Source organism: Abramis brama (assembly GCF_963993115.1).
Source record: "Abramis brama genome assembly, chromosome: 14".
NCBI classification, from domain to species: domain Eukaryota; kingdom Metazoa; phylum Chordata; class Actinopteri; order Cypriniformes; family Leuciscidae; genus Abramis; species Abramis brama.
Genome location: NC_139976.1, coordinates 9,368,729 through 9,657,086, shown reverse-complemented (window position 1 = coordinate 9,657,086; position 288,358 = coordinate 9,368,729). Strand labels below are relative to the sequence as shown.

General features: G+C 38.3%; 13 protein-coding genes across 27 annotated transcripts in view; 7 read left to right on the top strand and 6 right to left on the bottom strand.

Moving 5' to 3' along the window:
- Nucleotides 1–12,799: 12,799 nt before the first annotated feature.
- bahcc1b (BAH domain and coiled-coil containing 1b) lies at nt 12,800–111,787 on the bottom strand. Of its 5 annotated transcripts, none has more exons than XM_084134485.1 (29): nt 111,422–111,787; nt 102,730–103,062; nt 58,684–58,860; nt 48,925–49,047; nt 46,847–48,841; nt 45,920–46,034; nt 45,613–45,803; nt 45,266–45,424; nt 41,652–41,848; nt 40,762–41,116; nt 38,149–38,937; nt 33,303–33,460; nt 32,142–32,278; nt 31,680–31,787; nt 25,118–25,241; nt 24,043–24,280; nt 23,743–23,934; nt 22,018–22,182; nt 21,655–21,890; nt 21,488–21,565; nt 20,525–20,675; nt 20,314–20,431; nt 20,055–20,130; nt 16,716–16,824; nt 16,194–16,310; nt 15,917–16,066; nt 13,864–15,074; nt 13,533–13,769; nt 12,800–13,446 (listed from the first exon to the last, which is right to left on the bottom strand). In XM_084134485.1, the coding sequence occupies exons 2-29, from the start codon at nt 102,899–102,901 to the stop codon at nt 13,237–13,239; spliced, it is 8,088 nt and encodes a 2,695-aa protein (XP_083990611.1). In that variant the 5' UTR covers nt 102,902–103,062; nt 111,422–111,787; the 3' UTR covers nt 12,800–13,236. The 5 variants fall into 5 exon arrangements, with proteins under 5 accessions (XP_083990611.1, XP_083990610.1, XP_083990612.1 ...); XM_084134484.1 differs by lacking the exon at nt 111,422–111,787 and adding an exon at nt 105,104–105,315; XM_084134486.1 differs by lacking the exon at nt 111,422–111,787 and adding an exon at nt 105,104–105,315 and having other exon boundaries at nt 20,525–20,672.
- A 28,293-nt stretch (nt 111,788–140,080) lies between these two features.
- slc38a10 (solute carrier family 38 member 10) lies at nt 140,081–170,767 on the top strand. Of its 5 annotated transcripts, none has more exons than XM_084135263.1 (18): nt 140,081–140,318; nt 141,405–141,616; nt 141,917–142,034; nt 142,814–142,859; nt 142,962–143,055; nt 143,627–143,770; nt 147,553–147,677; nt 152,550–152,652; nt 154,603–154,785; nt 157,178–157,289; nt 159,243–159,349; nt 161,252–161,408; nt 163,547–163,714; nt 163,792–164,256; nt 164,470–164,568; nt 165,677–165,697; nt 166,863–167,093; nt 167,897–170,767. In XM_084135263.1, the coding sequence occupies exons 2-18, from the start codon at nt 141,527–141,529 to the stop codon at nt 169,024–169,026; spliced, it is 3,393 nt and encodes a 1,130-aa protein (XP_083991389.1). In that variant the 5' UTR covers nt 140,081–140,318; nt 141,405–141,526; the 3' UTR covers nt 169,027–170,767. The 5 variants fall into 5 exon arrangements, with proteins under 5 accessions (XP_083991389.1, XP_083991390.1, XP_083991391.1 ...); XM_084135264.1 differs by lacking the exon at nt 147,553–147,677 and adding an exon at nt 145,882–146,006; XM_084135265.1 differs by lacking the exon at nt 165,677–165,697.
- A 1,533-nt stretch (nt 170,768–172,300) lies between these two features.
- On the bottom strand, nt 172,301–173,983 carry ndufaf8 (NADH:ubiquinone oxidoreductase complex assembly factor 8). The gene is made up of 3 exons (XM_084135853.1): nt 173,723–173,983; nt 172,952–173,062; nt 172,301–172,532 (listed from the first exon to the last, which is right to left on the bottom strand). Exons 1-3 carry the CDS (start codon nt 173,801–173,803, stop codon nt 172,512–172,514), a joined length of 213 nt encoding a protein of 70 aa, XP_083991979.1. The 5' UTR covers nt 173,804–173,983; the 3' UTR covers nt 172,301–172,511.
- Nucleotides 173,984–174,225: 242 nt separating this feature from the next.
- On the top strand, nt 174,226–182,886 carry tepsin (TEPSIN adaptor related protein complex 4 accessory protein). Its single transcript, XM_084134729.1, has 13 exons — nt 174,226–174,516; nt 175,228–175,300; nt 175,394–175,485; nt 175,657–175,750; nt 176,406–176,473; nt 176,735–176,816; nt 177,631–177,699; nt 177,811–177,999; nt 178,075–178,243; nt 179,128–179,241; nt 179,427–179,505; nt 179,633–179,767; nt 181,315–182,886. Exons 1-13 carry the CDS (start codon nt 174,478–174,480, stop codon nt 181,813–181,815), a joined length of 1,704 nt encoding a protein of 567 aa, XP_083990855.1. The 5' UTR covers nt 174,226–174,477; the 3' UTR covers nt 181,816–182,886.
- Nucleotides 182,860–187,000, bottom strand: LOC311095882 (protein VCF1). Its single transcript, XM_084134730.1, has 4 exons — nt 186,841–187,000; nt 186,226–186,348; nt 185,581–185,692; nt 182,860–184,605 (listed from the first exon to the last, which is right to left on the bottom strand). Exons 2-4 carry the CDS (start codon nt 186,255–186,257, stop codon nt 184,363–184,365), a joined length of 387 nt encoding a protein of 128 aa, XP_083990856.1. The 5' UTR covers nt 186,258–186,348; nt 186,841–187,000; the 3' UTR covers nt 182,860–184,362.
- Nucleotides 187,001–188,043: 1,043 nt separating this feature from the next.
- On the top strand, nt 188,044–192,411 carry LOC311095833 (uncharacterized protein). Of its 3 annotated transcripts, none has more exons than XM_084134660.1 (5): nt 188,044–188,333; nt 188,724–189,815; nt 191,345–191,455; nt 191,537–191,653; nt 191,739–192,411. In XM_084134660.1, exons 1-5 carry the CDS (start codon nt 188,324–188,326, stop codon nt 191,765–191,767), a joined length of 1,359 nt encoding a protein of 452 aa, XP_083990786.1. In that variant the 5' UTR covers nt 188,044–188,323; the 3' UTR covers nt 191,768–192,411. The 3 variants fall into 3 exon arrangements, with proteins under 3 accessions (XP_083990786.1, XP_083990788.1, XP_083990787.1); XM_084134662.1 differs by having other exon boundaries at nt 188,094–188,329; XM_084134661.1 differs by having other exon boundaries at nt 188,133–188,149.
- Nucleotides 192,273–202,445, bottom strand: bicral (BICRA like chromatin remodeling complex associated protein). Of its 2 annotated transcripts, none has more exons than XM_084134658.1 (11): nt 202,209–202,445; nt 199,125–199,170; nt 198,953–199,001; nt 198,810–198,875; nt 196,829–198,220; nt 196,681–196,741; nt 196,167–196,251; nt 195,907–196,052; nt 195,724–195,818; nt 195,520–195,622; nt 192,273–195,175 (listed from the first exon to the last, which is right to left on the bottom strand). In XM_084134658.1, the coding sequence occupies exons 1-11, from the start codon at nt 202,297–202,299 to the stop codon at nt 194,715–194,717; spliced, it is 2,595 nt and encodes an 864-aa protein (XP_083990784.1). In that variant the 5' UTR covers nt 202,300–202,445; the 3' UTR covers nt 192,273–194,714. The 2 variants fall into 2 exon arrangements, with proteins under 2 accessions (XP_083990784.1, XP_083990785.1); XM_084134659.1 differs by lacking the exon at nt 202,209–202,445 and adding an exon at nt 201,935–202,058.
- A 1,400-nt stretch (nt 202,446–203,845) lies between these two features.
- On the top strand, nt 203,846–205,103 carry tbcc (tubulin folding cofactor C). Its single transcript, XM_084134663.1, has one exon. The coding sequence runs from the start codon at nt 203,875–203,877 to the stop codon at nt 204,925–204,927; it is 1,053 nt and encodes a 350-aa protein (XP_083990789.1). The 5' UTR covers nt 203,846–203,874; the 3' UTR covers nt 204,928–205,103.
- Nucleotides 205,104–206,246: 1,143 nt separating this feature from the next.
- Nucleotides 206,247–211,473, top strand: prph2a (peripherin 2a (retinal degeneration, slow)). Its single transcript, XM_084134483.1, has 3 exons — nt 206,247–207,218; nt 208,015–208,261; nt 210,004–211,473. Exons 1-3 carry the CDS (start codon nt 206,638–206,640, stop codon nt 210,211–210,213), a joined length of 1,038 nt encoding a protein of 345 aa, XP_083990609.1. The 5' UTR covers nt 206,247–206,637; the 3' UTR covers nt 210,214–211,473.
- A 21,157-nt stretch (nt 211,474–232,630) lies between these two features.
- Nucleotides 232,631–271,318, top strand: qki2 (QKI, KH domain containing, RNA binding 2). 4 transcript variants are annotated; one of them, XM_084135402.1, is made up of 8 exons: nt 232,643–233,392; nt 244,502–244,641; nt 253,050–253,166; nt 257,382–257,525; nt 261,333–261,420; nt 262,634–262,918; nt 264,403–264,477; nt 268,926–271,318. In XM_084135402.1, the coding sequence occupies exons 1-8, from the start codon at nt 233,251–233,253 to the stop codon at nt 268,940–268,942; spliced, it is 1,008 nt and encodes a 335-aa protein (XP_083991528.1). In that variant the 5' UTR covers nt 232,643–233,250; the 3' UTR covers nt 268,943–271,318. The 4 variants fall into 4 exon arrangements, with proteins under 4 accessions (XP_083991530.1, XP_083991528.1, XP_083991527.1 ...); XM_084135401.1 differs by having other exon boundaries at nt 232,659–233,392; nt 262,631–262,918; XM_084135404.1 differs by lacking the exon at nt 268,926–271,318 and having other exon boundaries at nt 232,631–233,392; nt 262,631–262,918; nt 263,690–265,770.
- A 7,363-nt stretch (nt 271,319–278,681) lies between these two features.
- On the top strand, nt 278,682–282,995 carry timm23a (translocase of inner mitochondrial membrane 23 homolog a (yeast)). The gene is made up of 7 exons (XM_084134193.1): nt 278,682–279,069; nt 279,198–279,256; nt 279,699–279,792; nt 279,879–279,963; nt 280,561–280,619; nt 281,411–281,521; nt 282,479–282,995. Exons 1-7 carry the CDS (start codon nt 278,964–278,966, stop codon nt 282,589–282,591), a joined length of 627 nt encoding a protein of 208 aa, XP_083990319.1. The 5' UTR covers nt 278,682–278,963; the 3' UTR covers nt 282,592–282,995.
- Nucleotides 282,991–285,971, bottom strand: LOC311095628 (chymotrypsin-like elastase family member 2A). Its single transcript, XM_084134192.1, has 6 exons — nt 285,801–285,971; nt 285,433–285,542; nt 285,256–285,350; nt 284,842–285,122; nt 284,409–284,572; nt 282,991–284,321 (listed from the first exon to the last, which is right to left on the bottom strand). Exons 1-6 carry the CDS (start codon nt 285,919–285,921, stop codon nt 284,142–284,144), a joined length of 951 nt encoding a protein of 316 aa, XP_083990318.1. The 5' UTR covers nt 285,922–285,971; the 3' UTR covers nt 282,991–284,141.
- A 1,244-nt stretch (nt 285,972–287,215) lies between these two features.
- Nucleotides 287,216–288,358, bottom strand: part of LOC311095620 (uncharacterized protein) — a 6,778-nt gene continuing 5,635 nt past the window's right edge. Inside the window, exon 2 of the mRNA XM_084134183.1 lies at nt 287,216–288,358. This exon is cut by the window's right edge and continues 3,681 nt beyond it. The gene's annotated coding sequence lies outside the window, so the exon portion shown is untranslated.

Below are 288,358 nucleotides of genomic sequence, written 5' to 3'. Positions count from 1 at the left end.
TATTGGGTTTCGCTTGTCTGATAAATAGCCTGTTTACTTATAGAATACGTCAGACTAAGACTATGATGGATGAGAAAGACAGTAGCCTCCCCTAACACATACAGTACTCTCCCTGCCACACACACCTGCCAGACTCACAGAACACACACGTTATTTCATAGAGCTTATTCACAATCAGGGGCCGTTTACAACTAAAAACAGATAACTTTTTATGCTTTTAGGCCGTTCATTTTCAGGACAACAGCGTTTTGGGGGCTGGAAAACACAAACTTACAATTATCATTTCCATGTGAACTATAAAAACGCAAATTTGTGAAAACGGTGACGTCACGCGCATGCGTATTACGTGTTCAGTCTATACTGTAGGTGCATAGTGTTTCCTTCAAAAGTGACATCGCCAACTACTGGCCTGGCAGCAGAATACAGCGTTTTTAATCGTTTTCACAGACCCGTGTGAACGGGGATCACAAAAACGCAAAGGAAAAACATGTTTTTTCATTTTTAGTACATTGTTGTCATTTTGCTGTGTTCTTTTTTATTTAATTTCTAGTTTTAGTTATTTTAGTACATCAAATTGAACTATGAAAATGATAACTGTTGCTTTGGTAACTAGCTGAAATAAAATAATCAAACAGTGTACTGTAAAGCACTTAAAGGATTAGTTCACCCCAAAATGAAAATTTCCTAATAATTTACTCACCCCAATGCCATCCAAGATATCCATGTCTTTCTTTCCTCAGTGGGAGAGAAATTATGTTTTTTGAGAAAAACATTTCTGGATTTTTCTTCTAACAATGGACTTCATTGGTTACCATCGTTTTTAAGTCCAAATCAATGCAGTTTCAAAAGTCTTTGAAGTGTTTAAACGGGCTGTACGCGATCACGGCTGAAGAAGAGGTTGTTATCTAGCGAAACTTTTTACCTTCAATAGTTCGGATTGAGCTGATCAACAAACGGACAGGGAACTACTTCATCATGTTGAAAGGTCACGCCGGCGCCGGCAATACTATTTGAACTACTATTCATATTCATCAGAATGTTACTATTCATATTCATATTCACTGAATACTATTACTATATATATAATAGCAAACAATACTATTTGAACTATCCTCCTACATACGGTCGCATTGTAAACAGTGGGGCGGTACTTCTGCCGGCGCCGGCGTGACCTTTCAACGTGATGACGTAGTTCCCTGTCCGTTTGTTGATCAGCTCAATCCAAACTATTGAAGGTAAAAAGTCTATAAATTATAATCTTTTTTTTAAAATGACCTATCGTTTCGCTAGATAACAACCTCTTCTTCAGCTGTGATCGCGTACAGCCCGTTTAAACACTTCAAAGACTTTTGAAACTGCATTGATTTGGACTTAAAAACGATGGTAACCAATGAAGTCCATTGTTAGAAGAAAAATCCAGAAATGTTTTCCTCAAAAAACATAATTTCTCTCCCACTGAGGAAAGAAAGACATGGATATCTTGGATGGCATTGGGGTGAGTAAATTATTAGGAAATTTTCATTTTGGGGTGAACTAATCCTTTAATATTAAGTAATAATGTCCAATAGCAACAACAGCAGATATACTTTAAGCTTTAAGCTTGGTGTGTCCTCATTTAAAATAAATAAATAAATAAATAATAAAATAAAAAGTAAAATAAAAGGATCTGTGATTGCAAGGTAAATGGTGTCTCATACAGTAGTCAAAGTCTTTAAAGAGGAAACATCAAATGGAAATTGAATATTCAGCAGTCCACCACACGCCACTTCTGCGGATCATATCCACACGCTCACATGCACGAAAACACACCTGTACATATGCATAGGAAACCCCCCTGCCAAATAGGAAACTCAGACTTCTCTTTTCCCCTTTCTGTCCCTCTCACATTCAACCACAATCTGAGAACACACACAAAGACAAAAGAGAAATAGAGAGAGATTTATCGCTTTGTTTGTGCATATCACCCAAATGGAGGCTTTTAAAACGCAGAGCGGTAAGCAAGCGGAGTGAGGTTTCATGGTCACACTCATATTATTACAGAGACAAAATACAGCCAGTGCATGCTGGTCCGTCTGACGCCCCCAGTCACTGCTCGAGCGAGCGAACACATCAGCGGAGAGACTAAAGGATGAGATAAGACAAGATGAAGAGATTGAGCTGGGCTGTTGCTGGCTGCATATTCATAATTTCATTTCAAACGATTTTGTTTTATTAGTACTTGGTGTTTCCACACAAAAAGCAATCATATGGCTTCAGAAGACTTCAGAAGAAGAAAACTAGTACTACTTTTGTCCTGCTTTTTTTTTTTTTTTTTTTTATCTATTATTTTTCAAAATATTAAATCAAATAGTGTGTAAAGCACTTATTTTTCTAGTAATAATGCGCAACAGTTTCAACCAACATCTCAGTTGCCTTCCCTTAAGCTTGGTTGTCCTCATTTTAAAATAAAATAAATAAAAACAATTAAAAAAGTAATAAAATAAATAAAATAAACCTTTCTGGGGCATGATCACTGTCTGCTTACTTTGTTTGAAAAACAGCAGCCTGAAATTTCTTCAAAAAGGAACATTTTGTAATCATTTACTCATGTTGTTCCAAACTTGTATGACTTTATTTATTCTGTAGAACACAAAAGAAGATGTTTAAAAGGGCTTTTAAATTGTCAAAAGTCAATGGGGTCCAGTGTTTTGTTTTGGATTTTACTGACAGCCACTGTATGCAAACATTCTGCAAAATATATTTTGTTGTGTTCCGCAGAAAAACTAAATGACGTGAGTAAATCATCGCAGAATGTTAGGTGAACTAATAAGCCTATGCATTATGCTTCAGCAGTTGCTTCTCCAAAACCGCTAGCAGAGCTCCTAGTGTCTCTGCAGGCGTCTGCCCCAGTTCCCATAGAGAGAACCCCTTCCCCCTTGTCTCCCCTGCGCTGTCCCGGCGTGCCTTGGACCTCCTGCCTGAGGGACACGGGTAAATCAGCATAGCTGGCTTGTCTAACAGACGGAGATGTGTGTTATTTGGCCGAAAGAGGTATGTGCGAGAGTGGGCGCTCTGTGCCATGGCTGTGCTATTGCTGCCCAACTCTGCCAGTCCTTCCATTTCTGCATGAGGTCCGCCTGATTTACAGCACCCTGCGGGGGTCCCCAGCTGCCTGACGCCCACCCTGATACCAGCACGCCTGCCCAGGTACCATATGTAGAGGCGAAACACCTGCATGCATAACGTAGACGCAAAGAGGCAGTAGGCATGATGTTTACAGCAGGTGGATCTATATATTTAAATACTTTTTATTATCAGAGTTGTTGGCAGGAGTAAGGAGTTATGATGGAAAACATACTGAGGATGTATGCAGGGTGTTTAGAGCGGGACAGTCTCGGGTTCCTGATGGATATTGTGCAAGTGAAAAACCAGTGTGGTTTTAGCACAAGCATATGCACACATACTGATAACTAAAGTTTGTAGGGGGGGGTTACAGAAGTGGTCTTGCCAAGAGTCTTACTCTGCCTCGGAGACAGCAGGTGAATTTATAAACACAGATCGCCCAGACTGTCTGCCTTCACACTGACACATTCACCACCTACATTTTAAACAGGATTTACAGGGTGTGGATTCAAATATACCCCCATAAAACGTCCACGGTAAAACTGGTTCACCTGGAGTCCGGCGGCACTGAAGTGTCTATCAGATAATGTCAGGGAGTTGAACTCCGGAGTCTAGTTACTGTGTTTTATGACACCATTCACTATATATTTCAGCTTTACAGACAAGAAAAAAAAATAAAACTCTATCCCAGTGGTCCTCAACTGGTAGGTCACGGACAGCAGGACAAAAAACAATTCTGAATGCAATTAATAAGATGACAAGTTGCACAAATCAAGGGAATGGGAATGTAAAAATATATTCTAATAAACTGATATGCATATGCATATTGTGTAAAATACAGTACACAGCCTATATATGGTATTTTATGGTGGTGGTTTAGTAAATACACAATGTTAGTGTACAAAAGTAAAATCAAACTTCTTAAAATCAAACTACTAATTTATTAATTATATTATATATAGCTTTATTACAATTAATGAAAAAAACTTAACAACTAGGCTACAGCATGGTCACCAACGTAAAAACCTGGATCCTAAGCAAAACCTGTTGAGAAACCTGTCTATCCCAACTTCCAGGTAAATCACATGTGAAAAAAGAAAGGATCTCACAATGGCATAGCAAGCATTAACCAAAGGGGGAAAGAGAGAGAGAGAGAGAGAGAGAGAGAGAGAGAGAGAGAGAGAGAGAGAGAGAGAGAGAGAGAGAGAGAGAGAGAGAGAGAGAGAGATCAACAAATGCAGTTTTGTGCAAGGGCAGAGTGCAATATAATCGCTGGCACATGGTTCGGCGCACTGACCTGAAAGCTCACACTGAATGTGCTGTGGATGGATATGTTATGTGCGCAGGGGCCCCGGCTGTAAGAGGGATGGATGGGGTGAGCTGAACGGGTTCCATGCCCTTAATCCCCCTCCACAACCTTTGAGCCATTGGTCTGGATCACCATATCCAGCACTTTCATGCAGCTGATAGCTATTCATTTACACACGTGGCTCATAGAAAGAGGAGCACCAAATTTGGGATGGAAAGAGGGATAGAAAAAAAGAGATGCATTGCCGGGAAACGTTACTTTCAAAAGTACTCCAATTACTTTCTTGCAGAAAAAAAAAAAAAAAACTGATTAAAACATCTTGAACAGGTCTTAGCTGCTGATCTATCCTGGTCAGGATGCTCTGTTGGCAGATTTAGAGGTTTTTGGGGTATTTTTCAGCTGGTCAACCAGCTACATCAAACTTGGCAAGTGTAAACCAATTAGACTGGCTCGGCCAGGCCGTGGGACCTGGGGCTGGTTGCATAAACCACTTAGACTAGTCTTAAAAGTTAGTCTCAAGACTCATTACATCTTGACTAATTGCTTGGTCAAATTAGTTCTTAAAGGATTAGTTCACCCCAAAATGAAAATTTCCTAATAATTTACTCACTCCAATGCCATCCAAGATGTCTTTCTTTCCTCAGTGGGAGAGAAATTATGTTTTTTGAGGAAAACATATCTGGATTTTTCTTCTAACAATGGACTTCATTGGTTACCATCGTTTTTAAGTCCAAATCAATGCAGTTTCAAAAGTCTTTGAAGTGTTTAAACGGGCACATGATGTGTTCAACGTGATGACGTAGTTCCCTGTCCGTTTGTTGATCAGCTCAATCCGAACTATTGAAGGTAAAAAGTCTATAAATTATTTAATTTTTTTGAAAATGACCTATCGTTTCGCTAGATAACAGCCTCTTCTTCAGCTGTGATCGCGTACAGCCCGTTTAAACACTTCAAAGACTTTTGAAACTGCATTGATTTGGACTTAAAAACGATGGTAACCAATGAAGTCCATTGTTAGAAGAAAAATCCAGAAATGTTTTGGATAGACATGGATATCTTGGATGGCATTGGGGTGAGTAAATTATTAGGAAATTTTCATTTTGTGGTGAACTTGGTGGTCCCTTGGTGGTCTTAAAATATTGGCTAAGTTTATGCAACTGGCCATTGATCTTAAACCAGTTAAGACCAGCAAATAAGCTTAGGCTGGTCTAAGATGTTTTTTTCTCAGCAGGATATGACATGAATTCAAAACTTAACATGTACTTCTTACTTATAAACACTTGTGATGGTGATAATAAGTATGGCTGAAGACCAGCCATGTCCTTCACAAGCATTTTTGTTTTGTTAGAAAGAATCCATAGATAACAGCAACTATTCACATATTGATGTCTGTCACTGCCAACATAAACTAAAGACAATGATTAAGAGCAGTAGCCCCCTCTGTAACCTTATTAATATTTAATAATAGGAAATACAACTGAATCTCGACGCACACAAAAAGTGATGTCAAATATGAGCAAATAACTCCAGATCAAGGACATATTATACCAGAAATGATGTCTATTCCAGCATTAGAAGATCTAGCCAGCATATCTATTCAGGAAACAGCTTAATCCTGTGTAACTCCAGGTTAAAGGCATCCTCAAATCCAGAGCATCAGAAATTCAGTAAATGTCAAAAGTGATAAGTGGCAGGTGGATAGTGGATTTAGGGAGTTAGCAGTTTAGGGATATTATGCAGTGTCTGGATAAGTATTCTGGGAATGCACAAAGACATTGAAAGTCACGGTTGCAAATGTTGTGAAGCTAGTATAGAGGGTGTTGACAGACAATATAAGAACAGGGGATTTTTCCCTCCTAGTTTAGTTTTCTAGCATATGTCCATGTTTTTGGCCTGTGCAATTGCTATGTTCAATTCCTAAATCTCTAAATATTCTTGATGCTCTGATTACAGGAGCCTGGTGGCATAATTTGTACATAAATCTCATTTAATGTCTTTTAAGTCTTTTATGTTCACCAAGGCTGCATTTATTTGATCAAAAATAGGCTACAATAAACACTACTATTGTAAAATGTTGTTAGAATTTAAAAGAACTTTTTTGTATTTAATATACTTTAAAATCCAACTTATTCTTCGAACAAAGCTGACTCTGAGCCATTTCTCCAGCACATGATCCTTCAGAAATTAATCTAATATTTAGTTCTCATGAAACATTGTATCATAATTACCATTGAAAACATCTTTGATGAATAGAAAGAAAAAGAAAATTAATTTGAAATAGAAATCTTTTGTAACATTATACATGTCTTTACTGTAACTTAAATGTGTCCTTGCCTTTAAAAAAAAAATTCTGACTGACCCCATAGGCCTACTTTTGTACAATGTATTTGTCTTTAGGACACAATTCTGATATTCAATACAACAGCACCATTGCAACTGTGATACTTCTTTTATACAACAGTTCTGTACACAAGAAACTGATATTGAGTAACTTACGTTTCTGAAGTGGCTCAGTTGGTATTTCATCTCCAACAAAAATAGTTCCACATTAGGCCAAAGTCAAAAGCTTTGATAATCGCCAAGCAACGCACAGACTAAACTCCGGCCTGGCACTATCCATGGAGCGGAGCAACAGAAACGTATCCCAGGCCCCAAAGCGTTAATTAATCCTATAAAGATCCACTCCGGCTTTCCAACGCCGACGCTCTTTGGCTTTCAAGCTGCAGATAAAACCGCACAACTTCTTGTTGCGTCTGTTCGCAAGAGAAATAACAAACGCTCTGGATATCAAAAGACGCTTCTCGCTCAGCTCGTTTTCAGTCAACACCGAAAAATGGGTCGCAGCAATAATCTAGATTCTAGAACGCCATGTCGTTCAACACAAACACGCGGAGTAATATAGTGAAAGGCCACTGTGCTGTTGAACTCTCGGAAGGCCTCTCGGCCAATCAAATTTGAGGACAGGGGTCTTGACGTTAATATTATGTAGACCTATATAATTGTATTTTTTAATTTTGTCATTATTTGTATTACCTTTACATGTAAACATTTTATTTACATGTTTTATTTATATGTTAAAAATGTACTTTTGAGCTATGATGTATTTTAATGTGCTTTCGGTTGCAGTTGTAACATGCTTTATTGGCTTATCAAATGTATGTATATTTGTATGGTATTGCTAAAATACTTCTTAGAATAGGCCTATATTTGACTAAATGTTGTGCCATACATACAATAAGAAAGGAAATGGACAAACTGAAAAAAAAAAAAACCCAGATTAAAATAGCAGACTTAAATAATAAAGCTAGCTAAACTTGACAATAAAAAATTAAAATAACAATAATTAGATATTTGTCTCTATGATATCTCAATCTCTAGATGCAAGTTTATTGGTTGAATTTTTGAAACCCATTTTATTGTCCACCAAGTGTGCAGACACATGCTGTGAGCCAAACACAGCTTTCCATGAAAAAATTACACTATTTCATTGTTTAGCACTCTTTTTTTTTTCTATCAATACTTCACTAGCATGGCAAAGTATGGTGTATTTGTACTGCTGAAGCAGTAGCAAGTTAGACCGTCTCTCTCACACACATCCTCCCTCTATCTCTGTGTACTTGTCCGCTCTCTGCTCGGGCCTTTCACACACCGACAGGTTTGGGACCCCTGAGCAGCATGACACTGCATGATGGATGAGCTCTCAAACCTTCAAACCAACCCCACCATATAGGAGGGGTCTGTGTGCGCTCTCCGTCTCACCAGCAGCACCTCATTCAGAATGCTCACCCCACCCGCTCCACACACTCTCCTCTCGTCCTCCTGAGAGCCACTCAGCAGGCGGGCCAGGAGAGGTCACGCCGCGGGCAGGACATTTATGAGGTGTAGATATTTGCCTTCTCTCAGAAAAACACACTGTGGCATTGACATGGTCTGGCTTCTGCTCTTTCAGGTTTTCAAGTTTCAGGTTCAGTGAGTTGCTGGAATAGCTGTCCTTGTCTGATACAGCTAGCAAAAGCTTAGTATTTGTTTATTTTTGTGTCAGTATTCGTGTCAGGCAGCCGAACACGATCGAATCCTGCAGTGTTGCCCAAAAGATTCTGTAAAAGTAAACTACCTTTATAGCGCACAGACTAATAAAAAATTCCTCCCCCAGTGGTCACATGCGTGTGATGCATGACGGGCCTCCGGCTCCGGGTGTGACTGATGCGAGATCATTAACTTCATTAACTTCGGGTCAGCCTCACCCTCTAGTACCAATGCAGTCACAAGCATCCCAAACCTTCCTCTCTCAACTACAGTAGATGACATGGCAAACAGGAAAACCTTGACTGGGAAATAAAGGTTAAGAGATTCCAGACAGTAAAAAAAAAATACCCCTACTGATTACACAAAAAATAAATAATAATAATATACACTACCTGTCTTTAAAAAAAAAAAAAAAAAATTCAATGTTAAACTTTTGAATAGTAGTGTATCACAGTTTACACAAAAATATTAAGAAGCAAAAATTTATTTTCAACACTGATAAATGTTTCTTTATTACCAAATCAGCATATTAGAATGATTTCTGAAGGATGTGACACTAAAGACTGGAGTAATTATGCTGGAAATTCAGCTTTGCACAGGAAAAAATATATACATTTTAAAATATATTAACAAATCCATTATTTTAAATTGCAATAATATTTCACAATATTAGTTTTGATCAAATAAAAGCAGCTTTGCTGAGAATGAGATGTCTTTTAACAACATTTGAAATCTTTATTATTATATATATATATAAAATAAAAAAAATTAGGCATGTTTTTTATTTATTGCTGACTTCTTAACTCATAAGATAACACTTTGTGGAAATACAATTAGACATGAAACAGCAGGAAAAAAAAGGAATTGTTACAGAATGAGTTTTGAATATTAATGTGCTTGAAAAGGTATTCAAAATAAGGAGTTATCATGAATAACAAAGGATACAGAACAATCTTCTAATCCCGTCACTTCGCTGGTTTTACGTTTAACTGTGTGCAGAAACCATATTCTTCCTGCAGTGTGAATGTGCATAATACAATTACATTACACAAACTTTTTTACACGCCTGATGCCATGAAAACTTTTTAAGTGGTTCTTTTGAAAACCATCTATAGATGCTTCAAAGAATCCAAAGGCTTATTTTTTTCTAGAAATCAATATACTGATCTGAAGAATATTGATCATCAAGACCTTTTTAAATCTCCAGAATATCATATAGCCAACTCAAAAATGATATCAATAAGAAGAGAGTTATTTGCTCAACCTAAGGTGCTATGAGTCTGTTTAGTGTAGGTCAGTGAATCAACAAAAATATGTCCAGATTTTCACCACAAAACCAAAAGATCAAAATAAATTATATTTTGTATAAAGTACATTAAGCCTGTTGTAATCCACCCCCCTTTCACCAAGAAATACAATTATGTGTAAATAAAGTGATTCATTTGTATTTGTCATGAAAATAATGCCACAATGTTAAACAGGATTCATTTTCTTTATGCAAAATATAATATTGTATTTCTTTCTGGTGAATTAGGACTGAAATATGACATTCCTGATAATCACTCAAGTCTAATCTGTTTAGAATTCAAGCTTTGTTTTATTGCCTGCAGAATATCCTGCCAGACTTGTAATGTACCATTGTTTGCAGACTTTATTTCTCTATATTTCTCCATGTCATCTCTCTTTATCTTTCCCTTCTCAAAGCGGTATTAGAGTGAAATGACCAGCATGTGTTCATGACCTTACGCTGCCTTAACGTGCCATCGGAAATTTCCTACTTCCCACTTCTGAAGTTGTCATGAAAGACACCAGGTTTATGCTTGGGAAAATCTTATTAAAGCCAAAATGATATTTAGCCTCCCATTCATTGACAACCATATAAACATTCACTATAAAATAGCTAGTCAGCTTGCTGACAATTCTGGAATTTCGGTCAAATAGAGGCTATTTTCGCAGAGTATAAAACATATAATACGCTTTAAATGATCATTCATATATGTAAATATGCACTACTTTAATGACAAGACAAGGCGATGCAGCCGTTGTGGAAAAAACTAATAAAAAATACCAGTCACAGCAACAATCATAGACCGTTCGCCATGTTTAAAGTTTATGGCTCACCCAATTTGGAAATTATTATTATCCCAGAACTTCCCAGTGGTATACAACTTGAGAAGGCGTTCATGTCCAGTTTTAACAAGGAAACTCATAGTTACAATAATTCCGATGGCACATGAAGGCAACATAGTTAACCAGCTGAAACTGACCAACATTAGATTAGTCAATACTCTGGATGACTCAAAACTAAATTTTTAACATTATTTGCGGTTTGCGACAGTGTATCAAACTGGTGTAAATTTAATAAGACATCAATTTAAGACCATTTAATATATGCATATACATTCAGGTAAATCAATGTTTTCACAATATCAAACAACCTTGAATAAAACACACGGAGGCGAGGCCATTTAGATTTTTTTTTAATTAAATGCAACACGAATGCAATAAAATTAAGATAAATAACGTTTTAACAGTGGAAATATCTTAGAGTTATATTCGCCACAAGGTCAAAAAGAACATCCACCGTAAAAATCAGTTCCAAGTGGGTCTCAAATTCAGGTTACACAATGATTCTATTTCCTTTGAGGCTTGGCCAACTTCCTGGCACGCTGGTGGTGCCAGTGCCATCATATCAAGCGTTGAATCCAGTGTTTGTTTACAAAAATATCATTTTCTTTTTTTTCTTCTAATTTTTTATAGACCCAGAAAGTGACATTACATTAATTTTCACATCAGATTTCTTAAAGCTTTAGCTTCTGCAGTGTAACAGCAACAATGTCATTAAAAAAGTAAGTCATCCTTTAGGATTGAAAGGCATATCTGTCACCTTTTTCACAATTCCAACACGGAACAATCTGTACAGGCTTGCATATTAAACAAATAAGAGTACAACATTGACAATGGAAAAAACGAACAGAACGATTTTTGGCAAAGCAGGAAGAAAAAAGTGACAAGAGGAAATATTTTAGATTAGATCTGTTTTAAACTGCCATCACTTATAGGTTATGATTGTCCTTCATGATCACGTGACATAGGACAGCAGGAGGCTTCAAGTGCTGGAAGCGTCTGTTCACGCTTTGTTTGCATGTCTATACCCATTCTTTGCAGACAAAAAAAATAAAAAATCCTTGGCCAACACTTTGCTACAACTTTGCTGAAACATTGTAAGAACATTTCAGCTGTTTTCAAACACAAAAGCATTTGGAAAGCTATCTGCAAAATGAGTTGTCAGTCATCTAAAGTACATCAGGCAAAATCATTGCAAGTGCCCCTTGTTTATGATTCAGTCTACATATTTATTGCAGTTGGAAGTATAGTAGTTCCAAGGACATACTTTGGTTTGTCATTTTGGAGGCCAGATTCCTTCAGTCAGTATTTAAAATGAATTTCCGGACAGTAAAAAAAACCCCTCCAAATATGCTATATGGACCTGGCACTTTTGACTTTTTGCTTAAATTGTTACCAATTAGATCACACAAAGACAATGAAATGCAATAGAAACAAACAATTCTTTCAAAGCCAAAATCAAACTCCAAAAGAAAGATGAAAGATAGTAATGAAGTGTACACAGACAGCCTGTTTCCTCTGACTGGACTGCATCGTTTCGACTGTTTGCTCCATGAGCAGAATGTCTCCCAACCCTCCGTTCCCTCCTATACAACAGTGAAGATATTATTCAGTAACTAAGGTCACCTAAATCATGCCTGTCCCCAAAACAAACCTCCCAAACGAACATATTTCATTTAAAAAAATAACACAATCAAGAGCAATAAAGAGGAATAGAGCTCTCTCTTCATTTATATTATATTTACATTTGTTGTTTTTAATATATATTTATATATTTATATATTTACACACATCAAATAAATCAATTGTACAACTATACACCTGAATGAGAAGATAAGCAAGAGGTACAGAAGTGTATGGCTTGACTGGAAAAATCATTCCTTTTGTTTTTGTCTGTGTTTTTTGTTTGCTCATAAACGGACTTCTTAATATATTGACATAATCATTAGCGCCAAAAAGAATGAGAAAAGAACAATAAAAAATCCCTGGTATTGTCAAAAGAGGTTATTAGACTGTACACATGTGAGAGCATCATTCAATTTAGAACACCAGTTAGGCCTCTAATCTCCAGGTCAACACCCATTCCTGTTTTTTTGTATTTTTTTTTGTGTGGCTGATCTCTACATACACACATGGCTGTTCACATATTTGCATAAAGCAAAAAATTACCCTCTCATTCACATCTCCTCTCACGCAAACACAAACAAACAGATCATACCACAGCTCAAAGTAACAGTGTATTTGGTCCTGCTGGGATATTTAAAAGTCCTGGTGACATCAGTTTGACTTGATTAACCAGTGAAGAGCTTTCCAAAAGAACTTTCCGCAAATCCAAAATTTCAGTCAGTGTTTTTCACCTCCGATCCATGTCTGTCAGTCTAAATATCCTACTCTGAAAAAATCCAGTGTCTTTTTCATTAATAGATACAAAAATATTCCATGTCTGTGGAGCCTTCATAGAGTGATCACCACGATTTGTCCTCCCCACAATCCATTTGATAATATACTGTTACTCTAAGAGTGGAGATAAAAGTGGCTGCAGAAACCCATGGCTGTGGGTTAAACTCACTTTTCACATCATGCTAGTTTTGTATCTTGAATAAGACTGGCCTGATTGTCAGCCATTTCTTGTATCTCACGATTTCAGTAGTGCATTCAGCCATTTTTAAACGTTAGCAGATGATGGACTCTCCCTCTGCCGTCACCAGCTGGCCACTGGTGGGGTCGTAAGTTCCAGCCAGGTAGTATAGATCTTGACTGTTGCTGTTTGGTTTCCTGATATGACTCAGGCGCTCATATTCAGCTCTGCTTACCACCTGGCACTTATGGGAGATGGTTTGGACGTCATTTTCATCCTCATGGGAACTTTGGTAAAGGGCATGCTGTGAAGAGAGAGGAAAAGTTTTAGGTCTGCAAAGTCTACCTTAAGTCAATCAAAACCAAACAAGACTTCTGGTCACTACTGTACCTTTCCATCCCGGTGCCTTTTTCCAAGCTTGGTCTCCTCAGGGTGGTAGAACCACTTTACTTTGACTACCATGTTGCTGGACCAAGATTCCCATAGACTTTCAATGCGACCAATGAAGGGGAGGTGGGGTCGACCAGCAGAGAGGAAAACCGCACAGTCTCCAACTCGGACGGTGTCTTTTCCCCGAACGATGGCCTTGTAGAAGAGCTTTCGGGCTTTTCCTTTCAAACCCCGTCTCTGATGACAAGAAAGTAAAGTTTAAGGGACATTTTCCCCAACTAAAACCATTTTGGATTGGGATTAAAACAGAAACATCAGAATGGGAAATTACCTGAGTTGGGTTCCCAGACCACCTCCACAGCTGCCGTCCTGGCATGAACGAGGATGAGTTTGGTGGACCCTCTGAAGATGGTAACTTCTGTTTTTTAGGGAAGTCTTTGGAAGATTTGGACTGTACTACAGAGGAAGAGTTGTTGGCAATATCCTTTCTCCTTGGAGGTTTTCCTGTACTACTATTGACTGCAGCCTTTGAATTAGGGATAGTTATAGTTTTGGCTCCGAAAGTATGTCGTGGTGGGGCGGTGGGAGGTTCAGGATGCTGCTGTTGTTGAAGCAATGTGTGATGAGAAGAAAGGCAACCCTGAAGCAGAAGCCGTGATGCCTCTTCTTCATCTGAACTGTAGGACGAGTCATTGTCAGACGAGCAGATGCTAGAGCTGGACAACGAACCCGAACTAGATGCGCTGGAGGACCCTGAGGACGACGACGAGACAGAAAGACGAGACAGAAAGCGTCCAGTGGTGCGCATGTCTGCCCTTCTGACATCTTCATCCTCGTCTTCATCTTCATCCATATCGGAATAGGAGCTTAGGCAGTCGCTGTGGCAGTTTGGCCCATAATCTGCATATTCACTAAGCCCAAGACCCTGAGGGTGCTTACGCATGTCTGATGAACCTTTGAGAATATGGCAACTGTTCCTTTTGGCATCTTTGACTAGAAGAACGGACTGGGAGTAGCCCATTGTTGAGGTCAGTTCTCCTATTCCTTTGGCTCCAAAGCCCTTTTCCAGTCGTCCACCTCTTTGTACCTCTGGGTTACCAAGAAGCAACAATGCTTTTCCATTCTTAGTCTTGGGGGACGTTACCCCTTCGTGGTCCAGTTTGACGAGAAATTCCTTCCTGTCTCCTATCTTTCTACCCCGTAAACCAGAGACGCCCTTGTGACTAAGAGGCAGACCTGTTGCCAACTGCTGATTTCCAAAGGAAGTGCAACCATTAGCAATGCTGCTGAAGGAGTCCACCTCAAAGGAAGTGCTGAAGATGCCTTTGGCTGGAGTGGTCATGGTGGAGCTAAGTAAGGGGAACATGTCTGACTCCTTTCCTCTCAGAGCTTTCTTCGTTAACCCGTTAAACTGGAACAAATCCATGGAGGGTTTCCTCCTGGACATGGTGGCAACTGGCCAGCCAAGAAGAGGGGAAGTGGTTCCAGTGACATTCACAGACACACAGCTCTTTGATGATGCATTGACAGATTTTGGCCTTCCTGTTGAGGAAGATAAACAAAGGTATTGCTATGGGGATGTAGGAAAACAACCCTGCCATCATTGTTAACTTATTTGCATTTTCCAAGCTCCACTTGCTACGATACTACCATCAGCCCCTCAGAGAAAACAGATACAAACAAATATGCCTGACAGCGGAACATCTTATGACTCCATGTTGTTTGTTGTACTATTGATAACATCTGCTGAATTGGAGCTGTTGGACCAGTAGTTCAGGGCTTTAAGTCAGACTCTATAGTTAAGCAAAGTTCAACCTTGACGCCAGTTTCCCTCATCCATTTGTTCAGTTAAACACATTTCATTCCATTAGTCAACCGAACCCTGATTTAATCAGTGCTGGTGTGTTAATTGCACAGAGTCATTTAAAGTAATGAAGGCAAATGCTTTTTTCTTCCGTATTAATACAGATTATTCTACTTTTCATCTGATAATACTTTTAAGGCTCTTGACAAACATTAAATAAACCATTTGGTAGGTGGAAAGAACCAGGAAAGGTAGTGAAGCATGCCCTTAGGGACAAACAGATTGAGAAACATCTACCCAACAAGTTTCCCTGACAGACCTTGTGATGATGAATGTGTAAATTACTAAATCATGAAAACCTGTAGTGGAATCTTGTTTGATAGATATTTCTCAATGTGTCTCTTTGAAACAACACGTTTTACCACTTTGTTGCAGGTTAAACGTAACACCGGGGGTGTCTTAGATGATGCAAAAAGCATTGATTTTAAAACATGTAATGTAACCCAAAATTATTTTAATCCAATCAATGTGGAATTTGGAAAGCCATGAGAATGTGGATGATGCAGCTGTCATCACGCACCTGGCTTGGCTTTAACAACATTCTTCCTGGGCTCTGTGTTAGCGGAATGCTCTGAGGACACATCAGTCTGCCGAGTTATCTTCTCTTGAGTGGAGGTCTTCCTCCTGCGGCACCTAGGTGAGACCAGGTGGGCTGGTGATGGCTCTGCACCTGCAGTACATCAACAATGCCACAGGCTTAATGACAAGCACGGAAACTTGGCACACTGTCTAACATTGTTAACATGAGACTCTTTGTTTGTATTGGAGATGAAATGTATTTATCTGCAGAAACATACATTGGATTTGGTAGCCTGGCGGAAGCAGACGAATGCTTGAAAGAGAAATCCATCCCCGGTCTCCATCGTCAAACTCTACCATGACACTGCCCTCCTTCTGTTCCTCACCTGGACCTCCTGTGGAAGACACAAATGTATAGCTCTAAAGAGAATGCATATGATTGTATTTGTGTTTGAAAAATTGTTAAATTATTAAAAAAGCTAATGATAAAATGTTTTACATTTATTCTAACTTTGTGTGTGTGGTCCTGGTAAACCCTACATTAAGGGGACAAAATGTCCCCACAAAGATGGTAATATCCGAAATCCTTGTCCTTGTGGGGAAATTTTTGGTCTTCTTTCAGGAAATTAGCTTATAAATCATACTAAATTATGTTTTTTGAAAATGTAAAAATGCAGAAAGTTGTCTGTGATGGTTAGGTTTAGTGTAGGGGAATTAAATATACAGTTTGCATAGTATAAAATTGTGTGCGTGTGTGTGTGTGTGTGTGTGTGTGAGAGAGTGAGAGAGAATGATCTCACCTCTACGGACATATCCAGGATACAAACAGCGCGAGCGTTCACTCCAGTAAGCGCACACTCTTGTTCCAGCCGTCAGAGTTTCCACTGTCTCCGGCTGCACATCTAAAACCTGAAACACATGGATGACTTTCAAAATTAACCTACATATCTGGCAGACATGCAGCTTATCAAGCATAACAAGTTGATTTAGTTAAAAGACACACATGAAGAATACGAGACATCTACTTTGCAAAAAGCATGGATATCTTTGAGGCCTTCCCTTAAGGCAATTACAACCATGGGTATACCTTTCTCATGAAACACTGTTTGTTGATTTTGGTCTCTTTGGTCTCAACGAGAATAAAAAGAGAGAAAATCAGCATCGCTGAATGGAGAGTCTGCTTTGAAATAATGGAATAAAAGAGCAGAGAGGTGAAAAAGGCCTAAATCGATGACTTTATAGTGAGGCTGCCAGCTCCCCTCCCACTACACAGAGCACATGCACTGAGGGCTCTTTTAGGACCAGTTCAAACGAGTCTGCTGTAGATACAGCCCTTTTGACAGCGCAAACGGGGAGCCGAGGAGTTTTTGGCCAGGATATGCACTATGCAGGCAATGGTGTTGGAAGCAAAACAACTGATAAGAAGTCTTAAAAGCAGCCCAGGAAAGACGAGTTATCACTGAAGCGGGGGCTAATGCTAGTGGCTAGCAGTGTCTCTATGAAATCGGACTTTTTAAAAAAGGCATTTGTAGGTTTATTCCCCCAAAAAGTATACAAGTATAAATAGTAGTTTCTATCAATATACTGCTATTTTTTTAATGTACCATCTAGCCCAATATGGCAAAGTTGTTTCAACCAATAGCATGCGTTTGGGGCATGACTATCTGTTTATCCAACCAATGACAGAGAGGTGAATGCGTAGGTAACCTGTTTGAATATAGTCATTATTTTTGCAATTCGTTTGGTGTAGAAATCACCCACTCCATCTACAAGTCCAGAGAAAATGGTGCAGGAAACATGGGTGCAATCTGATGAGAGAAATTACACTTGAAATATAAATAGATTTCTAATATTCAGCTTTTTCATTGTAACTAAGTCTGATTTTAGCCATTTTATAATTGATTGGATTGTGAAGAGTGGGATTTATACACCAAAATGGAGCCAGAAAAGTTTTTTGAGTTTGCATTAAGGATCGCATTCTTTCATGTTGACTTATGTTTATGTAAACCTGAGCTGTGTTCGCTTTTTAATTCCACGCTAGTTCCAGTAAAGCTGATACACAAATATACACACAGGAACAATGCTGCAGGCTTATGGGTGAGTCCAATTTGTAGGAGTAGAGTGTAGCGTTCAATGTCAAAGCCTTTACTGTGCTAGCCTTCAGTGAGAATATAGTGCTCGCTCTCTCTGTCTTTCTATTCTCCCAGCTTTATCTCTCCCACAACTATGCACAATCACATCCAACACTGACACAAATGACAACCTCCTCTCTTTGTTTAGCATTTTGTGAACAATCAAGAGCTTTTTGTGTTGCAGCTTGTGGATTGTATCAAGAAGAGATATCGTCTGATGTTTTGTGTACTGTACAGAATTTGAGAGTTGCATAGAGCATGCTCATTAATATGTCTTTGAGGGAGACTGGGGACGGGTGGGTAGAGTTTGCGATAGGCGGTCCCTAGGCAGCGAGACACTTTTTTCCAGCCCATGATGCTGAGAGAGATGAATGAGAGAAGTAACGCATATAATGTATTCAAATGAATGCATGCTGACAAAGAGCTGTTGGTTTACGGTGTGTAATCAGCTCCCTTTTTCCCCGTCGGCTTAGATAAACTATGCGTGTAAGTGCAACCCGCAGTTCAGCCCCAAAGATGTTCCTAAATAAGATAAATAAATAAAAAAGGGATAAAACAGGCTATTCTGTACGTCCTCCTGAGGGGCCACGCAGAACTAACAAGGAACAGTTATATACAGTCACAATGTGAAACTGTATATGCAGGAATGTAGTGGACTGCTGGACCGCATTAAGAGCGGCTAAGCTAAGAGTACTGCTTAAAAAAACAACAACCAATAAGAAACAGACATTCAACAAAATACATAAAAGAAAAATGGGAATCAGAACTTAACATAAATATCTCAGATGAAGATTGGCAAAATATGGTGAAAATGCATTATACGTCCACTAGTTCACGGAACTGGAGGGAGTTCTCCTGGAAAAATCTGGTTCGTTTTTTTATTACCCCCAAAGTTAACAGCAAACAATTAAGCAAAAACATACCCTGTTGGAGAGATTGTGGTGAATTGAATGTGGGTCACGCACATGTGTTTTGGAAATGCGATAAAATAACACAGTTCTGGACTATGATAAATGATTCATTACAGAAAATACTGGGCTATAAGATTCCTATGACTTGTACAGTACTGTATTTGTGTAACCTGTATGAAGGGAATGTACAGCCATCGGACAGATATTTGGTTAAGATCCTGTTAATAGCTGGAAAAAAAGCTATCACAAAAAAATGGGGTAAACAGGACTCTCCTACTCAGGATCAATGGTTCCAGATTATTGAGGTAATCTATGAGATGGAAAAGTTGACGTACAGATTACGCCTACAGGAAGCTCAATTCGGAGAGAAATGGGAAAAATGGACGGTATTTAAAGAAGAGCGACAAAGACAAGAGGAAAGGCCTACAATTGGCTAAGAAGACTAACTGGTATACTGCAAGAAGACCTCCCACCCTTATATTTTGTTGGGTTTTTTTGTTCTTTTTGTTTTTTTCGGTTGTTTTTGTTTTCATCTGCCTTGCTCTTTTGCTGAATTTTATAATATGATGTAAACAATTATATTCTGTTGTTCCTGCAAAAATACAAAACTTTCAATAAAAAGTAAAGTGACAAAAAAAAAAAAAACAACAACCAGGCTATATTAGCGATATAAGAGTTCCTAGGGTTGTCTACCCTCCTCTATCACAACCAGATGCTGAAATGTTCCTTTACTGATGAATTTGTGCTCAATGAGATAAGAAATGAGCAATAAAAGACGCAAATGCAAAAGAATGCCTAAAGTTGGTTTGGAGTCCTTCACACACAGATCATAGCAGTTTACACGCTTCATGGCTAAGTAACTGCTTATCGGAACACACTCACACACACAACCCCAGATGCTATGTTCCTAACTGCTTTAGCAGAGAAAGTCAGAGCTGGGATGGATCCAGCCTTGAGCTGATGGGGCTCTGGGGGAGAACAAGGGGTCTGTGAGAGCCTGTGAGGGTGGCCTGAAGGGCTGGTTCAGTCCGAGGCCTGTATGGAGAGAGTCTTTGGGGGAATGAGTCCCCTGAAGAAGCTTTTTAAAGGGTCTCACCGCTTCCTGAAGCAGCTGCTCCAGAGAGTAGATCCTCGGCCTGTTTCCACGCTCTCCCTCAACGACAACACTATAGCTGAAGAGACAAAAATTCGAAACTGTAATTATCCATCTATCCATGTATCTATTCATCTATCTATACATCTATCATTCAATCCATCTATCTATTCACCTCATTCATCCTTCCATCCATCCCTAACTATCCATCCATCCATCCATCCATATTTTTTATGTTGAAAATACAGTGTTGTTGTCTTACATATCAGGCAGGTCCAGTGTATGAACATAGGCAGCGTACAGTAACTCGTCCTCTTTTGAGATTAACACTTTCAGTCCATCCTTCAGGATTTCTTTGGTGAGAATGCAGTTGGGCAGGGCTGGTTGTGATAAAGACAGATTAAAGTGAGAGGTCATTCTCCTTTTACCACATGCAGGAGTATAACAGCATTATCTGTTTGTATATTTCTTACCCGGTAATGCACTGCCCATCGGCTCTGGTTCCTCCTCCTCTTCCACATCATCTTCCTCTCCCTCTGAGAAGCTGCTGTCGTCATCCATCCGGAATCCCTCATCGGCAGCAAAGCTCTCCAGCAAACGACTGACTGCTCTCCCCTTAGCCTGCTAACAGTCACGGAACGGCATGTAAGTCTCACACACATACTCACACGCCCCTAATGGCCCCGGGGAGAGTGATTCAGGGCTCCAACATTCATTCAAACTCCCATACAAATATATCATAACCTCTCGAACCTTAACAGGTCCAATCTTGTGCACAGCCCTTGGTACTTAACATTGCTCAAAAAAGCTGTCATATATTAATGTGATGGAGGTTTCGTCACTTGGGGTGATGCTGTTCGGTTTTCATTTTACAAGTGTGTCTCTAGGGCGAGGCCCAGGTGAAGAATGATGCGTGTCTTTGTTCTCTATCGCACTCTTTGAGCAAAGCGGGAATTCTCCCCGCCTTCTGATTAGGCAGGCAAAGTCCCCTCGCATGCCTCACTGATGACCTCACAAAGTGCCGACAGTGACAGCCTTGACACCTACGGTGTAAATCCTTTCAAAACTATTGACTGTTTTATTTAGACAATGCATGATTCAGCCCGTGAATTAGCAGGCGGATCCCATCTTATCTTTATTGTGAGTAGATTTACGAGAGCCCCTGACAGGACAAACCACACGAGAATTGCACAATCCTTCTTGGAGGGATGACTTTTTATGGGCGCCAAGAGGGCAAGGCAGACAGATCTAGGCCACTAGGGGCTAATTCGCTATGTGGCGATGCAGCCTCGCTTGATTACACCAACGTTCAGCACAACTCTTATAAATGAGCTCAAAAGTTACTTGAATTCCTGGTCACCAGTATACATTTTATTTTGGAAGCGAACATGTTAGCCATCCAATTTTCATGGAAACTGAGAGGAACCATTCCATACCTGCTTGTTTCTGATTCGTCTGCTCCAAGTTATGTCATCATACCGAGACGACAGTGCTTCTAACCAACAGCTTTTCCCCTGAAACAGTCGTATGGGATATGTTAGCACTGTTAGAGCCTTGTTTGTAGCTAATTTACCAAAGTATTCCAACAAAACATAGCTGATACCTTGCCAAAAAGCACTGCACTCTTCCTGGTGGTGATTTCTCGTGGACTAGGCAAGGTCTTGAGAAGCCTAGTGTGGTCAAAGGTGTTCTCCCTTGACCCCTCTCTCCACTTAGAGCCAGTCAATCTCCTTTCCTCCTCCAGTTCTGAGTGGTTATGGTCAGCACTGACCAGGGCTTGCCTACAGGGGGCCTTCCTTCTCTTCACCTCTTCTTTAGTGACGGACACATTCATAGACCCTGGAGGGAAGACCAAAAAAATAAAAAAAGAAGATATTTAAGAGTGACAGTGAAAGATGAGTGTTTGTGAACTAAGGTGATATCTGTCAATCCCTGCGGTCTAATTAAATAAGGATGTAACATTTACCGTATCCCTGTCTTTCTGTTTTGTTCTTGGCTTTCTGATTGGCCTCAAGCTTCATGATGGAGCATTGTAAAGGACGGCCGACTCCAGACAGTTGCTCTTTAGATGATAGATTCTTGAAGCCCTCTGCCCCTTCCTCGCTGTCGTAGATGCCGTCATCTTCCTCCTCTGTGAAAATGATGGATCGATTGAATGCATTGGCATCTTGACTGGATAACAGTTCACAGTGGACATCTGAATCGGTCATGGTGAATGTGAATGCAGCCTGACGATTCCTCTCACTGTATGATTTGTTCGATATTTAGCATGATGAAGTTCATGAAATGGGTGCCAACTGTGACTGTAACTGTCAACGTTCACAGGAACTGTGGCAGTCAGAAAAGTCTAGTCACTGACAGGTTTGACCACCAGACCTTTGCTTCCCACACGTGTCTGCCCTAGTATCTGACTCCTGCTTACAGCCACACAAACATTACCATTCCAAGTTTGGAATCACTATGAAAAATAAATAAAAAAATCTGTTCTTCAAAACTTCTAATGAATTTTGGGATATTGCACACAATTTGCTGAATGGAAACACCTAGGTGAAAATAAAATGTATAACATTCTGAGAAACTTACACTCACAAAATGTTTTATTCAGTAAGAATACGTTTTAAGTGATTTATTTAATTTGATAAAAGAGACACTGTGATTTCCCCACAGAGCTGTTAACTAAAACTAATATTAAAAAAGAAGCGGAAATAAAATATAAGTAATAGATTAAAAAAAAACGTTAAAAACTTGAAATGTTGCCTTCACAACTAACTGAAATATGTTAAGTGCTAAAATTAACAACACTAAAACTTAAATAAAACTAAATAAAAGCTAATGAAATGACTAAAATAACATTGTTTTCCCAATACCTACAGCTTCCATTTCTATTTCAATTTCATAACATAAGTTCACAAGTTCATAACATGGATGGAAACAGCTATTGACACCATATGCATTCTAGCTGTCAGTTTATTAAGATATTCAGATAAAGTTACATCTCAAGCTTTCTGCGGCACTGTTTTTGTTTTTTGTATTTTGTACTGTATTTTTGATGACTTTTGAATTTGAATTTCTTACAAAAACCGACAAATGTCTTTGTGATTCCCAATTTTTTTGAGCGGTAGCGTACGCACACGAAGTCATACTCGCATGCTTGGGTGTCACAGATATGTATTGGCAGATGCCGTCTGTGGGCTATGTGTCTCGCATAGAGCGGAGATGGCACGGTGGCAAGCAGTGTCGGGTGTCAACACAGTGCTGACACACTTGTCACTTACAAGGCGCTCGTCAACACTCTCGCAAGCTCGTGAAATGTGAAAAGGATAACTTTCAGGGCAATTAACAGAGCGGCAACAACACCGCCTAGCTCGACCGCAGGCGTAGCTCACATTAGCGTTCATTACTGCCATGATTTCATCTCCACTTTGTTCACTTACAGAGGTGTGTTTGCAGGGAGCATGGACTAAAACATGTAGCAGAACTGGGGCGGTGGAGGAAGTGTACCATTTTTTTCCCTCTAGGTGTGGCATTCTGAACGCAGCATGATGCAGGCTAGCATTACAGCTCGGGTTTTGCCCAATGCATGCCTGAGGAGGCATCGTTAATTTTTTTAACGGCATGACAGTCGAGCAGGGAAATGAGAGGGTCCGCTGATCATCATGCTGGGATGCCTCTCCCTCGGCCCATAACTCACCTGTGTTGCTGTCGGAGGGAGAGATGCCCTTCTCGGTAGCTTCTAGCTTGCTATCGGTCACAGCCGTATCGCACATCAGCTGCTGAGTTCGGGTTGGCAGGGGTGAGGAGCTCAGGATGGCCTTTGACCTCACACCTCTTCTCATAGTCCGCTTCCCATCGGATCCCTGGTGGACTGCTGCCCTACTGCCTGCTGGGATAGAGCAAATGTTCTTCAAATTTCTAAATAATCAACAGTAATCTAAATATGAATGCAATTAAAAGTCATGTGTCGCATACGTCTAGTATATATAATGTTTACCTGTGTCATTGTTCTCTCCAGTTTTGTTACACTGTGTGTGTTCTTCTTTTCCATTGTGCTCTCGGGACAGATGTTCTGTAATAGTACTCTGTGTTTTGGTCTCTCTGTGACACAACAGGTTGACCAGTCTCGATCCACGCTTAACTTTGGCTTTCTGCTTCAGCTGTGAGCAAGCTTTCTGCTTAAACTTAGTGCTCAGCAGTCTCGGCCTGCCTCTAGGCCTACAGTGAGCCTTCATCTGAAAAAGAGAGAGGAAAATAATTAAACCAATGTCAATATTTGTGTTGCATTTTTATGTTTGCAAGGCAGCACTGTATTGATGTTCCTCAACAGATTCTCCTCTAAATATTTCTTTTTTTTTTTTGTATTTCTGCATAACAATGTACTATTGATGTTTCTCTCTTTCACTTCATTAAATGTTATTTCTTAAATATAAACGGATGCATTATGCATTAAAAAAAGTTATAATAATAATTTTTCTTATGTAAAAGTTTGAAAATCATTTGACCATGTTGAAAATCATTTGATGTATTTAACCATGTGTGAGAGAACAAAAAACACTATCCAACTGACAGATAACAGTGTTGAGTGTCATGATAACAGAAAAGTGTAAGGTGACATTAAAAAAAAAAAAAAAAAAAGGTAAGAATTCACTTTACTGTTTAAAGTGTAAAATTCAAGTTACAAATTAATTATTACTTACACTAAGAATATTCCAAATTTTACTCGCAACAGTGACATGATTATCATATTTACTGGTCTTGTTTTCTTGAATGCTGCATTTTTCTTTCTTACATGTATTTAACCGTCTGACAAAAAAACACCAACCAATCAAGAATGTTTGGCCTTTAAAATCAAACCAATAATGATGACAGCTGTGATAATAATTGTGAATTATTGTGAATTGGTCTTGTCTTGAGTTTAGTTGAATGATAAATAGCGATGGGTCTTTCCTTTCTTACAAGTATTTAACCATGTGACAGAAAACAAACGAAAACGAAAACTGTTCAGCATCGTGACAACAGCAAACTTTAAGGAGACATTTTCAGCAGTTTAGAAGCGATTAGCTACGAACCTGTGTGCTAGTGAGATGGTGGTAAGGGCTACTGGTCATCCTCCTCTTCTTCCTCTTCCTGTCTCCGCCTCCAGTCAAGTCCTCCACTGTAAGCAGACCCGGCCCCGCCCCCGCTCCAGCCGACCTGTCCATCACAACAGAGAGGTATTCATGAGGGGAGAGAAGAACGAAGGATGAAAAGGAGAGATCAGAGGCGAGCGGAGGGCTTGCCTTCCCTCTCTGTGGCTCTCTAATGACCTTCTTTTCAGGCTTTGATGAATGGAGAGGCAGGGGCTTGGTTCCCCGCTGCACGCTTGAAAAATTGGGATCTGACGCCAAACCGAGAAATATCTGAGAGAAGTGCTGGTAAAGCAACCTCCCACTCATAATTTTGTTTGTTCTTTTTTTCCTCGCTCTCCCTCGTCTCGGTCTCTCCGTCTCTGCTTACTCCTTTTCCATTCTGTGCCAATGGTTTCAGGGCTGTGAATTCCAGCATTACATTAATAAAAAAACCCTTCTCTGTCTTATTACCATATCAATGCATCTGTTCCTGCACAAAGCAGTACAATGCATAGGCCTTCAGGAGGGCAACGAGAGTGAGTGAGTGTGTGTGTGTGTGTGTGTGTAGCCAACCATCTAGCAGACCTATTACACTGAAATAAGGCTCATACACTCGCTCTGCGGCGATCGGCCTCTCGTTTTGCAGTGTGTAAGCATCAGTGTTTTTACTCCTGAGAAACAGACAGCTACTTCAAACTCGCCACAGGCTGCCTTAGTCTATGCTCGGGGCGGGGGGTGGCGGAACAGACATCAGCTGGCCCGTCAGTCACCAGGATGATTGGCAGGTGAGTGTCAGAAGCCGTGTCGGCATGTGGTTGGTGAATTCCAGCTTCCCTTCTGTGTCCTAGCGACAGCTATAGTCAGTTAATCCCAAAGCGACCCCGAATCATGACATGAAGACATTTTTAATTTTTCTTGTTAATCGAGGTGCCACATCACCAACTTGACCTCGTGATTTCTGCGGTGCTGGATGCTGGACTGTTTCCCAGCATGCACAGCGGCATGTATAAATCAATTACCGCCTCATTGTTTACTGTGCCTAATGTTTAATCCATTTTGTGCAACACCGTTGTTTTGTCAATTTTAAGAGCATATTTTCACCTTAATGATGTGTATAATGTTAAGGGCCATATTTGCAAGTTTGAAAACCTTAATTTTTCATTATACAAGAGTCACAAGGTGTCATTTCCCAATTCTGCAGAAATCCTCATTTTAAAATACTGCTCATGGCAACTTCTCCTAATTTAGACATGAGGAGCAAAAAGCAGCATAAAAGTGGACCAAATTTGCACTGAGCATCCCAACTAGGTTGAACATTTACTTGTGCGACCCACTAAAAGTGCAGCTCTGGCCAAATTGATCTGCGCATAACTGATCTGGCACTGCCCACTGGGTCTCACGTGGATAATTGGTCATTAATAATTGATATAATAATAATTGATTAATGAATAATGAAATACTGAATAATTTGTTCAGCTGAATAGCGCAATTTCGTCCTGCTTTTGGAGCATTTGGCTTCCCATACACCTCATAACTAAATAAAAAAGCTGCCTGAAGATGAAGAAGATTACTTTGGCATGCATATGCGAGGGTCTAAACAAAATAAATACATGTGATTTTTCAGGATTACCCATTTAGAAGAAGACCTGGCAGAAAGGAATGATACAAAATACATATGCACATGCACGAAGACATTCACTTACATAGACACACATTCATATACACTTTCACCACACAAGCCCAGCACTGGCTACGTTGTTTTCCACTCTTCCTTTCAGCTGTCTGAACACTGGCTGTCTGCCCTTTACTCAGGCCGGTGCTGTCAGAAAGAATCAGTGTCCCCACTACATAAACCCCGGCCCTCATCCTCAATACAAAGAGCCCCTGCTTTAGCTGGAGATGGAGGGAGGATACCCGCAGAGACAGAGAGGCACGGATACATGACCAGATGGGTGGAAAAAACATAGACCATGCTCTAAAAAACCTCAGTAGAAGAGTCATTCAGATTTGTAGATGCCAACTTTCTCAGGGTGTATTACAAGTTTAGAAATAAAGACCGGGTTCTCTGGAGTAATATAAAAATGTATAACAGCACCAAGCTTGAGTAGTGTTAACAGCCGCATAATCTTTCTTATTATTATCAATGTTGAATACAGTTGTGCTGCTTAATATTTTTGTTAAAATTTAATTCAGAATTCTTTGATGAATAGAAAGTTTAAAAGAACAACATTTACTTGAAATTGAAATTGTGTAACAATGCAAAAGTCTGTACTGAATAAAAAGTACTGAATGTTTATATAAATGTATTAAATATCTATATTTATATATAAATAAATATATTACTTATTTGTGTAAATAAAACTTATTATGGACATTAGTACTACTATAGACAAATGGAACTTTGTAAGATTAAACAAAATCAGAAAAGCCAGAGGAACACCAAAGCATCACTAAATAGAAAGAGAAGCAGCCAAAGATCAATGTGGATACAAATGAGAATGACTGATGTAGTGAAATGAAAGAAAGAACAGAGAGGGAGGGTGAGAGAGAGAGAGAGCAATCCAGAGGGAGTCAGTCGACCGACCGGAGCTGGATCAATGGACACTAACCTCTATCGACTGCCACCACATGCGACGTGAACATCCCCATTTACACCCCATTCTACACATCTGCAATTCTGCATCCGATAATTTCATCCAAAAACATCATATTACCATATTACCCACAATCCCCATTCCAAACCACCCCCTTCAAATCACACCTGGAGATTCATTATTGTTTTTCGAGAGAAGATGCAACAAGCACAACAGACCTGAGGGGAACTGGAGGAAAAAATCGTAAAGCACAAAAGCATTACCAAGAGTAAACTGTTCAGCTCTGAACAGAGTAGAGAGAGAGTGTTGAGTGCACTTCCCTTTCTCCTCCTCGTGGCACAAGTACATCTATCTACAGATCCTCAACTACAAAGTCATTAAGAGCCTTAATAAAGGCCCCGTTTTTTGTCAGAACAGAGAATAAAGCTTCGGTCTGCAGCAGAGTGGTACTTTCTCTGGCCGTGTGCATCTCTGATTCGCTTCTTCTGCATTTAAATGCCACAGAGTCTCCAAAACCCCCAAGGCCCGGGAGACCAGGTAACCGTGGAAACCTGATTAGTAACCCGACACCTGGTCCGAGGCAGGGTTTGGTGTGCGGTTGCTTCAGTTTGATGAGGACTGTGGCATGGGCGTCTATTAAAGAGCAGAGCTGACAGCCCCCCTCCCCTACTCTCCACTGCCTGTCGCCACCCAAAGGCGACCTTCTGACCTCCTGACCCCGAAAGGCCCCTCTAGTCCTTGTGTCAACTCCATGTCACATTCCTGCTGTTGAGAGAGTGTGTGTGCTTGAGCGAGTATGCTGGTAGGAGAATTCACAGTCCTCTAATTACAAACCCCTTCCCCTCAGAGAGGTCAGGATTACACAGTAATGCTATTCAGGGAAGGGCATTGATTAGCAAGACACAATCATCAAGCTGAGAGAGAGAGAGAGAGAGAGAGAGAGGAGAAGACAGCAGAAAAGAGCAGGAGAAAACGGTCGTGTGTGTGTGTGTGTGTGTGTGTGTGTGTGTTCCTGCCATGGTCCCCTTCACAGTCCAATAATCAAATTCTAGCATTCTCTCTCTGAAAAAAGATGCTGAATGTTGCTATTATTTACCATTGAAACCCTCAATCATTCTGGCAAGTGAATATATATCGGCATAAATCCCAGCATAAGAGCACTGTGCTGTTTTATCATATGCAGGAAACCGTCTGACAACCACAAAATGGCCAAATAGGTTCTGTTTTCATTTTGTACGTTTAAACCCAACAAACTTGCTTAAAAAGTGCACACATGCTAATTTTCTCCTCGTTAAAATAAATATCACCTTCTTTTGGCATTGTGTTATCTAAAGCAATAACATTTACACATTTTTAAGTGTCCGAATATGTGGCTAACGTACACTACTGTTCAAGCATTTGGGGTCTGTGAGATTTTTTAAACGTTTTTGCAATAAGTCTCTGATGTTCACCAAGGCTGCATTTATTTGATCAATCCAGTAAAAACAGTAATACTGTTAAATATTGTAATTTAAAATAACTTCGATAGCACTTTATTTTACAGTCCTGTTCCCCATGTACATACTATGTACTTATTATAGTAATTACAATAACTGGGTAATAACTAGGTACTAACCCTGAACCTACCCCTTAACCTAACCTTAACTCATGTAGTTACCTTATATTAACCAGTACTTTCTTAAGTAAGTACACTGTAAGTACACTTGAGTGCACATACTGTAAAATAAAGTGCAATCATAACATCTATTTAAAAATCAGATTTATTCCTTTGATGACAAAGCTGAATTATCAGCATCCATTTCTCCAGTCTTCAGTGTCACATGATCCTTCAGAATAAGCTGATTTTGAGTTCAATAAATGTATTATCAACATTGACAAAAACAGTTGTGCTGTCAAAAGAACAGCATTTATTTGAAACAGAAACGTTTTGTAACGTTACAAATGTCTTTACTGTCATTTTTGATCAATTTAATGAATCCTGGCTGAATAAAACTATTTATTTAAAAAAAGAAAATATTGTACTTACCTCAAACATTTAAACGGTAGTGTAAACTGAAATGACCAGAATTAAGCTCTGTGCAAATTAACGTATTGTCCAAGTACTGCATTTGATGAAGAACATCCAAACTGACAATTAAAGTATGTTCTGTAATTTATAATTTAGCTAAATATTATTATTGTTGTCTAATTTGAATTAAATATAAAACAAATCCTAGAAGATAAAAAGCAACACTGCATAAGACATTAAGAGTTAATACAAGTGTATTTTGTCTTACTGCATTAGAACTCTAAAACTCTAGTGTTGCATCTGTAGCATTTTGTTTATGTTTTTTTTTAAGGATATTTTTCCTGGAAAGCAAGTCAAAAAAGGCCTACTCCCATGGCCTCATGGGATGGTAAAGTGTCCATCAAAGGAAACTAAGTATATTTGGACTGTGGTCTGGTCTAAAATCTGTCTCCAATTCATGCTCCCATGATGCACCATCAACACCCTTAACCTTGTCAAATGACCCTTTGACCTCAAACAGATTCGGCCAGATACCGAAGGATGTTACACGTTTTAGTACACAAATGCATGAGGGGAGTGAAAAACTGAAAAAAGCCCACATATTTCAACACATAACCTCAAATCCAATAATGCTGACAAACACAACAATGAATGTTACCATTCAATTCCCCAACAATTCATGCCGTCTGCCATCAAACTGACATAAACCATGATGAGAAAGTCAAACCTTGACTTTTCTCTGCCATTCTCTAAAGGGACTCTAAAAAAAAAACAACTCTTTTTACGACTCGGATAGATTTTAGTGGCGGGAAGTTGTCATTTGTTTTATTTGGCAGGGGAGCTTTATTAACGACACGGATAAATGTGCGCTGGGTATAGCATGTGTAATTAAGCTGTAGCTCCTGCTTTTCATTAGCATGCTGCTAATCAACCAGGCTAGTAATAAAATGGGAGTTTTGTTAATCAGTTAGGGTAAACTTGATTTGACCGAGTTTATCAAAACGTCTAAGGCCGGCATAAACAGAGGTGTATCTCAGGAGAGAACGCTCATCCATCAGAGTGATAACTTAAAGCCCTGTCTTTGCGCAGGCAATTGGTCTCCGCGCTTTATCAAATTAATATCGCCGACGCGTCATGGGTTAGAAGGGTGTCGCAACACTTGTAGATAATCAATGGAAGTTGTAAATATGATTAATGACGGCTCTTTGCACTGATTAAGCACTTAGTCTGCCTTGTATGAACTGATAGGAGCCTTCTAGACTTATTTACATACACACACTCAAAAGAGTCGGATTGCACACGCACGTACAAAATGAGTTCGCTAACATAATCTTTCAAAACATCTCCTATCTAGACTGTTATTAATGCATGTGAAGCGTTCAGCTGCAGGTAAGGAATTGTTTCCTGAGCTAGGCTTAATACTGGTCGCTGTAAAGCTCTAATTTAATCTCAACTCTCTCGCTCTGGAAACTGTGAAAGAGCATTTTCATTATTAATATAAAAGAGCTGTAGAAGAATCGCACTATATTTGCTGCTCTGCAGAATTATACGATTCTAAACACACACATGCAACTTATACATCTCGTATAGCAATTAAATATAGCCAATTATAACTAGATTGTTAGCCTATGTCGGGATGAACACAATGAATTATTGAAAAAGAAAAAATGTAGGGTGGTCTAAGTCTAAGGTTTTTTTTTTAAAACCCATTTTATCATCTGCCGCTGGAAAATCGCAAGTCCGACTGATTAAAAATATAACAGCATAGTTTGAAGTACCAATAAATTGAATTAAAACACAAGCTGGCCCATTTATGATCCTTTCTTCTAGCAAGGAAAGTCTTTGCAAGTCAGAAATGTGTCCCTCACAAATACATGGAAACGCCAAGCATGAAGAAACAAGTTGTAAGAGAAACACTCACTTGACTTTTTTAGGGGCGTCTGTGGGGATAGGGGGTGCCGATGTGGACTTGCGCTTGCGTGGCCTTCCGGGTCCTCGACGAGCTGGACTGCGTGAGGTCTCTTCTTTCCTGTAAACACACAAACACGCACACACACACACACAGCCTGTCAATCACTCTAATTCACACTAATGATGTTGAATGAAACGAAACACTAAGCCATCCTAATTGTGAGAGTGGACTAGAGGAAAGACTTAAGCACAGCTCAGGCTTATGCAAAGAGGGCTCAGCACACACTGGGTGGTCTCAGCAGAGCGTTGCGAGGGGACAGAGAAAGAGCTGGAGAGAGACTGAGCGTGTGCTGGGGGATCGAAGAGAGTTCGATCTCTCCGTGCATGTGTTTAAATGGGTTTTGAAAGGTGTGCGGAGTGCATTTATATGTGGAGGGTGTGTATTTGTGAAAGTGGTCTGTGGTTCACTCACTGGTGGTCATGTTTTCTCTGTAACTTGGCAAGCTCCCTCTGTTTTTCCTTGTAGCGTCGCTGCAGTTCTGCCAGCCGCACACGCATCGCTAGCTCCTCCCGGTCGAGCGTTTCCATGGTACCCTTAACAGGACACACCTACACAATGGAATAATCTCCAGTGAGTTTACAGTAAAAATACCTTTCAACGTTCTGTATGACCGTTTTTCTTCCACAGAAAGCGAATGGAGATATTGTGAATAACGTTCACAATGCTCTTTTCCATAGAGTGAAACAATATAGTGATGACACTCCAAAAAGAACTAAAAAGCACCACAAAATATTATAAAATTGGTCCATTTGACTCATGCACTATATTTCAGGGTTTCTGGAACCATACAACAGATTTGTGTGAGAAACAAACTGAAATTTCAGTCATTAATAACTAAAATAATTTGAATGACCGTCAATTATTTGAATTGCAAGTAGAGCTGAACAATTTGGGGAAATAATCTAATTGTAATTGCGATTTAAAATGTGATTTTTTTAAAAGCTCCAGGTTTGCTGTGCTTATGTGCAGAGCTGCACAAGTTTTGCCAAAAATGTTGCTATTATAAAGCAATATGAGTATAAAATAATAATAATTATCATTCAAGCTTTAATTGTGGCAGAAAATCGCAGGGAGCCCCTAAAGCTTCTCTTTTGCTCTTTTGCTAATGCTTTAATTGCAAGTTTGGGAAGATGGTGAATGTTGCATTCATAGTACTTGGAATGTTAGAGTTCATGTGGAGCAGCATTTACTGTGAACAGAGCCATTCTGAGACACTGAAAACGCCGCAACACAGTGCCGCACATCGCTCTGAAACGTGCAGCGCATAATATTTAATTCAATCTTTGCGATTTGATAATTGCACACAGCCAGTTTTATTTCAATTAATCATGCAGCCCTGACTGCAAGCGTTACGAGATTAGGCATCACGTGTTTAATGCAACAAATTAGAATATGCAAAAGCACTAATAAGATTTGAGAGCTACAGTTGAAGGAAAGATTTTCATTCAGTAACAAATTTGTATTATTTAGTGAAGTTTTCGTTTAATTCATTACAGGAGTGCAACTGCTGACTATAGTCTAAACAATGTACAAACAAGCAAATGTTAATAAATGAACATGAGTCACATGTACCGGTTCAGGCCGTGGCGTCCACCTGCACTTCCTGCGCAGATTGAGAATTCTGCGGAGGGGTGGGGTTGAGTCTGCTGGAAGGGGCGGGGCCAGCTCCAAAGCCCGGGCAGCAGCTAGGGTTGCCAAACTTTGAAGGTCAAAGGTCAACATGTCGTCTTCTGCACAAAATGAGAAGAAATAAAGATATTAAAGGAGACATCACGTTATCTGATCTTCTATCACAATGACAGATATGAGGAAGATACAGAAAGACATCCGCCTAGGGCAGGGGAGTCCAATCCTGTTCTTGGAAGGCCAACTTCCTGGAGAGTCTTGCTCAAACAAGCCTGCCTGGAAGTTTCTAATAATCCTGAAGACCTTGATTAGCTGGTTCAGATGTATTAAACGAGATTAAGATCAAATTTGAAGTTAATTTGAAGACAAAGTTCAAAACCCAAAGCACAATGATTAAAGGTATAGTTCACACAAAAATTTATAATTCCAAACTTGTATGACTTTCTTTCTTTTGCGGAACACAAAAGATATTTTGAAGAATGTTGGTAACCAAACCACAGGACAAAAAAAAAAAAAAATATCTAAATACCTTCCTTTGTGTTCCACAGAAGAAGAAATGTCATGAGGGTGAGTAAATGATGACAGAATGTTCATTTTTTGGCTGATCTATCCCTTTAATCGATTAGTCTTCATCGTTGTCTTAGATGCATCAAGATGTGGTCACACGTTTTCTGACCCTTTTCAAATGTTATGAACCCTGTTTACATGTACATGTGTATTTAGTGGGAATCACTTGAGACAGATGTTAATGCCATGTGTAAACTGAGGCCTCTGTCTCTCCATGTATATTCAAAAGTGACCTAGCAAAACAGACATCCAGTCTGTCCCAGTAGATGCAAGCTGAAAAAAAACCTGTGAAGGAGCAAAAATAAAAAGAGAGTGGAAGAGAGAGAGAGCGAGAAAGAGGAAAGCCTCAAACGGTACAAAGCCGCCTCTAAGCACGCCGCTGTTTCCTGACAGCACTTTGTGCTTTCAGAGGCTGAATGAGCAATGATGATAGCTATTAACCAGAGAGCTTATCTCTGTACATGAGGCTTAGATGCCAGGAGCCATGTTACAGAGAGAAAGAGAGAGAGAGGGGGAGAGAGAGAGATGAAGAAGGGCGAATTCTCAACATTTATCACTGTCATTAGGGCAGGCCACATGCTCAGTCTCCACTCAGCCAATGAGGCTTGAATATTCATGACAGCCAAAGCTGGCCTGGGGATACTGCGAAGACTGCATGAGTGTGTATGTGTGAGCGTCTGTGTCTGTGTTAGCGGGCATCCACAGCTCGCTATTCTGTTGCGTCACTGCAAGGCAGGGGCACAGTATGAGATCGGCGAGGAGAGAGACTGAACAAGGGGGGAAAGAGGGAGGGGAGAGAGGCAATAAGAAGTAAAGTGTTTATTGAGCTATCTATTTATTCGCAAACATCCCCTCATTACTAACATGGAAAGAATCCAATTTTCTCCTCCGAGGGGAAAAGCACGGTGCACGAGCAGACCTGCGCGCAGAGGGCAGAGAGCAGGAGATCAAAACCAAACGAGAGGACAGGAGAAGAGGGTGGTGAAAACTGTAAATCTCATATCACATTTACCACAAAATAAAAAAGAGCTTTTTATATTAAAAAATAAAGCCTATTTTAAAGATCATTAGGTCAGGCGTCTTGAGATCTTGAGTGTTTTTTTTTTTTTGAAAGTTGAATTACAAAGTCAAAGGGATTCTTCTAGTACGTTTACAAAGAAAGATTTTTTTCATTACAATTAAGCAAATGTTCCCCAAAGATTCTCAGTGTCACATTTTATGTTTCCCCCCATTATTCTCAATGTTGATTCTCATTTTAAATGATGTTGAAAAAATACTGTAATCATCATGGTAGTATTTCTTTAATTTATACGGATTTAATACTTTACATACTAAATAAATGCTGTACAATTTATAGTAATAATAAAATAATGCAATTCATAGCATTACAATAGTTAGAACTCGGGCAGAAAATGTTCTTAACGGTCATGTCAAAATGTATTTTAAAAAATCGTATTGGTTCTAAAAATTTGCAAATAAAATGCAAATACTTTGAATTTCCCATAATTTTCTAAATCTTCACTGTATACTAAATTACTACTTTAAAATACTTAATTTATAATAATAATACATTTAAGCATTACAGTAATGAGAATTAGATTGGAAAATGTTCTTAATCATCAAGGAAAATATTAATGTACAAATATATAACATATATAAAATAATACATTTCTATTTTTGTTTGGGGTGAAATATGACATGGACATGTTCTTGACACATTCTGTGAGATTTGCCTCAAAAGGGAGGGAGAGGAGGGAGAAATGTGAACGACACGTTGTACAGGCTTTAAAAGAATTATAGCCGCATGAAGGAAATCTCTCAGCTGAAACGCAAAGTGAGAGAGACAAGTGAACAGAAAGGAAAAAAGAATGAAATACAAGATGAGGAAGACTGGATTATGGGGGTCTGGGAGGGTCTTTGGTTTCCCACCTGGCTGAAATCATTGTGCCACTTTTAGCCCTGTGGTGGTCTTTTTGAAATCGATGCCCATCGCCCTGCCGTAATGAAACCGGTGGGGACCAGAGCCATGGAACAGCACATGGATAGAGTGATGAAATGAAAGCAAGACGTATGAGAGGGATGGAAAAGCTGAGGCCCAAAAAAGAAATGAAAATGAGAGAGGGTAGGAGAAAAGACAGATAATGCTCTCTGAGAACATTTAGCCTAGACATCTGTGTGTGTGGGGGGGGGGGGGGGAAGCGGTAACGCTGTGATATCACTAACCAATCAATAACAACTACCTACAATACTTCAAAGAACCTCTCAAAATCGATATAATTTTATCACACGTTATTTGTCCGTACATCACAATGCCCATAACACCGCAAGGAATGTTAGCGGAGCACCTGAGACGTCTGCCATAGATAAGGATGCTTGAAATCAAATCGGTAAATCACTGAAGAGTAAACCCAATCGCATATGAAATCTTTAGCTGGCGAGAGACTGGGTCCTGACAGCCCGCGCGGCCGCCTCACCTCCAGTTCTTTAATAATTCAGAGGCGGGCGTGTTTATTGATGACTTCTTCCCCACTGCAAAGAGCTTTATCATATTCTCTTATTAGTCCCTTTAGTGCAGCTCGCTTAGACAAGAATTACACAGCAGATTACATTCCTGTTTTAATACAGGCAGAAAACGCACACACACACACACACAAACAGCTAAAACGATGCACAGCGCCAAATGCGGTTAGAATTTTTTTCCTGAGCGGTGTGAGAGTTGGGGATTTCTCAGCTGCTAGAGGATGCTGGCGTAAATAAAAACATCCTTTGGCAGGGAGACCCTAAACGGTCCCTGGAAAAGCAACAAGCCTTTAAAACAGCGCTCACAACAATGGGGCCTAATTAGCCGACAAAAACGGCGGCGTCCTGAGAGGAAAAAGATCAGCTGTTTTTACTATTTCATCAACTTCGCACTGTGGGACTCGAAGAGCTGTGGGAAAGCGCAGAGGCTTTTTTTCCATCTAAAATGAGGCTTATAAAAGTGATCAAACAGGTTTGAGGAGCAGGGGCAGGGGAGCCGTCCCTCAGGATGAGTGAGTGGACACAGTCCAATCCGGCGGACCCGGGGGGAACTAGCTATCATTAGAGCTGCCTTTTAAGACAGGCTAAAGCCCTTTAAAAACACGACCCCCTCCTCACCGCTCCGTCTTAGTCTCTCCCACAGGAAGTGCTGAACCCCAAAAGACGGGGGAGCATTTGATCTGTAGGCAGGAAAAGAAGGCAGGAGTGCGAGCTAGTGCACAGTTGAGTGAGCTAGTGTGTGTGGGTTCCTATGAAAGTGGAAAGCTGGACGGTCAGCTGAGAGTTAGTGTTTGTGTGTATTTCGGTGCGTCTCTGCACCGTATTGTCGGGATGGCGGGATGGCGGTATGGGGGGGGGCTTTGTTATCTTTCCTTCACACAAAGCCTGGAGATCTGGCTGAGCTGAAAACCCTATTTTTTGCACCTCTTTTTGTGGGGAGAAGGAAAAAAATGAAAGCCTCTGTCGTGGTCTTCCCCTGCCGCCTGTATCACAGCGCTACAAGACCACTCATGCAAATCACTGATGAGGAATTAAATTGTGTGTGATTGGGCGTGCTTTCTATTGTGATAAGTAAGAACAGAACGGCCATTTCTCTGGCTTTTTAACTACCTTTTGTAAACCTGTTGGTGCTGGAAATGTTTTTCATTAAACATGCAAAGCTGTTTTTCATGTGTTCTTTTTGTTGTGTTGTTGATCTAATGCGTATATTGTTGACTCCTTCGTTTCAGAGTGATGTTTATTGTAAAGTTGTCTTGGTTTTGGTATGGTAAATTTGAATGTTTATTTTATCTCTATTTTTGTCTTCCTTTGTGTGAATGTTAGGAAACGTGAGATAGTGTGCATTCGTTATTTTTGGTCCATAATAAACATTGTTGGTTAGACTGCACCTCGCTTCATGTGTCTTTTTAACGAGTGTTTGATTAGGGGTTCGTAACACTCACAAACAGAAATTGTTTGCTTTTTGTTCTTTTATAAAATAATTCCTATAGGGAATTTTTAGGGTTTCATCTCATTCATGAACCTCCATTTTGCTAGCAAAAATCCTATAAAAAATCTTTTGCAAAAGCTGACTCCCCTGAAAATTGAACATTTTGCACACACAATGAAAACGGAGTACGAATTTACGAATCTACCACTGAAAAACCCAAACTGATCAATTGGTAACCTGAATATTGGGGGGGCATATGTGTATGTTCGTCCTTACCTCCATTCTCTCCCATGTTGTTGCTCTGCTGTTGGGATCGTTCCAGCTCTGCCAGTTCACTCAGTAACTCTATGCCATAATTAGGGGCCACTGCATTCCCAGACACAGGTACAGGGGCCGTCATACGGGCATCTCGTGTGGCACACAGTGCTGCTGCGATGAGCAGCTCCAGGCTCCAAATGCAGCTCCCGGGATACTGATTCCCCAGGGCAGAGGGCACAGGACAGGGGGAGAAAGCTGGCGAGGGTGAGTCAGTGGGTGACGCGCACTCATGCTCAGCAACCCTCTCTGGGTCGTGCTCGGTAGGTTCCACAGACTGTGAATCCTGGGTGGTCGTCATGGAAATCTGGATAGGGTCTTGTAGCTCCTCATCTTGCTTCTTGTTGTCTTCAGCTGGCGCTGGACTCTCCATTTCACTAGTCTGGCTATTGGGGATCATGGTTGTCCGGTCCGAATGGGAGTCCGCTACTGTAGAGTCAGTAACGGGGCAAAGGGAAGTTTGTGAGAGAGTAGCATCCACCTGTCCTTCATCCACCTGTCTGTCCGTCACTTCACCCTCCTCCGCTACATCCTCTACTTCCTGGGACATTCTAGTAGGAGAGCCAACACCAGCGTGGCAAACAGGCTCCTCCTCTTTCGGAGAAAGGGGGTGGGGCTGAGGTGCAGGTTCTGCAGGTTCCGCTTGCTCCGCCTCCAAGTCGGCATGCTCAGCCAATTGGACTTCTTGAGGGGAGGGGCCACCCTTGTAACCCATGGCGATGGCGGGGTAAGTGTAGCCAGGAGGGAGATCTGCAGGAAAAAATGGGAATAAAACTGATTGAGTGTTTCCATAAACACTGATGTTAGTTTGGGCTCCTCAACCTTGTTTGAAGTCACTCTATTACAAGCATAAAGATTTAACTGCTCCTGAAACACACTTCAGCGCACAGCGAACCAGCAACCCATTACCATTCATTTGTAATACACATCACAATATGACCTTGTCAGTTAAGGGGCACGGCCCCCTGCCGCTGAAGTGCAGAGAGGGGTGATATATATGCTGTATACAGAAGCATTAGCGACAGTGTGTACCATTCGTTGCGTTTATCTAGTATAACTCACACACATAATGGAGCCGGCGCCATAAAGGCTATGGCGCAGGCATGAGCGAATTTTCCATGAATATTGAATTATGTTCAAGTTGTTATGGATGTAGTGTGTGCGAGAGAAAGAAAGAGTGCACAGAGGAATGTTTGTGTATAAATTAGTCTTTAAGTGAGAGTGTGTATTCGTCTCGTCCGCCATGTGAGTGAAAACGATTGTGCAGGGAATGCTGCGTGCATGAAAAAGTGAGAGTGTGTGTGTGTGTCTCTATATGAGATCTGCAGCATAGCCGAGTATATTGATGACAGCATGGTGTCTGGGTGTGATTGCACAGCCAGCCCTGTCACCTCAGCGCTGTGTTATTGATGGTATCCATCCGCCAGATGAATGCGTATCCCTCCGCCAGCCAGCACTCAAGGACCTCTGAAGGATAAGAGAGACCCTGTCTGCTGTCTCACTGACCTCCCTACTGTTTTCTGTCTATCTCACTCATACCTACCCTGTACGACTAGCTGCTCTCCATGGAGTCTATGCTTTTATGTGTCAGAAATGGATACAATGGTGCAAAGACACAAACACAAAGTGAAAAGTCAGCGCTTATACTTCCATTCATATTAACAGGGAGATTGTCTCCAGTAATCAAAGGGTAACAAGTCCTTCAAAGGCTCTGTGTATCTTATCTGCGGCGAAATATCTCTCTTCTCTTGATCGTCCCTGTGGTCACGGTCTATTTTTTCTACTTCCATCTCTTCTCTTCTTTTTATCCTTCTCTCCTTCACTCTCTCTCCCCCAGGGGTTTGTGGAGCCAGGCGCAATGGCAAGACCCTAACCTTGAGAATGAAATGAAATGTTCCAGTCTCTTTCCTCTAGTTGCTGTGTTTTTTTCTGACTCAAATATGAGGGCATTGGGATAGGAAGCGAATTTGAAAAAACACGATTTTGGCTTATTCCGTTTACCCCTTTTTTCAGACTGGATTATTATTTCTGTGTGATTTTTTTATTTTGGAAAATATAACTTGTACCATGGAAAAGCTATTTCTTATAGCTATGGCAATTAGAAATAAAGGGGGGGTCTCTTGATCATTTGTCTATTATAATTGGCTTGTATCAGCCAATAGTATATATGATACCAATGATATCAGCAAACATAAACAGAAGCTCAACCGTACTTGCTTGACACGCGAGAAAAAAACTCATTGGTTGCTGTGTAACACACGAGAATGAGCCTCATTGGTTCTTACTAGCTAACTTTCCAGCATCTGCCTTTAAGTAAACAAGTTGTGATTATGTAAAGTAAACAACATTATGAGACCTAATTAATATTAATGAGCCAAGATTACAAGGTATATAATGAGTCCTCCTCCCACTTTTCATATTATTACTACACCCCTGCCACTTATGTTCACAATAGCACCCATCTACAGGTAAACCCATACAATGCATGTTTGTTTCTGTAAGTACACTAAATACATTCACTGAATAAACGTCCTATTGAAATAACAGACATGAATGCTGCCATTTTCCACTTACCAGGCTCCAGCGACTGAGGGTAGTCCTGTGGCGGCTGGCCCTCACCCCTCTTGTCCTGGGACTCGGCGGGTTTTGGCAGGTGGTGGGGGGTGGTGTGGGGGCTGAGTGAAGGGGAACAAGGGGCGGCCACAGCCGGGCTGGGTTCAGGGCAGGGCGTGCAGGACGTACTCTTGAGATGGGACCGCGGGGCGGGTGAGCGACAACAGGGCGAAAGACGAGAGGCGCAGCCCCCTGGGGACGAGGAGGAGGGGGGAGGTTTAGCGGAGGCTCCAACGGAGAAAGGCTTCGTGTGCTTAGGCGTGCGGAGCTCAGACGATCCCTCAACCAGATCGATGGGGGGATCCTCAGGTTTCCTCTGCAGAAACAGAGGAATTACAAACAGGTTTCAGAGACTGTATAACACAGCACTACAGCAACATTATTTCCAGTTGTATCACAACTGAAATGCATTTATAGTGGAAAGGGGATGCTGACATGGAGCTAGATATGATTCAGTCACCTCAGGTTTCTTGCATAACGACACGCACCAGGGACGCAGTACAATGGGTGCTAATGATCCACTGTTCACTTGCATTCTGCTCTGCTTCTTTGTACAAAAGCAGCCAGATAAAAGCCTGAATCCTGCCCTGTGCCTGAGAAGAATCCCACTCTTTCAAAACTTCCAACATTTAAATGCACTTTGAAAATGAAAGCTGGCCGTTCTTTGGCTATAACTGCTATGAATATCTGAGAGCAGGAATGACAGACTTTTCATAACCTCGGGCGCCCTGGGTAGGCCTGCTGAAATACGCGGGGCTTCAGTAGAGAAATAGCTGTTGGGAAATCACCTTGAGTGGTACGAGGAAAGGTGGCTACCCATATGTATGTGTGCTGTCTCCTTCATGTGTTACCTGTGACTGACTGTGTCTGTGCACCAACTCCATTGCCTGTGCCGCTCGGTGCTGCTGGTGCTGATGTTGCTGCAGCGCATAGAGTTCCTGTTGCCGTAGAAACTGGGTGCGGGAATAGACAGCGGGATGCTGCATGTGTGAGGCGGGCCCTCGGGCTCCGTAAACAGGGGGCCACAGTCCCTGCTGCTCCATTACATCTACAGAGAGTGAGAGAGAGAAAGAGAAAAGAATGAGAAAAGAATGAACAAAGGTTTTTCTTTTTGCCTCAAGGCAAGTCTCAGTTATCGCTCTGAAGGCCTATTGATTTACGGCTATAAGATTCCACTCCTTTTCCGTCCCTCTTTTCTTCTACTCTATTTTTTTCTTTCCAAAAGTCATCCTCCGTCCCCAGGGAAAAAATGGAACACACTCAATCCGTGGGCAGAGAGAGAATGCAAACGGCTTCCTTTTTTACATTGTCTGTCCCTTGCACTCACCGTTAGCCTGGCCATACCACAGCGGATTAACGCAAAACGACGGTCACCAGTGAGCGCACCAGCCACACTTGCCTGATCTCTGGCTATCGCATGCCGCAGTGCCAGTCAAGACGATTCAGCGCTGCTGTCTCAAACTGTCACATGAATGTGGCTCCTCTGACAAGACCTTCCTGACAGCCTGCTGAGAGCGGGCAAGAAGGGTCTACTCCCAAATGGCTCACTCATTCACAAAAGCTTGGGTTGGGTTATTATGCCTGTAATGAGGGTTAGGTGAACGGTGTTGGCCTTAAAAAGGAGCACAGATGTTATATCCAGAGACAAACTCTTGAGGAAAGGAGACAGACATGGAAGCGTTAAGGTCACCCGTTGTCTCGGCCTCACAAGGCAGCACCCACTGGCCACCTGATGCATATTGCATGCAAAAACAGCAAGTGCTATCTAAAATAGCCAGTTCCAATATGACTGACTGACGCTAAATAGCTGGAAATAACTGGAAACAAAGTTGTGTTACTGATACAAGATACTGGGTTGATACAATCAGCGGGGATGAAATAAATCACTGGATTCGGTCAAGTTTGCCAGGTTAGTGAATCAAATCTAGGAGCTTAATATCAAGTTAAAGGGATAGTTCGGCCAAAAATGAAAATTCTGTCATTTACTCACCCACATGTTGTTCCAAACCGGTATTACTGTCTTTAGTGGAACAATACAATAATTTTTTTTTAAAAACAATGAAAAACCTCATTGACTTTCATTATATGGACAAAAATAGTTCTTCAATATATATATATATATATATATATATATATATATTTATTTATTTTTGATGAGCATGAGGAAAGGACGCCAGATTTTTAATTTTTGTATGAATTATACCTTTAACTAGACAAGCTGAAATGTGGACCAGACTTAATGCTACAAAGTCAAAGTCTGCCTACATGTGACTAGGCATTTCACAGATGCACTTTTGTGCTGTTTAATCGCTAAGCGAACAGGAAATTTGAAAGGAGTTGGTCATTTCTGAAACAAGCTGATCAGATAGGAAGGACGGAGGAAGGGGGAGAGTGAGAGAGAGAGTGTAGAGGGATGAAGCGCAGCTGTGCAAAGCACTTAGTCTCAGCCTTGAGCCTCAGCCCACAGAAATTTCAACACAATATGTTTTTCTTTCAGCCATTCGGTTTTGCATGCTGCATATTCTCCGCCCCTCCTTCCTTGATGTATGGCAAGGACCTTTGTTTGGGAAAGATTACTGGGACAGGGTTATGTTTCCCTAGGGAGGGATCCAATGGATGCACTTCCCTTCTTTGTTGCGGAAAGGGGAGTGTGACGCTAAGGAGCAGAGAGCTAATTAAATTTCACAGCCAGTGTGGGGAGGAGGAATGCCGAACAGAGGCGCACAACACAGGACAGCAGAGCACAGCACAATACAGCAAAAAGCCACGAAATGATGCGGCGCATAGCAAGGCACAGGATAAATAGGGCGAAAAGACATACAGAGATGCACAACAAATCAAAGCACAATGCCAGAACTGTGTAGACACGATAGCACAAATACAGCCAAATACAGCATGGCATGACAAAGCACAGTGCAATACAGTTAAAAACCAATAAACCAATAAAACCATTAAAGACATGCTAAGTATACCATATTCTAACCAGAGAATGACACAAACTGCTGGCATGAGCTGATCCTAAATATTGCATTGGTTTAAAGTAGCTCAGTGTTCAGGTAGAGCAGGGATGCGTTGTTATTAAAATTCTATCTGATACCGATAAGCCAATAATTATTTTCACGTTATCGCTGTTAACCAATAAATCAGTCATTTTAAATGCTTGCAAGTGAACTTAGGATATTAAGTATTATAGCATACAGTATGAATAATTAATATTCATTCTGAGATTTGCTGAAGATTACATTTAACAGTGTTATTATTTATTAGTGCTTTAAGGTAAACTTTGTAAAAGTGAGCATTAGATGATAGCAAAGGAAGTCTAAAGGTAAACAAATGGAAGCAAGCAAAATTAAATATTTGATATTGACCAATACCAATACATTTTTTAAAATAATGTTGGCCAAAAACTGATATATATACTTAGTATATAGTAGTAAAATGATCTTTCGCTGTGCAAAAATGAACAAAACATTTTGATCCATAAATTGTTATTTTTCCCTGCACCCCTCGCTTTCTTAGATTCCACACATTGACACAAAGGAGACAAACTCCTAAAAGCCCACCTGGGCCAATTCTGCTGCCATGCGAACAACGTATTCATACAAATTTAATCTAAACCAACAGACCCTGAAACGTACACCCACACAGTGACTTTAGATCTCCATTTCTCTCACTCGCACATGCTTATCTATGCATACGCCCCCCTTCCCCCCCACACACACTCAAAGTCAAATACGCAAGCTATCTACTTGAAATGATAATTTGTTTAAACAGTTTGAATAATTCCACTTTGCGCATTCAGAGTGTGCATTAGGGCCGCTTGTGAAACTGTTCCCATTAAGTCCATACTACAATGTGCTGTAAATGCCTGCTTGGCTTAGTGAAGCGTTTCACAATAATGATTACAGAATGATACAGGGGCAGAAGGGGATGAGATGGAACTGTGCAGAGGGGGAAGGGACATGAGACCCAAGGGGAAGGCATTCAGTGTAGAATTCTGGAACAAAACAAGTGGACAGACTGATCAAGGATTAAATTGCTACAACTGTCTTGCTGTTAAAGGAAAAGTTCACCCAGACAAGAAATTTCTGTTTATTTCTAGTTATTAATTGATCATTGGATGAAGGAAAAAAAAGCTGTGTGATGATTCTTCAAAAATCAGCTTTTGTGTTCCACGGAAAAAAGTCAGTCACACGGGCTTGGAACAAGGTGAGAGTCATTTTTGGGTCATTTATCCATTTAAGGACTATTCACAACAAGTCTAAAGTGGTTTATACATACATAAATAAATAAAACACTGCACAAACAATTACAAATATTTTAGCTTTTCTTCTTTTGCATGGTCTTTGAATATATGTGGAACTCAATAACCTCCATACACTTTATATCCTAACCTATTGGCATTGTTGCTAGAAAAGCGCAATTCCTGGGATAATTAAAATATCAATAATTTTGGGAAATTTACCAAGGTGATGAGTGGCAGGGTGGGCTGCTGGCTCGGTAGGCAATACCACTAGGGCGGCGGAGGGGTCCTGAGGCAGGGGCAAGACTGGCTGCAAGGGGCTGGGCATGGTTGCAGAGAAGCCTGGGGTCAAGTTCTGGTGCAATGCTGCATGACTGAGACCTGAACAGACATGGAAAACTGCTTAATGATGAAAGATTTTGGCTTAAGTTTCAATACTAATGGGCAATTCATTGATTATTTAGTAGGGTAAAACTAATTAAACAACACATGCAGAAATTCAACAAGACCATGAAGTATATTGTAATCTAATATCATCAAAACAGTAAAAACAGATGGCAATTGCTCACCATAAGAGTGACCCATCCAGAGGGAGGGACTTCCTGTCCGAGGCATCCAGTGATGATGGGCGGGGTGGGCGTGAGCAGATGGCTCAGTGCCTAATTGGCTACCGCCTGGCACAATAAGGTGTGAGGTCAAATCTCCATGGCAACTACTGGAGGGGTGGATCCTGGCAAACTCAACTCTGTCTTTGTTTTCCCTGAGGGGAGGCCATCAAAATGGCACAATGTTACTCTCTCAGGCAGGAAAACTACACTGTAGCATGCTGACTCTGCAGGTTGATCTTTGGAAACATCATATGACTAAAAGCCATACCTGAGGAGGAGTTCTCGCTCTCTGTCGAATGGAGGCAGTCCAAGCTGTTCCTCACAGATTCTCTTCCTGTCTTCATCCATCTCCCGCTCCAGCGGGTACATTGGGCGTCCAACACCTAACACAGAACAGGTTCAGCACCATAATCTGAACACCCACCTCTGATCGAAAACATAAGACCATCCTGTGGCAAAAGTCTCAGTGGCTGTGTCTGAAATCAAAGGCAACAACCTGCCTAGCTGCCCAGTTAGTAATTGACTCAAAGAAACCTTTAAAACTGATTTAAAATCACCTTCCGACGCACCATTATGTGCTTTTAAAACTAATTTGCCTTTAATAATTTATTTAGTAATTTCACTTGTTCAGACAACATTTATATTCTTTCAATCAAATGTCAAACCAGAGGTACAGGATAGTGGGATATCACAGGCACCGAAAAGTACATTTATTGCATTCATGTCTTGCTGTCTCTTTATACTGTGTATAAAAGTAGCATTGTCAGACACAGCCAACTATCAGACACAGCCAAGGTGTTGCAACTGGGTAATAGCTATTCAGCATGTTTAACTTAACAGGTGGCTGTTAATTGTCATCCTACATTTGTATGATCTTGGCATGTGTTTATATGAGAATATTGTACACTGTGTCCTAATGAAGATTTAAGAGCAATTTGGCAGTCACCGTAACACCTAAAAAACACAATCTGGCAAGGTTACACCTACAAAATATCATGGGATGACAAGTAGTTTGGATTAACAACCAAAACATCTTATTTGTGACAATTCCTTTAATCTCAAGATGTTTTTTTTTTTTTTTGCATGAGAAGTTTACAAAAGTTCATCAAGCACATCCAGTAAACTGAAAAATGTAGAGCTTGTTAGAACGCACACTTGTACACACACACCAGACCTCCTGTCGAGAGTCGCTTACCCTTCATGCTGGGCATCACTCTGCTATGGTGGCTGTGGGTGGGATGCCCGTCTGGCAGGCGGCACAGGGGCTCTCTCTGCCTGGCAACGGCCACTGCTATCCCTACAGGGGGCTGTCGCACCTCTCCCTCCCCCTGAGCTTCCCCTGAGTCCTTGCCCGCCCGCTCCAAACGCGCGTTCTCCCCAGATGATGAGGCTCTCCTGGGGGGCAGGGTCTGATTCGCCTCCTGTAGAGCACTGCTCGCTCCGCTCCCACTTTTGTCGCTTCTCTCGCTCCTCTCCCCAGTTACTGCCCCCTGCTTGATGCAGCCCAGGCCACCAAACGGGCTCTTCTGAGAGAACAGCAGTGGTTGCTGGCTGCTGTACTTCATTAGACTACTCATGGCATTGCTTTCAGGTCCCTGGTGGCCCAGTGTGGCCTCCTGCGGGGCGGTTAGAGGGGGAAGAGGCCCTTGGTCCCCACGTGAAGTCTGGGAAACAGCACCCAGAGAGTTGTAAGCCTTGTGCGGTTCTTCATCCAGCCGAGTCGGGTGTCCTTGCACCTCCCAGGACGGTTGATTGCCGGTCTGTTGCCCGCTGTGTCCCTGCGACTTGGACTCCAAGTCCATCTTCCTCTTGTCTTGTGCGCTGTTGCTATGCTCCAACTCTGGACCCTGTCCACCAGTGCTAGCCCTGTTACTGTGCTGCTGATGACGTATCCGTGCAACTCTCTGACTGTTCCTCTGAAGAGTACACTCAATCTCTGTTGCACCTTTACCTTCGGACGAAGCCCTGTTCGACGGACCTGAGTGGGTACAGTCCCGGAAAGGTGGAGTGCTGGCATAAATGCTACTCTTCACTTGATGGCCACCCTTTGTCCCCTGTGGCAGAGAGGGACGGAAGGCATCAGATTCCTCAGTGCTGTCCAAACTACATGAACGAGCCGAGTGGGGATGCCTATTCTGACTGTGCTGAACCTCGTTTGTGCGTGAATGGGGGCCCGGGGGCCAGTCTGGGCTCTTGTCTGCTTTGCCATATGTGTGTTGCTGCTGGGAAGATTTTCTTTGGCAGCTACTCGGAGGAGGCAGTAGGGTAGCTGCTCGACTTCCACTGCTACTCCTCTCAGGAGTTTTCATTTCTTTCCCTGCACCACCCCCGACCATCCCACCTCCCACACCTCGACAGTGAGGGTTTCCTAGCTGGAATGGTCCACTGGTTTTGTCTCTCAGTGGCCCCACAGAGGGCACAAACGTAGGCCCTGTCACCTCAGAGTCCCTGCCAAGGCTCTTTTCTTGAGCAGTGGGCATGGTTAGTGGAGCAGGGGGTGGTGGGCAGAAGAGATCTGGGTGGGGATGATGAGGATGATGATGGTGCGGATGACTTGGGTGTAGCCAGGATGCTCCCACGGCAGACCCTAGGCCCAGGTGAGGGGGCATGGAGTAGGGCACTGGGTGGGCATGGCCCAACATGGCACTGTGGCGAAGACAGTCTGAGGGCTGCTCACTAATTCGCATCTCTCCACTGACTCCCTCCTTGCAACAATGACCATCTCCACTGGTCTGCCGGCCAGTCCCCAGACCTGAGGCCCCCGGCCCCACACAACTGGGCAGGGAGCCCCTGGTTGTGGCCCCTGGATCAGAGCCATTCTGGGTCTTGGTGCTAAGCAGGCAGGAACTAAGTGTCTTGGGATCATCTTTGTGCCGAAAATTTTCTTCTAGGCCATGGGGGTGGTGTTGTGGATGGTGCTGGTGGTGGTGGTGAAGGGTGGGAGGACCGTGATGATGACGATCCTGCTTGGACTCTTGTTTACTCTTTTCTTTCTCTTTCCCTCCGGGTGCTACTCTTCGCTCTGCTACACCCGTCTCTTTGGAGCTCTTCTGGGATGCTGTGCTCCCAGGTTCCCGCTCACGACTGCAGGAGTCCAAAGGGTGGGCGAGAGCGGTCCTAGATAATGGTGGGAGGCTGTGATTGGTGGAGAGAAGGTGGGGCTGCGACGGGAGGCTTCGTAGATAGAAATCTTAGGAAAGAAAGAAATTTAGACAAATACTTTTACATAAACTGTTTACTGTTACTTGACAGGAGAAATTTAACCTCACTCACCTTTCTGAGTGTCATAGAAACGGTGCTGTCCATAGAGTACGCTGCTGTTGCCATGGTGATCGAGGGGGCTCATGGACAGGAAGGTGGGGGCTAGACTCCCTGAAAAGCGGGGATACCCTGGGGCTGAGAGAGAAAGGAGAGAGGGGAGAGAACATTGTCAGGATAAACAAACGTAACAAAAGAGAGTGACAGTTTTGGCCTTTTGCTGTGGTTGGACACAGGTTCATGAAGCCCTACAGCATGGTACAACCTTTCCCAGAATCCCCTGCACAAACAAGTTCAGTTCTTTACTCGACATTTATGAGTAGCTCATCTAAACAAGAGCTTTTAGAACTTCTGTTTACAATTATTTAAAATTACAGACTTTTAAAAATAATCTTAATCTTTATTTTCAAAAAGTTTTTAAATATATTTTTCAAGGTAAAAAGTACTTTTTACAAATTTCATGAATTATTAATACATAAATATCAAGTTTTTGGGGAGTCGCACCCCATGATATTTTACAATCTGAACTATGAAAAATAATTTTAATTCAGAAATAAAAAGAAACTCATCATAAAAGAGGTGTATTCAAGTAGTTGCATGTATGAATTGCATTTTTTTTAATTATTCTTGAATAAACTAATAGACAATACAAAAATAGCATCCTATTATTGACTCAATAACCAATAATAATATCATCAGAAAGCTTTGCCTTTGACTTTAGTGCATAAAACTAATATATACAGTATATATATATATATATATATACTGTATATATTAGTGAAGCTGAGCGGCCATTTACCTCTCTTTGAACCAGTAGGACGTGTGTGCATAGCTGTTAAAAGAGCGTGTTGTATTGGTTTGTGTCTGTGAATGTGTCTCTCTTTATAAATATGTGTGTGTGTGTATATATATATATATATATATATATATACACACACACACACATATATATATATATATATATATATATATATATATATATATATATATACACACACACACATATTTATAAAGAGAGACACATTCACAGACACAAACCAATACAACACGCTCTTTTAACAGCTATGCACACACGTCCTACTGGTTCAAAGAGAGGTAAATGGCCGCTCAGCTTGACTCTAGTCTCTGACTCCAATCTTCAAGGACACTGAACTGTTTCCTGAGATAGTGAAGGCTACAGTGGGGTATATTTATGTGTAAACTAAGCACATGGCTGAAACCCAACCACAGACCAGTAGAGGTCAATGGCCAGGCACACAAGGGTCACATGCTTAAGCCGCCCACAACACAGAGCTATTACAGGCCATCTGTGGGGTGTGTGTGTGTGTGTGTGTGTGTGTGTGTGTGTGTGTGTGTGTGATTTTGTCTGTCAGTGAAATGGTACTCGTTTGAGGGGAGAGTATCCCGGTGTCTTTTTGAGTGTGTGTTCCTCTGTGCATGTATTTGCTTGAGACACCCTGTCCTTGCACACTGTTTAATTGGATGCAGTTAAAAGTTTAACGGTCTGGGGCCAAAGTAAACAACAGTCCATAATGCTCATCCTCAGCATTCCACAGAGCCATTGTCCCATAGCCTACAAAACACACACACTGTCGTGACCCCATCAGTCCTGACACAATAGGAAACTCTGGAAAAAGACGATGGATGTGCATGATTAATTGGTGCCATATCAGTCATCAGCCGATATTAGAGAGTTTTTATCAGCAACATTGACCAACTGTTTTGTGATTGGTAGAACTGATAACCACACACCTCAAGAACCTTTGTTAAGACTTTCACTATAGTAACAGACATTTGGGGCATGAATTAAACCTTTGTGTAACACATATATCAATCACGAGCAAGAGGGTGAAAGTGAGAAAGAGATGTGAACGAGGGAGTGTGAGTGTGATAGAGACAGAGCATATCATTTCATTCAAGAGGAAGATTATGAGGGCGACAGACCGTAAGTGACTGTGTAGGTACATGTGTGAGTGTGTCTGGAAGAGAGAAAGAGCGATTGAGAGACAAAGGAGCAGGGAAGGAGATCTCCCCCTCTCCTGCCTCTCCTACTAATTGACACCAGTGGAGCGTCCTGCTGACAGTGACATCACAGGGGAGTCCAGATGTGTAATATCGGGCCTTCTGGCTGCACCTGTTTCCTACAGCCACTGAATTTCAATGTTATCGACACACACTCACGCGGAGCGCACACATACACACACTCCTGCAGCATGCGTAGATACAGAGAGACGCACACATTACCGTGAACATGCACAAAGACGAGGAACAGGGAAATAGAAATTGAAACACCACAGTCATTTGTAAACGTGTGTATGTCCTTGAGCACGTATACTGTGTACACATGTATACACTAACGTGTATGTGTACACTACAGTTTTTTTTATATTATTAAAAAGTCTCTTATGCTCACCAAGACTGCATTTAATTGAACATAAATACAGTAATAACAATGATACGGCGATATTTTATTACAATTTAAAATAACTATTTCTATTTTCATTTATTTTAAAATGTAATTCATTCCTGTGATGGCAAAGCTGAATTTTCAGCATTATTTCTCCAGTCTGCAGTGTCACATGATCTTTAAGAAATCTTTCCTTCTAATATGCTGCTTTGCTGCCCAAGAAACATCTCTTAATCTTAACAATGTTGAAAACAGTGGTGCTGCTTAATTTTTATGGAAACCATTATCGTTTTTTCAGGATTCTTTGATGAATAGAAAGTTCAAAAGAACAGCATCTATTTGACATAGATTTTTTTTTTTGAAACAATGAAGTCTTTAATGTCACTTTTGATCAATTTAATACATGTTTGCTGAATAAAAGTAATAATTTCTTTAAAAAAAAAAAAACACTTTTGAACGGTAGTGTGCAGTCTCAAAAAAGAGATAAAAAGGAAATGGGAACTGAACAGACCAGACCACCACAGTTGATGCCAGACCAGAGGAGAGAAGAGAAGAGAAGAGAAGAGAAGAGAAGAGAAGAGAGGAGAAGAGGAGGCAACAATCACCCCAATCCCTCCGTTCCACAATTAATTTAAATGCCAACAATTAGAGCAGAGCAGCACGGCAGTCTGAAAGCAATCACACTCTAATGATGAGCAATAAATGCAGTCCAGCAAAGACCATTATAGGCTAGAGTGACGAGACACACACACACACACACATAACTAATCAAACACACTTATTGTAAACTACAGCTCCCCAGTCTGAATGAAAACTGTATTCATCTAAATGAAGAATGATGGAGCCACAGGAGCTCAGTGTGCCAGATCAAACTGAGATTGAGCTCAGAAGCCAAGACACTGTTTTTGTTCTGTAAGACTGAGAAGCAGTGAAAAGTACAGGTGGGGAGTGTTGGACAGTGTCCCAAACAAAGTCAAAGAGGATCTGTGGTTGGTTGTGTGTGTGTGTGTGTGTGTGTGTGTGTGTGTGTGTGTGTGTTTGTGTGTGTGTGCTACACAGAACTACCTATTCAATCATATGCACACAGACATTAACCCTGGTGAGCTGAGCGCCAATGTTTATTTTATGGAGGTAATTTTCTCTTTAGTCTATGAGAAATTATAAACAAATTATTAACAGCCACTCCATACCTCCATCTTTCTCTGTAAAATACTTCTAATTTCAACTTCTAATTACTAATTTCATTTTCAACATATTTTATTGCAAGGACCGTTTAATTTAAATAACTAAATCAGTGACAAAAAAAAGTAACAGTAATAAACCGAAGAAATTAAATTAAATTAACTAGTCAATCTGTTCCAATCATTAAGAAGTGCTGTGAGTGTAACTCAATACCAGCTCCACCGGCACCCACGACACAATCATATACCTTTACATGCAGGGCACAATAAAGTGCTTCAGATTACAGCCTCTCAAGTGCACGACAAACTCAACATCCATGTACAGTACAAAACTGCATGTCATGCAACCTACAGGAAGAGAACAATAGTCACACAGAGACACGTACAGCCCTGTAATCGTATATATGTGAACAAAGATTCCTGACCAAAAAAAAAAAAGAAGAGTAAGAGACTGTGTGAGAGAGATGCGTTCCTCTGTTACTGTTCATTATTACAATTAAAATTATTAAAATTACTCACATATTTCCTTTAACTAGATATTTAACATACTTTATCCTTTAAGTTAGATTACTTAATTCATAATTGTTCATTAAAAGTAAATTGGGTAACACCTTACTTAAGCCTTTATGTATAATGCAGCATTATAAAAGTATTTTTAATGTATTAATTATGCATTGTAATGCACCTTATAATGAATTGTATGGTCTCATGAATAATTGTAACCACAGTCATATTACACCTTCATAAAGTTTAATGCATTAAAACACACCAAACAACCAAATTCCAGATGTACAGTAACAAGGAATCTGTGTGAATAGTATAATGCATTTTAACTTTGGTGACAATTATTTATGAAAAGATATAATGCATTATAACGAACATTATGAATACCTTTATTATGCATCATACATAAAGTCTTTAAGTGTTACCATAACTTTTTGTTCATTTTTCTCTAAAATGTATTTACCTTTACTTTTCTAAACACCACAAAACAAATAAATATTGCTATATTTTATTTTTGCTATACACATTTGGTTATGCCATTAAAAATAGTTTAAACTGATATAGAGAGAAAGCAGCACAATATAAAAAAACAAACAGGGCTGACGCACTTCTGATCTTCTATCGCACTAATTGAAGCAAAGCGGCAGAACGAAGCCGGCAGACGGAGGGAGGAGAGAGCAGAACAGAGAGGGGAAGAGGAGGACGAGGGGAGGGGATCTTGTCAGCTCTGTTAATTGCGAGATGTGCTGAATCAACGGCTGCAGAATGTGGCCACTGTGGCTGGCTGCAAGAAAGAAGACGCAATAAGCCACAAAAGGCCGATTCACATCAAAATCTGCGGTAAAACCACTTTAACGAACACCCTCAGGTGGCTTATTGCTTTAATAAACGGCAAAACAGCAATACAATAAAAGACTATTATCTTCAATAAATAGTATGATTTATTTTTATATAATCGTAATTGAAATAAACAATTCTTTCCAGCAAGTATAGTTCATTAGCCTAAGGGATCACATCCTGAAGTGCATTTGATGATTTTTAACTTGATTAGGCATGTTTTCTCTATCAAAGTATGTTTTTGTATTATATTTTAATATGCAATTTATTCCTATAATGGCAAAGCTGAAATTTCTACAGCCATTAACATTAATCCTTCAGAAATCATTCTAATATGCTGATTTGCTGCTCGAAAATAATGTAGTATTATTAATGCTGAAAACAGTTGTGCTGCTTAATATTTTTGTGGAAGCTGTGATATTTTTTTCAGATGCATCTATATTTTGAGTTAGGAAGGTTTTATGTAAAAAGAAAATAGACAAATAATAAAAAGAGAGAAGCAGGTGAAAAAGATAATGAAAGATGATGGTCTATCGATAATCAATGGTAAGAGAAGGTGTTAGAACCCGAAAGCAACAAATAATGGGGAAAAAAAAGTTTTAAAAGGGAAGAGCAATGGATGAAGGTGAAAAATAGAGAGGAACGAACAAAAAAAAAAACTAATGTAGAGGAAGAGTGGTTCAGTACATCAGGGAGAAAAAACTCAGGTATTGAATGAGTGAGAGATAAAAGAAAGATGGACAATGAGACGGCGAGAAAGAGAATACGCGTATGAAAAAGAGAGAGAGAGAGTCTCGGGTGGCAGATCTGTGCGTTGGCTGGGCGCCAGACACTGGAGTTCGGCCAGCTGGCAACATGCCGATTGGGGCTTCCTGGATTCAGTCCTTAAAAACAATCATTTGGACAGACTCTGTGTGTGTGTGTGTGTGTGTGGGATAACATATATTTGAGTGGGTGTACATGAGCTACTGTAACCAATTATTTTCCTCTTACTCTCTCATTTATTATGAAATATACAAACTGTCTCCATGTCTTTTCCCAGGCTAAACACACTCCACACACACACACATTCACAGTCACTGCATGCAATGTGCCAAGCCAAGCCTGGCTTCCTCCACCAGCTGGGACTTCAAAGGTGATCCCCTCTCTGTTGCTTTGAGCCAACTCCCTTGCTCTCCTTTTCTCTCTCTCTCTCTCTCTCTCACACAAACGTAGCGCGCAGACCTACCTAACACCCTCACGCACACTCAAAGTACAAACTCTCCGAATCTTTTGCTGTTCCGACTTCACTTCTACCTGCTCCGGGCGTTTTATTAACACCCAGCGAAGCACTCAGCTGTGCGGTTAATGCCTCACACAACACTTGTTTAGAGGATTTAGAGGGCACATATGTGTGTGAGAGTGTGTGTGCGAAAGAAAGAGGGACAGAATAAACGAAAGCATCCTCTGGTCAGGCACAATCGCAACCTGATGTTCCTCAGAGGGTTCACACAGATGGGAAAACAGGTGTCCAGGTTGCTTTTAACTTGATCGTAAGGGAACGCACAGAGAGTCACTTTATTTCTAAGGGAAAACATTAATGGATAAATGGATAACAAACAGCACAATTAAAAATCTTAATTCCCTCTGAAAAACATGCTTAGGATTAAAGGGAACGTGTCATTTTAAACTGTTTGATTTTCTTTCTTCCATGGAACTCAAAATTAGATTTAAAAATATATATTTTGCACACTATTTTCAATATAATGAAATTCTTTTGAAATCATACGATAGAGGTGTGTGTGTAAATGAAAGTCGTAGTTCACTGAAAATCTTGACTTCCGCCTTTGAGAGTTCATGACATTATTTTAAATCAGATCTTTTCATTGATTCATCTAGTTTCACAAAACTATGATTCATGAACATATTCATACTGGTTTTGAGAAACTGGATAAAACGATTCAATGAAAATATCCAAATCAAAAGAACAATTTAGTGAAACTGGATTCGGTTCTCAAATTCAACTCACCGACTCTGCCACTTCAAATTGGCGTGAAATAAAAATGAACCCTATTTTCTAAATGCATATTATTGATCTAATTGTGATTCATCTATGCATGTTTTTTTTTTTTCACCAATTCACTGATGGACCGAACCAAGTCCACGCCCTACGTTTTTTCTTTTTCTGATACGTCGAATCATTTTTCGATTTCACTCAGATGTACACAATACGGAAGAAACTTTTTGCTACTTCCATTACACCTTAACTTTAACAGCTCACCAAAGGGAAAGATTATCAGTGTATAGACCTTATGTAGCTCCGCCCCTTTTCAGTGTTGATCTAGTTGTGTTCCGTCTTACGGATTGTATTTCCACACATGAAGGTAAGATCTTACGGATTTATGAATGAACCACTCGTTTTAAAACCTTCCTGGTCTATTAACATTCATTATGACAGTTACTTTAAACATTATAATGCTCATGATAACTTTTGTTACTTCAACAGCTAAATACTCTTCAACAGCAATGCCATATAAATATACAGAAATATACGTTTCTCTGGTGCATGAGGTCTATAACAACTAAAATTTCAGTCTATTTGCCACAAGCTATGATATGATAGCACAGGCGTCATGTGGGACAATTTTATGGTGCTTTTACGTCCTTTTTGGAGCTTGACAGTCACTATATATACTTCACTTGCATAGAAAAGAGCATCGGAAACTTTGATCATCGTATCGGCAAAATAACTATTTGTGTTCCATGGGAATATTTGGAGTGTAACTCAATATCTTGTGTTTTCTGTTTGAAAAACACACACACCTCTGGCTGATCTGTCTGCCATGGGGCGGTTGGGCGTTTAGGTATCTGGTTATCAGTTAGGTTGAGCCAGCATGTCTCACTGTTGGCGTATTTCTATGATATGACTACAAACACACGTTCTCTCAGACACTAATTTACACAAACACACTGACACACACCTGACCGGGAGAGATAAAGGAGGCACTGAAAAGTGTTGCCTGACCACAAACTGTTCAAAGCCAAAAGAGGAGCCAAGGGGCCAAAAGGCAGAGAGGACACACACACACACACACACACACACACACACGCACACGCGCACTCAGCAGGGTCCGGAAGCCAGCACCTCCCTGTGGTGATGCTTCTAACCATCGACATCTCTCAGTTAAAACCGCATTCACGTATCCACACAAATCCACACACAGATGTGTGTGAGTGTCGGTTGTCTGAGCAGGAAGTAGACCGTTGCAGTTGGGTTTAACCGTAAGGGTCACGAGACCTCTGGGCCTGGATGAGGAAACCCCACATCAACCCCCAAAACAGCGAGCCTCTAATGTTGAGCCTCACATTGCAACGTCTCTTGGCAGTCGGGTGTCCACGCGGCCGTTGTGACCAGCTCAACTTCATCATGAAATCCCATTACAATGATGCTCAAAATGCATTTCCTCGCCTTTTTTTGTTTTTTTTGTTGCTTTTAAGGTAATTTACTAAATTGCCGACAGACATTACAGCACCATCCTCATAAAGTTAATGAATATTAATTAACAATTTCCTGGACCGCACAGGAGATCCCGCTGCATCCAATCAACTAACGCTTTTCTCTCCTGTCCTCCTCCTTTCACCCCCCTGGCCTAATGGGTCAGGTGGGGCGTCACATCATCGGTAGCTGGACCGTCTCCAGGGGAACGGGGCTGGGGTAATTGCATGGCTCGTTTTGATGACATGCTTTTTATGCAAATGAAGTAGGGAGTGCAGGGACACGGCTGGGGGGGAAACGAAACCATCCAATCAGTTGCTTCAAGGGGCTAAGCACAATTAAAGACTGATTCAGATAATGAGCTCTTATCATCACGATGGGGCCGTTTGTATCATTATAGACACATTCTGTTATTAATATTATTGCTATTAGTTTTATTATTATTATTTTAATGGTGATAATCAGAAGCATCATCATTATATTTATGATTATTGTTATTGTTGTAGGTTATTGATGGTTTATATAAAGCTCTCCGCGCAGAAGAATATGCTCTAGGTCGGCTACGGCGCCACGTTTTTTCCTCTCCCTCTAACTCTCTCATTCTGTCTCGCACGCGCAGATTTGTTCAGTCATTCAGTTACAGTAGCGCTGGGTGCCAGCAGTAACACCACTGTGTTCGCTGCCAACCACAATTACTGTTCCATTCTGCCAGCTGCCAAGAGCTCCGCAGATACAGAGCAGTTAACCCGCACTGATACACACACACATACACTTGTACGCGGTTGTACACAAATCTGTGAAAATACCAATAGCAAGTGCTCAGCTGTGCATACTATTTAAAAAGAACAGGCATGTGCAACACAAAAACACACTACACTCAGACACACACTAAAGGCATACACATTTATTTAAAGATCTATAAATGTTTAAAAGAACATATTGCATATTATGGACAGGACAGTCTAAATTAAGCATACGGAGTGCACATAAGGGGAAAACATAATTACGCTTGTATATAAAAATCTGAAATTACGAAAGGAGTACACTAATATAGCACAGCACACTGAATCTTATGTGAGCGTTTGTCATTGTTAGGTTATGATCGATATAGAAAGCATGCTGGGTATTTATACAAGACCAGTATAGAAGAATAGGACCATATAGATTGATAAACGGTCTAAGAACAATATATAGAATTTTAAATAGACAGACAGACAGAAAGACAGACAGACAGATAGACAGATAGATAGACACATAGATAGATAGATAGATAGATAGATAGATAGATAGATAGATAGATAGATAGATAGATAGATAGATAGATAGACAGACAGACAGACAGATAGACAGACAGACAGACAGATGATTACCTTCATGTGAGTGGGGGAACCAGATCTGTGACGGGGCCGTGGAGTGAGGTCCAGAGCGATAGGGTGGAGAAGAGGGGGATGATGGGGGTCCGGTGGGATGGGAGGGAGGAGATCCCAGACTGCTGGCCAGAAATGTTCCCATGAAGGAGGCAGGGGAGTTCCCTATCAGTCCACTGCCTGCAGGACAAAATAAAAAAATGGTTAAAAATCTGACAAAACCACGGAATGACCAAATATTGAATTGCTTCACAATTACAGTGCAGCCGTTACAAAGAGAAAATACATGAAGATTATTTTCTGCCTAAAATAATCATTCTAACCAAATTAGACAATTACAGTGCAATTGTGGGGAGAACTATGACTAAAAAAGAAAAAGAGAGAGAGAGTTTTGTAGCATAAGCGTGTAGTCTGTTCTAAGACACTGTGCCCATAATGAAGTCCCTGTGATCACTCTGCTGTAGCTTCTCTCTCACACACACACACACTTTGCGACAAGACCTACAAAGGAGAATGAGAAACAGGCCGTAATACACTCTCATCCAAATAATCATTACCACAGCACACCCAAAGTTGGGTGTCTGTCTGTCCAGCCAGCAGGGACAAAATAATGCTAAATGCAAAGAATAAACTGCAACAAACCACAGTTAGCACAGAAAACAACAGACTTTTAAAATTGACTTGATATGAAGAGTTCAGATGCAAAAGCAAAGTGCCATCTGAAATTTTCTTCTAGAATGATCATTTTTATCAAGCTTGTATATTTAAGTTCAATAATTTCACTTAAATGGCAATGCAAATGACCTATTAATTGTCATTTAAGTGAAATTGCTTCACTTAAATATACAAGCTTTATAAAAAATGATCATTCTAGAAGAAAATTTCAGATGGCACTTAGAGGCTTTTGCATCTGAACTCTTCATATCCAAATATAAATTCTGGGTCCTGAAGCAAAACCATGTTGAGAACCACTGACCTAAATCACCCAAAAAACACAGATGCACAAACAAATAGCGTAAAAAGATGGTGTGGAATGATAATAAGGAAACCTTGGATCGATTAGCATCAAAGTGATTTAACTGTATTCTTCCCTGAAGGAAAATGCGCAAGACTTAATACATTCAAGCCAACAAGGGTTAAATCAAATCCACTACACATGCACAGTACATACGAACCACACGGAGAAGTCATTACATTTCCAACACATCATCTATGTTTAGTTTTTTTTAACACAGAAAGAAACAAAGCGAATTTGCAACACTCCAATAAGTTTGATTAACCTATATGCTACAGAGGCACGGCTTTAATAAACTTCAGACATAATATAATTTAAAGATAAGGCAGCTCACCGGAGATGATTCGCTCGTGGTGTGATACAGCATATAGAATCATCAAACCAGCTTATTAAACATGGAACTCAATAGAACGAATTGCGCTTAAGACGATGTCTGCACAACATTTACAAGATTAACAACAGAGAATTCTGTGCAGATGAAAAAACACCACGCATGAACACACTGTTGTTAGTTTCAGTGTATACCGCTGTGGTTTCCTGTGCGTCTTCCCTTGACAAAGACCCTGCCCTTGTGTCCTCTAAAACAACCAACACCACCAATTAAACAGCGAGGTGAAGGCGAGTGCGGTTTCATTTCCTAAACTGATAAAAGTTAATTAACGTGGGTGAGGGGGATGAGGTTAAGGAAGACGTTTATGGGTGTGAAATTACTAAATGAGTGCTCTCACAAGATAAACAGAGCACCAGGCCACAGCTCAAGCCCTAGGCAAAAAATGACAGCAAGCAGGAAAAAAAAAGAAGTCAAGAAAGCAGGAAAAGACCAGCGGAATTACAGGTCTGGAAAGACGTTAGGCCGCTGGAGCCGGGGTGGATGCTGGGATCACAGCCGTCAAGACAGTTTGTCTCCGCTCACCCACTCACTCGCCTCGGGATGAAAGTAGCCTTTTTGAGCTGATCTAGGAACAGTTTCCCGCTACATGAAATGGTAATATCAAAGCTGCAGAATTCCCAGCACACATTATAGCCGTCTTCTCCCAAATGTCCCTACCCACTTCCCATGGGTTCCATTCCCGAAATGAAAGGACTGTGCAGTATTCACCAATGCATTATGGGTGTGGTCTCCACAATTCTGGCAAAATCCACCACTTTCAAATGTACAAGGTCTTTTCCAGTTGGTTAGTTAGGTCAACAGTTAGGACACAATATAAGACTTTGAGAAAGTAAATATATATCTATATATATAGTGTGTGTATATATGCATTAAATTTAATCAACATTTCCTAATGTCACATTTATTAATTATAGTCAATTAGGCATCTAATTTTACAGAAATGTTGATACAAATTATGTAGTTGACGAGAAATTTAAATACTTTATTTATATATTAATTAAAACTAGATTTTATTTTAAAAAGATAAAACAAAACAAATATCTTGCATTTTCACCTTATATTTTGATAAACTGTATATTTTACATTTGACCATTTTTTTATGAGATTATGCGTTTATAAAAACAAAAATGTATTTGACAAGAAAATTAAACTAAATATTTAAACATTTGATTTTTTTGTGTATATATAGCTTTTTCAACCAATATTTTTGTGAATTTCATATTTTAATTAAAATCGACATTTTATTTGATGAACTAACAAACGTTTCTTTAATGAACATTCTGTTGACAAGATTAACATTTTTATATTAAACTAGATTGTCAAAAAAAATCTTGCATTTTTTTAACCTCATATTTTCAGAAACTACTTCTGATTAAAACCGATTGCACATTGTTTATCTCAACAAAATAAAAATAAAAATCGTTGATGAGATTAACACTGAATTTTTCGGGAAAACACTGGAAAAACACAGCAGTTGCTCATTCAGCCCTGAAATCCTAGAGACATGGAGAAGCTAAATATTCGATCTATGATAAATTCAAACTGAACGAAAGCAGGGAGAAAGGGAAACCTGATGATCCACCCTTATGTGAACCTAAATACTCCTACATGATTCAACCATCTTGTCGCCATTGGTATCCTGGTAGCCTCAACCTCAGACAGCACAACCACAGACTGCCGACACTGGCCGTCTGATGAATAGTCTGAACAGAAAACTGGAAAGCACATCTGAAACTCACAGCAACAGCCATGCAAGTTCATTGCACACACAGGTCCAGCCTGGAGAGTAACAAAACAGTGTTTACAAGGCACCAGGTTAATATTATGAGAGCTTGAGAGGAAGAACTAATCACTGGATTTAATCTAAATAGCACATAGAGACAAAAGTAAACTGAATGTAGCTTTCGATGGGCGTTTTTGGCCAAAATATGCAGTAAAGTGGACCAGACTTTATGCCACAAGTCTGATTTGCACTACACCCGCCGTACCCAACCATCTGAACAGCACATAAAGCCCTCACTCCTCCTCTACGCCCTCCGCCAACTTCCCTTTAATAAAATGTTTCCTCTTGTTTGCTTTGCTTTATTGACTTTTTTCTCTTTTTTTCCCCTCCGTCTCGAGCACGTCGTGGGCTGAGCGTCAGCTGCAAACGCTGAAATTATTGCTTTCGCCCATCCTACTAACTTCCCCCCTACTTCCACCACTTCTAATAAACCAAACTGCAGAAATGAAATGCTGCTGATACATGAACAGAGGGATTGGAGGAAAGGAAAGGATGGCGGGAGGTCTAAAAAGAAATGTGGCTGCCAAAAAAAGCCCAAACAGCATGTGTGGGGAGGCACGCTGAACCTGGGGAAGCCCAGTCACTGTGAAAAAACAACAGCGACAGAGTCATTACGGCAGGAATACAGTGAGCTATAAAGGATGATGCTGTCTTGTCAGGCGGATCCCCAAAGGGAATGTGTGTTTATTTATGTCCGTGGTGCGAAACTCGGCTGAACGAGAGAGAGTGACTCTTGTGCGAGCGCTTAAGGAAATCGGGTCATGTGCATACTAATCGCCTGATTCCAGGCTCAGAGCAACATTAATCCAATTAAGGAATTAAAAGGAAGAATCCTGAAGAGTGGGAGTCCCGAGTGTGTCTGCCACACACAAATACACACTCACGTAACTGCCAATTGCACAAGTGCATGTTCAGCCTTGTCATCAAATGAGAGTCCCCCAGCGCTGCCCTTTAGTGGAACAAGACATGTGTGTGAGACACACAGACAGAGAGAGAGAGAGAGAGAGAGAGAGAGAGAGAGGGAAAAAAAGTCAAGTCAAAGGTTTGGATTATGTGTTACTTGTTTAAGTCAGAGATCCAAATGAAGTGCAATCCATCGGCACACACAACAGCTCCAGGTTCTAATGGGTCTGTGTGTGTACATTACAACAGCTGTCTCTCTCTCTCTATGTCTCTCTTCACAGGAGGATGTTTATGTCTACTGGTGCTGAGTACTCAGTTCAACAGACAGAGATAACACAAGTGCTGCTCTAACTATGGTGGAGAAGAGAATAGAGAACGAAGAGTAACAGAAACAAACTCAACGTATTTTACATGTACCTAAACCATATACATTTGCCAAATTATATATTGTTTAATACATACATACATATATACACACATACAAAAAATATACATAAAAATATATGTTTAAATAAATGTTTATATTTACCTGAAATAAATAAATAAATAAATAAATAAATAAATACTATAGTTTAGGCAAATGTATAAAAAAGTATTATTTTGCTATAATAAATAAATAAATTACATAGTTTAGGCAAAATATATAAAAATTGTATTTATTTGTAAAAATATAATAAACAAAAATATAAATGTGTGTGTGCGTGTGTGTGCACATAAATACATACATACAGTACATACATACATACATGCATTCATACATAACAATTTATGTTTTAGGTAGTTAAAATAAAATGTATATGTATGAATTTATTTTAGGTATTGCCAATAGATTATTTCCCCCAATAAACAGAAAGAAAAAAATTGGAATACCTGTTTCTGATTGGTCAATCTGCTATCAAATATTTTATATAAAGCCTGCTAAATTGATAACACTGGATTTCCAGCATAACTGTGCCAGTTTCATGTCTCTTGTATCATTCTGTGTCCTCTCTCTCCTCTCATAATAAAACAATTTCGCTCATTCTCATCAATATTGTATGTCCATTATTTACTTGGTAAGTAGTTGTGCAAAAAGAGGGATAATATTTGGTCAGACAGTTAATATTGCAAAATAAACCCTGATAAGGTGAACAGGACCCCGGCGCATATGGAACATGAATCCTGTGCTAAATTTAAGAACAACAGATGTCCCTGCAGAGATAACTAGGTAAACGTGTAAACATGAGTGACCGAGCTGTAAGCAAGCTCCACAAAATCACAAACACAAAAGTCCAACTGTAAATATCACACACACACACAAACATCTTGTAGCTCCATTAGTGTGAGAGCTGGAACATGTCTTATATGGCAGAGCTAGTGGAGGAGGGGCATAAGAGACTTCATATTAAGGGTTTTGTCAGGGGAGTGGTTACCGCATATGTGTGTGTGAAGTGAGGGAGTGTTTACACAGCTGGGTTCCACGCTCTCACACAACCCCACATCTCACTGTCCCCCAAAACATGTGCCACTCCAGAAAAACCCCAATATTTTCTCTCTTCACAGTCATAATAAATAGCCTTTGGGAGGGAGGAAGGGCAGGGTCTGCAGAAACAGCACACTTCACTCATTGCCTGTTTGCTTTGCGTCTCTAAACCGTGACTCAGTCAGTTTGGGATTGTGCCGTACGAGAGGATATTTTTGAAGTACAACAAACAACATTCTCAAAACTGGTCGGAAGCAGCATTTAGTAGCGGTGGTGACTAACAACTGCACGTTTAAATAAGGTGCCATCAAGAGATTCAGGTGTGCTCAAGTCACGCCCCAGTCACCAATCAAACCTACAAAAACAAAAGAAGAAAACAACCAGAACCAGAACAACATGGTCATAACAGTAAGTTTAACTCAAGATCCAGATCAGTCCAATTGATTCAACTGGATCAAATGATTAGCCTAATTCAAAACTTCTCTCATAAACTTGTCAAGGAAAGCTGAGGCAGGTGTCAAGGTTTCAGTGACTAAAAACGTACATTTCAGTCAGTTTCTCACACATGATTTTTGTCACTTCAAATGTTTATACTGAATATTGTAGATTCTTTAACTTTGGTCAAGAAAAGTGTTGTGGGGAAAAATAGAATAAAATACGACAAAATTAATACAATAAAACAATATCTGTGATGAACAAATTTACGTAATCTCCTCAGGGATAACTATTTCATCCAAACAGGGCTTTAGAGAGATCTGATCCACTAAATCATATCACAACTCCATATTGTACTCTACGACAGGAAGCAAGAATCAAGGTCAGCTTACACCTACGATGGTTGCTGCACATTTCTACTTTTTTTCTTCAAATCTTAGAGTGAACACTGAAACAGGCAGGAAATAAAAAAAGTGGAAAGATTAACAACTACAGCTGAAACTGTGAAGAACATGCTACATTTTTTCCAAGAACCACTAGAGATTGGCTGCTGTTGAGGAATTTCCTCCCTGGTGATGTCATTTGTGAATGTTGTGCCAAAAAAGGCAGATTTTCATTTTTAAATTTTAAATTTAATTCGTCATTGTTGTCTGCATAAAGGTTTTTTTTGTTGTTTTACCTTTCACTGTTATGATATGCCATCCGTGGTATTCCCTGGTCATGAATTGAATTGTAAATCAGAGGAAGCATCTTCTCCTGGGAATCGGGAAGAGGCCGTATGAGTGGGTGTGTGGTCTTGTAAGTGTGTGAGTGTGTAACTCTGCATCTGTGTATTTTAAAAAAGGAGGTCAGACTGGAAGTGAGTTAATTCCCAAATGATTGGGACACGCCACACCCCAGAACTGCCACAAATTTTTGGCAGCAAGGAGTTGAAGTAATCACAATGGTGTGTGTGTCTATGTGTCACGTGTGAGTCGTCCTATGGCAGGATCATTAAACACAGCTTCTCAGGATGAGGTACGTCAAACCACACTAAAAAACTCGGACAGAGGCATGAAATAATGTTGCAGAGGAGGAAAGGCGATTTGAGAAAAAGACAAATAGGAGAAGGGGGAATTTTAAACCGGCAACAATGAAAGAAAAGAGTAGACAGAAAGCGCACTGCACACGGCAGAAAACCAAAGACCCAAAGATCTATCGCCGAAGTCCGACAGCCAGGTCTGCGGGTCGGAGTGTTTGTATAGGCACAGACAGCACAGCTGGCGGGAACAACGGAGCATCGTTTGCTGGACAGTAAAAGTGCATCGTGCATGTAAAGACACAGAGAACTGCACACCACCCAAAGAGAAAAAGAAAACAATGACGGATAGTCTAGAAGCAACACCATGAAGTGAATGAGTAATGCAAAAAATACATTTGTTTTTTTGTAAGATAAAGGTTTAGGCCTGAAACAAATGTGTCAAAATATGATTCATAATGGGTTGTTTAAAGACTTATTTTTGGTGTTATTCCCTTTATTATGATAGGATAGTATAGAGTAAACAGGAAGCAAAGTGGGAAAGAGAGGGGAACGGGACCGGGAAAGGTCCGCAAGCCTGGACTCGAACTCGTGTTGCCCAAAGTGCAATCACGTTACATGTCGGAGCGCTGCCCACAAGGCTATCGGCTCCGATTACAAATCATAATGTAAAAACAACTAGGCTACATGTTGCATTCTCAGTATTGCCACATTAAGGGGCACTATAACAAGCTCAGTACTTAAATATATAAATTACACTGTAACAATGACACTTTAAAATAAAGTGTAAGCCACAATTACTTGTTGCCACAAGGGGGCAAGTTAGCGAGCATTAGCATAAACTTTTTTCTTCTGTGATTAGTTTTCTGTCAGGCAGAGCATAAACTGTCATGGCAGAACAACAATCTGAAGAGAATCTTGCTAAGCAACTTATTTAAAAGTAAAAAAAATAACAACATTTATAGTTGATTTTATTGATTTTGTTGATTTTATTTATAGTTAATTCATACCTGAATAATAACATCCATTTTCATGCCACATTTGAATTGAACCACCATTTGTCACCATTAATCACCATCTTTAGCAATGTCATAAAATGCAATGCATTCTCAGAGTTGCCACAAGAGGCACTATTGCAGTAAGCATAAACAGTCTTCTATGGTAAGTTTTTCTTTCAGATCAACTACTAGAATGGCGAAGCAACAGTTTGAAGACAATTGTGCTGAGCAAGTTACTTAAATACATAGTTCATGCATGAAACTCTAACTGAAACCCGATTGGTTCTTTCAATGCCGTGGCACCAGCCAATCAGTCAGAAGTACTTACAAATCAATGTAAGCATATATATCTTACCCTAGCCTGCGATCGGCACGTTGCGCGATTATAAAAGCTTCTGTTATCCCTCATCCTCCCCAGCCCCACCTCTAGAGATCTGCTACGGGGGCTTTACCATTTCTTGAAGAAGCCTTTCCTTTGTTTGTTATTTTTGACTAAGCTGAACAAATTATTGTATTTGCTCAGCAGCAGCAGCAGCAGCAACAGCGTAGCAGATCTCGTCAAGCCTATGTATATTCCATGCCCCACGCCAATAAATGCCGGTTGAAATAATCCACTCCGAGAGTTGTCATGACTGAAAGTTAGTTCAACTGTAAACATGTTTATAGCACGCTACCTGCAAAATAACCCATCCAGTTTTATGGCACAGACATTTGAAGGTAACTCTATCGCCCTTGAGTACTGGCCTACGATTATTTTCAAAGAGATGGTTATGGTGTTTGGCAAGAACAGTTTAGTCCTGGCAAGAAACTCATGATCTGATTTTCTGAAAACCACAAGGACAAAACATTAATAAGCCAGCATGGCCACAAAACACTGGTGAAATTGAATGGCTGTCTTTCTGTTTTTTAAAAATTAGTAGGTGCTATTCATCAGCTCCAGATGTTGGATTGGGACTACGTATAATTTTGGTTTGGAAAACTGGGAGGACGTGTCCAACCACATTTTCAAATATGACAAATAGCTGTTACGTCTCCATTGCGGATCAATTAAAAGCATTCCCACAAGCCAGCACTCACACGGGTATCATTTTAAATCAGCGACAGGTTTTCAGCCCCCTTATTAAGAACCCAGTTAATTCAAACACTAGCTGTCAATCAAAAATCACACCCAGACTATTGAAAGAGCATATCCTCAGAGAGTGTGTGTGTGTGTACGTGTGAAACACAGAGATGAGAGTCAAACAGAGCAGACGAAACAATAGCGGTGATGAGCAGACGTACACACACTCCAGGACACAACACACACACAGCTCCCTGCTGGCACTGCCGCCCTTCCATTTCCATGTATGAATGTTTGAATCAACCCCCCTGAGTGCGAAAACACCCCTCTATGATCAGCAAGTCTCTAAAATCACTCTACCTTCAGAACAAAACCGAGAGCCAGCGAGAGGAGATAAACACAGCAGTACAAGGTCAAACATTAAAGCCATACACACAAATAAAATAAAAAAATCACACACATACACAGTGTTTTACAAAGCAAACACGGCAGTCTGGGTCAACTCAGGGTTTGCAGATAGGACACCAGCTTCACACATATAGACAGACCATTGTCCAAAAATTAGTTTGCACAGACAGCAATAAACTCCTTCACTCCTAACTATGGTATGGCAAGTCATCTTTTCTTCTCTCATGCTATTCATGCTAATCTACCCCTGCTGAAAAGACCAGCATATGTGGCATTTTGGATGCTACCGTGCTGATGTCTACACCAGGCTTCTAAACTGGTATGATGAGTCAGATTCCTCAGCCATCAGAGAAGTGGTCTGGTTTGAATATGACCTGAGCTGTTTCCCCGCTTCTCTCTATTGCACCTTCTCTGTCCCATCTATGGAACCATGTTTCTGCCTCAGAGTAAAAAACAGAAAGGTATTTCTGAGATTTTTAAGGTATTTTCTAAGTTTAAAACATGAAATAAAGTCACTTTATGAGACAGGCTTTCACAATTCCTAGATATAAAGTGACATTAAGGTCAAAATCAGGAGATATAAAGTCACAAATTATTGTACAAAATAATGCAGCAAATGTGAAATATAAGGTCACATAGAGAGATTTAAAGCTGCAGTTATGCAATATAAAGTCACATTGGGCGATGTAAAGTTGCAATATGAATAACTTGATCGCAACATTAAGCGATATAAAGTCACACTTGCTTGGGACAAAAAAGTAATGTCCAATAGTGAATATTTGGGTGACATCTTTTCTAACTAGCATAAACCAGAAAATGAATGCCAGTAACGTTTTCTGCTTCTTTCTCTCCTACTACTTTAGTACTCTTTACTATTTTTTTGCTCATTTTTTTTCTGACACATCAATCTCATCCTCAGTAGCCGTGTTATCTACATGGATTTCCACCTGGCCAGATCACAGGTCTGCATGCTCGTCACCCTCCCTCCACACCACCCTGGCCTTTAATGAGGAAAACCTGCCCTCATTCCCCCGGGAATCAGCATCTTGCTGTCGCCATCACTTCATTGTTATCTTAGCAAACAGCAGCTATGTTGAATTGTCATTTTTCGTGCTCTCTACCTCATTAAATCTCTCTTCCTCCCTTTGCCGCTTCCTGCAGCTCCTCTCCTGCTAAAAATGCTGCGCTAGTGGCTAGCGCTCTACGCTCCAACGCTTACGGTAAACTCACACACACTCTCGCACCCTCTCAGACATATGGATGCTGTCAGCCTGCCTCGGCTAGGCTAATTACATGCAACAAGCAAAGCCACCATTTGTTCCAAACAGGGAACGATTCAATTGTCTGCTACGAGCATTTGTTTTCATGCTAATCGGCCTGTTGTCACAAGAGCACTTTGGCTCAGGGGCCAAATATCATTCCACGTCCCCCCGATCCACCCTCTGTTCTATCCTGAGTGTCGGCATGGGAAGAGAGGCAAGGACTTATCAGATGGAGCTCTCAGTATAAACTAATGACAGGACGCTGTCCAAAACCTGGGGCTCAGCAAGAGCCGCTTCCCAACCCGAGGGGCGAGAGCGGAGCAACCAAGAGAGTGGGCAGAATTAACATGGAGTCAAGCCCTTCTGCTCTCTGGATTGATCTGGCGTGCCGAGCTGGAGACAGAGGCCGACGCTTAATAGATCTCGGCGGGCTACTGGACAGGCCAAACAGGTTCTGGACAGATGACTGAATGATGGTTTGTGTGTTTTCCAACCAGAAAAGATCTACTAACAACAGTCCTACAGCGCTCCCAGTACAGGATTCCTGATGTAAAGACCAGCAAGTGCCTCTCTCGTTTTCTTCCCAGCATTCTTCTATCTTGTTTTGATACGAATTCTTCTTTTCCACTGGCACTGTATGGAGAAAATCATATTCCCTTTCCCACTGGGCTCATGCAGTTGCACTGATATGGAAAATTATTTCAGAGGCAGCCTTAACCATAAACGCTATTTTGTTTTCTTTTTTTTCTCTGCTTCTCTTTCTCTCACACACACCTCATTTTTTCATCCCTCTCTTTCGAACTCTTTCTCTGTTTCTTTCATTCTTGGTAGGGAGGATATATTCCGAGGCCTTGAGAGCGCTCTCAGTGAGGGCGATTTGGCTGGTCTGTCCATTCCACAAAGAGCGAGAGGTGAGAAATCCATTTAGCATGTACAATACCCTTCACACACACCTGAATCACACCAGGTGCATGCTTTCAAATCGACCAGCTCGGCTAACACTCCTCCATTCAGTCCATTCATGGGGTGAAGTCAGACTCGCTGCGCCTCTCTTTTCTGGATTATGTTTTGTATCATCCACACTGCTGGTGGAGAATTTGACCCACTGTAAGCAGAGATTTGCCAGGTCAGAGCCGTCTCCCGTGGGCAGCGAGTTTCTGTGAGCTGAGTCTGGGGGAAGAAAGCCGCTCTATTTCATGGGTGGAAATTCACAAGGCATCCAGCAAGACTGGAAAACAGGCCCAGTGTGAGACTGATTCCTGTAATAGATGACTAATACATTGCTTATCCTCACGCCACTGTGTGTTTGTGCATGTTGGCGGTGTCTCTTTGGTTTTAGCTCGAGCATGTGCGTGCATTACAGTTTTCCCTCTGGTTTTCTGAGCATCCTACCATTCCGCTTTCTCCGGCACACTCCTGACAACAAGATGCCACGTGGCATGAGAAAGAAATATTACAAATGAAATCTTAAATGTGCAAGTGTAAGACTGCAGTGCAATGAAATTGCTTAAGACTCCTGCTTCTCGGGTTTTCCTTACAAAAAGGACCCCAGAAATCTCAGAAGTCTCTCCTAGAGTTTCCAAATAGATCCCAACTTTGTCAAAATACCAAAGTCTTCAAAGCAGAAGTAGAAGACTTCAAAATATTCGACTCAAAAAAGACTACTTAAATATTTAATATACAAGTTTTCAAGACCATGTTATCTGAGCTATCAATGTCAATGTAACAGAGGCCAGCTAGTAAGAGCTGTGCGAGTAAACCTCACTCCCCTGGCCTCAAGAGGCGCACTGGCGACAGACACTAGGGACTGCAGTCTTTAGCGTCCTTGTTAGTGCACTTTCCTCCCATGCTGGATTGAGTCCCGCTCGGAGTGAGTCAAGTAGAGCTGGTTACATTTGGTGCCGTGACACGGATGGGAGTGAGGTTTAGGGGGATGAGTGTGTAACAGAAGCCAGCTTGTAAGAGTTGTGTGAGTAAACCTCACTCCCCTGGCCTCAAGCGGCACGCTAGAGATTGCAGTCTTTAGCGCCCTTAGTTAGCCCGATTCGAATCCTGCTCAGAGCGGGAAAAGTAGGGCTGGCTACTTCAACATGAATAGCTTTATTATAGTTTTGTTTCTATTAAATAAATTCTTATGGAAGTTTAGGACAGTGCTTCTAAAACATGTCCTTGGGATCCACATGTCCTGGATGTCTCCCACATCTTACACACCTGATTCAACTCATCAGATTGCAAGACTTGAATTGGGTGTGTTCAATGAAAAAAAGCAGTGTTGGGGACAGGCTTGAGAAGCACTGGTTTAATAGAAAGATTTGACAAGATTTGATTAAATGAAACATAAATGAGAACTTACATTAAATCTCCTGAGCTATTAAAGAGCAACCTCTAAACTTATAGAAACATATAAATACTAGGGTTGTGCTACATTCAGAATTTGAATTTGGCAAATAAGAAATACAATTTCAGTTCGAATTTAAGGAAGTATATTAAAATTCATATAAACAAGTGTGATTTTTGAGACAAATTTTGAATGTTGCTTGAGAGAAGTTTAAAAAGTCTTTAAGTTTGAAGAATTCATAGACATAAAGTCAGATAGATTTATGAACTGAGGTGGAAAAAAATATATATTTTCCAAAATTCCATACCTTTCGAATTTATTTGAATTGTAATTTAGTAAATTCCACTTCCTATCATTCAAATTCACATTCCAATTTAGCTTCCTGTGAGTCGTGGCCTATTCAATTAAAATTCCAACTATGAATTGAAATTTTTCAATTATGAATTTTGTACAAGCTTTATACACACATACATATGCCAGACAAAATATAAAAATACACATGACATATGTATAGCCACATGAGCCCACTGATGTATCTGAAGAGTCCTGGGATCAGGTGGTTGGGTGGTCTGGCTGGGGAGGATGGGACTTTGGGCTGAGCTAGACTGTCAGCTGGGTGGGCTCCCAGCATGAATCCTCAGGGGCCACTCAGCCAGTACACACACACACACACACACACACACACACACACACACACACACAGTATGTCCGGTGCACAGGACTTAATTCTCCCCAAGGAACAACACATTTTAAAAGCAAGGACACACACTGTCTGAACAGCAAGGGAGAGAAGGAAAACAAGTGTGATAGGGAAGGAAGAACAGAGAGGAAAGCTGGAGCAAATTAGAAAAAGCAAAAGTGTTTTTGGTGTTGGTAGGGTACAGTTGGAGAATGCTACTTATCCATCTATCTTTCACTGCCTTTCGTCCTAATTCCCAGATCCTGTCTTTTTCATTATCATTTCAATCTTTCATTTCATCCCTTCTTTCCCAGAAGCCCTTGCCCTTCCCATCAGGCTGATTCTTACGCACACAGCACATCATCATTGTTTTTAATCAATGTCCATCTTGATTATTTTCAATGTCTTCACCAGTTCTACCAAGAGCACGTGGTGTACGTGGTCTTAGAGCTCATTTAGGCACATGTGCATTCTGCAGACATTCTGTTGCATTTCTGCACTGTAGAATTTTGTGGGATGTTTTTAAATACTGCAATAAAGCGTTAAATCTGAGCTGTTCTATTGTTTAGCCAAAAGCATAATTAAAGTAACCATTCATTTAAAAAAATGTGCTGAAATATACCGTATATAAAATGCATTTCGATGCTGTGGAAATCTGTTGAGTTTTGTGGCCACCGATTACACGTAGGGCATTGTTACGAAAATAAATGATACTAATACTTTACATTAAGCTCCTTTATGTTAGCATTAGATAATGTGATAGCTAATAAGAAATAAGATGGAACACAGCATTTATTAATCTTGCTTGATGATGATTTACATGATAAATTAATACCGGAACATTACTTTAAAAGTTGTATAAAGTAACATTAATTGCATTATTGTAAAATGCCTCCAAGATGTCTGGTTAAAGATTTTATACCCAAAGAAAATGCAACAAAAAACTGTCATTATGAATCCACTGATATTAAAATTTTGATCATATAAGCTGATAATTATTTTCATGTTATGGCTGATAACTGGTCAATTTTAGATACAATCATTTTAAATAATTTAAGTGAATTTAGGCATCACAACATTATCATGTGCAGTATAAAAAAAAAATCAATATTAATTTAGAAATTTGCCAATGTACAGATTAAGTGAGTGTTAGATGATAGCAAAGGTAATTTATATGGGGGGGGGGGGTGAGCCTGAACAATTACATTTCCAGCACTGACTTATGCAGATCGTTAAAAAAAAAAAAAAAAAAACCTGATATGGTACAGATATTGTGCATCCCTATATTAGATATGCCAATGTCCAGACAAGAAATGATTTGTTAAACAAATAAATATTTTAATCAAAGCAAGGGTCTATGAGACATATTTCATACTTTTCCAGTTTCCCAGGCTTCTTTTCTCTGACCCTGGCCACGTCATCACTCCAGAGGCCTTTTTGCAAGACTGCAGCCTCACAGAGGAACCAGAGATCCCACACAGCACTGACAGCTCACTGAGAAGTCATTCCTGCCCTTGAATCACAAGACCTTCCAAAACTTTCCATAAAGCTGTAAAGAGTAAACCAGGTCAAAAGGAATCTAAAGGGAGTTGGTACGCCCAAGGTTCAACTCTTGACAAATCATCAGCGGTCAGTATTTACACAAGCAACTCAAAATGCATGTCATAGATTTCAGCCAGATGCAAAATTGCACACTCGCTTCTAAAAAGCTAGACGGAGAGAGTTCATGAAAAAACTGCCGCCGTTCTATCAAGAAATAAACAGGACATGAGACAAGTTCACTTATTGAGAGAGTTTTGCCACACTAACCACCCATTCCCACCATTAACACAGTCCTAACATTTACACAACTTTGAAGCATGGGCCAAATCAGTTTCTGGACCGACAGCAAACATTCATATGCCTCACACTGGTATCAAGACCTGAGCTTTCTCAGGGCCGCACTCCCACTTCTGTGAGTGAGAAGATCCAGAGCAGGCTAGCAGACGCAAGACAGAGCTGACCATGACTCGACACCCGCCTGCATCTGCTCAAAGCCCAGCCCTGGGTGAAATCTCCCCGGGGGTGAGAGAGCGCTCAGATTAAAAGCAGAGCTGAGAAGATAAGACTGCCGGCTGCACCGGCCAAGGACACTCTGCCCCCCGGTGCAACGTCTGGTGCTGGCGTGTACTCTGGGGGAGGAGAGGGAAGATTCTTTTGGGGTCGGAGAAAGAAAGACAGGAAGAGCAGAAAAGGAAGAGCGAGTCAGGGAGGTTAGAAAGAGAGCGGAAGGGAGTAAAGGTGGTCCACATGCAGGAAGATGAGGTACAGATGATCAGGTGCAGGAGTGACAACTGGTTTAAATATGCATTTGTTTGAATGCTCTCAGAGGGGGTTGCACGTGTTTTCAATGCGTTTCCATAGGAAGAAAAAAACAACTGAGAAATCTGAAATATCTGATCAAATGCAAGTTTTTCTTATATTATATGAGATATATTAGATGCAGTTAATCGATTTGACAGAAATACTTTACATATTGACATTCTTAAGGCCCCTTCACACCAAGTATGATAACAATAGTTTCAATAATCATTCTAATTCTTTAAGAATAGGGAAGTCCACATCAAAACTATAACAATAACCACACAGAGGAACGAAAATGTTGGAATCACTTTCATAATGATTTTCCCAGCTGATTTCAGAATTATCACTTGTAATTTTTGCAATTTTGGCAGAACCTCATCTGTTAGCCAGCTAGAAAATTATTCTTGAGAAACAAAACAGCAGAATTTGCAACAAGGCAGAAACACAGAATAAAAGTAAATGAATTTAGTGGCAAAAATAGAAATAAAAAAATACTTTTTTTAGTGTCAAGTCACCTTTACAGCGTTTTATACAATAACGATTGTTTCAAAGAAGCTTTCCAGTGAAAATTATGCATTTCTGCTGCTGTTCAGCTGAAGTCAGTTCAGTGTTGATTCAGTTACGTTGTAAAGATCATTCAAATTAAATTAGTTCATTTCATCTATAAAGCAGTTCTGCAACAAAAAAAAAAAAAACGCCATCGTCCAGCTCAGTTCAGTTCTCTACAACAGCATCAGTAGTCAAATCAATAATATTGTTGAATTTTAAGTGTCAACATTAAGTGTTAAGTATGTCAACTACTGTCACATTAGTGAAACTTCAGAGAGAAATCTCATAAATTCTAGTGGTGCATCCGAATATGCCTACTTCCATGTCCGAATTCATAGTTTTCATAAAACAGTAGGCAAAAAGTACACAGAAGATTTACTACTTCCGCATTTGATAGACACTTTACTATCCCATGAGGCCACGGGAGAGGATTTATTAATGGAGGTGATAAAGCGACGCAACTAACGCCGTAGGTCACGTCAGTGACAACATAGCGGATGTAGTACGTCCAAATTTCATTCATACGTCACACATTTATAATACATAGAACATCCATTTTTAATGTTAGCGAAGTAAGTTTAAAAACAAAAGTAGTACCTACTATACATTCGGAAGCAGCATAAAGAGTAAATAAGAGTAAATGATGAAAATTTTCATTTTTGGGTGGACTATCCCTTTAAATACAACTGAGTCTCCAGCTGAGCTATGAAAGAGCAACCTCTGAGCAATAATTTCCTTTGCTTGTGTAAGCATGTGAGAGCTTGGAAACCACATAGGTTAAACACATGCAGATGAAAAGGTTCATATATAGAGATCAGACAGTCTTCTTATCTTCCTCTCCTCATCATTGCTCTACTGAGGCCTAAAGATTACCCCCTTATTCCTTACAGTGAACCTGTCCAGGGGCCTCTTTCATGTTTTTCCAGCCTCTGGACTCCACCAGTCAGGGGTAAAATGGAGAGTCGGAGGCGGGTAAAGCATTACCAGAGACACATCTGAATCTGACTCGCACTAAAGTTGAATTACGCCTTCCATCACACAGCCGCATTCATCCATGGCGTTCAGATGTCTGCTGGACATCTGGTGAAATAAAGCAGCAAGCCTTCCCAGCTGGGGAGTAAAATTAGGGAGCACTTCCTGCAATCTGTACACTCACAGCAAAGGTCATCTTCACAGGGGAGCACGCACAGAGAGAGGCGTCATTTGACCCCGTGACGTTACTGCCAGAGAGATGTCAGCCAATACCTGCACAGCTCAGAGTTTGTCTTTCATAGCTGAGCTGGAGACATAATGGAGCTCTCCCAGTTATATTTAAAGGGATAGCACACCCACAAATGAAAATTTTGTCATCATTTACTTACCGTCAAGTCATTCCAAACCTGTATGCATTTCTTTCTTCTGCAGAACACAAAAGAAGCATGTTGGTAACCCAGCTGTTTCAGTTTCCATTGACTGTTCCATTGAATTTTTATCAAATGGAAGATGGAAGTCAATGGGAAACAAAACTGTTTGGTTACCAACATTCTTCAGAATATCTGCTTTCGTGTTCCACAGAAGAAAGAAAATCATAATGGTTTGAACAACATGAGGATGAGTAAATGATGAGAGAATTTTCATTTTTGAGCGGACTTTCCCTTTAAGTTTCAACTCCTTGCGTTTCTCCTATTAGTCTAAAAAGGGGATGTGTGTGATGTTGTTGAGGTGTCTGAAACACTGAAGCAGGTCAGATATGTGAATGTGAAATGAATAGGGTTATTTTCTCAGGATAAAAATGTGAAAAGCAAAAGAGTTTGCTCTCCATTTAATCTAATCACAGTCTCGGAGAAAAAAAAACTGAAATATTTTCTAGTCCTCCAGTTAAAATATACCAAAATACTTCAAACAAAACAAATTTACAATTATATTTTTTTTAAATAACAATTTATGAATTTATTATCAATACTGTAAAACATATTAAGACTTCATTTCATAGTGTGTGCCTTCAATAAAATATATTAATTATTTTAATCTGACTACATCAAACTGGCACACTTTTAATTTTTTTTTCTTTTTAACTTGTTTATAGTTTACACAACAAAATCTATCAGTGAGAAAATATTGTATTAAAATGATAAATTATTAAGTGTTGGTCCTCAAATTAATTTATCTTGTTTCAAGGATTTTTAGATATTTTAACTAGAAAACAACACAAAAATACTATTTTCTGCAGTAAGAAAAGCTTTTTTTATTATTAATATATGACATCCTTTTGTCAGGAAAAAGAAAACAAAAAGCAAGAATCCCAAAATTTTCTCAATTTTAATCTAATTAGGAACAATGTGGCATCAATTCAGTTATTAAAGAGTTTCCTTTAGCCTAAACAATTTTTACTGATTAAAACCAATTAAAGTATTTTCACAGGCCACACACACACACGTGCACGCTCACAGTGTGTTCAGTCATGCTGAGGAGTAATACTCTGCATATTCGATCCCTGGCCGATCTGGAATCAATAACTGCCAGTGTTCTATTGTCACAAATGCCAATTAACAGGGTCTCTACAAATGCTGACTTGTTGATCTGGCACTCCTTTTCATTCCCGCTTTCTCTCTCTGTCTCTTCCATTCCGTCTCATTCGCTCTTTTTAACACTTAAAGCGTGTGCACGCATACTACCTTTGTTGAATTACTGCATGCTTCCAGGCTTGTGAGGTAAATAAATCTGTTGGAATAAAGTGGGAGGACCTGAGCCAGTTGCCATAATGGAGAGAAACTGCTGCCATATTTCAGCTGAAGAAAATCTCAGAATATCCTTTAGAACATATAAAAAGTCAGTTTAGAACACAATAAAAAGGTAAAAGGCTTTCCTTATGTACCTGACCAAAGCTGTGCGTATTTGCACCATAAGATGGGGATGAGATAGTGGCTGAGTTGGAAAGCTTAGGCATCTGAGCTCACAAAACTGATTTCACACAGGCTTCTGAGGCAGCATAACGCTTTAATGATCTACAACAAAACAGAGAGAGCTTTGGAGATTACTAAGCAAATATTTAATCACTATAATAGTCATTTTAAGCTAGAAATGACATCAAAAGTGGAAAAAAGTTGGTCAAAAATTTACATTTACACACAGAGTAGATCAACTGTCATGAAATGGAACGCACAGGATTGTGGGATATCAAAGACAGCAAAGGATACATCTATGCTGCCTTCAAAAAATGATCAGATGAAGGTATCTCACTTGACAGAATGTGACAAGAATTGGATTTGGACATGCCTTCTTGTCTTCCAAGAAGGAAATAGTTTGAGTTTGTCGCAATGCATTCTGGGACTGCTTTCTCTTCAAAGTCTACATGGAATCTGGCCAAAACAAGGTATCTTAGGAGGCAGCATAATTCAATTTTGGATCTTTCTGAAAAGCTTTTGCTCTGGGAACATACCTATGATCGCTTAAAATGCGGCCTACGTGGGCAGCTCTCTAGGTTTTAATACAGAATGTGTGTGTATGTGTGTGTGTTGCAGGCTGACAGGAGTGCACAGGGCCTCTGTGCGGTGTGCTCAGATCAGCACCTTCCCAAGAGTTCAACCTTTTAACAGGTTGAGCTCTGTAACCACCCAGAGACTTGGCAGCATGCTGGTACCAACAGTGTGTGTGTGTGTGTGTGTGTGTGTGTGTGTGTGTGTGTGTGTGTGTGTGTGTGTGTGTGTGTGTGTGTTAAGAGTCAGAGCGCAGTCCCTGCTTTGAGATGTTTTGACATAAAGCAACAACACAAGTGACAGGGGTACTTACTCAGACAGGAAGCCTGATCTCATATGCTTACACACATACGCAAACATGCACGGAAGCACACACACATACGCAATAGGCTCATTAACGCAGGACTGAATTCTTATTAACACCAGCGAATCCCTCTGTTAAACGTAATTAGGAAAGAAATCGTTCATTTTCACTTTTTGTTTTGTGGAAGTGGATCAAAAAGCATTAGAATTATGGGTTTTATTCATTAATAATTACTTACACATTGAAAGGTTCAAGATATATTTCTGTCAGATTCACTACAGGTGCATCGTGTACGTGGCACGCACACATCAATTTGTTCTTGCTCTTGATCTAATGTTGGTGAATCTGGACTATTCTAAATGAAGATAATTAGCACAAAAACAAGCCAAAATCAACTGCATATAAAGGTTTTCTTCACTCTATGCAAACGTATCCTTGCACTCTTTAAAGATGCACAAAAACAATAAATAAAAATAAACATTTTTGTTTCTCTGAAAAAAGTAAGACTTATTGTAGGATCACTTGGCTATTGAATTTCTGAAAATAGGGTCAGTACAATATTTTTTGGGGGAAAATGCATTTAGCAAGAATGCATTAAATTGATTAAAAGTGACAGTAAAGACATTTATAATGTTCCAAAACAATTAGCCTACATTTCTAATTTCTGAAGTATCATGTGACTGAAGATTGGTGGAATGGCTGCTGAAAATTCAGCTTTGCCATCACATGAATAAATTACATTTTAAAACATATTAAAAAAGAAAAGTTATTTTAAATTGTAATAAAATTTCTCAATATTACTACCTTTACTGTATTTTTGATCAAATAAATGCAGCCTTTGTGAGCATAAGAGATCTCTTTCAAAAGCATTTTAAAAAATCGTACTGACTCCAAACATTTGAACAATAGTGTATGAAAGAAAATAAAAGCATATAAATACTAAATAAAAATATCAGAATACGTGAATAAACTGAGAAATAAATCTATGAAGTAGATAAAGTATACAGCATATTGATGAATCATGATATCGCCTCTCTTGCACAGGTTTACAGCCATTGTCAAGTCGACATCAAAAGCCACATGTGGAGCTTTACAGCCATCACAGTGCGATAAAAGAGCTGGTTCTGGTCCAGCGTGTTCTGATCTGTGTAATGTTTGTTATGTGAAGCTATTTGAAGGGATGAGCTGTGGTATCAGTGTGGTGCAGGTTCAGAGCATGTGTATCTGGATGGGTTGGCTTTGGCCTGCAGCCTTCTTGTTTTATATCTGCATGCGACTGTAGACAGCGTGCTGAACGCACTATATGGACAAGTTCAACTCAGTATTTCCTCATTAGAGTTGAGCGCATTGACACACACACACACACGCACTCATGCACACAAAGGACTCCTGTGTTAGGAATGTTTATTCAGGGCTGACCGTGTGCTGCTCTCTCTGATAAGGGAGCAGTTAAGTCAACAGTGGACAGCGGGTCCGCCGGTGAACATGTTAGCCGCTGTTTGTTCAACAATCTGTTTACAGTAAACACTTTGACCGCAAGTCTGACCCCCTTCACACCTTCCTACCTACAGCGCCCTCTAGCAGAGTGTCGCCCCCTGTTGATAGCAGTCTGGTTTTGCAAGTCAAGATTGAGGACAAAGTGAGTTCCCTAGAAATCTATTATTACACACCATCAGTGAAGAGTTTGGATTCAACAATTTGCTTCTTACGATAGTAAAAAACATTTGATGTAAAAAAAAAATGCTTCAATTAAAATGTACAAAATATACATGAATAAATAATAAAATATACATACAAATATGAATACAATTTTGTAGATAAATATAAATTGTTTATGAATTTAAATGGAGTTCAATTCAAGAAAACGACCGGCTTTACAATGAAAAATAGTAGGCTATTATAGACCTACGTTTAATGACGACATGTTGATGGTACTAACATTCATGTGACAAGCTTGTAGACTATTTATTACCAAGTCTAAACAGTATAAAAATGAAATAAAAGAGGGTTAGTCCGAAAGAATAACTCGTTGCAACCTGTTCTTTTTCGTGAATCAAAAACATACTGCGCAACCAGTGTAGAACGATTCCCCTTTAATTGACTCATACGAGTCGGTTCTTTTTCGTGAATCAACACACAGCGCAATCATTGTACGTTGATTGCCAAACGAATGAAGAAAGAATCCATAACAGGTCAGTCTCAGCCATCATCTTCCTCCTGGCACTAGTGTTTACTGAAACAGACACACAAAAAAAAACCCGGGCACCTTTTTTTCCCTCATTTCCATTAGGACAACTTCTGCCTACTCTTCAACTCATGTTTCTCACCCTGCTTTCTCATTCTTCTTCAGTCTTGCAGTCACTGATGGAATAAAATAGAGAAAAGGAGAGAGGGAACGAAGCAGAGAGCAGATCACCCAAGAGAACCAAACCAAGTGATCTGAATCATCTTAAAGCAGCAACAAAAGGGGAGAAGAATGGAAATGGGGAATAAATGAAAGCAGGAAAAGGATAAACCATTGCAAATGACAGATTTCCATGGCATAATTCAAGAGATGTAGACTCCCAGTCGTGAAGGATAAAGGCTCCTTAGAGTTTGACTTTCGACCACCACTTTGAAAACACACACTGAACAACCCAACGGGAATGCTGTTGGTCCAGAACTGGGACGAGCGCTCGTAAAAATCAATCTCTGCCCAAATTAGCTTGAAGTTTCAAATTAGTCATCTGCACTACAATTGGCCACCATAAACAAAGTGGCATGCTCAAATTAAACACACATTAACACATCAAGGTGAATGAACAGAAAGAGGCTCAGTGTGATTATCAAATCGCAAAGTTTCTAAACCCACAGCAGACACCAACCTACCATGATTTTTAGGGATGTAACGGTTCTCGGAAAAAAACTAACCGTACCGCTCTCCACCCGCGGTTCGCCACGCATTAATCTCAATTCTGACGACGCATTTATGATATGATTTGTTGAAAGAAAAGAAATTCATAAAACGGACAAATAGAGTTCCACTAATGTATGTAATGCATGTTTGACAACCTGTAGTTAAATATTACATATTATTCGTTTTGTCGATAGTATTTCATAAAAAAATGATTAAATGAATGTTACCACATTTTTGTTCTACCTCAACATCTTTAACCATCTTTTCCCCAAATATTTCTTCATTTCCGTTTGGACTCTTTGGATCTATTTGACCAACCTTTGAAGCATTCTTTATTTTTTGCGATTTTTTTAGTGTCACAAGTGATGCAAATATGACATCCTTCACCTTTAACACTACATCTTTTACAGTTCTTTCTTTGCACATTTACAACTCTTCTGTTAGTACCCACTCTCTCTCTCTCTCTCTCTCTCTCTCTCTCTCTCTCTCTCTATGGAGATTTGTATTGGTTCAGCAGCTGTCAGTCAAACCTTTCTGGCTCAAGACAGGAGGTTTCTGAGAGTTCACTCCAGGTATCCGCCCCTATACTCTCACACACAGTCACAGAAATCACTACACAGTCCTTCAAGCACTCATCCGCCTGCCTGTCAAGAGACTGAAAGACACCCCAAACTATAGAGCTCAGAATCCCCCAGAGAAGAGAATGACAGAAGAGACAAAGAGAGAGAGATGAGCGTAGAGGAAGGGAGGAGCAGAGGGTGGATGAGTGTGTCTGGGGAACTGGGGGACGCTCTCACAACATCAAGGGCAGAAGTGCATGCTGCATCTCTCACACACTGAAAGGTGGCTCTGTGTGTCTAGACGAGCACACATATACATATACAAGCATTATTTTCCATTTACACAACATAGAAATGCAAAGTTATGCACTTACAAAGACATCAGCATGCAGGAAAATGGGCACGAAATGCATAAGAACCAACACACTCTCTATACAAATAGAATAAACATGGTTCATGCCAAAATCAACCCATATGCACACACACGCGCACACGCGCACACACGCACACACACACACGCGCATGTACACGCACACACACACACACAAGTTCTCCCAATGGCCTCAAAGAGAGCTGAGCCGATGATTGGCTGACAGGCCAGCTGGGGTTTGTGTTCTTCCTGTGATGGCAGAAGAGAGGAACCAATCAGAGGCAGCCGCAGGGGGCCAGGCACCAGGCTGATTAGATTCGCCAAAATAGCAGTTAGCATGGAGGTAATCACAACTTTTAAGTCAACGCAACAACATTCACTTCACATGAACACTCACATATAGAAGAGATATAGGAGAATGAAAGTGATTGCACTATATATATATATATATATATATATATACCTGTCAAAAGTTTGGAAACATTCCAATTTTTCAATGTTTTTGAAAGAAGTCTCATATGCTCACCAAGGCTGCATTTATTTCCTTAAAAATACAATAAAAACATAGCAAATTATTTTTTTTAAATTAAAAGAACTGTTTTCTATTTGAATTATTTAAAAATGTAATTCATTCCTGTTCCTGTTATTCCTATATAAGTTCTTTTGAACTTTCTATTCATTAAAGAATCCTGAAAATAGTATCAAAGATTCCACAAAAATTAAGCACAGCTGTTTAAAACATTGTTAATAATGTTAAAAAAATAAAAATAAAAAATAATAAAAGGACTGGAGTAATGGCTTTATATAAAAAGTAGGTTTTTTAGAATAGATACTTAGCAAGCAAATGTGTTTTACTCTGCTGTTCAAATATTTGAGGGCAGTAAAAAAATAATGTTTTGAAAATAGTCTCTTATGCTCACCAGGGCTGCATTTATTTGATGGAAAATACAGTAACAGTAATATTGTGAATCACATGAATACATTTTTACATATGTAAATACATAGCCTATGTAATTACAAAACTACAAAATTACATTCAAATGTTTTAAAATATAAAAGTTCTTTGACAATACACAATATGCACAATGTATATATAAATTGTGACTAATGACTACAAACAAGCTGATAATGTAGCGCAAATGCGCGCAATCACCAGAGACATCATTTGAAAGTAACATTGATATTAAAGGGTGTTTGTTGTAGCAGTGCTACCAGGCTGCCAGAATCATCAGTTCCTCATTCTCACTTTAATCACAGACACATATATCTGAACGCCTCCTTCCTGGAGAAGGAGTGAGCCTGGTATAATCCAGCAGCCTAATTACACCGACTCGTCTGAACATGTCACGAGAATCAACTAGCAGTATTTATACCAGCACAAACACACATTGGCATCTGTCATGGTGCTGGCAAAGACAACCAATGAAAGCATGACTCACATTTGAAGGGAGTCACACAGGCAGTATGTGGACCCCGAGGAGACGTACCTACAACTCATTAGTTTATTGTATGGAGACTGTGGGTAGAACAGGAACTGTGGGAGAAGCCATGTTCAGCATGCATATGTTCCTGTGTGTGTGTGTGTGTGTGTGTGTGTATTATGATAAGGCTCTGATGGTGCTGGAGGCGACCAGGGGTCAGACACCTCATTAAGCCAAGAGGAGGAGGAGGAGGAGGAAAGGGCAATTAACCATGATGGAGGAGAGAAAAGCAAACACACTTCATTCACTATACTCACACACAAATATGCACTCACACACACATGCACAGAAACCAAACAAAACAGGAGTGGCTGGATGGGCCCTGATCATTAATGAGTAATCACAGAGACAAATGACTTTTTCCGCTGCCCTATAGTACGTGTCCACTTACACACACACGCATCCAGAGCTTGTGCAAACAGGCATGCGGAGACCTGCAGATGAATTACTCAAGCTATTCTCTTCTGAACTACTTCAGTCACACTCGCTAATTCCTCCAGGTTGCTTTTTTTCATTCTTCTTACTCCTCTTACTTAGTCTTTTTATACCCATAATGATATTTCCGCGCCCTGCCATTGTGTGTGTATGTACAAACCATGTGTATACATGTGGTTGTGCTTCTGTTGTCTTTTTGGTTGGCTAAGACTGTTTTTGTTAATCTGCTTAAGTTTTTCTTGGGTTGTTTGGTTTATGGTCTCCTGTGTGTGTGTGTGTGTGTGTGTGTGTGTGTGTGTGTGTGGGTGTGTGTGTGTGTGTGTGTGTGTGTGTTCCTGGTAAACCCTACGTTGTGGAAACAAAAAGTCCCCACAAAGACGGCAGTATCTGAAATCCTTGTCCTTGAGTGGACATTTTTTGTTTCCCATGAGGAAACAAACTTATAAATCATACAGAATAATCTTTTTTTGAAAATGTACAAATTCAGAAAGTTTTCTGTGATGGGTAAGTTTAGGGGTAGGGGTAGTGTAAGGGGATAGAATAAACAGTTTGTAAAGTATAAACATCATTATGTCTATGGAAAGTCCCCATAAAACATGAAAACACAATGTGTGTGTTTGTCAGTGTCCGTGAATTTGCTTAGTAATACTTTTGTAGTTGTATTACTAAAGACAAAATATGAAAAAAACTCATTTTGGTAACGTGGGGATGTCCTTAGAAAAAAAGGAATAATTCAATTGGAATTCTTTTGGATTTACAATATATATATATATATATATATATATATATATATATATATATATATATTCTTAACCAGATATTATTAACCAATACATTAATAAATACTGTTTCATAAAAATACAAAACGTTTTTTTAATGCTTTATTTACAACAAATGTATGATGTTGTCACTTGCAAAAAGGTTAAAGTTTAAATTTAATTTAAATAATTTAATTAGCTTTGTATAAAAAGTAGGTAGTATATTACCAATTTAGAAAGTCTGCATTTATTTTATCAAAAATACAGTAAAACAGTAATATTGTGAAATATTGTTACAATTTAAAATACCTTTTTTTCTATTTTAATAAAATGTAATTTATTCCTGTGGTGGCAAAATATTCCAGCATCATTACTCCGGTCTTCATTACATGATCCTTCAAAAATCATTCTAATATGCTGATTTGCTGCTTAAGAAACATTTCCTAATATTATCAATGTTGAAAACAGTTGTGCTGCTTCATATTTTTGTAATTTGTTCAAGATTCTTTGAAGAATCGAAAAGTTCAAAACAACAGCATTTACAGAAACAAATATATTCGTAACATTATGTCTTTTCTGTAACCTTTGATCAATTTAATGCATCTTTGCCGAATAAAAGTATTAATTTTTTTTTTTTTTTATTCCTTTAAAAAATAAATCCAAACTTGTGAACACTAATTTTGTGGGGACCAAAAGATTCAACAAGGATAGTAGAACCTGAAAAACACCTATAATGTGTGCACAACAAAAAAGTGAAAAAGTACAGAAAGGTTTCTGTGAAGTCTAGGTTTAGTTGAAAGAAAGATAACATAATTAGTTCAGTATAAAAACAATAGAGGTCAAAGGAAAGTGTGTGTGTGTGTGTGTGTGTGTGTGTGTGTCTTTATCATCACTATATCAGTACACTTTAAATGCTGAACATAGATATTAAATTGCCCACTTCCCAACCACAACGCGACTAAACAATGGTTGTTTTTGCAGCTTTGCAAACAATGACACTCTTTTGTGAGAGTGAGGGATGAGGGAGTAAGCAGACACAGAGGAACACAGGGGGAGAAGTAGCTTCCTGCTCCTTGATGCCGTTGTAACTGCTCTCTAGATCAGATAATGCATACACACAAACGTTCTTTCTGTCCAACATGAGATTAACCCGCATATGCGCGCATGACATTAAAACCCTCCTTACTTTCTCTGCCACACACACAAACTCACAAACTCGAAAAGCCCTTGCTAAGCTAAAGCCACACAGCCAGTTTCCTGTTGGAAAGTGGAAATAGCAGCACTTGTTGCAGAGGGGTCTAGTCTGGTCATGTCTGGCGGTGTCTTGCACACTGGAACGAGCCTCTATATTTGGCCTCTGCAAGAGAGCGTGAAGCACGCCTGAAACCCCAAAGCTGAGGTACGGCAAAACCCTAGCCCTCCCATGTTGAAAATAAGTGATGGGAGAGAGAAAAGGCAGCAGTTTCCTTAGGAGGGGGTTTAACAGAAGTGTAACCAAAAACCACATCTGCTTGGCTTCCACTCATATCAATTGGAAAGGGTTGCTTCTAGAGGGAATTATTCAGTATGGCTTGGGCTAAAAAAAAAGATATAGATAGAAACAAAGAAAGACGGGACACGTTCACATCACAAACCAAAGAGATTTTCTGCTTAAATTCAGTTTTTCAAGTGGTTGCTCACAACTTTTTAAATGTGAACCATATCAGACGTCAGTTTGAGCAGGTGACGCTCCTAGACCTGCATGTGTTAACCTCTCAAACCTGCTACATTCAACAGAAATAAAAAACACAAAATGTGGCCACAGCTTTCCATGGCCTAGAAAAGTAATAAAATGTGGTAAAATCTTAATGTATTCATTTTCCTAGTTTTGCTCTGCTCTAAAATTGGCTAAACATTGCTCTTTATGATTGTTTGTATATGTTATAATTTGAAAACAATGAAACATCAGTGCGTTTATTGGAGTCATTTGTACACTAAATGTGTAACTCTTTAAAATGATTGGTTTTAAATATTTCTACCTCATACAAATGGAAATCCTGTCCAAATAACTACCTAATAATAATCATTTTAATTAAATACCTGGTTTAAAAATACTAATAAAAAATTAAAAAGTTGGTAAAGAAAAGAAGAAGAAAAAGTTCTAAACTAGTAATCATGAATAACTGAAAAGGTCATAGAAAGTGTAGGAACCATGAATGTGGTTTTTGCTGTTCGGACAGTCTGTGTCAGATCTGTGTCACATGTGAGGGGGGAAAAATGATTTGGGGCACATTGTGAGTGAGAGAGAGAGAGAGAGAGAGAGAGAGAGAGAGAGAGCAGTCAGCAGTCTGTGGTGTGATCCAACCCTGATCATCCTGTGTTCATGCTTCATTGTGCGTGTGTGTCGTGTGTGTGCGTCGTGGTTAGGAAGGGTCAGGCTCATGTTGAGTGCAGTTCAGTGAAAAGGTGAGAGTTCCTACGTAAGGCCACCGCTTCCTCTGACAACCCAAAACTGTCCTCCTAATCAGACTCTATCAGGACACACACACACACACACACACACATGCAGGTCACACAATTCTCACTGTCTAAAGCGACCTCTCACTCTAGCTTCCTCTCTTCCACATCTTCTTATTTTCCTTTAATCTTTCAACAAAATGTTTGAAAAAGAAAAGCCATTTATGTATCAGGCTTCCTGTAAAAAAAAACCCTCACAATCAATGCAGGTGATATTGAACTTTTTATGAATGTTCATGAAAGGATAAACCATGGGCAATGGACAAGGATAAGTAGATGTAACAAAATAATATAAATGAAATAAAAAACTAAACAAGTTCAAACAAGGACATTTGACCAATAGAGGACATCACAGTTTAACCGCTCTTGATTCCTACAAAATCCATTTATTATATATTATTAATTTTGTAAGGAATTTATTATTATTTGTGACTTATTTTTTTCCTAGTTTGACAGACACAGAGAAAAGCAATGCAAACTGCTCAATTTTCCAGTGTGTGTGTCACAATGTTCTCTCCCTCTCCCTTTCCTCCTTCATTCCTCCTTTATTCCCTTCTGTTCATTCCCCTCCCTGTCGTCCACCTCCATCTATCTGCCTTCTAAATCAATGTGTCTAATAAAGCCATCAGCTGCGCTGAAATATTGGGCAAACATGCACTCAATCAATGCATGCAAATGCCAGCCATCCATTCAGGGCCCTTCTGAATATCGACGGCGCTGCATGGGCGCACCGTTCCGGGGGTTTGTGTTCGTGTGTGTTCGACAAATAAAAGCAGAAGGAAGGACACATGAAGGGTTGAGAGAAGAGGAAAACCCGAGATAAATGCGTTTCATTTTCTTCTCTCATGGCTCCAAAATGGAGAGAGAGCGAACGGCAGGAAAACAGACTTCCTCTCGATCCGACCTGGAGGCCACAGACATGCCCCTGTTTGAACTGCTGTAGAAGCGATGCGAGGAAAGGCAAGGCTGATCCCAGATCTGAGATTAAACGCCTCTGAAAACGAGAAGATTGGAGTAGTATTGTAGCGTTCTAACCTTGAGCAAACACACAGCAGGAAAGATGAGGCTGTGTGGGTTCAACTAAGTGCTATAGAGGTGATTTCTCCCTCAAAACATAAACTAACTGTAAGATTCATTAGAGGCAAGGGTGAGCTCAGCTCAAAGAGATCTGCAGGAGAACCTGAATAAGCCTTCCAATCCTGGACAATCACACACAGAAAATAACATAAAAGAGTAAACATGGCTGATTTACTGAGCTCATCCTAACCCTTAGAGGCAGTGGTAAAGACTCTGGGTTCAGTAACCTCATGGAAAACCATCAGAGAAGCAGCCAGTGTGAGACTCTCTTTTATGACCCTAAACTAGAGTCAACAGCTGAGCATTTAGCTCGTTCTCTCTCTAACCCCACATCTACACTTGAATTGATCATGAAAACTCAATAATTAAAAATTAAAAAAAATGAACTGTACACAAACATGTTAATGGTGTCAGCTACTTTACTGTAGAAGCGGCACTCTACACTTTGGAGAGACAGGACACGTTTTCACACAACAGAACAAAACTAGATTGCTCCTATTATAATCATTTATGTTCATTTCTTGACTTGACGGTTCAGACTACCAATTTTGTCATGATCCATTTGACGTAGGATGTCATGGGGATTCGTAAATGACAATGGGCGTCAGGGCCGTAAAAAAATATGGACGTAGTGTCCGTGACGTCACCCGTAGGTTTCTGAAGACCGTTTTTGAAGCCTAAAGTGGGCGTGGTCGACCGTCGCCATCTTGGCAGCGCGTCACTCCCGAATTTATTTATTTTTACAGTTAGACAATTAGCTGAGGTAACGTGACGGCTAACAAACAGGAGACAAACGGCTAATGATGACTAATGACCACTGCAGCGGGAATCCACCTGTCACTCAAAAGTGGACACCCTTAATTATGCAGAACTTTAAGGCTTAATATAATGTAAACGGATGAGTTATAAAAAAATTCACCCCCCTCACAGTTGTCATGAAGGGAAAAATAAGCTATATAGACCAAAGCCACTTTTTGCACCAGGCTGTAAACGTGTTTTTTTCTGCTGTAAAGTTGGGCATTTTAACATGGGGGAGATACAGATTTGACTCACTTCTGCACCCAGCCTCAAGCTTCCGTGTTAGTTTCAAGAGAGAGACAGGGAGGTTGCCGCTTGGTCAGGACGCAAGAAATCTGTAACATTGACCAATAGGAGCACAGAAGCTCTTCCGCAGACAGCTTTCAAATTGGCGAAACGAAAGAGAGACGATGTATCTGTGCTGCTACGTGGAATTATGCAATGGAGGAAAGGTTTGTGGAGATATGGAAACAATCCTACTGCCTTTATAATGTTTCCTCAAGGGACCACCATGACGGAGTGAAAAAAGATAAATGCTGGCATCAATATCGGAGGCGCTTCAGCAACCATGTGAGAGTACTGGAATTAGCATTAAGCTAGTACAACCGTTGTTTGTTTACCCTCTTGTTTACCGAAGTCAGTCGCTAGTTCCGCCTCCTCAATGACATCACGTACGTTGTTAAAGGGATACTCCACTTTTTTTGGAAATAGGCTCATTTTACAACTCCCCCAGAGTTAAACAGTTAAGTTTTACCGTTTTCGAATCCATTCAGCCGAACTCCGGGTCTGGCGGTACCACTTTTAGCATAGCTTAGCATAGATCATTGAATCGGACAAGACCATTAGCATCTCTCTCAAAAAAATGACCAAAGAGTTTCGATATTTTTCCTATTTAAAACTTGACTCTTCTGTAGTTACATCGTGTACTAAGACCGACGGAAAATGAAAAGTTGCGATTTTGAATTGGAGTTGTAAAATGAGCCTATTTCCAAAAAAAGTGGAGTATCCCTTTAAAGACGGCAAGCGATGATTGATCGGGAAACAACGTGTAGTCTGACATATGTCTTGTCCACGACACAATAAGAATTTAGGAGTCAAAATCACATAATCTGACAGTGACTATCGCAACAAACAAAAATACCATGTAGTCTGAACCAGGCAGCACGGCTCTTACCAATACTCCACAAAGAGGATAAAGAGTTATTGAAAGGGTATTAAAGAGCGACAACTCAAGGAGAGACGAACTGAAAAATAAAGGCACAGAGAGATGGAGGAGAAAAGAAGTGAAAGGCATAAGAAGAAATAATGCTAGTAATATTCAGAGGGTAGTGAATGTGTGACTATAAAGGAAACTGAATCACTTTTGCAGATTGTATGTTAAGGATCAAGGCTGCTGTACAAAGGTGTGTTTGTCTACACAAATATTAATATGAGGCAGAGACTGAATTGAAGGCGATGTAAGCAATATTTGGAATACGACGCATAAAATGTGATTACCTGTCAGATTTCACTGAAATAGGTGTCCGAAAAACTATCTCTGTGACAGTCCTAGGTTGAAAAGAAGCCCTTTTTAGCCAACAGAATCATTTCTGCCTGTAAATCATTTAGCAGGTTTGGGTTTTGGAAGAAGAATGTGAGAATGAAGTTTGGATTTTAGCAAAACAGCACCTTTAAACTGAGTATCAGACTAACAGTCGGAAGTGACAGAGAAAGAGCAAAGCAAAACAAGCATGAAGTGAGCGAGAGAGAAATAGAACTTGCAGACTGAGTCACACGGAAAGCTGAATCGGAGCCAAAGGGAAGTGTATATCAGCCAAAGTGTAATCATAGGCCGGTCTCTCGGCTATTAGGAGAATTAAAGGCTGATTGAATGGTCTTTACAGTGGCAACATAACATTGCGCCGCCTCATCGTGTTTGTCTACTCACTCTCACAGCTGGCCAAAAAACTCTTCTGCCCCACCGAGAGGAGCCAAGCTATGAAGAGCGTTTGAATCATTAAAAAGATCTGAATCACTAACTTTCATAAAAAACGGCACTCGTTCTATCCCTTAGACATCCGTCAAGGAGCGAGTGGAGCAATGTTTCTGGCACCCGAGATGTGGAATCACTATAGCCTCGATTCACGCCTCACATCTTTCCCTCTTTCATCAGGCTGGACCGGCTCCATGTCCTGAACGTATTTGTGTGTGTGCGAGGGGGAGATGATAGGGGAGGACTGTGGGACTTTGACTGCCTCTGTGTTGTGTCCACAGCTGTGTGTAAGGCTCCTGACCTCCAAACAAAGCTCAGCACAGAGGAGCCACTATCTGGCAGGCATGATAGAGGACAGGCCTGCCCGACCAGACGTGCTGAGGGAACGAGCGTAAAGCCAGAGAGACAACACAGCACCCGCAAGGCCTTTGATAACCGCTGACGACTGGAGCCGGCGTCACACGCATGCACTCATAGCATTCATACAGACAGAAACACACACTAACAGAAACTGCTCACAAGTTCATGTACATGTATAAGAAAGTGTAAAAGCACAGATGAGGTTGAATATGTTGTCCATAATGACCTGTAGGAAAGAAAAATCACAAATGAGATCTGTTTCTTTGTTTCTTCTAGACAGCAATGAGATTAAACGAAGAGCAAATTGAGTCTCCTGCTTTAAAGAGATACCAACAGTGATGAGGAGTGTTTTCCTTATCGTTGCAAACATGGTACGCACGCGTTCGCTAAAGAGTGTAGGCAAATTATTTATGTGGCTATTTTATTTTGTCCTGATTTCCGCCTGCTCCCTGAGAACTGCTTATTTCCTCTATAATCAGATGCGGGATGTTGATTTGAAGGACAAAAACAGGAATACAAGAATTTTTCAGATCAAAATATGCGTGATGAAGCCCATAATCTATTGCGTGGCGTGGCTCTTGTTGCAGAGTTGCATTGACGCGTCTCATGCAAACGCATCTTACACGTACAGCGCTGTAGTAAACAATGCAAATGAGGCTCCTCGCATTAATGAGAATGCACTGCTGATGATGTCATTGCCGTGAGCCCTTTAGAGAGTCATTACACAACTTTCCCTTTCACTAATCACACACTTTGCCTTTCGTTTTTCCTGTATCTCTAGCTTTCTCTTTCTTTGTTTCCCCATGTTTCTTTGTTTGTCTTCACACTCTGCACTTTCTGTTACTCATTCTTGCTCTCTCTCTCTCTTTCTGTCTTTTTCTGTCACTGTCTCTGTCTTTCATTGACATGTTTCCGTGTGTGTGTGTCTCTGCAGTGTTTAATGTGCCGGCAGTGTTTACACCCAGACAGCGGGTGCAGCACTTTAATCTTGGTAGTGTCTATATGACATCAGCGCTCTCGTTCAAGCATAAACCATAGTGGAGAGAACACACACACACACACACACACACACACACAAACTCTCACACATACATTATATTCACACATATATCACCTGCTTACTTTCTTCCTTTCCTCCTCATTTCCTTCCTTCTTTCCTGTCTGTCCATCTATCCTTATTTCCTTTTCATTCTTGCTTCTTTCCTTCTCATCCATTCTTTATTTCCTTTATTCTTTTTTTCGTTCCACATAATTTCCTTAATTTCTACATTTCTGTTATTTTCATTTTCCTACCTTTCCATCCTACTTATCTTTTCTTCTCCCCTTTCCATGTTTCTTTGTTTGTCTTCTCATTTTCATTCTTTACTTCCTTTTTTCTTTATTTCTGCCAGTTCTTCCTTCCTTTGCCCCACCTTTACTTATACTTGTCTTTCTTTCTTCCTTCCTTCCTTTTCCCCTCCTATCCTTCCTACTTTTCTTCCCTTAATTTCTTCCCTTCCTGTGTTTCCTTGATTGTTTTCTCATTTTCATTCATTACTTCCTTTTTTCTTTCTTTCTGTCAATTCTTCTTCCCTTTGCCCCACCTTTACTAATGATTTTCTTTCTTTCTTCCTTTTCCCTTTCTTTCTTTCCTTCCTTCCAATTCCTTTCTGAATTTTGTTTTCCTTTCATTCATTCATTCTTTTTTCCCCTTTTATTTGTTTTCTCCTTCTATCCTTCCTTCATTCCCTTTTCCTACATTTTCCACCTTTTCTTTCCTTCTTATCTTCATTTTCCTTCCTTTATAGTTTTTTCCCCCTTTGCCTCACCTTTCCTAATTATTTTCATTCCTTCCTTGCTTTCTCACTTTCATCCCATTCTTTCTTCCATTTCCTTCCCCCTTCCTTACGTTATTCCTTCCTTCCTTCTTTCATTTTCCCTTCTTTTCACCCTCACCCATACTTCTATTCTGGGGTCCAGTGAATGATGAAGTCCTCTAATCCCCCTCTAACCATAGTATCAGTGAGAGAGCGAAGCTCAGAAACTCAGAGCCCAGAGAGGGATTACCAGCAGCCCCAGGTCTCATTCTGCTGCCCTGCAAACTCTGACTCAGGAGAGACGTATAACAGTGCACACTCTCATGTGCAGAAACCCCTAAGCAGCATCATCTTAAAAATAAATAAAAAAACACATATTACACAAAGACACTAGCTGTATACCTGGTTACTTGTCAGTATAAGCTACTTTAAAAATGTCATTTAAAGTAGTTTACAGTACTTTAATTACAGGGACAATAGCAGGTTGCACAGGTTAACCCCCCTGCCCAAAGGCACCATGATTCTCAGTAACGCACAGTTCGTGGGTCACCCCTATCTGGGATCACACCTGTTTGGGTCACCAGCCCAGAGCTATTATCACCAGGCAACCAATACCCACATATGTGTGTGTGTGTGTTGGGGTAATTAAGCAGTTAAATAAACAAGCGTACTGATGTTAGCCGATACGTTTTTAAAGCTAGAGATCTGTTTATGGGAAAAGAGCGATAATAAGGGTAGGCTTATACACATGCTCTATAGACTTTCACACACACACATCCACACACTGACATGCCACTTTCCCTTGTCAACAGCCCCTCTGTATGTAGTCATGCATTCCTCTTCAATCCAAATCACAGTCATTATGTTGCCATGCTGATAGCCGCTGAGCAGGTTTGTGTCCTAATTCAGCTGGCTGTGACCACACAGTACACCTGACCACAGATCAGCTCGTACACCACAAAGCACGCCAGCCAAGCCATGCTCGTTTAAGCAGTTTATTGTTAAATCAGTGCATTTCGGGGGCCAAGGTGGTGTGGAGAAGGAGGACTCTTTTAGATTATTGGAATGAAACCCACATGTTTTGACATGTTGTTCGCTTCGCAGAATTTTACTTGTGGGAGGAGTGAAGCTGAGAATTCATGTGGTCAAATAAGGCTTCATTTTTCTGTGCATTCTGGGTAAAAATGGCAAGGCCAGAGTCCAGAAATAGAACAGGGGCTATTATGGGATGCATGGAAGGCTGGCTCCGTGTTCAGGCATGACTGTGTGGTCACGGTGGTCACGGCACTGTCTTCCCCCACAGCCAGCCAACCTCCTGCTGAGTCTGAGAAACGCTAATCAGAACCAGAGAGAGACAGGCAGAGAGAGAGCGAGACAGAGAAGAAAAAAAACAAGCAAGTTCTTGCCTAAAAAAAAAAATAATAATAATGCAAACAAAAAGATTCAGGAAGACGATTAGGGAGGGATGAAAGTGAGCAAGGAAAACTCAACAAGCAATCAAAGCACGGGCCAAAGACAAAGGCGACGCGTCAACCAGAGTTTTGTTTTAATCAGAGAACATGAAAATATTCAGACATGTGGCTCAAAAGCAACAAGTCCCTCTCGAATTAAAGCCTTCGCTTTAACGAGAGAGAGGAGAAGGAGAGGAAAACAGAGAGAGAGAGAGCGTGTGTGTGTCCCTCGAGACTGATTAATATTGAATTCCTGATGCTAATCTTTGTTTTGTGCTTTTTTTCCTTTACTGGTGTGGAAGCGACGCGTCCTTAAAAAGCATGCTTTATGTATATTTAATGAAGGCTCTACATACATTTGGAGTGCTCGTCTTGCTGTGTGGTATCCCACCCTCGCATGATCACATACTGCCACATACTGCTCAAGATACCCAAATATCGAAATTTACATTGTGCCTTTCATAATAGTCATATGCGCCAGGAGAAAAAATGTGTTTAATAATGCAAAATGATGACAAGCATAAAAAAAAAAAATACTAAACGATAACGGCATGAATAAGGTAGTCGGATTCTGCTTGGATCTTGACTGGGGAGAACAAATGGAGGGAACAAAATGTCCCCACAAAGATGGCAAAATCCAAAATCCTTGTGGGCACATTTTTGGTCCCTATGAGGAAATCAGCTTAGAAATCATACTAAGTGATGTTTTTTGAAAATGTAAAAATGCAGAAAGTTTACTGTGATGGGAAGGTTTAGTGGTAGGGTTAGGTAAGGGGATAATACATTTTGTACAGAATAAAAATTATTATGTCAATGGATATAAAACACAATGTGTGCGTGTGCGTGTGCGTGTGTGTGTGTGTGTGTGTTAGCGCGCACCTGGTACATACAGGTGTCAGATGCCATCGCAGCATAAAATCCTTGATGATATTGCCTGATATCATCTCAGTATCTGATGGTGATGAGCTCAGCACAACTGTGAAATTATGTGTGCAATTGTGCATGCCAAGGCAGGACGATCTGACCTTGGCGAGGACACACAGACAGATCGATTATTGATCACTGTATGCACACGCATGCACAAACACAGAAATTATATAGCATGATTCAGAACACACACATTCCCAAAAAAAAAAAAAGGGAAGTGGATTTCCCAGTTCCTCCAAGCACACACTCAGGACTGTCACTAGTTTCCTTGTCCAATCACACATCCTCACCACAGAAATGGAAGCACTTTCAAGGTTTTGTTTTTGCAGCCTATTTAAAATGTCATTTCTCTCTACTATCAGACATCAAAGCCAATGCGGAGGGCTTTTATTTTCTAAGCCAAATCCCAAAATTGTTTCTCATTTACAAAAGCTGGCTGCAGGCCTAGTCAAAGTTTGGACTTAATAATGACAGCAGTGCAAGAGACAATGCGAGGGAAAGAGTGTGGGAGGAGAGAGAGATTCCCCACATGGTTATAATATGCTGTGGTGGTTGAGTCCATCAGTCGAGGTGTCACAATGAAAAGTAGCTCACAGGATGTAGCAAGCAGCATGCAAGCGCACACACGTATACATGAAAGGAAGAACGCATTCCGGTACAAAAACAGTAAATTGACAGGGTTCAACAAAAGAGATAGTCTCCTGACCCGGGCCAGTGTTTATGTGAAGTTTGTTTTTTTCAGATACTTATAAAAAAATGTTTGTAAAAAACAAATACAAATATATATATATATATTCTCTCTTTCTTCCTTTTTCCTTTCTCGCGTTCCTTCATTCCAATTCCTTTCTGAATTTTGTTTTCCTTTTATTCAATCATCCTTTTTCCTATATATATATATATATATATATATATATATATATATATATATATATATATATATATATATATATATATATATATATATATATATATATAAATCATTCATTCCCTTTTCCTATATATATATATTCCAGACATAATAAATCGTTTGTTGCATATTAGTATATTTTAATACTTATAAAAATAAATTATAAAACAATAACAATATATAAAAGTCAATTTCTTGAAAAAATAATAAAAAATAATAGGCCAGAGGAAATGTTGGCATGGCAAGTAAAATCTGCTAGCAGAAAAAAAATCCTTGTTCAGCCTTTAGATTCAGTTCAGAGATTATTTATAACTATTCATATGAACATAAGACACTTAACTATTGCTGATTCATGCGAAATTAACCAGAACATACACTGCATTTTAATCTGCAGTATAAACTAATTTTCAAACCGCTGAAGAAACCCCTTACAAATTTCAGAGAAGAAACGTGTAACCCCCTTAAGGAAATGTGTCAAAATGAGTGAGATAGCTGAAAGAATCACTTATGCTAAACAAAACAATAATAAAATGGAAAAGAAAAAAAAAATGCTGGGTGTTAAACTGATGAAATCCAAACAGCAATGTTGACGAGTCAGGGGGGGCTGTTTTCTTGTGAAAATGTGAGCCAGTAGGAAACAGAGGAGGAAGAGGAGGAGGAGGAGATTGAAAAAGGGAGGGAGGGAGGGAGAAAGAAAGAAAGAAAGAAAGAAAGAAAGAAAGAAAGAAAGAAAGAAAGAAAGAAAGAAAGAAAGAAAGAAAGAAAGAAAGAGTCTGACAGCTGTATAAATGAGCTCTGTAGCTCATGGCGCCCCAGAGTACTGCCTCATTGTTGTGCTGATCCAATGCACAGCAGATGAACCCAGGGTTTAAAAGTTGAAGTGTGTGTGTGTGTGTGTCAGTGTCTATTGACCCTTATTTGCTTGCATCCGTTATTAAGCTTAGCTTATGTGTGTTTGTGTGCGATTGTGTCAGTGTGCATATTACAAGCCCTCCCAGTGAGCATTTTCAGTTCTCAAGTATCAGTTGCACAAATCCAAGTCGGAAGAGCGACAATTTTCAGATTTGGTGTGAAAACACCGTATCATATGTCAGGTGTGTAATAGGTGCATATGCATGTCTGAGTTGCCATGCATGCAGGAAGAGTGTCATTTATACTCACTTCCTCATTTAAACCCTCCTGATTTGCATTAAATATATAGCAAACTGCTTGTAAATGTCTTGTCAGCATAAAACAATCACATTCGTTTTAGTAAGTACACCAAAGCTAGATTTGAAATGACATATCCAGTGTTTTAACATTATAATTCCATAATCAATTTTTCACCCTCATGTTTTTCTTCTGTGGAATACAAAACAAGATATTTTGAACAACTCTTTTTTTTTAAGTGAGGGGGCAAAACAAAATTAGACCCCATTGATTTTAATTATATACGGTGTGTCCAAAAAAACAAAATATATTTTTCTGTGTTCAACAGAAAAAAGAAAGTCATACAGATTTGGAATGACATAAAGGCGAGTAGGCCTAAACAATGTCAGATTATTTATTGCGTGACCTGTCCTTTTAAGATGAATGCAGGCTTCAACGTTTTGGAAAGCACCATATTGGCCCTCGTGAAGTTCACGGCACAGCTGTGCTTTTGGGGAAACACAGTCCTGATCAATAGTCACAGACATTGAAAGTGTTGATATTCCATGGTGCTGCAGCAGGTAATACATTTTTTATAGGTGTACATAAGAAGGTGTACGTATCAAATATTAATAAATGATTTTCTGCCGACATTGATGACGTGTAGATGCATTGTTTGAGGGGCAGCGGTGATGGGTGCAGTCGGGCCAGGGCGTTGGGACTCTCTCGGCCTACTGAGGCACATCAAACAGTGAAAGAAGAGACCGTGGGGTGGAGGGGAGGGGGGAACGATGTCGCTTCTGCCAACGAAGCTCTGCTGAATCACACACACACATAGAGAGTGCCGTACACTCGCTCACAGCACTCAGCTGGCAGGCATAGTGAGTGGCGATGGAACACGCCAGGCTCTGTGCTACCAAGCAGAGGTAATTGGGCCAGATTACCAACCAGGTGGAAACATTCAGCCACTCTTTTTCCTCGTCTCCCTCTCTCTCTTTTAGTCACTTTCACTCGTCCCCCCTTTTGGAGAAGCGGAAGAAACGCATGCCATTACGGAAGTTCAGGATGAAGATGGAATCAAACTAAACGTTCAATCCAAATCAGAAATCAAGTTAGGGATATTCCCGTAATGACCTAATTCATTTAGCGTTTAGGCCCAAACTGATCCATTAGCTATAAATCAGAGATGATGCAGAGACAGACAGGTAAAAGTGAGAGAGAAAGAAAAAGAGATACTAACTAGATCCTAGGGAACGCAACTAATTTAAACTACAAGCCCTATCAAAGGCGAATGGCCCGGGGGCAGCAGTACCTCTGTGCGGAACAGGGCTGCACCGCGGAGGAACGAGTGGACGGGGAGGGTGAGACAGGTTAGGATCAACAGCAGCGCAGACAGCATTGTTAAATCAGGACTCAGGGCACACAGAAGCGAGAGAGGAAGAAGGGATATGAAAGAAGGCCAACCGAGGTTTGACAGGGCAGACCACTGCTTTTGCAGAAACATGACTGCTACAGCACAAAGCTACAAAATAACTCTCTGTAACACCGAGGGTGAGGGCGAACAACCACGTGGATGACCGTAACAGACAGACAGGGTGCCACCTAATTGAACTGCGGGTTGGTGTTTGTTCCATCTGAGAATAATTAAATTATCCTCTCTCTTAATCCATCTACCAATCTATCAGTATTTGTCTGAATTGAACAGTTCGAAAATTGAAGCTCTGGCTAAAAGAGTATGCATTTCTTACTTAATTTCACAAACATTGAGGGACTTTTACACATTCCTCCCATGCTGCATGTCTACACTCAATGGATTTCACTTTCTATGTGAGTGTCTGAAATAATCTAAATTCCCTGATCTAAAAATAATTGATAAATGATGAAGAAAATTTAATAATACATACAAAAGGGAGGAAAATATGCTTTTTATATATATATATATATATATATATATATATATATATTAATTAGTTACATTCCATTCAAACAAAAAGGGCAAGATCTAAAACCTTATAATGAATAACTTTTGGAATGTATATTAGTTACATTCCATTCAAACAAAAAGGACAAGATCTAAAACTTAATAATAAATAACTTTTGTCCCAGTATATGATGTAAAATAATACACATATCATCTTATACTACAATATACTATCTATTCTGTATGAGCAGAAAAGACACCTGTGTTGATTAAAAAAGCCACAGCGGAAGAACAAGAATTTGATACGAGCGCACACACATACTCATACACACAGACACACATAGCCTACACAAGTAAATGATGCACCTGTATGGCATGAGCTGGCGTCCGCCTTGAGGCAGACGTTAAAGACATCTGCTGAGGATATGGAGGAAAGCAAAGAAAGAGAGAGAGAGAGGTGGGGGGAAAAAAGAAGAAAAGGAGATCCTACTGTACACATTATCCGCGCGCACTGCCAGAGCAGCATTTGATGTGCACGCGAGACCTGAGCAGCACAACAAAATCCATCAATCTACCGGGGGTTCGGCTTTTAAAATGCATTCAGCTCGACGACAGTCGTCGAAGAAAGAGACAATGAACCGATTCAATACATTAGAGATGAAAAATAACGACAGGCTACATTTTCTCGAAAGCAGCTATCGTAAAAGAGGCTGTATTTTTTATAGAGTTTGCCTTGTGGACTTTCGTTGTTTGTCTCTGTGTGAGGTATTAGGACGAAGTTATTTGTGTAAGGAACAAATAAAAATGACTTTTAAGAAGGCAGTGCGAGGGTATGCAGCGGGAGGCCGGAGAGAAAGACAGCCGCTAAAGACCCCGTCAGTACCCGCGCGCATTCACCGTGGGCCGGGGACCATCAGGGTCAGCGCGCGCTGTGATAGATCTCGCTTCTGAAATTTAATTCTACAGCACAGAGAACGTTATGAGTCCATTTCGAATTCGACTGAAAATACGTCACACCGAGAATTCGACTGAACATATTTAATTTGAGTCTAAAGAAAAGCAAACCCCAAATCGAAATACACTTTAAATTAAGTCAATTTTAAATGCTGAACTTAATAACACACCCAATTACATGCGAAAAATATATAATCTGATACAACAACAAAAAATACAATTTAAGCGATATAAAACTAAACAAAAATATATATTGGCTTATATTTAAGCACACTAAAACAACACCAACGGGAATTTATTTATTTCATTAATTGTCTAGAACTATTAAACTGCTGAGCACATTCTTAAAAAAAACAACACGTCAGTCAAAACGGAGTCTATCTCAACAATATGAAAAGTTAGGCCTATATAGCCTATAAAATGATAAATTGTGGAATTATGTAGGCTACATATGATTTTCTCAGTGATTACTAACAAAAGAAGCATTCACAGACTGACGCATTCATATATAGCATACGAACTTATTTCTCATTAATAATCAAAATGCAAAGTGTACCTCTATCCCAAAGGTACACTGAATGCTGGAGACACTTGTTAAATCTAATGCATGTACTGTCAACTCATTCGCACCCCGTCACATCACCGCTCAATATAGAAACCGGATTTTCTGGTATTACAGACGCCTAGCACACACACATACGCATACACACAGAGCTACTGACCCTAATCTGGGAGACTTCTCGAACCACAGCGCAGACACACTCACACACACCAAAGCTTGTGTTATTAACTTAAAGCAGCAAGCCACTCAAAGATGCACCCTAATAATTAACATAAAATCGTGGGGCTTTACTAGAATAGATATGACCAAACAACTTGTTTTGTCAAAAGAAAACTAGATGTCTGAACGAGCGCGAAACAAAGAGGGCAATCTAGCTATAAAGTCACAGTTCGTTATTGACAAAACACTGAATTAATTAAATCATAAAAAAAAATAATTAACAAATATAAATTCCATTTGACTATATAGCTAGTAAAGTTCTCAGTTAAGGTTGAAGGTAATTTTCTTGTCCGCTTTCTTATGATACGAACTGCTATCAACTAGAAACGACCAGCCTTTTCGCAGCTCATGACAGACATTATGCAAGTAAACTGTTCAATAAAACGCTTTAATTCTGTCAGACGTGACTTACACTGAGTCCGTAGCAATTGCTTATTTCCAAAAAGACCTTAATTTCCCAATAAAAAGTAAGTAGGCTACAAGTCAACGCGCTTTTCTGAAGTTAAGCAATTTAATTCTGCTAAAAATATATGTTTTAAAAGCATTCACTTATCAACAGGGGAAACACAAGCACTTACCTGAATGTGGAGGCATCGCTATATGTGAGGTGTAATATTTCCCAGGCTGGAAGTGACCGGGATGCTGCACTGTCGTGTGCCCGGCATGAGTGATCCTCGAGGCGGCTCTGTGAACCAGCGCGCCTCGCTCTGCCAAAAGGTGCGGCGGAGGAGCGAAATCCCGGCCTTCCATCCCGATAAAAAACGTTAAATCCGAAATCCAGAGCGGGAAACCACGAGAACCGAACCAAACGCCGCCCAGATGTTATAATTCCGTTAAGAGTTTCGGTTAGGTCTTGCATTCAGCACAGTTTTGGCTCTGACGGCCAAAAAAGTATGTCCCAGTCATGTTTTCTGCAACACAAAAATCATAAAATGTAGTTTCAATTACAAACCAGTTACACGAATGAGTGATGCAAATCCACAAGATCGTATCATGTTAGTATCCTTCAGAAGTGTAATGGTAATCCTTCATTGGAAACACCAGGAGTGTACGTCCATTGCTGCGACTGCTGCCTAAACTACACATTCTCCGCTCGTCTCTCTCATCTCACCACAATTGAGCGAGCTTGCAGCACACCTCCACTTTTACATAGAAGACTCACTGCAGGCTATATACCATTCAGAGAGATGCCAAGATCAAAACATTTTTACAGTATTCTTACGCATATGGAAAACTAAGGACGTCTAAAGCAAAAAATATATATAAAATGGACAAAGCTAAACCAGTCGTTCTGTCTTTCACGAGACAAGATGAAAAAAAAATTAAGAAAATCTATAATCGCTGACGTTTGGTATGACTGCTTCCATTGCAAACGGTTAATTATTTAATGCATCAAACTATAAATGTAATTTCTTTGTCAATTTTTCTCAGTCATTCCATTAAATTAAACTGCTTTGTTCGTCTGAACCAGGCTTTCTGTAACCTTTGTATATGGGGTAACAGCACATGGATGATGGCGTCTATATTTCACCTCTGGCCTCTAGTCCTTTAGTTTCCTAAATCACGGGTAAAAGCAACATTTTGCGCTGTTGCAGATGGAGTCTTGTCATGGCAAAATGGTGCATTGAGAGGATTGTCATGGGGTGTGTTACTAATGCGCGAGATTTGTTTCAAAACATCCTCATAACATGCTTGCATAAAGTACTTTTGCCAGATATTGAACATTGAAAGGCAATAATTAGAAAGTCTGCTCAACAGAATTACAAAAGCTCGCGCGAATGGTGCTCTCCTTATCTCACTTAGCTCGCATCTTCAGATATTTGACGCTCAGAACGTTGAACGTCTGTTGGATGTTTCAGCGTTTTGCTGAATGAGGCCTTAAAACGTTGGAAGTTCCCAGTTTTGAGTGTGAGGATGGTTGCAGTGCCATACTGCTGTAGCAATACTACTTTCATTAAAAACACAAAAAAATGAAAAGAGAGAAGTTGAGTGAGTGAATTGATGTGCACAACATTAGGCATCAATTTAAGAGAATTTTCCTTAAATAATGAGCATTCACTAAATAACCTAAAGAATGAGGCACAGAATTAAATGTAGTGCACCATTTTTGCGCTGACAAAGGACATTTTTAGCAAACATGTATCATTTCTGCAACATCATGAAAAGAAATTGGGCAGCAATTTTAAACCATGAAGTATTTGAACGCAGAAACCTCCCACTATTAAGTAAAGCCGAACTTTTAACGTTCATTGGGATCTGAGATCTATTAGACTTGGCTCGGAGGACGGATGGGAGGTGAGGAGGAGCACATGAAAGAACAGGTTTCCTAAAGAAGGTTTTGAGTGTTAGGAAATGCCATTTTAAACTCGAATAAAATCCAAACAATTTTATGAATCATGGTATTTCAATATAAAACGTCTATAGAATAAAAGCACGTGAAAATTAAAATTTAGTTAACAGGCCAATGGTCAGTTTGCATTTAATAAACAACTGTCCATTATTCAAGTGTAGCCTACAAAGGTAAAAGCGCGTATGTTCTTCTGCCATCACGTCCATTGCATAGCAGTCTACAAATGGAAGTCGAATTTAGTCTTTTGTTAAGATTGTGTATAATTATTCACACTTGTATTTTTTGCATTATTAGTCGATAAGACATTAATGTCTTCCCTCTAAATAAAATTCCTTCTTTATTCAAACAGAAATTCAGTCTTGCACTAATCTTCTATTATTATAATGATAATGATTATTATTATCACCATCATCATTGCTCAAACAAAGCAACAGAGTCGGATGAAAATAAAGGGATATTTTTCTTTCACCCCCCTGCAACACAAACTCGGTAATTTTGTATAACGCCAGATGTTCTTTAAAAAAACAAAAAGTAAGAGCAGCTCTTGAAGGCAAATGTTTATTATTGCACGCATATAAATACAATATAAACGAATTACTTACTGGTAAGTTATTCCTTGCAAAACAATAAATGGATTTAAAAAAACATAATACAAAAAATACGCAAAAGAGAGCAGAAGCAGAATAAAAACATTTGGAAATGGTTACATCCTAGAGTCTGCTGAATGCAGTGCGTGTGCAGTGCAGAAGTTCGGAGATGCACCGTAGTAGTAAGAGCTTCTGCTGAATCGAGCCCCGTACAAGCAGTCAGAGGCTCTTTCCTGAATCTGCTAGTGCCACTCAAGGAGAAGAGGGGGAGGTGACTGTGGGAGCAGTCGCGCCCATTGGTCTAATACCTACATGTCAATAAGCTCGTGCAGCGCGCCCCAGGATAAACAGTGGCTCCGATTGGATGGCGCTCTGAGCCAATGGCGTGTCAGCTGGATCAACTAAACAAAACGGCGGGCGCTTTATTTGAGCTTTCCTGTCTCGCGACTAGTTCGGTGTGAGGCACGACCACATGGTTGCTTATGCAGCCTACAGTGCCATTATTTAAATGACTTCAAACTACACAAGAAACGCAATTCACAACATTTGAGTTTTTAACAAGCGGAACAGTAAGCCTTGCAAACATTACAAATTATTAGTTGCCATTATATAGCCTATTGATTATTTTAAATTATATCCGGTGTGTCTCATTGAGTAGCCTAGCCTATAATACAAACTAACTGAACAATGATAAAATGAGAAATTTAACATCAGCCAAACGTAAATAAACTCTCTTTCTTTTTTTAACCAATTTGTGAAAGTACAGTAGGCTATCATTCAATGTAAAGCATGTCACTGCACGCTAGGTTTAAGGAGTTAAGAAACAAATTTAACCCAGATCACATCAAGATGGGAAATCACTTAAAGCCCAAACTACGGTGCGATGGCAAACAAAGAGTTAAAATCCTGGGCCTCGTCCTTAAAATTGTTTGATTGGTTGGCGTGTTGCCAGAGCGCTGTCAATCATAGAATGTAAACAAGGCTCTGATTGGCTGCTGTCCAGTCCGCACTGGGCTGCCTGAAAAAAGCAATTACTGGCCTTGCGGTTTCAAGGCGTCCCAGAGCTGGATGATGAAAGGAGATAAGGAGGGGCGGTTTCAAGGCCTCCCCTAGGCGAACCTCGTTGGCCCCAAAGCTAAAGGAGAGTCAAGAGTGACTTAATCAAAGGGAATGCGTTAAAAAGGGGGAAATTACATGTTGTATTAAATTTAAAGTATAGATTCTCGGATTAATATCGCTTAATTCAACAGCAACATGACAATTCTAATACATGGAATCTAAAAGACTTAAAACACGAGAAGGCTGAAATGAAGGCAAAAGCGACCAAAACGAGCGTGCGTAGCTAACTGAGGATTTTTTACGATGAAATTTAAACAAAAAACTTCACATTGACTGCGACTTATAACTTTGAGTGGATATTTCATAACAGTAGGCTAAGTATACCGTAAAATATAAACTAACAATTAAACGCTAAAACGAACTATTGTATGCCGTTCTTTTTTTCTCTCGGTACAAATGCAATTCTGCAAAACCTGGGTGAGTGAACTGGAAAATTATTATTAACAGAAATGATTACATTATTATTGTTGTTTGTATTAACCCACAATGCATTATTATTCATATATAAATATATTTTGCCTGTCAAACGCCTTTTTTCCTTTCAATAAACAAAAAATAATCAATAAATATCTGCACTGTTTTGGCTTTGTTCTTCTATGTTTTTTTTATACTCTGCAATTATTCCTTTCTTCATTACCTCTTTAAATTCAAACCATTAAACTTCATCCAGCAAAACCTTCTGCGTAGCAACATCACATAAACTATAAGGGCAACTTCAGATAAGCCATTAGAAGAACTGTAATTTCATGAAAGTGTAGGCTACTATACGTTTTTTGTTACAATCTTGTATCCATTTGTAATAAATAAATAGGGGGAGGCGTCGACCACCATTAGTTTTATTGGATATAGAATATTACGTTTTTAATATTTGCTCAATATATTTGGGGAAAAAAGCATAGGCATATATAATGATTACCAATATATAGAGAACAGTTATAATGTGCTATATTACAAACCACATATGCTTGGTATTTTATATATTTATAGTTAAAATTAGTTAAAATTTTAGATAAAAAAAAAAAAGGGCTGATCATTGAGGCCATCTAAACAAAAGAGAGAAAGAGAGAGACAATAGACTTACTAAAAAAATATAATTACTGGGACTTTTTTAATGAAACGATAAAACATTCCATGATGTGGTGGAATCAATTAATAATCAACAGTTCAATAAATCATTCCATTAATGTATAAATTGTTTATGATCCTGTAGGAGTGGGGCTTGTTGTAAAGGAAAGGAAAAAGACAGAGATAAAGAGAGAGAAATAAGGTCAGTCCTGAAAGAAAAATGCCACGGTGAATGAGATTCAACAGAAATTTTGGCCTCAGAAGTATGAAATCAAGTAACGATCCATAAGCAAAGCTCTTAATATGACAAAGTGCACAGTCATTGTGTTAACCAACTCTACAGTACGTGTTACAGAGTGTGTGCTATGCCCTACCGCCGACCCTTCTATCAAAAAAAAAAAATGCTGGAAAAAACCAATAACATTGGGGCAATAAAGAATTCCGTTCTGCAATACACAAAAAGGTGCAGCGCTTTAAGCAGATATCGGCACTTAATTTATTTAGTGACAAGAAAGACCCTTTTATTGTTGGGTTTTTATTGGCTCCTTTTCGCAACTTGAAAGGTGGGGGTGGGGTGCATTTTTAGTGGAGTGCGGATAACACACACACACACACACACACAAGCAGGCAGCCCATGCAAACACACGTTTACACACAACCAAATGCACTCTCTTTCTCGCATGGAGGCTCGTCTAAATACATATAGCCTACATTTATACCTGAACACAACCTCAGTGTCTGTTTCTTTCTGTCACACACACACTCCACACAATCTCCTCTCCCCACGCGCGTACACACATTCTTACTTTTTTTTTTCTTTCACTCACTCACTCACGCACACACAAACAGACACACACTGTCCATGTGCCAGCGCGAGCTGCCCTACTGTGGGACGCGGGGATAATTAATGCGGAGTGACTGATTGCTCTCGAAACAGACCAGTCCTGCGAACGGCATTGTCCGTGATCAATGAAGCGTCTCTGATTGACACTTTCCCTCCATCTTCCAGCTACATTCAAACTACCGGAACGGGGCGTTTGTCACCAGCGTATAGGCCAAGGGTGCGCAGAGACGCAGTTATTGTCAGGCCTAAGTTGCACACCAGTTTTAGATAGTGCGAGATCCCCATGGTCTGCCTTTGGCAAAAGAATAAGACAGAGGATGCCTGAATACTAGAGCCCATTCTGATTCGAATGTATAAACGATGCTTACATGCGCATACACGTCCATGTAGGTTAGGGGATTTTATGCGAGTCCGTCGGATGAATCATTGTGACAATGCACTCCATAACTGGTGACGAGGATGGAGCATGTTCAGTCAAGACATTCATTTCGCTCACTGGCCGGAGATCTGCTCGTAAAATTGCACGAGAAACACGATTTTAAAATTTTATATGTTAACCTATAGGTATTAATATTGTATCATTTAACTAACGTGAAGTGTACAATTTTACGTTGGTGTTAAATTATACAGGAACATCAAATTATTTTATTCCTTAACAGAACTTGATTGAATATTTGAGAGTGCATGCAGGCGTCTTAAACCTATACAAGCTCTAAATTAGGTTGATTGGTAGCTATTTGGTGACCTCTCCTCTCATTTTGATGATTTAAGTTAGGCTACTGCATTTGATATCCAAGCGAAATATATTTGGAGCTACTTTTGAACATTTGCAACCATCAGAATTGCAAAATTCTTGTGAAATGACTTGGCCTCTGGTAAGTGTCAGGCATCAGGGACGTGCACACACGGCTTGGACAAACGGTTTAGAAGGCCCATTGTATGCAGTATACTGGTGTGTATCAGGACTTGTATTTAAAACGTGGACATTATAAATAACCATTTTTAGGCGTAGGAATATTCAGTTTAAATGTGTGCGTAATTTGGTCCGTTGTCATTGATCGAAGCGTTATTTGTGTCGATGACAAGAACTTTACAAGAACAGTAAGGTCTAATGAAATCAGCGATGCAGAAACATGCACAGTTGATTTTAGCAATCGCATATGAGGGAGTAATATTAGACAGACCTGACACCGAAGTCAAGACTCTACCTGAAACGATGAAGAGACAAGCTAAATCAAATGTAGCTAGAGGTTGGAAACTCAACCCTAACCCTAACAACCTAAGAATATTTTGGGTTTAAGACAGTACAGGCCCAGGGATAATTTTTGAATGATAAAAAACAACTGCCAATAAGGGTGAATACCGACTAGCTGCCCTTTATAAATTCCAGGGTATAGCGTTATCGATAGAAAAAGAGCATCTGTGTCCAATTAAGGGAAGTACTGCTTCACCCCCATAAATGGCACAAACCTACCTCATTACGACCTGTTTTATTGTAAAAGCGAGAAGTCAAACTATAGAGAGGTAAATGAATCTAACAAAATACAAAAAAAAAAAAAAAAACACTTACACACACCCGTAAAAAAAACTCAAGAAACTTTTTGTTATTACCTTACAAATCTCCCTAGGACTTTAGAACAGAAGCACAAAACAACGTAGATGAAGGGTAAGTAAATAGGCTACTTGCCGTTGATATGCACCAATTATTGACTGATCCATTTATAATGAACAAGAAACTGACGACTTACCACCCATAGTGCTTCATTAATGAGACTGTCTTATAAATACCTCAGTTTAAATTCTGTGATAATTCATAAAATGTCTCCTTAAAGCTTATCTCCCAAATTTAACGTGACTAAAGAATATTAATCGGATGAGTGGTCTAATTGCTAGGAAATTAGTGAATAATATTAGCAATACCTATTTCGAGTAATCTTCGTATTGTAGTACAGTTGTTCAAAATACGAGTTACAAAAGTAGCCTATCCACATAAGGGAATGACTGCGAGCTGTTATATTGCTCATTACTGCCATAAATCTAAAACAAAGTAGTGCAACCATAATTAAATAGGCTACCTTATATAAAAATCTTATGAGAGATGTAGTCACACAACGCAGTATAATAGTCTACACTGTTTGCATTAGCGATAATGAGTCTGTATGTAAAGATTCAAATAAATCCTTGAGGGAATGGCTCAGCACATGCTTTTGGATTGTCAGTGGCCCACTCGGTTTTGACACGGGACACTGTGCTGTTTTGATCTGAGTATAGCCCATGTAGCCTAGTATATGCTTTTATCACAGCCTGGTGGTTGTCAGATCTTCATAGTTCCTCTCACAGGTATGTATTCAATGTTTTACACGTTATCAGTCGACGTAATTGTCCCTCCTGAAGGCCCTTGATACATGTTGATTTTTATGGGAACAAAAATGAGTCATTCCGAGTTTAATTTGGTTGTATAAACAAATGTATAGCTAGTATTACATTTCACGAATGGCTCAATCCAAACAGACTGAAATAATATGAAATCATATAAGCTACCATCAATACATGTTTCGTTTAACAGCAATAATGTTTTGACCCTATGACCAAGTAACCTTGGTGAGCAAAGCAATAATGCAAATGACTGAATTCGAATGAATGAATTACTTAAACGACTATAGTAGAGATGTAGTTAAACATTTAGCATGTGAACGGAAACAATAAGTATAAAAGTTAAAATAAATTATATTTAATTTAATATAATTTATATGTATTAAAATTTTAATTTTTGTGTGTGACGTAAACTATTTGAGAGTCCAGCACAAACAATGAAAAAGTCAGAACAATCAAATATCCGGTCAAAAGGCCCTCTCCCATATTACACAGAACGGCGTGTCTTTTGTGGGCTACCCTAATAGTGATAAAAATCTTACGAGATATAACACATTAGTATCTTTCTAAAATCCCCATATCAATTATAGGCTACAAGTAAATATATTGTTTAGGCATTAAAATACTGAATCCAAAGCCAGTTTTAGAAAAAGGCTTGACTTCTCAAAAAATTGATACAAGTTTCTTTTTACTGACCGCCAAATAGTTCTTGATCGAATGGTGTATGTCCGAGATGAAAGTGTATTTTAATGTCAAGAACAGCCTTGTAGTAAATCATTAGCATATTTATTCTGAAAACCCATGTACCTTCTGCATAAAGGACACAAACATTTACGAGTAGCCTAAACATGTATAGCACGATCTTCTCAATACTTCTGCAAAAGTCCTTATGGCTGAAATAAATCACAAACAGATGAGTAGAAAACACCTACCTATAAAAATGGAAGTCCATCCAGACAGAAAATATTTTTTAAATAAGAATTGACTATTGATTTATGCGAAATGGGGAATGCGCCCGTGATCTGGATTCAAATCTTTCATCAAGAAAAAGCCGTCTGAAGTGTCCCTTCCTCGCGCAGAGCTTTCTAACTAATCTTAACAGCCTTTGAAAAAAAATAGAGGCTTTTTAATTTATCATGACTACTTAGTCATAGTCTAGTCCGGTAAAAAACTATTTAAAGCCTAAATGGTATATAAAAGAGTCAAGACACTTGAATGGTTTCTGGTTGTTGAAGATCTATCTGAAGGTACGGAGCAAATCCGTCCGAATAGAGTCAACTGCCTCCTCGAGCCTCTATAATCACAAATTTATGGCTGGATGACGCGTCCTCTTCTCCCACAATGGAGCTCAGTGACATTAAACAGAAAATTGATGGAGAGGCGAACGAAATTTAATCTGCTGTCATATCCAGACCATTGCATTTTTGCCTCATTTAATTAGGGGAGAGGGCACGTGTCTCTTGAGCATACCCCAACTCCTTAACACACCTTGAACTGTTCTACTTTTTTGCATGTTTGCACCGAACGGGACCTTGGAAAAGATTAGGAGGAAAGCGGCCCCTTTCCTCTGCGACTTATAGACCTTGGATACTTAAATCAGATCTTCTCCACCATATTGGGCTTTCCACATGATGTGCAAAAAGAACCAAGCCTACCTTAATCGGACTAAAGTAGCCAGTTTCATGTGGTAACTTCAGGAAATTAAAATACATCGCAGACGATTCGCGAGTCGATCGTGACCACGCGTGCGAAATTAGCTATAAGACATCGTAACAACTGTACAGAATATTGATACTTCAAACCGATTTTAACTGTTGTTTTTCAATGTACATACGCGTTTTGTAAAGGCTGATACAATGCATTCGACAAATCCAATGTGTCCGAGAACAGATGTTATGTAGAGGAGGTTACAAGAAACACCACAAACACACGTTCGCTTCAATATGTTGTTTACTTAAATAACTACAGATTTACCTTGAGGAAACACAGGCAATCCATTACAAAATACATTTGTTGTCCTGAAAGAAAAGCAATGCCCGACTCTTACAAACAAGTTATGTTTTTACATCCAAAACAGGCTATTTGTTGAAAGCGAGGCGTATTTCCCACTCATCCCCGGAGCAAAAATCTGCCCCCACCCCTACCTTTAAGGTCACCGCCCCGGGAATGATGACGTCTGAAAATTAACGCTTTCAGTCCCGTGAGCACTGATCGAGTGAGACGCAAGACTTTTAGCGTTACACAAATATATTGATATAGTGCAACTTGTCATGCACTTACAAGTTAAAAGAACCAACTTGCAAAAGGTGAACGCTGTACTGCTAAACAGGCGTGCAGTTTAAAGGTGCACTCAAAGCAAAAAAAAGTTTTACACAAAGAAACAAACACTTTTGAGAATATCATTTTTGAAGCAGAAAAAGGCAAACTAGAGATTAAAATAAATTTGTAATTTGGGAGATTATACTCTGTCAGACTATAATCAAGATATATCATCTACACTGAAACAATTGTAAAAAAAAATTTACAAAAAAAACTACTAGTAAACTTCACAAATAATTACAAAGAAACAGCAAGTAGCATTTAATTAAATGTAAAAAAATTGAAAGACTAAAACAGTACTTTCTAGTAAAACGTACTGCAATAATATTTATTTTAAAAAACTCAGTGTACATATATGAGCTGCAACTGCATAAAAAAAATCAAACCTGACGCTTTTATTGGTTTAATCAATATTGATTTACATATTAACCTCCCTGAAAAATTCCCTCACCGATTGCCAATGTTTATAAATACCCAAAGATGTTACAACTTGCTCATGAAAGTTCGTGTAAGTGCAGAAATGTGCTGAATGCAATAGTTTTATTCATTACAGTTGTCATATTATATTTATCAGAGGTGGACATTCCATGAGCAGGCCTACCCCAAATGACAAACAAATCAGAGACAGATCTGCTAGCATGCATATACTGTACATCTGCACACTTATAATTAGCAGTCAAAGTGTATTTAAACAGTTAAACAGCATCCTGACAAAACAGACACCACGGCACATCTGCATTTACTGCGTATACAGTGGCTTATATGGACGCTTGTGTTTAATAATGCAATTTCAAAAGGGATCAATCAAGGGAGGACAAGAAAAGTCAGATACTTTTTCCTGGACACAATCTTAACCCCAAATTACCCTGCTGTTCCGTTAAAGACAATGTCATTGGCGTGACTGCAATGGCAGAAATTATAAACATCATCTGCTTGTGTGGTGAATATTCTTAATGACTGTGTGTTTTGGGCACTTCCTTGTTTGTTGCATAAACATATGTGAATGGTAAGTGTTTGAAGGAGAGAAGCATGGAATAATTAACACTATTGTCTGCACTAAGCAAGCTTCGGGGCAGCTAACAGAAGATTAAAGTGATGGAGCTAAACCTCTCCATATTCATGAAAGCATGAATGATGGTATCCTGCTACTACAAACTCCTAACCTTTCTCTTGTATGAATACGTTAATTAAAATTACAGTGAAACTAAACTTAAGATCCATGCTCCTTATTTGTGCACAGAGAGAGTCCTGCAGAATATAAGTGTCAGAAGATGCAAATATGTGACTGATTCGGGAATGCTTTAATGCATGTTCCATTTATTTCAATTGGAATGTAATCTAATCAGTCCCTCTGTACAAAGATTTTTCTTGCCCTGCCCTTGTATATTACATATTTGAAACAAAATGTATAAATCTATTTTAAAAATGTCATTTAATATAGATATTTTCACAGGAGAACAAATCCTCATTGGCCTTTCAATCATCATTCAGCCCCTCCAGACCAGCACTGAGATGATGAGATTAACAGATTAATCAGAATGGTGGATTAAATAAAACATAGGCAAATATCATGAGATGACAAAATATTTTAAAAAACAGGACATGGACTTATGGCAAATTAAATTTAAAGTAGATATGGTCAAAAAAAACAAAAAACTTCTGTTTATAAGTACTATCTACAGACATAATTTTCTTCCTTGGGCCTGCAATTTTGCCTGTGGACAGACCAATCACATGTTAAGGGCGTATTTCTATCCCCACTGGAGAAATCACAGTAAACCTGTCTGTGCTTAGTCCACTGTGATAACAGCTGTAATATGTTAGAAAAATAAGACTCTAAATTCCTCCATGAAGCTGCTGACAATCCAATAAATGGAAAACTTTCTAAAAGATCCATGATTTCCAAAACATTTTAGATTTTTTGATAGTAGGCTAAAGGCATTCTATGCTTAAATGGACAAAGGAGCAGGAACTTCCATGTAATTAACCATTGAAAGCAACTCAGAAATGAGAGTCGCGTTTAAATAGGTTACATTGAAGTGAATCACTTTAATTATCATCCCGTTTGTGAACGGAATTCAGGAGTCACTTCCGAAACAGGATGTAGATGATTGACACGGGCCTACTAATTTAGTGATAACAATAGCGACATTTCGACTTCTCACAGGCATAAAATACGTGTGGTGGAGATGTTTACGATCATAGTAATATTAACGATAGAAATAATCTGTCGCTCTCGCGCGCAGTTTAAAGACATGCGGACCTCCCCATAGGGTGGGGAACTAGTGGAGAGAAACAGAATCAAAATTTGAGAATGGGTAAAGACGAGTAATATGTGTTTTGTGCTTTCCTTGCACCGTAACCCAAGCTGTCAGTGTCCAAAAATAGAGTGACGTCACTGCTATTGTTGCCTGAATCAATTTGGTACATTACGCGACGGATGCACGGAACGATTCACTATGCGGACTTTCTATAGCTTAATGTGGTTGTCAATACAGTGAGTTTTCTAGAGTACATTTTTAGAATGCAAAGAAATAAATAGTTATGGAGTGTGCATGTGGCCTATAGGGGACAGAAAAGTGCTCCAAGAGAAAATATGGGCATAATGTACAAACTTTTTTATTTTAAAAACAAACTACTGTACAAAACATTACACTGAATGACTCCAGTAAACAACATAAGTTTAGAAAATGAGGAACTGCATCAGGTGTGTTAATTCCATGATCCTTATTATGTTTATGAATAAGAAAATAAAGATAAATATTCAGTGCTAAATTCACACCACCAAATCACAGTTCCAAACGGCTTGAGATGTGAACAGGATTGAGCAGTGCTCATTATTTTATCTTCAGATCAGAGCAAGAGGTCTGATTTAAACACTTGTATACATATGGATGAGGCATTAGATGTAGTACAGAGAGAACTACAAACAGAGACATCTCTTAAAAAGTCTGAGGCATTCAATTTCTTCTTTTTTCAGGTTTTTCAAATAAGCTCTTTATTGCAGCTGTTAAATACAGCAGCTGGGAGAAAGATACAAGGACAGTATTGTGATGCTCCCTTTGTATCTGACGCATTTGTTTTTTGCCCTGGATGTTAAAAAAGTTCCCTCACCACATCTGTAGCGCCATCACATGGCAGGGCAAGCATCTTCTGTGACCCCCGAAGCCATGGTTGTTGTTGGGAAGAAGAAAGACAGTTTGTGAGGGCATCAGAACCCAGCTGCAGGGTTGAGGAGAGTGCCACAGTCATCAAGTGATGGAACTGCCCACCCAACAATGAACCATCTCTTTTCCTCCCTCTCCCCACTGTCCCTCGTTCCTCTCTCGCATTCTGCTGCCTTTTATCAGTCTCTATCTCTAGGCCTTGGGCATCGCTTTCTTTTTAAAGATGTGCAGAGAGAACGAGGCGACCCTGTGTTCACCCTCTGATACACACCAAGGTCCCAAGACTACTGCTGATTTGATTTTATGAGACGAATGAACAACGGACTCCATCAGCCACACAATGGAACAGATTTAAGGAAGAAAATGTGAGAAGCAGAAAGTGAGGAAAAAAATAAGCAAAATGGTGAAGGGGAGGATGAAATGAGTTTGTGGGCCGAGACCTCCTGATCTGTTAGTTGATTTTTACATCACACTCATGCCTCTAATTATATTAATTATTCAATTATCTTGCAAACACTTCTCAAAAGATCTTAAGTCAAGTCAAGTCACATTTATTTATATAGCGCTTTTTACAATACAGATTGTTTCAAAGCAGCTTTAAAGAGATAACACGAAAATAATGCAAAAAAGTTTGTTTCCGGAAGAAAATAGCATCACAGTCCAGCTTAAGTCATTTCAGTGGTGTTTCATTTTTGTTTTAAAAAAGTTATTAATTTAGTTCATTTACATATATAGCCGCTCGTATATATCGTCCAGCTCAGTTCAGTTCTTGTATAATAGTGTCAATGCAGGAAGATCAATATTATTGTTGAATATTAAATTAAATGTTAAATTTAATGTCCCCAGCTAAGCAAGCCAAGCCAATGGCAACAAAGGTGGAAAAAGGCGAACGTTTAAAAGAACGAAAATTCTGTCATAATTTACTCAATGATGTGTTGTTTCAAAAAAGGTCATACAGGTTTGGAACGACATGAGGGTGAACCAATAGCCTAATTATACTCTATTATTATTATTATTTTTGGTGAACTGCCCCTTTAAGTGTGCATATTTGCTTATATGTACCATTTTTAAGGAATAGTTCATGCAAAAATTTTAATTCTGTCATCATTTATTCACTCTCATGTTGTTCCAAACCTGTACGAGTTTCTTTCTTCTGCTGAACGCAAAAGACGATATATTGAAGAATGATAGCCACTGACTTCCATTGTATTTTTTTCCTACTATGGAAGTCAATGGCTACTGTCAACTGTCTGGTTACCAACATGCTTCAAAATATATATTTTTTGTGTTCAACAGAAGAAACTCATACAGGTTTGGAACAACCTGAGAGTGACAACATTTTAATTTTTGGGTGAACTATCCCTTTAACACCAAAATTAGTTTCATATGCATTAAAGAATATGGCTTATTAACAAAATTAGGTCTCATGTGACGCATAATATTATGTACTGATACTGGCTCATGTTGTATCCTCTGCAACAGGTGGCCTCTTCTGTATAGATCAGTTCCAAATCCTGTTGGCTCTTTTATCACCGGACAGCAAGAACACAAGTGATATTTCATAGGGAAGGCTTAAAGGGTGCCCAGACATTGAGTTTTACAAGCTACATGAGCAAACGCCCCCCTTGGCAAAAGGCAATAGTGCTGTTATACACATATTCTCGAGCGCACACACACACTCAATCACACACACACACTCTGTATCCTGACCATGTTAGCTGGAAATAAAATTTTAGTACCCCTGGTAATGTGCAAGTCGTGCTGAAGACCAGGACAAAACTGAACACACACATGTATTGATGCACACACATCTTCAGATTACATTTTCATTTCACCTTTCTATTTGTTACAATACTATCAATAAATGCTCAACCCTGGTGCAACAAGTTTCAGCATGTATGAAACATTGCAATCAAAAACATTACAAGATACAAAACACAAACAGAGGAAAGGGGATTAGTAAATTAACAACATGAATTGATCTACTTGGTAAATTGTACCAATAAAAGTCTAACAATCATTTACAATTAAGGTTTATGCATTTTTAGAGCAAACCCACTGCATTCAAAAACAGATCTACTGTCTGATCCTAAAACTTCAAATCAAATCCAAAATGCCTCTCCATTCCCCTCTCTGCACGCGCTGCTGTGTTCTTTATTGCTTTTAAATGGGGCTCCTTACAGACAACAACAGGGGGTCTGCAGCTAGCTCAGGGGTAAATGACAGCCATGTTATGTTTATCAGAGTTAACGTTGGAGATTGCTTCCAAAATTCCAAACATTATTGGCTACTTAATGCACTTTAATGCAGAACTCTCTTAAAAACAGCAACAAAATAAATCTATAAATGAACTTAGCATGACTTTGGAAAAAGAAAGAACTGTATCACAGTATCAAAATGTGCTATCATAGATAGATAGATAGATAGATAGATAGATAGATAGATAGATAGATAGATAGACAGAATGGTCCAGCTGATTAATAAACCAGTGTAAGGAATATTGTCAGTTGAACTCGATTGTCTAGACTAGAGTGGTAGTAATTCGCACATTTAGGGGGTGCACCAAATGTGCGTCAAATGATCAATTGTCATGTAGCTGGTGACAGACGGACTATGAGAAAGGCAGATCAACCCGAAAGTCGAGTAATCACCCCTCTACGGAGTTATCCATTAATTCAGGGTTAAAGTCTATTTGCATTTAGACAAAGAGAGATCGTCCATCCATCACCGAGTCGAGGGTAAAAAGGAGGGGTAAAATAGTTCTCTTGCAAATAAATCTGTTGCCCTCCGGGGTGCGTTTACATAGGTGTGAACTGCGACTGTTGGAAAGCCGAGAGTAATTCATTTGAAATGCGAAACCCCAACTCACAATACTTTCCAAATAGCCACCCCTCGACTTTTTTGGTAACACTGTAATTCTCCAGGCCTTTACATTATACAACGTATACTTTACATTATATAATGTTTAACAGACAAGTGCACTTAAAACATAGTAAAAAAAACGATTTAAGGAAAATTTCACACACGAACCATATAGGCATATCACGATAGACTGCACTGATCTGTTGATGACTTCACCATCACTTAATTTATTCTGAGGCATTTTCCCCTTTTGTTTTTGCAAATCAATAGTCTTAGCTTTCCAAAAAGTAGCCAAGCAGAACATCTAACCAGGGCATTAACCACCATCATGAGCTCTCTGCGTTTGAAAGAGCTCATGTTTTAAGGTGGACACGTTCAGCTCCAACACACTCAGTTTTCTTTTAAACAAAAATAGGCTTCGTGCTGAATTTAAATTCTGCTATATGGTTCATTGGGACTTTCTGCCATGGGGCTATGTTGGTTGATTGCTGATCTCATTTAGTTGGCCACGTTATTCTGATCATAACTATCCATTTATTTCCAAATTACGTTATGTTATCTATAAGCGCCCCATACCATTCCCTGTATTTCAAAACAACTTCTCCAACATTGTGTTTTACGAGGTCTAAATAAAAATCTGGCACGACCGGAACGCACATTTAACGTGCCAGTTGTTTGCGTCTATCGAGTCTACGGATCCCCCTTAAATATGGGCTACGTTTGGTGGGAATTCCTTTTTGCGCGGCTGGCCAAGGGCTCCCTCCCGTAGATCCAGCGGGTTTCCCCTCCCCCTATCCACCTCGGCGGCTGGGTTGGGGAGGGGAGATCCCCTTGCACGACTCCTCTCCAACCCTGCTACCTAAAGACGCCTGTGATTTTGCGTTAAGAAGAATGGCGCGCCTCCGGTGCTTCAAACCCTGTTGTGGAAATGGACGACGGTGCACCTACAACGGAAGATGCCAAATGTCTTGCGTTTTTTTGATACGTCTAGATCGTTGTTGTGGAATACAACAGTGAGGAAGATTGCAGAGCGGACTGTAGCCTATCGTCTGGAGCAGAGAGAGGGCTAGATAGCTTATTTCACAGTCTTGTCCGAGAGCTGTTACACGTAGTCTTTAAAAAGGCAATGAATGGCACCGCGAGCATGAACGTTCTTCTCCGCGTAACGCTCTCATGTTGTCATGGATGTCGACTATTTGTAAATGTTTCCAAACAGCACTACGAGATCAGCACGCGTTGCAGCATTGCGCGTCATTATGACCAACAAGACATTGGATAATTTGGCGCGAGTTTCGAATGTCGCGCTTGCTTGTTTTCTTATAGCCTACTTGCATTTCGGAGTTTAGTCGTACGATAGTGTAATGGTAAAGATAATGGCGACAATCAACAATAATTGGAAAAAAGAAGGAAAGAGATTTTGTGTGGTTAAACAAATTCGTCGTTTTCACATCAAGGATGTTTTATATGCATGGGATGTCTCGGAGGTCACATTGCCATTAAGGTGGGATACAGCGATTTATTTATTTAGCCTATATATATAGGCCTAGTCTAAATAATATTACAGGCTGTTTTCAAAAGGACATATATGAATAATTCATTGGGTATCCACAGATTTCTTAGAGGACAATTGTTTGGATCACTGGTAGCCTAATATAGGCTACACTTCTCTTTTTTTAAAAAAAAATATGCAATTTACAGCAAGACAAACGATTTTTTTCCCCAGTCATCTTTAGTAGCCTATAAAGTCTATAGGCATATTTAAACATGTTAAATTGTATATGAATGATCAAACCGAATTGTTCCGAAATAACGAATACATTCCTTGCACTATAGCCTACCTATTTTAAATCCACGTATATACAATTGCGATTCTGATTCAGGAACCGAAAAAGACTTATGGTCATTTATTAGCCTAAGTTCTGCTTTCTGTTTTATATCGCGCATGATTTGCATTTTTTTAATTGTATTTACAATGCCTACTTATTTATTTTATATTTATTTGCACAGCATGTTTTCAGATACAAAATACTGTAATCAGTTGTGTATTGTTTATTCGTGTGAAAAATAAAAGTAAATAAAAATGTCCTGGTCCTGTAGCCTACCGTATTTTTTTTCGACCTATCTATCAATTTAAAAATCATGAGTCATATTTTGTTGCGTGTCTACTAAAAATCCCTATACACAGACACGATTTTTTTTACGTGTTCTTTAAGCAAATCTAGTCTTTAAGATCTGTTGTCTGATTTTTATAACGTTATAAATAAAGAGTTGGTTAAGATTGTGTTAGTTGAATTATTAGAAGCCTATAAGGACTTCAAAGAATGATATTTGTATGGTGGTGAAATGTACATTTGGTGTGTGACACAACTGCCTAAAACTAAAAAGCTTTTTGTGTGTGTTTTGTATCGCCACAATTTAACACATTGTGAGTGTGTGTGTGTTTTTATCAACATGCACAAAAGCAAATCCAATTCAGCAGTGCCATATAGGCCCCAGATAATTCATAAAACATATTGCCCAAAATCTAAAGCAAACTACAACCCTATTTTATTTTATTTTACGTTACCTTATCTACTATTTTCTATTTTTCTACATATTTACATGTAAGGTATTTATTTTACCACATGTTTGTTTTATTTATTTTACCCATATTATATTTTTTTGTAATTGTATGGCTATACTTTTTATACCTAGGCTATTATTACCTATATTATGTTGGGGTTTTTTTTCAATTTGTGCAGGCATGTTGACTTTGCGTATGTTGGAGTGTGAGTTTGATCATATTTTTTTACATTAACATTTTTACATTGCTTGTATTTATGTTTTGTAATTTTGAGATTAACCGCTAGATTATCGATAAACTGGCATTCTTGTGAAGGATATAGATAGACAGCATAACCGGTTTACCTCGTGCACTGACTTAACAAAAACAAGAATTCAAGAACACAGAAAGAATATTTAATTTTCCTCGTTTTTTCTTTCTTTCTGTAGGCCTATAACAATAGACGGAGCCCCGCAGCGAATAGTGACGAGTTTCTGAAGTTAATTCAAACTGACTTGAGCAGAAGGGAATTTTTATGAATACGATGACGGAGTTAGGCTAGTAGCAGTATATTCTTAGAGGAAAAGACTAAATTTATAATAAATCAAGACAGTCAATTTACGCATTTTTGTGGCAAGGCCCTATTATGGTTAATGGAACATTGTGATTTGCAATTACTCAATCTTTCTAAAAAGGTTCACGCCAGACCAACAGCCTGCCTATGACCCAAAGCCTTCCTCCGACGACGGCCAGTAGAGGATGAAGGCCAAATAACCAGTTTTTCCTCGATTCTTTTTACAAGACCAAAGACACATCTGTGTTTTGTAGATTTTCCAGATTGACGTAGGTAGGCTACTTGATGTATAAAACATTCATTAATTTATGCAGGCTGCTGGCCAGTAGGGCCTCTCATATAGTTCGTGTTATCAGTCTTTTCACTTCACTGACAATACATCTCGCTGCCAACTGTATTTGGGATATGTATTTACAGTGTAAACCCTTTAGAAAAACAAAAGCTATTGGGGGGGGTTATTTCATATTCGAATCGAATGGTGTTTTAAATAAATTCAAATGAGGTGATTTTATACGAAAACCTGAAAGCTATATGCATAGCTCGGGACATTTTACAATTAGACATACCAATAAGTCAATTTTTTTTATTTGTTTGGTTGTTTGTATGCTTGTAGACTGTTAACACGCGTTGGAGATAGCAGAGGAGTTAATGTGTGACATTTTATATGGTAATATAATAGCTTTATGTGTTATGTAAGCTTAGAGTAATGTAGTTTACCAACGTTCCAATGCCTGAGGCAAAACAATAAGAATATTTATGCAATTATGTATTTATATTTAATTTTATTTATTTTGTTTATTATGTCCGTTTTCAAAAAGATCTTGCGAAAAAAAAGAAAGAAAAAAAAACAGTGGGAAAAATACGGCCACAGATTAGTTCACGAAATTCTTAAATTTCTTGTTCTAGGCCTATGCAGAATTATAAAGCCTATTAAGTTGATGCGAACATTATGGTCAGCTGAAACATTCAAGACAGATAAACTGTTGTTCGTATAGGCCTAGTTTAAAAATAGTATTGGTGACGATTTATAATAACCTTTAATTTTAATTATTAGCAAATATTATTGTAGGCTATACATTATAAAGCTCATATAATTTGTGATAGGCCTACATCCAGTGACAAATGCCTTAAACCTTAAATTTTAATAAATATTGTAAATTTAATGTACACGAATTACTGATCTGTGTTAGTTAATATTAGTTATTTGACCGTGTTATTTGACCGTGTTACCAATAGCCTATATTCAGTGGGCCGACCGGCCGGTATCAAGACAGAAGGTGTATCATCGTAAACTCAATGTAAAAGTCAGAAGTGTCTTAGGCAGGAGACTCTCTCGCCCCCCTGAGGCAGCCTCATACCTCTCCCTTTGTGTCTGAGAACTAAACTATCACTTCAGAACGCCTTCTAAAATTCATTATGGATTTATAAGAAATTTTGGAGGCCAACTGAAGACAAAGAGCTTGCAGCCATTTAAAGTAGGCTACAGTCATTACTTGAAAATCGTCAAACACAAAATTTAATTAAGCAAATGCTTTTTGAAAAGTTCGAAAAGTGACGTGTGGATGGAACATTCTAAGTTGTAAAAAATAATTCATTTTTAGTTATATTCAGTTTTCAAGATATTCCACATGTAGGCTAAATCTAGCTAAGTATTATTACAATTTATATATTAATAATAGCATGTGTAAATAATTATATATTTTAAATTTTTAAAAAAAAATAATAACACCCATAGTCATCGCACAGATAATAGGCCTACCAGATTTTTGTAGAAGGCCAATTTTTTATATATATGAATGCATCTTTCTTTTTTTTTCCACACGATAAACTTGTTCTTAAAGTTTACAACTTAAACTAATGCTTTAGGTACGCTAGCTGAACATTATTAAACGTTTAGAAAACTAGAACTCAACGGCTGTGAGTCGACAGAATCCTGCGCTGTAAAACACAGGAGAGCCCGTTAAACACAAGTCCAAAGCCGCCGTGCTCATTTAACCAGCTATTAAAGTAAATCCAAATACCTTTCTGATCCTTTCTGGAAACGAGCTTCTTTCCTTTGATTATTTTAGCTATGGATTTTAAACATTTTTGGAGCAACGTGACTTAATTTTACCTTGCATAAAAACAAACGTCATTTGAAGGCGTTTTTTTGACAAATAGGGCGTGATTTCAGATTAAATTGCTAATACAGACAATGGCAAACAGATGTTAAAAACATTATAGAATTAACCCAAGCATATTCTTTAGGTAATGAAATAAGTAAAACAAGAAGCATGTCTGTTTTTCCCTCACAAATATAATATGTGGTTTTGTATGACACTGGCTCCTTCCTGTTTTATTTATTCATTTTTTGAAGTTACACTGTATCAATACCGAAGCAGTTTTATAACTTTGCCAATGTGTTTTCTCTTGTGTGTGTGTTTTCTCTCTTTAGTATTCAATTTCCTGTGGTTGTGTGAGCTCTGCATGTAATGACCAATGAGGATGTGAAAAGACTAACTGCAGATTCTGATGCAGTGGCCATGATGAATGTCCATTCAATACTTTTATTCTTTCACTGTATTGATACAAACTGTTGACTGATGATCAGAGATTGATCCGGGGAGTATTTCATGCAATGTTACATTCTTTCTTTTCTGTTACTCATTCCCTTGTGTGTTTTTTAAGACCCCTACTTTTAATCCCTTTACAAATGTTTTGACAGCAATAAAAATATTCACGAAAGATTGGTGCTGAAGAGTGTTGCTGATCAGAAAATATATTGGAGAATACTGTATTTAGAAGTGCTAGACATTTTGTTTTATATAAGATCAGACGTATTCTGGCTATCCATGAAAATTTTGATTTGGACTGACTGGACGCAGAGCAACAATACTTTATCATATACTTTGTTCGTACCGAAACTATCGTCCGCTCCTGTCATGCTTATCATTTCATAAAAAAAATTGCTAGGGTCAAATCTTTTCTCCATCCTGACAGGTGTCCTGGCCAATGACTGGGCTTCTAGGTGTTTTTTTTTTTTTTTTGGCTGAAGTCTGCCCTGTGCCGAATCCCCACTGGAAACACCCCACAGGCTTGTAAGGTACCAAACATATCCGAAGACTCAATGGCCTTTCTCTGCTCTTTGGTCTATCTGCTTTACCTCCAAGGCCCATGGCTATGACTGACAGACAGTGATGACAATAGAGATCTCTCTTTCTTTCTGTCTCTCACTCCCTTAGTCTCTAGCTCTCGCTTTCTCTCTGTCTGCCTCTCTGAGTGAGGAATGAGTGTTGAATAGGAGGTGCAGGGGGTCTTGGAGCGAAGGGTGGGTGGGGGTAGGGTGGAGCTGGATTGGTGCTTATTTAATTGGCTGTCAGACCTCCTGGAGTTTCAGCATTTCCACAAAATGGGATGAGCCTCCCTCTCCACCCACACCCCCCACAACACACACATGCACACCCCTGACATCTTTTCAAACTAATGTAATTATGATTCCTGGGGATGTATTACGATACATTGACTCAACATGCATGCACAGAACAGAGAGCAGCACAGCAGAGAATAAAAGCAAACCATAGTTTGAACCTCTCCACTTAAACTGATATGACTTTTATGGTAAATTACAATACAATTTTTTTTTTATCCAAAGAATCCCCATGAAGTCTCAGTGGATGATTCCTGTGGGAAGACAGCCATCATGTGTGTGTGTCACAGAATCTTAACTTGAAATCAGTTTCTTTCTGACTCCCTAAAAATATGGATTGGTCTGTGTGTTACTAAAAAAGTGGGAGATATACAATGTCCATCTGTCTCATAATAAAATAATTAAAAAAATGTTTTTTTTGACCTCTCATTTATTAATACCTTTTAGAATGTTTGTTTTATATATTTTGCATACAGTATCTAATTCCCCAACATCTGAGATACAATTTTTAATTGAAAATAAAATTCATAAAACTTTTCAAATAGTTAATTGTATCCTATGAAAACATAACTTTCTGAAACTTTACGAAGCAAAAAACCCCTAACCAGACCAAAAATGAACAGTAATTGAAAAAATGACTTGTTCTTGACTCTTTAACTTCAAAAACGCAAATTCATTAACAAAAACACCGCCCACTTTTACACGTCAATTACGCTTGTTTTGTGTTCAGAAACTTGGCCTGACAAGTCTATATGGCCACGTTCACACAGCAGCAGAATACGGTTGCCAGTCCTATATTAGAGTGATTAATTCTTGGTAAGCAGCATTCTATGACTGAATTCACAGGCTTCACAACTGCATTTTCGGTAAATGCTTTGTGAACGAAATCGTAGTGAACTAAGTTGAGAGACCATTGGTCCCAATTATTTATCTTTCACCTGTTTCACTTCTTTCACCTACCATCAGTTTCTTCCTCATCTCCTCAACACACAAAACTGTGTGTGCACGAATTCTTGAGATAATTTTTTTTTTTTACTGTAATTCTGTAAAAAATTACTGAAAAATATTTATTTTTTTACATGGGCTATAGCCAATATATACATACACACATTTAACATGCATTACTGTGGTGCATCCGCTTCATTTAAGAAAATAAAAAAATGCTTTTATTCAGTGATTGTGTACTGCTCTTAATTATTACAGCCTCTTTGTGAGGTTCAAGGGACAGAATTACGGTGATCATTGTTTTACAGCGAAAGCTGCGGTAGCGTGTGGTGTGTTTAGGCTGAGAAATAGCAGTGTTATTGCTGATGACAAGATGGCTGAAAATGAACCCCACATTGTCTTTCGAGACAACAGTTAGTTGATGTTTTTATTATTCACAATGACAGCACAATACTCTCATTCCGCAGAATCATTACAATCTACTGCACTACTGAAAAAATTCTAATGACAAAATGCATCATCTCGAGACTTCGTTCTACTCTGCAACAAAAGCGGTGCAGCGTTTATCATAATGGGCCTTACATTTCCAAAAATTAACTGTATTTACACAGTAAGATGTAGTTTTGGAAGCACATAAGGCAGCAACTGCCTTCTCCAGGTCCTCTTTCTAACAAGGCTTCGGCTCAGATGCTTCCAATAAAGGGCTGAAAAACTCCTGCCTGTAAACCGTTGTGACATATAAGGAGGACAGGTGTGTCTTGCCTATTGGGAGAAAGCATTTCTGGGAGAAGAGTGGGGTCCTTTGAAGGGGGAGAGAGCGGCACAGCGGGGTCCGGCCGAGGTTGAGGTTCTGCACGATTGTCGTTTCCGTAGCCGAGCAGCTCATACATCATTTTCACGTCTTGGGTTTACTTTACCAATCACTGCGAAAGCTGAGGGCACGATGTGGCTGATACGATTAATGGACGGAGGGCAAGAGGTGGCGTGCATGTGTGTGCATGTGTGTTATGTTGAGGTACCTGTGTGTGTGTGCGTGAGTGGATCACCGGCAGGGATAGGGATAACCAAACCAGATGTTGAGCCAGAGGAAAAGAGGGGTAGAGGAAGGTCATGTGCGCTGTCTTCCTCATGTCCTTTGAGCCTTAAGTCCTGTCTCAGATTCTCAGAACTGCACAGACCTGGCGTGTGGAGGACCCCAACGGACACCGCTGTATGTGTGTGGTGTGTCCAGGTTTCCTTGACTGTGAATGCCTTACAGGGGAGAGAGAAAACAAGGAATAAGGCAGTGTATGTGTGTTTAAAGATGTGTGCGTCAATCTGAAGCCAGACCTGTCAGCGGGGGTAACCTATGACTGATGAGATCTGAAAGGGTAAGTTTCAGTAAGAGAGATGTTCTAGGGGAGGCCACGGGGGAATTGTATTATGAGTCGAACGGTGAGGCCTGCAACATTCAGTCCCTCTTTTTCAAATTCACAGTCACATTACTATAAAGCGCACTTCTATGAAGCAAGAAAGAAATAAAAATTGCACTTCTTGCTTAAATTACGTGTTAAATGATGTGTTCATGTTATGCAAGGAAATGTGAGGAAATGTCTCATAAAATGCATGATGTTCATGTTCACAATTACATTATTAGAAATATTCCCGTCAAACAGGATATTCAAAGGGAAAAATGTTAAGAAGGACTTGATTTTATTCATCAGGGACTGATTGGATATGTTATTATTTATAAAATTTTGATGAGATATATAGATGGGCAATATTTTGCAATATATCCTTCCCCCACCATTTGGCTTCTGTCCAGTATTGAATACATGACAGACACTTTAACGACTCCACCTACTGGTGTAAAAGCACAGTGCAGGCTAAAAAAAACCTCAGTAAGATGGATTGGTTTGTGTCCTATTGACCTGTTTAAACATGCAAGTGAATAAGGAGCTAAAATAATAAGAGCAATAATGTAACATGTAGCCTGTAAAATCGTGAAATAAAGTAAAATACAATGCTGATTTATTAGTTGGAATTCTCATTTAACCATCATTTTCTGTAATTTGTTAAGTAAACTTTTTGCAGTTCTTGTTTTTTCCTTTGGGGGGATTGTAAATTTACAGATTGTAAATGTATTTTCGTCCGTGCCTGAACTGAGATGATATTGCCACGCCTGTGATGTATAACCCAGGCTCAAGGTTTAGTGGTAAACAGTAACACCTGCTGTATGTATAATTCATACAAGACCCTCTCTCTCTAACACACACACGTACGCATATACAAGCCTGTGTATGTGGAAGAGGCTTGCAGTGACAAAAACATCTGCAAGAGATTTGTAGAGTGAATTGATACCTAATCATAAATAACATGAACATTTGAAACTCATTTGGTAGGCTGGCTGTGACCTCAGAAGAGTTGAAGGGAGCATGAGGGTTTGCGTATGGCACAGAGAAGTTTTAGGCATGGAGTTAAGTGACTCTAAATGAGATGGGAGATGAGTGCTGTAACATGGCTGCTGATTGGTACAGGATGAGAGGGATCACAGGGATACGCAACCGGACCCGGACACAACGCAAGCCCCCTTGTGCCCCCTTATTAAGTTGAGTTCAAGATTACACAAATTGTAGCTGGGAAAAAATTAAGAAACAACTCCAATTTTACTATAGTTAAATGAGACACTTTGTGGTTGCTTAAAATGATTGCATAGATTAAATTTTTCACTTCTTGGTTTTGCCTGCTTCTAAACAGTAAACAATAAATATATAGTTGCAGTTATGCGAAATATGGTCAGAATTTCGCAATTGTGAAATATAGTCACATTTTGAGATTCGAGACTTACAATTTTAAAGTATAAAGTTGCAATTGTATGACAAAATCACACAATATGTGAGTTATAAGAAATGAAGTTGCAACTGTGAGATGTAGTCACATTTTAAATTAGAATAACAATTACGATAAAGTTGCAGTTATGAGAATTATAGTTGCAATTGTGAGATGTAGTCACATTTTGAAATATAGCCACAATATGATAAAGTTGCAGTTATGAGAAACAACTGGGAGACACAAAGTCATAACCGTGAGATATAGAGTCAACCTTATGAGAAATAAAAGTGCAATTGTGAGAAATAAAGTCACAATTACTATACTCTGTCACAGTAATAATAAATTACTGGTGCGGAAATGGACATCCCAAACACTGTTTACAAGCCTGTCTTGCAAGGATAAATAAAAAATTGAAGTATTCAAAGCCCTTAAGCATGTTGTATGTCAGTGTGCAGAATACACTTTATGTGACAGACTTGGAAAAAGTATGTGCATTCCAATTTCCAACAAGCTTCCAAGAACTTTTCAAATCTGTGGCTTGTAAAAGGTTGCTTGTTCATGCAGTTAGTCAAAACCAGCATGAATGAAACTTGTCAGCAAACACACATTTTTCCCACAGACACTATTTTTAGTAGTAAAAACACTTCAGCCTCACACATGTGATAGCCGTCTGCCTCTGTAAGCAGTAACACAGCATGTTCCTCGTATGAAAACAACAGCACGCATTATGCGTGGACAGTAGAAATACCAGTGAAGGTTCAAAGTGTTTTTCTGAATAACTGTCTATGTATAATGCAGTAGATGATTTGAACTGGACACGGTCATTCAATAAAATTTCTGATAGCAACACGAAGCTGATGGAAATATTTTTTTCTTACTCTTTGTAATCACTTTACTGTTTTATCTCTCCATAAAACAGTTTTCATCACTTGCTTCTGTTGTCGGATCAAAGAGTCTGTTTTTGACAAGCAACTAGGCCGGTATCTCAGAGGGCAGCAGTCTTGTTTCAATTGAAATCGGTTCAGCCCAGGTTGGGTGAGTTTAAATATTTTGACACTGGCTTCTTTAATTTGAATCGGCTTGTTTATGTTCTCGCCTCAGCAGAGGGAATCATACAAGAGGAGTCTCTTTGTCCGAATTGCATGTGTTTCTTATCAAGGCAGCCAGGCACAGGCATATTTCCAAACTGCACACAAGGATCCTGTGTGGCCAATGAAAACCCCAGACCCTACAGCGCCCCCTACCTGCACCAACTTGTCTGCTTGCAACTCATTAGTCTTGAAGTCTTAATTGTTCTCCGTTACCTTTTAAAGATTATTTTCCTTTCGGATCCATCATTAATTATTCAAGGCACGCCCTCTATCAACTCGCAATCGTTTTCTCTCTCTCTCTCTCTCTCTCTCTCTCTCTCTCCCTACCTCTTGTCAGTGTGATTTGCTGTGTTTCTGTCAGTAGCTGACTCAAGGCAGGTGGAGGGGTTTCCATGTGCTTTCCATTTGCCCTGGACTGAAACGGCCACAATTAAAACCAAATGTGCAACCTGTGGCTCGCGCACGCAGCGCCGCTCAGACACACAGACACGTACTCGCTTGCAAATAGTAGGGCGAACAATAACAATTCAAATGTATTGCCTCGAAACAAAACGATTGGCTGAACTCTGGAAGTCTGCGTTGTGCTGCAGTCTCCGAGCAGGAGAGAGCGTAAAAGTTGTTTTGGTCGGGTGCTAGACGTGCGGAGGCCGGGGTGAGCGAGAGGCCAGGCCGGGGTCATCGGCGCATTTCAGTTAAAAAAGGAGAAAATTATGCGGGCAGGCTGAAGTTTCTCCACTGCAGCCAGAATGTCTGCTGACCACACTATGTAGCTTGAGGACATGGAGACTATGATTAGAGCCCTGGTAGGCAGGGCTGGGGTGACTCTGGTAAGGTCGTATATAAGTACACCCACATGTTGTAGAAGTGCAGGTCCTTATACCTTGTGGGCATATGCACCCCACCTCTGACACCCCGAGGCCCCTCTTCTCTCTGTAGCATGACCTCGGCGAGCTGATAATCATAGTTATTGACAGAACAGCCTCCAACTGCGCTAAACACTCCCTGTGGACAAACCGAGCTCTGATTTTCCTTTTGTCCAGATATAGGCTATGGTAGTGGTTATGTACAGCATTGCTTTAGGGTGAGGTTCAATCAATTTCGGGATGTTCAGGGCACAAATGTTCACATTGCTAGTTTTCATAATACATTTTGATCGATGTGCAACTTACATTTATTAATAATGTTATCCATAGCACCACTACAATTGCTCATACTAAGCCTCTAACCTCGAGTAATAAACTTTGATGCAACTAATTGCTTGCGTTTCAAATTGCGAAGCTACTTCTCAATATAGATATTTTTTAAAAACGTAAAATTGTCCCGCAGTTTGTGGCGCAGACAAGAGTGACACCTCAAATATTGCGGCTTGTTGAGGAGAGTGTGCTATTACTTTTCTAAACAACTTACTGGACTTATGAAGGCAAGTATGACTTTTTCTTCAGAAAATGTAAAAAATCTAGTTTCATTCCTGCCTGAGTCTGACCAGGTCACCAATTTCCTCTAATACAGACAATAAACCTGATCAGAATATTGAGTCACTGCAATGAGACCCAGAACGCTAGTAATTCCCCTTGCAGTCTATCTGTGGGCTTCATCTAATTTCATAAGAGCTAATTAAGCAGTGAAGGAGAGGTGGGTAAAGGGTTAGTTCCTGTGCTCGTGCACAGAGGGGAACAGTTTTATCTCTCTGTGTCCAAGGGCAATGCCACTCCTCTCTCGTGAACACAAAGTGCCACCCACTATGTGTTCTGTGCCCAAATATTTACACTCACTGCAGGAATGACCCCCACCCCACCCCTCCTTTTGATGCGGTTTACAGCTCAAAACTCACTGGAAAATGTGGCTTTGGCACAAAGTCAATGACTCACAGCAAATAAGCAGCACCATTACAGAAAATAAAGAGCAGGGCTGTTGTTTCAGGACACTTGGGGGAAAAAAACAAATGGGTGGGAGGGCGTAATGACAAAGGGAAGACATGGCTTTATTCCTCAACCACTTTCCTCTGTCCACACCACTGCATCCCCAACAGCCGCCAAACACATCAATCGCATGGGCCCTCTTTTTTCATTTACCTGGAAAAAGGCATGAATTACGGAGCTAAATTTCAGAGAGAGAAGAAAGCAAAGGAGTAGACATGGAAGAGAAATATCCCCTTGAAAGTGCACACAGGCAGGGCACAAGGAGCTCACAAAGACTGCCCTTGATCAGACCAGTGTAAGAACAAAGGCGAGATTGTGGGGACAGTGAAGGCTTTCATGTGGATAGCCACTGTCTGTGTGCAGGCCTCACTCATGTGCAGGCGGACACAAAGCCCGGGCCATTCACAACACACAAGTGGCAACCAAAAAAGTACAAAAGCCCCAAAAAGTATCTGGACACTTAGGCTTCACTTGCATGAAAATACATAAAAATGTCATTGCATATTCACAAAATATCAAACCAAGTATAGCATTTATTTAAAGTCATCTCTAATTTCTAAAGTCAAATCTATTTTCGAAATGAATATTATAGATATTATAAAAAAATAATAAAATATTATATATATATATATATATATATTTATATATATATATATATATATATTTATATATATATATATATATATATATATATACATACAGACCCTTTCCAAAAAAATTTAATATCATGGAAAAGTTTATTTATATAACCAGGTTTTGGTTATTTTGGCAGTGTGGGCAGGTGCAAATCCTGCTGGAAAATGAAGGAAGCATGAAGTGCTCTGAAAATGTCCTGGTATACGGCTGCGTTGACTCTGGATTTAATAAAGCACAGTGGACCAAAGTCCTCTTTTCTGATGAGAGCAAATTTTGCATCTCATTTGGAAACCAAGGTCCCAGAGTCTGGAGGAAGAATGGAGAGGCACACAATCCAAGATGCTTGAAGTCCAGTGTGAAGTTTCCACAGTCTGTGTTGGTTTGGGGAGCCATGTTATCGGCTGGTGTTGGTCCACTGTGCTGTCCACTCGACGCAGCCGTCTACCAAGACATTTTCAGAGCACTTCATGCTTCCCTCAGCAGACAAGCTTTATGGAGATGCTGACTTCATTTTCCAGCAGGATTTGCATCTGCCCACACTGCCAAAATAACCAAAACCTGGTTCAATGACCATGGTATCACTGTGTAATTACTGTGTGATTTCATGTAATATTCTAATTTTTTGAAATCCTGTTTTCGTGGGTTTTATGAGCTGGAAGCCCAAATTATGTACAAATAAACAACTAAATACTTGAAATCGTTTAAGTTGTGGGCCCTGCATCTATAATCTATGGAAGTTTAACGTTTTGAATGGAATTATGGAAATAAATAAACTTTTCCATGATATTCTAATTTTTTGGAAAGGGTCTGTATATATATATATGCTGAGTATTGTAAGTAAAAATAGTAAAATATCATGACATAAAACATAAAAAATACATTAAAGCAATATCATGTGTAACATGTGTATGGGCATTTATCAGCACAGCAGATACTTTGTTTGAATATATACTGTAGCCTATATACCCTGTATATACTGTATGTTCATTCCACAAATGTTCTCTGTGCGATGAGGATATATAAAAGGCAGACTGTGAACTAATAACTGTTTAGATTTATGTGTGATTATGTTTACATATGCTGGCTTTCGACATGAAATAAAAAATACTGTGTTTCCAGGGCCCAACTGTGCAGTGAAGCCCTTACTTATGGCTATTTAAGAAGACATTTCCTGTTTAGAACAGGATAATGTGTTTCTCTTTGGCCCGAATCTGCGGCTCTTGCCAGCAGCTGCTCTGTGGTGATCCTCACGCATTTCTGAGCCACAGAACGAGGGAGGAGGAGGAGGAAACGGGGCAATAAAACGCGAGGGTCTGAGATTCCAGAGGACCCGGAGCAAGTGTGACACACTTTCTCTGGGTGAGTGTGTACCTGTCGGTATTTGTTTGTGTTTGAGTGCAAGTATGTGTCTGGTGAGTGTGTGTGTGTGTTCCTGAGCATGTGTTCGTGAAGGCTGAGTTAGAAGCAGATGCAGAGATAATGGATGGATGTTGATTCTACACTGTCACCACTGTATGGCCATTTAGAGCCATTAAAAATCCCCAAAGTCTCCTTGATTCCTGTTCACTTCAGCTGCTGTGCTCCTTCTGAATTGCATGTGCATTTGTGCATGTACGTGTATGTGCCTATTAGATCTGACAAAATGATCAAAAAGGAAAACCATGCTGGAAAGCGGAGAGACACTGAATATAAGAAATCCATATAGACGTTTCTGGGTTGGTCCACTGGGCTAGTGGGCTTATTTTATAAAGCGATTTTAATCATATAAAAAATGTAAAAAAGAAAAGGTTCATCCTCAAGCTGCCCCATTAGCTTGTAATAATCCTGAAGTAAGCTATGTGTGGGAGTGTGAATACACACACACACACACACACAATATATATATATATATATATATATACCTGTCTTACATACAATACTCACCATTCACAAATCTATTTTCATATATATATATATATATATATATATATATATATATATATATATGAAAATAGATTTGTGAATGGTGAGTATTGTATGTAAGATATCACGACTGGTGAGTACATAAAATATATGATGTTGTAAAAATGTATGATGTATGATAAAATATATGATGTTATGGCCGTTTATCATCAGCACAGCAGAGCAGGTACTTAGTTTGTTCTTATAAATATGATTTAAACATAGCAATATAACATATAATAACAATTCCGTTAGAAAAGGTATCCGTTGCTAATTCAAAAACGTCACGTTAGCAATGACGGTTTGGCCATTTTTGAGGCGTATAAATGTATTTAACTTAAGCACAATTGTGTGATATTGCTTTTATACAACAGTACCAATAAACATGAAGTTAATATTGAGTAACTTACTGTCCAAACACGTCTTTCAATTCGCCTTCAAGACGTCTTAAAAACAAAAACAACAGAAGAGCGATGCAGTAGTGTCGTTTCGTTGCTGGAATGATTCCGTCTTTTCGAATGAATCGGTTCAATTAATGATTCAATGAATCACCCGTAGACCTTTGCTGATTTCGGAACCGCATTCTGTACATGCAACACTTACTATTTCTGCCATAGAGTGATATGGTTTAAAGAAAATTAAAGAATATTATGCGATTCCGAATTCATCACGTCATTTGTGTCTATTTTTGAATGAATCAGCGTTTTTGAACAAATCGGCTGAATGAATGATTACAAAAACTTATTCATAAAGACAGACACCTGCTGCCACCTAAAGGCGTATCGATACCATTTATCCGCAGAAAGAGTTATGCACTTTTTGTATTTATCTTAATATTGTAGCATTGTTAAGTATTGTTTGACAAGTATTGTCAAAGTAAAATGACATAACATTACACTTTAAAGCAGTAAGAATTGCCTCCATAACTCAGTTCATTCCACCAGATCAGTTTTTGTAAAATGTAATCAAATTTTTGCTGTATTTTTAGATTTTTACTCTATTTTGCTGTCTAAAACATATTTGGCAACATGAATAATAAGATATAATGCCTGAAAAGTGGCAACAGGAACATCTCCTCAATAATAAACGACAACATGAAACAAAGCTCTCCTGTATCAGGTAGACTGTTAATTTTGTTTTGACGTCAACTTTTCAAAAGATTCTCTATAATATGCAGCACACATTCACTTCCCTGGAAGAGAGGAGCCTTATAAAGCTATACACTGTTGATGGAGAAGAGAGAGAGAGATTATGGGGTCATGGTCCATAAAAAGGGGGGTGGGGGTTATGTGGTTATTCGAAAGAGTGAAGGAAGGGTGAGGAAAGGGGGGTATTCCTGTACCCCATCTGTTCCCCTCAGTCACTATGAAGAATATACGTGGCCAGGGATGAGGTCAATCAGAGGGCAGGGGCTGGGTAGCTCACTTGCTGCATGTGAAGCCATGAAAGTCATCTAAAAGAGATTCATTAGTAATGTTAGGGGAGCAATGGCTGTACCCCACTAATTCCTCAGCAGCTGTGAGCCACGCATCTGGTCTGAGCACTGTGCCTGTGATTGGCTGTGTTTCAGTGGGAGGGGCAGAAGAGGGAGGGGCCACTGAAAAGATCTATGATCTATGCTTTTCTCTTTTAAGGCACTGAGCTGCCACTGTCTCCTCTCTTTTTACCATGAGGGTTATAATTAGTGAGAAACGGCCGACACAGATTTCTCAAAGAATTATAGAGAGGCCCGAAAGTGGCATAGAAAGATTTCCAGAGGCATGCGGTGGCCGTTGCTTGTGTAAACTGAGGCCAAATCAAAGCATTTATGGAGTAATATATTATATTTGGAATTCACTTTCATCAAGCAAGTCCTAAATGATCCGTTAGTTTTACAGAAACCTGAAACCAGCCCAATCACTCCCCACTGCCACACAGAAATGAGGTGCCTTCTTTCTCCGCACGGACCCACCTAAGACTGTATATCAAGAAATCAGTCAAGTGTCGGCATTCACACATAACCATGTCTCAAAAAAGGATTTTAATTGGAGGAGCTCGACGGGAGCCTACTCAGGGGCCCTTTCTGTGCCCGCCGCATGTAACAGGCCTGGCCATTGACTGGCCCTCCATCCCCCGTGGCTGATATACGGCGGGCTTGTATGAGGATGGCTGTGCATAACTTTGAGAGGAGAGGCTACATAGATCAGCCCATCAGCGCAACTCTTGTCACCCTCCTTTTTTATGAGTCTGAGGGTTTTTTTTTTTCTCATGTAAAGATTTATGACACGTTTTTTCTCTGCTATTTCATGGGTGTTTGAGTTAGTTAAGCCCAATTCAACATGAAGACCTGATTGAGCTGTACCAACAGACGCTACTGTAGTTGGCAGTCAGGGGGGGAGGGATGGGTCGGGTACAGAAAAAGATGGAGGAAAGAGGCAAAGGAATGTTTTAGGCCTGTAAAATAGCCACCTCTCAAGCCGAGACGCTTGCCATGTTTGGGTGGAGAGCAGTTTTTAATGGGGAAAGACAATTTGGCCCTCTTTCTGAAAGACTGACTTTCAGTGAGTGCTTCACAGGCAACCAGCGTCTGTACACATGTGGTCAGACAACTGATAAATGAACAGGACAACTAATCTGAAAGGAAAACATTCTCACTTTAATTACCCCCTATCTTTAAGCTGTGTGAAAACCGAAATTATAGCTGTCAGGCCAAGTAAATACTGAATGCACAGTTTTTCCCTTCACAATTGCCATCTTGTGTGTTTGAGTATGTGTGTGTGTGTGTGTGAGAGCTTCGCCCCAAGTCGTAATGGCAGTATCTGTAACGTAGAAAGATTTAGTCGTTCTAATGGTGTAAATGTCATTCTGACACTTTTACTGTCCACATGCACATGCCAAAGAGCTGCCTGTGCATGTGTTACTGCGGGAAAAATTCCCAGCAATGTTGCTGACCCCCACGCAGTGACGCGTCTATGTGTCTGAGGCCGTGTTCTGCTTATTTAACAAGAAATATCCATGAAACAATGAACACTGTTTTTAAGCACCAGCTAATATTCTGTGTCATCTCCCAAATGTTCTCCTTAAAATGGTCACGTCTTCCCTGATATTTTCATCAATGATGAATTCTTAAACTTTCACCCTCAATCTTGAATTTGGCATTTGGTAAAAAAAATATACACAATATATATATATATATATATATATATATATATATATATATATATATATATATATATATATGATCAATTTACCTAATTAGTCAATTAATTCAGTGTTTGTGCTTTTTGTTATTTTATTTACTTTATCACCAGGATTATGACAAATTCACTGAAAAATTGGTTCTCATTCCATCGCACACCTACAGTTGGAATGACAAGAAGCGGAATTTACTGAATTGAAATTCAACACGCATTTTGGGAAATGAAGTGGTTGTCCCAACCTAAAATTAATTTATTACATATGAATTAATTTATTAAAATATCTACCTCTATACTGTGAAAAGTGATCAGTTGACAACTTACAAATGTGAGGAAACCAGTTGCCTTAAAATTATTAAGTAAATAAACTTCATGCGTAATTGAAAAAATTAAATTATTTTAAAACAATTATATAGTAGGCTATATATAGTATATTAGTTTTCTTTTTTTTTTTAACAATTTTTTAAATGTTGCAATTTTAAACCAATTACAATTTACGGTCATTTGATTTAAAAAAAAAAAAAAAAAAAAATTTATTTTAATTGTACTGACATTAAAATTCAAATTGCAAATCTGCATCCTGTTTGCTACTTCATTCCAAATTCAGTTGAATTTGAAAAAGTTCTTAATTCAATTCTGATTGACACACAAACATATGCAGAACAAGACGTTCTAAAGGATTTTCTTCTAAACTGATTTTCTTATCTTCATCACTGAGTCTATTGTATTTAAAACACACCAACATGGATTTGAAATAGATTTGAAACTCATGATTTGATTTAGCAAATCATATTAAAACAGGTGACACTGGAGTGAACAAAAACCGACAGGGCTGTTTAGAACACTTAGTAAACCATTGATTGGTAACTACAAGCGTTGACAGATTATTGGCACAGGAACAGGTATTTGTTTCTTTTACTGAATCCGTCCTTAATTTCAACCAGGCTCCCATTATAAATAGGTCCGACCTTTGGTTGAACGGTTGATTGAGGCATACCATTCTCACTGCACAAAAAACATCTTTTGTTCCTTTTATTCACTATTATCAACATAATGGTCGTTATCTGCAGCCTTTAGCAATGCTGATGGTTAATAGAGAGGGCTTTAATAGATTTTAGGAGGACAAAGGTAGGCAATGTTTAGCTGCACATGTCAGTCTTTTTGTGTGCAGGGAGAGTTTGCATTAAAAACCTCTTTCACAAGGCTGGCTGATGTGTAATTAAATGTGATTACAGCCGCAGTCTGTGTGTGTCCTTTCTGAGGTCACTTACGCACACACACACACGCTGCAACTCTCCGTCGCCAGGTTTCATCCCCCTTCCTTGGCTTCCTGAGGAGCCTGTGACTTTGGTGGCTGATGGGAAATTTTGTGCATGCCTGAGCTCACAAAGGCTCTCTTTCAGCTGCATGCATGCTTGACCTCTTGCAGTTCATCGCCCCGCTTTGTGCTCCCGTGACCTCGCGCTGACCAGGGGTTTCCCCTGGAGGTCAGCGGTTCAATCGGGTGCCTGTGTCTAATTTCTTGCTGGCTACAGAATCTCTCTCCCCCCGCTGCCAAATCTGCCCAGCAATCTGCCCACGGTCTCCCCTTCTGCTGCTTGGGCCTAATTCCAATCTTCAGGGATTAGGTGTGGAGTGACAAGACCCTCGGGCCAATAGGCTGACTTGTCAGTTAGGTTCGAAGGCCAATGGTACACAATAGCCAGACTTTTCCTGTCTCCTACCTAAAACCAGCCCCCCTAAAACAACACACTAAAATCCCCTCCCAGGAGAGCATATGCCTAACTGGGGCACGCTGGTCCCAACCTCTCCTCCAAAAACACTAGCAACAGAAAAGAAGCCTATGTTGCCCGGAATCCGCGGAGCTCCTGTTGCAGATCAACATCCCTTGTTCCTGTTTCCCTTTCCTGCTCAAATCTCTGTCCAAATGAAACAACACCGTGTTTCGTCTGTGTAGGTGCTGTTGACAGACAGAGCCATTGATGTGATCTCTGCATGCATAAAACCTACACCGTGTGTCAAAGTAAAGCATTGCGGGACTCAAAGATATTGCAGGTGTTGGTTACTTTGAAAACAAAACGAACAAACCGTCAACTTCCAATTTCAGCAATATTTGTCAAAAGAAAGTGAACCTGACTAACCGTGACATGCTGTGACGCTGTGTAATTCCACTCCTGGCCACTGGAGGCGACAGGGCGCGCTAGTGTCTTTGAGAACGCCACACTGGCAGCACTGCGCGCGTACTTCCTGGTTACAGATTGTGGAAACAAGGTTTTTTGTGCCTATTTCGGGAAATATCTTTCTAAATATTTGTTGAAACTCCTTTAACTTTATACAGGCGGCATAAACATCACCGGACGTTTATTAATGATCGTTTTAAAACAGTTATGAACCGATGATGACATAGAAATGAATGACTGATGGGAAAAGTGTGGACGTGGTATGTAAACAAGCTTTTTTATAGCATCCTCAGTCCTGAGATGGGAAACTTTATGAACTGTCAATGTGGTTAGTTATGAGACATGTTAATTGTTGCAATATGTATAGCATATTAAATTGGCAAATTAGATATAGTATAGAACAACTAACGTTACTTGATGTGTTACTGTATAGTATTCACTCAGTGTTATACATACTGTCACATGAACTCTTAATATTAATCTGATAGACTAAAGTGTTTATTTTCTCCATTGATTCAAGATAAAAGCAAACACTGCATATTTTCTGTTTATACTCTATGCAAACATGCTGCCATTTGTGATTTTATTGTAAACTGGACCCCCACCCCCACCCCCACCCCCCCCCCCCCACCCCCCCCACCCCCCACCCCCCACCCCCCACCCCCCAAAAAAATCAACATGTTCTATGAGTTGTATAAAAGTACTCAAAGTGCTTCTGACAACACAACTGTTGCCATATGGCAAGCAAACCAAAAACACATTTGACAACTACACTTGCTGTTTGTAATCAGTGTAACAATTAGATATATGCCATTATTAATGTTTTCAAGGAATCAGGTTAGTTGAACTTGTCTGTAGACCAACAATAGAAAAATTAAAAAAATGTATTCCAGGTCATTCTGTGATGATCTGCCTTCCTTTAGCATGGAAGGCTATCTCTTATAAATTTAGCATCTTTTCTATATTTCAGAGTTTATTTGGAGGTGGTTTATTAGTATAAACTATATATATTATATAGTATATTAGTTTATTAGTATAGAATTTGTATTGATTTTATATATGTGTATATGTATATATATATATAGCCTATGCTTTGATTTGCATTGATTACTGTTTTTAAGAAACTGTTTGCATATTCTTCTTCTGTCATACAGGATAAAAATTAATTTTGAATAAATTAATAAATAAGCAATTTAATTGTTGAAAAATTATGTATAAATTGCTATTTTTTATTAACCTGTATATTCCTCTTTATATACAAAGCATAACACTATAAACAAGAAAATCTAAAATCTCTCAATTTCATTAAGGCTGAATGTTTTTTGTTTTCTTCTGTGTCTTCACAGAGCATCATAGCCAACAGTTAAAGGACATCTGTGTCAACCCACTTATCTCAATTAAACCTGAAGCCAGTGTAGAAGCACCACACACACCCGTCTGGACATTAGAGAGCTGTTCGAGAGCCAAAATGACTGCGTCAAATTCGGGTCTGATCATGAACGTTGTAAACAGCATTGTGGGTGTGAGTGTCTTGACGATGCCCTTCTGCTTCAAACAGGTAAACACTTTGTTAAAGGGGTTATGGGAAAGTGTGCTGTGCAGTTTTGTGTGCTGATAGGAGGATTCCATATGATTAGGTCTGCCAAATGCACTTACAGTGGTTTACACACAACTTTGCTGGTTAATAATCTGTAAGCTGAGAGAATCAGAAATTGATAAGCTGCAATTTTAGTTTGTCCACACTAGTTTGTATCAGTACAAGAATCAGTGTAAGCATTTGACTTTGATTTTAAACATGTAGGACATCTGTGTTCATCTATTATATGGATTTTTATTTTATTTTTTATTCTCTCTGCAGTGTGGAATTGTGTTGGGCACATTGTTGTTGTTCTTCTGTTCGTGGATGACCCATCAGTCCTGCATGTTTCTAGTCCACTCAGCCAGTAACACCAAACGCAGGACTTATGCTGGACTAGGTGAGAGTGAACAAAAGCAACAAACACACAGAGGTCGCATTCATTTTCCATCATTTACCAAATAACAATGTTTTAGAATATCCTGCATGTGGATTACTGTGGAATAATTCATTCAGTTCAGTTAAAGGGATAGTTCATCCAAAAATTCTGTCATTAATACCCTCATGTCGTTCCAAACCTGTAAGACTTTTGTTCATCTTCGGAACACAAATGAAGATCTTTTTGATGAAAAAAAAAGACCTTTCTGTCCCTCCATAAACTGTTATGCAACTAGCACTTTGATGCTTCAAAAGGTTCATGAAGAGATTGTAAAACTCTGAAGAGACTCACTTGATCGCTTTATATGATGAACAGATTGAATTTAGGCTTTTATTTAACTTAATTCACTTCTTTGCTGAAGATTAACAGATCATTATGAAACAATATCATGAAATTAAATGCATTTACAAATTTTGAGAAGGCAGCTAAAAGAAAATATCTAACTTTATCAATGCAAGTGAATCAAACATATAGGCCTTTCAATTTATATAGTTTCACAAAAGCTACACCTACAATTCATCGTTACGCAGATTGAAAGATCTCCTGCCACAGCAGTGTTTGTGATAAGTAGTGTCACATTAAAATGCTATTCAAGAGAAAGTGTACAACCTTTATTGTCAAAAAATAATAATACAAAAAATTAACTTTTACAAGACACGTTTGGAAGAAACTTCCTTTTTTGGTTTTGGTGTTGAAATTTGCCAACTCAACATTTTTTTTCTCTATCTCTCCCTTCCCAGCTTTTCATGCTTATGGAAAACCAGGCAAAGCACTTGTGGAATTGAGGTAAGATGCTTTTGTGGAGATTTAACTTTTTCAGCTTCGACCTCATGAATGAAGTAAGGTCTTATTGCTTGTATTTTCTACTTACATTCTCTCTCTTTTCAGCATGATCGGACTCATGCTGGGGACATGCATTGCTTTCTATGTCGTCATCGCAGATCTAGGGTCCAACTTCTTTGCTCAGCTGCTTGGGCTGGAGGTAAGAAATAACCGTCCTACTTTTAGGTTGTCACCTGGCTAAAATGAGTTAAACTCCTGTTGCTACTCCAACACCTTTCTTCCAAATCAATTAATTGTTGATACGCAGTTTACAGAACTGATCATTGCCCTTGTTCATAATCCTCCTGTAATGATAAATTCAAAGGCCACTATCTATAAAAAGTGCTGAGCTAATAAAAAAAGAACACTTCATAGACTTTTTATAACTCTAGAGTAGATTAGATCACAGTTTCTGTGTGAAAATGAACTTTTTATCACACCTTATCGCACCGGGTGAATTGAGAAATATTACTGGCCATGAATATATCTTACTAGTGGTCAAATGATATATCGGCTTATCAACCTTATATTGGCCTTCAGCCACCCTGCTCTCTAAGATATCACCATTGGTCATCAAAAAAATAATATCGGTCGACCACTAGTAATTACATTTTATATATATTTTTAAATATATATATATATATATATATATGTATATATATTATATAATTTTTTTCCAGTTTTGTTGCCCTGAATATTGCCAGTAACTGCTTTTCCTTTTGCTTTTTCAGGTGACACGTAGCTTCCGTATCGTGTTACTGATCTCAGTCTCGCTGTTAGTCGTACTACCCCTCAGCTTGCAGAGAAACATGATGTCATCCATCCAGTCGTTCTCAGCCATGGCGCTGATCTTCTACACACTCTTCATGTTCACGGTGAGTCGTTCCCCTTTCCACCGTTCCAAACTCCAACCCTGTAAAATGTAATATCAGATCCCATCAGCACACCCTCATACAGATGTAGGCAGTTTACTCTATATATATATATACAGTGCTATGCATAAGTTTAGACACCCATGCTAAAGTTGACTAAAAAGAGGAATAAAAAATCATCTTTTGGAAATTGAACTTAATGCCTTAATTTAAAAAATTAGGAAAAATCCAACCTTTAAGGACACCAATTTTCTTTGTGAATGAATAATGTATCGTAAATAAATAAATGTTCTTCCTTAAAATACAGGGTGCATAAGTCTGGACACCCCTGTGTTAAATTCCCATAGAGGCAGGCAGATTTTTATTTTTAAAGGCCAGTTACTTCATGGATCCAGGATACTATGCATCCTGATAAAGTTCCCTTGGCCTTTGGAATTAAAATAGCCCCACATCATCACATAGCCTTCACCATACCTAGAGATTGGCATGGAGTACTTTCCATAAGATCATCTCTCAATGCAAATCAAACTATTCAAACTATCTCAATGCAAATCAAACTACTAACTAATAGCTATTAGCTATTAGGCTAACTGAAATAAAACCATGCCAATCTCTAGGTATGGTGAAGGCTATGTGATGATGTGGGGCTATTTTAATTCCAAAGGCCAAGGGAACTTTATCAGGATGCATAGTATCCTGGATCCATGAAGTAACTGGCCTTTAAAAATAAAAATCTGCCTCTATGGGAATTTAACATAGGGGTGTCCAAACTTATGCACCCTGTATTTTAAGGAAGAACATTTATTTATTTACGATACATTATTCATTCACAAAAAAAATTGGTGTCCTTAAAGGTTGGATTTTTCCTAATTTTTTAAATTAAGGCATTAAGATGATTTTTTATTCCTCTTTTTAGTCAACTTTAGCATGGGTGTCTAAACTTATGCATAGCACTGTGTATATATATATATATATATATATATATATATATGGCATTGATAAGAGGAAGTAAAGGAGTAATTTTATCTTTTAGCGTTTTGAATATTTAATTAAATGATATAAAATGTTTTGTAAAATGTAAGCACTTCAAATTACAGCTGCTCATTGTGGTTGTTTTAAGGACATGTTTTTGAAAGTCACTTCAATGATATAAGTATGTGTGAAATTCATTTATAGCTTTTTTTAAATTAAATTGGCCAATTTCTGTTTCTTTTGAGAAGTTTAATGTGGCGATTGGTTGGTTTTTGTGAATACAATGTGAGTATGCATCACCATGGCAGCAGGACTTCAATGTCAGTGGATTTTTTGAAAGCTTAAAAGTGAAGCGTAAGCTCTTAAACAACTAAAGAGAGCTGTCACAGAACATTATAAAACTCTATTAGGAGATGTTGAATGCGGTGGAGAACAGTTTTTAAATCAAATTCAATGAACATTTAATGTAAAAAGTTTTCGAGTTATGTACAGTGAATAATTGCTGAGGTCATATTGAAATTCTGTAATTTAACCTGTACATGTACGTTTTAGAATTTTGAGAAATGTAAAACAAATTAGCAAATTAATAAGACAGATATTTAAGATTCTGCATTCTAGGTCAGTAATTAAATGTAATATTGATGATAAATGATTTTATTGCTCATAAATGTGATATTGATCAACCTCTTTGTAAAGAAGGTCAGGTGTTCTTCCATTGAAGCAAAAAATGTTCAGGTTTTACGCAAGATTTCACTTGAATTGTGTTGATAATATAATTATAAATTATGATATAAAATATAAAAAGGCATTTTTCTCACAACATAGAAGCACTAATGGTTACTAAAGGTCCTGATATCGAAATTTTTGACCCAACTTTATGTAATCTGAATATTTTATAACATTGACATTGCAAACATGGATGTTCCTGGAGTTTTTTGTCTATTGCATCACAGTGTAATCACCTTAACAGTTTATATACCTTTTATCCAGCTCCACGGTGTGTTTTTTTTCCCCCCCAGCCCAATTTATTAGTCTAGCATTTAACCATCTATATGTCTTCCCTCTGCCCCCATCTCAACCTCTGCCCCGCCCCCATTCCTGATGCTGACTTCCGACTGACCATCTGATGTACCGGCCTATAGATAGTGTTGTCGTCTCTGCGTTACGGAATAATCAGTGGCTCCTGGGTGGAGCAAGTACATCTGTGGCGCTTCAAGGGTGTCATACAGTGTCTGCCAATTATCGCCACCACCTTCTGCTGCCACCCGTAAGTAATCTGCCCCGGAGAACGGACCACTCCACTGCCATGGATTCAGCTACATTACCCAAAATCCCCTTCCTCCTCTGTCCACCTTCATCCAATCCAAAACTCTGTTTGTCGGCGCTGTCTGGTTTCGGGTATTTTTGTGTGTGTCTTTGTGTGTGTGTGTGTGAGGTTAGTGCGTTCGTGGCAGAATTCATATGAATCGTGGGTCGTCAGAGTTGTCTTGACTCTTTGGTAATACCCAGAGTCCCCTGATATATTTCCCGCTAGAATTATACACTATGACTGGGTAAGCAGATCTGATAGGGTTGGGATTGGTGGTGATTCTGACGGTTACACGGGCTGGCGCTCTTGATTTTGAAAGTTGCTGTGAATGTTTTCTGCAAACGTGTGCAGCAGTCAGATTTTATCCTTCAAGATTGTTCTGCATGAAACTAGAAAGTTTTCCTGTTCTTTAGAGATGAACTCGTATTGAAAATCATGTGTGGAAGTTGATCAGTACAATTTGTTTCCCCTTTAGTTGGCAAATTCATTGATTTGTTTCTCTCCTTAAAGAATAGCTAACTCAAAAATGAAAATTCTGTAATGATTTACTCATGACAGAACTATTGTTCTAAACCTGATTACTTTCTTTCTTCCATGAAACACAAAAGAAAAAAGTCTATGCTGTTTTGATGTTTTCAAGCTTCTAAAAGGATGCAAAAACCATAAAAGTGGTCCATACAACTAATGCGCTGTTCTGAACCCATGTGATAGCTTTGTGTGAGAAGCAGTCTGAAGTCAGTTTGTGGTCAGTAAGATATTTTTTTAAAAGAAATTAATACTTTTATTCAGCAAGGATGCATTAAATTGACCAAAAGTGACAACAAAGTCCTTTTTAAAAATTATTTTTCAAATAAATGTTATTGTGAATAAAAATGTATCACGGTTTCCACAAAAATACAAAGTGGTACAACAGTTTTCATCCTTGATAATAATATGAAATGTTACCTGAGAGCTAAATCAGCATATTAGAATGAACAGAGTAATTGCTGCTAAAAATTCAGCTTTTCCATCACAGGAATAATTTACATTTTAAACTATATTAAAATAGAAAACAAATTCCAATACTATTTCACAATATGGCTGCTTTTACTGTATTTTTTATCAAATAAATATAGCTTTGTTGAGCATCAGAGACTTTTTGAGTAGTGTAGTTTTAGAAGACTTGAAAAATAGTTATCAATCACTTTTTTGTGTTTTTTTTAAGCTTTAAAATTAAATTGCCAAATTGCATTTAAAAGAGCGACTAGTCCATAATTTCTCATTTTGTGTTCCAAAATAACATCATACTGGCTTGGAACGACATGAGGGTGAGTAAAAGTTGACAGAATTTTAATTTTAGGGTGAAGTCTTTAAATCTCTTTAAACAGATTACAGTGTCTCCATGCACTCTTCGTAGTCAGTCTAAGGGTTTAATCACAGCATCATCACTGCCCTCCTCGTCTTTCTCCCCCCTCCCTTCTTTCTGGGATGTTCTGTAACCCTCCTGCTCTCCCCTCCACCACAGATGGTGCTCTCCTCCTTCAAACACGGCCTCCTCACTGGCCAGTGGCTGAACAAGGTCATTTACGTTCGGTGGGACGGCGTCTTTCGCTGCATCCCTATCTGTGGCATGGCATTTGCCTGTCAGTCGTAAGTACTCCCCAATCCTCGCACTGCCTCTTCCCTCCTTTCTGTCGCCAGTTAGGCTTAATTTAAGGCTCCATTTTAATGGTGCAAAAGAACATTCAAGAGCCGATGCATTAACACAAGTGTGTTTGCTTTGAGAAAATGGACCTTTGAAGCTGCTTATTAGCTTGTCATTACTATATTCTGCATCAAATATCTCTGAGAAATCTAATCTGCGTGGAATGCCTAACTTGTTGCCTTGTGCGTACTGTTTTTACCCTATTCTTAACACTAACTCTGTTCCTTAAAGGCATAGTTGACTCAAAAATGAAAAATCTGTCATGATTTACTCGCCATCATGTCGTTCCAAATCTGTATGACATTCTTTCTTTCATGGAGGAATAGACCAACATTTAAGTTTTTATTCACTGTTTGTCTTGCTTCCGCTGTAGCTTTTAAATCTTTCGCACATGTGCATAATGAAAACTTAAAAAAAAGGAAAGAAAGTCATACAGGTTTGGAACAACGAGTGAGTGAATAATGGCAGAATGCGTTTCAGTTGTGAGTAAACTATTCCTTTCCACGAAAGGCCTCTTTCCCTTTTTAAAATGTTTGAATAGCTTCGCTTTTCTTTGCAATAAAAGATTGACCCACAAGGCCGTCTTGATTTATTCTGTCAGTGGACATCTTGTCAGATCCGCATAGTTGAACTACAAGTGCATTTTGATAGAAGCATAAATGATGAGTTTTTGCAGCTTTTCATAGTTCTTCCATAAGGAGATCACCGTGACCGGATCGTCCCCTGATGAATTCAACCACTTTGCACTGACATAGTCTTTGTCTGTATTATGTTGAAACTCTGATATGTTGTGGGAGCACCATTAACTAATGTCGAGATCATAGTTAACATTGTTACAGCTCTTTGATACTGCTGGGAGACATTTGTCCAGTGTTTATTCACATCGATAAGAATTCACATTCTTTTTCTCTGCCTTGAACTAATTTCATGTCTCTATTCTTTCCTTTCCGCTAGCTCAAATATACTAACCATGAAGGGGGGGTTGGTAATCTCAGTGTTTACCTGATCAGGTATTCTCAAGCTTGGGCAGGGAGCGTCATTTACACACTCCTTTCTGTTTCTAATGTTTCACAACATTAACGCCATTCACCACACCATGTCCATTCATCTTCCACTCCCAGTTCCTTCTGCTCCTTTTTTCTCTTTTTTATTGTACAGATCATTCTTACTGTAGTTTTTCTATATCCACATTATATAAAATATCTACAATACACATATGGTTATCGTAGTTTTGACCTGTCTAATATTGTCTGTCAAATGGATGTTTTTTTAAACAATTAAACTATCAACATCCAGGGATGTTTTAAAAAAAAACTACATTAATGTAATAATATATATATATAACATATAGGCCTATACATATAAGGTTCCTTCTGTTATCTTTAACATTGTGCATGTTTGTGTGTGTCTTGGTTTTTATGTGTTTGGAAGTGAATAGAATTGAGGTGTCTAAGTGTGCGGATGCCAGCACAAATGTGTGTGTGTGTTTGAGAGTGAGGGTGTTGGGGTGGAGGAGGTGTCAGTGTTGGATTCTGGTGTGGATGAGGTAATGTGGTTCTTGAGGCTGACTGTAACTCTCCTTTACACACACACACACACACACACACACACTTTCTCTGAAGGGTGATGAGTGATATTTGGCTGTGACTTCTTGGCCAGCATTGACATACAATGCCACTTACACCCGATCATTAGAAGAGCGAGACGATGCTACATGACCCCTGATCAGACCACAAACAGTTCCTGTCATCGCCTACAGTTATCCATCCATTTACATTTATTACTTTAGTACATTTAGTACAAGCTCTGTTTGATGCCAAATTGATTCATTAGAGAAAAGTTGACTTGCTTGCTCTTTTGACTTGGAGAACAGAAACTGTTTATTAAAGAGCAGCATTCTGGGTCCACTGGTGCCCTTATACGGCTCCTGCTTAATGTGTAAATACCTCTGTAATGTGTAAACACCATAATAGTGTTATTCCTATCGTAAAATTGTCATGTCAGCTTATACAGCATCAAGTCACAGATTCACAGCTTTAGGTGTTATGACGGAGTCATTTTAGTAGTATTACAAAATAATTACTGTGTCAACACTTGGTAGAGGTGTAGAGAAATTGCAGTGGGACTGTAGCATCACCGATCTTCCCCCTTTATGCACACTGAAATTTCATCAGGAATGGCTTTTCTGGGGTCTTTTTCAATTTGAACTATATTGGCAACATGAAAGATATTGTGAAAAAGCATTTGGAAGGACTTGAAAGATAAACTTACACTGAAGGAAATGATGTGACCCTGGATCACAAAACCAGTCACAAGTCGCATGGGTATATTTGTGGCAATAGCCAACAATACATTGTATGGGTCAAAAATATCGATTTTTCTTTTATGCCAAAAATCATTAGGATATTAAGTAAAGATCATGTTCAATGAAGATATTTTGTAAATTTCCTACCGTAAATATATAAAACATTTATTTTTGTGAGTGGATGCAGCAAAATCGCGAACATAAATGAAAAACTTTAAACTTTTTTTTTTTTTTTTTTTTTTTTTTTTTGCACCCTCAGATTCCAGATTTTCAAATAGTTGTATCTCGGCCAAATATTGTCATATAGATACCAATGGAAATCTTATTTATTCAGCTTTCAGGTGATGCATAAATCTCAATTTCATAAAATTGACCCATGTGACTGGTTTTGTGGTGCAGGGTCACATATTTGCATTTCCTGAAGGAAAAAAACAGGGCTTGCAAATTTTTTTAAATGAAGTCAGATTTTAGATTTGGGCTCTGGGTAAATTACGCATCACGTGTTGCACATCTCGTTGCCATGTGACTCAATATGTGACTGGTTTGTAGTATATGAGAATCAACCATTGGCTTCTAAATGGTGTCAGTTAATAAGTATTTCCTAGGAGAAACAAAGGTAGCATTTACTGGCCTTAAAATACAAATCCTCAATTATGCCTCATTCAGATCACATTTTTTGTATTTCTGAGACATCTGTTGACATTTATACAATACAGTATGCAAATTTTAAAAAGACAAGACAACATCTATTCATTTTCAAAAGTTTGGGGTTGGTAAGATTTTAAATGTTTTTGAAATAATTCTCTTATGCTCACCAAGCCTGCATTTATTTGATCAAAATTGCAATACATAATTAAAAACTGTTTTCTATTTTAATATATTTTAAAATGTAATTATTATTGTGATGGCAAAGATGAATTATCTTAGTCTTCAGTGTCACATGATCCTTAAGAAATCATTGTAATATGCTGATTTAGTGCTGGAGAAACATGTTGAAACAGTTGTGCTGCTTAATATTTTAGGTTAAAATATTCTCTGATGCATAGAAAGTAAAACAAAAACAGCATTTATTTGAAATAGAAATCTTTTATAACATTTATAAATGTCTTTACTGTCACTTTTGATCAATTTAATGCATCCTTGTTGAATAAAAGTATTAATTTCTCCTATCAAAAAAAAACTTGAATGGTAGGCCAAGTCAATGGGAGATTTTCACATTTCAAATGGACTTTGAATGGAAAATGAATGTTTGAGCAATATCATAACAGTGCTGTGTTGCAAATACTGTAATGAACACGTGAAAAAAAAAACACACACATAAAATGTGTAAGTCTACATAGATGTCTCTCTCTCCTCCTCCTCTGGTTTTTATTGGAAGTGGGTTCCTGCTATGAGACAGACTGGTCTTTGGTGTGAGATCAGGCGTTGGCTTAAAAAGCCCAGAACGTGGTACTGTATATCCCAATAAAAGCAGGAATGGGCTCCGACTGTGTCTACAAGAGCTGTGAGTGGGCTGAGAGCAAGAGAGCCCGAACAAAAGCCCATACTGCCAGGAAATTTTATAACATGCTAAAGTCTGACTAGCACTTGTCGATAATATATAGCCGTTGTAAATTCCCCATTTAATGTTTTGCTGGCATCTGGTTTTATTAGTTGTCCTGATGACAGACATAGATTTTTTTCCCTGCTCTTTTTGTAGCTGTTTTTTGTTTCTCTGTGATACTGAACCCTTTATCAGTGCTCGTTTCATCCAATTCGGCTCTCCCTCCTTCCCACCCTCCCTCCATTTTGTCTTTTGTATGTCTGAAATGAGTGATGGCCTTTCTATATTAAATTCCTGCTTCTCTTGCTCTCTTGCATGTTTATGTCTCTAGAGCTCAAATGCACAGTTCAGTATGTCCTTATGCTAAACAATGATGATTATACTGTGACTGGTCAGTTTGAGTTAACCCATAAATAAGCATTTGTGTGATTTCACATAATGTTATATTTTGTCATAACGTTACTATAAATCTGACATTGCAAAAATTGTGCATCTGTTATAATAATGTGTCCTTTAGTTTTGTGTTTTTTTTTGTTTTTTTTTTAAAGGAATGCTTTGGGTTTGATGCAAGAATTTATCAGTGACGTGCTGTCGCTTACCACATGGTGTCCCTCAGTTTGTAAAAAAAAGTCAGTCCATATTAAACTGGTAGACCCTGTAACATTGACATATGTGCAAAGACAGAATTGGGCTTTAAAAAATAAAATAAAAAATTCACCCACAATAATTACATCAGTTATGCACAACCATAACCACCTAGAACACTGTTAAATAATGATTTAGATGCTTTACAGTTCAAATAACGGACATTTGGGAAAGAGCTAATATAAACGTTATGAAAAAATATGATTTCCAACTGATTTTTTGTCTGTGGTAATCAACAGCATGTCATAGTCTTAACTTGTATTGACCCACTTCAACGTATGCATCTTGAGCCTGATGTATATAAAAAAGTTTTTTCTTCCATAGGCAAGTATTACCCACTTATGACAGCCTGGATGAGCCCTCGGTGAAGAGAATGAGCACAATATTCACCTCTTCCCTCAATGTGGTCACCACCTTCTACATCACAGTAAGTGTGTGAGACACTTCATCAACTGATAACTGATAATCTGCAGCTTGTTGAGGCCATTTCATAAATAATATTAGGAATCAATCAAACATCATACACATCGGATAGTCGTGTCATATGTTTTTCAGTCATTTGAAAGGATATCGATTAGTAACAACTTTTATTCAGTAAGGATGCATTAAATTGATCAAAAGTGACAGTAAAGACATTTATAATGTTACAGAAGATTTCTTTTTAAACAAATACTGTTCTTTGGAACTTTCTATTCATTAAATCCTGACAAAATATATCATGTTTTCCACAAAAATATTAAGCAGCACAACTGTTTCTACATTGATAATAATATGAAATGTTCCTTAAGCAGCAAATCAGCATATTAGAATGATTTCCTTAGGATCATGAGACTTAAAATATATTAAAATAGAACATTTTTAATATTTCACTATATTACTGTTTTACTGTGTTTTTGATCAAATAAATGCAGCTTTCTTTTAACAGATTTCTTTCAAAAACATATAATCTAACTGAACCCAAACATTTGAACAGTAGTGTATAACATGCATTTTTGTTTATACAAAATGTAGCAATTGTATAACACTTGCTCTGTTGCTGCTCTGTCCTTATTGGCTTCTGGGAACCTGTGCCCTCAGACACGGGAAAGAAATGAGGATTCAAGAATGGTAGAGTTGCTGTCGTCTCACGTTCTTGCTTTTAGATCCATATCCGTCCCCTACAGGTGATTGCCCTTCCCCTTTTGTGGGTTTTGGGTTCACGCTGATACCCTGGAAAATCCTTCCAATTCCCATTTGGAGCTTAGAAGAAGAGAAAGAACTCAGACGATGGGGTCAGACCCACTGGCACGTTCCTCTGTATAACCCACATACACTGACACGCTCCATCAACATCAAATGCCTTGTCTCTTTTATTCCTTCATAAATATTTTCAGGGACACTTTGTGTGGAATGTGTTTTAAGACATCGTCAGAATGTTTCTGGTCCCCATTCTCTTCTCTGAAAGCTAAAGTATAAACGTTACCTTGAGAGATAATATTGCTCGTGACTTTTTTTTTTTTTTTTAACTGTGTTCTTTGTATTCTGCTTTTATATTTCATCATCTTTTTGCTTTTTTCTCTTTGAACAAAAGCTGAATTGATTCAGGGGAGGGTTTGTAGAATAGAATAGAATAGAGAGGGAGTTTTGTGGCAGGCTCAAGGACTTCTGCCTGGTGTTGCTACTTAAGGGAACCTTTTCCTCTGCGGATAGATCAAGGCCAGCAAGGTCGGGAAAGGAGGGAACGCACTGCTTTGTTTCTCTGTAGAGAGGGCCTTCAGGGGGCCGATAGGCTTTAAAGACCTTTGAAAAGCAGCTCGCTATTTTTCATCGCATAAAAACAATATCATTGCACAGTCAGGAGGGGTTGTGAGGTCATCAAAGAGACATGGATCTCTGTTAGGCCGCTTCTGTATAATGCCATAAGAAGTTTTAGTCCTGATCATTTCAAGCAGGATCAAGTGACCCCATATGAAATTTTACACTTCACATATACTGAAGTGGAAAGTCAATGTAACAGAATTCTTCTCCTTGCTTGCCTCCAAACAAACATTACTTCAGTATCGAGTATCCATCTTTTTAAATTGAAAAACTGCAGTGAAACTAGGACTGTGCCAAAATGATCATTAATATATCACAAAATAATCACACATGATGCACAAAAGTACATTAGCAAAACTGTTTTTAGATTTTTTTTTATATAAAATAATATGACTTTCTCAGCCTCTCCAATCAAATCCTGATGAGTCCTACACTACATTAATTTTTGCCTAATTTTTAGTTTGAATTGAAAATGGATCACTACTGAATGCTGTTTCATATTTTTTGTTCTGTCTGTTATGCAGATTTGTCTTTCGTAAGTCTCAGATGATTAACTGTACTTCGTACCGTGTTCCTCCAGGTGGGGTTCTTCGGCTATGTGAGCTTCACGGATAACATTGCTGGGAACGTACTGATGAACTTTCCATCTAACCTGGTGACGGAGATGATCCGTGTGGGCTTTATGATGTCTGTGGCTGTGGGCTTCCCCATGATGATCCTGCCCTGCAGACAGGCCATCAACACAATGCTATTCGAGCAGCAGGTAACAGTCTTACAAAGACAGGTTTTTTTTTACTTTTTGATGCCATGGACCCCCTAAATATTATGTTTCCCTTGTGACTGACCACTTTCCTAAAACATAAAGACAGCAATTTACTTTCATGAATAAAAAAAACATTTATACTGTAAAATATAACGTGTTGTATAATGTAATATTATATATACATTTATAATATTATATGGAAAATATGTATTTTCTATTTTGTAAAATTTGGTTTATTATTTCAATTAATTACTTTTATTTATTTATTTATTTATTATTTAATTTAGTTATAAATCATTTTTACACAATGTTTCTCACTAAACTTGCAGATTTTACTTTAGTTTTATTAGTTTTACTAAAAATATAAAACCTGTCATGTTAATTTTAGTAATTTTGTTTCATCATTTTTATATATATATCATTATTTTTATTATTTTTTTAATTTTTTTATTGCTATTTGTGTTTAATTTTTTTTTTTTTTAGTTGTAGTTTAGTTTTTATTTATTTATCATTTTAGTGCTTCTACTTCAATTTATTGCCAAGGCAACATTTATCATTTTCGTTTAGTTTAAGTTTTTCAACTAATATTTATATTTTATTTTATTTAAGCTTAATTTCATTTAACTGAAATAATTTTTGTTAGTTTTAGTTTTAGTTGACGATAATAACCCTGCCCAGACCTAGGGTTGGGAATTGAAATCGATTCCAATTCTGGAATCGGATACTTATTATGAAATTAATATTTCAATTCCTCTCATTGATTCCTTTGTGTGCATTTTAACATGACTTTATACCATTCAAGGCCAAGAATACCTGCATGCTTTTTTTCTGTGCTGCACACTTATCCAAAGTGCGCACACACAAAAAGTGAGTTCTCTACCGCATCTTTTTGCACTTGAACGGACAAATACACTCAAAATATAGCAAAATATCGCCGTGAACGTAACCTGTTGACGAAGAAAATGCATAACAGTATAGATCCATACAGCTCTTAAAGTGACAGAAGCCTAATATTCCTGCTGTTAATCAAACAACTAAAGACAACAAGAAAATTCACTTGCTATTCTTGACAATAACTTTTTAAACTATATTTGTTATGTATATTTTATTTATAAAATGCAATGTTATTTTACATTTGATTTCATAGTTTCTGTAAATGAACATCTTAAAACACTGTTTTCAATCGTATCTTTGTTCAGTTGTATTTATTTGTGCTATTGCTAATTTGTTTATTTGTTTACTTGTTTTTAATAATGCTTGGAATTTATTTTAGTTAGGCTAGTTTTTTATGCTATGCTATTGTGTTGTTGTTGTAAGTGTTCTTTAGCCTATTGATTTTTATTCATGGTATTCAGCTACAATAAAATGTTGTGCAGTAAGACTTTTTTACCTTATTGGAATCTAAATGAATCGGAATCGATAAAGAATCAGAATCGATAAGTGGAATTGGAATCGTTAAAATTCAAATGATACCCAACCCTACCCAGACCCCAGTTTGATGACCCCTTTTCTAACCCCAGCACTTCATTGTTTGCTTGCTTTCAGTTTTGATTTCTGTTTTTATTGCATTTGTCATTTACTTTTGTGAAACCGAACAGTGCAAATTTGTTTTGACCTATTTTGAAGGAGAATTCAGAAAGAACTGTTAAAAGTGATGTGTATTGTGACTGGTTTGACGTATCAACAAAGACATCCCATTTTATCCACACCAAATTAACCCTCAGTATGTATCCCCTTTTTTTAAAATGCCAAAATTCTTGGCCCACATTTAAAATCCTTTACCTTGCACCGTCTGGACAAACTCAGGTGTCTCCTCCTTACTGATGCACATAAACTGCACCAGCTGCAGAAGTATTTTGCTAAATTTAATGGACTCCATAAAGACTTCATTGAGTCTAACAGATTTACACAGGGCTGATGTCAGACCCCAAGTCTGGTCTCAGTCAGCATGCATTTGCATGCTCTGTCCCTCGGTATGGATCCCTTGAGATTCCTCGAGTCTCCTTCCACTACCCAGACACCAGTGATCCAGCCTCCACGGACAGCAGACAGAGATTCAAGAGGAAATAAAAGGGGCTGGATTGATGAGAACAGGTCCAGATCTCCTCCATAAAGCAGCCAAGATTTCAGTTTGCTGTCTCACCATCGCTGCCACGCTGAATCAGCTCAAATCACGGCTGGATTCGCAGTCGGGTGAAGGGTTTTATGCTGTCGTTAAATCTGGCATTTTGACAACTGAGCAGAGGGGGGGTTTATGAAGCTTGCATGCCAAACCCAATATCCTTACATGCATTTTACTTGTTCAACCATAACAGAGGCTTGGAGAACTACATGCATGTCTGGAATCTAGTCACAGCTTTGTGAAGGTGATCTGTTTGTCTCTGTTTTTCAGCAAAAGGATGGCACCTTCGCCGCAGGTGGGTATATGCCACCCCTTCGTTTCAAGAGTATCACTCTTTGCATTGTTTTTGGCACCATGTTGGGCGGCATCCTCATTCCTAATGGTAAGTCTGCGTGTGCTCACGTTTCTTAAGTTTCACTCTCCCTAATACCGTCATGACATCACACCCCACTTCATCTTCCCTTTTAAAGTATCTCTCCGTCAATCACTCCTTATCCTTCCTCTCTGTACCGTCCATTCATTATCAGTGGAACAGGATGATAAAGATGTGTGTTTTAGGCGATGGTGGGGTGGGCCATGTTTTATTCATTCTTCATGGAGATTGGCTGTCGCTGGCGTGGGCTCTATTTGGCTCAGTGGGCCCAATTAGACTAATAGAGAGGGGAAGGTGAGACTCGCAGAGACGATTGAATGGGGGAGAGGCATAGCTCTGTCCTCCGTGACGGCTCCGCTGGCCACCGGCGTGTCCTCATGGCCACAAATCCAACCATAGGGAAGCAGACATTGCAGGGCATAAATTTGAGTAAAACAATATGGCTGCTCTCAGGATGAAAAATTCCCCCTGGGCCCACTGCCCAGCCTTGCAACACAAGGGCAACATAGAGGAAGGATGGTAGGAGGCAGATAGAGGGATGAGGGGGGAGTGTGTGATGGAAAGGTCAGGGTAGAAAGACTGATGGAGGATGGATGTGGTGATTCAGGAGATGAGATGGTGTAGATTGCCTGTGCCATTTTTTTCCGCTTTAAACTGGTGGGTCTGAATATAGTGCAGGTTGGAATGGATTTTTAGCCTGAGTTAGATCAGCCTGCTGTTGTATTTTGGTTTATATACTAAAGCAATTCGCCATCTAAGGATGCACATTACAGTGATTTATACAACTGTTAAGGGTGGTGTTATATATATATATATATATATATATATATATGATATAGGTTTACACTACTATTCAAAAGTTTGGGTCAGTAAGGTTTTTTTTAAAGAAATTAATACTTTCATGCAGCAAGGATGCATTAAATTAATCCAAAATTTCTGTAAAGGCATTTATAATGTTACAAAAGATTAATATTTTGACTAAATGCTTGTTCTTTTGAACTTTATATTCATCAAAGAATCCTGAAAGACAATGTGTAATAGTGTCCACAAAAATATTCAGCAGCATAACTGTTTTCAACAATGATAATAAGAACTGTTTCTTGAGCACCAAATCAGCATATTAGAATGATTTCTGAAGGATCACGTGGCGCTAAAAATTCAGCTTTGCCATCACAAGAATAAATTACATTTGAAAGTATATTAAAATAAGAACAGATATTATTATATTGTAGTAATATTTCACAATATTAGTGTTTTTATTGTATATTTCTTATCAAATCTTGGTGAGCATAAGATACTTCTTTAAAAAAAAAAAAATCTTTCTGACCTCAGTCTTTTGAATGGTAGTGTATTTATGTAGTTTTTAAAAAATACTCTTATCTTAAAGTATTCTTGGAAAATTTGTTTGAATAAAATTATTAACATGTACGTCTTCAAGATGTAAAGAAAAATTGTATTGTTGTAAAAACATTTTTTTTTTTTTTTGTTACACCACCAGAAATTCTAGAAGCCATTTGTAACATTGGAAAGTTTATAGAAAATGTAATGACCAATACAAAGTAGAAAAGTGAACTAATATTTGACATATTTTCTAAAAAGACACTAATGTCCAATGAATAATTACAATTCTTAATTGCAAAATACTTACACAAATAAATTCTTCCAAATAATATAGGTCATTATCATTACCTTTGGTTGTGTTTTTGGTTTTGTAATGTAGCAACTTAATACATTAATATAGAATGCAAGTGATGTGTGCATGGGCGATTTTACAGCTTCAAATATGTGTTGTCCAATCATATTTTAGAGCCTAATTATTAAATTACTACTAAATTACAATATTGGTTATATAGTATGATATTTTTTTTTGTTTTTAGATTCTTAATTAGTAGTGCACTCACATTTTTGTGATTACAGAATGATTTTATAAAATAAATGTATGTATGTGTCTGTGTGCCATAGTGGAAACCATCCTGGGTCTGACTGGAGCCACCATGGGCAGTCTGATCTGCTTCATCTGCCCAGCTCTCATCTACAAGAAGATCATGAAGAACGCCTGGACTGCACAGGTACGGCACACCCGACGGTTCATTTTTTACCCATATGATATATATATATATATATATATTAAAATATGAAACAGTTATTTTAAATTCCTATTAATATTTCACAATAGTACTGTTTTTTTACTATATTTTTTATCAAATAAATGTGAATCTTTCGAAAACTCTTACAGACATCAAATTTTTGTCTGTGTGAAATCTGATGTGAGCTGAGATAGGAATGCACTGGGATTGTGTGTGAGGAAGAAAAGGCAGCTGTTCTTCTCTTTGTAATGGAGTTTGTCATTAATTTTGATATCCTGCAAGTGCATTGACTTGCTGTGTGGAGTCACTCCCACAGTGTGTGTGCTGGCACTGTCTGGCTCTGTGCCTCGAGCTGTGCCCCCTCCGTCTCCCGCCCAAATTACAGATGCCTTTGCTCTCACAATAGAGTGAAAACAACTGAGGTCTCATCTTAGATGATGTGTAACCACAATGCTGATGTCTCCCTCACCTCTCTTGCATTGTGTGGTTTGCGAGCAGCCAACATACTGATGTTCATTGTTCTTTAGTGCCAACCATGCCACACTTCCATGCCCATGAGTCTTTGCCACCAGGGTCACTTCCCAAACACTGGAGTCCACCCAAATGGATGGTGTTTCTGATATTGGGGCGAGGATCATTCCAAAAGAGCTTCTTGTCATAATGAGTGCAGCAGATGTTTGTGTTGGCGTGAGTGTATAATGCCAGTCTTCCATGTCTCATGCCAAGCAGCCTGACATGTCCAGGTCCACTGCTGCACAAAGAATACCCACAGATCAGGGGCAGTGAAACTGGGAAGGGCCTGCTTTAATAGATTTCATCAGCGTTTGGGGCACCATTAATGACTGTAGGACATTATTGTAGATCGGATGCCAACGATACCCTTGCCAGCATTGTGTATTGAGCAGAGCGGTGCTGTACTGGGACAGTTTAGAGAGCACACACCTCACGCCATGAGCAGGAAGTGCTGCAGAAGTGGAGTATCCTTGAGCAAAGGAGGGGGGAAAACGAATACATCCTTCCCATTTTCAGTGAGGTCAAGCACTTGAACAAACTTTTGATTTTATCATCTCTAGGGGAAGCTTGACAAGGTGTATGCAAAATGCAGGCTGTGTAAAGTCAAAGTTAAGTATGTTAGGTGCACTACAAACATGAGGACTCACATTGAACGCATTCCAGAGATGAAAGATGTGGATCAAAAACCCACAATCGCAAACATTCTGGTCAGCCAACACACTCTGCACCAATTTTCGAAACTTCTGGCCAACTCTGAATGGGCGAGGATAATTACTCCATCCATACTTTTTCTAAATCTAGAAAATTTTAATTTGCTAAAAAAAAGAAAAAAAAGATATCTTCTAAAAAATAAAAAACACTTATTACCATTTTATTCATTTAATTTCATTTGCCAGTTTTTATCTTTGCAAGTTATTTTTGTAAGTGGGGTAATCATTAAGTAAAACTTTATAATAATTTCCTAATACATTGAATACCTGTTAGTGTACATGTCTTAATTATATTCGTTAGTTTTCAAAGTAAACAATTTTTTAAAATATTTTTAATATTTATAAAAACTTTCTAAAACTGTGATAATTTCCAGCTTTGTTTTTTTATCCACATAGCAACGTTTTGCATTATGCTCTAAGGAGTTATATCAAAATGAATTTTAATGCAGAAATTGAAAAAATATTCATCAAAGACATGGTGTATTTAAGGCCTTGTCTGTATAAATTGTATTTTTATTATATTTTTGAGTGCATTTAATAGAGCCTGACAATAAAAAAGAAGACAAATCTGAATCACACTATTGTTCTTTTACTGAAGTATTTCAGATGACCATATACACTAACTCTCTTTTCTCTCTTCATTCCTCTCTTTCTGTTTTAGCTGGTTCTGTGGGTCGGTCTCGGTATCCTGCTCATCAGTACCTTCACCACGCTGTCCATTTCCTCCAACGAGCCGCAGAAATTAAACCCCCCTCTGGATGTCCCCGCAAGAACTGAGGACAAGCTTCCTATCCCCCACGAGTTGCCCAAAGTACCAGGTACATCTATGCCTAATATTTATGGAGAGAGAGTCATAATGAGTTGAAAAATGGTACAAAATACAAAATGAAGTTCTGAAAAGATGAGTTATAATGAGAAAAAAGAGAAAGAACTGTGAAGGAGCACAAATGAATCGCTCCAGTAGAAAGCCTCTGTTTGAATCAGTGACCTGAATGACGCCCTTCAAACCTGAGCGCTCGGTGTCCCAGAGCAGCAGTGAAACGGCCGGTGGCGTTTTCCCGTTATGGCTCCGGTCAGGGGAGGAAGATGGGAGGGCGTCCAAATCTGGGAGAGGGCAGAAACGACAGTGTTCCCTCCAACACAGGCTGATACAGGACAGAGGCTCGTAAAAAGGCACATACCAGGAGCGTCCCAACAACTTCATCCACCATTACCTCTCCTTTTCTGTTCTGCCACTCCTCCTTCCTCTCCCTCTCACTCCCTCCTGCTGACTGACACTGGCATTTATCATTGAGCGGACAGCCACTTCCACACCTGTTTCCTGTTTACAGCGTGCTGTTGAGGGCAGCTGTATGAAAACGCAGGGCTCAGCGAGCGAGCGAGTGGAACATGGGGCCCGCGGGCATGTAGAGGTGTGCGTTTGCAGCTGTACACGCAGGCACGCTTTGCTTTTCAGGATTGTAGGGAAGTGCACCCAACCCCCTTTACTATACACTCGCTCTTTCTTTCCAACTCCCTTCTTCTTGTCTCGCTCCCTTAGATAATGTTTATCAAGACTGCTATCCTTTCTCATTGGAAATGTGTAACTCCTTTCTGCATATCCATAAATGCTGTCGTGCAATAGATTATCTGTTACGGTAGTGGACTCCGGTTAAAGAAAGGTGTGGACATTGTAAATATTCAAAGGCTGTTTTGCACAGGATGAGTGGCAAGGTTATATGGAAAGCACTGAGCATCCATCTCATACCCTTATTATAAATCTTTAGGGTTCTGCTCGTATCCTGTTGGTCTTTCATGCTCTGCTGCCCTCTACTGGTATTTGTGTGGTGCACTCTGGGATTTTTAAGACTGGGCTGCAGCTCAAAAGCATGCACATATTTTAGTTTCAGGCTTCTTGCTATGGCTTGGAGTAAGAAGAATATTGCATATGACAGTGGTACTCAGCCTTAGCCAGTTTAAGATACAAGTTCTTTGGTTTGAGAGACTCACATTTGTAAAAAGCCTTCTTAATGTGCACAAATTAAAATATACCCTATTTATTTTTTAAATACACATTCATTGTCTTATTGTGAAATGCTATTCCAAAGAAAAAATATATAGTTTTGACTTTTTGACTCATGTCACCAAACCCTCTAAGTCGTCAATTCTATATACACTACCATTAATTTTTTTTAAATTTTTTTTGAAAGAAGTCTATTATTCTCTCCAAGGCAGCTCTAATTTGGTGAAACATTCAGTAAAAACTGCAATATTATTTTGGTTATTTGGTTATTTTATCAGGGACAATGCACTTTAATAATAATACATGACAATAAGTCAAATGTGCCAGATTCAGCTAAATTGGCTAATTTTCATCCATAGTCCCTTGTGAAATATTTAAAAACAAATGTAAAATACTTTTCTATTTTAATATATTTTAAAATGTGGTTTATTCCTGTAACGGCAAAGCTGAATTTTCAGCAGCAAGTACTCTATTCTTCAGGTCACATGGTCAGAAATCATCTTTCTTATATGCTGATTCCGTGCTCAAGAAACATATTTATTATTAATAATGTTGAGAACAGTTTTGCTGCTACAAGATACAAGAAAATACAAGATGGTTTTGATTTGTTTGAATGCTCACTGGATAAATTAAATTTATACCTTCAACTTTGGGGATTTTTGCCATAATGAAGACCAATGCAGTGTTGTAACCATAATTTTGCTTTATTTGGATTAGTTTGTCTGTACCTAAAGTAGGGTTCACACTGCAAATTACATCTAAGTAAAGAACCAAAAAAAACAACAACTTTGAGACCACAATTAAAGAGCCACATGAAGCCTGAGAATCATAGGCTGATAACATTGGGTATGGGATCATTTTAACATGCCTTTTACCTTGCACAGAAATTTGAAATAATTTTTTTGTTTTTTGCACATTGTGACATCTAGTTTGTCTGTCTGTTTCTAATGCAAGAGAATGGAGTGGATCCTCATCCAGGAGAGAAGCCAGATAGGCCCCCAATAGAGATTGAACAGCCAGCAGAGCAGCAAGCAGCAGAGCCCCCTCAAATTAAAGTACCTGTGGAAGTGGCTGAGGAAAAGAATAAGGAGGAAGAGGTTCAGCTGGATCGCCCTGGAGCAGGTAATGCATTTAGCTTTGTAATTTTGATGGCTTTATGAACTTCTGAGCAGTTAAGAGTTATGACTAATCTTCTACAGGTGTAGCGGTCCCAGAAGGGGAAGCCCACCGCCATGAGCCGCCCATCCCTCATGACAGAGTTCAGGTAGATGAGATCAAAAACCAGGAGGAGCTAGAGGATGAAAAGAAACAACCTGTAGCTGTGGAGGAAGAAAAGAAACTGCCTGCCAGAGAGGAGGAGGAGATTCTCGCTGAGCAGGGGGCAGGGCAAGCACAAGACTTAGGGCAGGAATCTATAAAAGAGGAGAAGTCAAAAGAAAAAATAATTGTGGTGAAAAGGGTTGTAGATCAAGACCAGCTTGCAGCTAATGAGGTATTGGACAAGGCAGAAAATCCAGAAGATTTGAAGAAGGTTGAGCCCTTGGTGGTACATAAAGAACCAGAAAACCTGCCTGAAGTGAATGAGAAGCATGATGAGAATGAAGTGGCCAGAGACAAGCTACCAGAGGAGATTGTGAAAGCCCCTGAATCCCAGGATGATAAACGTAAGTGAACACATTAGCATCTCCTTAACAACTCTCTGGCAACCTCCCAGATCTTCATAATATGTACACATCTAGTTTCTGTTTATTGTCCATGACTGATAAACTCTTAAGTAGTAGTCTTTGACCTTTTGTATTTATTCATATTCTGTTTATATGGCACATCATAAGGCCCAAGCAAATGATTTGTTCATTCATTGACTGTGCTTCCTCCAGTGAAGGAGAAGCTTCTTGTGCAGGAGCACAAGGAAGAGAAGGTTCCAGATGGAAAGGATGGAGGAGCAGACAAGGATGAAGATGGGGACAAGATGGAAGGTAAGTGCTTTATCAAATCAAATCAAATCAAGTATATTTGTATAGCGCTTTTCACAATACAGATTGTATCAAAGCAGCTTCACAGTATTAAAATAAAATAATACAACAAAGTTTGTTTCTAGTGGAATTTATTGATTGATAGAATAAAATTAAATATCCCCAAAATATCCCCAACTGAGCAAGCCAAAGGCAACAGTGGCAAGGAACCACTGGATAAAGGAGCTTTATCCATCACAGAACATTGTCCATAAGCTATAGGAAGTGTGGTTTGAAAAATAGTGGTTCCTGTTCTGTTATTCAGTCAGATGTGTGAGCTCACAGTTGCAATTTTCCTTTCTCTTTTTCTGGTTCTGTTATTCTTCATAACTCCTGGCCAGATGGTTTCTACCCTTGTTTCTTAGTGGGAAATGGACAATGGACTTTTTTTTTCTCTCTCTCTCCATTCATCATAGGTTTATTGTTACACAATATCTAAGATTCATAATATTCATAATTCATTTATAAATGAAGAGTTCAGATGCAAAAGCCTCTAAGTGCCATCTGAAATTTTCTTCTAGAATGATCATTTTTTATCAATCTCGTATATTTAAGTTCAGTAATTTCACTTAAATGACAATTAATAGGTAATCTTCATTGCCATTTAAGTGAAATTACTGAACTTAAATATACGAGATTGATAAAAATTATCATTCTAGAAGAAAATTTCAGATGGCACTTAGAGGCTTTTGCCACTCTTCAAATATATAACTCCTTTACCTATGACTTGGTAGGATACAATACAAGATCATTTTATTAAGCAAATTCATTTTATTCAATCCATACACTAGAAAGTAGTATTTGATATGTGAACCTATCTTGCCCTTTTTTCTTTTCTAAGTAATTGTTTTACTTTCTCTGTTTTCTCTGGCCGACATCTGAACTGTCATATTGCATTGCTATGCTCAGATATACTGCAAGGAAGCACCAAATCTTAAATCTGTCTCTTTCACGTGGCTTGTTTTTTTATTAAGGCACTTTGCACTCTTTCTGCTGTCTTTTTCTCTTTTGTTTCTCGATTTCTTATCTTCCTCCACCATTCTGTTGTGCCATGGACTCCTGCCTCCTACAGTGATTAAAAAGATTGTTGCAGGTACGAGATGATGTGTATTATATCTGCTGTTCTGTTCATTCAGTCTGTCATCTTTGCTATTATTTTTAAGTCATTCTCTCACACTTCAGTCATAACTGTTAATAATAGTTTAGTTTACTGTATATAGCCGCTTTTCCACCATCGGGCCAAGCAGTTCTCTTTGCTTAACCGTTCCATTCCGTGCCGATCCAGGCCAGCCGGTACAGATATGGTTTCATTTTCCACTGTGGTGCTGATAACAGAACTCTTCGGAATGTAATACAAATGTGTCAGTCATTGCCTTGGTAACACAAGAGTTTACATATGAGAGAATAGCGACCGTTATGGAGGATGATCAGATATTTCTTTTAATTTTATTATTAATTTGTGTTTATATTGCTGAAATAGTGCACAGAGAAATTGGTAGCCAGGCAACAGACAAGTGACCAACCGTGCTGAAAATTCCGGGGCCGAGAACGGTTTGTAATCATGTCGTGCTGAACCAGGCTCAAGTGGAAATACAACTGGAACCAGTCCTTACTGTTCTTAGAACTGTTCGGCCCGACGCTGGAAAAGCGGCTTATGTGTGTATAGTGTTCTATAGCTCTGGAAGTACAACTGTCTCTTGTTTTATGATGAAAGTGGTTTATTTGGTAGAATTCCATATTGATGTTTTTAGGATTCCATATTGCCTAGCAATGCTTTAGCACATGCATAGAACCACCCTAGTAACTATCTAGCAACTGGCAAGCAGTGCACAAAAAATCACACAGAACAACACCGCAATCGCCTAGCAGCCACCTAACAATGCACTACTAACTGCATAGAAACACCCTAGCAACAACTTAGAAGAACTTAACAATACGCTTGAGAATCAGAACACCTTGTTTTGATTATTGCTTGGCAAATACTGGGAAAGTTATCAGGCCAACTACAACATCACAGCGGCAGGTTTTGTATAGGCATTCACCACAAACGTTTTCTTAAGAAAAATGTAAAATCTAGTTTTAATTTGATAAACAATCAGATTGACAACTGTTTTGGCCATAGATAATTACATTGTAATTATATTCAAAGGATTTAAAATTTTAAATCAAATTTTACATTTTTACGTATTATTGTCTATTTTAAGGCATGTTGGATCATTGTTTCTTCTCTTTTTTCTTTCTGTTTGACTGATCCTCAGAGGGTCAGTTGGACCATGCTGTGCTGCTGCAGGTCATTAAGGAGCAGCAAAAACAGCAGAAAAGGCTTCTGGACCAACAGGAAAAACTTCTGGCGGTGATTGAGGAGCAACACAAGGAGATCCACCAAATTAAGGAGGGAGAAGAAGAACCAAAGGCAGTAGAACAGCAGAAAAAACATGAGGAGGTCCATCAAGTAAAGGAAGGAGAAGCTGAACCAAAGGCAGCAGCAGGTTAGTCTCTAAAGTCAGATAATGATCTTGTGTACAAGCACACCAGTATGCTGATAACTCACAAAAATCAGCTTATTGAAATAATTTGTTGTTTACATGAAAACCAATAACCAGACAACGCAAGTAAACCGCCTTTACAAGACTTTATTAATAAATCAGGTTATTTCCCGGTAGTGACATCAAAACTTAATTTGCGTTTCTGACTCAGAGTATGTCATTTGTTATGTCGGTTGTGATGTTAAATAAAGCATTAAAAAGAGTATTGCAATGTCAGCGGGAAACTTACAGCTCAAATATTATCTTCTCGTGCAGTTACAGATGCAGCATTTGACTGTACCACTGCTGCACGAGATTTCAAGAAAAAGAGTGTGATCTAAAAAGAGTTGCTCTGTCTGGATGCGTTCCGGTCACGTATCACACATGCGCACTTCAAAAAGCCAACAGAAAGCTGGTTAATGCGTTTACATGCTGGCGAAATCGCCGTAAGGGGGAAAAATCTAGCTGTGATGATAGGTTTATGCATAAGCCTTTTATGACCTTACTCCGATAAAGGAAACCGGGTTAATGCAGTTACACGATCACGTGCATTGCCGGCTTATTAAGCATAATCTAGTTAAGAATGTGCATTTAAACACATTCATTGTTTCATACTGGTGGTACCAATACAGACACAGCTCTTCTCAAATTTATTTGTGGCCCTGGTCATGTAGTGAAAAATAAAAAGAGAATGAGCAGTATTGGTGCTCCCTTCTGAAGTGATTTTGCTTGCAGTGCAGTAATGAAACACATCATGTCTTTTGTAGGAGAGGATGCAGGTGAGGTGGAGAATGTTGTGCAGAGGCAGCTGGAAGGGATGGCGGGGTCAGTGAAGCCTAAAGTTGCCGCTGTCATTTCGGCCCAGTTGCAACAGCCCCAGGGTGAGCCGGTTCCTGAGGACCCAGCAGCAAAAGAGGCTCATGTTGTAGCTGGTCTTCCCCACAGTGCCCTTGAATCAGTGCAAGAAGGAGGTGCTGAAGTTCTCAAGAAGGAGCTGGAGCTGAAAAACCAAGAAGTACCTGCAGAGGTCGATGCCCAAGGTCTTCCGCTGCACCAACGACAACCAGAACCATCCAAAATCAATCCTGACCCTCTTGCTGAGGAGCAGAGATTGAATCAGAAACTGGCCCAACTGGAGGCGGAGAAGGAGAGAATAGAGAAAGACAAGTTGGATAAGGAAAGGATTGAGAAGGAGGTGCAGGCCCGTGTTGAGAAGGAGAGGAAGGAGCGGGAAAGACGAGAGGAACTGGCACGCGAGCAGGAGCTGGAACACGTGCGGCAGCAGAAGGAACAGCTAGAGAAGGAAAGGCTTGAAGCAGAGAGGTTAAAACAGGAACAAGAGAAGATTGATAAAGAGATCATGGACCGTGCCGAGAAGGAGAAAAGATTGTTCGAGCACAAGGAACGGCTAGACCAGATGCAACAGGTCATTGATTCGCGACGTGAGCGGCAGGAGAAGGAGCGGCGGGACAAGGGAAGTCTTGACGATGAGAGTTTAAAACGGGAACGAGAGAAGACGGATAAAGAGATGGTGGAACGTGCCGAGAAGGAGAAATCAATACTTGAGCATAAGGAACGACTAGACCAACTACAGCAGGTCATTGACGCGAAGAAAGAGCAAGGTGCACCCAAAGCAGAACTCCCGCCGATGCCTAAGCAAAAAGGAGGCAGGGACTTGAAGGAGAATATAGAGGAAAAGAGGAGCGGACAGAATGACCTTAGGAGGAGGCGCAGAGCTGTGGACCCTGAGGGTGGAGGAGGTGCTGACCTGGATCTTCTGCGGGACGTAGGAGGTTTAGACTTAAACGCTGACCTAAAAGGACAGCTGCTGGCAGGGTCTCTGGTTCACACACGCCAGCTTAAACAGACGTTTCAAAGGCAGGAGAATGAAGACTAGAGTAGAATGTTCTGGAAAGACAACCTCTGGAACCACATGGACCTCTCAAATGGACGTGCAGACAAAGTGATCTGGCTGTGAGAAGAATCGCTTTCCTCCTCATTTTAAAAGTAGACACAACAGTCCTTTTGGGTTCATGATGACAGTGGGCGCTTTGATGTGATCCTTTAGTTGTCCGCCGGGAACACTGAATCCATAGTCCCTTATGAGCTTCCATTATTGTTTTGTGTGAGATTTTGCTGAATCTGGTGCAATAAACAGAATGTCTGGTGTAATAAACTGAGCGGGCATCACATTAAAAATGGGCCTTGATGGGCACGCTGGGCATTTAAGAATATTGTGTTTTGGACCATCGCATAGGAAGGAAAACGGCACAAGTGTACCCCCTTGTGTCTGCTATGGTAAATTATATGCCAAGTTGTAAAATGTAATTTAGCTATTGCATAATTCCTTCTGTGAATGAAAATAGAAGCCAGAAACTTCCGTCGACTTTACAATTAACTATTGGACCATTTACTGTGTGTGCCTTAGTGTTTTCAATCTGCTATTCTGTATTTTGAACATGGAGTGTTAATGTTACCTTGGCCAATATGTTCAGTGGTCAGTCTGATTGGTAAAAATGAGTTTCTTATCTGAGACTACAGTCACTGACATCTTTGTTTTTCCAGTGTACATTAAGTCCAGCCAGAGACTTCCTTAATGGGTTTCAGAAAAATCCCTCAAATAATATTTTCTTTCATTTTCATCCAAAGTCCTTTATGAAACTAATTTTTTAAGTTATTTCTCTTTTTAATGCAATCAAATGTTCGCCTTTTAAAGGAGTGTCTTTCTATGTGGGTCTGCTGCAGTATCAGATTTTTCTTCCAAAGAGTTAACTTATAATTAATAGTATATTTAAAAGTTAACTATATTGTTAACTGTTACATCTAATAGTTAGTCAAACCAGCTATAAGTGAATGAAGTATGAGAATCGCTGATGTTCCGACTGATGCAAAATGTCTGATTTATTGCTAGCTGACTAAAATTATTGTGCGTTTTGTTTTTCTCTTTTGATTTGTTTGTGTGTTCAGCTTGTCTTGTTTTATCACTATGAAAGTATTCAACTCTCATCTTTTGAAGTTTTCTGAAATTGGACCATATAGATTCTTGATTTAGTGTTGAACGTAACTGTTTCCCATAGTCAATTATTTGTTTTCACTGTGCAATGGATTTCTTTTCAGGGTTGCATTGCTTTGTTGTTCTACATTCCATATTTGCCTATGAAGATGTGATTCTTATCAGTGCCTCATGGGTTTATGTTCTGCAGTGATGTGTATCTGAAGTCTGTTACACCCACACTGTGTGTGGATTGCGTCTTTTTTCCCCCAACTGCATTTTTTTATACCTTGCTGGTTAAACTAATCATGGTAATTGATTATTCTTTTGATAAATTTCCTGATCTCGCTTATGGGGATCTTACATTTTATATTTCAAAAGAGCAAATGTATATATATATATATAGAGAGAGAGAGATATTTGAAATCAGAAGATATTAATGGAATGCTGCCTTCTCAGTAACACGGCTTACTTATCCATGTACAGGTGTTTAAAAGTTAGCAGATGATGTGGAGACCTCTAAAAATGCTCAAGTTACATGTTAGCAGACTTCAGAAGTTGATATCTGTTTGGCCTAAACCATTTTAGTTTGTTCTTTTGGGTGAAAATTGGGTTAAATTAATAAAAAGATTTATGTGTAACAGAATTTCTATGCAAAATGTTCTTTGTGTTCATATTTCAAGTTATTATATTAGATGTACAAATTATGTCTATTATTTTTTCCCCTCAAGTTTAGGATTTTAGGTTACATTTTATAGTGAATAGTACATTTTTCATACTTTTTTGTGCAGTTCATTTAAAGGGATAATTTACCCAAAAATGTCATAATTTACTCATCTTCAAGTGGTCTGTATGAATTTCTTTCTTCAGCTGAACACACAAAAAAGATATTTCGAAGAATGTGGGTAACCAAAAAGTTGATGGGTCCCATTGACCCCAAAAAAACTAAAAAAACCTCAGGAAGTCAGTGGGCCCCAGCAACTGTTTGGTTACCCGCATTCATCAAAATATCTTCTTTTCTGTTCAGCAGAAGAAAGAAAAGCAGGTTTGGAACAACTTAAGGGTGACTAAATGATTTTCATTTTTGGGTGAACTATCCCTTTAAACAGTCCTGCACTGTGACAAACATATTTTTTGAATGCACAACATCCTGTTTAGTCTCTCATTTAATATGATGTTATAAATATGGCTTGCTTGATGACTATACAAAAATTAGAAATGTTTAAAACATTGTTGCTGTCCCTGGTTGATTTGCCATGTCGAGTATTGGCATGATAAAGGACAGCATGTGCTACGTTAATGCTCAATGTGGACAGAACTGATTGTCCGCATAAGCCTTTTTAAAGTCGAGACGAGTTCCCCAGCCTAAACCTTTCGATTTTATAGCCAATTTGGACCAAACACAACCGTTTCCAAAGGACCATTCTCTTTCAATTAACACCTTGTAGTGCACTAAAAATGTGCGAATGAAGGACGGCCGCAAACACTGATTGTGACTAAGCTAAAGCATAACCTGTAGCATGTGTTTTCTTATAGATATACAGGTCATTGCTTTGCTTGGAACATTTTTTTAATACCGGAGCCATTCTTCGTTTGTTGATCCCCAGTCATTAGTGGCTGCCTTTATGGCCCTTCTATCAATTAACATGTGGCTAATGAGGGTGCGGGTTGTGCAGGAAGGGTGTATTTAACAGTGGCACAATTTTACATTCCATACGAGACGACTAAGAGCCCATAATCTTTTGTGGTGCCAGTGACATACACCCCACGGATACACATTAATCAGCTGGCCTTTCATGTTTCAGCCTGCTTTTGTTTGATTGGAAACAAACCCCTTAAAACCGCCATCCTAGATTTCAGGAGCGAGTCCAAATTTGGAGCCTGACTGGAGTGCTGATCTGCAATCGGCGGTCAAGGGCGTGATAATGACCACCCATCACGCAACACCTCATATCTCATTTCTCATTCTGACACTCCCTCATCAATTACGCACTCCAAACAACACACAACGTCTGGTTATCATTAGTCTGCCTCTTTTATCCCAATTCTGATATATTGATATGTGAAAACAGCAAAGCAATGATGCAGATGGTGATATAATTCAGTCGAAACTGCCTCTATATATTATATCGTAACGATATGTCTGAACAAAGGAAGATAATTATGATTCCACGTTTTTATGAAAAAAATTTATTGTGGTTTTGTGCACAGTACAATTATCCATTTGAAACACATTATTAATATATCTGTGTGTATTTACAGAGAGAGAGAGAGAAATGACAAAAGCAGCTCTGAAAGAAGATATTCATCACCAGATGTTTTACTGGCTAATTAATTAAAATGATCTCCAACGCTGTCAAGGTTAACATGATATTTATTCATGATGTTGTTCACTTTACTCCCTTTTTCGCCTGCAAATATAAAACAATTAGTTAGGAAAAGCCAACAAAATATATTATATACACATAACATTTTTTATATTACAATATCTAGACAGAATATTTATAATCATTAATATAAAATTTGTCATTTACATTGATGCATTTGACAGATGCATTTATCCAAAGCTACTTGCATTGCATTCAAGGTTTCATGCATTCCCTTGGAATGAAACCTATGACCTTGGTGTTAGCGCCATGCTCTAATGTTTGAGCTACAACAAATTAATAATAATTCAAGTATAAACTAATTTAAATATTACTTTATGATACTTCATAATCTTAAACATTGTTTTCTGATTAATGTCTCTAATGTAGGTTTGTGTGAATAGGATACTTGTCAAAAAATATATACTTGTCTATATGCAGCATAATCGCAATAAAACACTCACAGCAGATTGAAAGCAGCTTCTCAGTGCTTCAAATTCTTTGACACACATGTTTTTGGTCAGCTCCTGTTTTCCAGTGGTTGTGGCGGCCACACATTTCCCATAAGCAGCTGCCTAATAATATAATAATAGAAAAACAGACAGCTTTACAAAACGATAATATAATGCATCTATCTATCTATCTATCTATAATGCAAATCTCCCAAACCTGCTCTACTGGACTGAGATCTGGTGACTGTGGAGGCAATTTGAGTATAGTGAACTCATTGTCATGTTCAACCAGTTTGAGATTATTGTCATGTTCAACCAGTTTGAGATTATTTGAGCTTTGTGACATGGAGCATTATTATCCTGCTGGAAGTGGCCATCAGATGGGTACACTGTGGTCATAAAGAGATGGAAATGGACAGCAACAATACTCAGATAGACTGTGGTGTTTAAACGATGCTCAATTGGTACTAAGGGGTCCAAAGTGTGCCAAGAAAATATTTGAAACACCTTTACACCACCACATTTACGTAAAATTCTGACCCTACCATTTGAATGTCGCTGCAGAAATCAAGACTCATCAGACGAGGCAACATTTTAACTATCTTAAATTGTCAAATTTTGGTGAGCCTGTGCGAATTGTAGCCTCAGTTTCCTGTTCTTAGCTAAGTAGGTGTACCTAATAAAGCGGCCAGTGTGTGTATATGTATATACAGCATATATATATATACATACACACATGACAATACTGATTACACTAATAAGGAATGCTGAATGAACGTGTACCTCTCCTGAGCACTGAGCCAACAGCTCTGGGAAGAGTCTCATTCTCGCTCTGCTGCGAGTCCAAACATTTGAACCAGACATAGTTCAAAGACTTGAAAATAATCCTTTAAATAGCAGCAAAATAATACTTTGGTGTGTCGAAGTTCATTTAAAATCTCTGTGACCCATCATAGTTATTCACAAAAGTCATACACTCAGAGATTTATGTAGTGTGTATATTCAACATGGACAGCGCCATTCTGTTGACCTCTGAGATAACGTGTGTAAACCTCCCATTGACGAGTAATTGGCCAATCAAAGCGTTAATATGGAACCAGAAATATCTTCGCTGCTTTCTGATTGGTTGATTTTTCTGTTGTAGTCTCCTGCGTCTGATGAAGAGCCAATAGTAACATGAGTTGATTTCAAAGACATTTTCAGGATGGTCAAAAAATCCACTCCAGTTGAACTTCCATATCCAGTCACGTGTTCTTTAGGACCGCGTTCTATTGGCTACAATTCATTTCCGCGAATCGCTTGCACTGAACAGATCTTTTCAATGGAGTCATTCGTGATCAAATATTTCTGAACCTGTTCAACTGTTTCACTGAAAAGATCCGATTCACAAACCGGACAGCGCTGTGTCAAATCAGAGTGGGCGAGCTAAACAGAGGTCCGTGTGATTGAGGATATTCTCGGGCAGGAAGGATCCGCACGGTCACCCGCCCTGTGAGCAATGGTACATAGACCGGCGAAAAAACACAGATTGCTCCATCATGGCTACATTACTGGAACGTTTGATTTTCCTACAAAAAGTACGTATCCGTGGCACCAGGGATATTATGTCATTTCAGCTATCTTTTACGCCAAACCTAGTTTCCTACGTTGTTTACTGTATGTCTGGCGTTGTCAGCAGTTAAATAGACTGTAAACAGACACTTAAAAATATTCGACCAAAATACCATGGTACTTCCATGGTGTTTTGGACATGTACTGTGGTCCTACCATGTTTTTTTTTTTTTTTACTTGTACCATAGCAGCAACATGAGTGCCTATGTTATATAGTAAAACTAGTGTCCTATAATGGAGTGTTATATAAATACCATGTTACTTTCATTGTATATAGTAACGTACGTACCATGGTATCACTCTACCATGGTAATTTAGATGGTAATACCACAGTACTTCTAAGAATACGAAACACGTTGTGTGTGATATATATATATACATATATACATGCATACATACATACATGCAAGCATAGATACATACACACATATACAAAGAGTTAAAGTCACCATGAAAGCAAAATCTTATTATTCTTATTTTTTTAATGGAATATTTCAGTATTTATTATAAATGATTTACCTGTGCACATCATTATTTTATTTTTTTAATTCATGTGGCCTCATATTCTTTAATCAAAATAATTTTGAAGAACAATAGCGAAGAAAAGACTATTGCAACTTCCGTTTCAAACTGACTTTGGGAAGAGAGTTTTCCTCACCTCTTTTTTTGTGTCTCAGATGCCAACGCTTATGCGGGCAACATCAGATGACGAATCGCCTTGTCCCGGCTATCTTTTTGAGGAAATCGGCAGTATCCTTTTTGAGGCATTACAGAAGAAAGTAGAGTAGGGCAGGGTAAAGAATTCTCTGTCATCAGTGGACCTTGACAGTCATGGTAACTAAGAAATTTCCCATGAGTCAGTGGGCTGCTGCCAGTGTCTTCTCGAGTACCTCTTGGAGAGACTACAGGTGGAGTCTTGCCACGTCAAACTTAAGGTGAGAGAGTGGTGTGGCTCAGTCTTATTTGGGCTGGTAACAAGAAGGTTGTAGGTTCAAACCCTGCAAAGGGTAATTAATGAACTCCCTTCATTGAGCTCAATGTTTTGACGTATTTTTGATATCTTTAGTTGGTCTGTGGTGTTTATTGTGCTTTTAACCCTGTCCAAGGTCCTGAAGATTCTCCTGCATTTATGTGGCCATGGACCACCTCACTTCCTCACAGAGCTACGGCGGAATGCTACATTTATACAGGAAGTAATAGGTAAGCAGGTCTAAACAATTCAAGGTAAACACTGGAAGTCATATTGACTGATTATTAGGTGTCAGTGTACTCACATACAACCCTAATGTTTCAGTCATCAAAACCAGAGCATCAGTAACTTGTGAAAATCTTATAATCAAGATGCAGGGATGTTTACAACCTGCTTTATTATATTCAATGAGATTAAACTGTAGGGCAGGACTTGATTTTAGCCACTGATAATTGATTAGATTGTTAAAAGTGGTCTTTGTATTACATGAAAAATGGGACTTTCCACAAAAATAATAACCAGCAGCACAACAGTTTTCAACATTGATAATAAGTAATGTTTCTTGAGCAGCAAATCAGCATATTAGAATTATTTCTGAAGGATCATGTGACACTGAAGACTGGAGTAATTATTATCAGGAATAAATAACATAAAAAAAACAGTTTGTCATAATATTTCACAATATTTCTGTTTTTACTGTATTTTCCATATAATAAATGCAGCCTTGGTGAGCATAAAAGACTTTAAAGTTTAAATACTATTACAAAAAGCACACTGACCCCAAACCTTTGAGCAGTAAAGTATTTTAAAGAAGTAAATAGATTGAGTTATGTTTTGAGTTTATTTGAGTCAATAAAAAGGGTGACTGTATTATGTCTTTCTTAGTCTACAGCGGCCCGCCAGACCCCATCCATGGAAGTGCTCTTTTTCAGAAAGTCAGAAGCTCGGCACAGGTAAAACTTTCTCTCTGTGCAGACAAATCAATATCATTGACCCATTAAACTCCAGTTAAGTTCTTTTTGTAGTCTTGTATGTTGACCTTCTGTTTATTACTTTAATGTATGTTTTACAGTTTATGGTATATATAGAAAACAACCATAGATGCACTTCTGTTCATAAAGAATATGAAATGTATAATTAATACAGCAGGCATTCACTCTTCTGTCTATTTGTTGTTTGTTGTCTGAATTGAGCCAGCATTTGTTTCTATACAGGAGTTGGCTAGCCTACTGTTTAATGATACCATGTCCTCAGTTTCTGGACTGTCTCAACACAAAACACTGACGCAATCTGTGGGTGAGTGCTGTTTTGGTATTTTCACCATATTATGCTTTTTGATTTTTATTTTGGAGGTCTGCTACAATAGGTTTACATGAATACATGGTCAAAACACACTTTTATTTTCATAAAATATAATATACATTTCAGCATTGCCTCTTTTATCACAGTGTCCAAAACCAATGTCTGGTTCGATCAAGGATCCGGTCTCTAAACTCCTCTGCTCTGATTGGTCAGATGACCCAGTCTGTAGTGATTGGTCTACCTCTCCTAGCGCATGTCAGAAACCAAACGCCTATTACCATATCTGTATTTCAGTTCCAGAGGCTTCCTCAGAGCACAATACACAGTGATACAAACAGTAACAATGGCATTAGTTTCATCGTATCAATTTAACCATGAGTCCTCATTCTTCTAAGTGACTGCAATGTGGATTTGCTTTCGCAAATGTGGAACTAAACTCTTCCCAGCATCAGCTACAACTACAGTGTTTGAGGGCGGGTCAAAGCAGACACTGTTCACAGGAAGACCATTGGCTGGCATTATGCAAATTTGTTACAAACCTACGTAGGTTCGAGCTGGAAGTAAGACCGGAATTACTGACGACTCGTTTCAGACAGTTCACAATCGGTTCTTTCTTTTGGGAGACATTAACTCCATTTATCCTGCACTTTGATCTTTGAAACTTTGCAGACATTTTACATTCACAAACAGCTTTATAACACTACATAAAAGGTATTATCCCAAAAAGTATAATAGGTATACTTCAGTATAAGTTAAAAAATGTTAAATAGGTACAGTATGTGAATAATACCAAGATTTCTGTTTGCAGGAATGGGCTCAGAGTCGCACAGGTCTGGCATGCAGGGGTTTGGATACAGCCCAGGAAGGAAAGAGTCCAGTAAGACACAGACATTTAATGTTATTCATCCAAGTCCTGAGCTCAACACTAATATTTACAACTGGAAGGCATTCTGGTGTGTGCCCTGTCTCATTTCCCTCTCTCGTTCAGGTGGAGGGACTCTATTGGACAAGATTCAGAAAGCTGCCGAGGTGGTTGCCAGCGCTGTCCTTCCTCCAACAGAGCATCCTGGCATCCGTCTACATGATAACCACTACCACGCTGTGGTGGCGCCCTCTGCTACTGTGGAGATGGCAGTGCCAGCATGTGCCTACAACATCCCGTCCCACAGCCACAGAGGTGAGCCATGCACCAGGTTATAAAAGCAGTGCATGTTAATAGTTTCAAAGAAATGACCGTTTCTCCTTCTCGTAGCATCTCACAGGTGCCCAGGGCAGGCTGGTGGAGGCTGGGAGGAAACGGACAGTGGGCACAGCTCCTCCCACAACTCGTCCCAGGAGACTGCGGAAGCCAGCCAGGCCTCACTGGGAAGAAGCAGTAAGTCGGGCGACTCGAGTCGGGAGAGTGGTGACCTATCGGAACGGTAAGGGACAGACTGCTACAGGGCTTCAGTTCTTAATGGTGGTCAACACACATTGCTTTCTTAAGTGTTAGAGGTCATTAACGCCAGGTCATTGCATCACCAAGGGGCATTTTAATGCTGGCATCTAATTTCCAGAACTAAAATGGCAGTGTACAGAGTCATGTCAGATGTAATTTGTCATATTTCACACAAAATCACAAGATATAAATATTATTATTATTATGAATTTTCGGACCATTGAAACATGACTGATAATTAAGCATAAATACTCATTATCATAATGAATCAGTATGGTTGAGATTTTTTATTTATTAAAATCTGCATACATTAAAGGCAGTATAACAAATATTACCATTATTTATATGTATAAATACAAATGTTTTTGGAAGAAGTCCCTTATGTTCACTGAAGCTGCATTTATTTGATCAAAAATAACTTTCTATTTTAATATATTTTAAAATGTAACTTATTCCTGTGATGTCAAAGACTTCAGTGTCACATGATCCTTGAGAACTCATTCTAAAATGCTGATTTGCTGCTCAAGACACATTTCTTATTATATCTTATTATTAATATTTTTGGGTAATTCATGATAAATTTTTTCAGGATTCTTTGACGTTTAGAAAGTTAAAAAAGAACAGCATTTGTTTGACAGAAATGATTTGTAACATTATATTGTCACTTTTGATCAGTTTAATCTTACTAACCCCAAACCTTTGAACAGTACTGTACTTTTTTCACATAGTGGCAATAAGAATGAATAAATGTGGGCATCATGTTCACAAAGCAAAATACAGTACATTAATTTTTTTTTTGAGGGTTTGTGAGATTTACATATTTATTCTGCGATAATCATTCTTTTAGTATTTGTTCTTTTAATTCAGTGTGGAGGCCATTCAGTTGGGGGACTGTGGTCAGGAGACGGCGCTTATCAACCGACTGACCAATGGTTCCAAAGTCTTCCTGTCCAGAGAAGAGAGCCAGTACTTCATCAAAGAGTAAAAAATCCCATACGAGACATGTTCTTGATTTTTGCTGGCATCAGTGTTGATCATTACTGATCTGCAATACACCCTTGGCTTATAATGTCGGCGCATATAGTTTTCTTTTCACAGATGTGTATTCCAGTGGCCAGTAATGTCATAGTTAAAATAACTGATGTCTTGCTCCTGTTTTCTTTCAGATGCTCGACTCTCAACTGTGAGGTGGTTGTTGAACTTCTCTCTCGCAGACTTCAGGACCACACACAAATCGTCCAGATGGTAATGTTTCCTATTCTGCAACATTTAGGCTTTTTTTTTAAATAAACCTAAATTGTTTTCTTTAACTTGTCTGAAAAATTTGCTTTGATAACGCACAGCATAACCAATTTGTGTTTGCTTCCTGCAGAGGGCGTTGAGTGCTCTGGCCTGCCTGATGTCTTCAGACTTCCTCTCTCTAGATCATATTTTCAACATCACACACAAACGCCTCGGACAACTTAGTGACGGAACCGCAGGCCCTGTCGCCAACAAGGCAACCAAGGTACCGTCACCAAAACCATGTTTAAATGAGTGGAAGCAGGATATTCGATGATAATAAAGCTAATATAAAGCTATTATGCTTTTTTACAATTTCAGCTTTCTTTAGTGTGTAATGTTGTACATGAAAAAGGTCTGCAAAGTTAAACGGTCCACTCCAAATTCTCGATCTACCTTATTTTTAACTTGAGAGTGGATGCGGCCATTTGTAATTTGAATGTGTGAGCCTTCCATTGTCATTCTCTTCCAGTTATTTTAGCTGTACAAAAAAGTCTGTTATGCTGCTTTATACTGCGAAATGGTAATAATAAATTCCCCAAAAAGAATTCCCACCCAAGGAATACGCAAAAAAAAGGGGGTGAGGCAGGGCTGAGTTGCGTTTGTAGTGTGTTGGAGCACATTGCGCTTTCGGAAAGAGGAGCTTCGTAGAGACAGAAACTAAACGGAGTGTTACTGACAGACTGGGAAGAGAGGTGCTGCAACAATGAAAAACAATGTTTTTTGAACATTCAAGCATGAAAACCTACTCTAGTAGATCCCAAAAACAAAATCAAGACTTTGTAAAATGGCATAATATGGCCTCTTTAATAATAATTAATACAGCTAATTAGGGCTGTTTTCGACTAATGATTTTCATAGTCGAATCTGATTCGTTAGATTTTGCCGTAGTCGACTGATAGTCGAACCTTTTTTTTTTAGATAGCAGCTAGATTTTTTCCATTTCAAACAAAAGAGCTAAAAAAAACTAAAAGAAAAACATGGTGTGTAACAAATACCTTTTATTCATTTAAAGCCAGATGAACAAAACATATCACACATATATCATAACATTTCATAAACATGAGGAGCAATATGAGAGAGAAATTTGGTGATCGTTGTTTAGGTAGCATTAAACCACGTAAAGCTTTTTCACGCCCATGAGAACCGTGTGGAGTCAACTCACAGCCGCTCCGCTGCCCTGCTGAAAATGTGAAGCAGAAACGCTTAATATCAGATAACGTCCATAATAATTGGACTCTGGGTTCGATTTTTTGACCATTTTCAGTGGTTATGAGGAGCAATATGAGAGGGAAATTTGGTAATCATTGTTTAGGTACATTAAACCACGTAAAGCTTTTTTCACGTTAGGACTTAGCCTATATATAAAGCCCATGAGAACCGTGTGGAGTCAACCCACAGCCGCTCCGCAGCCCTGCTGAAAATGTGAAGCAGATTTTTGAATACATTTTTATTTATTTACATTAGTAAGCTACAGGACATCATCTTTCAAAACATGACCTGCGCGAAAGCGGAAAATATTTTTTTGTACCCAGCCCTTCTGAAAATGCGAATGCGTCTCTGTCCCCAGCACATTTCAAACCAAACTGACGCCCATGTATTCGACTATGAGGTTCATAGTCGAATCAGACCTCTCCGAATCGAATCGTCGAATCCTCGACTATTAGAAGTCAGCCCTACAGCTAATATTTACGGATAAGCACAATTGCCCTTGTTCTATCCTCTTGTAATTTTTTTGTGGGACTAACAGATTCTTCTTTTTTTTTTAACTAGCTCCTAAGGCAGTTTGAGGCCTTGCTTGGTTGTGTCACAAATCCCAGGTGTGACCATGCTGGGCGTCCAACCTTCGCCAGCTCTTCACTTTCAGACCAGCCCTCTGAATCTATGGCCATCCCATTTGTTCCAGGACGACTTGAAGGAATCGCAACCTCGGTTATCCCATCAGAGGAGACCCCATCTACACAACACCCACAGGGTAACAGCGCTGCACCTGGGTCTCATATGACAAGAGAGCAAGAAGAGGGGGGAAACAGAAACCCGAACACCCCCAAGATCTCAGAACCACTCAGACTGTCGCTCTTCAGTGGAATGGAGCTAGTGAACAGAAGCAAACCTGTGTGTTTGGTTGAGCCTGTTCCCTTCGAGTCAGACGCCCAGACAAGTGTAGAAGCCACTACAGGCATAGACTGTGCAAGCCAGAAAAGCTGTGAGAGAACTGCAGGCTCACCCACATCAAGTGAGCAAGTGTCTGCCTTCTCCTTCCTTAATCTCTGATGCCAACTTTCATTTACGGTTGTGTACTGACATGGGGGGGGGGAACCATTCCATTCATGTTCACATGATTCAGCCTATGAGTGATTTCTTCTAGCACAGAGTTTGCAGTGAAAGAAATTGTTGAATGGAATGGTTAACAACCTTGTGATATTAAGAATAATAATATTATTATAATTGCTGAAAGTGACTACATTTACATGCACATGCAAATTTTAGTCTGCAGTAACATGATCGCCATGACCCGATTAGACACAATATTCTGGTGGTTTCCAGAAATCTGAATAGACCACTGGCTGATGCTTGAATTAATCATAATTTTGAGTCACTTAAACACCTTGTTAGGAAACTTACCGACCCCAAACATGTACATATTGCATGTCAATGTGCTCTTGATGAGTTGATGTCAATATGCTGAATTACTAAGAAAAAACTCCAGTATTTCCACCAGAGAACAGCAGAAAAAGAACATGCATGTCTTTGTTTATATGCCGACTACATGTATACAGGAATATTCCAGTTGCTGTCAAGGATTTCTTGTGCATGTGAATGTGGTTACTGACTTAACCAGTGCTTATGGAGATAACTTCTACCTACAATTGCAACATACTCTTTATGCATCGTCTAAATGCTGCTAGAGGTTCACATTAAGGCTGGGAATAGTCTTGATGATCAGTATGGTACATCTCTTCAAATCATTCTGAATTCTTTGCGATACTAAGAAACAACTCAGGACGCTTTTCAGTTGAGGTGATAAACATGAGTGTTACTGAAATGGCTGCTACTATTTGCACTACAGTCTTTCCTCTTGCTAAAAGCACTTATTGTGTGCATTATAAAATAAGAACAAACATTAACACCCACATAGTCGAGTTTGATCAGAATACATCCTGCCAAACCATTGTCTACCTTGTGTGCAAATATGTAAAGAATTCTCTTGTGTGAAAATGTTACAGCAACTTATAAAACTAAAGCCATGAGTTTTGAAAGGCAGGTTTGAATACAAGTGTCCATTCGGAGACTGAAACGGGAATAAAATGATGCATCTAATTAAAAAAATCTTTATTTAATTTACATCAGAGGAACAATTCATAAAATAACAATGATTTCAAATATTGTATATATGCTAGCTATATATTATGTACAGTCCTACATACAAAACAATGGTGACTGCAGGGACGATTTTCATCATCAAAAGCTAATAGTCTTTCACACAAAGCACAGTGCCTGGGTTGTACAGTATTGTGTGCACTGAGTAGTTGAAAGTGTATCAGTATCTTGTACACAATTAGATCACCTGCTTGAAATGATGTAAGTATCCTCATACAACTGTTTGGACTAAGCTGAAGTTTAGTTGAGGATGTGTATCTAAAAAGGACTGAACTATACTTGTGCATACTACATTTAGGAACACTACCATTCCAGTTTGTTTTCCCATTCTGAAATGAATCAAGCCATCATATATATTGGTCAGACACGGGCATAAGTGTGTTGTATGGACATTTTATGGTAAAATATTTAGGATTTTGTGGTGACATGGCACTGCAGAGTGCTTAGTTAGGTGCAAGCTAATTTTAGGTCATTCCTTAGGTCTGCCCATAGAAGACGAGTCCTCGTATTACATTGAGCCTAGTGAATGATCTAAACTTGCGTATTTCAAGCTCTGATCATTTTATAATTCGTATATGAATATCGGACATGGCTTTCAATTGGCAGTCACTGGATTTATACACTAATTCACTAATTGAGTTGGCTTACACCTTCTCTAAGAGTGCTTCGTTATGTACATTAACAGAGTCCAGCATGCATTTTCAGAATAGTCTCTCTACAGTGTGATGTGCTAGTATGGGTTTCCTCGTCTAAGGTAAAGGTAAAGAGATTTTTTTTTTTTTTTATTCGACGGATCTGGCACCAAGTTCCTCATTTGAAGTCTCAACCTTCATGGCACACAGGGAGAAATCCTCTAGACCTGAGTTTTGGATATGTAAGCAATCAACAAGCCTCCCCCCCCCAAAAAAAAACTTCCTGAAAGAGTCTAAATTCCAGTGAGAACCAAACCGGCATCTTCTGTAAACAACAGCATTATTGATCATCCTGGAATGACTCCAAAGCAGGGCTGCAAATATAATCACATGGTTTACCTCAGCTCCTAAATAAAAGATATTATTTTATTTATTTTTCCTTATCTAGACCAACCAAAGAGTGTCAAAAGTGGCCAAATGCATGTGTCTGAGTAAAACATGACCCAGAACCGCAGTAGCACCATTTGTGACTGTCTTGTAAAGGGGAAAAGCTTACAAGAACTTGATGTTGTTGTTTTTTTTCAAGATAGTTCTTTTATATAGCACCTATGTGAAGTTCATGGTCAACACATCAAGTAGAGCCCCACATAAACACTATGAACATGAAAAAGTGCTATAAGAAAGAACATAAATGCATTTAGAGGGCCTATATTTGTGCCAGGCCTTAAAGCGACCCATAAAATCCCTCTAAAAGCTCCCCAGTACATTGCTCCTTAATGCCAATGGGTGCTGGAAGAGTCACTGTCCATCACGTTGGACCTTGCTGACCACGAGTTTGCAGGCTACTGAAGTGGGCCTCCCTCAAGATACGGTTGATGTGATCATACGAGACGTTGTGGCTCAAGGAAATGGCCGGCTCTTCTGCTGCAATAGTGGGGCTGCAGGGAGCCTGGGAAACAGGGAGTCCTCTTTGGTCGGTCTTCTGGATGCTGGAACTGGCACCTGCCATGTGGTCTGGACTGCTAATCCCACTGCTGTCACTGCTGGAAGACTGTTGGGAAAAAAAGATTTGAGGGTTTCTGTGCTGTACCAATTCTGGTGAAAGTTTCCAGTGAAAAAATGTCTTACAATTGGGCTGTCAATTAATAAAATAATTAAAAAGAGATTAAGGGTGTGTTCACACTTTGCATATCTGGTTCGATTAAAACTAGCCCTGGAGTGATTGCGGTTCATTTGAGTAAGTGTGAACACTGCCATCCGAACCCTGGTGCGCACCAAACAAGCGGACCAAGACCGATGGGTCTCGGCCCGCTTACAAACGAACTCAGTTCGATATGAAATATGAATGCAACACGGACCAAAGATATGTAAAAGGACCAAAAATGGGACACAATGTCACAAGATACGACCCTTAAAAGGACAGAATGCTAAAGCATACCTGATGTTTCTCGTTATAGTCGTGATGTTTCCGCATCTAACGCGACTCCTCACAGAAGATCTTCGTTTGTGTGTGTGAGACGGAGGGATTCCTGCTGCTGTTTCGACTCCTTAAAATATTTTATAAGCTTTTCAAGAGTTCTCAACTGGTCAAAATACCAGGCTACGCACATACAACGAGCGCATTTAACCCAGCACACAGCATTGTTTTGGATGTTCGGCAAGTTCCATCTCGAAACGTTATAAAAGCAGACCAGTCAGGTTGTGAATGTATCCCTATGCCTTTAGGTTTGATGTTAAAACGCCAATGTGAACTCTAAGAGGACCAGGACTAAAAGTTTTCGTTTTTTTGGTCCGGACCAACTAAACCGAACTATTAGTGTGAACACACCCTAAAATTAGGTTCATTGATCACACTGGAAAAGTCAAATACCTTCCATTTGATACAGCTTTGGAATCAGACTTAACTCCATACTTTTGTAAGAGCTTAGTGTGTGCCTTTATGAAACACATCATTCTAGAATGAACGTCAACAGTTGACCGTTCTTGAACGAAAGAATGCTCTTGGCCAGCTGTTGCGTCTTCTTACCTCAGAGTCCCAGACATCACGGCCAACCTCAGGAAGAAAGGAATAACCTCCAGACCTCTTTGCCTGGGGTAAGACCTGGAGTTGCTCAGCATCACAGCTGCGTCTGCGTTTTCTGTTGACAGAGACCATTAATAATTAACTTAATATAAACTAAATATGTTCCAAATAATATTTAGATACATTTATAATATTAATTCTTCACAATATAAATTGGGCTACAACAGGAAACTAAATAAAATTTCAGGACTGGTGTCCCTCGCACGAGGATGATTATATTTAGGGGGGTCCGTGGATTGAAAAGAACGAAGATTGAAAACTGTCTTAAGAAATGGAGCACTGCAGACTTGATTGCAACCATTAGTCATCAATATGTCCACTGCAGGATTATGACTCAGATTTTAGAATAAAAAAGTCATCAACACAAAGAGCTATCAAAGCCTGATGCTGGATGACAGCACAGACTTGTTTAACCGATATAGTAGTAGCTAGTCAAGAGGATCAGCCTTCTAAAAGAACATCTAAAAATAACCACCCCCAGACATGAAGTACTGACAACAGCAGCCACATGGATGTTTACAGGACATGCGTTACATAAAAGCAACATGAAACATGCGTGCACAAACAATTAAAAGCGAATTATGTTACCTGCTTTCTGTCAACATGTCGTATCCGTGCATTTGACAGCAAAATAAGGGCACACAACACCTCTTCGACTCGGAAACCACCGGCTTCTTTTCAGCAAAATGAAGGGATCTGCCAAGATTTCCCCTAATGATGATGAGCGACATGACATATAGAAATCATTGTGAGAAGCTGCAGACACGTTTACATTGCAGTACAGGTGTGCAGAAAACGTAATATTAATGTCTATTATCAGCTAATATGCATTAAGATGCATTCGTGAGATACACTGAGCTATTATATTCATACTAGACAAATGATCTGCATAGGAGTGACGAAGAACGGAAGGGAACCACCTTATCTATATATAATTTAAATGTAAACGTCTAGTATTAATTGACATTATTGAGACAAAATGGCTCATGGGCACAAGTCACACTGATACAAAACGATACTAATGTTGCCATGCAAAAATAGTGCGTTCAGGGTGTCAAGCTGAGAGACAGATAGCACAATGCTATGTGTAGTTCACTTTACTTCCTCCTAGCGATGAACTGTTCCTACTACAGAACCAACGAAGTCATTTAAACGGAATAAATGGAGTTTGTGAAGAGACGAAAGGGGTGTGATGTACTCTACCTCTCTCTGTTCACAGATGGATCTTGAGTTCAGTCATTTTCTGAAGTTACAACGTATCCATTTTCGCCGGATCTCATTCTTTCTCTCTCTCTCTCACTCGCTCACACTTCCATCTGTTGCTGTCATAATGACGTAGCTTGCGTGCCTTTGAGCGAGGGGTGACGTACGTACGTTTTATTTTTAATTGAATTATTATTTTTGAGATTTTTTTCTACATTAAATAATACATTTAAGGTGATTTGGATTAGACAAGTTATTAATTAATTTGAAATGTTGTCCCATTCAACATTTTATTCATTCATGATGTCAATTTGTAGGCCTATCCGCAAAGCTAATTCGAATTTCCCTTAAACTTCTGTATTAGTAAAAAAAATTAAAAAAAGACTCTTTGAAAATAGACCCTTTTCACATTAAGTTTATATATATATATATATATATATATATATATATATATATATATATATATATATATATATATATATATATAAATATATATATATATATATATATATATATATATATATATATATATATATATATACATTTACTATTCTTTGCGAAATGTACATTTACATATGTACATTTATAAAGAAAATAGCCTAACTTATTTTTATTTTCACGAAAGATGTTTATATATATATATATATATATATATATATATATATCAATTCTTTATAGAAATTGCTTGTAAGACACTTCGATTGTGTAATACTTATAATTAGTATAAAGATAATATAATACGTTTTAGTTCATTTTAGAATTCCATGTATTGTAACCTAGTTTTTTACAGTCTATGATTGTAACCCCATAAATAGGCTAGGCCTATTTACATGGAATACATACAATATGTATTACATACAATACATGGAATTCTATAAATAGGCTAGGCCTATTTATAATATTTTGTTATTGCCTTTCTGCTTGTAAGTGTTGAGTTCTTGCTTTGTCGATAGATAGATAGATAGATAGATAGATAGATAGATAGATAGATAGATAGATAGATAGATAGATAGATAGATAGATAGATAGATAGATAGATAGATAGATAGATAGATAGATAGAAAACCTTCCTTCCGAGAAAAAAAAAACGAGAAAAAAAAACTTTCGTTTGGAAAAGAATGTGCAATTGCTTTCGTGATCAACGGTGTTATTCATACATGCAGTAGGCTACTTACACACAGGCACTGATAGAGACGGCTAACTGGGTCTTTCGTAACTCCAAATAATCCAGCATGTCCTCTAGCGGGTCCATCGCATATCGCAGGGTCCGTTATTTTCATAGACAGGTTATTTTACTGGATGTCCCATGGTAACAAACAGCAGATTTCATACATGCGCAAACGAGCTAGTTAAAATACAACCGACTTGGTTAAAAGTGGCTGCATGAGAACGGTTCCCAAGTCAAGAGTTTAATAATGATTAATTTAAAAGACACCAGAGAGAAGACCTTCTTCCATTGAAAGATGGCAGTGAAATTATAAAGATGAGTGTAGGTGAGTGGCAAATCTAAATATTTGATAGATTATTTGTCCATTTTAGTATCCCATGCCTTGTTTGCAGTTTTTAAGACCCCATTAAATCAAGTTGTGGAGTTTTGTGGCTGTTAGCCCATAGCCTATCTGTTTTGAGACTAGATGTCTGTGTATTACTTAGAAGTTGACAAAATGAACTATCAGTTAAACAGATATTTAAAATGTATAGCTATTTAATAGATAGGTTAAAGGAATTACAAAAACTGCTCATAAAATGATTGCATGTTTCTTCTAAGAGATATGGGGGAAAATATTAAAGTTCTTGGTTTCTACAAACAATACAGTGATTTCAAACCTGTTGATCCAGTCCTGTAATATCTGATTTTTTTTATTTATTCTTTTCTCTTTCAGAAGAATGTCCATTTTGTGGAAAGCCGTTCAAGAGGCTGAAAACCCACCTACCCCACTGCAAAATGGCACCAGTTACACAACCCCAAAAAAGCATTAAAGCGCCAAAAGAACTGACCGCAACCACATCCAGACAGAAGATCCATAAAAAGACAACAAGTGGTGTCATCTTTGATGAAAGACTAACCTCCAAAAGCAGGAGGAAAGAAGATACTCACAATGCAGACAGTCTTCTCACAACTACTGAGGTAAAAGTCTTATCATCTGAAACTCTGGACATGGAGAGGCCTAAAAACAAATGGCTTGCTAAAAGACAAAAGGAACTTGAGAGATTACACCTGTTAGTGCCAATCTCAAAGATGCCAAGCATCCCTACCTCATTATCCAAGCATGAAGGAGATAAAAGCTTTTGTGAGATCTCCAAAAGACCAAATCAGGGAACATCTCAAACTAATGGAAAAAGTGCTAAAGGCAAAAAGAAGCTAAAGATGGCACCATTATCAGAGCAGTTGTCAATCACCAAGAGTAAAATCAATACCCCTGGATTTGTGCCAGCCACTCTGAAAAACTCTAGCCTCCCATCTGAGTGCAGCGTACAGCATGAAAATCCAAAACTCAAACCAAAAGTTTACTTCTTGGAGGAGCTTGAAAGACTTGCGAACAGCCAGAACAAGAATATCGATCTAGTATCAAGAGCAAAAGAGCATAAAGCTCATGCTTTCTTAACATCCAAGACTTCTGTGTGGGACCACATCAATTACAGTTTGTATTACAAGAGGTCTTATAATCTGTTTGTGCCTTATCCTCTTATTGAAACATCCAAAGATTCTGCTCTGGAGACTATGCAAAAATCAAACAAGCCTGAAACAGCAGTTACCAAGGTTGCCTTTCCACCCTCACTGACTTTATCAGAAACCATTCATCAACCTTCAGAAGACATCCTTAGTTCAAGACTGCAAGGTGCAAGAAGTCAATCATGTAGTCCAGAGTCTGCTTACAACAAAATACAGTTCTCCTCAGTGCCTTTAGGCAGCTATGCTAATGAAAATATTTGGAAGAAGGGTCAATTTCCTGGACCGTTCCCCCAAAGTGAAGGTAATCCATGATTTATGCGATGTTTGGCTGTTTACATGGTTATTTTCATGTGAAGAGAAATCCCTTTAAAAAGAGAAACCACTTAGTTTAAAAGCATGTTCACACCAATGATTCTGAATTTAAGAGAATAGCAGAGTCCACACCACAACAATAGTGATAACGATATCATTGGAAACACTTTCACAACGTTTTTTCCAGCTGATAACAACATTGACAGCCAATCAGAATCCGCCCTGCTTTAAAGAGCCCAAGAACATTATTGTGTGTTGGTGTGGACGCTATGCTAGTTATCGTTCTTGGTGTGAACAGGGCTTAATACTTGTATCTGTTTTTTTTTTACTTAATTATATTAACTACATTTTAATTAAAGATTGAACGGCCCTAATATGAGTCAAAACAAGTTGCCAGTGTATTGTTTTTACACGGTAAAGGGCCCTCTGAAAATAAAGTAATAACAATAGAATTTGCTCTATAATGCATAAAGACACTGAATTTGGCATGAATAAATCAAAAGTGTAGATGTACACTTAATAAAATCACGATATGTGAATGTTTAACTGTAAAAAGTCTGCTATTGGAATATGAAGTCTGCATGTTTCTGTGTGAATGAGCGGCGCAGTAGCCTATCTACTACATACTCAAGCACATAAATAAAAAATATTATTTTTTAATGATAACTTAGAAACCTTTTTAGACAACCTTTACTGTGAGCTACGAGGTTGTTAACTGATGGCATCAGTTAACAACCTCGTAGCTCACAGTGCTTCCGTTGAAGCCGTGAGCCCGTATTATTGTAACTTTTTTTTTAAACTACCCTGTTTAACAGTGGAATATGTGGTGAGAACTATATTACATGATGCTGTATAGAAAATCGAGTGTCGAATATTTGTATGTATATGCATATTTTCCAATGAACTTAAAATACATCGTTTCTGTAGATACATTCTATAGATAATTTCAACAAATGAGTAGTTTTATATTTCAACATCAATTTTAATTTGATTATGTTGTTCGCATTGCTTCATGGGATTGTAGTTCTTTCCTCACTAAAGCTGTTAAGTACCTTTGTATTTTTATCAAATTTTCAAGCATGTTTTTGCTTCGAATCTAAGTTTTTAATGCTGTGATTCACCTCGTAGCTGGTTGGCTTAGTTCATGGCTTATAATGCTTTAACAAAGACTTCATATGGTAGAAATTAATGAAAACATTTAGGTTTATGTTTACATTTAGGTACCTTAGAATTGTTAAGCACATTCTGATAGCAAATGAGCTACACTTTCATCAGCTTGGCTAGAAAGGGACGTTGGTCCATGAAACAGTTTCATCTCATTCCTCCTATTACCATTTATATTCATTCTTTCATGTGAATTTTTCATTTCATCTTCAAGTTCCACATCCATATTGTGCTTCCACAGTAGTTTTCATGACATGCACGTTAAAATAATGAATTTCTCGTACCAATTCAAAAGAAACAAGAGAGTTGAAATTATAAAAATATGAAATTATAAAAATGCCTTTGTTCATATAGTGCCTCTAGTGCAGCGGAAACTTGGAGATGTCAGATTGAATGAACTTGGTGTCTGGCTTGCCGCTCGAACTCCGGTGTCACCTGGAGAGATTGTGACCATGTTAAAGCAAGGTTTGTTCCTTATCCAACATAATAATATAACATAACATTTGTGTTAGTGGTTTTTCTAGTGTTTTCTGGTTGTGTGATCAGGTTGGCAGTGGTACTACAGGAAGTATATTGATGTTCGTAGAGGAGGAATCGGTGGGATATCCTTGCTGTTGACTGGATACTGCGTTCTGTGTTACATATGGAGATACCCACATCTCAGTGAGTCTGAATCGATGTCATCAGCAAAACATCCCATAATCATTGGCATGCATGATTGAAATGTCTGTTTTACTCTGTTTTACAGAGAACGAACGCTGGAGGAAGTACCATTAAGGACGTTTGGTAGTCTTTGTAATTGTTTTCAGTGCCATATGGGCACAATAAGATTAATAATTAATAGGGCTAGATTATAATACCAGCAACAATTGGTTTACTACAATTGAGGTTTACTGTGGTTTTGTTGACAAGTTAGCTAGAAATGTCAAGACTGTGACTGATAAAGTACTTATGAATTTACATTTTTGATAGGAACCCATCTTGAAGCACAGATAATGGAATTATTTGAATTAAATATTTAAAAATGTTCATTTATTTGCCAAAAACAAAAAAAATAGAATGCTTTTAACCAAAACAATTTTACATTTTGTTTATCGTGTAAGCAAAAAGAGGACTTACCTGAGAGCTAATAAATTATACAATATTGTTGTTTTTTCGTGAGGCCTGTCATATAGTTCTTTTGTTTGTTGTTAACACGATCTTGTTTAATTTCTTAATTTTTATGTAATATTGTTGCATGTAAATATCCACAATTTGTTAAAAAGGAAGACATTACGACAGATTGGCTGTATTCAAAATGGATTTAATATTTATCTCTGCTGTTGTAATGAACACTCACAAAAACAACAAATCATGAACTGACCACATATACAGTATGACGTGTGTACACCTAACATAATAAAAATAACTTTTTTGTTTTACATTCTTTTTCTTTACAAAAAGTATAAATATTTTGTGTTTCATGTTTTTATTTTTTGTAATACAAACATTACAAATCAAGTTTGAGGTGATGCAGAAAATAAAACGTTAAAAGCAACTTTTACCATGGGGTATTACGATAACTGAAGGCCACACTCGCACAACAAAAAGCAGTAAAAACAAACGATACACTATTTAAACTTGTTTTCACTCGCTCTGTCCTAAGGCAAAGAAGCCCTTCGAAGTGAAGGTCTTTAGATGCTCCCTAACACCGACCTCTAGAGCTCAGATCAGAGAGAAGAATATTCACTTTTTTTTTTCTGTCTGTCATTTTTGGTTGAATTGCTGGGAAAGACGGTGGGCGTTTAGTGTTAATGATGCAAAAACAATGGGATGACATAAGATGAAAACAAGCAACCATCCCTTCAGATCTGGAATGGATGCTAATGGAAACAGACTTGTGAAAATGTACGCACACTGCAGTTCAGCCAACTATGGTCACAAATTCCTTTGAACTCTGTTGGAAACAATGGAACCTACAACTTTAGTTCAGTTTTTGACATTGTCTTGGTCATACTCCCATCGTTGACTGACAAAGCCCTGTAATGGCACAGTTAATATAGGTTCTAGTCTATAAAACAGGACTGAATGCTTACAGTCTCCTCTTTAGAACGGGTTCTTGAAATGTGGGCCTGTCCTCCAACCAAACTGCATTATCTCAGGAAGCAGCCATCTCATAATGCTACTAATTAGATAACAACAAAAAAACTGATATGCCGTGACATCACTACTTCTGCTTTCACCGATTAAAAAGTGTTCGCAAATTTGAGAAATGATCTGCAGAGGGGCTGTAAGAGCTGCGATCATGGCTATCTAAAGTACAAGGTCACGTCCACATGTGCAAATATAAGCTGCCACTAGAGGCAGTAACTGCAAACTGACTGCCAAGACTACAGCCTGACCAGCAGGGGACTCAACGCACAAGGGAAAATGAAAAGTTTCAAACAACATCAGTCTTGGTAAATCTCACAAAAATCCCCAAATCAAATTATATTTTGCTCAGAGAAATCAAGCTTGTTGTAGGACCACTGAGATTGTGATGATAATATTTCATGACAAGCACAATTGCAACCAATTTGCATTACCATAATGCAAAAAAAAAAAAAAAATCTAATTTGTTATGAGAAAAGATTGTAATGTACTTGTACATAATGGTAGAGATTGTTGCACTGCCTTAAATTCTTCTAGATTATTTCGAAATGTAATAAGAATTTGATGACAATAAAGAAAATGTAAATGTGATTTTTTTTTGTGATATTTAAAAAAAAAAAGGTACCACAATGCAATAAATATATATTACTGGTCCAAAAATAGGTTTCCTCTTCTTTTTGCAAAATTTTTGCAGTTTTATTAAGAATTTTATTTCTTAAATTTTCCATTGATTTTGGGTTGAAATGCGACTGACATGTTTTCATGAGATTCACCAGTGAGGGTTCTTTGAGACACAAACTAAAGGTGCAAAACAGCACATATTATCTCCAGACAGGGAGCAGCACAGAATTTAAAAAATATATATATATAATGCATCATTTCAAAAAATGAATTAAACAAAAAAGATAAACATCATGTAACATTGTACCCTCAATCTGAGGACTTAACTTTCCCCTGCACAAAACCACACAAGTGAGTTTTGTCTCTGTGGAGAGGTAACATACCTGTAAGGTACAAAACTAATTGCAAAACAAATGTTAAAAAAAAGAAGAAAAAAAAGAGCACAACCAATGTTTAAAAACAATTAAACGCGCAGGTGTGTTTGTGTGCCTTACTTGGTCAAAGTCTACTGCAATGATACAACATAAGTGTTGAGACAACCATAAAACCTTAAGTGCGGACAGACTATTAGACTAAGTGTCTGATATTGATCGATACGCTACAAATATCAATGTCTACTCATGACATTCCAAACATCACACTTACTTACTGCTTGATTGTGTGTGTGTGTGTGTGTGTGTATGTGTGGATATATTAATGTGTGTGTGATTGCAAGTGTATCCTGTAAAGCATTGTCAAAAAGGCTTTCTTATGTAAACTTCTCTAGAACAACAGGCACAGTATTAGAGTATCACTATCATTAGATTCACCTTCCTGTTCCTCAACCTAGTCAGAGCTGCTGTGTGCATTTCAAACCGTGATAATGCCAACGTATGTCCGTTCACACATGCCGTGGAGTTCAGCTCGCACACACATGGCATGAAATGAAATGAGATTAACATGGAACAACTAACAAACATAAATATGGCACTGTCTAACATTCTAAGATGCTATTCACAGCAGCCTCAAGCACAGAGTCTGTGTCAGCCAATGAAGTGTGATTATGATCTGAGGGAACTTGTTCTTCATGGCCCCGTCCCAGGCTCGAAGGGTAGCCTTGGGCAGAGCTATGCTGTGATTGGCTGGGAGATGTAGGGTAGTGAGCATGTTGACTGTTGCTGCTGATTACGGTGCTGGATGTCTTTTTTTTTAGGTCCAGGATGCACTTGATGGGAGTTCTTCTGTGTTCTTCCATTCCTTGTTGTTTAGATTCTGTCCTATAAGCAGGTTCTGTGTGGCTGTTCATACCCTGCCCATCTTTTACGGTGAGACTTATGGAATGCCTTGGGGATGTTTCCATTGTGCTGGGATTGCTCTCATTGGTGACTGGGGTCAAGACTTCGGGACTTGGGATCCTTAGTTTACGGCCACAGCAGAAGTCTTCCAGGAAGCCATCTGAGGGAACAATGTGGCAAAAAATTACAAACATACATTCAATCAAGCAAGCGCAAAACATTTTTAAATTATATCATTTTGTTTGCATTTGGTATAATTACAGTACAATATCGTAAAAGCGTTCCATAAATCACAACAATTTCAAAAGAAACCAAAATCTACCGTGCAGTTTATGTATCTGAATGATCAAAAATTACCAGCACCACCTTCACACTCTACTTTTGTGATGATTGAAATTATATAAATGACCGTGAAATTACTTTATGTCAACTCATAACATTAGTATTAGTTAATTAATATAGTATAAAAAACTGTGAAAATGCAACCAGGCTCCCATGTCTCACCTGGATCCACTAATATCATTCGTTTGTCTTGGGTCAAGTTGCCCCGTTCCTCTTGGTTAAAAGTCCTGTCAATCATCACCATTTCTGATGAAGGGCTAGACCTCTGAAAGAGCATTAAGCAGTGACATTAGAGTAATTAATTACCTACAAATAACTATATGTAGTATTTTGTGCATTCAAGTTAAAAGCATGTTCTGAACCTACCTCTGCTTCCACCATGAGTAAGCGTCTGTATTTGTTCACCATGGCCTGCGTTCTGTTTAGCACTTGTGTGGCAACTGCCTCAAACTCGTCATCAACTGTAAAGTCAAAAATGATCATCAGAACCTGTGACAGATTTATCTATGGTTAAATATTGATTATGTAGAGGAAAAGTTGAAAATGCACTTTTGGCGAAATCTTCATCTTGTGGTGGTGAGCCTTGGAAAACATGATAGGGCAGTAATCTGCAAATGCCATCATTTAATGAAGTGAAGGGTGTCCGCTCTGAAGACATGACTCTACAGTGATCCTGTCTTAACTGCTGGAGGACCCTGTCAAATAAGCCCCAGTGTTACAATCATTATTTCTGCAATTCTATTCGTTGACACTAATGGTGCAGAAATTACACACTTCATCTGTAACGGGTGTACAATTTGGGCACTCACATTCCTCCTCTAGTAAGTTGCTGAGTTGCAGGTCGCTTCGGTGTAAGAGGCAATTCCTGACTGGCAGGAGTGAGTGTTTTCACAGCTAAGATTAAATAGAATAAAGAAAAGTTACTTCATGGATCCAAGAGAGGAAATTCAGGTGCAAAAAATCAACAAAAAAAACACATAATATTATATACACTACCATTCAAATGTCAGTATGGTTTTTTTTTTAAAGAAATTAATAGTTTGATCAAAAGTGACAGTTAAGACATTTATAATGTTACAAACGATTTCTATTTCAAATAAATGCTATTCTCTTGAACTTTCTATTCATAAAAGCATCCTGAATTTTTTTTTTTTATCACGATTCCCACAAAAATATTCAGCAGCTATTAAACTGTTTTTAACACTGATAATTATAAGAAATGTTTCTTGAGCATCAAATCAGCATATTAGAATGATGCCATGACAAAATAAATTAGATATTTATTAAAAATAAAGGATTCAAAAGGACCCAAAGTAGTCTTACCTTTGGTACCAAGGAGATTAACTAATTGTGTTTGCCCTCTTTGTGTTGCTGCTGCGGTGTTCTATGAAATTGAAGAAACATTCAAATGTAATGAAACAATGCAACTTTGAAGAGCCACTTTGGATAAATTAATCCAAATATATTTCACCTGGTTTAGAGAGACTTGAAACTCTGGAACGCCTGAAGTAGTTGGAGCGTTCTGGCCCACGGGCATAAGGTGCTGGAGGTGCTGTCCTGGACTCACAGATAACTGCTGACAAACCTGTGGGCCTTGAACACCAGAACTGACCATGGTGAGGTGGCTTGAAGTCTGTGACGTCTGTAGAGGCGATGGGCTAGGCGACGCGCTGGCATTCCAAACTTTGGCCGTGGCAACAGGCCTTTGACACACCTCCATTACAGGTGTGGGCGAAGCTTGGCCTATTTGACCTCCACTGACCAAACCTTGATTGACTATTAGCTGCCCTCCAGCTGAAAAGTTCTGCCCAGCGATAAGCTGTACTGTTGTGTTCTGATTGGTGAGGATGGAGTAGGTGGTAGTGCTTATTGACCCCGGGTCACCCACTTGAGTGTTTGTTTGTAACACCTGCCCATTCACAGCCTGGAAGCTGTGAACAGTCGTACCAGGGGTTAGGGAAATAGAACTGGGTAGCAAAAACTGCCCCTGAGGCAGATTGGACTGGGACTGTGGTTGCACTTGTTGCCCCAGCGGTGAATGCATTACAATGCTGCTGGCTGGATTGACCACTTTCACCTGTTGAGTAGACTGAGGAGAGCCAGTAGCTGTGTAGGGGCTACTGACTAAATTCGCAGCAGTGTTGGTGCTAGGTTGAAGCCCAATGTTGCTGATATTGTATACAGTTTGTCCTCCTGCCTGTAAGGGTTTAGGCTGAATAGGTCTAACCAATGCCTGTTGCGTAGGGCCTCTCTGGATGATAATATTCTGAAGTGGTATCGTTCCTTTATTGAAAGACATTGACACCTGACCAGCTGCGGAAGGGGTGAACATGGTACCCTGCCCGCTGTTGTTTGTTACTACATTTCCACTCTGCCTCAACAGGATCTGAGGCTGTTCCAAACTATTGATAGTCATCATAGAGGAGGCACTGCCACTGAAGGATCCCACTACCTGGATGTGTCCAGTGGGGCCATTTGGCAAGGGTAGTTGGGGAACCTGCTGGATAAAAGCCTGAGGTTGTGCCAATGGTGCCGCCACACCAGGACCCGAGACGCCTCCAAACCCTCCAGAGACCAGCTGCTGAGGGAAGGCGGTAGCTGTAGGAATGAGAGATGGCTGGGAGTCCAAAAGGGCTTCTTGAGCCAATGTCTGCTCTGTGATATCTGCTTCCAGCAATGACTTCTGGAGGATGTCAAACGGTTGGTCCTCGCCACTGAAATCGACCCCATCCGGAGAGGTTCCACCGTCGAGCTCATCCTCGATGAACGGAAGACTGCTTGAGAGCTGAAGCTCAGCTCCACCAGCCTCCCCAAACTCTCCCAAATGATTGTGGCCATCTTTGAGTTCTTCATTGGAGCCACTCTGAGTAGAAAACCAAATAAGTTGTTGTTCAGATGCATGACGTGCTTAGATCCTACTAAATCACAATTCTAGGTATCCCCATTGCTTTCTATCTTTACCAGACTGTATATACAGTATACCAAGGCGGTTCACTCATTTCTATGAATGGGAGAAAGTACAACACACAATATGGCAAGAAAACTCCCGCCTTCTAAATAAAAGAGCCAATCGCCAATTGGTAAAGTAGTCACGACACTGCAGATGTCATTATAAGCTCCTGTTCCTACAGAAACAGTTAAGCCCAGTTAACATGTAGTAGACGTGCACTTGGCACATGACTGCACATGTGCATTAACATAACCAACCTGAAATATGTGCTTTTTAAAGCTATTTGAGCATAAGAAACATATTTTTAGGACAGTTCATGTCAGATTTAGTTGCCTTGCCTTGCCTACATATGAGTTTGGCAAGCAGTTTTTGAGATTTCCGTTTATTCCCATTCAAGTAGATAGGAGCTAGTCTTCATGACCAAAATTGCCTCCAGGAAGCATTGCAAATATGGCCGCCATGTGAACTGACTTTACTTGAAAGGGACTTTAACTATACTCACGGTGTCACTGGTGAAGAATGAGCTGGCCGACCCAAATGCTGCATTTGTCACATCATCTTCTCCAATCTGTTTGAATGTCAAAGAAAGTTGTCAATAACCTTTCAACATAAAACACAAATGTCATATAATGTAAGTATACTTACAGATTTACTATTTGAACCATGAAGATACTCATTCAATGCTTGCACATCTCTGTTGAAATAAAACAGTTCATTAAAGCTTGTTTATGTTTGATGGGCAAAATTTATTTTTGAACTATGTTTAAAACATAAAGCTCTTTAAAAACCATAACCATCAAATTATAAAGCTGATTACCCTAAAAAATCCAGAAGACGGCGGTCGTCTTCATCATCCATGACACCTGTGACAGTAACAGATTTTGAGATTACAATGGACACAATTTCCCTGCCGTTTGGCTACAGTGAGTGCTTTGTATATAAATTGTTTCTGAATACACCTAAGGATCCAATAAATGTACTGTGCATAGTGTTCTACACAAAATCAAAGCATTGTAATCTGTCAGGATCCCCAGTTTTATAATCTCTGGTGCTCTTTGGTCACAATTTTACGTTTTTTTTATTATTATTTTTTTTACTTCAGCGGAATGGTATGAAACTTTGTAAAGGTTTTGGCAATTGCTATGCGAGCACAACAAAAATCACAGATATGATTCAAAAAGTGAATCATAGTCCTGAAAAAAAATGGTCCTGAAAAAAATGACTGCATTAGAAACGAATGGGAAATAAAAATAATAATCATTTTTTATATCAACCTCAAATTTGGAACACAACTTGTTTAGATTTATGGCTTTATTTTGAAAACATGTTTTGGGAAATATATAATTCATATAAAATTTTAAAATAGTAGTTTTGTGCATTTTACATAACAATACAATTTTTTTTAATTTTTTTTCAACTTCAATCTGCTAAGTGTCTTCTTTTAAAAAGAGACCAAACCATACTCCAAAGCATTCAACATTTCTGAAAAGTGGTTAACAGTTAATAAATGGATTATAACTAATGCATATAATTTAGTACCATAGGATCCCCTAAAAATACAAATATTAAATAAAAAGCTATCAAACTAAAATATAGTACATTCATTTCATTGAAAAGAAAAGAAAATTGGCAATTTTTGACTGCCACGCAAGGAGCACCAGAGGGTTAAAGAACATTCTCAGGACAGGTATAATATAAGACTTCAGGTATAATATTAAATACATACAAGCATTTGACATTAATAGGCCAAATAACTGTTCTCTGCAGTCACAGGCCTGTGTGCCAAGTTTTTTGACATAACGCTACGTTAGCAATGCGAATACACAAACTTGTGACAAACAGAAATGAATTAAGAATCTGAAATTTAGAGTTTTTATAGTGTGACCACCTCAAGTAAATTATGTTTTTCAGTGGAGAATAAATACACAACATAAAATGATATTCTTGTTAATAGTAAGAAATTGTTTGACTTCGCAACAAACACAATTTCATCCAAATCAGCTAGGAAACATGTTTTTAGTGTTTAAGAACACATAAAGAAAGTAAAATAGCCTAACATACATTGTAGTGTAACACAAATATGATCTTTATGTTTAAAAATGCACAAGTCTGACAAAGAATGGCTGTACTCTTTGCTGCAGATACATGCGCAGCCAAGAGACTTTAAAATGGCGGCTGCTGATTGAAACTGCGCCACTGCTCGCTACAGTCGACAGACAAAAGGGCATTATGACGCAGAGAACTTGTGCAGTGTAAAAATGCCACTCGATTGTAATTTCAGATCATATTTTTGTAAAGCTGCCATAGAAATGTGAACAACTTGAAAATTCATGTGTGGAAATGTGACAGAGGAATAAACGTGGGGGATGGGTGAAACATGTTTGGCCAGTTTGATTGTTCACACTCGCACTTCACAAGCTTCTGTTAATGCTTTATAACACATATTAGTGAGGGAACGAAATGTGTTGTCTGTTTTTCCCAAAGTGATTAAATGTTTGAACAGCATTCGATGGATATGTATTTTTGCCTTTGTTTCAAAACAAACGACGTCGTGCGTTGTAAAAAAAAAAACAGCTTGAACTTGCAGAAATCCAAAACTGCGAATTTCATTAATTCATTATTAAACCGCATACACACAAGAACAGAAAAATAAACACACTGATCGGACCGTATAAATAGATACGAATGAATTATAAGATTAGTCAATATATTTAAAACATTTTCTAACTAGCAAGAGCAATATCCGTGTAGTGCAATCTTAATGAAGAAAAAAGTATGACAGGTTAATCCGGCCCATGTCCTTGATAAACAACTTCAAAATATATTTATAAAAACCTGAATTTGCATATATATGAACGGGTTTTAATAAACTAAACGATGTACTAGAGATGTGAGGTATATTTAACACTTATATTCGTTAAACCTGTAGTCAACTTAGCAAGCCAAATGAGGGAGGAGATGAATTATTTTTTCTTCCTCTCTACCAGAGAAAAAAAAACTATCTATCCTCTTTGCCTGATAAGTCAAAGGGGCGGAAAAGAGACACGTAGAAAACCAGCAACCCCTCAAAATACAGAGTAAAACCCTGTTGAAGCAAGGCGACGCATTTTACTGATTCACTTGTCAAACAGGGTGGACTAAAAAGGCTCTCCATGGCGCAAGGGCAGGACGCACAAAACCCGCCTTAATCTCGCTGAAAGTAACAGCTAGAAACACACAGGGACTTTGTCCATAAATAGACCGAGGCTGGAGAGACTCATTTTATCGCACGTCTCGAAAAAGCCTTTCTACAATGCGTTTTTGCACATCTGTGACAGCCGACGAGCGCAGCTTGGACGGGCGGCAAAAAGAAACGCGTAATCGGCATCGGACGGCTCGTTTAATACTGGCACGGATGTCTTAGGTTTGGTGAAGGGTAAACGCGGATCATCAGGCGAGTCTTATGCATTCTTCGTGCTCCGAGTTGTCGACGGCCTTCTTGACGTCGTGGACCTTCCCCACACCTATTAAGAAACGGCTGAATTCGTCGAGGAAAAACCGAACGGAGAACAATTCGTTGGCGAAGCATAAATATTTATTTGAATTTGCATCACATAAAGACGACTTGAAAAAGAGGCAAACCCTTACTCCTGTCTCACTCCTCTTGAAACCCAATATCTCCATTTGGCAACTTTTAATTTGCTCCCCCTCCTCCTCCTCCTCCTCCTCCTTCTTCTTCTTTCTCCCTCTCTCCCACTCATATATTTTTCCCTCACTGTCCTTGCTGCTCAGTCTCAGATAGATTTTTCTCTCTCCACGCTTGCTCTTCCCTCCCCGAAGGAAGGGGAGGAAGGAGGTTGTGTGTGTTTTTTCCTTGAAATTTTTATCACAAAATTATAATACACTCAAAGGGGAAACTCACCGTCATGAAAAAGCAGTGCCGTGTCCACGGGGTTTCCTCGCCATCTCTGCACGGGCCGGTGGAGCAGTGCGGCTCCAGCAGAAGGCAGCATCACTACATAGTGCACTAGACACCAAGGGTTTTTTATTCGAAACTAGAGGGATTTCTTATTCTGTTTGTTTACTACTGTAAAGGCTTCTTCTGTATCTTCTGCAAAATATAAATAAAAGCTGCTGTTTTGATTGATCACTTCAAATGCCTGACATGCATAACTGAATAAAAATTGTGTTTGTTATGGGGGGCGGGGCCCTTGTGGACCACACCTTTAAAAAAAAAAAGAAAAAAAAAGGGAACAATAATATGCATATGAAAATATATCCCAAAATAACATGTAGTTAAATCGCAATTCGTATCATCTTGTGCTTAAACGGGTTCATCATGTGTATAAAAGTGTATAATCTTCCAACATTTAAGGGGGTTGCAAGGGAAAAAATAAATAAATTAAACATTAAAATAAAAACATTAAAGCATGTACAAAATCTTAAAAGGACATAACAATACAATACAATTTACCAAGGGATTGATTATCTTTAGATAAGTATTTTATGGATGATAGATCATTTTTACATTCATTTTTTTAAAACAAGTTAAAGAGGGTTTTCTGTTATTCCAGTTGATTTTATGTATATGATATTTACCCATTAATAATAATGTTTAACATCAGTGACATCTTTTTTTTTTCCATTGACAACACCTTTGTGTCTTGAGATCACATCACCCAAAAGTGTGAACCTGAAGCAAAATAAGAAATGTATCATTGGATCCTTTTGATTTTTATTTTTAGCTTTATTTTTTAGCTTAAACTGTAGGCTATATGATTATGAGATTGCTGCTACAGCAAGCATATCAATGTTATCATTTATGAAACTAAATGAAAACATTGAAAACTTAAATAAAACTAACATTTACTGACAAACAATACATTTTCATCACTTCAAAACGAACTAAAACAAGTTTATTTTAGTGTTTAAATCATTTTGAATACTATGACAAAACTAGAAAACTGATCAAATGACATCGAAACTAACAGTATGGCTAAACTAGTTGACTTAATTAAAAGGAAATGAAATAAGTAAAATCTGAAATTCAAAACTACAATGTGCTGATTTAATTTGTATGCCCATAGTGAATACAGTGATCGAAATTCAATACAAAATCAATATAAATTGTTAGGTAGGCTATATCAAAAAAAAAAAAAAAAACAGTTGGCAAACTGTGCAACTTAAAAAAACGAAACATTGTTTGTTTTCTCTACAGTCACGAGGTGATTTTGCAATTCTAAAATAAATAAATCAACACTTATAATATGATATAAACTTGTAATAACATTTCATGTTGTGAAAAATAAATCTCACATAAATAATTTAATTAAAATATGAATCAAATACAAATATGAGAGAAGAAAGGGGTCTATGGGGTCTAAACAAAGTAATAAATAATTTTCTTCCAGTATCAAAAAAAAAAAAAATGTGTGGGAAAACAGTTTATTATGAACGTGAATATTTAATGTGCCAATAGAAAGCCGCGTTACTAATGGTACAGATTTTTTGTCCAATCATTGATCAGTACGTTAGACGAGTTGTCACATGATCAGTGCGCGTTTACCACACCTCTTTTGAGAAGCAACATGGCGGCACTAGGAGTGGAAGTTAATGTGGCGAATGATGACGGAGAAACAAATACAGCTGTCAATGTTCCCGAAAGCGTGTTACGAAGAGATCAAGCGCGGCTGGAAGAGGCAGAGCGCCGGAGAAATGTCAAGGAGAGCCAGACCGTGAAGGAAGAAAAGAGCGATTTCTTCACGTCCACCTTTAATGCTGAGAAGACAGCAGTCGAGGAGATGCTCTCCAGCTCTAACCTCAGTGACCGCGACAAAGCCGCAAAAACACTGGAGGAGGTCACTGTGAGAATTCAACAGCTCCAGAAGTTCCTCAACGACAGCATGTTGTTTCTAACCCAATATGAAATAAGACAGGCACAGGCATCCATGCAGAAACTCCAGAGCTCTCTTGATGAGAAGAGGGACTTGGTGTTGCCTAAAAAGAAATTCGCTTTCAGATCCAGGAATGCCGGAGCAAGTAAGCAGCCTGAACCGAGTAAACAAACAACAGATAAGTCTGCATCTGATGTTGGTGGTACTGTAGTAGTGGATGCTGCAATCTCTGTATACCAGTGTGGATTCTCTAATGCTGAAAATCAAGTCCTGATCATGCAAGCTGAGGAGATCCAGCAACAAGATGTTCTGTTATCTCATCTGACAAACTGTAAAGTGAGACTCTATGGCTGTCCGAGCACCCTGCACATCAAGCACATCCGGAGCTGCGAGATCCTCTGCGGGCCAGTGTCCAGCTCTGTGTTTGTTGACCAGTGCACTGACAGCACTTTAGTGTTCCCCTGTCAGCAGCTGCGCACCCATAACACCACTGCCACTCAGATATATGTCCATGTGACCAGCCGGGCAATTATAGAGGATTGTCGTGAGGTCAGGTTCGCACCATTCACGTGGACCTATCCAGGCATTCATGATCATTTCAAAGTAGCCGGACTTGATCCAGACAGAAACAATTGGACAGATGTGGATGATTTCAATTGGCTTGCTGCTGGCACACCTTCGCCCAACTGGACTGTCATTCCTGAGACTGAGAGAATAAGTAGTTGGGATTCTGTGGGACCATCTTAAAAAAACTAAAAAAAAACTAATGTGATTACATTATTGTGTGCTCAGTAAATATGATGCTGATATTGAGATGCCATAAACATTGAATGTTCCCGAGTTCCGCACTTACAAAGCTCATTAATTAATTGAATGATGTATTAAATATAATGCTGTAAAAAATAAAAAAGTCTTATCACATCTGTTTATTTGTAGTTCATTCGCCAAGACATTTAATTAAACTGAATGAAATCATTGTTAAAGGGAAAGTTAACAGAAAAGTGAAATGTCTCTCAATGTTTAATCACGCTCACATCAACGCCGTTCCAAAACTTTACAGTTGTTTTCTTCTGTGGAACATAAAAAGAAGATATTTTGAGAAATGTCTCAGTGTTTTGTTTTTTATTTCTCTCTCTCCATACAATGGAAGTCAGTGGTCACCAAAACTGTTTGATTACTCTTTGAAATATCCCATTTTGTGTTCTGCAGAAGAGAAAGTCATACAGGTTTGGAACAACATGAGGGTTGACAGAATTTACATTTTTTGGTGAACTATCGCATTTAATTCTGTTCCTCATTTATACATTTATTAATATATAATGTAATTTGTTTGGTAACAAATTTCAGTCATTTTCTGAAAACAAGATTTATGGAAAAAAGTGCAATCATTTTTGTGCATTATGTGCAAAACAATGTATACATATGGAGGTTTTAATTTAATACTTTAAAATGATAACAGATTATGCAAGAATTGGCCTGTTATATTCAGATTTATAGGCTCTAGTTTTTGATACAAATACAATTAATATCTACATATGCATTAGTTTTGTGACTAGTCATTTTTTTTTAACGTTTAAGTTACTACATTGCTTAACATGAACTAACAATTAACTAATTTTATAATCAAAAATTGTATCTTAACGTTAGTTTATGCACTATAAACTGAACTAATATAAACAATTGCTTTTATTAACTAACAAAAATGTATAAATTCCATAAAATTGTATTGCTCATTGTAGTTCATGCTAGCTAATGCATTAACTAATATTAACAAATGAGACCTTATTGTAAAGTGTCAGTGTTTCTGACTATCATTAGTCCCATGAATATTTGAACTTTGAGAAATTTAGAGATCCCCTCAAACTTGTTTGTCATGAACTCTAAGGCACTTGAAGTGTAATGGTCTTAAATCTTTGCCTCCTGGTTTTTGGTGTTTCTTTAGTTATGCCAGTCAAACCATCTGACCAATCAAGCCAATCACACGGCACGGCAGCAGCTTACAGATCTCAGCTCATCTGCTGGCCAGGGATTTCTGTAAATGGGATGAGGGTGATTAGCTGGGTTTAGGATGACGTACAGTAACTTTGTGTTTAATCATTTGGATCCTTGGCTTTTGTCCTCGCTTTGCAGATCGAGGGACACCACTATTTGCGTCAGTACCAGGGCACACTGTTGTTTTTAAGTATTGTAGATGAAATCCATTTTTAAGATTGTGAAGAAGATAATATATTAGACTGGTGTTTACCTGTAAAAGAACCAGAGTTGGATTTTGTCTATAATGGGTGCAAAGATCATCATGAAAATAGCTACCAAGTTCTCGCTCTACTGGAATGGATTACACATTGAGCCTTGAACGTACTTTCAACGTTCAGCTTCTGTAAGGTACATTGCACAGCTGTCTTTGGAGATCATCAAACTCTGTTTTTTCTTTCTTTGGACTTGAACTAGTTGTTTAACATGGCTCTCATGAAGGTAAAGTTTGACCTGAAGAAACGGGTGAAGCTGGCCCAGATGCTATGGCTCATGTACTGGTTTTCTGTCATGGCCGGTGTTCTTGTCTTCAGCATGGGCCTTTTCTTTAAAATTGAACTTCGCAAGAGAAGTGAACTTATGGACAACAATGAGAGTCATTTTGTACCCAACATTCTAATCGTTGTGGGTTTTTTAGCATGTTTGCTCAATGCCTTTGGCGGCAAAATCTGCTATGACTCCCTCGACTCCACCAAGTTTGCGAAATGGAAGTCCATTCTGAATCCCTTTCTCATTTGTTGTGTGTTCTTCAACTTCCTCCTCGTCCTCACGGCGGCTCTGTGTTTTGCCATGCGCATTCCTCTAGAGTTTACCCTTGCCGAGGGCCTGAAAAATGGAATGAAGTTCTACAAGGACACCGATACACCCGGTCGCTGCTACATGAAGAGAACTCTGGATCTCATGCAGATAGAGTTCCGCTGCTGTGGCAACAACAACTACAAAGACTGGTTCGAGATCCAGTGGGTGAGCAACCGTTACCTGGACTTCAGCTCCAAGGAAGTCAAAGAGTGAGTGTCTTTTTGCAGCTTAATGATTGGATGAAGCGTAAACATTCATTTCAATTAATTTTGTTCAGATATAGTTTAGACGATTAGATGAGCTGAGAAGATGCTTGCCACTTTTAAAGGATCAAAAACAGTGTGTTTCTTTTGAAGGTTTTTAGAATGCCTGTTTTTATGCTGTTTGTGGAGTTATTTAGCAAGTTTAAAGTGAGGCTAGGTACTGGGTGATTTGCAGGGGTCAATGTGCAGTGTAAGTGGTATCAGGTATGCTAACCAGTTTAGATTTAGTCACTAATCTTCTTGGATCACATTTTCTTGCCCTCAGAGCTTACTGTCCCTTTCAATCAGTTGAATACCTGGTAGATTGGCTTGGAATAGACATTGAAATTACCAGCCTTAATATCAGAGTGTGTGATACTTTCATCACAGAGGTTTTTGATGTTTAACACCTAACCTATACAGTTTTCCAAAGTGATTCAAATTATTCGATTTATCGATGAATTCATTTAAATAAATTAGATTTTATTGATAACAATACTAAGGAAGTTATAAAGTATAATTTTGTGGAAGTTGCTTATTTTGCCAGCATTGACAGCTTTCAATCAGAAAAAAGAATGTCAGCATTTTTCAAAACAGTTCTGACTAAGACACGAAAGGGAAAGTTTCACAATGGTATATTGCTTTTGTCATTTTTTTATTTACTGTACATTTGAGTCCTACTTTTGTCTTATGCATTCTGAATTGTAATATAAAACCGATATACAGTATATTTGCAAAAACAGTTTTTTTTGTGTGCCTTTAGTCGAATCAGCAGCAATGTGGATGGAAAATACCTAATGGATGGCGTGCCCTTCAGCTGTTGCAACCCTAGCTCGCCACGGCCCTGCATCCAGCAGCAAGTAACCAACAACTCGGCTCACTACAGCTATGACCACTACACCGAAGAACTAAACATCTGGAAACGTGGCTGCCGAGACGCTCTTGTGTCATACTATGGTGGAATGATGAACTCTATTGGGATACTTGTGTTGGCGGTCACCCTCTTGCAAGTAAGATGTTTCACTTTGGAATATCTTAATGTGCTGATCCAGGATCAGACCTTAATGACTTACATTACGTTCCTCTAATCTTAATGGATTGTGCTGTAAAGGTCAGACTGATCTTTGATCAGTACTTAAGGAACGTTTTGTCCAGTCTAGATACTTAATCTTGTAAACAGCCATCATAAGGTGTTTTTGTTGTCTGCCCCCTAATAAGGTAAATTATAACTACACATTGTTTTGGCTACAGATTTAGACAATCCCAAAAGGTGCAAAAGTAAAGGTTAGTTAGAGGAGTAATTGCTCTTCTTTATGACGTCATACCATGTTTACTGACAGAAGCCTCATTCCCTCAATCAATCATCTAATATGGCACCATCAGGGAAAACGTCTAACTGACTTGGGTATTAATAAATGTGATAAATCTTCTGATTACCTTGTAGTAGTTCTGAAATAATGACTTACCTGCTGGGATAAATTAAAATACATGTCTCAGGAATTCGCACACGTTACCTTAAGGAGCTATTTTTACCTGATCTAACTTTTAAAAAAAATGGTAAATGATATTAATAATCATTTATTTGACTTAACATTTACCTGAAAAAAATAAAAAAAATAATGATATTTAAAAAAAAATTCATTTGGATGATACATAAAGCAAATATTAGTTTACCCAATAAAAAAACATTTTGTATTAACATTTTTTAGTATTAATGGAAAAGTATGGAAATAAACATTGATTTAAACAAAATCTGCCAAGCTTACAACAGTCTGTAGCAACAACAAGACCTCAAACTAGGGTTGGTGGAGATTAGGAGTGTGAGATGGTGTGGTGACTGAAGATTCACAGGGATCAAATGTTCTAATCTGCAGGGCGGAGTTAAATCTTGCTTTCTTGGAAAAGGTGATTTCAAATCACCAATTAAAGATGTAGAACATTCCATCCATTGATTTTATACACATACACACACACACACACACACACATATATGAGTGTGTGTGTGTGTGTGTGTGTAAGGAAGGGGTTGCTTATTTTTATAAAGTATTTATACATCACGGTAATATTTGTTGTTCTGCATTTAATTGTTCTGCTGATTTAAATAAAAAAAAGTATTGTTTTTATTACTGACAAAAATATATATTATAATAAAAATTATTTTATTGCTGTCACAGTAAAATTACAGTTGAGAATTACAGAATGAGAATCATAGGAAGTGAGATTAATAGAAATATTGTATATAAAAATAGAGATCTATCTATCTGTGAAATGTAGCCTGGACATATGTTAAAGGCACACTATGCAAGATTTGTACCTTAAAATAACAGCTTCGAAATCATTTCGATGGTAAACGAACTGGTAGTAGGGCGAATCATCCCGATAGCAAAGCCGCTGGCAAAACCAGCAATGCAAGTTTGAGAGGTGGCGCGAGAATCTCGCGAGAATCGCGACTTGCTTTACGTCACGACGTCACATACATCAACAACATATGAAGCAGCCTCTATGGAAGACACTAGCACGCATTTCAGACGTGAATCATGGCAGAGTCGACGAAGAAAGCGCGGTCGGAAGAGTGCAGAGACGGCTTTGCGCGAGTGGTATTTACGACAGTAACGTTAAACACAAGTACTCCAGAGCGACTCTAGGGGTCGCTGTTTGAGAAAAACGGAAACTGCAGAGTGTGCCTTTAAATATGAATAAACATATCACTCTGTGCAGCTATCTAAATCATATCTTTCATGCTTTTCTTTAGACTGCTGTAATGATTGGACTTCAGTACATAAACACCTCTCTGTCCACACTGGTCAACCCAGAAGACCCTGAGAGTGAGAGCGAGGGCTGGATCCTGGAGAAAACAGTCAAAGAGACCTTCACTGATATCATGGCTAAGATGAAGGCCATGGGCAAAGGCAATCAAGTGGACGAGGGGGCAAATGAAGAGGCTGTTGCCACTGCGAGCTGAGCTAACCCCGCCCACCAAACTTTGGCCACACCTACCTGAGGTAGAGAGCTGTGGGACACAGCCTAAAACTGTAACTATATCATCCACACTACACAAAGTGTAGGCAAAGCCAATTAATGAAGAACTGGTGAAGAAAAAATCTAAATACAAACCTTTGTCAGTCATTTACATTCCTTTAAATAATTTGGTATATTAGAAACCAATATGATGGTGAAAACACTTATTAGTATACAAATGATTGGCTTGTAAAGAGGGGCTTTAAATATAATATAATATAATCAAATTGTAATTTTACCAGCTTCGCTTTCCCCTTTGACTTTGTACTTTGCTACAAAAAATCTAAACGTTTTTAATAGTCATTTTTATAGTCATATTTTGCTTTATTTATGAGTTGATATTCAACCTAAGAATGGCTAGTCACGGATTTGGCATAGTGTGAACGGTTAAAATATGGAAACTAGCCTCAGTACAGTCAGTACTTTTATTTATTAGGAATAAACAACACAATTTGTCATGGGACAGGTGTGGCAAGTGCAAAGAAAACACATTTTTAGGCAGGTGTCATTTCACCCTTGTGGACTTAGGTATGAAATGTGTATGAAAGGTGAGAATCCACATACTTGACAGATGGATGGAGAGACAAGAAGTTAGTTGTTTTGTTTTATTTTAAAGTAATGCTTTATAAAAAAAATAAATAAAAAAGGACCAGGGTTGTGATTTGAGAAAGGGGGGGATAAATCTGTTAAAAAATATATTTTTTGTGACCTGCCTGATGATGCTTTGTGAATAAGTTCAGCATCAGATAACATACTTGATTTCAACAGCACTGAAAGGAGAGGCTGATTTTGCAGGTTTTAGGAGACCCCAATGTGTGCTATGGTACAGAGGGATAACCAGGTACAGGGTGAGGGGATGCTTGAGAAGTCCCCTGGAGTTGAGGAGACAGCTTAAGACTGGCAGCTAAACCCTGACCTGTGACTTCTGCATTCCCACTGCTGGGAGCTCCTGTGCTTTTACATCCGCACAATTACTCCACGAAACGTCCCAGGCCAGAGACTGAAACTCTATGCTCAAACCTGTAATTTTTTGTAATTATTTTATTTTAATTCAAACTATGTGTCTATGTAAATAGTGTAGAATTATTACAAATATATTTTTCCTTTTGTAAAAATACAATTTAATCATAAGAAAAAGTTGACTACTCTAGGACAGTGTTTGGTGCGTAGTGATCATTATTGTGAATAAAACTTGTTTAATTGTAAAAAAACAAAAAAAACATGCAGATTTCTGTTGTCCAGTCATTTGCTGAGATCAAAGTGCAAGGCATTCTGGGAGCTCTGTGGGAGGTTTGACTTATCCAATAAGATCAGCAGAGAATTATGTGATTATTAAGTTCACATGGTGTTTGTTGTGCATGGCACATGGCAGTGAATCTGAATAGTAGGTCTGGTGAGTTTCATCATATGGTCTGTATTTAAAAAGTGTTGTACATGAAATACCTCATGCACACTGATCAATAACATGATATGTTAACAAAAACATAGAAAAACCACATAACTGCTAGATTCATTTGAAAAGTCATCAAGATAAGTCATCCACACTAACAATTCTGTTATGCTTAGGAAAGAAGCAGAATATTAGCATAGAACACTATGGGAAATGATAAGGCCGTAAAGAGGGCGACTTTCTTTGGGTATGTTGATTTTCCGACAAGCACGTAAACACAGATGATCTGATAAAGACAGTAAGCTGCTTTTGAGTGTGTTCAGCTTAACTTCTTGGAAGGTGACCTGGACTTCTGCTGCATATCCGGTGAAGAGTATCAAGCATTGATAGAAACAGAATGTCCTTGAGCAGGTACAGAATGTGTCAAACAAAGCCGTGCACTTCTCTTTTCCCCCTCATTTTCCCTTTTGGCCACAGGATATTTGGGAGTGGTGGGAAATCATGCAAGTGCTGCTTATCCCCGATTAGCTTTATATTAAGAGAAAGTGATCTTATAGTTGTAATTAGGACATGTCAAACTGGTGTCACGTGAGATTATCATGTGAGATTATGATCAGTTTTGAAATAATTTCAAAACGACATGCACATTTCAGGTAGGGTACTATTTCGAAAGTTTGTTGAGAATTAAATCTAACTTCAAATTTGCTCGGGTGACATTTGGATTCTGCTCAACAGAAAGATCAGACCACATTCAACAATTTACAGGAGTCATTTATATACAGTCACAACAAATACAGTGGAACTGAGAGACATATGCACAATATATGCAGAAACAAGAGAGAAAAACATCCTAGCTGTATGTGGATTAACTGGTAAAACAATGTGCGAGTCTGTAAGTCAGAAGAACCTATGATCTTCCTACATTATTGGAAAGTAATTTGAAGTATTTGAGTTGGGAGAAACAATATTTAAGCTATATTTTTTCCCCCTTAAATTGTTATGTAGAGCAAATAATTATGATGTTAATGATTATTTATTTATTATTCGGTTTGACGTCAGAATCTGACGTCATACTGACATCAGAGCCTGACGTTGGGTTGACGTCGGAACAAATGTTCCTATATTCCTTTATCAGGTTAATGGAAATCGCACTTTGACTCATTTAATCAGAGATGATTCTTAAAGGTGAAGTGAGTAATTTTTTATATAATAAAATATTATCTTCTATACCAGCTTGAACCTCAAAAAGGCCAGAACATAAACATGTATTTATTCATCTACAACTCAACAATGCCTCATTTGCCTTTATTTATTGTGGCCCAGAAATATCACACTTCACCTTTAAAGAGTAAACTCAAAGGATTTGTGCATTGACCTGTGTTTAAATCCTCTTTCTCCGGCTTGAACAGTAGGGGTCAGTGACAGAATTAGGCCAACCAGCATAAACACATCATTAAACCTAAACTATCGATTTAAGTCTCAAACACCGCCATCTGTTGGTTTGCTTTAATGTATTGCAGTGGTTTTCAATAAACACTATTATTGTCAAGATGATGACGCAGTTCTCTCTAAGTTTCATTTGTTTCTCGGACTGAATTAAGTCTCTACAAACACTGAAAAAACTGCTTCACTGTGTTGTGATGGATAGTCTGTTCTCTCTCAGGGTTTTTTATTTATTTATTTTTTACCTCATTTCTCTGTTCCTCTCAGCTGGAAAATTGCCTCATCTCTCGATCCATCTTTTGCCAGCATCTTCAGGCAAAGTTGAGCTCCTCCTACATATCATACACACTCTCTCACATTCATTATAATGCCTATGTTGTTCACCCTCTTCAACTCCTTCAACTATAAATGAACTAAAAATGAATATTCTATCATTTACTCATCACAAATGAAGATTTTTTTTATTTATTTATGTGAAACTGTTATGACATGTTTGACCATTACGGCGAGGATTTTGATTCATCCCATAACTAGAGGTTTTTGTGTTTGTTTTTTGTAATCAGTTCATTAAAGTGACCGTTCAGTGACCATTTATTCATATTACATACGCCAGTAGGTGGCGAAAAAAACGAGCGTCTTTTATTTTATTTTTTAGGCCTATTTTTTCTTTTGTTTTATGTGCTATGAACAATGCATTGAATCATCAAAACCGTATTATGTTTCATTAAAATTTGCGTATTTACAAATCTACTAAGCATTTCTGAGCCTGACACAATTATGTTTTTTTTTTTTTAATCCCTTTATGGATCTTAACAGGCTCCATAAACTACAAGAACTTTAACCTGCAATTCTTTAAAAAATGGCTACTTTTGTATTGCAAAGGGTAAAAACGGCATATGGACTCGGAACGACACGAAAGTGAGTAGGCTATGCTACTGGATGACAGAATTAGGCCTATCATTTTGCGCAAACTATTCTTGTAAAACACCTTTTCTGAGTGTTCCTTAGGCTACTCTCTCTCTCTCTCACGCTCATGTTCATAAAATCACTCCCTCTGAGAGTTAATAGGTCTACGCATTGCGCTTTGTGTCTTTAGCCCTCCACAGCCTCATCAGTATAATGTGTCTGAGAGACGGCTGATGGCGTTCCACACATTCAGCAGAATGGGATCGTGATCTCTGTCTGTTTGAATGATGCATTGATCTGTGAGGAGTGTAAGTGTGTGTACATTTACTTGTAACTTTTCAGACAGTAGACATGTTTTGTTTTTATTGTTTTTATGCACATGACAGATTCTAATCCATTTTCCAAGCCGTTTTTCCTATGTAGGGAAATATAATAACACATGAATTATTTATCTATATTGTTTAGAGTGCATTTATGTCAATAAGTTGATAATGACACTGACACAAAGCATTCTTCATTTCGATTCACATAGCCTATTTAGAATAAGACAAAACAAGCTTTAAAATACACATCTTTATAGTTAGGCCAAGCTCCTAAATATTTGACCTGGCCTTCACAAATAGGGGAGTCGGGCTAGTTGTCTCAGGTAAGTTGTAACAAGAGTTATGTATTAATAACAATACGTTTTTGATTCAGAGGTCTAATTAAACAATCTGTGCTTTCTCTGGCAGTGATTTTGTATGTTGGTTTCAAACACTTAAATTTGAATCATTTGGTCCAATATCATATTTTATACTGTTGAGCAATCAAGCAAACACAATAAAATATTTTAGTTTTATGTTGTAGGCCTAATTGTAAATTAATTACAATATGTTTTTGTTCTTATGCAGAAGTTGGCTACCCTCAGGAAATTTTACTATAGTAAAAAGTGTGACCCCAATATAGGTCTACAATATTCTTGAAAATTCCAATGAGATGTTATATATATGAATTAATAACTATGTTCATATGGGATCATGCCTATGTTCCCACAGCCCTATGTTCCCACAAATGTCCTACCCCTGACCCCACCCCGTAACTGGGGTTTAGACAAATCATTTAAAAAAAAATTCGTAGAAATGTGGGAACATAGGGGCGTGGGAACATAGGGCTGTGGGAACATAGGGCTGACCCCGTTCATATTTGCAGATGCAACAGGCTTAATTTGAGAACAGCTGTTCCAAAGAGAAAACTTGTGTCATGTGATCTCAAGATGTTTGTCCCCATGTGGATTTTATAATACTAGAGTATTAATCTCATGTGAGTGTACATGATTTTCAAAGAACTTTTTTTTAAAGAAGTGCACCTTTAAATTATGAGAAAAGCATGAGACATTAACATCATCTTCCTCATGGGGGCAGCATTTACTAGCGTCTCACATTTATTGACAGAGAATCTATTCTGTCAGCATTCAGACAAGTTCCACCCATGGGATCTTTGTATGCAAGTTGCAAACCCCAATAATTTCGCAGCAAACATTTATATCACATACACCAATGAAAAAAGCGGAATAATGTAATGATGATCAAATACTTACACACTAATGACCTCGACGTCTCTCTCACCCCATGCGCTCTGTGCTTGGCCTGAGTCCAGGGTTGGTCTCATTCTACGTGACCCGGGGATAAATGCCTGCAAGGGGACTGCGAATGACAAAAACACTCTGGGGACCGAGAAAGGGAGAGATAGATGGACGCATTGCAGTGAAGAATGAGAGGTTCCTTGTAGGTGTAGTTTCATTGTTGCGGGGCAGGTTAAACTCTATGGCTAGAGGAGAGAGTGTTTTGTCTTTTTTTTTTTTTTTTGTAGGCTACTGCTGGCTGTTGCCCCTCTGAGATCAGGATTAAACAGCAAAGATGGTGAAAGTCTGCGGGGAAAGACTTAATTATGTGATTTACGACATGGCCACCAGGTTATTATGGTTATTAGCTCTGATGACTAGGGGTCTGTCAGGAGGCCATGATGGCGTTTATAGTTTAAAACATGGACAACTTTACACACTTTTTTTACTCAATTATTTTTCAAAAATGTTCCAGTCTCTGTCAGTGAAGATGAAGGGCTCATATGGGTTTCTTTATTCAGCCTTAGAGCCATTAGCGTGTCAAGTTATGCTGAAGTAAGGCTTCATTGTGAGTTGATGTTGGGTCTGTTTGTTCTCTCTGCACAGCTTTGCAGAGGCAGTTGGCAGCAGATTTTAAAGGTATAATTAGGTTTTGATAATGGTAATCTATATTCATGGTAAGTTGACGGAGCCTTTCACTTTTGCTTCCAAAAGCCCATCTCGTCACATCTGTCTGTGTTCTGATTCAAAGTTCTCCCCTTCAAGAATTGAAGAATTGAACCCCTTTCAGGTTCAAAGGATGTGTCGCATCTGTGACTACAGACAAATGTTTTGCCTCATTCCTCAGTTTACAAGGGTGTCATGCACCCATTTATTTATCTAGGCAATGTATGTATGCGTGTATTTCTTTCTTTCTTTCTGTATGTATATATGTGCATGAATGAATGCATAAATAAATAAATAGGTAGGCTACATACAAATTTTTCATTAATTCATGTAGGCTATGTGTGCATTTGTTATTTTACCTACAAATATAGTGAAAATTCATTATCATAGATCTTCTGCTGTTTCGTTGATTTATGTTATACATATATATATATATATATATATATATATATATATATATATATATATATATATATATATTCCTTTAAAAGCCTTTTTTAACACTTTCATGCCAGTCTTTATTTCACTAGGGCCTGAGAGAAAGAACTGACATGCAGAGGGTTTGTAAACTGTTTCTGCATCACAATAGAAAGAAGAGTTTATTGTTTTCCACCTAAACCCTTAAACACACATCTACGATTGACTCATTCTCATAGCACCATCAATCAGTCATTCACAATGACGAGCTATGTCCACACATATCACGTATTAGATTGCCAAGAAAACTATTTCTATTTGTGTTAAATGGATTACGGTGAAAAGGGGGAGTGGTAGACAAAGGGTAAAAGACAAGATTTCATGGGGAGATAAAATGGCATATATGAGGAAGACTCTGGTTTTACAATGGCCATTAAAGCATTTCTAAGGCCTGCATGGATATTATTTTATTACTGCACTAAATATTTTAGTCATTTATTTATATAGATGCAAGGCAGGCCCAAGTTGTGATATGTTATTTATTAAACATTGATTTTTGTTATTAGTTATCGATCATAGTGGTGCTACAACCTCGTTTTTCCCCGGGTCTTTTAAATTCAAGCGACGGCTATGCTAAGGCCATGAGCATAGCTGACAACTCCCAGCGACTGAAAGATGCTACTATATAAATAAATTATATTTTCAACTAGAAATATATGCATATAATGTAGGTATTTTAATACATTTTGAATTGTTATTTTGTAAATAAAATAATAATTATTGTAAATATATATTTGGAGTTATAAATATAAGTTTACTATAGAAAAGCTAAAATGTGATTTAAGTGCTAACTGACCAAAGCGACTGGCTCGGTCTGATCCACAACTTTAGTATTTATTTGTTCCAATCTAATTCACATGGACAATTCTGACATTTTTATCAAATGATAATTTAATGCATTATAAAGATGCTCAAACCGAGATAATAAAAAAAATCCAATTAAAACTAACAAGGAGCAAAAAAAAGGAAAGAAACCTGAAAACTATATCAAAGTACCAGACATTGAGTTTTAAGACATTGTGGAGTGATATGAAATTCAATAAGTGGCAAATGTAACTGTCTATAAAATATTATAGAGGAACATATTCTCCATTATTGTAAAATATCTCTTTGGTAAAGGCTGATTTAACTGAGTGAGTGTGTGTATATATGTTTGTGTGTGCGTGTGTGTGTGTTACGCACAGAGCTCAATGACAGGCTCCATCGCACTCGTCTCTGAAGGACAATCTCAAGCAGCAACACAACATTATCTGAAAATCAATTTTCTCAAGTTTCCTTTTGATTATTTGAGAGTTCTGAGAGCTGATGCGGAAGGGGAATAAAAGTGTGCGTGTTTTGAAGACAATAAAAATAAAATGCCTTGAGCTGGAGACTATATAGCATTAATAGGAAATATTGATCTGAATGAGCCTGTTCAATATGATACACATACTGTTGGGGAAGGACTGTGACATGTAATGCTTTATAAAGGGAAAAACTTTTTAAACTCTTCCTATTTTCTTGTATTTCAAAATGATATGCTATCCTCAACTCAAACCTCTTTAAATAGTTATTTAGGTGATCAAAACTACAGTACAAAATAGGGTTACACTTTATTTTAAGGTGATGTAGTTACATTGTTTTTACTCAAATAAGTACTGAGTAATATTAATTAACTACAATCCGCCTCACAACAACTACCCAAGAAAGTACTGGGTAATATAAGGTAACTACATGGGTTAAGGTTAGGTTTAAGGGTAGGTTCAGGGTTAGTACCTATATTACCCAGTTATTGTAATTATTATAATAAATATATGTATGGGGAACAGGACTGTAAAAAAAAAGTGTAACGTGTAACTACGTCACCTTAAAGTATAAAGTGTTACCCAGAATATTGTGAAAAATATGGATTTCTAATTTTATATACTCAAATATTTTAAAATGAGATCATTCCTTTGACGGCAAAGCTGTATTTTCAGCATCATTAATTCAGTCTTCAGTGTCACATAATCCTTCAGAAATCATTCTAATATGCTGATTTGGTGCTCAAGAAACATTTCTTATTATTATCAGTGTTGAAAACAGTTGTGCTGCTTAATATTTTTGCATGTGGTACATTTGTTCTGGATTCTTTGATGAATAGAAGGTTCAAAAGAACAGCATTTATTTGAATATTATTGCAAAACATTATAAATGTATTTACCAATCAATTAACTTTTGATCAATTTAATGTATCCTTGCTGAATAAAAGTAAAAAGTGGTAGGTTTATGTAGAGTAATACCAAATACAAATAAATTGATTTATTTATTAAAGACATTAAAGGAGCCGTATGTAAGATTGTGGCCAAAACTGGTACTGCAATCACTTTCAAATTACTGTAGAGCGGTGTATCCCCTCCCCCTCCCGTTGCCAGATATGCTGCAGGATCCAGCAGGAACGTTTGTAGCTGCAGCTGTGGTAACTAGAGCAGAGCTGGCAACCCGGATGCCGAAACACTACTGACTTCGTGATTGGTAGATAGGTGGAGGGTGGGGCTTCAGGCCAAAACACAACATGACAACATCAACATCAGTTGAGGGCTGCAACTTCACTTTTTAAATGACAATATCCTGGCCGTACTACTGTTGTCAGTGAATGAAGTATTTGAAATGAACATGATTTCTTAATGTCTAGTGACATATCAGGGCCATTTTATGATTAATTGAAATACATTTCTTACATACAGCTCCTTTAAGTATAAATATTTAATGTTTATAATATATACAATATATAACATTAGGGGAATGTTACAATATAACATTTGGAGAATGTTAAAGGAGAACGTTAGAATATAACGTTAGGAGAACGTTAGTGGTAATGTTAGGGGAACGTTAGAATATAACGTTACGGGAACATTAGATTATAATGTTAGGGGAACAGAATATAACGTTAGAGGAACGTTAGATTATAATGTAAGGGGAACATTGCACTCTACAAACCAAAAACTAATGTTTTGTTTTCATTATGAACTTTCCTAGCTAATCAAAAGCAAACCTGTAAAAAATAACTTTCTGGGAACCAAAATTTGTTGGGTTACAAGCTCTGAGTTCTGAGTGTCAGACACAAACCACATAGTTTGTCATAATTAGTTAAGATATGCTGTGTTTTGAAATTAGAACACAGATTTTTATTCTTATTTTACATGTACACAGATGTTTCATGGATCGTTAGGTCATGAATATTTGCCTCAAAAGTCATGGAAAAGTACGGAAATTTATTGGTAGAAATGCAAACATAAAGCAAAAGGCATTATGGTCAGTACTCCTCCTATCACATGCAATCGGCCCCTCATTGCAATCAGGGGGGTGCGTTGTCCCTCAAAGACAGTGTGGCCTTCTGAAACGTGCAATTGTTCTGTTTGTGCGAGAACAATGGGTCGTCTTCGCCCTCACATGCCCACCATACCAGCTGGCGATGACAAAACATGTCACCACACTAACCCTCCTTGTACGTCCAAACGCCCATCGAGCACATAAGACCACTGTTGTCCTTGGCTGGTCAATGGACACTTGATTGTTTGTGAACCAGTGCTATGTGTTGGTCTGCCTGGACTGGGGGTGGAGGGTGGCCTGGACGAGCATTCACGATGCTACATATTTGTCTTAGAGGCCACAATAGAAGTACACATTTGGACTCAATGAGACACATTGAGTTAGACTGGACAAAGGCAGGGCAGTTCACAAACACACTCATGTAAAAACATGGGCAAATATATGTTAGCGCAGCATTAGCATGTCAATACTGAAGAATCCTAAACTGCTTCGGCATGCATTGGATTACCATAAAAAGAAAACTGGAATTAAAAATGAACCGGCTTATTAAATCATGCCCCATTTAACCTTTTTCCAGTGTCTTTTCATGTTCTAGCACAGAGGTTGCTTACAAAATTTGGCACATTCCAGCTGAACACAGTGTGCTTGAAAGGAATCTCTTTGAAAATTACAAAAATACTGAACATGCAACAGTTGTTGGCATGTAACAGTTAGTTTCAAGGCAGATCAGAATGGTCACAGTTTTAATATTTTCGATAAACAGGAACTTCACAATGAGGAAGTATGCTTGCGTGACCTGGGTGAGCATTTGCAGTATCCAGTAACAAGCTCTGGAACGAGAGGTTCTCGATATGACAGACTGACAGAACACTGTGTAGCATTAATAAGCCAAGTCTGAATTACATTGGGCTGTGACATTTGCTCTTTGGAAGATTTTGAGTTCTATGACTCATGTCTTTCTAAAGGTTGGACGTTATATCTGAGTCGCTGACAACAAACCACTCATGATGAATTGAAAATGCAATTCTTAGTTTAACCTTGCTGCGGTTAAAAAAATAATTGCATTTTCAGGGTAGTTAGTAGGGATTGGTTGTTTTCGACTACTTGAACTTGTTAAAATTTAAAATAATAGTTTTCTATTTTAAAATATTTTAAGTTAATTTATTCTTGTGATGGCAAAGCTGAATTTTCAGCTGCATTTACTCCAGTCTTTAGTCACAGCAAATCAGACATTAATGACCTCAGGGATGAATGTCACAGAGGCGGAGAGCAGTCCTAAATCTTTCAATAAAACTTGCTCTCAGAAGTAAAGCAAATTCAGATGGACTAGCTTTTCAAATCCCATGAGTTCCGTCATGTCTCATTCATTATATACACACAGTTCCCAGTCCTTCCATTTCCTCCCACTTCTGTGAGCACTTCCTCTTTTAGTGTCTGGTCCAAATGTAATATCAGTAGATCAGATGTCTGCGCTTAAATATCTCGAGACGCTATTTACGAGTCACTATTTATGTTTCGCTATTTATAATTTACTATTTATGATACTATTACTTCTTTTTACTGTCTGTCTACTCTTGTTTCTTTTGATTTTGCACTGACATGGTATACTATCATGTGTTTTTCATTACAAAGTATGGTTGAAGCAATCATAAACATATAGTACTTCCCCACCCAGGATTTTATGATGTGGTGAAACTGACAGTGTTATGTCTAATGGGCTGTGCTGCAGTCTTCATACTCTGTTGTTGTGTGCGCTGACATTAAATGTAAACTGAGAGTAGAGAATCTGATTTCGGCAGATGGCCATGACGTAGTGGAACCTAGAGATATTTCCTTCAACATGTGTGTGTAATGTGCAACACCCCATTCCTGAGAAAGAGAAAAGATCATTTTCCAAGAATACTTTGAGCACAGGCTCTTGATCCAGTTTCTTTTGTTCCTACAACTTGTTTTGGACAACTTTGAAGACAATTCCAGGTGTGTAAAGATAAACAGAGCACATTTCCTTCTATAGAGTGAAAGCAATGTGACCCTTATGACACATTTGCTTTTTTAGGGCTATAGAGAATATACATTTTACTACTCACTGTACTAATACTGACTTAGAGAGTATGAGTTCTGTAATTGTGGAAACAATACAACAAAATTATGATCTCGAAGAAGCTGGATTTGTTGTTTTTACAGTATGATTATGTCCCATATGATTCCCCAATGTGTTATGTGGCAAAACAAACCAGTTAATTTTTGTGGTAAATCTGGTTTTGAACTTAATGTGCAGGCTAACAGAGATGACAACAGTTTAAAGTGAAGCTATAAAATGATATGTTTGCTTTATAGGTCGTTGGATCCGTTTCAAACCCTCCAAGTCTGTTTATATGACTCTTGAGAGTCAGTTGCTTCACACTGAGAATTTTTGCTCTAGCCCACTTGAGCTTAAAAGACAAATGTACACACAACCAAATAACATGTGCTTCTCTTTTAGCACATCTACTGTTGCAGAATTTTAGCTGCAGGATTTTGCTAAGCTTTTGACACCATCTTATCAGTCTTTGTGGGTAAAATTAGTCACACCATTTAATGAATCCGCCTCACGACAACTGTTGGACAACTGACAACTGATTAAGTAAGCTTATATTGATCAAAATCACAGACTTCTAGAGTAGAAGATCTGGATATATGGAGTGGATATACCTTCAACGGGATAGATAGCACGTCCTAATTTTGCAGAGTTAGTCGCGCCCCTGGGTCAACATATTTTGTTGATATGGTCATAACCATATCCCTACCCCTAAACCTAACCCCATAAGTTATCCCTAAAATCAGAGGGAAATTATAGGTGAATAACACTGATATAGAAGCACCAAACCCTGGTTGTAAGCCTAAACTTGATATAAACTGTAAACTTCATATCTGATTGGATGATCGGAATGTTGTTCCTGGATCAACAAATATGTTGATCCAGGAACATGTTGTACTTGGTGAAATCACGTTCTGCGGATATGCAGGTTTGGAAAAACATGAGGGTGAGTAAATATTTATTTTTTCATTTTTGGTTGAGCTATTTCTTTAAAACCCCTTTTCTAAGTCATCAGTCTTTCAGAATATTTCATTAGTGTTTTCTGCAGCAGTCATATGATTTTCAGATGTTGCTCATCTGGTATAGTCTGTCAGATGATTGGAACTGACAGATCAATCCGTAGGCAGCTGTGGTGATGTCATTGCTTAGACTGCTAGCTCAATTAATGAAGTCACTTCTCTGTTCTAAAAACAGCAGACCACAGCCTTTCGATCCTTCAAACCCTCACTGATTGGCATTTTGGAACCAAATCAAACTCAGGAATAGATATCTATCTAATCACATCCATTGATCATGAAGTGGACGTCCGAACCAGGTGATCCTTAATGTATCTGTCATCAATGTGAAAGACAGACGATTATCTTGATACCACAGACTGGACTCTTTCTGTCCCAAGACTCTATCTCTCCCTGAATCAGTGTTATATCTGCTTGGATCAAACAGTGGAAAAAACAAGGCATAGATTCCTGTAATCATGCCTGTCTCTGACACACATCTTGGTCGGCCATGGCTGTCACACCCTCCCAGCCCCCCCGATTAATAGCCATCTGTCTCTCATTTGGATTTGTGACAAGGGCACCAGGACCTTGGGGCATGTGCGACATGCAGCGGAGGTAAGGTGGTGATGTGAAGGGCTTTACAAAGACCTATCTATAGCACTCAACCGGCCCAGTGCCCAAGGTGTCAACTTGAACATATTGATCTCCCTCTGTTGCCCATAAATCAACCGTAATTGTTATGATGCTGGCCACACTTTAGTGGATGTCCTCTCTTGTAAAGTTCATATAAATGAACCACTGTAGTGAATGTGATATGAGTCACTGAGATTCAGTTTGCCTAAAAGCATCCATGGCATTTTCATATGTTTACTATTTCCCTTCATACTGACTAAAACCTAAATGTCAGATAAAACGGAGAATAAAGTGCACATATGGGTTCGATTAAAGAACTGGAAAATAAACGTATTTTTTTAAAATAAATAAGGGATACTGTACAATTAAGGCCCGTTCACATCAAGGGTGATAACCATAATGAATGACAACGATAACTATATAGTTTTAAAAATCATTCTAAATGTAGAAGAATAGCAGAGTCCACACCACAACTAACGATAACAGCACAGAGGCACGATATTGTTGGAATCACTTTCCAAATGATTCTTTTCCCCATCCGGTGGATGATAAAAACATTGACAGCCAATAATATCCATCATGCTTTATAGAGCTTGAGCATTTAAAGTTGCAGAATACAAGCTCTTATATTAAACAGAACGTTATCGTATGTTGGTGTGGACGCTAATATCATCCTAGATATCTTTATAGTTAGTTCTTGGTGTAAATGGTCCTTTAGCCTGTGACTATCGCAAAATAAACCCTAACAGGGTGATCAGGATTTATATATATTTCTATATCAGGCTATTATATCCATGTAAAGCTTAAATTGTGCTCAAAATCATAATATGATTTTATTATCTTAAGCATAATGTACAGTATGTGTGCTACTTAATTGTATTTAACTGAGCCGTATATGCTTTTTATCTCTATTGTATTCATTTAAGGGCTGTTTCCTTACATTTTGCAAAGGGACTGTTGATGAAAATTAGCCTTTCAGCTAACTCGAGTTCATTTACATGTATTTGAATTTTGTTTCATGCACATTGGCCCTTTTTAAATTAATAAAAAAGAAAAAAAGAAAGACACAGATGCGAAATGATGTGAGCATTTTTTGAACTGAATCGCATCAACCCCACAGCCTCACACCAGTACGCCGCTTTCCATACTGTCTGGCATCATTCCGTGCCTATTAGCATTTAGTGGCTACATGTGGGTTTGGGAGTCACCTCAGGGTATCTCTTTGCCTTAAGCGAACTTTCCTTTTTATTGGGAGGGAAAGAAGAAGAAATGAAGTGACAGCAATGGAAGTGTGGTTGGAGGCCAGGACTGCCCATCTACTTGCAGGCTGGCATGTTGTGATGCCTGTGGGTTTCTCTGCTCTCCAGTTTTCCATTCTAATGTTCAATGCACTTAAACCCTCTTTTTCTTCCCGCTGAGCGTCTGTGCATTGGATATGTTACATTACCCACTATGCATAATGGATTAGCAATAAATCTATTTCAGTAACGGGGCTATGTCTCCTGCATTATGTCTCTGAGGTCTTTATTAGTGAATACCAATGATTTTGTGCAGAAAGAAGTGGTGGGAGAATGAAAAGGGGTGATGAGGGGGAGGAATGGAGCTAAAATAGCTGTTGTGGATAAACCAGAGAGAGAAATGAGTACGATGGCACTGTATTATTCAGTGACGATAAAACACTAATGCATTCTCTGCATCTGATAATAGATTCGTGATCTGTGCATCAGAAAAACAAAAATAAACAGGTTACACAGTGTATCAGAAAAGGAATACATCTGATGTAATTCTTAGTTTCAACCACTGAACATGATCAGGGATGTATGCAATCTTTGCCAAAATTTTCGTAGAAATCTTAATATTCACAAAAATCTTTCCCTCATCCCTTGCAATTTATTGATAAAACTAAATGCTATAAAAAGTAATTGTATAAAATAATGTATAGCTATTTCTATTATGATTTCAGCTAGCAATAAAATCAAACACTTTTAAATTCATTCCACCTAATTCGCGTCTAGCGAATTTCTGAGAAACGCTGTTGATATTTGAACAAGCTGTGTAGCACAGGCACCTCCCCCCTCATGAGCACTGCTGATTGGCTAAGAGTGTTTTGATACTCGGTCCGATCCACTTTCAACAGCGTTTCCCAGAAATCGCTTACTTTCACCTTTAAAATAAGCGCAGAGAATGCAAAAGAAAGTATGTCCGAACATGATCATACTTACACAGAAATATTTAATCATTTCTAGCATACTGATGCTTTTTGAAAAGATAAATTTCCTTTGGCGTTCTTCAGATTCAGAATGTTCCAGCAGAATATGGTTGAGAAAATTATTCATCCTCTGAATTTAAGGGAGCCACAGGTGTGAACCCCAAGTCTAGAGGTCTTTTTTATTTTGTTTTTCTCAAGCTGACTAAATTATTCTTCAAACAGAGCAACAAATTGTCTCACTATGGCCTTTCAACAGTTAGGACCACCAGCTGACTGGTGAGTGACAGGTGATGGGCAGCTGAATCTACGGCTAAGGTGGGCTGCCTCACTGGAGGTGGTCTTAAGAATATCTGCTGAAATGCCTGCAGGCCACATATGAATTGCAGTGATGCAGAAAGGATTTTGATATGACTTGTAGAGAAATCATGAAATGAGGAATCTTTTGACTCTATACACATTTAAGAGACACTGCATTCTCACTGCATGTGCTTGAGTCCTTCTGAAATGAGACTGATGGTCTAAATAAGGATAAAAAGATAAAAAATTCAGTGTTATTTATGTGGGCAGTAGCTCACAGAATTATTGTCACATTCAGTGTAAATTTACACACATTTTTAGCAATCCCCTTCTTGCCAATGCAACTTAATCACAATTAACTATATAGGAGCTATGGTCCTTGTTTTCTTTAATGAGGTTTTTATATAATTATGTACATTTATATAAATACACTACTGTTCATTTTTTAGAAGTTTATACTTTTATTCAGCGAGGATGCATTCAATTGATCAAAAGTGACAGTTTTACATTGTTACAAAAAAAATACATATTTCAAATAAATGCTGTTCTTTTGATGTTTCTATTCGTCAAAGAATCCTGGAAGAAATGTATCATGTATATCAATTATTAAGCAACAAAATAGTTTTTAACACTGATGATAATAAGAAATGTTTCTTGAGCACAAAATCAGCATATTAAAATGATTTCCGAACAATCATGTGACACTGAAGACTGGAGTAATTCTTTTAAATTTCACAATATTTCTATTTTTAGTGCATTTTTGATCAAATAAATGCAGCCTTGGTGTGCTTAAGGGACATCTATTTTAAAAAGAAAAGTAAAAATCTGTCTGACCCCAAACCTTTGTGTGTATGTGTATGTGTGTGTGTGTGTGTGCGTATATATATATATATATATATTTAACAAAATATGTTTTTTAAAAATATAAAATGTGATAAATACAACACACAATGAATGATAAATTATCTTAATGCCATGAATGTCTGTGTATCATATTCCTTGCTTTACATGGATACTTTGCACCACTATCAATAGATTATAATGGAATGTCAGAAGATGCAGACATGAAGCCTAAGCATGGGATGAACTTTGACCTTTCAACTGACCCAGGCCCCATGCTGAATGTAAAGCTTGTTTGGCTTGTTGACAGAACAGCATGCATGCACAGAGCAAAGGCAAATGCACTTGCCTGTTTAACTCCTTCTTGGCTTTGGTATGTGTGCTATGACGTGGGAGAGACACTTAATAGTCTCTTGGCATTCATCATAACATCATAGACAAAGCATGTTCATTCTCTGTATTCCATTAATATATACACACGCTGGATTGCAGAGTAACGACAGGCTATAACCCAACTTTGTTAGTACACAAAGGCCCTGTGGCAAAACATGCATCATACACCATGTCATACCCAACGCACACATGCACACACACACACACACACTGGATGCTTACATAGACATGATTGTTAGATGAGCATACATTCATACCCAGACATGCAAACATGCAAAAATATACAGTCATTCACAAACAAACTGTGAACAAACATTGTTTAACATAATCACACAACTGGGACACACACTCTCATCGCCATGTCACAAGTAGTTGCCAGCCTGTCTACCCATGAAAGCAAAACAGTTGCATAAGTTCCCTGTATCTGTTTAACAATAATACAATTTGTCTTATGACCAAAATAACGTTTTTTTGTGAACAAAATCCTCATTACGGAGCCTCTAAAGCAGGGGTGCCCAACCCTGCTCCTGCCGATCGACTGTCCTGCACAGTTCAGCTCCAACCCTAATCAAACACACCTGCCTTTAATTTTCATGTGATCCTGAAGACCTTAATTGGTTGCTTCAGGTGTGTTTGATTAGGGTTGGAGATAAACTCTGCAGGACAGTCGATCGGCAGGAGCAGGGTTGGGCACCCCTGCTCTAAAGGGATATGGTGGTGGAAAATTTATTTTTTTTGCAAGCGAAACCAAAGTTTTTTGGGACAACACAAAACATTTGCAAGAGAACACAAAAACACTGACTTATAATTTTTCTGCCCGTCTCATATTTTTTTCCATCACCATGTACGGGGCTCCGTACTTCTTAAAGTCAGCATGAATAAAAACCGTCTAACTTATTTGAATGTACGTTTAGGCATTTACATTTAATCATTTAGCTGACGCTTTTATCCAAAGCGAATGTTCTTTCAATCTTAAATTTGTCCTGTTGTCGACAGACTCAAGCGCATTGAGAATGTCAGAATGTGTGTCTGAATATTGCAGGGTTTCTCAAACTTGGTCCTGGAGGGCCACTGTCCTGCACAATTTAGCTCCAACCCTGATCAACCCTGATCAACCCTGATCAATCAGTCTGACCCTGACCTAATCAATGTCTTCAGGATCACTAGAAACTCACAGCTTGGTGTGTTTGATCAGGGTTGGAGCTAAACTGTGCAGGACAGTGGCCCTCCAGGACCGAGTTTGAGAAACCCTGGAATATTGTATCCAGTGTAGACAGTGGCAGTGATTATAATGACTTCTAGTTGTATTTGACGTGACATAATGCTCACATCCAGTGTAGGCAAATATCAGCCATTAAAGGGTTAGTTCACCCAAAGACTGTACTCACACTAAAGTCCTCCTAGGTGTATATGACTTTCTTCTTTCAGTCAAACACAATCAGAGTTAAAAATATCCTGGCTCTTCCACTTTATGATGGGAGTGAATGGTACCATTTTTTAAGCCCCCCCAAAAAGCACACCTTTCCATCATAAAAGTAATCCATATGGCTCCAGGTGGTTAATAATGGCCTTCTGAAGCGAAGCGATGATTTTTTTATAAGAAAAATATCCATAATTATAACATTATAAACTGTAATCACTAGCTTCCGGTAACGTCCATCCGCACATTCACGAGAGAGACGAGTTCCGGCGTATGACATATATGACGATTGGCATAAGCTTAGGTGAGAGTGGACGCCTCTCGCAGTTCAAACAAATAGGGCTGGGCAACAAACTCAAGCTTTTCTGACATTTTTTAAAACTTCTCGTTTTAGACTTCTAATTCGTTACCGGTGTTTTGTTTTACTCTATCTATTACTCTATCCTCTTCTGCGCTTCCGTGTTCATCAATACATCATGCGTCGGGTCAGAGGTCACTCTTCCGCCGGAACTAGACTCGCGTATACGCCCGTTACCGGAAGCCAGTGATTAGGGTTTAAAAAGTTACAAAGAAATTTTTTCTTACAAAAACACACCGCTTTGCTTCAGAAGGCCGTTATTAACCCCCTGGAGCCTTATGGATTAGTTTCATGATGTATGGATGTGCTTTTTTGGGATTCAAAAAAATTTGTACCATTCACTCCCATTATAAAGATTGGAAGAGCTAGGATATTTTTTAATATAACTATATTGTGTTTGGCTGAAAGAAGAAAGTCATATACACCTAGGATGGCTTGAAGGTGAGTAAATTATGGGATAATTTTTGGGTGAACTAACCCTTTAAAGTGACTGAATGCCAGTAGGAGGGGTCTGTGGTATGATGATTCGTTGTTATTCGCAATATCAAAACAAGACGTTTTTTAGAGCCTGATTGAATAAGTGCTTTGTTTATAATGAGGAGATTTTAAGCTATAAAACTTGCAGGATGTTTTAATGGTACAAAGACTTTTGATATGTCAAAAAATCAAGGCAAATTTGATTTCTCATGTCATGACCCCTTTAAGCTGAAAACAGTGAAATCAAACTTGACAATTCGTAGTTTTTTATGGAATATTTTTTATCCACACACATTATTATTTAATTTAAAATTCATGTGCTCTCATAATCTTTTAATCAAAAACATCTTTCGCTCCCCCTTACAACTGACATCTCATCAAATCCTGCCCTACATTTTTCTCATTCAAGAACTCATATGCGTCACAACAGAAAATGTGAAGTTTTTAATTTTATAAGTTAACAATTTATACTGTAGTACTATTACACATGGTCTAAAACAGCCCTTATCTGTTTGTACAACCAATGGCCGACAGAAATTGTGAAAACCTATTTGAAAAATAGTCTTTTTTGCACATTTCAGTTGTATTTAATAGTTGCAGCCATCACTAAATGAATGCTTCAATAAGCCTCTGTTGAAAGAGGATACGTGTGTGTGATGCGCACATCAGAATAACAAATCTGTGTAGTTTCTTGTGTAGTGTAACTTTCCACAAAGACAATTAAAAACTTTTTCTTTGTTTTGCTCAAAGCCTATAATAATCTTACTGAGGTGTCAATCAAATGACAATTGTGCGTTTTTCCTTTTTTTCTCCCACAGATTTGCACACAGTCTTTTGTCAATACATCTCACTGCATGGCTTTGCCTAGTGAACTGTTTTCTCTCTCTGTCTATCAGAAGAAGGTGCAGTAATGAAACGGTCTGTTCTCTCACTAGTCTGTTAATTACTTCTCTATTTATTTAGCCGTTGTGCTGTGGTGATGGGAGGCCCTGGGGATTGTCTGACTCCCATGCTAAATAGCCTGCATTCCAATCCCTTGATGCCCCGGCTAATACCATCCTCACTTTCATCTCCACGGCCTGGCAAATTAGCACCCATCTGACTACCCATAGTGAAAAATAAGGGTATAAAGGGTCGTATAGCATCCCGGAGGAATGTTCTGACCACTGAAATATAGTTACATACTCATATACACTGTGACAGTTCTCTTCTAGGTAATGTTTTAGCCATAAACCGTGATCCTCAAAAAATCCTGTCTGAAAAAATGATTTATCTTTTAAAAAACAAACAAAAAAAATAAAATAAAACAAATCTCAACCTGTATTTGTGTACTGTGTCCAGTTTCATATATTCTCAAAACAAGAAAAAAGTCCAATAAAATAAAGGGGGAAAACTGTTTAGGTAATGGCATTTTTTTTTTCAAGTATAAATGTGGTGATATGGTATATTTATAATAGAATATATATAATAGAATATATATATATATATATATATATTGTCTCAAGTAAATTGATCTTTACTGTATATTTTGGGGTATTTTTACTAGGAAAAAATGTGCTGATTAGTTTGTTTTGTTTTTTTTACAGTGTGTGCGTATAGTTTAGCATGCTAACCACAATCACTCAGTGTACAATCACAAAGGCAGCAGGAACACTAACTTTTTCTCCTGTCTTTGGATCTGTTTCTTTTGCATTTACCATAGTTGCTTAAAATGTCACATGGCACAAATCTGATCCCAGGTCAGCCTTTCATCATCAAACTGTTCCCTGTAAGAGGGCCTCTCATTCTGGCCTTTTGCTGTTGTGAGAGCAATAGCTGAAGTCTGTTCATCTACATAAGAATGCTGCCCACTTCACAGAGGAAAGAGGAGGGCCGCACAAACTGATGAAAACTTTTCCTGTTCCCCCAAGCCCTTTCATTCCTCTCTCTCTCCTTTTTCTCAAGACTTGGCTCAAGATGTTTCACACACACTCAGAAATAAAACCTTCTTAAAACGTGGCGTTTGAACATGTATAATACATGCTTTATAAACAAGGTACAGACACAGCTAGTAGGCTAAGTAAAGAGAAAGTACAGACACAGCTAGTCAAACTTGATTTTACAGACCATATCCACCATGCTTCCTCCAAGATAATGTTATCTCTGAGACAGTCGCATGCTTAAATATTTAGCAATGCATTGGAATGCAGAAAAATAGCTTGCCCACTTTTTTGACTCATGTCATCGCTTCGGGGTTGAGTGTGTGTATTTGTTTTATGAGGGCAGAATGTCTGAAAATGTAGTAAGTTTGGTTTCGGGTTATGAAGTGCACCTTGGCTATAGTTGTCACACAAGAAAATTGCCTATACAGTAACTACCCAGCTAACAAAAGTGTTCATTTATTAACGTTCTTCTCACTCTGTTATGAAAACGTTTTTTTCTTAATGTTTTCTGAACATTCAAAAATACCGTTGTTTTTTTTTGTGCTAACATTTTCAATTTAGATCAATTTAAATTGAAACCAGATCAATTTAAATGAATGTCATATTAACGTTACTAGAATAACGTTTGTTCATAACTTTAAGAGAACATTGCCAGAACGTTCGAATGTCCAATTACATATTTTGCATATTCTCGCTATGGCATATTGTCACAAACTGTATTTTTAATGGGAATGTTTCATTTAAAAATTGTAACAACTAGGCTCTAGCCCCTGGCTGGCTTCCCATACAATGAGTCTGTAGAATTCATAATGACTTTAATGTAAGAAAAACGTTGTGAATGGGAGCTCCTCCTCAACCTCAAGTATAGGCTACTGTATGTGTACAAGTTTGAGAGAGAGTGAGAGAGAGAGAGAGAGAGAGAGAGAGAGAGAGAGAGAGTGAGTGAGTGCTGGTTTCTCCTCCCATTGGCGACTTCGCACGATGGCAATGTTGAGCAGTGTAGGGTTGATCATGATCATGTGACTGACAGACAGCTTTGGGAGAGAACGGCACTGAACACAGAAACATCAGGCGCGACTAAAGGAGTTTCCACAGCGCGAGAGATAGAGCCTACAAGTGAACATTGCCCCTGCTTTAAAACCGTTATTCAAGTGCTCTGAAACACATCGACGGTGGTTGAAAAAGTCCTGGGAGGAGAAGAAGCTGTTTTCAACAGCCTGGATAGAGGTTTGGTGTGGTGGCTATAAAACATACTCTGTAGAAGAGGAGAGACGAACAAATCTCAGCGGGCATGCGGGAGTTTTTGGAGTTATTTGACTGCAAACATTCTACAAACAAATAAGAACTTTCGCGCAGATTCGTTTCGTTAATTGCGTCATCAGTTTTTTTTTAAACGGATGATTGAGGGTGATACAAAGTTGGAACTTTGTGTTTGAAAAGTAGCAACATCGGGTCAAAAGTTTGGAATAAAACGGAAAACATATCAAACCCCTCCGTTTGCGTTTTTGTGGGGGGCTGTCGTGTTTTTCCAAAGCTTAACGCATTTTTTTTAGTTTTTTTTTGTTTTGGGCCAATATTTTAAACATGGTTGGGGAAATGGAAACGAAGGAGAAGCCTAAGCCGACTCCTGATTATCTGATGCAGCTCATGAATGACAAGAAACTGATGAGCAGCCTGCCAAACTTCTGTGGCATTTTCAACCATCTCGAGCGACTGTTAGATGAAGGTGAGAGTTCTGGTATTTTATCAAAAGAACGAATGAATGTGTTTGGAAGAACTGCGGATGCTCGCAGATGTAGGCTAGGCTATATCCTAAAAATGTCAGTGTTGTTATTTTTCTCTTTCAGTGTTGTTGTAAAAAAAACTCTTAAATTTGTTGTAAAAATATCTTTTGATCACTTTTATTAATTCCAGTGATTCGAGTTTTTTTTTTTTTTTTTTATTCGTTATCCGATTAATTTAGTAAGTAGCCTACACTTAGCAAGTTACACTGTGTTGTTTCGCCTATGGGTGGCGACAACGACAAGTGATTATGAGTGAGTCTTTGAATCATTCACTCAAGTCTTATGATACTTAATTAAAATTTCCTTGCTTGCTAATCTACTATGGACTGTGGACCTAAGTGTTTATTCATCATTCATTCATGTTTTCCTATAGAACACAAACAGCACATTTGTCACCGATCCTGGAAAAAGCTATGACTTCTGTCATGCAATATTAGAGAGTCAAAGTAATTTCTACACATAATTTCTCTCTTCTTTATTGTGAACAAGATTAACTCTGTGCTGCCTCAAAACAACGAGTGAAGGAAGTGTGTTCTTTCAATTGATCCAACTAATGAAATTATTCTTCACAGCTCTTACTTTAAAGAGGTTTAGTCAGTATTTGAAACCAGGAAAGCAGTCAAAAGGAAGGGACTTTGATGAACAAAAGATATATGTCTCCATGGAAGCAAACAACAGCGATTTGTTCGAGGACATGGCTCATTTAAAAAAAAAAGATGAGTTCATGAACGAAAGAACACATTTGCTTATCACTACAGAAGGTTATTCATTCTTTCAGACTGTAACAATGATGGTTATGACCATGTTCTGATTTTTAACAGGCTTCAGAAACATTTCAGATGGTAAAATTTCTTCCCTAAACGACCAGCTGAAAAAGTCTTTTTTTTGTTTAGTTTGCTCAAATGAATCAGTTACATGACCTGAAAATGTCTTTAATCATATCCAAACACACTGAGATATTTTGTAGCAAGCTTATTAAATCAGCACAGATGCATTCAATTAGAAAATATCATAACGGGCCATGACGCAGTTGGATGATACTCCGATTTAGGGAACTGATGGCTGTAATCGAGACTAACCTACTTGTTTGCTTTGTGAATTTAGAAGTATGGCTATTTTTAACACGTACATATACGTGGCACGACATCTGTCTAGGCTCTCCAGACCTGGATGGTATTGTAAAATAAGTTTTGTACTTAAAATGAAAAGCTTGAGTTTGCTCAGAGTTGACACTTCCAACATATTCAAACGCTGCAGAACGCATGTAACAGTTTTCCTCTGGGAATGCAGGGGAAGCTAAGGATGTGATAACAGAATCACTTCTCTATTTCTCCCTCTCATTCTAATCAGCCCATGGCCCTGGTTTATTTCATTCCCAGTTTATTGCTGATAATCCAGTGTTATAATATAAATGTTATCACTGCAATACTTCCATGGAGAGAAGGGTGATCTGTTAGAATTATATATAGAGTATCTTGCAATCCATATTAGAGTGGATTTCGTCTGTCTGCTTCATTGGTACACTGAAATCTCTCTAGATTCATCATAGCTCACCCATAGCTTGTGGCATATTGAAGGATGTGTCATAAATAAACTCACAAAACTTGAGGGTTTTCAGTTCCTCTGTTTAGAGCTAATTTAGCCTTATCTGTTCTCTTCAGCTGAGCAAATCACAAACAGTTTGGAGCTCTTAAAATGTTGATTGTCAGGTGGAATTACAAAGTGCAGCTTTCTTTAATCTAGCTTTCTTCCCACAATCACAGTTTCTGAATCACCCACTACATTTTGTAGTGTCTCATATATTTTCCTTAAATGAGGATCCCAGTTCTGTCAGGTTATTTTAAAGAGGTTACTGTATAATAAGCTTGGTATTTTGCTTGAGCACAGGCTATTTTTTCAACACACTCATTGGATTTTATGATGCCAGAGAACTCCATTGTTTGGGTTTGCAGTTAACTTTTTACCTAAAATTCAAGGCATCCTGACAGTTTCTAGTTGCTCTTATAGGTTTATCTCTGCATTATTTTAAAATGATTTACTGTTTATAGCAGTTGTTCTTACGTGCATTGTCTGTAGTGTTCTAAATTAACACAACCTGTTACACATAATCTTTTATAACCCATATTATTTAATATTGTGCACTCTTCTGGGTATTGTAAATCTCCAGTGTTGGTTTTCCAAGTGCTGCTCTTTTTCTTCTCACTTATTTTGAGTTCCCTCTGAGGAACATACAGTATATTCTGCTGGTATGCAGCTAATTGAATTATTTGAGTAATTATGCCATCATTGAAGGAAAATATCTGGGAGCGAATCCAGAAGTAGTGTTGAACCTCTCTTTGAAAACTCTGGCTTTTCTTTATCTGATTTAGATATAAAAAGAGACTTCGGAGCCCCAGGGGGCCTACTAGTGATTCAAAGATGAAATTGTTGCAAAATGTGCTTTTTTGTTCTTTTTACTGCAACTGTTCTGTTGCCTCTTATTATTGTGTAATGTAAACAATATTGGGCTTGCGTTAACAACATTGCTCAAATGTTATTGTTGGAGGCACTTTCAATAAATGGGGTACAAAATATGGCCAAAAAAAGTATTTTAACTTCTTTTCTCAATAAATGGTCAGCAAAAAAAAGTTCTTATCCTTCAGAAAACCATTTTTAAAAGATTATAAGAAGGTTTTATAAAAGTAAAATAAATTACATGGTTCCCATAAATTTGAAGAAGAAAAAAAGAAAAAAAATGTTTGATTGTGTTTTTTACCAATACACTTTAAACTGAAATAGACTAAGTTGCTGTCTTAAATATTTAAGTACAATCAACTTGGATGTTTAAGTCATTTCAACTTAGATTACATTTACTGACTTAAGAAAAGTTATACAAGATTCAACTAATTTTTCTATCTTATTTTGATGTGTTAAATTTGATGTGTTAAATCAATGTAAAAACATATGCTGTCATAACTGCACCCCGTCCGAACATAGAGTGGCACATGAGCAGTGAAGAGACGCCTCTCTGACCTATATGCATCATATGACCGTGACAAGGGCACACACAGAGTGGAGTGGAGCAAAGATCACATGATTCTTCATGAGTCTGTCATCACTTCATGACTGTTAGAAGTGCTGAATGTTCTACAGATAGAGATCAAGTGAATATATGTGTGTGTGTGTGTGTGTGTGTGAGAGAGAGTATCGGGTATTCCAGGAAACATTTTGTCACATATAATGGTGTCCATGTTTCTATTATTTAACAAGTTCATGATTGTTCCATATTTTCATGCTCCCCTGAAATGCCTTTCAGTATGAATGTGTGTGAAATGACCTTTTCGACTCAGAATACATGTGACATCCATGGTCTTTGATTTTGACTGCATTAAGCTATTACCTCCTTAGCCAGATCCCATGACACAGACAGAGCGAGATGCTGAAAGTCCCGGGGGATCAGGGTTTGGGGTGAGGGCAACAGGTGAATGAAAAAAGCTTAAATCACTGTTCAACCAAATGATAAGCTCTATCAGGGTGTCGCACCAGTTATTTAGCATCAGAAAATGTTGCAATTAGAAAACGTTTTATTAATAAAGCAATATTTTATTATTACATTTACACTACTGTTCAAAAGTTTGGGCTCAGTTAGATTTTTTTAAATTCTTTTATTCAGCAAGGATGCATTAAATCGATCAAAATATATATATATATTTTTTACATTGTTACAAAAATATATTTCATGTAAATGCTGTTCTTTTGATATTTCTATTCATCAAAGAATCCTGAAAAAAAATGTATCATGGTATAAAAAAATATATATATTAAGCAGCGCAACTGTTTTCAACATTGATGATAATAAGAAATGTTACCAAATCAGCATATTTGAATGATTTCTGAAGGATCATGTGACAATGGTTGCAAAATTGTAATAAATTACATTTGACAAATATATTAAAATATTAAACCATTCATTTAAATTGTAATAATATTTCACAATATTACTGTTTTTAGTATTTTTTGATCAAATAAATGCAAATAAATGGTGCAAAAAAAGAGACTTCTTTTTTTTATTTCATTTTTAACGCCATGCCAGCTTCTTTGGCTATGTTAATGGCGAGAGCCAGGTTTAGCTATTAAAAAATAAACACATTTTTTTAAAGGGGTGGTATAATGCCCTTTTCACAAGATGTAAAGTTAATCTCTTATGTCCCCAGAGTGTGTATGTGAAGTTTTAGCTCAAAATACCCCACAGATATTTTTATATAGCATGTTAAATTTGTCACTTTTTGAGGGTGAGCAAAAACGCCTCGTTTTGTGTGAGCCCCTTTAAATGCAAATGAGATGCTGCTCCCGGCACAGGGGGCGGAGCTACAAGAGCTCTTGTCCTTAGCAGCTTTAATTACCTCACACAGAAATGCACTGAAAATTTCAAAAACTTTTAGCTTTTATGTTCAAACTGGAGTCAGAATGATGGAGAGACTCACGAAGAAGTGACAACATGTAGACAACTTTCCTGAATGGTTAGTTGATGAATTTATGTAGCTTATGTGTAGTTATCTTCTAGTCATTGATTAGCAAATTCTGTCTTGATAATCTATAAATCGTGCTCCGGTGGCGGGGTTTATGTAAATATTGGGGTTGGTGATGTCACTAACCCGGGAGGAATGTCGTGTAGCCCATACCAGCCATTTGTTGTAGTCCTTAAAAAGCAATTTCTTTAAAAGAAAATATCTCTCTTTGCTTTGAACTTGAACGTCGTAACTTTGCAGATGTTGATTACTAAATTTGGATTTATTTGGGTAAAAACCTTTTCAAAAGTATCAACAGAATAAAACATGTTCCTCAAAGGGGTAGAAGTATTACATATGTGTTTAATGGACAGTGGAATCTGACAAGAGAAACTCTTTGTGGAATTTTCTCTTGATAGTAAAAATGTATGTGCAAGTCTTGTATGTGCAAAGTGTGCAAATGTGCAAGTGTGTTCTGCAGCATTGTATGCAAATGACTTGATCCCAGCGATTATTAAAAGGGAATATATGTTTTGTCCCAACATTTTGGTATTTTGTTGTTTAAAGGAGTCATATAATGGTACATGCACTTTTACAAGTTGATTGTACTGAAATGTGTGTTGGCAGTGCCTGTACACAACCATCATGTAATGATAAAAATCCATCCAGTGTTTTTTTTTAATAATGGCATTATGTGACCCCTTTAAGCACTTATCCCATTCCAAATCCCATTCCGAATGTCATTTATTTTTGGGTGTATACATTTCATTTTGGTCTCAGATCTGTGAAAGGCACAGCATTTTACTGGTTCTGTAACGCTTCTTTGACAGCACTGTCTGGAGACTCCTTTCAAAAACATAAAAAAAAATCTTACCGACCTCAAACTTTTGACCGGTAGTTGATATTTTATTATATTAATATTTTTCGAGACATGGTTTTATCCATCAGGAATTTATTGCATCATAAAAAGTGGTCACTTTGACAAGTGGTTTAAAAATAAGAGGGTTTAGTGATGTCTGTCGAAAAGTCGTTTCAGAGCTCAGCACAAGTTCTTACATTTAGATTAAAGATGACAAATGTTTTTCTGTGGAATAACAGTCATAATTGGCCTCAATTGATTTTCTTTCCCAGAGAAAAGCTAAATAAATACTCATCCACAAAGGGATTTAACATATCTGGCTTTTGCTATGGAGTTTTAGAGGTGAATCTCAAACAATATTGGGGAAAAATGGTTTTAATGATGTTTAAATCTGACTAGATCTGACTCCCTGACCATCAGACAGTTTTTCACAATGGCTTTTCTGAGTGAAACTGCTTTGTTTGGCAGTGGCAGACATGACCTTGAGCTATAAAGTGACAGTCATAATGTCGTTTTAAGGTCAAATCTTAGCTTTTGTGTCAATCCTCGTGTCTTGTTTTTTTGTGAAGGTGCTTTGCAGTTGTTTGTGTGTGTGTCTGTTTTTCTTTGTCTCCCTTTTGGCCGTTTTCTTTGATAAGATAAATGTTGATTATCAAGCGTGTCAGTGATCTCATCAGTCTCCTGCCCTTTCCAGGCAGCTTAGCTTGCATCTGTAAATACTCAATACTTATCTCACCCTTAACTGCCAGTTTGCCCTGCAGTCGTCTTGACACCACCAGACAATTCCTGTCTCTCTCAACCTAAACTCAATCAGCAATCATCCAATCACAATAGCACGTTACTGCTGACCAACACAATCAGAGTGATAAGCGCAAGCTGCACATTCAAATTTCCTGATTGCTTGGAGAATCAAGATGACCTTGATTGGAAATTCAGTCATGTACATGTACTCACCCTCGTGTAGTTCCAAATCTGTTTACTGTTTTTCTTATAGTCAAAAGAAGCATTTGAACCATCTTAATTTATATTAATCATTACAAAATTCAGTTTATATTTATATGTTTTGAACTCATTTGATAGTTTTGATGAGCAGATCAAATGTTTAGTCTATATTTTCAGAAAATCCTGCACTTCAGTGCTTCACGTGTCAGGTTGGATGTCAATAACATCATCAGAGCTCATTGGTCCTTGTGGCACATCACATGGTCAGCCATCATTGACATAATGCTTGATTTAAGAGCTATGGCAGAAGGCATGATTTTCAGTGTAACATGACTTAAATTTGTGTCTGTTCGTCATGTATGGCTTTCGCAATTAAATAATGACAGATTTTTTTTATGCATGGAAGAAATGTCAACACAGCAAGCATTCAAAATGCTGTTAATTAGAATAATTTATGTATGTTGCATTTTTAAAAATAAAGATGAAAAACCGCACTCTCAAAGTATAATTTCATAAATTTATTGTAACCATGTCCACACAGACGCGTTTCGGCCTAAGCCATCATCAGTGTGTCATTTTTAAGTCATTAATTGTTGGTTAAAATGACGGTAGTTGCAGTTGAAACAGATCTGCTTTCACCACAGGTATTTAGTCTGAAGCTGAATGTGATTTAGTTTGAAGATATATTGTCAGAGCAAAGGGAAATATTGTTCTTTCATGGACACATTTGTTTTTACGCTGTCACTAAGAGCCTGACAATTGCAGTAACTGTGGTGTCTGCTCTCTGTGTGAAAACGGAGGAGGAGTCGGACAGTTTCCTGGCAGTCGACGATTATCCAGATGGTTTCACGGTTTGCGGTCTACTCTTTCATCCCTCTTGCAACCTTTTCTAGCTTTTATTTTATATTATTATTTTTTTTTACCTTTATCATGTTTCCTCTGTTCATCTCAGCGTCTCTCATCTCTCCCACACTGCCACAGATGGTCAACTCGCTGTCTGTGTGTTAGAGACTGAAATAATCTGTTTCTGTTCCAAAGTCTTAAAACTCTCTGGTGCCTGACTAGAATCAGTGTATATTTAATTAAATAAAATGATTTTATTTAAGACTTCGATAAATCAGTGGGGAACTTATAATCATTGCAGAAATATGATGAATGTGATGAATTAGGAATGGGCACAATAGGCCAATAAAACAGTATTTTGAAATATTACGTTTTAATTAGAGCTGCACGATGTATTGAAAATGTACATATCGCGATAAACATTTCTTAATGGCTTACTATAACTGAATGATTTTAATACTTCAAAAGGTCTAAGTTTTAGGTAGAAGCAGACAGCAGAGAATAGACTGGACACATGACTGTTACATACGTGTGACATGCTTAATGTTATTAGGCGCAATAACAAGCAAAGTACACATGCACTCATGAAGCCGCCTCTCGGACAGTACGTAATCACGATTTCAACTCTTCTGCAGTTTATATGGCCAAATACATTCATTCAAAAAAGAAAGTACTTGCGTACTTGGTTGATATTTCTGTTAAGTATTTGAATTGACAACCTTCCTTAAATGATTCATTCATAGTGTTGGTTTTCTTGTTATCTCCACTTCTGTTGTTTCTATGAATTTATGTGTGTGTATGTGCACACATCTTTTCAAACCTTATGTAATGGCACACACTATGAAGCAGTGTTTGGTTGAGTAAACGCTTTGTCTTTATCCAGCGTCCAGCATGGTCTGGAGACCGCCAGCTCTCGCAGGCAACAACACTTTTGTTCACTAAACGACCAAAGAATGTGTCTGACATCTCACATTAAATCACGCTTGTTTTTCTGCCAGCACATATCTCTGCGTTCCAATTCTTATGGTTTATAAAGTCAAAAGTTTCAGAAAGTCTAAAAACTGCATCCAAATTTGCCTGTTTGAAAGTATCATATAGGTGCAAACTTTCCATGGCTGACACTGAAAGTGTGAAAAATACTAAAGTTGTCAGAAGAAGTAATTTAAACCAGACGCATGACAGTGTGCCATTAGTAAATAACAGCAACTGAATAGGTTATCCGTAGCGCTGTGTGTTTAGAGTTCAGGATCTACTGGCATTATGGAGGTGATATTTATGTCGCTGTGATGTAGTTGTTGCTCGCTCACAGCCATACCAGACCAAGTGTATCATACTGTAGTATTGGACAGTTTCAGATGACAGCAAGCAAACACAAACTGTAATCAGAGTCATCTTGCTCTCTCTCTCTCTCTCTCTCTCTCTCTCTCTCTCTCTCTCTCTCTCTCTCTCTCTCTCTCTCTCTCTCTCTCTCTCTCTCTCTCTGTCACACACACACGTAAATGATGGTCTGCAGCAGCAGTAGGAAGGACTATCTCACTGTCTGTGTATGTTGTGGTTGGCAGTGTTGACCAGTCGCCTCTAATGTTTGTTTTTAGTGCACTTGAAGCTTGTGCTAATAACAGCCAAACTGGGGGTGGATAATTATATGTCTTATGTCACCTCAGCTGTTCTTCAGACAAAATACATATGGTTAAAACAGATAGTATTTATTTTTAATTTTGCATTTCTATTTATGCATTTGTTCTGTATTTTTATTTTAAATATGAGGACTTACCATCTCAACAAAAAAGTGATTGCTTCCATATAGGTCCTAAATGTTTTCACATTGATATTTACCAATTGAACACAAATAAGATTGATTTTCATATTAATATTGTTCGTTTTCATTTGCACCAATATATAACCCAATATGTCAACATTTTTTTTAAGATTAATTTGTATCAATATATTAATAATAATATATGAAAATAGAATGCAAATAATTCTGTTAAAATGTTTGTGTGATGCAAACAAATCACTGAGTTTTGGATCTATTCTTTAAAATGGACAATGGACAAAACTGATTCCCAGAATTGAATTCCCTGTTAAAGCCATTTGTTTTTCTCCTGTATTTTAAAAACATGTAGGTCTGGTTCCACAGACAGGGCTTAGATTAAGCCAGGATTAGGCCTTAGTTAAATTAGGACATTTAAGTAGCTTTTATTAATGTGCCTCAGAAAAAACATTACTGGTGTGCATCTTGAAACAAATCATATTTGAATGATTATTATTCATATAATCATATTTTAAGATATGCCTGTGCAAGTTGCTTTTAGTTAAGACAGCTCAAACATGCATTTTGGTCTGGGACTATCTTAAGCCTGGTCTGTGAAACCGAGCACTAATGACAGGGATAGTTCTCCCAAAAAATGAAAATTCTGTCATCATTTACTCACCCTCATGTTGTTCCAAATCCATAAGACTTTCATTCATCTTTAGAACACAAATGAAGATATTTTTTTAATATTCTCTCATCATTTTTGTCCATCCATTAAAAGTCCCTGCAACCAAAGATTTAATGCATCAAAAAGTTCATCCATATCCAAATGAATTGAGCTTTTTAATACAAGTCATCTGAAGAGACACGATCACTTTATATGAGAAACAGATCTCATTTAGGTCATTTTTATTTCTGAAGATGAGGTCTTGTGAGGGTGAGTAAATGATGGCAGAATTTTAATTTTTGTGTGAACTATCCTATCCCTTCAACTTAATGGGCAAACAAAAAACATTAAAATTGAGATGGGAATATTGTATTTATCGCCCAGCCCTTGTGACTCATGGGATAAATCATACTTAAACCAAAGTGTCGAGACTGTTGGAATGTTAAGCCGCAGAGTCACACAAAACCCAATATAAACTTCTGACTGACTGTTTAATCCCCTTTCAACACTCAATGTAAAGTGACCAATTATACCAATTTCATGAGTAAGTCCCAGAATGTGTAAATTAATCGGCTTTGAGCAGATTGAGCTGATGTTTGGATTTGTGCTTCATTGTGGGACCTCAAATGGCTGGTTTTACTCTGAGGGTTTATTTAATCAGCTTTATTCTGAATGATAGCATATGAACAGATGAAACCAGTCAACTAATGTGACAGTGCAGTCTGGATTCATTTAAAACATTGTAAATCAGAAAACGCTGTGTCTCATGGCAGGGATCGAACACATGGTTAAATGGGGCAGTGCCAAGAGCATGTGTTGCATGTAATTGAGTGTAAATGTGCTTACATGCCTGCGTTCACTTATGTAAGTCATATGAAAACAATCCTGTTCGTTCTTCGGGAGGGGTGGTGTCGGTGGAGTTCAGAAGACCACATCCTGCTGAGTACTGTTGAGTTATTGCTTATGAGATCTTGTTGAGGTTCTCTGCGTTACTCTGGGAGGATCCTATGGGAGCCCAACAAGCTACAGCTAGCTCAGATCAGGGTTATATTTAGGTCATTTTAATCTGTAGGCCTGGGCCATGCTTTGATGTTGTTATTTTGAACCATATTGTACATCGGTGTAAATCCATTCTAATATACTGCTGCTTCTTCCCAATATCCTCTAAAGAGCTTTAGTTAAAAAATAATTATTGCTTCAGTCTTTTAAGCTGGTCTCTTTGGAATTCCTCGGTTTGGACCAGCAAGCATTCAAAAGGCTGGTGTCTGATTCACTCTTTGTGAATGCACATCATGTTGAGCTAGCTCCTCTATGGCTGGCTGGGCTCTCATGCCCTTTGGGAGTTGTTTTTATATTTAAATAGTTGCATGAACTCATCAAGACTTCTGCAAGTCATTTTTAACAAAAACAACTTTTCTTTGTTTTTAAAGATAAATAAGGCAACTTTTATGGATTAAGCCTCCAAATAATTGTTTTTTTAATGTGTCTGTTTGACAGAAATTGGACGGGTACGGAAGGACATGTACAATGACACTATGAACGGCACAGATAAAAGGACTTCCGAGCTCCCAGATGCTGTGGGGCCCATTGCACAACTCCAAGAGAAACTCTATGTGCCTGTAAAAGAATTCCCAGACGTAAGTATTACTTCACTGCTATTGTAACTTAAATCAAATTTTTAGAAATGTTTAGTTAGAAGCTACACTGTCAGAAAAAAAGTAAAAAAATTTAGCTTGTTAGTGGGGCAGTACCCTTAAAAGTACACCTTTTGTATCCCATCTTACCCTAAAGAGCACATACCTTAATGCCGGGTTCAGACTACACGATAGCAGCCCGATTTTGGCACGATCCGTTTGAGGTATGGTGTCGTGGTGATTCGTAAACAACACACTTCACATCTGTAAGAACAGAAGCTCTTCTGTGCACAGCTTTCAAACATGATGAAACAAAAGAGAGACGATGGTATTGTTGCTGCTAGGTGGAATTATGCAATGGAGGAAAGGTTTGAGGAGATATGGCAACAGTCCTACTGCCTTTATAATGTTTTTTTGAGGGACTACCAGGACAGAGTGATAAATGATAAATGCTGGCCAATGATAGCGGAGCCACTTCAGGAACCCGGTATGTACGCGGCTTCTGTAGCCATTGTTTGTTTACGCTCGTTTCCGGAAGTCAGTCGCTAGTTCCGCCTTCTTGATGACATCACGCACATTGTTAAAGACAACAAGTGATGATTGGTCGGGAAGCAACGTGTAGTCTGACATGTTTCTTGTCCACGACACAACAAAAATTTAGGAGTCAGAATTGCATAATCTGACACAGTAGCCGCGTTTCCATTACCCTTCAAATTGCGCAAATTGAAAATACGCCCAATGGAAACATGCAATTTTCGCGAAAACTCCCATTTATCGCAAAAAAGTTTTTACGGTCGCATGAGGTGTTTTTTTCAGGGAATTCGAAAAAGAAATATTTCGCAAAACTGCCATGGAAACAGTTTTTGCACATTTACAGGTCACCTAACATAATGACGCTGTGTGTTTGGACAGAATACGAGACAGAGTTCTTTATTAAATTCATATAAGACAAAAGAATTACAGGAATAATGGATTCTAAACCTCAAATAAATGCCACAATCCAGACCTTGCAGCAGAAATGAGGGAGAAACACCCAGAAACACCTCATATGTGCCGCTCACAAGTATAATAAGGGTCGTTCCTTACCATTAATGCTTGGAAAACACACATACATCTCCTTCGATTAATAATAATGGCTAGTGCAGTGGCTGGGACATAGTACATAAACCCACCAACGTCCGTTACCATGGTTTTTGGAATGACTTTACTTATCGCGAGAGGAAAAATTAAGTTTTAGTCGCATAACATCGGTTAATGGAAACGCCGTCATTTCGCAATCGTTTTTTGTCGACATTTAGAAAAAATCGCAAAGGTTTTGCACAAATCTGTAATGGAAACGCGCCTAGTGACTATCATAACAGACAAAAATATTGTGTAGTCTAAACCTGAGATAAGATACTAATAGGTACAGTGAGGAAAATAAGTATTTGAACACCCTGCTATTTTGCAAGTTCTCCCACTTGGAAATCATGGAGGGGTCTGAAATTGTCATCGTAGGTGCATGTCCACTATGAGAGACATAATCTAAAAAACAAAATCCAGAAATCACAATATATGATTTTTTAACTATTTTTTTCCCTGCTCTCTTCCGTTTATCTCCATCCTGAAGTGGATGAGCAGGACTATATGATACAATATGACACTGATGTTTACTAATTTATCTAAAAAAAAATGTCTTTTTTTTTTTTTTGGAGCTTTAGCAAAACTATGATATTATAAATGCAACAAAAGTACTGTATACATATGTATTTGTAGTTTGCTCTATTTTTAATTTTTTTTACAGATCTTTGGCTATTGCGTCATGCCTTGCTGTTTCTTGTTCTTTATTGTTTCACGCCATGAGCCTTGCATTCTTCAGCTATCTGTTAGCATTCATATTCATCTTCTGTAAATGGCAGTTGCTCGGCTGGTGCATGGAGCCTCAGAAGTACACGGTCTGGAATATTACTATCGTTGCTCAATTCAGGAGACTACTTTGCATTAAAAAAAACGTATTATTAGTTAAAACTTAGTATTTTTGTCTTGTGTGTATATATATTAAACAAGACAAAATATCTATATTCAGCAATCAAATACCACCCTACATTTTTATCTATATTAACACATTATATATATATATATATATATATATATATATATATATATATATATATATATGTATGTGTATATGTGTGTGTGTGTGTGTGTGTGTGAGACATTCATTCATGTATGTATGTACAATGAGGAAAATAAGTATTTGAACACCCTGCTATTTTGCAAGTTCTCCCACTTGGAAATCATGGAGGGGTCTGAAATTGTCATCATAGGTGCATGTCCACTGTGAGAGACATAATCTAAAAAAAAAATCCAGAAATAACAATATATGATTTTTTAACTATTTATTTGTATGATACAGCTGCAAATAAGTATTTGAACACCTGTCTATCAGCTAGAATTCTGACCCTCAAAGACCTGTTAGTCTGCCTTTAAAATGTCCACCTCCACTCCATTTATTATCCTAAATTAGATGCACCTGTTTGAGGTCGTTAGCTGCATAAAGACACCTGTCCACCCCATACAATTAATAAGAATCCAACTACTAACATGGCCAAGACCAAAGAGCTGTCCAAAGACACTAGAGACAAAATTGTACACCTCCACAAGGCTGGAAAGGGCTACGGGGAAATTGCCAAGCAGCTTGGTGAAAAAAGGTCCACTGTTGGAGCAATCATTAGAAAATGGAAGAAGCTAAACATGACTGTCAATCTCCCTCGGACTGGGGCTCCATGCAAGATCTCACCTCGTGGGGTCTCAATGATCCTAAGAAAGGTGAGAAATCAGCCCAGAACTACACGGGAGGAGCTGGTCAATGACCTGAAAAGAGCTGGGACCACCGTTTCCAAGGTTACTGTTGGTAATACACTAAGACGTCATGGTTTGAAATCATGCATGGCACGGAAGGTTCCCCTGCTTAAACCAGCACATGTCAAGGCCCGTCTTAAGTTTGCCAATGACCATTTGGATGATCCAGAGGAGTCATGGGAGAAAGTCATGTGGTCAGATGAGACCAAAATAGAACTTTTTGGTCATAATTCCACTAAACGTGTTTGGAGGAAGAAGAATGATGAGTACCATCCCAAGAACACCATCCCTACTGTGAAGCATGGGGGTGGTAGCATCATGCTTTGGGGGTGTTTTTCTGCACATGGGACAGGGCGACTGCACTGTATTAAGGAGAGGATGACCGGGGCCATATATTGCGAGATTTTGGGGAACAACCTCCTTCCCTCAGTTAGAGCATTGAAGATGGGTCGAGGCTGGGTCTTCCAACATGACAATGACCCGAAGCACACAGCCAGGATAACCAAGGAGTGGCTCTGTAAGAAGCATATCAAGGTTCTGGCGTGGCCTAGCCAGTCTCCAGTCCTAAACCCAATAGAGAATCTTTGGAGGGAGCTCAAACTCCGTGTTTCTCAGCGACAGCCCAGAAACCTGACTGATCTAGAGAAGATCTGTGTGGAGGAGTGGGCCAAAATCCCTCCTGCAGTGTGTGCAAACCTGGTGAAAAACTACAGGAAACGTTTGACCTCTGTAATTGCAAACAAAGGCTACTGTACCAAATATTATATTATTGATTTTCTCAGGTGTTCAAATACTTATTTGCAGCTGTATCATACAAATAAATAGTTAAAAAATCATACATTGTGATTTCTGGATTTTTTTTTTTTTAGATTATGTCTCTCACAGTGGACATGCACCTACGATGACAATTTCAGACCCCTCCATGGTCTAAGTGGGAGAACTTGCAAAATAGCAGGGTGTTCAAATACTTATTTTCCTCACTGTACAGTTAAGGTACTAATATGCACACCTAATATACTAATAGGCAGTCTTTAGGGGTAGATAAGATACAAATATGTCTCATTAAGGCTACTGCACAGAAACAATCTGTTGTACCCCTAAAGATTTATTTCTGACAGTGTATGTTTTCTACATAATCAACACATTTCTGCCAATGGTTTGTAAAGGCAGCAAGTAAAAAGTAGAAAACCATTTCTGACACTAATGACTCCCGGAATTGCAAAAATATGTTTGGCCCTGTCCCAAATGCTGCCCAAAGTCCTTGCTGTTTTCTTCCAACTCATAGACTGTTGAGTAGCAGTTTACTGTTGAATCTCCATCAGTGTGGGCATGTTTATGCAACATTAAGGTCAATAAAGCTGCTTTACAGAAGATTATTATTTTGATAAGATCATTGCTACTTCATGGTATTACTGAAAAAGTAATGTACCGAAACTGCCATTTTTACCTCCTGAAAATATTTATGAGGGATTAAAATGCACCCTGACTAGTGCATGTAAATAAAGAGAGAGACATGTCTTTGTGTTAACACATGTTTTTTTTTAGATTACTCAAATGACAGAAAATTGGTAATTTGTCCATGAAAGCACATTTATTTCAAGTAATCAGAGGTGGATCCTCTGTTTTTTTTTTTTTTTGCACGTTGATTGTTTTACCTTAGACGTCGACTCATGAGACGGGAGCATGAGAAGCCTGCAGCAGATTGATCCAATTAACTCGTCTCTACCAGGACAGCAATAATCAAATGGTTATAATTAGCATGGTAAATATTGCTTAATACTGCAATCCTAGGCATTGTTTGACTCTCAGCCTGTGTTTCTAATTTGAATACATCGTGACTTTCAAATCTCGATGCAAGGGCAGCTTTCACACTCTTCTCAGAGAACATAATTTATGCAGAAACGGTCATCAGGCCCGAGAGTGGATTACGCGAGGAGTCCGATCTGAAACATTTGTATATGAACTGAACAAAGTGTTGGGATGTACGTTTTCACAGTGGGCGATTATCTGGCTCGTTTGATCTTGAACAGGTTTAGGGTTGAGACTGAGTTTAAGGAGATGTTAAGTAGACGGAGGAGTGTTTCTGGCTGTCAGCTCTCACGATTCTGCCATTTTAAAGAGCTGATAAGAGTGATAGTAGGGTCAGGGTTAATCGAGTTTGAATGAGAGATGCGTTACTGGGGCTTCTCTCTCATCTCTCGTTTAGTTATAATTAACCTCTGTGAATTGTCCTCTATATTAGGGTGAAACCCAACCAACTACTTGACAGCACTTGAGCAAGTGTGCAAAATGAACTTGTTTGAAAAATTACGTAGAGAAATTGGAACTCACAAAATGTGAAACATCTCATTCTGATGCTGTTCTTGCGTCAAGTAAACACATTTTGAAGAAAGAAAAGCTTTTGAATAGATTAGTCTGATGGATGACAAAACACAGGAACTTCCAATTTGATGTCTGGTGTCTAGTGTATTAAAATGTGATGCATTTTGACAACCTGCTCAGAATTTCCAATTGTAGAGTGACTTATTGAGGTCACAAATCCATAAAGCAACAAAGTCATTTGGAGAAGCACACCACCCACACCAATAGGTCTGGTTCATGTGCAATATTACCCAGTTATTGTGATTAATCAGGCTCAACAACAGGGATTTTTCCAGGCCTATGAGATCTTTAATTGCCTGGCCAACATTTTCACTGGCCCACTTCAAAATAAGGCACATTTTATTATTTGGCGAGATGGTTTTTAATAAATGTACAAAAATATGTTGCTGAAATAAAATAAAATATTTTTTTTTTTTGACAAAATTGATTCATATAAAGATTGTTTTTAAATTTCAATATAGCTGGAAATTTTACAATTTCAAATAATTTAAATGAACAAACTACACAAATACTTTTGCTAGAATAGTGGCATATTGCGCAATACATTATATCTATTGATGCTTCCTAGAATATTCTTGACATTTCAACATAACTGTCAACCAGCTAGAGTTGCCTTTAATCAACATTCAATTCAATTTTCAGTGTTCACGTCACAGAAAATCGAATGTTTGCAAGGTTTTAAACAAATGTACATGATAAGCAAATGTAAGATACTGTTATTCCCTGTTTTTTTTTCTTTGTTGCTTTGCCTCTACCTTTTTTCCTCTTTACACTTTGTTGGCCGTTGTCTTTTAAAGATCAGTCGGGGCCCAACAAATCTTATCTTATTTGCAGCCATCAATCATCAGGCTTGTTTTGAGAGTGACTTTGCTCCCCTGTAATAGAACCAGAATTCCGATAATCCCGCGGGAACCTGTCAGGGTTACCACCATCCCACAATCAGTGCCAAGTGCGGGTGAGAGACAAGCAGGTCACTGGCCTTTCTGTCCTCCGTCGCCTTTTGGAGAGAATGATCTAGAACATTATCCCTGCCTGCATAGTCTGTGTGAAAACAAATGTGGACTTTGATGAGGATATGGGAGGGGTGGGGAATGATGATTAGATTTCTATTCTGCATGCTCTCACTGTTACTATGTAAAGACCATTCAGAATGATTCTCAGGCCGTCGCCTCAGTCTGTCATCCTCTTCCCACTCTTTTCTCTCTAGCTGTCGACTGGTAATGAGGTTTTTCCAATGCTTCATTGTTGTTCATTAAGAGCCTTGAACTTGTTAAAAATCACAAAAAAGACACTGTTTACTTTTTGTCAGGATTCGGTGACTTTCTTTGTTTTCTTAAAGGAAAAGTCTACACAAAAATTATTATTCTCTCATCAATAACTCCATCAATAACTCAATAAGCCATCCCAGATGTATATGACTTTCTGAAGGGTCATGTGACACTGAAGACTGGAGTAATGATACTAAATATTCAGCTTTATCATCGCAGGAATAAAATACATTTAAAAAAATATTCAAATAGAAATCAGTTATTTTTAAATAGTTATAATATTTCACAATATTACTGTATTTTTGATCAAATGAAAACGTTCTTTTTCTTTCTTTTTCTTTTCTTAATTTTTCCCCAATGTCCACTTATAATGTTAGTAAAGTGTATTTTTGTGCTGTAAACACAAAAATATATCCACCCTCTATCCGACTCTTCGAAATGAATGGTCTTTTTTTCTTTCTTTTTTTTCTGCTGTTGTCCCTTTGTTTTGGAGATTATACACTAGCTGTCATTTATTCTGTGCGGTTACGTAGACCAGCGGTGACTCATCTCACTGTTACACGGCTTACCAATCAGAATGAGAGGAAGGTAGTAAAAAACACCTAGACTGACAAAAAGTTCACGAAGTCAACAGTTGCACAAACATTGCCTAAAAACGACAATAACACAAGGACACAGACAGACAGACAGTGCCATCCACAAAGTAGTTTGATGAGCTCAACTCTAAATATACAGCACAGAGAGCCAACGACCCCCAGCAGCTGTGAACGGCCCCGAGAAGACATGAGCTTTAAAAGGAAGAGAATGTATTGTGACCCTGAGAGAGATGCAGCTGCCTGGCTTATCACTCAACCCTTGTGACAGATAAGGTTAAATGCTGAAAGAGCGGCGCTGCCACTGGCCCACAAATGCCAAAAAGCACAATGTTCTGGTTTCGCGACTGTTAAAGGGGCAGCGCAACAAATCACAGCTTCACTAATCATTCAGTATGCTTGCCTGGTGGTTTCCCTACCAAGATGTCGGAAAATATAATTTATAATGCTTGCGGTATTCGATTGATTGCGGAAACTAGTGGAAACGGTTCAAACCCACTTGGTTTTTGAAAATAGTATGTCAATGAAGGAATACAAATTATTGTTGATTGTTCATAGTCCCACATGTCAGGTTTGTTTTGTTTGACTTTTAAAGCAGAAATCATGTAGAAATCAATTGGAACATAAATTTGGATTGGACGAAAAAAACAAACAAACAAGCAAGCACTTTCGTGTACATCCTGTACCTATTCCAAGTCATATTGGCTGTTAAATATGGTAGGTATTTGTGTTTCTATGACACTTTGACCCCTTTGTTAGGTTAAATTCGTTCCATGTGACTTGTGTCAGTGCAGGAATAGGGTGGAGCATGGTTAAGGCTTCCCCGTGGCAAATGGTACATTCCAAAACCGCATTTGGTCTCTAGATGTTCCCCTTTCAATAAAAGGGGATTAAACATTCCTCGCATTCTTGCCAGGGTTTACAAAGTCCCTTTGATTGAATTATACAATTATGTTACCATGCTGCAGTTTACGTCGAGCTCTGCCAAAACCTCCATATGGGAGAACCATTAGCTGAGGGGATGATGGTCCGTGTTTTGTAACCTTGAGGATGTGATTGTGGCTGCATCTGCCTCTCTAGTTTGTAAAGGTCTTTTTTAACCAAGTTAAATAGTTTTATAATGACTAAAATATCAGAGCTATGCGCATTAAAAATGAATGTGTGTGCACAGTGATAAAGCACAGTGAGGGCGAGACTGCAACACAAATGATTTCAGATCCGTTTCAGCTTTTCAGCACTGGGATCCTCATACCAGATGTGTAAAATGCAGATGTTTTCCACTGAAAGAATTCTCTTGTTTTCCTTACCTTTTGATGTCTCTTCACAGTTCAATTTTGTTGGAAGAATCCTGGGGCCCCGGGGCCTGACAGCCAAACAATTGGAGGCAGAGACGGGCTGCAAGATCATGGTGCGAGGCAAAGGCTCCATGAGAGACAAGAAGAAGGTGAGATCATTTTTTCTTTTGCATTTTACTATTTTTTACTTTTCCTCTTTTATTTCTTTTTACTGTGTTTCCGTTTTTATTTCAATATCTTTTTCTCTTTTCCTTCCCTTTTTACTATTTCTTTCTTTTGTTCTTTTTTTTCACTGTAAAAAAAGTGATCAATAAGTAATGACATGTTTTTACATTACTTTAACTCATCAAAATAAGTTGAGCAATTTCCAACATTTTTGTAAGTTATACAAGATTAAATTATTATAAATAAGTCAGTTTAAATTAAAGTTAAATGACTCAAACATCCAAGTTGATTGTACTTAAACATTTGTCAGCAACTTTTTTTTAGTTTTCTTTCTTTCTTTCTTTCTTTCTTTCTTTCTTTCTTTCTTTCTTTCTTTCTTTCTTTCTTTGATGATGGAAGAGCTTGTGAGCCGTTTTTACTGCATGTTTTATAGAGACGAAGACCATATACTATCTTTGCGACAGCGCATAACTAATAGATACCAAATGGGAGGAGACAAAATCCAGGCAATTCTATTTTAATGGAATTCCTGACGGAGTCTGTATGGCCTTCCCAACCGTAGAACTGAGGCAGACGATCTGCCTGCCTCCAAGGCTGCCTGACACAGAGGAAAAATGACTCGCATTAAAATGAAAATGAGTGCTATTAGATAAAGGAGAATGCTCTGTTTTTCAAGCTCAGAGAATACGGTTTCACTTCCTTGAAATGTCTCATCCTATAACCATTTAGTCCCAAGTTTTTAGGGAAGAGGAAGTATGGGCATGTTGCAAATAGGCAGTACTTTAAACTATCAAAATCAAGAAAAGAACAAATAAACAAGAACAGAATAAATAATGTTACAAAATGTTGTAATGCTTTAATGGCATTGCATTGGTGCTTTTCTAAAGTGCTTTATGTCATCCTGTTTGATTTCAATGTGGTATACAGACACTAGCAACTACCGTTTTGAGTTCAGGCCTGTTTCCCACTCCCACACACCAAGCCTGTAGTAGTAATCCACAGATGGATCATAAATGTCTCCTTTTTACATAATAGAAATCACTTGTTTCATCAGTTTGAGATTTTTGAGGATACACCATCTGTGTTTATTCCTCACAGTGCAACTTCTGCTGCCTACACAGGCATGCACATAAAACATTAAGAGCAAACACTGTCAAATATTGGGTTAGACGCATTGATGAGATTCAGATTGAAGGGGAATTAATGGAACACAATGAGCTGCGATGCCTTGGGCAAAGTGCCATTCTCTCACTGTATTGCACAATCTTTGTCTATCACACCAGAGATGCTTATAAAGGCTGTTTCGTACTGTGGGTCAAGACGGAAAAACAGACTGGTGGCTCAGCATTCTTTGCCAGACTATAGTGTTGCACATCTAGGAAGCGCAGAACAGACAATTGAAATGGAAAGTTTAAACCTCAGCTGTTTCCTCAAGTTTGACATAATTGTTTTCTGACAGCAGTGCAAAAATCTGTTGTCATAATAGCATGTCAAAATTAAATCTGTGAAGTTTTTGAGTATTGTGCTAAAGAGATTATGAAACCATCAAGCCCTCTGGTGTTCTGCAGACTTATTTTCTGTAACACTGAAACTACTCTGACAGCAGAGCGAAACTTGTGCATTAATCTTGTGAAAAATTATGGCAATCAAGGAAGCGAGAAAAATAAGAAAAGTTACAGCCAGGGGCAAACAAGTCATGCGTCAAATGGAGATGCCATCTGCATCTGTTCTCTTTCTCTAAATTAGATTTACTGTCACATTTCCTGGAATAAACAAATAATAGGGTTAGGGTTTTTGGCTGTGAAAGGTGTTCGTAATTAAAGCATGAATTTATCCAAATATTAAAATGTTGTTGGTTATTTACTCACCTTCATGTCATTCCAAACCTGTATGACTTTCTTTTTTCTGTGGAACACAAAAGGATATGCTAAGCTTATCCTGGTTGCTCTTTTCTTCTTCAATGAAAGTGGATGGGTACCAGGAACTGTCAGGTTCCAAAACAAGCAAAAAAGCACCATAAAATAAATTTAAGTAGTGTTATGCTTCAAGCCATTTGATTATCTTTATGTGAGGAACATCTTATGGTTTCATTTTATGGAAAACAGCAACTTGGATATCATTTCATATTCCACTGAAGAAAGTCATGCTGATTTTGAAGTAAATGATGGCAGATTTATTTTTTTGTCAATTATTACTATAGCAAACTGCTACGTTTATAATATCACATGACATGACGGAATAGCCTGTTTATTCACTGTAATTCGGATCATGCAAAAGCAAAATAAAGATTCTAAGTTTGAGGGAAGTTTGCGTACAAATGAAAATGGAAAATAGACCAATTGCACCATTAGGTGCACAATCCTTCTATGTAAGCTTGCTAAAATCGTGTTGATGTGAACTTTCTGTAATTTACAGCTTGTGTTGGATTGGCCTTTTACATTCACTGTTGATCTATAGCTGTTATTAACTTTTTCATACTTTGCTGTGTTGTGCACAAAAATGCCGACCCACCAAAAGTAGGCCAGAAGACCTCTATGAATTGTGCTGCTGCTTAGACTTTTTCAGAGTCAAAATTACAGTTATTATTAGCACATAACCAGCTGTGCTCAAGACTGCAGCCTTATCTGATGCACATATTTGATCATCTAATTACTCGATATTTTGAGGAGGTGGCAGCCACTTATTAACAAATATAACGCCACCAACTGTGATCTGAGGCTGGCGTCCCCCGGTCAAGGATGAGGCCGGGCCGTCTATGGCTTTGTTACTCTCATTCGAACTTTTCCCTTGAGGCCATGGCGATGTCTGTGATTGCTTGAAGTGGGAACCTCAGAAGGCAGCGAGCGAGTTCACAGTAATGGATTGTTCTGTAGGCCTGAGCTGTGTTGTAAACATAAGCCCCGCTGTGATGAAAAACCCAGCTGGAGACAATGCATTCAATAAGGCTCAACGCCCATTTCTATGGCAACAGGATTGTCACTGCTGTTGGCGTTCTGAACCCTGAGATTAACCGACAGTCACTTGTCTCTAAGCTAACTGTTGCTAAGTGTCTGTTGATGTTTTAGGTTATGTCCATGTTTAGCTGTACAGTTGGAATAAGAGTCTGGAAAAGTTTCCATGGAAACTGTGGCACTGCGTATTCAAAGGAAGCGGTCTGTGCGCTCATAGGCAATTGATCCAAAGTCTTACAAATGTCCCTGGAAAATACTTTTGAAAAATGTCTTGTTGGAAATGTGGCCTGGCCGGTTGTGTATGTTCTCCGACACGTCTACCAGTAGTTCTTATGTGGGCGAATCAAGTAATTTGCCAATCTCACCCTACCCCTTTCTGTCTGTCTATCTGTCTATTTGTCTGTCTGTCCGAAGAATTGACTCCCTTGCAATTTAAAGGATTAGTTCACCTTCAAAAAAATGTTTGCTGATAATTTACTCACTTTCTTCAGTCGAAAAGAAATTAAGGTTTTTGAGGAAAACATTCCAGGATTTTCCTACACAGAATGCACTTCAATGGCAACCAACTATTCCAATGTTCAAAGAAGGTTCAAATGTCCCTCTCAATGCAGCTTCAAAGTCTCTACACGATCCCAGTCGAGAAATAAGGGTCTTATCTAGCGAAATGATCGGTCATTTTCTAAAAAAATTAAATATATATATACTTTTTAACCACAAATGCCCGTCTTGTACCATCTCTGAGATGCGCCACACGTTGGAAAGGTCACGCGCCACGTCATCTATCTAAGTTATTTGTCTGTGTACTCTGGTTCAAAAAGGTAGGGAAGGGCGAAAAACTCCATCTCATTTTCTCCTCCAACTTCAAAATCGTCCGACATCTTTGTTTTAATAAATTTTTATAATACTTTTTTTTTTTTTTTTACGCATCTCAGAGATGGTACAAGACGGGCATTTGTTGTTAAAAAGTATATATATATTTTATTTTTTTAGAAAATGACCAATCGTTTCGCTAGATAAGACCCTTATTTCTCAACTGGGATCGTGTAGAGACTTTGAAGCTGCATTGAGATGGATTAATTTTAATTTTAATTAATTTTGCTTGCATTTAAATTCGAATTGCAATTCTGCGTCCTGTTTGACACATCAATTCAAATTCGGGAATTGATTAAAAAAAAAAATCTTAATTCAGCTTTGAATAGTGCACACAGCCCTGGTTCTCAAACGGTTCTTCTGTTTTCATTTGAACAGGAAGAGCAAAACAGAGGAAAGCCCAACTGGGAACACCTGAACGAAGACCTGCATGTCCTCATCACTGTGGAAGACTCTCAGAACCGTGCCGAGATCAAACTCAAGAGAGCCGTCGAGGAGGTCAAGAAACTGCTTGTCCCGGCGGTGAGTGATTTGTCCCTTTGATCTCCTGACCTTGTGTGTATTTATTGAGAAGAGGTTTTAAAAAGAATGTGTAGAGTGGAAAAATCACATTGATTTGCAAACAAGACTCGTGGAAAAGCTGCTTAGGCACTGATACATATATTTACTCTGAGGAGAACACTATTAATCGAAAGAGCTGCGCTCAGCAGGTTTTCTGTTTAGTTGCTAGTTGCTCTGCATCCTCAGACTGGTAAATGTGAGCAGGGAGCAGAAACAGAGGAGTTGCTTTCCTCCATGAGAATAAATTTGGAGCCAATGAGCACACATGACTACAGATGTGCAAAGGTGAGCACCGTGTGCAGTTTTTAATAGGCTTAATTACCTTTGCTTATAAATTAATGAGGAGCTCAGGACTGAAGGGTCAAGACTCAAAAGATCCCCACAGGGGAACAACAGAAGTCTCAGCATTGCCCTGGGACGCAGAGCTGAATGCCAATTAACCTTTGGGTCTAAAGGAAGTGACAGCAGGTTAGGAGGAAGTGCCATTAGAAGCCTGGTGAGATTTGAGAGAAATGTTCTTTTTCTGTAGTGTTTTTCACAAGGTTTTTTCATTTTTTCATTAAGCTACGAGGTCAGGCATTGAAATATAGCAATATTCTTGCATCAGAGTTATCTAATCTTAGCTGGATACATTGAAATGTCAAGAAGAACAATTTACTTTTTAAAAGTTTTTTTTTAGGTCTTTAAACTAAAATGTAATATTAAAGTAAAAAAAAAGGATTGAAATCAAAATTGGTCATATTTGCTTTAATACTATTTCCATGTCCTCTGAAACGCTTTTGCTTTGTCGCTTAACATCAAAATGCCTTCTTAACTTTAACTTTTTTTCTTAATTTTTTATCCATCAAGTAGAGACATAATCCAGTAATTGACTGATATTATTCTTGTTCAATACCTGTAAAATGGGTTGCATAGTTTTTTTCTCAGTTATTGTTCCATTTCACTCAAAAATATGTAACATTACAGACATATTGTTGGTATTGTTAAAATTTAAATTTATTATAGAAAATTATTTTGATCAGATCATTTAAACAATGATTAAAACAGAAAAAAGGCTAAATATTGTAATAGTTTTTAAGTAATAATAAAATAATACTGTTGCAAATGTTGTTTTGTTAACTTTACAGTGAAATACAGAAAAAGCATTTCTTGAGGCTGTGGTATTTCTTGTGAAAAGCAGCTATTTAATGTAGAAAGCACAATAGAATCAGAGAATGGAATTCAGGAATATTGTGTAATTGTGGATTGTAATCCCTCCTCTGCTGTCAAAGAGAGAGGGTTTCTGGACTCCCTGTGGTGCTACTATGGAAACCCTCTTGGGATGCACTGATCCTTGATTGACAGTTGTGCCCTTTCTCTGCAATGGAATCCTGAATGGGGAATAAGCTCTTTATAAAGTTTAGCACTGTTTACTCCAGGAAGCTCTCGTCTTAAAGGTAAACCCACTGCGTTTGTGTTTGTCTTCATCAAACCATCCAGGGGAAGTGTTTTTTGGCACTGCCTACTCATTTAAAGCTGTGAGAAATTTGTAGAAGTTGCTTTTTGTAATAAAATAGTGTTCAAAGATAATGTTTTGATATTTATTTTGAATTAAGTTTGATCTGTTTTAGGCAAGTCAGTGTCATGCACTTCTTCACCATTTTCATATTTCAAAAATGTTGAATGTTTCACTGCCAGTGTAGAAAAAAAGTTATTGTGGCGTTTGTTTTCCAGCTCAAGGCCCAAAACATATGGAAGACATCTTTTCCCCTCAGAGACTAGAATCTCTAGTCTTTCTGTCTCACTTGGGAGAAAAAAATAGTCTCTGCAATTATATATCAAGATATAAAAGGATCCCCATAGCAACAAATCACTGTCTAAGCAAATTCATCCCATTGGTTTCTTTCCTGAATTTAATGGTGACTAAACTAAAGCTTTGACATCCAGTATATATTTTTTCAGTGTATTTATTTTATAACCTAAATATATGGATCAGTGTCCATATGTTTCATTCAGAAATACCACTTTATTTTACTTTCTGCTATTTTCTATATTTTTGATGACTGTGGTGGCTCATACCAACTTACTATTGTATAATGAAAAACTATAGTGTGAATGGGGGATATAAATTGTTTATCTTGTGTTAGTTATATTCTTACAATTTATGTGTAAATTGGGACGGTAGGCCTACTTGTGTGTGTTTCAACCATTTTTGAGAAATAAATTAGCTTGGTTCAAATCCCTAAAAATTTGGGTTGTGGCTTCATGACCACAGGAAGATGTAGGTCCCATGACCAAATCAGTTGAGAACCACTGATTTATAGTACATAGAGTTTTTTAATGTCTTTTCATAACAGGTTTGAGCTTGACTTTTGCTCATCCACCATTTTCTGCTAAAAGCTAAAGGAAGAAAAGTTAATTTCAAGAGAATAATTCAGATTTTTCCGCAATTGTTGTTGAATTCAGCATTTCCTTCATCAAAAGATTATAATTATTATATATGTATTTTCACTAACACACAGTCTGAATAGTGGTTGATATTCACTAGCTTCGGTCAGTTGGCTGGCAGATCTCAGCAAAGCAAGCAGAGAGAAGGGTGGTACACACACACACACACACACACACACACATTCTCACACTGATCCCACTTTGAAAAGCTCCGCTTTTCTTTCGCTTCTCTGCTTGCTGACATAGTTCATATTATTCTGTGGACTGTCTGCCATGCCCCTCCCTGGCCTGCTCTGAACTCAGACTTTACTGTCTGAGAGCTTGACGAAAAGTCAGTTGCTGATCTTTTCACTTATTTAGGCTTGAATTTTTATACAGTTGCTGTCAATAGATCAGTGCATTTATGGCTGTTTTACATGTCATGTTCAGATAAATGATTAGGTGGAAAACAAGTGTTGTAGACAATAGAATATTGTCCACAATATTTGAAGGCCTCATAACTTTTCCAGGCGTTCATGATATTACTAGATTAATGTATTTTTTTTTTAGTGTTTAGCATAACAAAAATATAAAAAAAATACATATTTAAAATGAATGTACATTTTATATTTAAAAAATTGATAAATATTTATATATAATAATAACATATAATAATAATTGATTGTGTGTGTATTTATATGAGTGATATATATACATACACATGTATTATGTGATTTTATTAATTTACATGGCTTTTCCAGGCCTAGAAAATTTTAAATTAGGCTACCTCATATTTCCAAGTTTTTAAAGACTGTGGGAATCTTGGTTCTTAAAAAAAAAAAAAAAAACTAAAATAAGAAATACCTTGATTTTGTAGTTCGTAATTATTTAAATACTTTTGTCTTATTTTAATAATTGTAAGTCATCTTGTGGCATCTTTGGAGGTTTGCTGAGGCCCCCTGACTGAGAACCAGTGGTTCATATGAACCACTTCATCATTAATTGACAAGAAAGTGTCCACTTCAGGGGAAGTGAACTATGCAGAGGGGGAAACAGCTTGTAGGATGAGCCACGGAAAACGGGAATGCAGAGAGGCGTTGGTCGCAGTATTCGCTGCTGAGAGTAATGCTATCTGTTTTTTTAACCTCTTGCTCTTTGGGGCTGGCTTGTTTTAACAGTGGCAGAGTAAATCATCTGCTAGCTGTTAGCAAGTGTGAAACGTTAGCTTACCCACGCCACTGCACTGCCTGCTTCTCAAACATTCTAGTAAACAAAAAGTGTAGTCATGTAGAATCCAGCTTTTTTAAGTAAGCTAAACAATGTAAAATTATTCTAAACAACTTTTCTCATGTGTATGTGCAGGCTGAAGGTGAAGACAGCTTGAAAAAAATGCAGCTGATGGAGCTGGCCATACTCAACGGCACATACAGAGACGCCAATATCAAGTCACGTAAGAATGACATCATCAAACACTGACCTATTTATCTGTCCAGATTCTCCTCCCCTCTAATATTCATTCCTCTATATTAAACTAATTTCTTTTCAAAGTTTTACTTTTTTGCAATACAACTCGCCTCTATTGGGTTCTTTAGCTTTGTTTACATTGCTTGCAAGATATTGGAGCACCATATTGATATTCCTCAAACATTCTGATTTGGGTTTTGTTATAAACCAATCTTTTCTTGCAATTAATTCAACCCGAGCCACTTAGCATACATCTTACACTGAGTCTTTTTGTACATCATTTCAGTTTTAGATATGCTGTCTATTTTGGGGTTTTGTGAACTTGATTAAAAAGAAAGTTTGAATATTGACTTGCAATAATAATGACCTAAACCAGGGATCGGCCCTGGAGGACCACTGTCCTGCTCCAACCCTAATTAAACACACCTGAACAAGCTAATCAATAGCTGTGTCCCAATTCAAAGGCTGCATCCTTCGAAGTCAGCGAAGGTCGGAACGAGCACTGTTAAATGGGACGGTCGAGCCTACGGAAGATTGTTCTTGTCTCCAAGCAACTGACAGCTGCTGTTGTTGATGAGTGGCAGTAACATTTGTACTGGACTTTTTTGAAAGTTATATTAAACTGTCTGAAAACAAAACAGGGTTCACAAACTATGTAAATATGTTCACCATGGTCTCAAATATCTAATGATACAAACGTTGAATCATTAGATATTTGAGTAAGCTGAAACCCAATACTTATGTTTAGAAGTGTAACTCGTCAATTTCTGTCAAAAATATTTCGGCAAAATCCTGGCGGTAGGCAAGTCCGCGAAAGATCTGTTTTATCCTTCATTGCACGGGAAACAAAGGACGCATTTGAAGGAGCCTTTGAATCGCGCCACCGTGACACAATCGGCCTTCGAAAGATGCAGGTTATGTCTTCGGGAATGCTAGAAAGCAGGCAGGCGAGTTTGTATAAGGGTTGGAGCTAAATTCTGCAGTACAGTGGCCCTCCAGGGTCAAAGTTGCCCATCTCTAATTTTTTGTTGCCATGTGGATGAATTAATACGCAAACTTGTTGTGTGTGAAAATATTTGCATAGGCAGCTGGTTTGCTTTTTGAAATGTAAAACAAGGTAGATTGATTAGCACCTGAGTTTCTTTTCCCCTCACATCTTTTTTTGTATTTGCTCTTGTGCATCTTGTTCTGTTTAGCAGCTTTAGCCTTCTCCCTGGCCGCCACAGCACAAGCTCCCCGCATTATCACCGGCCCCTCCCCGGGGATGCCCACTGGGGCACTGCGTACCCCTGCACCCAACGCACCCACCCTCATGCCCCTCATCCGACAGATCCAGACCTCTGCCCTCATGCCCACGGGCACGCCGCACCACCTCTTACCACAGACCCCTGAGTCAGGCATCATCTATGCACCCTACGATTACCCCTACACCCTAGCCCCTGCCTCCATTCTTGAATATCCTATTGACTCCAGTGGTGTTTTAGGTAAGAGATTTGATAATTTGTTTGTCTTTAAAGGTATTTTGTACAGATTATGTGATTACCATGATTTGGAGTTATGACTGGTATGATATACCCAAAATGCATGGTATTTGTCAACAGTTGCTATACTGTTCATCTGTCTGTAGCAGTTTATATTCATAATAATATTAATAATAATAAGTTAACACTTTATATAATACTTTGAAACATTTTAAGGAACTCTTAATACTAATGTAATTAATGTCCAATAAAGGCTGGATTAAAGCACTTAAAGACATTTTCCAATTTTCCATGATGTAATCTAAAGTGTGAAATATTCATGGTTTATAAGTTGTTAACAAAGCATTATCTAACTCTTTACATGTGAGCTAATTAAACAATAACACTTTTTTAATTACAGTGACAATGAATGAAGAACTCCCTATTTGTATATAGTCTATTAATGTATTAACTGCAGTTTATAAACTATTAACTATAAACTAGTAGTTTGCAAATTATATTATTGCTTTGTTACTCCAATAATAATAATAAATTTGATGTTAATATATTGTTTTATTTTATTAAACAATAAAATATTTTTTTTTATATATATATTTAAGTATTTTTATATTTGTTGTATTATATACATTTGATTATATTTTAAAAAGCTATATTTTATTTTATTTTATTTCACATTATATTCTGTATGTCCAACCCTGTTTGGAGTACACAGTTTGTCCTCATTTGCTCAGAGATCCAGTAGACTAACTCCAGCGTTCTGTCTTGTCCTTGTAGGTATGGCTTTCCCGACAAAAGGCTAGTAATGCTCAGGGGTTTTACACAGTCTTCAGCCCATACGAGTGTTAAAAATGCTTTGCTTTACAGCTGCCTTGGAACAAAAGAGCAAACGAAGAAACTGATTTTTATAAGAAACAAATGACTAAAGATCATTACTACTCATGTTTACACTGGTCTTAACTGTTTTGTTGACTTATTCATAGATTAAAAAAATTGATATCTTCAGATAAATACTGATAATTAAGCCTTATTACATTCCTCAGTTGGAAAATAATCTATATTTGTTTAGCTTGTAATATTTGTATCACTTAATTTCTCCTGCAACTGTATCTTAGATATTTAGAGAGTGATCAGTATTATTGCTAATATAACGTGCTTGTGAAAAACATTCTCCATGAAAGCCTGTAGTGAATTCATTTTATCTGAAGCATCTTGTGAATCGAGAGGAATACAAGGGCTCTATAGTTTAAATTAGTCAGAGCATTAAGCAGAATTTATGTTGTTATGGAAATACTTCAGATTTACTGGAAAATTGAGAAGGGGAACAACATATGATGCGATTTCACAATGGAGAAAAGGTCACTTGTGGCTTGTAATTTGGACTTCCAAGCCTTGTTTGTGAAACAATTTTGTGTGAAATGTTGTTTTAATGTATTTTGATGAATAATCTGTTAATTCTTGTTTTGTTGGCAATGTTGCGCTCTGAGCAGGTGCAGTGACTACTAAAGTACGAAGGCAGGATATGCGCGTCCATCCTTACCAAAGGGTAGTGACCGCAGAACGAGGTTAGTTTAGCTCCAGTGTTCAAACTGTGCTCTGTGTGTGTGTGTGTGTGTGTACTTTGTCGTCTTCAGTATGCTGATTACACTGTCTTTTTCATTGCATCTCTCACTCAATACAAAGAGATGAACTGTTTTAAGCAACTTCTAACCTGCCAAACAAAAGCATCATTTGAGATTTCAGTGTTGCTGTTATCGGGTAAAGTACATGCCAGTCTGTGCAGGGTTTTTATACTCACTAAACCTGCCAACCTAGAAATGCATTGAAACTGAAGGTGTTATCATCTTACTCGTATTATATGTTGAGCATGTTCTTGGGGGTCACTGAAGCAAAGGTTAAAAAAGTAGAATACTGGAGCAAAAAAAATGATAACTGAATAGGTCAAAACATCCTTATGGCTTATGAAAACATTCCAAACTCAGAGATTTCAGCTCTGTTCCAAAATCTAGTGAGCTACCTTCAAAAAGAGCATCCTAACCACCATGGAACACTGTTAATGTACAATTTGGAACACTACTTAGGCAACACGTAACACAAATTGCATTCCGCACTGGAGACTCGACTTGCAATTGATTTCAATAGTTTCAAAGTTTGCAGTTAGCATGTTGCTAAGCTAACAGTGTGATACTTTAAGGATATATAGATACATAGAACAAAGGGGGGGTTGATGTGTGAACCGTTTTAGCGGGGTCTCAGAGAATGCTCCCTTATGACATTTATTTGTTTGTTTATTTGTTTAATTTTGCAAAATGGTCTTTTGTGGTATCTTACCTATTGTCCACACATGCAAAGTTGGTTGATAACATAACTGCAATAAAGAAATAGCCTATAGTTAACAATTACTTGTTTACATAGGATATATTATGTATTTTATATTATTTAAGCATCTGGAACCTTATCAGTTTGACAGAATTTTCTACTTCAAAATGCCATGGGAAGTCAAACTAACTTTACATTTTCTTATATTGAAATGATTTATTTCCTATTCCTTAACAGTTCAACAGGCTCTTAATGATTACAACTATGTCATCTCTTGGAATATCTGAAGGCCAGGTTTTTCCTGTCCGTCATCATTAGAACAGAACACATTTTACACATGGGGAAAAACTGCTTGTTTGGTCAGTAATTCAAGAACGTCCATACTTTAAACTTGTACTTGCCCTAATGAAAATGTATCATATAGTTCCTGTAATTGTTTAACTATAGCATTTGTTACGATAAGGCTAGAATTACATGTGAGACCATTGATGGCTCCTCAATGTTGACTTTTTTTCTTTTTTTCTTAATCTACAAATAGCAAAAAAAAAAAAAAACAGTGATAAATTCTATTATGGGTGATCATGAGTAGTTTAAAAACTTGATTATGTTTTCTCCTGTTTTCATCAGTCTTTTTAGTTTATGTAGCTGTTTTAGATCATGTTTGACTTTCTCCATAGCGTTTTAAAGTTGTTAATTCTCAAAAGAATACAAATGGATTGCACATTTTATCATTGGCGTCACGATAGGAACAGCTCGCGTAACGCATGCACAGTATTAGGTGATTTGCATGCCACAAACGTAGAATTAAATAAACTGGGGTTCAATTTTGTGCTGATAATTGGTCCATTAAGTTCAGACGGGAACTTAGCGCGTATAAAAGCTTGAAACTAACAAACTACGCTCCTGTATAGAACACAAATACTTGATAGAGTATACTGATCAATACTTGTCAGTAATTAAATGAATGCAACGTCACAATGTATTCTCGGATTGCCTTTTCCTTAAAGTCAGAATGGAATCAGTGAGCATATTACTTAGCTCATAACAACTGCCTCTGTAGGCAGCTCACCAGGCTTTGGAACAGACTATTGGTATGATCTGATAACTTCAGCACTTACATGCATTGTATATTGAGACAAACATGACCTGAAGTTTAGTTGTGGACGCATGTAGATGAAAAACTAGTGTGATAGTGTTAGAACCACTTTGGCTTCACAGAACCTACATGGAGCAAAACTGACTGTCCACTGCACTCCTTACACTGATGACGTTGTGATGGCCTTCGGGCTCATAGTCAATGAAGGGTAATGGAGCTCACCTGTTTGTTTGCTTCGGTTTATTCTTCATTTGTCATTCCTTTAATATTCTTTCATAGTTTTAGTGTATTTGAAGATCATTTTATGCCGCTTGAATACAGTACATTAGTGTCCCATTTAAATCTACTTTCCAATCCTGATCCTTTGAAACAGTTTTTGGCAGCTTACAAAGAGTTTTTCTGAATAATGGAACAACTTTTAAACAAGATTTAGGTTTTGGAGGAAGATCTAAGATTTTTTTTTAAAGTTTCACATAATGAAACATAATCTTATTTATCATAGTTCAACCTGGCCAGACAAGCATAAATGATGTTTAGAAGATAGGTGAAATTTTACCCAATTTATGATCCAGATGTATACTTAATCATATTAATTGAGAAACTTCAAACTACTGAATATTATTTCAGGCTTGTTATAAGCTGTATCTCATTACAGTATTTCTTCTGTAAAGATACTTTGATTTCTGCTAAATCTGTTTTTTTTTCCTTTTCCTTTTTTACTGCAGTTTTTATGTATAGATCAGTTGATCATTGTATTTTAAGTTAAAAGTAATCATTTCTGGCCTGGGTCACTGAGCATATTCATGATAAAAAATTCTTTCAAATGCCTTAAATGGAATAAACTGGATCTAAGGGAATTACAGCACCAGCTTTTAAAGATCGCTGTAATTGAAACTGAATTAAACAACTCATATTACAAACATGTGAATGTGCCAAAACTGTACATATAATAACTATGACTCCTGAAAAAAACTTTTAAATGTGAGAATCTACTGATCAATATAAGTGAATTTCACTCCCATAAGACTTTAACATGTCATAATTTAATAGACCAATACAACTGACCAGTTTAATGCATAACAATTGTGAAATTGCACAAAAAGTCAAATCTACCTTGTCTGGCTTACTGTCCACAGCCACAGAAAGATCTTGTGAAAGGGAAAATGCCCTTGAATGAAATGCATTGGATGAAATATTCCTAGCGCCTGGCTTGGACGGTGTCACATGAGATAGACTAGACAGTTATGAAGGTTAGGACTTGTTTGAGAGTGCAAGTCATCATATGCACTACTCGTTTCTAAAATAGTTGCTCGGTGCATTATAAAGGTGCTTATGATCCCTTGAACTCTCCATTCAAGAAATTCCTCATCATAAAAATATGGCACAAGTATTTTGCACTGAAGATTTTAAATCACCAGCTCCTAGTCTGCGCTACTCAGACAGAGCAAAGTGAAACAAGAAACGCAAAAAACCTCATGAGATGTTAGGTTGTTTATCAAAGCAGGACGGTTACACACTGTGCCTGCCTGTTAGCACAAGAACAACAGACGAACTGGCGAAATATTCCATTTTTGGTTTGTTTGTTTCTTTGTTGTTTTGCAGTAAGCTTCTTTTTGAATTTTGTCAAATGTATGGAAAACCAGTTATCGTGTGTGATCTTTTAAAGATGAGTTTATGAAAGCAATATGTTTAACTATAAAGCAAGAACATTTATGAAATTCTATTGTATTTGTAAATGAATAGGGAATTTATAAACATGTAAGCTTGGAGAACAATGCCATGTTATTTTTCCATAAGGGGTACATTTTGTTTTTAGGATGTCGTACCTGTGACAGTCTTGAAACACTGTCTTGTAAGGTTTTAGGCTAAGGGTTTATCAGCTTGCGAAACAAGTGTTCATTGTGTTTGTAGTGTTGTTTTAGCCCTAAATTTCAGCCAATGTGCTTTAGTATCATTCTGTTTGATTAGCATTCTGTATTTTTTTATTTTTTTTTTGTAAATAGTCCAATTTTAAAGGCAATAAAATTTGAGTTAAAAAAAACACCAAACTTTTTGTGCTGTCTAGAAATCTTTTGATTAGCCTGTCACTCTCTGATTTTACTTCTCTCGTCACATCTCTGTAACTACTCATGAATCCATATCATTATCACTAGCAGCTTTGTGGCTTTTGTATTGAAGCGGCACTCTAATGCTTAATAGCAGTCAGAGGATCCTTGCATCTCGTAATCCAGGATTGAGGTCGGTTTTTCCAAACACCCAAACTCTGTTGACTGCTACTAACCATTAAGTGCTGTTAGTTTAATTCGTAATGACTCTGTAATTGATTTGCCTTTTTGCTTCTTTAACCATTTTCACCTGGGAGGTGGGTTCTGGAGTTAAATCATGAGGCTTTCATGATTTTGCCGTGTTAATGTAGACTTTGAGCAGTTTTCTCTTACAGTAGCTGTAATTAGTAATGTCATATTGTCATCCAACCGTCACTAGCTGAAACTAATCTCCTTCTCTATCTTTTTTCTTTTGTGTTCTTTTTATGTCCTTTTATTTTATTTTTTTCGTTTCCCCTCTGTCTGTCCATTTTTTTTTTCTCTAACAACCCAGCCGCCACCGGCAACTAACCAATGACCCTCTGAACTCTTCACCCAATGATGACCTGACCATTGCCTGCCTGCTGACCAGTTCTCTGGCTCTCGTCCTTCGCTTCTATGTTTTGGCAGCCTGCTGGTGAGCCCAGAAGCAGCTTTAATTCGCTTAACACAGCCGAGAAGCCGTGATGGCCCCACGCCACCACCCGCAGAACCGAATCACTCCCCTTCTCAAACTGAGGACCTCCTTGGGTCAGGTGACCTGGGCTTCCCAGCCTGCACTGAAGTGTCATAAAGCAATAACACTGTCTGGGCGACACCTAAAATCCTAATGTTAGCCTTTCACATGCACACACTAAATAAACACACATCTTTATTTGTTTCTAAAAATGAATAATTGAGCATAATGTTTAACACTCTAAGTTTGTGCACTGCAGTTCTCATACCATCCTGAATAGTTAAAACTTTAAAACTGACTTAGAGGTCGAAAGTCCATAAGGGATGTAAAAGCCATGCTTGCCTACCAGCGTTTTCTTCAGAGAGCTGTCGAAAAGCATTCAGTGACATGAGGAAGTGTACAAACACAACATCAATTAATATCTTTTTGATACGAGGGTGCTGCACAGGAAATGATTATATATTTTTCACAGGTGATCCTTTTTTGTATTAAAAAAAACAGTATTGTCTAAATGTGATGAACAAACAATGCTTATTTCCTTATGACAAATATTTAGAGACCAAAACGGTGTCTTTTTTAAATAAAAACAAACAAACAAGTGCCTTATTTTACACTATCATCAATTACGAACAAGTATGAATGTCCATCAGTGTGTTACATGCCAACATATCAGGTATTTCTGTTCAATTCCTCTTTATCGTGATCATGAAAACAAGAGGTGTACAGAACAATGTTGCAGGCGTTACACTCAAAAACTAGTGTTTTTATGTGCGTTTAATATTTTTCTTTACAAGTAATGATTAATAGAGTTTTACCCTGTCCACTACATTAGGTACTTCTTGAGCTCTTTACGCTCGCAATTTGATTGTTTGTGAAAATATATGTGTATGTTTATAGAGCCATCACTACATCTGTTATACAGCAATGAAGCACATCAATATGAAACTTCTAAACTATTACTTTCGATTCTGTATTTTTCTCTCAGCTTATATCTCAAGGAGCATTTTTTTTTCAATTCAGCAGGTTGAAATTGATAAAGGTTTGGGGTTGATTAGTACAGAACTCATTTTATTCCTTTTGAAGAATTGAAGTGTACTAGAAGTTGTGTGCAGACATGTCACATTTCCTTCCTATGCAAATGATTTTCAGTTTTATTAAAATTACCGAATAAATGTCCTTCAGTTGGTCTTCCAGTGCCATTTCAGAAACTAAAAGCCTATTAACAAATTATGATTGCATTTTGTTATTTGGTTATCATAACTGGATTTTGAGAAGATACATCTCCTTTTTTTAAAATAATATTGGTTGTATTTATGCAGAGCAAATGCAATACTTTTTAGACGTTTGCGTTTGTGATCAAGTTGCATGTCATTTTCTTTTTTATTACTATTAATCGGGATATTGCTAAAGGAAAAATCCTGCAAATATATTTAACGGATGGAATTTGTTTTTACGACCAGGAACTGGAGTTGTTTGTTAATGTGTGTTTTTTGGTTTCGTGTTTGCCTTCCATGCAGTATTATTATAGACCGTGTCGACATGTGTGAGCATGTTTACTGATGATTGTGTGAGTGAGTGTTTGTGTATTGTATATGCCAATGAACTGCAACTCGCCATTCAAGCATATTATTATTGTCTTTTTTTTTTCTTTTTTTTTTTTGCAAACCCAAGCAGCTCCCTGCATTGGAAAATATACAGTCCTATTTATAACCATTGTAACATTTTATAATGTATTTTTCTATCATATTTTGTATGTGAGAAATAACATTAAATCACATTTCCAGATATGAACAGTATGCCTTATTACAAAAATGATATGAGAGACGTATTTTTTCCATGATGATATAATTCCATAGGTGGTGGAAAATGGAAATCCCCCATTCGATGAACAATATTATTTGGTTCCAGCCTCACTCTGAGCAAGTTTTAAAGTGGTTATTATTTGCTGGGGCGTTTGGTTTGTCATTGTTGCTTTGCCTATGTGCCTTCTTATGTAAATTGTAAGCTATTAACCATTTCTAGTTACATAATTTGATTAATCTTTTCTTGCCGATTGTACTAACATTTGATGATTTCTTTACATTAACCCCGTCAATAATTTCTTTTGTCTGCTTTGAATCTTTAGAACAGGATTTGTGTGAAATTAAGCAAAAGAGTGTGTTACTGACTGAAATATGCTGGACTAAACTCTGTAATGAGAAGCAACAGCGGAATATTAAAATCATAGTTTTAAAAAAGAAACTAACTTGGTCGCTCTTTCTCTTGTGCTTTTTACATGTGCCAGAACACTTTGCCTACTAATCTGATTCAGGTCTGCTGTAGATAATGGAGAAGATCTGGGTCCAAACTTCTCATACTGTTTAATTGATCATCCTGAACAAAGCTGCATTTAACAGGAAAGTGACAGGATGATTATGGGGCAGAAAAAAAAGGAAGAAGTAAAATCTATATAAATGGTACGGTTGCTTGAGTTGGAAGAACACCCACCTCTTTTTCACACAGTTTCATTATTCTTTCTTTCTCAACGCTCCATTATGTGTGCTTGTTTTTGTATTGTAGCCATCTGTTGAGCTGTTTTGGAAAGTCATAAGAGTCACCAAGAAAAGAGTATCCACAGATAGATTACACTGGTAATTGTCTTTCAAAGGAGTCCATTGAAACCATACAATGCAAGCAAAACTTTCCAGATTCTCTGAAAAGTGTAAGAAAACTAAATAAGCTAACATTGTCTTTTGTAAAATAACTGGAGGTCAGTCCAATAACACCCACTAACTGGAATATTTTTCAGCTGTGCTCATCAGCAGCACTGTCTAACTATAGTAACAAACATCAGGCTTATAAAATGGAAGTTTCAAATCACTTCCTCGTTTGAAAAGTGAATATCCTCAGAGAATAACACTTTCTATTCGTCAATGGTTCAGTGGTGAGAGGAATTGGCGTCGAGAAGGAAATCTGAATAACCTTACTAAAAACTGTTTTTCAATTTTCCAAATGTTCACACATTGTTTTAATGAGCTGCTGTTGTGTGTAATGGTCTGTGTTTAGCTGATAAAGCTAATCAGACACTTTTAGTTCCCACAAAACCTCATCACTGCACCTAAGAGTCCTAGTTACTAGCTTTTGTTCCCTTTTCAGTTTAAATAGCTGTAAATAATAGCTATAATAGCAAAGTCGCCAACCATTAAACAAAACTAGTCATATCCAAAAGAATAGCAACAGAGCTTAATCTTTGACTGTCACAGTCTGTGCCAACAAAGATTGTTTTAAAAGAATAGTGCAGGCTACTGAAAAAATTAACAATATAATATTATTTATTTGTCCTCATTTTATTCTGAACTCAAATGCTCCTATTTTTCCTTGGAAAATAATTTTTAAATTATGCTATTTTCTAACGACCACAGTTGATCGAGCTAAAAACAACACTCATAAAGGTTCACAACTGGGGGACTGTAGGCTATTAAATTTTTTTTTTGAGAAACTAACGGAAAGACGAAGCTTTCTGTTGTTCAAATCGGAGATTTGTGGTGACCAACTTAAACACATTGGAGAAATCGGAGAGAGGAACTCTTTGGCGCTCGCGCGAAATTCCTGATCGCTTGGATTGGAATTTCTAGATTTGAAAAATCGCTTGGAAAATCTACGAACAACGGTAATGACCGCACCTTTAGAAGCCAGGAGAACAAAAAAGTAAAATAAATGTAGGTCTGTTCACTAGCCTACCTTTTTAAGTGTTTTGAGGGCTTAAAATTGTGGCCAATGAGATGTTGTATGAAAATGTTTTTGCTTTTGTTGAAAGCAGCATAGGGCTATATTTGGGATGACGCATGGAGGTGAGTAAATAGGCCTAATGAAAGGATTTTCATTTTAGTTCTACACTGTTCCTTTATAGCACACAAAAATGGACGTGCACTGAGAGGGAGAAAATGAAATGGATGGAAAAGGAGAGAGTGCAATTAATTCGCTCCCGCAGAAGGCAAACTGTTCATTAAACAACACACGTTTTGTGTTAAATGGTTCATGCCTTTCTTAAATTACTAGCTGCTATGTTAGGTAATCATTCCCTCTTTCCTTTTTTCCCTCTCATCCTCGCTCCATCTCTAACCTGCAATTAAAACTTCTGAGGTCTGATGCCCCCTCCTACCTCCTTAACTTTACAGCGCTGCTTACCTTATCAAAACACATATAGGCTAAAGTAATGGAGCGTGATGCAGAAGATGAGTGGAATGAATAACAGTTTTGCTGAGGGCCAAAGAGGAAAGATGAACTGGGTAAGTCCCTGCATAGAGCAGAGAGAGACACAGTATCCTCTTGACTCGCACTCTGACTTCCCCCTCAGAGGCTGTGATGACCTTTACAACCTTTATGCCCACAAACACACTCAGAACTCTCTGTCCCAACTAACCAAACGAAAATAGAACCCTTTACTTCCCTCCTTCCTTCCTTCCTTGTCAATCTACCGATCTTATTGGATGCCGATGGCAGACCAAACCCACAGTCAGTTTAAGGAAGAGGCAACAGATTCCTTGTAGATAAAATGAATATGGATGTCGCAATGCAACTCAATATGGCGGCTGTAAAGAAAGGCTTTCAGTAGAAGGTGGTGTGATTTCCATTTAGCTAGCTTCAACCACACACCCTCCCTAAAACGTCCACTCTCCTTCCCAGTAATATCCGTCAGATACTGGACTACGTTGGTTATTAAAAAAAATAAAATTCCTACCGCAGTTGCACATTATAGACCAAGATTATGCAGTTTTTAGCCTGATTTCCGCTGAAGAAGCTGGTATGGTTGAAAATGTTGTTAGTTTTATTAGCGATTTTAATGTTATTTAAACAAAATTAGGCAACAGGGGGCAATTGTCAAGATGTGCACTCTTAAAACTGCAGGTATATGAAGAAGCGTAACATTAAATATTAAAATATTTTATGCTGTTTAATGCTATTTGACAATATAACTATGTTATGAGTATGATTGATGTGGTGTATACCAGCATTTTAAAAAAAATTAAAACCTTTGCAACCTTTCAAACACCTGTAGACCAGTGGTTCTCAGCAAACTTCAATGGGGGCTGCAGAATTACTTAAAATTATATAAATTCATTATTTATTATTAATATATTAAAACAGCCTAACTTAATTAAAATGCAAAACAACTTGTTTTTATTGAAAAAGTTCTTAAAATCTCTGGATTCACAATTGATGAATGTACATATTGACTCTCAGTTTTAATAGTTTAGTTGTAATAGATTTAATAATTTATAAGCTCATTAGGTGACCTTTGAATATGGTGTGGACTCACACCCCTCCCATTTAGCTTTGAATGATGTCTTGCATCGCTTGAAGAATCAGGATTTCATCAGCTTCCCTCAGTTTTGTTGAACCAAGGGGGGTGTCAGCATATGTGTGGGTCTTCTAGGAAACAAACTGCACTTGATCTTAAACAATGACGACCACAAAGACATGTCCAGCATGAGGATATGGAGAGGGTGGGGAATGTCCTCCCAACGGGCTCAGCCAGAACAAATCTCAAGGAACACTTCCTTCTGCTCTATTAAAGATCCGTTTCCAAAGACACTTCCATCAGTGTTTATGTAAGAGAGGAAGTCATCGCTGTTTACCTAGCTTGTGTAATTGTTTCTATTCATAGCTAAAGATCTGAGAAATATAGGAGGTGGTAATGGTGGGGTGCATATAAAGGACGCAGCAAATTAAACAGGATGACACAACAGATGTTACGCCACAGCGGAGTTGCACAGTAGGGCGCAGCTGCACTTCGCTTCCATCCAATGGGTTTTCCAAGAAAAGATGTACAGGAACTGAGTTTACTTGTACTTTAGACACACACATTGTGTGTTTGAACTTGTAGGTTGCTTCTCTGTCTTCTATTGGTGTCCCCGTTCCTCTTCCTCTCGTTCTGTGGGGTCCCCCCCCCCTTCCTGTCTGCTCTCATGGGATGGGGCTTGGGGTCTGGCTCAGTCCTGGCCCCCCACACTGGCTCCACAAGGCTGGACGTTGTCCAGACTGGTGGGAGAGGACAGCAGAACTTGGCAGGCCACAGTGGAGAACATTCGCAGCCAAGCCAAAGTCCTAAAGCACTGCCAGAGAATAACGGGGAGCTTGAAATGACAAGAGCTATGCCAAGGGACAACTATGGCTCTTGGATTTTAATTTGTATCTGGGATATTATACGGCTGATGTAAATCTATTGCGAGTGTCAGCTGGGATAACGAAACAAATCCACATTAAGGAGGAACTGTTGAGTTTGGGTGGATTCCAAGTTTCCAGAGACTTTAAAACAGGTGATTCAGTTTAACTCTTGAGTTGTTCGTTCCGAACCCCACCCCGTATATATATATATATACAGTATATATAACATAACACATTATACTTGATGTTTACATATAAAGTTTGAAATAATTTTACAAAAATTATGTTTTTGAAAGAAGTCTCTGCAGCTATTTGATCAAAAATACCATAAACTAATTTTTAATTTTATTTTTAATTTTTAACTTTAAAGGTTTTGGCACTTTGTTCACTGTGTGAACACCCCAAAATGTAATGGACATGATTCGAAAAGGTTAAATGGTCCTGAAAAAAATAATCACACTTGTATTGTTCACAGTCAAAATGGCCGAATTTGAATGGGAGACAAATTTCATCTAGTGGAAGCGTTTAGTACTGCGGCCAAGCAAAATATTACTGAAAGCACATTTTTCGGGATATCATCCTCAAATTTAAATTGGAACATAGTTTGTTTAGATTTATGGCTTGGATTTTTTTCACAGTTTTAAGAAAATATATTTATATATATTTCATATAAAACTGAATGGTATTTTTGTGCATTTATTTTTCATAACAATAAATGTAAAATTGTATAACTTTTTTCAAGTTCACTTTTTTTTAATTACTTTTTTCACTTCAGCAACGATCTGTTGTCTTATAAAAAGACCACTCTTAAGTCTGTGCTCCAATGCATTAAAGATTTATGAACATTTTAGTTGGAAATTTCATTTTCAGGTCCATGCACAATAAGTAAATAAATGGATTAGAACTTCTGCATAAAACATAAAATAAACAATAGTATCAAACTAAAATAGCTTATTAAAGTCATTTCATTGAAATAATAAAAAAAATTCAGTCATTTTTGACCTACATGCAAGCAATCATAGAGGGTTAATAAAATTGTGGAAACTATATTTAAAAGTTTAGGTTAAGTACTTTAAAAAAAGAAAAAAAGACATGAATACTTTTATTCAGCAAATACATATTACATTTACATTTATAATGTTACAAAAGATTTCTATTTCACAGAAATGTTGTTCATTAAACTTTCTATTAATCAAAAAATGTATCATGGTTTCCACATAAATATTAAGCATCAAAAACGGTTTTCAACATTGATAATAATAAGAACCATTATTAACAATTGAGCACCAATAATAATTGAGCAAATCAGCATACTAGAACGATTTCTGAAGGATCATGTGACACTGATGACTGGAGTAATGGCTAATGGAAATTCAAAACTAACTAAATCTGTTGTATGAATCTCAGACAGCAACAGTAAGTTGCCATGCTTGTTTACACTTTAGAGACGAGAAAAAAGTGTGATGCTTTTATGTCTTCATCTGAAAGGTTTCAGAGGACCCCTTTGAACCCCCACCCCCTCTTATCCTCCCCTCTCATCTCCTCAGAACTAGTTTAAGGAACAGAGGCTCTGGTACACAGCTTTCATATCTCCATGGAAACACACCCCCTTTGGGGTCCTTGTGGAGTTTTTTGTGTTTAGGCTACTCAACATTTGTTATGTTTGAGTTTAGGCACAAAAAGTCTCAATATAAGAGGTCGACAACAAAGTGTGATGATAAAACACAAGCGTGATAAAAAGATAATCTGTGAGATGCATTCATGATGACATCACTGTCATTTCCCAGTGCGACCAGTTCCTCGGGGTGCCTGTCTCTATTCGACTGCCTCTGGTTCTCTTCAGCACTGTGGGCTGTCTATAGGAGGCCTTCCACTGACTGTGAATGGTCTTTTTGTTGGGGAACAGTGAGCCATTTCTGCTCCCACAGAAAGCCCTGGGTAATTTAGTGTGGATGCCAGGAAGTCTGAGCTCACAGAATGACAACAATGGCAAACGTTATTGCTCCACCTCAAGGGGTGGAAAAGAAAGAGACGGGAAAAAAATTAGCAATGGTGATAGAATTCTGCTTCAGCATCCTCCCACTCTGTGAATTCCTCTTAAATCTCATCAGGCTAGGAGGATCAGAAGACAACCTTTATGGTGCTAAACAACCATTTGTGCTTTCAAGCATGCATTGCGGGACATGCTTTATTGTGGCACATGATTCGGTGTGAGGTAGATCTTTTCCCCCACACAAACTAACAAATCAACTGAAAGGAAGAAGAAAAAAACTATCCAACTGTTGAAGAAAAAAAAAAGTTAATGTAACTCCATCAGACGCCTTTTGAAATTTGTCTTTGTCTGCCATCTAGTGGGAAAGCATCAGCACTGGTTTCAGAGATTTTTCTCCAACCATATCAAACACGCAGTCTATTTATGTCTGTCAAATATTTTAAAACGAATAATTTAAAATAAAATAAACTATCAGTCTGAACAATTATGGCTGTTACCCATAAAATCAACATCAAATACAAAAGTAGCTGTAAATAATGAACAGGATATCATAGCACTCAACTAGAATGCATTTATTTTTCATCAATCTTCAGTTGTTTTCAGCAAAAAAAATGTAAAAAAAATAATAATAAAAAAATAAATATATATATATATATACTACACTAAAAAATGATGGGTTGTTTCATATTTGGGTTAAAAATGGAAAAACCCAACCGTGTTTCACAGACGCTTAAGCTAGTCCCAGACTAAAATGCATGTTTGAGCTGTTTTAAGTGAAAGCAACTTGCTCTGATTTAGCTTATAATAGGCTTATGTCAGTGCCATTGTTTGGTCTTAAGATGCACAAGCAGCACAACAGTAAGGTTTTTTTTTTTTTTTTCTATGGCACGTTTATTTAACTAGGCTACTAAATGTCCTGATCAAACTAAGGCCTAATCCTGGCTTAATCTAAGCATTGTCTATGAAACCAGGCATAAATGTTTAAACCCAACGGTTGGGTTTGTCCATATTTGAGCCAAACATGAGTTGAAACAACCCAGCATTTATCTGACAGCTTCATGTCTTACTTTAATTTTTCTTCCCTAACTATTTTTTTATTTAACCATTAATTTATTTTTTTTTTTTTTTTTTTTTCATTGTCATGAATGTTACTTAAATTTATAGAATCTTACTTGTTCTGAAATGAAAAACAAAAATCACCCTTGAGCAACAAAACAAAATGTCGCAAAATGTCGTGCAATCAACTGGTAAAGGTAAATTCACTGTTAGGTCTTTTCAAGTCTCTTAAACACAAATATCGCATACTTTCCATGTTTATATTGCATACGGTACTTTAGCAAACTAATATTTATTTAATTTTAATGTTATACCTACATATATTACTGTTTTGTTGAAATCTTCGAGCTTTTATTACAGTCTATGGAGCGATCACACGAGTCATTTTACGGCAGTGTTACGTCAGCAGTGTCCTTACACTTTATGGCAGGGCAGCATGTGGAGGTCAGAGATGCAGATACTGACAGCCAGAGACTGAAAACTCTCTAATTATCCAACATCAACACTTGACAACAATTTTGCACAGTGACGTCTATGTGGGATTTTCAACAGATGATATACAACACAACCCTGTCGGTAAAGAAAATCGTTGAGTGTCCCTAGCGTTCATCAGTTTTACCGGGTCGGTAAGGAAGAAGCAGGATCATCGAGCCGGTTTTCTCTGTATCATATCTAAAGAAATGGATAATAACACGCCGGAATCAGGAGGATATAAAGGGGGAATCGGGAGTCTTTTCGGTGGAGGAACCCCTGAGTATTCAAATACTGAGCTCGCAGGAGTACCATGTAAGTTAACGTGATAAGTGTCTAAGCTTACTCTTTTTAGCAGTCCGATTCACTTTAAGGTCAAGCGAGTTGCTACGAGAATCTATATATTTATGATAATGTATACATTTGTTATCTGTCATTCTCAGTGACTGGTATGAGCCCTCTCTCGCCGTACCTCAATGTTGACCCTCGTTACCTCGTACAGGTGAGTGAGTTTCTATGAGACCACAGCTACATTTCAGGTCCATTTAAAGGTTTTTATGGACTGAATTAAGGGGTCAAATTGGAAACTTGTCTTTGAAGGTTGTTATTTAATAGTAAAAAAAAAAGCAAATCAGTTATTCAACCTAAACCAATTCATTAAACAGCAATGGACAATATTGTAGCATACAAAACGATCAGAACATTGTTTTGGCCAACAGAAGTTGATTGATAAATTGCATATAATTATTGTAAGACCTGACGTGATTTCCTGAGAATTTAGATTTAACTTTCTATTAAAATCTGCCTTAAATCTGTTAGTTGACCCATGCCCTAATGTATACTAGTGTGGTTGTATTGTATTCCCTTGTTTATGATATTGGAATTAGTAATACACAAAACATTACAATTAAGATGCTTTTATGGTGCTTGTCTTGCTCTGTTAGGACACAGATGAGTTCATCTTGCCAACTGGGGCAAATAAAACACGTGGCCGCTTTGAGCTGGCCTTCTTCACCATCGGGGGTTGCTGTATAACAGGTGAGGCCTGTCTCTTCACAGTCTTTGATCAATCTTATCATGTCTTTAATCTGCACTCTTTTTAACTTTTGCTCATTACTTTGAAGGTGCTGCTTTTGGGACACTTAATGGTCTTCGTATGGGCCTTATGGAAACTAGAGACATGCCATGGTCCAAACCCAGAAACGTACAGTAAGTGTCTGTTTTTTTGTAAATACTTTTTTTTTTTGGAAATTATTTAAGTTACTGCATAAATTCAGTTTGGATCTTTTTGAGTATTCCCGGAGCAGAGTGGGCAATGATCTATATAATGCTGATATGATTATGAAAAGCTTAATTATGCTTAATTATGAAAGATAGGATGTTTACACATTTGCTGCAATGCAGTGAACATGCCGAAACAGCACAAAAAAAAAGAAAAGAAAAAAAAAAGATTTAGGGCAAAATAGTTTTGGAGGGCTGAAATCATTGACCGAGTGCTTTTCGTTAGTTAGTGTTTTGACTGTCAGTCTCTGTTTTGTTCACACATGTTAATTGATGAAAAACTTTACTATGACTCTTTATCATCTGTGAACATGACACCCTGAACGGCATATTAAGTTCAGTTACCCAAATTGAATTTCCAAGACTTTTTTTGGTTCAATGAAAACTTCATTTTCAGTTTTGGTGTTTCTGAAAAAAACAAAAAAATGTTATTCAACATTTACTAAAACTGTTTATCCATTGTTTATTACCCATATAATTCTATTGTAATATTGACCTTTGTAATGTTTTTTTTTTTTTTTCCAGGATTTTGAACATGGTCACACGACAAGGGGCATCATGGGCCAACACACTAGGATCTGTGGGTAAGAAATGCATTGAATTCAAACAGCTTGTGTAAAAGAATATCACAACCTGTTTTGTCATTAGTTAAAGGGACTTTTTACACCTGGTCACTTCATGCGTTTTTGTTTTCTGATTGGATAGCTCTCCGAATCAGGAAAAGACCAGGTGTAAATGCCCTCTGAAACGATTTTGAGACGGATTTAAATCCGATCACTCAAACCATTTCAGGAGGGCATTCCAAATGAAATTGGACAAGTGTAAATTCATATGGTTGTTGAAACCACACGTGTCAATTTTACTCCTAACAAAATGTTAAAAAATAAATGCCTGAGAGCACATTTGGCATTATCAGGACCCACAGATATTCCCCCATTGCATTATTATACATTGTATTCAACATTATATTGTAGTTTAATGTAGTACTGACACTAAAACTCTGAAAACTTATTGTCTCTATCCACGATACATATTGTTGCATTATTGTATTGCAATATATTGTGACACGATATATTGTTACACCTCTAGAGACTAAATGATCTTACCAGTGCTGATGGTGTTCTTTCTCCTATTGTGGTATTTGATCTTGAAATTAGCTCTTGATAAATAAAATGATCACATCTGTTGCTTTCGTTGATGTGAACTCCATTAAATTTGCATATAGTGCGGGAATTGAAGATTGGCTTTGTATTCGTCGGGAAATTTATGTGGCCAGGTGTAAATAGAACCGTTTTACCATCATATAGCTATCCGATCAGTAAAAATGGATAGCTATATAATATATGAAAACGCATTTTGTTTTGTTTCTCTACAGCTCTTTTGTATAGTGTGTTTGGTGTGGCCATTGAGAAGGCCAGAGGTGCAGAGGATGACATCAACACAGTGGCAGCTGGAACGTTAACTGGGATGCTTTTTAAATCCACAGGTGAGGAAAAGCCACATTGACTTCAGTGCTCAATATTGTGGCAATCACAGATTTAAAGAGTTAGTTCACCCAAAAATGAAAATTCTGTCAGTAATTACTCACCCTCATGTTGTTCCAACCCTGTAAGACTTTCGTTCATCTTCGGAACACAAATTAAGATATTTTTGATGAAATCTGAGAGCTGTCTCACTGCTTCATAGGCTTCTAGGTAATTGCATCTGCCGGCCCAGAAAAGTTAGTAAAGACATTGTTAAAATATTCCAAGTGACTACAGTGGCTCAACCTTAAGTTTATCAAGCGACGAGAATACTTTTTGTGCGCAAAAAACAACAAAAATAACGACTTTATTCAACTATTAATTTTCTTCCGTGTTGGCCTCTGAGTGAGTTCACGAGAGCGCCACGACGCATGTGCGAGAACTGAGAAGATGACGCAGATGGGTCTCGATGTAGTGTTTAAAATGGTTCTAAAGTGTGCATTTCCTGCATGTCCGAATCGTGAGAAACCAAGAGAAAACGTAAGATCTCAATTCTTGCGCATGCGTCGTGGCGCTCTCGTGAACTCGCGTCAGAGGCCCACACGGAAGAAAATGAATAGTTGAATAAAGTCGTTATTTTTGTTTGTTTTTTGCGCACAAAAAGTATTCTCGTTGCTTGATAAACTTAAGGTTGAGCCACTGTAGTCACTTGGACTATTTTAATGATGTCTTTACTAACTTTTCTGGGCCGGCAGATGCAATTACCTAGCAGCCTATGGAGAAGTGAGACAGTTCTCAGATTTCATCAAAAATATCTTAATTTGTGATCCGAAGATGAACGAAAGTCTTACAGGGTTGGAACAACATGAGGGTGAGTAATTACTGACAGAATTTTCATTTTTGTGTGAACTAACCCTTTAATCTATTGAACGTAATATTTGTTATAATAATTTAATACATACTGTATTTATTGTGTTCAGCTGGACTCAAAGGAGCTGCCAGAGGAGGTCTCGTTGGTTTAGCCATGTCAGGGCTGTATGCTCTTTACAACAACTGGGATCACCTGAAGGGGACATCGCCTTCACGTTACTGAGAATGACTGAGAGCTCAAACCATGGACTTATTTTGACTCTGAGCCCATTCTTAGTCTTTTCACCCCCTTTTGGAGATGCTTCAAATTTATTTTTTAAAGAAACCCATGGACCACCACATGTGCACAGATTTCTTCAGAGTTACAGTAGGTGTAATATTTAAATGGAAGAGCCAGACTACCTCCAGCTGTGTGGACTATGTAGCTGTGAGTTTGCTGGTGACATCTCAGTCGTACAGTTGTTCAAGTACATGTCTTTGTTGGTGTAAGTTTCACAGATGAACTCTGTATCCTTTAATGATGTGGTTTAATCTGTTCTCATTGTGGATTGATGCACTTTATCAGTGCTGATTAAACTGTCCGCTTCCTCTCTGCAACCATCTAAAATAAAATGCTAGTTTCCACTCTTTGAGGTTCTTTATTTGTATTTTAGTGGTATTACAATTTGTAAGTTGTATAATACAATGGATGCATGAATGGTCAGTCTTTCATACTGGGAGTACTGTAGTCACATAAATATATAAATAAAATAAAAATTTAGTACATGTTCTTTTTAATGTACTAAAATGTTTTAACTGTACTGACTGCATAGAAATGAATTGATAGGGGTCTTGTTTTCTAAATGGTTTATTTGTAAGCAGGTCAACCTTTATTTCTACAGTCAATGTGTAGAGTACAGAGGAATGATAATTATAATATTACAGAATGAATGTCCTTCATTATGACCTTATATGCTACAGTATTCATTCACACATGTCTACGAGTTAAAGCATTTTAAAAATTCCTTTCAGTATTATTTCTCGAAATCATCCTATTATCCTAGTAGTATTGTAGTAGTAACTCACTCTCCCTGTAGTTTGAATAATTGAGCGATAGATGCATGATGCAATAACTAAAGCTCCTTCTCAGAATAATGATTATAAAGAAATGTATGAAAATTGTATGCATGAATTCCTTGTAGCATCTAAAGTGTAAAATATAAATATCCGTCCTGTGTGGAAATTACCTAGCCTGTTCGGTGAAAAGAACTGGAGTATAAAAGGGAGACTGTCTCCATCAACAGGTGAAATGTTCTTATCACTACTTGACGTTGACCGTCAAAGCACCTTAGGGACTGAATACCGGACTACCCAAGAGAGGGCAAATGTACATGCCATTCCTTACAGGAAAAAACAAGGCCAACTGAACTGATGAGTGTAATGTAGAATAGCCAGGACTTGTTTTACAGAAAATGTTGCTTGGCTTGCTGAACACAATGTGGAGATCAATGTGATTTAGCTGAAAGCAGTTAAAACTTTGCAGTTCATGTACTATAACAAAGCCCAGGAGAATCTCACATGCATAGCGGTGAAACGACCCACAAACCAGTGCAAACTACCCTAACTTGGTGGCTGGTGGTTGCAATGATGTACACCAGCTCTCAGTGCACGGACCACAAATGGATAAGCAGGTCCATGGGCCAGACCCAGACCGGGACATGGCACTAAATCAGTTGCTTTCACAACTCTTCCTGTACCTACAAATGTGGGCAAATAATTCTTGGAGGTGGGAGTTCAGTGCAAGAAGAAGTCCCTGATGCGTGTAGCCTCTATCCATGGGATGTAGGCTGCGGTGCGAGTGAAGACGCTGGGCTTGTTCTCCACCGTGCATCCAATAGGACCGAAGCTCACAATGCCGTGGACCTCCCAGCGGTCACGCCCCACCTGGCACAGCAGAGGGCCACCAGAGTCACCCTTTAGGAAGAAAAGCCACAGAGAAGGTATGAATAGAGTTGAATATGGGGCACCATGATAAATTTCCCCATTAAATAGTTTTCTCACCTGGCATGCAGCTGGGGTCCCCTCTGTATCACGGAACCCAGCGCAAATCATTGAGTCTCGCACGCGGTCACCCCAGAACTTCTTCTGCCGGCAGGTCTTGTAGTCAATGACTGGGAGCCGAGCTTGATTCAATGCCTCAGCAAGTGACACGTTTTCCTTCCCGCCTAAGAAGAGATGCCAAACCCATATTCTGGATAAGTGGATCACCTACCTTTGTAAACTCCATTATATCAACAAAACATTAAAGTGCTCTTTGTTTTCACCTCAGGGGCAAACAATTAACCAATTTCTATGGTAGAAACTGCTGTGAGTGAGGGTGTTACTCTACACTCATTATACTTTATCTATGAGCCAATGATGCCATAGATAAACCAGCCATCATATTTCAAGACCGAACTTTCTTAGCACAAAAGGCTTATGATACACATTTTACCTCGTGTGTCCCCCCAGCCGGTCACCCAGCAGTAGTGCCCTGGTTTAAGGTTGATCTGCTTGCGCGGCAGGCAGGCATAGCGGATGAAGTTAGTGGTCGGGATGTCCGTGGCAGCTTTAACCAATGCGATGTCATAGTCTAGCTCACTGTGGGCTGGATAACGGAAGTGCTCATGCCTGTAGATCCTCTTCACTGGGAAAGTACGCTCAGCGGACTCTGATCTTTTCAGTTGATGCTTACCCAAAACGATACGCCAGCTACTAGCATCCTCTGCTTTTCCCCTGGTCAACAAGAGGGATACAAAAAGTGTTTGGTTGATTATGACATCTAAGGGGAAAACAACCAGAGAATTTGCCCAGCAAAGCAGCGCTCTTAGTTCTACCCTACGGGTGATAAACCTATGCTTTGCCTTACTTCTGGAAGCAGTGAGCAGCAGTAAGAACCCAGTTCTTATGGATCAGAGTCCCTCCACACACATGAACATAATGTTTACTGCCTCTGGGACGAACCTATTAAAATAGACAGAAGCATCAGCGACTTCCTCTTTTGTTACACCTTGAGTAATGCTGTGTCATTTCAAGTATAATTTACCTGCAGTGAGACCTGCCACGGCCAGGAATGGGGTCTCGCTTCATTGCCCGACACGATACGCTCCACTGTGTTTGGTTTGAAATGAGGCAGGCCACAGTCCTTCGGCCAGTCTAAGGACAGATCAACACTTAAGTCAATGTCAGTTAAAGTACCATGTAGAAAAGCAAACACAAGGTACACAGGATTTATGTGGAAGCAAATGAAAGGTGTTGTACCAGGAGAGGAAAGAAGGAAAGGAAATCCATATTTGGATCTTTGAGAAAGACATAGAAATAAGTGTAAATTCAGTTTTTTTTTTCTTCTCAAGATAGCACCACTTGAAATGCACTTGAAAGATGTCAGTGGTTAGCGTTCATTTCATTTCTCACCAAGGTGGAGGACTTTGTGCTGTTGAAGGCGACTAGGGTTGAATGCATGGGTGGAGGCTCTGTCCAGCGCCAGACCCAGCAGCATTAGCAACAGTGGAAAAAATGGGCTCCTTACTGCCATGATTTACAGTAAACTGTGTGTTGCGCTCTGGTGATTACCCATTTATACCATGCCTAGTGCAGAGGCCATTCTTTGTGCACTCCCCACCCCTGTCATTGGGACAAAGCACTTTCACAATACTCCTCCCAATCCTGGATTGTTCTGGTGGGGTAGCTGGGGGTTTTCAGAACACGCTGGCCCCAGGGGATCATGGGAGTCCCATCAGCACTTTCAGCTACAGCCCGTCCCTTGCCACTGCAAAACAACTCTCCCAGAATAGATTGCCAGTAGCCTCCTTACAGTCACACCATGCTATTAGCTGTTTGGATGAGCAGAAGTGCTGGCCTTCACATGACCTTCTGCTGCCTTCCAAAACCTTGCAGGATTCAAGTTTTACCTTGGTAAAACCCTGACAAATAATTAACAAGATTATGACTGATCCTTGTGTCATTTATATATTCATTTCATTAAATATTAGCAGAACCTGTTCTTAGCAGGCAATCGTTTATCCAAAGTGAGCCCACTCATTACAGAAACAACCCCCTTGGAGCAAGCCTTGCTCAAGGGCACAATGCTGATTGTTTATAGCCTGAACTTTGTGGATAGACATCACTTTTCAGCTGGACCTTAAACCACCACTTCATTTACATAATAGACTTTATAATTAGTCTTATCCTTAGCCTATAACTTTAGCTAAACTTCCATGAGTTCAAGGTAGTAAAGGACGGAAGATTTATACAATATAGTTTGCTTGATTTAATAGCAATGTGAACATGTTTCTCATGATACCAGCAGAGGGCATAAGAAGCAAAATGGAGATATACAATAAGGCCTGTGAAACCTACTGAATTTCAAAGTTGTTTGCTCTAGTGGAGCAGATTTTAAGACAGGAGATGCTGAGATGTTAATTATTATATACATGAAACTATATTCAGGCTGAAGTACTATATTCATATAGTACTATATTCAACTATATTCATAATGAGTTTTATTATTCTTGTTTAGGATGTGTCCCTGCTCACCTGTTGTATTTATTCCAAAAAGGGATCACCTGCTCAGGGACAGGACAGTCAATACCAGGGAATGTGCCTGCTCATCCAATTGGTCAAAGTTACAATGAAAGAGCCATGGAAAGGTCCAGGGCAATCTACTGGAGCACAGTTCACCAAGTTTAGCAGGACCTTCTGACATGTTCTCATGTCTCTCTCTTTTCCATGATCTTCACAAACAAAGAGAAATCCCATTGCCAGCAAGCCAACGAGGAATCTCGAAATAAATTAATCAAAATAAAAGACACTGAATATTGTTTGCCAAATGTTTTATTGTTGCTCATACTTTTCAAGACATTCACTATTCTCAATATTAAAACACATTAGTGTAGTTTTTGCTGTAGAAAGCCTATAGAAAGCTTGTTTTCATCATACTGTAAGATGTTGATTCAGTAATATCTATATTATGTTAAATCACAATGCTCTGGTCCAAAAAAAGATCAAAAGAAAACATTGCTTTGGCAAAGAAAAACAAAAGCAGTTTGTGCAGCACATACTGTTAATTTGGTCAGAGATTCTAGATACACATTTACTTACATACAATAAGGTCCATCCATGCTATTAAAATGAACATAATCTAAACATTACAGAGATTGCTCTAATTACAATCCCTAACTTTCACAAAATCATGACTGATTCTGTATAGTGATATAGCACATGTGATCATGATGTACATAAAAAACAGTAAAACTCTTACTTAATGTGAAATAAAGCAATTAAACTTGAATATTTTAACATTATAATGAACAAACCGTTTTGTGATATTACATGACAAAAAACTATGATTTATGAACATGTAAAATTATGTGAAAATGTAAAATTATCTTTGTCCTTGCACAGGTTCTGAATAGGACACAACCACAAAAAAACAACAATGATTTATTAGATTGTGACATGAAAATGGCGTCAGATTTTCAGATCAGGTCAGATTTTGGCACCAAATTCCAAGTGTACATGTTTTAATTTTATAATTTATTGATATTGTCCCTGGGCATAGAACTGGGGCTTAGTTTCAGCTCATAGTGTACTATAGAAGTGTGGGAACATTGACCTTGAGTCTATATTTACTAATCATGAGTAGGTTTTACATTTACATTTATGCATTTGCAGACGCTTTTATCCAAAGCGACTTTACACATTTTACAATCTTATCAGTTCTTGCTTTCCCTGGGAATCAAACCCATACCCCAACGCTCTACTGTTTGAGCTACATGAAGGTTTGATAAGAACCTAGCTTTACACACCCACAAACCTCATGAGCATTAAAGCTAGGGTAGGGAATGTTTTTCACTTTTTGTTATACTGGTTGAATTTATCTTTCATTTACATTTATCTTCTGTGGAAGTCTCGAGACCAAAAAATGTTCGGTACGAATGCAATGATAGGATGTCCTACCTGTTAACGTATGT

Bases quoted from the DNA above. Each gene is read 5' to 3' on its own strand.
- bahcc1b (XM_084134485.1), bottom strand. From the start codon at position 102,901: ATGGAAGGCCGGGATTTCGCTCCTCCGCCGCACCTTTTGGCAGAGCGA. The intron at 58,861-102,729 runs GTAAGTGCTTGT...TTTGTCCTGCAG, and splicing joins AGCGATGCCTCCACATTCAG to GCAGTGGACTGATAGGGAAC. The intron at 48,842-48,924 runs GTGAGTGAGGTT...TTCTTTCCTAAG, and splicing joins TTTCTATGACACTCAGAAAG to ATTTCTATCTACGAAGCCTC.
- slc38a10 (XM_084135263.1), top strand. From the start codon at position 141,527: ATGACTGCGTCAAATTCGGGTCTGATCATGAACGTTGTAAACAGCATT. The intron at 152,653-154,602 runs GTAAGTGTGTGA...GTGTTCCTCCAG, and splicing joins TCACCACCTTCTACATCACA to GTGGGGTTCTTCGGCTATGT. The intron at 163,715-163,791 runs GTAATGCATTTA...AATCTTCTACAG, and splicing joins GCTGGATCGCCCTGGAGCAG to GTGTAGCGGTCCCAGAAGGG.
- ndufaf8 (XM_084135853.1), bottom strand. From the start codon at position 173,803: ATGTCTGGTTCAAATGTTTGGACTCGCAGCAGAGCGAGAATGAGACTC. The intron at 173,063-173,722 runs GTACACGTTCAT...TTATATTATTAG, and splicing joins TGGCTCAGTGCTCAGGAGAG to GCAGCTGCTTATGGGAAATG. The intron at 172,533-172,951 runs GTGAGTGTTTTA...TTATATTTGCAG, and splicing joins GAAGCTGCTTTCAATCTGCT to GCGAAAAAGGGAGTAAAGTG.
- tepsin (XM_084134729.1), top strand. From the start codon at position 174,478: ATGGCTACATTACTGGAACGTTTGATTTTCCTACAAAAA. The intron at 175,486-175,656 runs GTGAGAGAGTGG...ACCCTGTCCAAG, and splicing joins CTTGCCACGTCAAACTTAAG to GTCCTGAAGATTCTCCTGCA. The intron at 177,700-177,810 runs GTAAGACACAGA...TCTCTCGTTCAG, and splicing joins CCCAGGAAGGAAAGAGTCCA to GTGGAGGGACTCTATTGGAC.
- LOC311095882 (XM_084134730.1), bottom strand. From the start codon at position 186,257: ATGCACGGATACGACATGTTGACAGAAAGCAG. The intron at 185,693-186,225 runs GTAACATAATTC...CTCTGTCAACAG, and splicing joins GACATGTTGACAGAAAGCAG to AAAACGCAGACGCAGCTGTG. The intron at 184,606-185,580 runs GTAAGAAGACGC...TTTTCCCAACAG, and splicing joins GTGATGTCTGGGACTCTGAG to TCTTCCAGCAGTGACAGCAG.
- LOC311095833 (XM_084134660.1), top strand. The intron at 189,816-191,344 runs GTAATCCATGAT...TTGTTCATATAG, and splicing joins ACCGTTCCCCCAAAGTGAAG to TGCCTCTAGTGCAGCGGAAA. The intron at 191,456-191,536 runs GTTTGTTCCTTA...TTGTGTGATCAG, and splicing joins TGTGACCATGTTAAAGCAAG to GTTGGCAGTGGTACTACAGG.
- bicral (XM_084134658.1), bottom strand. From the start codon at position 202,299: ATGCTGCCTTCTGCTGGAGCCGCACTGCTCCACCGGCCCGTGCAGAGA. The intron at 198,221-198,809 runs GTGAGTATAGTT...TTTTCTACTCAG, and splicing joins CATTCTTCACCAGTGACACC to AGTGGCTCCAATGAAGAACT. The intron at 196,742-196,828 runs GTGAAATATATT...TCAATTTCATAG, and splicing joins TTCAAGTCTCTCTAAACCAG to AACACCGCAGCAGCAACACA.
- tbcc (XM_084134663.1), top strand. From the start codon at position 203,875: ATGGCGGCACTAGGAGTGGAAGTTAATGTGGCGAATGATGACGGAGAA.
- prph2a (XM_084134483.1), top strand. From the start codon at position 206,638: ATGGCTCTCATGAAGGTAAAGTTTGACCTGAAGAAACGGGTGAAGCTG. The intron at 207,219-208,014 runs GTGAGTGTCTTT...GTGTGCCTTTAG, and splicing joins AGCTCCAAGGAAGTCAAAGA to TCGAATCAGCAGCAATGTGG. The intron at 208,262-210,003 runs GTAAGATGTTTC...GCTTTTCTTTAG, and splicing joins TGGCGGTCACCCTCTTGCAA to ACTGCTGTAATGATTGGACT.
- qki2 (XM_084135401.1), top strand. From the start codon at position 233,251: ATGGTTGGGGAAATGGAAACGAAGGAGAAGCCTAAGCCGACTCCTGAT. The intron at 233,393-244,501 runs GTGAGAGTTCTG...TCTGTTTGACAG, and splicing joins CGAGCGACTGTTAGATGAAG to AAATTGGACGGGTACGGAAG. The intron at 244,642-253,049 runs GTAAGTATTACT...GTCTCTTCACAG, and splicing joins CTGTAAAAGAATTCCCAGAC to TTCAATTTTGTTGGAAGAAT.
- timm23a (XM_084134193.1), top strand. From the start codon at position 278,964: ATGGATAATAACACGCCGGAATCAGGAGGATATAAAGGGGGAATCGGG. The intron at 279,793-279,878 runs GTGAGGCCTGTC...ATTACTTTGAAG, and splicing joins CGGGGGTTGCTGTATAACAG to GTGCTGCTTTTGGGACACTT. The intron at 281,522-282,478 runs GTGAGGAAAAGC...TATTGTGTTCAG, and splicing joins GATGCTTTTTAAATCCACAG to CTGGACTCAAAGGAGCTGCC.
- LOC311095628 (XM_084134192.1), bottom strand. From the start codon at position 285,921: ATGGCAGTAAGGAGCCCATTTTTTCCACTGTTGCTAATGCTGCTGGGT. The intron at 285,351-285,432 runs GTAAATTATACT...CTATTTTAATAG, and splicing joins CGTGGCAGGTCTCACTGCAG to GTTCGTCCCAGAGGCAGTAA. The intron at 284,322-284,408 runs GTGAGAAAACTA...TTCTTCCTAAAG, and splicing joins GGACCCCAGCTGCATGCCAG to GGTGACTCTGGTGGCCCTCT.